We start from the raw sequence: 219413 nt of genomic DNA, 5'->3' as shown, positions 1-219413 counted from the left end.
AATGCTATGATTGATTGATTGATATGCTCATAATTGCACTGAAATTATGAAAAAGTCACACATAGGAATTTGAAACCTTGGTACCATTGGGAAATTTAGTCTTTTGGTTTTGGCTGATGTATTTTATTACTTTTTAAAGTGGCTGCTTAATAGCAATATAAAAGAAAAGAAAATGAGGCCTAATCATCGTGTTTGCGTCCTTCATAGAATTGCTGTTAGATGCGAAAACTAAGATATTCTGCATTAATTCTCATTTAGAAAGTTCCAACAATATTTTCAATCATGTTCACCCTGGTCTACAGCAAAATGCTCCAAGCAATGATTTCGACTTTTTTTGGAATAGAATAAATACATTCGCTTGGACATCAAACATCATCTTCTTTGACGGTAAATTTTGTATGACTGCGGGTTGACGCTCGGTGGATTATCTCAATGTTCGATTAGCCAGGCACTTGAGTTCTCGACGCTCGGCTGCTCAGGGCTGCTTGTCCCAGGATCCCTCTCTCGGAGCCGGCGCTGGCTGCTGTGCGGATTGTTGCCAGTCATTGCCTGTGAGACACCTGCTCAGAGACGCCCGGTGCCGGATCTCGCACTCGGCTTGTTACACGACCCAGTCAGGCACAGCCAGGACCCCGCCATGAAGCAAACGGCGGCAGCGGAGGTCCCCCCGCGTCGCACTGAGCCCCAGGATGTTGAGATGAAGGACCCGGAGGGAGCGCCGGTTGAGGGCGGAGAGAAGCCACAGAAGGAAAGGGACGCTGTGACTCTCGATGGTGAGATCCAGGACAAGTGCGGGGTGCCTAAGAGAGCCACGCTTACCCGTCAGAACGTAGGCAGAGGTCCTGAAGGGTGAAAGTGGGGAGTGATGGCAAAATGGTGGTACTTCCATGGTAGCGTGGCCCCCAGTCCTTGATGAGCTTGACTGCACCTATAGAGTAGTGGTGGGGTCTTGGACGGCAGTGGTAGTGAGGAGATGGACACAATCTTAGCAGTGTGAGCCGGGGAGTAGTATGGAGGGCAGATCTTTCATCATTGGGAGAGTGTAGGTGTAGAGTGGTGCAAGGCCTTGGAGGATGAGGAGTAAATAGGGTGACCAGACGTACATGATTTCCTGGACAGTCCCGGTTTGCACAGGACTCTCCCAGTGACTCGATGATTTCCTTAATTTTAAACTTATGTTCCGGTTTTTGGGACAAAGGTCAAGTTATCCTAAAAGGAGAATTAGAAGGTATGCTCTCCTGAAGCGAATAGTTTATTTCAGCCTAAAGGCCACCAAGGTGACTTGTACCGCATTTTCACACGCAATTCGTGGAGCGCTTGGTAAAGGGCTCCTTTTATCACTTCACTGTTTTAATTCAGTAAGCTCAGCACGCTTAATTACGGCAGTTGTAGAGCCCCTGGGAAAGGGTTCTTGAGTTAAAAGTTCTTTGCTCGCGTGTTATAAGTTGCAGAAATTGCATTCTCATTTTAAATATTAGTATTGCCTAACTTTAGTTTAGCTCACCTGTTGCACAGTAAAACTATGTCCCTTCCCGGTCCAATACGGATTGTTCCGTTTGTTTGGAGGGAGGTGCCACCTACCGGAAGTGGGGTACGAGCACTTCCGCCAGATACCAGACGTGGGGTTAGCAGTCTAGCTGCATTCCTCTCTAATTAAACCGATGCCTGGACCTACTCGCAGCGGGCACATGCCTGTCCGCGCCTGGATGTCGTCAGGAGCTGGAACCCCTGCCGGGTTTGCCCTAAATCTAACAAACGGGATTAATACTTTTCGTACCTACACTAGTCAAGATTAAAAATGACTATTCCACTAGACGGATAGCAAACAAGGGTCAAGTTCGCGCTATATAAAACTCTGCAAAACAAACAATAAAACAGTGAAATGATAAAATAGCCCATTACCATGCGCTTCACGAATAGCGTGTGAAAATGCAGTACAGGTCAACTTGGTAGCATTCAGGCGCATCCGCTGCATCGGTTTAAAGAGTGTGCTTGCGTGTGTGCCCACATTTACAAGGCTACGCAAAATCGGGACAGGCCAGATATAAAAGTAAGGTAAAGGCTGTAGTCCTACATTTATGCCTGGCCCGGTTTTCTATAATCAAAATCTGGTCACTCTAGGAGTAAAGGACAGCGGGGAAACCGAAGTCTGCGGTGGGGAGAGTCTGTATTCCATCCGTGAGAGCGATCGCAGGTGTAAAGTGATGCATGGGTCATGTAGGGTGACAGCCAGAGTGTAGTGAGGAGTACACAATGAAGGCACGATCGGGATTCAAAAACAGCCATGGCAGAAAATGCTCAAACCAGTCCTGCTTCTTTCGTCTACTCGCTGAATCTCTCTGTATTTATGCATTCTTTCTCCCCGTTCTGGTTGCTTTCTCACTACTTTTCCCCACCCTTTTCAAAGCCTTCCAATGCTTGACGCAAGTAACCCAAGGAGCCGGGAAAAGTTACAGACACCAAGAGCGGACTGGCCTTTCAAAACCAGCCTTCAAGAGCTGCAGCAGCCCAACTTTGAAATGCACAGTGGAATAAAAGACCTGTCCGTCCATGGACGCAGTCTTGCAAGTGTTGAGTCGGGGTATAGGTTGGAGTATAGAACTGGATTCTTTTGGGGTGTAACTGCTGATGAAGAGTGGTGCAGAGGTCCTGGAGCGAGAGATTTTCAGTCCAGGGAATGGTGGAGTGGACAACTTAGGCAGAGCCTCGAGGTAGGGGACGGCAGGTGTAAAGGGTTGAAGGAGGCTTGGAGTAAGAATAGCAGAGGGTAGTGAGAAGTAGCGTAGTTTGAGGGGTGTGAGCAAGTGCTTCCAGTTGGGAATACCTCTTTCTTATGTCCGTCATCGGTCTACTTGTAAAAGCTGTTTAATTCCATGTGTCCTTCTAGTGTGCTTGGGAAAAATACTGTCCCCAATCTGCCGAGGCTAGCATCTACATTCAGCTCTGTTTTTGCTTGGATGTCAACTTTGTACAATACAACATCTTTAAGGATAGGGGATTTAATGTTACCATAACCGTCTTCATGTTCCTGCTGCTAGTTCTACACTGTTGTCGATTTCGCGAGGCTTCCTAGTGGCTGAAATAAGGTTGCCATATTCAGTAGTTGATGATTCCTAAGATTGGGGTTCTTTGGTATGGATGCTTTCTTGATATTTTTGACTTTCTGTGGATCTATGCGTAGCCCCTTGTTTAAGAATATCTGAAAAACTCTGTGTTTCAGAAACTAACATTTCTGTCGGGTTGTATCTTTTAAGGTTAGTCATTGGAGCAGGCTGCTGAGTCTGGTGTTGTATTCGGCGAGTAACTGGCCGTAGAAGAGGATGTCCTCAGTTAGATTGATGACACCGTTTAGTACATTTAGAGTCTCGCAGCATTTTGGATTAATTCAGCTGCTGATGATGCTCCGAAGCTTTAGGTTTTGTAACGGCAGATTCCAAAGTGGGTTGAGAAAGTGATGATGTAGTGACTATTCTTATCAATCCTGAGATGGTGTTAACCTGCGTTCAAATATAGTCTCTTTTTTGAGAACCGCCTTGCACAATTCAGGTCTGCTAATATGTCATCCAGAGTTGGGGTCATATGTTTTCCTTGTTTTATTGCAACATATAGTAGCCTCATGTCTGTGCCTATCCGGATTACATCTACTTGTCCTTGTTTAGGTGTCACCACCATTGGTGAGACCCATGCAGTGGGCTGACACATTTTCGACCACTCCTAGATCTCCCAGCCATTTGAGGTCTGCTTCTACTTTGCTTTGAAGATGGAACAGGACTCTCTTGTGTCAGAGATTGATGGGCTTAATTGTTGTGTCTATGTGGAGGTAGATGGGTTTCACTCTTGGATATCCCAATCCTTTTAATAGGCCACACAATTCTCAGGCAATATTGTCGATATCTTTGGCGTTGAAGCAGTGCAAAAATGAGATGAAGCTGAGTTTTGGCCGTGGAGCAGCTGATATGGGCGTCTGTTCCTTCGTTGATGACATCAAAGGTTTTTGTTTTCAAGATATTGTTTTAGTCTTGTATTGTTGTGAAAACACCAGCAACCGGAAGTGATTCTCACCTACTATATGCAAAAGGCAGGTGCTCGTCGGTGGGAGAGCTGGTCTTGGTTTGAGCTTATTGCATTGGTCTCTCTCTCTCTGTGATGTTCTCAGATGCTCCAGTGTCGACGAGTTCCCATGAGGCACAGGGTCAAGACTGATTTGCATATGGCCATGTCTAAACTGGGGTGGTGTAGTGGGCAAAAGAACGATGGATTTAACCCAGATCTCTTGACTGGGGGAGAATGTATGCATTGTCAGCACTCCGTCCATCATTTGTTTGTTGTAACGCTTTTCGCCCTAAGTGGGATGGGTATTCCCAGACGTGGGACCCGTGCTCACTACGCCACTGGAGTCAAGCTATCCTGGCTGATGACGGCTGATAGCCAGAAACCGGTCCTAGGATGCTTGATTCCGGTCCAGGGAAGACATGGCTTGGCAGTTCGGGCTGGACTGTTCCCATGAGGCACAGGGTCAAGACTGATTTGCATATGGCCATGTCTAAACTGGGGTGGTGTAGTGGGCAAAAGAACAATGGATTTAACCCAGATCTCTTGACTGGGGGAGAATGTATGCATTGTCAGCATTCCGTCCATCATTTGTTTGTTGTAACGCTTTTCGCCCTAAGTGGGATGGGTATTCCCAGACGTGGGACCCGTGCTCACTACGCCACTGGAGTCAAGCTATCCTGGCTGATAGCCAGAAACCGGTCCTAGGATGCTTGATTCCGGTCCAGGGAAGACCTGGCTTGGCAGTTCGGGCTGGACTGTTCCCATGAGGCACAGGGTCAAGACTGATTTGCATATGGCCATGTCTAAACTGGGGTGGTGTAGTGGGCAAAAGAACGATGGATTTAACCCAGATCTCTTGACTGGGGGAGAATGTATGCATTGTCAGCATTCCGTCCATCATTTGTTTGTTGTAACGCTTTTTGCCCTAAGTGGGATGGGTATTCCCAGACGTGGGACCTGTGCTCACTACGCCACTGGAGTCAAGCTATCCTGGCTGATGACGGCTGATAGTTAGAAACCGGTCCTAGGATGCTTGATTCCGGTCCAGGGAAAACATGGCTTGGCAGTTCGGGCTGGACTGTTCCCATGAGGCACAGGGTCAAGACTGATTTGCATATGGTCATGTCTAAACTGGGGTAGTGTAGTGGACAAAAGAACGATGGATTTAACCCAGATCTCTTGACTGGGGGAGAATGTATGCATTGTCAGCATTCCGTCCATCATTTGTTTGTTGTAATGCTTTTCGCCCTAAGTGGGATGGGTATTCCCAGACGTGGGACCCGTGCTCACTACGCCACTGGAGTCAAGCTATCCTGGCTGATGACGGCTGATAGCCAGAAACCGGTCCTAGGATGCTTGATTCCGGTCCAGGGAAGACATGGCTTGGCAGTTCGGGCTGGACTGTTCCCATGAGGCACAGGGTCAAGACTGATTTGCATATGGCCATGTCTAAACTGGGGTGGTGTAGTGGGCAAAAGAACGATGGATTTAACCCAGATCTCTTGACTGGGGGAGAATGTATGCATTGTCAGCATTCCGTCCATCATTTGTTTGTTGTAACCCCAGTGTCGACGAGTGCCACTATGCCAGACCCAAGGATGGTGAAGTCACATTGGGGCAAGAGTCCTTTTCCCTTGACGCGGTGTTTCAGAGTTGATAGGAGAAAACATGTCTTCTTCGTCTTATTCACCATATATCAGTCCATGAGAGGCCACATTGTCTTCAGAGGGTTGTTGTGCTCCGAGTGTGGAGTCGAGGCTCAAGTGTATTGCCCTTGCGAGGGCAGCACCCCTTTTTCTAAAGGCACTTTTCTGCCCTCTGTCATACCTTTACAAAGTGATTCTGGCAACCTCATGTTGAGCATATTCTGCCTTGAGCTGAACATTCACTTATTGCATGTTGTTCTCCTCCACAGTATCACATGTTTGCGGATAGCTCTTCGCATTCCTGTTTGTGGTTTGATTTTCTTGAGGCTTCGCTCTGGTGCAGATATCATTCGCAGCTTCTGTCTTGATTGTTTTGCCGGTTCATCATGATCTTTCGAGTTTCGCCAGGGCGCCTTCTATGGTTGTGGAACGAATGTCAGCAAGTTAATTTGACCTTCCGTTGATTAAAGATTTTGTTTAGACTTATTCTGGGTTTTCCTATGCTCCATCGCCTTACACCTTGTAGAAGAGCATGAGTTGGTCTCTCACTTCTATGTTTGCATCATCTTCCACGCATGTACTTGTTAGTACTCTCTGGCGTTCATAGAAGTTGTCAATGGTTTTGCCTTCATTTTTTTTGGCTTGTCTGAAGATTAAACACTTGTAAACTGGATTGAGTTGTGGTTTGAAATGTTAGTGTGGCTACAGCCATGTTGTAGTTGTCGCAGTTACTAGTATTTGACAGGTTCCTAAACAAGTTTGTGTATCTCTTCCCCTGCTTCATGCGGTAGGATGACCTTTTGATGCGGATAGCTATTTCTCTGCTCATCCATATTGCCCAGCGAGGTATGGCTGTAGCTGGGGCTGTCAGTTTGCTGAATGATAATATCTTACTGGCTGTAGATGAATTGCTGGTCGTGGATGAGTACCTTGGCATGGATGAGTAATTTAGGCGTAGATGAGGATGTCATCACTTAGATGGCTGGCTGGGTGGTAAAACCTACGTTGTGGGGGGGGCAGAACATTTGTTGGACAGCATCTGGCTGGTTTTCATTCATGGTGTCTTTGAGTTCAAAGAGCTAAAATTTTATGCCACTTGTTGGAAATACTTTTTTCTTTTTTGAAGGGTAGGGCTTCACTGTGTACATACCGTCCTATACCATTGCATCATTCACTGTTTTGCAATTTTTGATCAGCCTCATTCTGTTTTTAGGTCTCTGTAAAGATGGCGAGCATGCAATGTCTCGAAGAGAGACATGCTGTATCTACATTGTGAGCATGTGCCCAGGCTTGCCATTTGCTGGGTCCATCATCGCTACATTTTGCGTGCTCCCTATTTGTCAAGGGCATGCATATGTCATGCCTCTTCCGTTGTTTAGCACTTTCCGAGAGCCTCTGCCAGCTACTGCTAAACATACGCAGCTGCCATTATCATGCTTGGTTTTGGGACTACCTTTTAAATATTTTTGTTGGAAATGGATGACCGGTCTCGCCACAATACACCTTTCGATCTCCCGCTTGGTCAATCCGACGGCTTGGAGGTCCTCCCCGTGACACTCTGCAGTGGCATGGTAGGTAATGCACAGCGGGTCCAATTATTTTGTGGTGCGTGTATAAAGCGCTGCAAGACTTGCCTGAGGCCAGTGTTGCTTGTGGTAGTTGATGGTCGTAGTCAACTGTTGCATAGGGGTGGGTGAAGAATTCCGCTCTGTCGGCGGAGTTAGTGGAGTTTTACGCATACCGCACGGAGCGTGAAGTTCCCCAAAACTACGCGAAGGGATGTGGAGCAGCGTTTTGTCTCTCGAGCGGCTCACAATGTTAAGTTGGCGAGAGAAAATTATTAAGCACTAGACCTCCTTCCCGTGAGATTTCTCAATGCGGGCGGTTGCGGCAGGTAACGGCCCCTTGCAGCAGGTAACGGCCCCTTGCAGCAGGTAACGGCTCCTTGCGGCAGGTCGCGACCGCTCGCTTTGAGAAATCTGCCTCTCGTGCTGAGGATGCTGTCGCGCTAGTAGATGTTCGGCAGAACGAAGCTGCGCCCTCTTGCGCTGCGTGTAGAGCTGTTTGTGCTGATTTTACAGTGCGGACAAAGTCCCGGCACCAAAAATCTGTGCGAGCAGTGCTACTTGCCAAACTCACCACTCGCGGACCTCCGCGGAGCGCGGTGGACTTTTGCGTCACTTCGCAGAGTCTTGCAGAGCAGAACTCCGCGAACTTGCAGTGCTACTGAAAGCACGCGTGGTGTAGACTGGGGCCAACTTGTAATGAAGACACGACAAGTGTCTGTTGTAACCTTAAGTTTATTGTTTAGAATAAACCCTTCACAGGATAAGGATGCAGGTATATGCCAGTATCCTGCCTCTTCCTTCCAACTCTTACCACTTGCATTTGGAATCCTTTAAGGTAAGGCTAAGTATTCCAACTGCACGCAACACCACATATTCTCGTTGGGCTTTAAATATCATCTAATTGAGTGCTTTATTTGTGAGAGCAATGCTGCTGGCGCTGACATAGACGCCAAACTGTCTAGGGTGAGTTAGAAGGTGGGAAGCGCGCAGCCTTGTTTTCCTCGTAATCTGCGCACCGTAATCTGTTTTGGCCGCTATTGGTTTCAGTTTTCAGCATTGGCCACAAGGTGTTGTGTGGAATCTACAGCATTCAAAGTGTTTTCCGTGTATATTCTGAGTCCCGATGCGTTGCACCAGGGGCCTTGTGCTTCCGATGATGCTGGTTATGGCGCTCTCGCAGATGCAGTTCACCTGTATGCAGGTAAGTTAGGGCGATAGTGACTTGAGTTATGCTTGTTCCTCATCTCTTCTTGCTTGGAGTTCACCAACCATCTTCGTTGCCATTGTCGAGACCCTGCACAGAATGACGACAGGACACATAGCTACTCTCACTTGGGAGTGACACCCGTCAGCTCCCCATTATTGTATATATGTTTATCGTATTTATATAGTGTGAACCTAGCCATAAGGCAGCAGAGTGCTGTACATTGCTATTGTGTCAGTGACCTTACGCTTGATCATCACTTTGCGTGCTCACTTTTACCATGTGCTGCATGCAAAATACAATGCAGGTGATTCTGGCAACCTCATGTTGAGCATATTCTGCCTTGAGCTGAAAATTCACTTATTGCATGTTGTTCTCCTCCACAGTATCACATGTTTGCGGATAGCTCTTCTCATTCCTGTTTGTGGTTTGATTTTCTTGAGGCTTCGCTTTGGTGCAGATATCATTCACAGCTTCTGTCTTGATTTGTTTTGCCGGTTCATCATGATCTTTCGAGTTTCGCCAGGGCCCCTTCTATGGTTGTGGAACAAATGTCAGCAAGTTCATTTGACAAACAATACAGTTCAAAAAGGGGGGTCTGAGGGAAAGTTTAATGACCACCACAAGATTTATTCCCCATAATATATGTCAAAAAACGGTATGAAATCTTGGGGTCAATGGACAAACTATTAAACAAAGTATGGAGGTACTATTCAAATTGTAACAACCTTACAGATATAAACCAATGACTACACCTCACAGCATAAAACTGTGGGCATATCCCTTTAGAGGACGAATTCCCTCACTCACCATAGGTGACATGCTTCATCATTTGGGAATCTCCTCCCAGAGGAAAAACCTAGTTTCTCCGGGGGCTACAACCTCCTCTCTAAGAGAAAGGAGCTCAGGGATGTTTTCTTCTTTACGTATAGGTGGAATAAACGAAATCCACAAATGATGAGCCAAGTGCATGTGAGGATGGACGCAGCGCAAAAAATGACAAAATGTGCGGGAAGTGCAATTAAAACTAGTTAGAGAATGTAAAACGGAAACTTTATTCTAATACATCCCTACTAGGATTAAGAAAAACAGTGCACCAGCAGTGTAATTTTAAACTGCTTTGGCGGAATGGAAAATAATGGTCGACATGTTTCAGCCTAACGCCCTATGGTGGGCAAAGCTTTCATCAAGACCTATTAATGGTGCTGCTGCGTGAGTGTGTAAGTGATATCAACTGAAAAGGATATACGAACAGGAACTTGAAGCAGTCTATCTGTTCTTCTAAAAACCAATACCTACATAGGAGACAATAAATAATGCACAGCATCATATACAAATCATCTCTAGTTCTATTATCAAATGCCAAAGGTCTAAACACTGAAAGTGCTACTTCAAATTGAAAACAAGGCTTACCCGCATTCCGCTGGGTAACCATTTCACCTCAACCTGGCAACAGCTCAGGATGGGGCACCGCTCTAAAAAGAAACAATGTGAAAAACATTATTGAAACAACCTACATGCAGGTCTTGGAAAAACATTCTTCCTATTTTAAACCTCATGTGGTGGGTAGTGTGAGAGCAAGGGAGAGAAACACGCAAATGCCACATTAAAAAGTAAAAACACACTCCATCCAACTAGTGGCATTGTGTGTCTATAAGTAGGCAGAAAACAACAATTAATGTACATAAAAAATCGCTAGAGATTAATGTTCATCTCAGTAGAATATTCTTTTCTTAACAATGTGAAGGAACCACTCGAAAGTGATTATATATAGTGGCCACATGCAAGAAAGATTAAGGCTGTTTCACCAATCGCTTTAAACAAGCCAACAACCACAGCGCATGTGTCTGGAAAACATGCAAATAACAAGGATTATTCAAACGTTATGCCCGGTAGACTTTTCACATACTATCACCCCCAAAAAAGGAGCCAAAGGCCCCGTTGTTCGCTACATAACGTACGTATTAGATAGCTTCTCAGCAGATGGACAACCAAAACCTTACTGCGGGGCCACTCACCTCTCCGTCGGTACTCCGGGCTTTACATGAGCCTGTAACCGGAGGTGAGTGCCCCGTAGTGCATATATACCGGAAGAGATCTCATTCATCAGGAACCGGTGTGCTGAATTTCAAATCGCAGTATCAGCGCGCAAGTGGCGCGATGGTGACACTTCCTCGTCGCACATGCGCTGTGCACAAACAACAGGTTCTAGCACAGCGCATGCGCAGATTGGAAACGCGCTCAGATGTCACGAAACGGCAAAAAACAGCGTAAGAGCTGTAAAAGACAAATGTTACGCTAAAAATGGATAAAGCACCAAATGTCTATTGGAGCTGATGGAACTAACTAGGAACTTCATCAGAACCACAGGGCTCACAATCAACGTGGTACTGTCAAATGATTAAGACGATCTTAGAGTCCTACAAACAAACATACCCTCTATAGGTAGGTTGTCGCCTGATCAAGCAATAGGCTATTGTCCCAAATCCAGAAACAATCCGAAACATCAAGATCAAGGACCTCACAAACAGCGTGACACTGGCTTGTGGTTAAAACAATCTCTGAGTTCCTCAAACACTCATAACCCTCAAAGGTAGGTTATCGCCTACTCGAACAATATGCTCATATCCCAAAACGTGGATCATAAAGAAACCCATGGAATATCATCATTAAGACCCAGCCGGTCTGTCTTAAGTTCATGTACCCACCATTGTTCACGCCTGAATAGAAAGGAGGATACATCGACAATATGTCTGGGGATGAAGGGGTTCTCTAGAACCAACCAACGGAGATCTTGTGGGCCATGTTGGACCGTCAGGAAATGATTGGTCAACCTTGTTGCGCTTTTTTTTACATCTAATCATGCTCTTGTGCTCCAAAATGCGGGTCTTGACATTACGTGTGGTCATCCCTACATAACGGAGGGAACAAGGGCATGTGATCAAGTAAATCAAATTCTCACTGTTGCAATTAGTGTGAGTCATAAGTACCCAGGGCCTGGAGGAACCAATTTCAACTTCAGAGGTGTGCAACGTCTGAGAGCAGACTGAACAGGACCCACAAGGAAAATGACCTTGCACCGGGGGTAAATCCCATAGGGTACCCTGTGTGTCTTCCCTTTTGTCTCGTGGACGGGTGTGTACTATCCGATCCTTTATGTTTGAACTTCGCTTGAAAGCAAAAAGTGGATGGGGTAGTGATCTCGTATCGATATTAAGGATCTTCCAATTTGACAAGATGCTTTTCTTAATCTTATGTGAAAAGCTACAAAACGTGTTGACACAAGTAATCCTCTCAGAAGATTCTCTGGAGACGATAGGCTCTAATAGTGCAGCCCTATTGTTAGCTGCACATTTCATGGAGTGCTTAATAAGTCTTTTCGGATACCGCCTGGTTTCAAGTTGGACCGACAGGTTTGCGGCATGCTCTTTATATTTAGCCATAGTGGAACAGTTCTTTTTGACTCGCAAAAATTGTCCGAAAGGTAAATTTGCTTTCAGGGCTTGTGGATGGAAACTATCGTAGGCCAAAAGGGAGTTCCTAGCCATGGGTTTCTTAAAGAGCTCAGTGCTCAAGCCTCCTGCTAAAGGAGAGATCATGATATCCAAGAATGGTAAATTGGTCTTGCTGTATTCGCAAGTAAACTTCAGGTAAGCATTCCTTCCATTCAGCCATTCTTTGAACCTCATGATGGAAAGAAGATTTCCTCTCCAAATCACCAACACGTCGTCAATATATCGTCTCCATAGACGAATATGATCTCTGTGTGGATTGTTGGTGTTGAAGATGTGTTCCTGCTTAAAAATGTGCACATACAAATTAGCTAGACTGGGAGCGAAAACGCTCCCCATTGAAGTTCCAGACACCTGCAGATAAAATTGATCTTCGAACTTAAAGTTTTCTTTCATAGCTAATCTAGCACAGTTGATAATGAATGAAACAGGAGTAATGGAATCTGGAGTCCTCTCTCGTAGTAAATTTTCAACGGTTGTCAAAGTCTCATCCTGAGGAATACACGTATAAAGAGATTCTACGTCAAAAGAGACGAAGAAATCCCTTTCAGTGTCAAACTCAATATTGTCCAGTAAAAGAAGAACATCCTTCGTGTCCTTCAAGTAGGTGGGCATCTCCACTACCAAAGGTCTTAAAAAATAGTCAACAAAGGTGGAAAGTGGTTCCAACAGAGAACCCAGTCCCGAGATGATGGAACGTCCAGGGGGAGGCCTCTGGTTTTTGTGCACCTTAGGGAGCATATAGAAGTAAGGTACAACTGGGTAAGACTTAATCAAAAAAGTGGATTCATGTGACGTTATCCACCCATTGGTAAACGCTTCTTTTACCGCAATTTTGATCTCTAACTCTAGCCTCTTTGTTGGATCCTCATTCAATAGTTTATAACAGCGAGTGTCTCCTAGTTGCCTGAGACATTCTGTGCGATAAGCTGTGGTGTCCATGATCACAATCGCTCCCCCTTTGTCAGCGGGTTTGATTGTGACGGTATCATCAGAAGCTAGGTTTTGCATCGCTAGCCTTTCGTTTTTATTGAGATTCTGAAATTGTCTGCTCTCGTTGGCACAGATCTTGTTGACTTGTGCATTGACTGCCTTTTCAAAAGTAAGTACTTGTGGAGGAACTTGATTTGAAAGAGGACAAAAAGTGGATTTTTTCCTAAGGCCTGTGTTCTTATCAGGTAATTCAATCACATCCGGACTATTGTCCCTGAAGAAAAAATTGAGACGGATTTTCCGGAAGAATTGAGCAAGTTCCTGCTTGATCTCAAAAGTGTCACCTCGATAAGAGGGTACAAAGCCAAATCCTTTATTGAGTAAAGATAGTTCGTCTACACTCAATGTTCTTCCGCTCAGGTTAATTACTAAGTCGTCAGGTTGCTTGGACCTGCTTGGGGGTCTGTTGTGCTCCGAGTCGAACGTGCGGGTGGATTGTCTGCCCAATGTACCTGTGCCTGCTGGTTCCTGCGTCTGCCTCTGCCCCGACCAAACCCTAAAAAAGGCTGGTTAGTGTACATCGGGGGCTGTGGCTGATAGGGAAAAATATGTCCCGGTGGTTGTAATGGTGGATAGCCAAAAGGTCCTGGGGGCCACCATTGGGGATGCGATTGAGGAGGAAATCCCCCTCGGTACCCAGCCCAATTGCCTCTACTTTTACGGCCATGTCCTTTAAAAGTTTGATCTCCTTGATTTGGAGTGTCAGAGTCACTAGACCATTCATCGCTCCCCGATGATGAATAGTTAGACCCATATCTCCGGCCTTGCCGATTATATTGAGGAGGCACATATTGTGCGCTTGTATAAGGATAGATCTTCTCCATGGAGAAGCGAGCCAGGTCTTTTTAAAATGTATTGATCTTAGTGGTTAACACTGATTCCTTAAACTCTTTATTGTTCTTGTTGTTTTCCTCATTTTGTTTCTTAAAAGCAGCAGCTGATAATGTGACCTTAATCTGTGACTCTAGAGCCTGTATTTCAATGAGAATAGTATCAGCGATTCGCTTAGCTGTGCTAATAATAAAAATTAGCCAATCGCGAGTACATCTCCAGGCTATCAAAGACCAGTCTTTAAGAAAAGTCTTATCATCCAGAAAACATCCCTGAGCTCCTTCCTCTTAGAGAGGAGGTTGTAGCCCCCGGAGGAACTAAGTTTTTTCTCTGGGAGGAGATTCCCAAATGATGAAGCATGTCACCTATGGTGAGTGAGGGAATTCGTCCTCTAAAGGGATATGCCCACAGTTTTATGCTGTGAGGTGTAGTCATTGGTTTATATCTGTAAGGTTGTTACAATTTGAATAGTACCTGCATACTTTGTTTAATAGTTTGTCCATTGACCCCAAGATTTCATACCGTTTTTTAGCAAATTCATTTGACCTTCCGTTGATTAAAGATTTTGTTTAGACTTATTCTGGGTTTTCCTATGCTCCATCGCCTTACACCTTGTAGAAGAGCATGAGTTGGACTCTCACTTCTGTTGCATCATCATCCACGCATGTACTTGTTAGTGCTCTTTGGTGTTCATAGAAGCTGTATGCACAATACAAGTCAAGGTTTTTTGTGCTATACATCAGTGTATCTGACATAATGATCCACCACCCTCTCAGTACCAGCCCAATTAGAGAACCACATTTTTTCATGACCGGTGTTGAGGATATAGTGGAGTTCCCGTCTGGCTGTGGTGGTGTGTTGTTTCAAGCTCTCAAAGTATCTTTCATCTGTTTTGCTGGGTTGCCAGGATCGCTTCTTTTGCTGTCTAACTCACTATTTCTACAAGACTTGTTCTCTGTGACACTGCGGTCTCCACTGTTAGCTTTTTATGCTCTTGGATAGCTTGTGCTCTTGAGGTGTGGCAGTTTTTTAAGTGGAATGACAGGTAATCATCTGGGATGTTTGCATTAGATTAATGTTCTACCATGACATTTTGGTAGTCAGTTGTAGAATGTATTTCTTAATATGTAAAGACATGCAAGATGTGCTGTCAATTAACGGATGGGGCAATTGGCTTATAGTCCGTAGTTGTATGTGTTTCACATGAAAAGTATAAAATTACACCATGAGTTGCGCAACACATACAAACAGGAATAAAATATTACTGTAAGAATCTCAATTTATTCAATTTTTGTAGCAAGATTTAGTTATACTGATACATGTGCAGGATATATGCAGCATCATGTTTCAAAACCATAAAACGAGCATTAAGGAAGAATAGATCTTTGGCCCAAAGTGATGTTCCCGAAGAAAACATGACCAGGAAAGCCCATCAGTATGATGCAAAAAATCTTTAGCAGAAAGAGTGATCCAACAACACCAGTCAGAACTTACACTAACTGCAGTTGATTACGTTTGGAGGTTTCCTTATAAGTCTACACAGTGCTATAAAGCAAACTCATCAACATGAATGCGATCTGATGTCACAGAAGGGTAAAGAAAGGGAAAAATACTAAGAAGGGATTATTGGAAGAAATAATTACTTATTTAAAGATAAATATGGTGTGAAGGCTCCCTCATTTTGAGCCTCGGAAATACAATGATACATAGGAATAATTTTGTCATATTTTGGTGTAAAAATGAATAACTAAAGCAGTGTTCATAATGGACATTAAAAGAGAACCTCAGATAACTGTACAAGAATCAGAAAATCACTATAAATCTTTGTATTTGGATAATCTTGTTTTGAGGGGGAGGAGTGGTACTTGTCTCAGTTTACAGCTGGTTTTAAGGCAAAAGTCAAAACCTGACTAATTAGAAGGGTGCAGTGTGGAAATTCTCACATAATAGACTTTTGCTCCATCTAGTTAACATAGAGGAAATACCCAATTATGACACCGAGTACAAAGACAGATGCATTCTGTCATAATTGGGTGCTATGAGGTTTCAAAAGATAAATGTACCAAAAAGATGCTACTGTGTATAACGTCTTCCTCATCTTCTTTGACAGATATTAAGGAGCATGTGAGGCAGATCGAGAAAGCAGTGTCTGGGAAAGAGCGACGCTTCGTCCTCAGGGCTCTCCGTGCACTGCCTTCCACATCTCGCAGACTCAACCTCAATGTCCTTCACAAGGCCATCCAGGGCTTTTTCACGTCCAATAATACAGTGCGTGATTTCTTGCTGAGCTTTCTGGAGGAGGTGAGTAAGAGAAAACCAGCTCAATAGGTGAAATTCATAAGTTAGGTAGACGGTGTAGGACACCCTGTTGAGGTTTCTGATGGTCAGCGTCTGGAAACACTGGTGAACAAGTTATACGTGAATTTAAGCCACTGTGTTAAACTACCTACTGGGGTTTCTGGAGGAAGTGATCATCAGAGTGCCATGGTGTGGTCAAGCAGGTCCTATGTTAGGTGAACAGCACACTTGCATGACCTCCTTTTGAGATTTTTGAAGGTGAGGAGTTTTCGAAGACTTTGGGGCAGCGGGTCACATATCTGAAGGAAAGCATGGAGCAAGACTTTCAGCTGGGCTTTCTGAAAGAGGTGAGTATGAATGTTCGGTCTGAAGTGAATTTGCCAGACCATCCTGAAGTATTTATTAGAGGCAGTGATTACTAGAAAGTTTAGGAGTAGGGTAGACACAACTTGAGGAGCACATCACTCTGAATGTCTTCTCACTGTGCTTTTTGAAGGAGGTTGACGTTAATTAAATGGGTGTAGAGCAGGGCACCTGTAAATGCTAATCATTTGTAGTGTAATTTTATTCAGATGCTTTCAATTACTGAAGCAGCTCAACCCACTTGAAGCAATAGTTTGTGTTTTGTTTTCTCTGTTGGATGTTCTGTCTTATAGAGCTCATTTTAATGGTCCCTAAACAGAGGATTGCTGTTGAGTAAGTAGCACACCCTGTGCTTATCTGATCCATCATTTCCTCTTTCTTTCCTAGCCCATGGATACTGAAGGAGAGTTGCCATTCCGTCCCCGCACTGGGAAGGCTGCTGCATCCCCTCTTCTGCCTGAAGTAGAAACCTATCTCCAGCTCCTATTGGTCGTGTACTTAATGAATGCCAAACGCTACTCTGAGGTAAATAAGGCCATCACTAACTCGTGATTATATTCTCCTCTTATCTCCACCACTTACGGTACCTTTCAATACCATCCACACCAAGCATCTCCAACAAGTAGCTCGTGAGCTCCTGGTAGCTCTCCAGCTAATTGTAAATATCTCAACTGTGTGCAGTCCAGCCTACTAAATTAGAAGCTTTTGATTGGTTGAATTAATATATGTATACCAAAATTAAAAAAGGTATATTCAAGATTAAAATGTATGTATTTTCAGAAATCATTAGCTGATGTTTAAGGAAAAAGTAGCTGATTTTTCGAAATATATTTTCAGCTGGTATTGGAGTAATAAATCATGTGGTGTCAAGACTTATTACTATTATTCCATTTGTGTTACATTTCTGTCGGCAACTGTGCCTGATACACAGAGGTGAACCTCTGGTAATCTTGCATATGGTGGCCACTAATGTAACCATGTCTAATGTAGTTGATATTGGAAGATTTATAAGTAGCTCTTATTACAGAAAAGGTTGAAGACCCCTGTTCCACACCGTGTTATTTGAATGAGTGGATGTGGTAAGCAGACATAGTTGACAAAAGAAGGACAAACTGATACAAAAATATGACTTGGAGTATTTTGTGGAGTTGAACTATGAAAATTGCATCAGTAAATGCAGACCTGACACCAATTAACAGGAAAGCACTGCCTTTGCTAAGCTTGAGTTGTTTTCCATCATTGGAGATATACATAACCTAAGTTTCTTTCTCTTTATATAGGGAACCATGATGTGACGGAGAGTCACTCAAGGTGGCATGCAAGGGCAGACACAACCAACTGTGTACATATTTCTTTTATTTTATAAATAACTAAGGAACATATTATTAATTAACCTATTTAAACAAAAAAACAAATCTGTAATATCTTGCTTATTTTTTTATATGATCTATTTGCTCAATGATTCTAATTATGTTTCACGTTATAATTTATTGTAAATGGATTACACTTTTATGGCCCCAGTGACCGAAATAAAGTGATTTTGATTGATTGAGCAAACGCAGACCGTTATTTTTAGTTTTAAGTTTAACTCTGAATAATACTTCTAAAGCTGATACCCAGAGAACGGATAACTGTGTAATAATACACTCATACTGGGTTGCAGGGAAGAGAAGGAGGGTAGGTTGCTTATAATCAATGTTGCTTTATTTCATGGTTTGCACTATACTTTTTCACACCCTTGCAGTTGATATTGTTCAGTCAGTAGCCCAGTCCAAGGGTGGCCCATTGTTCCTTTATTGCAGTGCTACAGGATTCCTTTTTACTACTAAGAGAGGCTTTCAAGTCTAATAGTCTACTCAAGTACTCATCGGAGACATTTTCACATTGTTGCACTAAATAGAGAAGCAGGACTACACCCCCTGAAGGCCACTCAACGGAAAGTGAAAGAGGACTTCATCACAGGGGCAGGTCTATGGAGTAAACAGAGCGGCCATCTTGAACTGATGCTTTCTAAATGGATTGGCTCCCATGAACTCTGAAAGCCCCTCATTTCCTTGTTCAACTAACATAAAGGTATCTCCAAACAAGAGGGTATATCAAAGAAACCATCTAAGCCAATGCTATACTTATCAGAAATGAATGAATCCTACCAGCGAACGAATAAGACACTGCTGTTCCACTCTGACAATTGAGGAGATGTACTCCTGAGGGATCCCCTGGTGCCTTGCGGCGCTGCCCTGAGAGTGGCCTCGGCACTCCCATTGGATGCGGTGCGCTCCATCTCCTATCTGGGTCCCGGCCTGTCCTGGCGTTGCCCTGTGGCTGAGGCTGGCCCGGCCTCTCAGACTCCGCTGCAGTCCTTGTATTCGACATCGTTCCGCGTGGTGGAGACTCACCCTTTTGGCTCTAATTGACCAACTCCGATACCATAGCTCCCCAACATTCTGTGAGGGGGAGAGTCACCCTTCCGGCTATTTACTGACCGATTTTCGATCCTATACTGCCTCACCCTTGCCAGCATGGCAGGACCTGGCCTGACCGCTACTGGGGAAAACTATTATACTCTTGTGTATCCTCCGAACCTCTCCAAAACCGCCGCAAAATCTCTCAAGCCTGAAAACCCATCCTGAGACCTTGATTTCTGATCTACGTCACAGCGCTGACAAGGGCACAGTCATAAATGACCTTATTTTCTACTCCAGAAGAACATCCACATGGTGCAAAACCGTTGCACACCTCCTCAATGTACACGGAACCAGGAACATACTGTACGGGACCAAGCTCACGATAGTGCCCTCCACAATCTTGCGAGCTGACCTCACCATCACCCTCTACAAAAACAGCATCGCCTTGATCCAAGCTACAACCAAAAACCTAAATAAATTTGCAGACCTCTTTACCTGCCTCAAAAACCATGGGCATGACACCTGCAGTGTAACAAACACCCGCCCAACTAGCGTGCCCAGCCACCCACAAACCACCCCCCCTAAGGGCTCACAACTCCGATCAACCTAACCCCTCTATCACGCCACGTACGCATACTAACAGAACCGTTCCCAGACCTTTGGTCTCCTCCCCGCCAGCTCCTCCCTCTGACCTGGAGACTGAAACTCTTCCATTGGTCTATGTCCCAAGTCGCCCCAGCCCCTCTACCCTACACCCACCGCATGCCAATAGAATTGCTACCAAACCACTGTCTCCCTGCCCTCAAGTGCCTCCCTCTTATATTGATATTGAATCTCTGCACTACAGAGCAGCCAAATTAACGCAGAGCATCCATAACTCCATTCTGGATCTAAAGAACCTCCTTCACCTCACTGAACTTTCCTTCTCTGAGTTCAAGCCTCTGTGGAACACCACCCCCCTCTCCATCACAGAGCCCCCCCAATCACCCACTCCTGCTATCCTTGAGACACCTTCGCCCACGCAAGCAACCATGCCACCTCTCCGAGGAGGAGATTCTAACTCTCCTCCTCTCCTACAACTCTACCCTTATCATCCCTAGTCCGCTAGGCCTTACTCAAGAGGAAATTCTAGGCATCCTCCCTTCCTACAACTCTGACCCAGTAACCCCCAGTTCAGTAGACGTGAATGTGGAACATGCCATCTGCACGGTCACAATCAACCTCAACAGATCAGCTACCTTCCGCAACAGAAGTGTGGTTGACAGCAACCTAGTGCCAGTACCCCTGTCCGCCCCTTCGCACGACACCCTCTCTGACCCCCCTCTGTCTAGCCTCCTTATTAATTGCCGCTCAGCAGTTAAGCATGCCGCTGATATCGCAGACCTCATGCTGAGCCAAAACTTTGACTTAGCAATCCTGACCGAATCGTGGCTCAACGACTCCTCATCTCCATGCCTGGACCTCCTAGTCTCTCCCAACTACAACATTGCAAGGCTGGACAGGCAATTTAGCAAAAAAGGGGGAGGCATCTCCTGCATTTACCGCTCAAACCTCCTTGTCACGGAACTCCTGGCAGTTTCCACAGACTCCTGTGAATACCTCGCACTTTCCATATGCAGCAACACCACCCAACTGTGCAATCTGCACATCTTTTACCACTCCCCAGGCACAAATGACGCCTTCACTGACCGCCTCATGGAAATCATCACAGCCAAGGTGTCCTCCAACTCTAAAGACATTTTCCTTGGTGACTTCAACCTGCTTTGGAACGACCCCAAGGATCCTCACGTCAACGCCATCAAAGATTTCCTGGCCGACCAAGCCCTAACCTAAGCCTGCTCACTCCCTACACACTCGAAAGGCGCCACTCTAGACTGGATCATCGCTAAGGAATCAATAGTCAAGCTTATCGCTATAGACCCTTGTGGCTGGTCGGACGACCACGCTATCACTTTCTTATTACCTGGCATCCACAAGACTAGCGCACCACAACAGGTGATCCCTAAACGCTGGGTTAGAGACATCAAGAACCTTGATCCCAGGGAACTGGCAGCTCCTTGCAAGTCTGACCACCCCCCCCACCTCTATATCACAACGGTCAGTGACCTCAATGATCATTACTCTGCGACTATAACTAACATTCTTGATGACCTTGCCCCGCTAAAACTAAAAAGAAACCCAAATCAAAGACAGAAACCCCTGGTTCAATGGGTCCCTGAACAGCGAGAGGAAATCCCTCCGGCAGTCAGAAAGAATCTGGAGACAGCGCCCCTCCGCCGGGCATTTAAAACTTCTCCTCCAGGCCAGAAATGCCTACAACCGGAACATTCTCAACTCTAAAAAACAATTCTTCAGGTCTGAGCTGGGGAACGCCAAGAACAGACCCCGCAAACTCTTCGAACTGGTCAAACGCCAATCCAACTAACTGGCCAAAACATCGAAAGAAAACCCCAAGTCACTAATCTCATCTGAGGAATTCTCTTTTTTCTCGGACAAAATCACAGCCATGGGTAATGAGCTTAGATCCGCTATCTACTCTCAACCCCTTCCAGATCTGCCTCTTCCTTCAGAGCCGCCTCCACAGGCTTCTCCCAAAAACCAAGCATGCTGGACCGACTTCAAAATCTATGACGAACACTCCGTCTCGAAAATCCTATCCACCTTAAACCCGAACAACCACTTTAATGACCCACTCCCCTCTAACTGCCGCCACCCAATCCATCATCCCTAGCTGGACTGCAATAATGAACGCCTCCCTGCTTCAGGGATCGATACCCGACTCTCCTAAAAGCCGGCCAAGTCCTACCCATCTTTAAAAAAAAACGGTGCTTGACCATGCCTCCCCTGACAATTTTAGACCTATTTCTAACAGCCAACACATCACCAACTTCCACCTTCTAGATGACTTCCAATCCGGCTTCAGGCCTGAGCACAGCACGGAAACCACCATTCTCCACATCGTGGATGATGCCCTCCAAGCCCTTGACCAAGGCAAAACCTGTCTCCTAATACTCCCAGATCTATCTTCGGCCTCTAAGCTCTCAAACTCAGGATGGGAATGGATGGCTCTGTTCTTGATTTGTTTAGGTCCTTCCTCCATAACCGGTCTCAGAGATTCCTAATTAACAGTATCCTGTCTTCTCCCTCTCTGGTCACGGTTGGAGTCCCCCAAGGATCAACCCTGTCCCCCCCCCCCCCCCCCCCACCCTCTTCAACCTTTACCTTGAACCGCTTGCCGAAGTACTGCACACCGCAAATATCTCCTACCATATGTACACTGACGACACCCAGATCCACATCAAAATCTCCTCCCTCAAGGAAATTCTTGCCTTGAAACTGACTGTCCAATGGCTCTCCTCCAGTCAACTCCAACTCAACGCAAAGAAGACAGAATTTCTACTAATTTCCCCACCCAAAACCAACCCCAAGACTCTGGTATGGATTAAGGCCATCACAGCCTTAAACTGCCCTCCGACCATCGTGGACCTTGGAATAACCCTGGACTGTAACTTGAGCATGCGGGACCACATCAATTCGATGGCCAAATCAGCCAGATTCCACCTGAGCTACCTAAGGAAACTGAAACCCTTCCTTGATACTCCCGACCTAAAAATGGCAGTCCAGTCATAAAAATGGCAGTCCAGTCACTAGTCATCTCTAGACTCGAATATGGCTGCTCTACCCTCTCGGGTCTACCCAAGATCTCCCTGGCACCTTTAAAAGCCTGACTCAACGCGGCCGCCAGACTACTAACAGACTCAAGGAAATTCGACCTTATTTCACCACATCTGAAAGCTCTGAACTGACTTCCTCTACAGGCCTGAATCCAACTCAAATTGGCATGTATCATGCACAAGGCATTATACTCAAACTCCCCTGCATATCTTACCCAGAAACTCGTGATATCCGGAGGAACCAGAAACTCCCGATCCACCAGAGACCTGTTGCTCCAACCTGCACTTTTTTTTGGAAACAGAAAACGTACAATCGGGCCTTCTCTGGGGCCGCACTGAAAATATGGAACTCACTCCCGCCCGCCATTAGAAGAATCCCTTTTCTGGCTTGCTTCAAAAAGGATGCCAAAACCTTCCTTGTGGGCAAATTCCTTGCCTAAATTTTTCCTTCTATTCATCCAGAGACCTTGCTCTACTTCCGTCTAATGCATTCCCCTGGAGTACCCTGACACTATCCACCCGGAACTTCCGGGCATCCCTTCATGGACCCAGGGACCATCGGTTCTCGTGAAATGTAAATGTAATTGCTTGTCCTTTTATCCCCTATGTATCCCGCCCTCCCCTCCAAGTTTGTTGTCTAATACTGCTGATTCCTGGAAAGCTCTCTGATACCCTAACGGTTCAAGTTTGCGCTCTGTAAAAACTACAGATAATAATTTCGAACAGATGACATTTGCACAGTGTGCAAGATGCAAGCGGTGCACTTTTTAAAAGGCTTTATGCTGCTGAAACATGCTTGGGAGTGGGGCTGTGGTATCATGATTGTTCACATTTGGATTTCATTCATTACTTTTCCTCATCCTCAGGCACAGAAAGTTTCAGATGACTTGATGCAGAAAATCAGTCCCCAGAACCGGCGTGCATTAGATCTGGTGGTTGCCAAATGCTACTATTACCACTCGCGGATTTATGAGTTCCTGAACAAGCTTGATGTAGTCCGAAGGTAAGAGGATGCTTTGTGTATAACGTCAGGCTTATTGCTATGGGTTTTACAATGTTATGGACTGCATATTGATCTGTTGTGCTGTTAAATCATTGTTTTGTTTTGTCTCTTGGGAAAATGATCCATTTGTTTTTCATTCTTTTTTTATTGCATCATATTACCTTTTCCTCACATATTCTCCACCTGCTTGCAGCTTCCTGCATGCCCGTTTGCGGACAGCCACCCTCCGTCATGATGCAGATGGCCAGGCAACACTCCTTAACCTGCTTCTCAGAAACTACCTTCACTACAACCTGTACGACCAGGCAGAAAAGCTAGTCTCCAAGTCTGTATTTCCAGAACTTGCCAACAACAACGAATGGGCCCGTTACTTATATTATACAGGTTAGTGGATTTAATCTGGACATTGATTGTTACTCTGGAAAGTGGCATCTGCACTTATTAGGTGTATTTCACATGTGAGAAATGACTGTTATCTCTACTTTTATATGCAAAATCATAATTCCTTAAAGTTTTGGTAGAATGTCTATTTACTACTTATTTAACCAGATTGCTTGGCTATCTACCCAAAGACTGGAGTAAAAGGAGCTCATTAACTTGCAAGCAGGAACAGTTTTTTGTATGGGGTCTTTACAGATGTAAACGTCCATTCCTTTAGATTTGCACAGATTAGATGACATGCATAGGTCTGAGTCTAGTGTCCCATCTAATAGTAAAGAGAGGTGGTAAAATTTTGAAAACCAACCAGTTGCTGGTTCATAAGACTAGTTAAACAGGTATTTTATTAAATTCACCTGATATCAAAAACTTTAACCAACACAGGAAAACTCTGTAGGAGCCTGCTTGTTGCCCGACCAGCACTATAGACCGCTTCCTCCGTTTGGAGGGATTAAGAAAAAGCTTGCCTATTACTTCCGGCTTGCCGAATCTTCTGGGATAGTGAATGTGTACAGCTTTTTATAAAGTTATCCAAATGTTGATAAAGCACCAAATTAAAATAGTGTGTTGGGTGCAACATGTGCAGAATCCTATATAATAGCACCATTGCTACTAAATAAGTATTTAATAAAGTCTAGATATTGTGTATTAGGAACAGGTGCCATGGACCAAAATGAAAACTCCCATCTCCCTGCCCGTATAAGTTAATCTTGCACATCCATAAAACATCAAATGTATTCCAGTTCCATGCTGCCATATTTATATTTTAAGCAGGTGTACGACTTTCTAAGTTTATTGCTTATTACTGTTAATCGTGCTCATTTTAATGAGTTTAGAAATCATTCTGTCCTGTGTTGAAAGTCGACTCGTGCATAGTGAATTCACTTGTTATGTAATGTCTGTAAAATTTCAAATAAAACAAAACCCTGTTTTGCTCCGCCCATAATTGGCATGAAGTTCAGAGCAGTGTTGAAGAATATATTCAGTAAAAAAGTGGATCTCGTGCAAGAAATGCTCACAAATTGAATGAAGTCTTCTGGTGAGATGTGTGTTGTTTTTCAGAATGGTTTTTAGGTCTTGCCTACGCAGCGCGCAAGCGCTGCTTAGGAGATGACCTCTTGGAATCGCTCAGGACTTTTTAGGCAACTCGTGCAAGTACTGCACTGTTCCCAATGAGTCCTCGTGCATGTGTGGTGTTTACCTTGCGGGAGCGAGCAGCGGCGCCATCTGTTTGAAATTATCGTGTCCGCCGCTGCTCGCTCCCATCAGGTAAACGCTGCAGAGTACCCTGTTTTCGAGAGCTTCAAAGTCAGCAGCTCTCACAGTTTCCTACTTGTCACTTGCCCGTCTCAGCTTGCAGTTCCCTTAATCCTCCTGGTGCCATCGCCCACATCCCACCGTTGCTGCTTGTTTCTGTTTAACCAGCACCGTTTCCTGCTCGTCAGCCCTCGGACTTGGTCAGCCCTGGCACGCAGCTTCCTTTCTTCCGCCGCTTCTGTACAAAATTGAGGACTGTATGCTATACTGGCAAGAAACCTCTGGGATATAAGATTGCTCGCAAACCACCAACACAGCCATTAGTAGCTCTGTATGGATAGACCCTTCCAGCTTCCCAAACCCCGTTCAGCACACAGCTAATTATCATAATGCAATTTTTAAAATGAATACAGTTTATACAGATGTCACCGCGCTTCATGTTGCAGCACGGCGCCACTTTAATTACACTGTAGGGGGGGGCACATGAAGCTTCCATCATCCTCTGCTTCGGGGGCTGATTATCACCACTTAATCTCCTCGATGCCACCCCCCCACCCCCCTCCCCCACACCATCACCTCCCAACATCGCTGCTTGTGTTGATCAGGCACTTGGCTCTGGGGGATCGTACACTCTCTCACACTGCTAGCTCGGGCACACAATTTCCAGAAACACAACATGTTCGGTGACCACAAGCATCATCCCGCACCTGGGCTCACCCTTCTGCGTGCCTTAGGGACAGGAAGCAAACCAGAGTGGTTCCAGCCTTACCGGATTGCCCTTCGCAGGCTTAGGCAGTATGTGTGCCTCCACAATGGCAGATATGAGGGCACTACTTCTTGTTACGGGGTAGAACCTCAACAAAGGACCCTGCTAGGTTAATGCAAAACTACACTGTGAATTACCGTAATAACTGTTATAGGTTTGCAGACATTCCCCTGCCCTATGTGCTGGCATTTATTAACGTATAACCTATGAAAGGAACGCACACTGTGACCTGCACATTTATGGTGATTCAAGTGTTTATTTCACGATCTGTTGCATTGCCTGCACTGAAGGTCTTGATATGTCTTTCATGCCTTGCTTAGTCAGGATAATAAGTCCTATACGATATTCTTGGTTAGTATGCACAGTAATAATGTGCTTTCTGCAATTGCAAAATGCCTCCTGGGCTAATGGGGGCCAAGCCTTTCACCCCAATCATTTTTCACACAGCCCATTTCTGCCCACTCTAGCTCCCACATGGGTGCTTAATTTTTTAAAAAATATATATCACTGTAAGCAAAACAAGCATTGGCATAGCCAATAGGTCTCGCTTTTGGGACCTTATAAGTATTTAGTTATGCAGCACAATATCCTTGGTGCAACAACATCAACTGCTGCATGGCTAAACACTTATAAGGTCCCAAAGGCGAGACCTATTGGCTATGCCAATGCTTGTTATTCTTGATCCTGGGATTTCTGGGCTTCTCTTAAAACATTGAGTGATTAACGATATCTGCATTTCACTCGGGGAGGTTTAGGCAACGAGCTGTATAATTAGTTGCCTTCAAGAGCAACTTGTGAGTTGCCTCTGAAAGTGCTCCTGGGCCTCTCCATTCCTCTAAAAAGACCCAAACTAGTTTACTCCTGCGTGTTGTGCTGTTGTGGTCTTGCTGAATACGAGCTATAAGGCTATACTTACCCTCCCTTACACCCTTGTACCGCTATCATTACTCCCTGAAACCCCCGTGGCAGAAGTAAGAATTTCCTTTTATTGTAGCAAGGGATTACCTCTTTTCAGTACCAGCAGCTTCCAGAATTTCTTGAATCTGTGCAGTGCCCTCAGAAACCTCAAAAGTTGACTTTCATTTTCAGCTTTTTCAAACTGTTTTTCTAAAATAGAATCAACCCTCTTCAATTCAAAAAGTATTTCAAGTTTCCTAACTCAACACAGTAACACCTAAAAACTCATAAGATTGGGTGGAATTTATAGGCATTAGAACCATGGGGGCTTCAGTAGATCAATTCTAGTGGTGGCATTCCCGGTGAACCCTAGACAGAGAGGGAGCCTTGTCAAATGGAGTATTACTTGGTGTGAATGAGCAGTGGTGGAACACTAGAAAAGCTGAGGCTATGGTAAATTGTTCGTACACCCTCTGTGCGTTTTTATTTTTAGTAAAGTACCTTGTATACATAATTCTGTTTTAGGTCGCATTAAAGCCATCCAGCTGGAATATTCTGAAGCGAGGAGGACCTTAACCAACGCCCTGAGGAAGGCCCCTCAGCACACTGCTGTCGGCTTCAAGCAGACAGTGAGTAGACACCCTCATAATTTATCTGTGTGAAAGAAAATTACCAAATAAATTAGGATCTCATATCTTTTGTTGTTAAAATGAATACTGGTACACCTCCCAATGCAGCAGTACTGTGTGTTGTCTCTAAATGTAATACAACAAAGTAGGATAGGTAACGATATAGATCTGTACAGGGCACTTTGAAACTTCCCCCAGGGAAATTGTCTGTCCTTGGGTCACCTAGACTCGTTATCTAAAACTACATCAACAGAATCTCATGCCGGTGTCAAAATCAACTGATCAATGTAAATTTGCCATTGTTCCAGTGCCACCTCATCTGTCGGAGACCACCAGCCATTTAGAACAAGACTGCCTCACTGTGCTTGGGCGGAAGCTGGATTTTATAGGGAGTGAACAGTGGTGGCTCAACTTAATAGCAGTATTTTTTAAACCTTTGGCTTGGTAGATCAGATTTGATCAAATCATGAGAAGTTATTAGCAGGGGCAAGATAATCCAGCAATGGTTTATTCTGAGGGTGGATATTGACCACGTACTCCAAATCTTACAACACTAAGTCGGTTATTTGGTTGACAGTGGAATAAAGATTCCCCTTACTTTGCATTTCTTCTCCTAATTAGTCCTATTGACAGATACCCTTGGTGCAGTCTCCAACTGCGGCTATACTGGGGTAGGGATAGGTCATCTCGCAAGTGTAACAGAACAGGAGTGCTTGAATGTTTGGCTTTAGTTCAGTTAGTGGTACAACGGAAGTGTGGAGAATCCTGTTACCACCCTTGGCATTCATATTGGTTTGTTGTATATTCTTCCTCTCAAAGTTCAGCTGGTCAGATTGAGTTTCTTTTTAGGTCTACACCCCTCATCTTTGCATACTTAGTTATACAGTAACCAAAATTGAAATTAAAATCAGGGGGCACCCAACAACATGTTAATTCTTCTGGGTGAGCTCTAGCCAATTGCAGTTGAACGGAGCCAATAGAGGTAATCATCGGGACACAGGCACATCTAATAAGATGGACTTTTGGCCTTACTGTCACAACAATCGCATTTTGAAACGATTGGATTTTTATGTAGATGGTGCTGTCTCCAGGGGTGCTCAATGTTCCGTCTCTCCCAAGTTAAAAGGATAAATGTTGGGGACCCGTTCAGTCTCCTCTCAATTTCTTTCTTCATTCCTCCAGCCTAAAAACTCTACAGATCAGCCCTGCAGACTCCATTTAGTCCTATTGTGTGCTGTGTTCATCCATACATCATGTGTTGGCTTTCATAGTTGCACAATCTTGCTGAACACACTTACATTTTATGAAGAGCCTATTTCGTTTTTGTTATCACCAGTTCGGCTGGCTGGCACTGATGTTGAAGTTGTTGCAGGGGGCATACTTTCTTTTGCAGCAGGTTTGGGCTAGGGCTCTTTGTTAGCAGCCAGTCTGGAGTCAGTAACAGCGTCTGTTGTCAGCAGCAGTCACTGTTTCCAGTAGGCGCAGGGCAGTGCTATTTCCAGTTTGGTTGCACAGAAATGTATATTGGCTACATATTTGTTTGTATGGTACTGTATTTTAGGCACCCTATTAGCAGCTTACTTGGTTACAAAGAGAATTTGATTGCATCTTATTGTGCAGGAGTCAGCATCACTAGACTGTGGCAGCCAGCATAGCGCAGTGTATATTAAAAGCAGGTGTTTATCCAGACAGTGCAATAGTAGTAGGTTAGGAGCATGGCAGTGTCAAAGATTTGTGTACTCTTGTGACCATACTACTTTTATCAAACTGAAAAAGTGTATTCTTTTAGCCCTCGTACATTCTGTGACAGTTTGACTGTTACAGAATCAATCAGTTTTCGGTCAGGTTCATGTATTTACTGAGGTCTGGGTGGATTTTGGTAGCTGTTCTCTTTAAAACTAGCGTAACAGCTTTCTTAGCACCCTATCTTTTTAAAGCCAAGTTCCATTTTTTGAAAGAGCATTAGCCTTTGTAACCGAGATTTCAGTTTTATCCCCTGTATTTCTGGGGGCTAGCTTCAATGGCAAATGGAGCCTATGAAGTTCAACAGGAAAATATTTCAAGGTTATTTTTGTGCCAAACTAGATAGGGGTTGCAGGTCAAAGGGAGGGCCTGTAAGTGGGTGCTGCACGTACATTTAGTATGACATTTATTGTGCGTGACACAGGTGTTTCATCCTGCTATGCTTTCCCTGAGATTGTGTTTGTGCACTTACTGAGACATGGGCTGCAGAAGACTGCTCATATGCTGTTGTATAGTATTGCAAATGCAGGTTACTAATTAGAATCACATTGTAATGACATATTGCTGCACATTGCTGCTCAAATGTGCTTAATGGCACAGACTCCATTATAAGGCATGCCCATAACACTACCCTGACACAACCGCACCCCCGCTGTCGCACCAGCGAATAATTGTCTTTTTCAACCGAAATCCATTGCAATACCATTTTTCCATTCTACTATCTGCACTGCAGTGCCAGAACACACACAGTGGTGTGGGGTCCAACATTTTCTGTTGTCCTCTGAACCACACTGTACACTACTGATCTAAATCTGGCATGTGTGCCTGATTTAGTGTTTGATGCTGTAGGAAGCTAGTTGAATACAGTCTGGCACTTGCTGCCTCCCCATTGGGTGCATTTCTATTAAATGTGATGTTTATTGTTGGAAGAGATCTCTTGTGTTTCTGAGTTTTCTAGTCCACAGAGAAGGAATAGTTTAATTCAAAAAACAATTTTTAAAAATGTTTTATTTCATTCTGACGTGCTTGCCAGAATCGGCTTTGCCTTAATAGTTTGAGTTCTGGGTACCTTCTGATTGAGTCTACGTTTGGTCATTGTACTTTGGACAGGTCCACAAGCTGCTCATCGTGGTGGAGTTACTGCTGGGTGAGATCCCCGATCGCCTCCAGTTCCGGCAGCCTTCCCTTAAGCGCTCCCTAATGCCGTATTTCCTGCTCACACAGGGTAAGTCTGTGTTGCCATGTGCCTACTATTTGAATGCCCAGGCTGCTGCCCTCTTCTTTTAAGTTTTCTGTAATAGGAAGAAAAAAAATCAGGCTGTAACAATGATCTGCAGTTTACCTCCAGATTTCAGGGTTTGCAACATAGATCTGCTTCAGAGCCCTATGCTTTGTGTGATGCTGCCTTCAGCTGATAAAATCTGAACTAGTACTCTTGACACTGGCAGAATGCTGATAGAGGAAGACAGAAATTAGGAAGCAGTTAGATTGCTATCAGCAAAACTATGATTAATAGCTAGTTTATAAGTTTTTGTTAAAGTCGTTTTCTGTGAGCAACTGAAGTGTAAAAAAAATTTCCGGCAAGAAAAAAGATTTAATGGCAACAGTTTATATCAAGACCATTGTTGTGAATCAATTTTCTAGTGCGCAGGAATGTTCCTATGTTCTTACAATTCTTCTTTAAAAAGGTTTGTTTAAAAAAAATGGCTTCATTTTTAAAGAAAATTAATAGAACTTGGTGAGTAACGTAGAATTAGGCTTCCAAAACCTTTGATTTTTGTATTTAAAATAGTTTTTTCCCTCAAATTGAATAGTGGATTTTTTTTTAAGTGTCCAGGGAACCCGCAAGTAGCCAGAAATAATCACTGTGTATGCCTATCGGTGTATATCCCCTGGAGGAGAACTACTATTTGGGCTGTGACACTAAACAGATTTATTTTATTTCGTAGTTTTATGTTGTGCTAACCAGACCCTGAAAAGCATTGGAGTTCTGTAGGTAAACATGTTGAGTAAAAGAATAAATGCAATATATTTAGGGCCTGTGTCCATCAGAATTGCACCTTCCTTCTAAAGTTTAGAAAAGAAGTGAAGAGGTACCTCTGTGAAGAAAGCTAGATTGTAGAATGTTACTGGTGTGCTGGTTCTCCTTTCAGGAACACAGGACACCCATATAGATATTTTGTGGCAAGAAAAGGCCAATTATACAGCAGGCCTTTCCATTAAAAACAACATCCTTGCAAATCAGTTTTTTAACATTTCTTTATTAGCATGTGACATAAAAGGAAGGTACATGGGAATAGCTCGGGCAACGCGTACACAACATAGTGCATCAACGTGTCTGGCACATCATCCAGCTTGGTCAAAGAAGGATTAAGCAATCAAAAATTCAAGAACAATCAATACATGTAAATCAAACATTGAATAAGCAGTAGCATTACAAAAAAAAGGCAGCAGTTCACAACATGGGGAGACTCTCTCCAGTCTCGCCGCCCCCCCACATCAGAGCGAATGTGAGAGAAAGGTCAATTTCAAGAAAGGCTATGTGGACAATAAGTGGGAGGTGCAGAAGAGAACCAATTCCGAAAAGAGGGGCGTACAATCAGGGACCCCCTCCACCCTGCAGCACCACCATAGTACACTAAGAATGCAACTGCTCACCCGGGCTCTAAATTCGACACGGCAGACAAATCTCACCATATAGGGTGTCCCCATCTCCCGATCCCCTGAACAGACCGAGAGGGTAGGCGTTGGCTCCTCTACCTCAGCCAGGGCAGTCAACATATCCGTCCATAATTCCAGATCATGCTCGGCATGCTCATCCGTGCACACAGCTTGCAGATGTCTCTTCTTTGCCATGCCACACTCCTGCATGTCGCCAGCCATTTACCGCTCCTCTGGGCTGCTGGCTGGGTCCAGTGTATGGCCACCCTAGAACAAGGGATCTTTAAAAGGGATGCAGTATATCAGTGATTCTAATAAATCCCAAGTCTCCTTAAAACTGCAGCTTAGTGAATATTGTCGGTTATGTAAACACGATTTTGTGTTACTAGTGAAATAAAAAAAATTACTAAGTTGTAATAGTTCTATCCTCCCTTGTTTCAATTAAATTTGAGGTATCAGGGTTTTGTTCCCTACTGCAGACAAAATCCCCCCGCCCTTCAGATGAGGATGTTTACACTATTTGGGCAACATAACGCTTAAAATGACTAGGTACAGCAATCAGCAGCTGATAAAGTCATAAAGTCTCTGCTTGGGGTCCAGTAAATACCAATACGTTTTATTCCATTTCAGCAAGAAAGCTTTTTTTGTTAAAATTTGCTCATTATTCAGCGAGTACAGCAAATCCATATTTATCCAGAAAATGTTTCAAAGTCTTGTTTTCCCAGTTACCCAGAATATATTATTAATGGTATTTCAAAACCAGTCATAGGAAAGATGAAAATGTCAGCTCAAGATTGTTTTCCAGAATGCTTGTAGTGGTGAGCCATGACTTCTAGCATGGGCATTGCTGTTGTGTGCAAGCTCCCGCCTCCTTCTAGGGCCATGAGGTGCAGAAACTGTTATCTGTAATGTAAGGGAACAGTTATTTCTCAATAAAACAAAAGAGAGCACTGAAACCTGTTTTGAACATACAGCTAACTAAGGCTGCATAAGTCGAAAGCAAGTGAGATTCATACTAAACACGGTGGATTCTTGTTCAGGCAGGAACCACAGAAGAGATTCTTAATATTCTAGATACTATTAAGCATTGTAGTCACTGTTAGCCCCATTATTTCTTGCCTTTATTAAAAAAAAAACTAAAAACACCGGTGGTCAGTAATAAGCTTGGGAGTTGCTATTACTTTAGCAATCCTCTGTCATAATCTCTGATCCCAAAAATTATAGCCAATATTGAATTATCCCCTTCATCATGAAAACTCTGGAAAAACAGGCACGATGCAATTCCAGAGAAATATTGAATTGAATGAAATTCTAGGACAATGACAATCCAGTTTTCAGCGTAACGGGACAGCTTTGATTGATATGCAGTCATCTGCTTATGGTATAATGAAAAATGAAATCCAGCTTTGTGGAGGCTGTTGGGCCTATTGGCTGACTTTGACGCCATTCTTCATGTCACAGTGACTTTGAGATTAAGGGAGGTGGCTGGGTTATCTTGAGGCTGGAAAGTGGTTCTCTTTGTTTTGAATTGATTATATGACGAGTAGAAATCAAGCAGAATCCTTGTTACAACTGTCCATATATTGAGTTCTTCAGGGCTGCTACTTCTTCCTATTGCTATTCAATTTTTAAATATTGTCCTACATAAATTGCTGTGGAATCAGTGATGCGCAGGTGGAGTTTCCCTTAACTGAAAAGTAGTAAAAGACTAATTTAAAAAAAAAAAACTGGAAGCGGATACTGCCTTAGAATGAAAGAATGAATGTATTAGCGGTTTGAGCCTTCATGAGGAAAAACAGAGTTCCTAATTATAGACTCCGAGAAAATATTAGGGAAACCCAAAAAAGCAATACAACATCCTTTCTTTAAATTCACTGTTCGATAGTACCAAAATACAAGGTGAAAACCTTTGGCGTATATCTTGCCCCACTTCTGTCCATGAGGAGCCAGACATTTACTTGTATCTGCCAATAACTGTAATCTGAAGCTGCCTTATCTGCTCATCTGAACTCATTTTAATAGTCAGTGCAAGAGCAGTGATCTAAAATCTGAATTAGACTACTGTAACTCCATGATGGCTGGCACAATAAAGTAGAAAAAGCTCCAGTTAATTCAGAATCTGTCAGCCGAAGCGATGGCAAATATACATAGCTGAGAACCAGTGTAGGCAATTCCAAGGAGTCAGCAGTGGCTTCCAGTCTAGTCCAGAGTAAAATTTTAAACTGGACCGTTTACTCAAAGTCGTCCTGGGTAATTTCTCGGGTCATTCGATAACACAATTTTATGCATATCAGCCCAGTAAAAAATTAAGATCTAGTGTAAATGCTATTTGGTTGTCCAAGAAATTAACAGACTATTTCGATGCAAATTTAAACACCCAGCTGAGTGAAAACAGATGGTCCTCTGCCTTCCCGCAATGGTGAACGCTGGTTCCTTCAGTTTGGGCTGTGCCTTCTCTCTAGTGACACCCTGTTCCACTGGGGTCCCCTCTCTCTTTCACCCAGTGTCTCTGCTTCTTATCACCCTCTCCACAACTTTCTATATTCTCCCAGCTCCCCTCTGCCCTTGAAGGGATGTCTGTTTGTCTCTTTCGAAGTGTCACACTTTGACTCTTTCGATGTCCCCATGTCTTTTCCTCTCGGAGTCCCTGTTTCTCTTTGTGTCGGCTCCCCCTGCTGTCACCTTACCCCAGCCTCCCTCGGAGTAACTCTACCTCACTGAGTCCATTTGTTCCTTGTCCTGCTCTCCGAGTGTCACTCTGTCTCTTCCTTCCATTGCCACTGTGACCTGTCTCTCCAAGTCGCAATCTGCCTCTTGACTCAGTGGCCTCAGTGTGAACCAGTCACACCAAGTCTGTCTGCTGTCCTCGTTCTCCCAGCGTCATCCGTTCCAGTTTTTCGTCTTGATGTCACTCTGTTCATTCATCTTTTCCCCAGTGCTGTCCCTTTATGCTCCCTCTGTGCCAAACGGTGTCTTTCTTTCAGTGCCAAAGTCTCTTTTATCTCAGTGTCCGAGTTTGTTTTTCTTTTCCTCCTCTCTTCATCTACTTCTCTCAATATCCTACTGATATGTTTCTTAGAGCGCCTCGCTGGCCGCCAGGTCTATTCCTTCCGTGTTTTTGAATGTTTCTCGGTGACCCTAGTGTTTCTCCTCGCATGCCTGACTGTTCGCGCCACGCTGTGCAGCCGTGGTCCCCTGTCCTCTTCATACCTCTGTGTCGTCCTGTCTCTTTCTCTGCCGCTGTTCTCACAGGTACCCTGACTCTGCATATCTCTTCAACACTATGTCTCCCCATCAGTTTCAGCCTGTTTCTCTGTGTGGCCGTGTGCTTCTCGGGGTTCTTACCCCCCTGTCTCTTTCGAACAGTGTCCCACTGAGTGCCACTGTGACCCACCTCATGTCACTGTGGCCCGCTCCTCTGTTTTGTTAAACTTTCTCTCTATCTTTCCCCGTCTCCCTGTTAATCTTAGCCTCTTTCCTGTCATTTGTCACGTTCCATGCCTCTTAGCTTCATGCAGACCTCCACACCTCTCGCCTGTCGTACTTCCTCTCGCAAAAATGCGCACGCGAGCACTCTTTCTCACGCTGTACGTTTCGCTCTCCATCACTTGTGTTTCTCTCATTCCTTCATCCCAGGCCTCCCCTGCCCCAACTCCTACACAAGCCACAGCTTCACAGGATTTCGGACCCGCTTCTCACTCTGCAAACACTTTGATCGATGTTGTTTCTTAGGGTCTCTGAGTAACAACTTTTCGCTCCCACCCTACCTGTCGCAACTGGTCCCATATATTTTTGTGCGTCCGTGTTTTTTAGGTCTTGCGTGAGCCAGCGCTTTAGCGCTGTTCTGGCGAGAGTTTTAGTAAGTGGGTTTTAGAAGTGCTAGCCTAGTGGCTTTTTCAGGCCTCCAGCTTGCGTTCGCGATGTCGTGCACGCGCACAGCTGCTATCCTGGTTTCTAGCATTCCTTTCCTCGCATGGCCGGCTTTCCTCCCACTCTCTCACCCGCTCCTCCCCCTCCCTTACTGCACGGAAGATCGGTTTCATTCTCTGCCTCTGCTAATTACTTTCACTTTCGCAGTGCCGTCGAAGTCTGTCTCGTGAAGTGTCTGGTGTAACTCGCTCACATCTGTCTCACTTGTTTTTTAATTGTGTGCCACACAACTCCCGGCTGGGTCGCTATTGTTGCTTTTCTTGTTATATCTTTTTTTTTTTTATACTTTAGGCTTTGTGCTCTAATACGTTTGTGGTCGGATATTCACATCTGACAAAACACGACAGCTCCGGAAATGTCTGTAGCGATGTTACAACACGCAGTGTGCCGGATCATTTATGCGTAATAGTGCAGTAAAAATGTAAAAATCATGTATCTGCACCTCACGAGGAAGCTGTCCCTCAATGAATAACTTGTTTTCAGTGACTGGTCACAACTCTCCCGGGGTGCTCCTATCCTATCTCCGTTTGCCAACAGGACTGCCCCCTCCGTCTGTTATTGGCGCTCACCGTCACTGCCCGACGACGCATAGGTGCTGCGTAGCTCGCGCTGCCCACCGGCGCTCTTATCTAACCAGCCCTTTCTCGCCCCACAGACGCCTGGGCTCCAGGTTACTCGCTCCATGTTGTGGTCGCGGGATTGCTACCCCTGTCTTTATGAGACTGCAAGAAAGATAATGTTATGTAAAGAGCAATTTCATTACCGACACACACATTTTGTGTGTGAGAAATATGTTGTGTGGGCCATGCCGGTGTCAGCAGTGAGTGTAAGTAAAACTACAGACTCCGTCCCAACAAAATCATCTTCGAGGGACAGAAAAACTAATTTGGCAGGGGAACACAGGCTGCTGTCCCTTCTTTTATCACCCATGGACATACAGCCAGCTGCAAAGTGCCCACTGAGAAACCTGGCAGGTCCCTCCCTGCACACAAGCCCAAACTTCCACCCAGTAAGCCACGACCCATCAAATAAAACAAGCATTGGCATAGCCAATAAGCCTCTCCTTTGGGACCTTAGTATTTAGTTATGCAGCACAATATCCTTACTGCAACAACATTAACTGTTGCATGGCTAAACACTTATAAGGTCCCAAAGGCGAGACCTATTGGCTATGCCAATGCTTGTTTTATTTTATTTAGGGGGGGCAGGTGGGGAGTGCGTGTCGAAGGCTTCCTCCACAGTAAGAAGTACCTCCACTTCTGTTTCACCCATCCTCTCCACCCCCATTTCCCACATGGCGCCCCTCCTGTGCCCCCACGGCGCTTTGCCCCCACCTCCCCATTCTCGGAGCCGGTGAAGGTCTCGCAGTCAGAGATGACCTGGTGGGGCTTCCGCTGCTTCCTCCTGGACATCTCCCTCCCGAGGGTGTCCGCTCTCGTCGCACCCAGGGTGCCCCCCCGGATGCAGTGGGTGCTGCCTGAGGCGTCGGGTCTTGTTCAGGGTGCTCCGCACTCTCTACTGCGAGAAGCGCTGAAAGAGGATCCCGTCCCCTCCCAGCAGCCTCCTCCAGGCCCTATTGTGCACCCAAAGAGGGCAGCTAATCCCCCACCCCACCCTCCGGGGCCCTCGCTGGCAGTAGGAGGGGGGCGTTAACCCTTCCCCCTCCTGACCTCCCCCAGGCCAGGCAGCCGGCTGGTGATCCCCAGGTTGGATAGGTGATATTTCGATACAGCGACCGCTGTTCTCTGGATGGCCTTTAGACGCTAGAGGGAATGTAGGTGCTTCCAGTCAGACATTCGGGATTGCCATTCTCTCAATTCTTGATGCACTCCTTGACCCAGTGTTCTTGCTTCATGGGCAGGCAGAATAAAGAACAGCAGGCCCTGACGTTTCGGACATGGTAAACAGAGGACAGCTGGGAAACTCTACCCTAGGCCTAGCGTTTTTTGGAGGATCTGCTCTTCTGTTACATGATAGATGTAAATCTGCATTTATATAGCGCCTACTACCCCAGACGAGGTGTTACATAATAAACAAGCATTTGCAATGCAATAGGTCTCGCATTTACGCAAGTTTAAGCTATTGGCTTTGTAAATGATAATGCCTTTTATTTATGTTTCAAAAACCAAAACTTAAATAGAAAGCATTGCCATTTACAATGCTAATAGCAAAAACTTGCGTAAATGCGAGACCTGTTGCATTGCAAATGCTTGTTAATTCTTGAGGTAGTCCATACTACAGCAAACATGTCTCACAACTCTTCTGTTTGATGGATAGGCCTCCGATCAGCTGTTACTTTACTTTCACAGTCCGTGCTTTGGTTCCCAGTTGCATTGGAGAGTGCTATATAAAAACAAAAAAATTATGTCATGGAAAAATGCTATTTATTATTGCTTATTGCAGCTTACGGAGGATGTGGCAGGTGGAAAATGAGTTTCTGTAACACGTATGATATTAGCTATCAGCTACTGGCTTGTGTGCACCTAGCCATACACACATGGGGCCTTCCGAATTAAGCTCTCATGAGCAGAAATATGTAAAATATAAAATCATGCACATCTGCAGCCAATATCAAACTTCCAGAATTAAAGTTTGATTAAAACCTTTCTTTACAAATTTGTTTTTAGAATTGCCTAATCTAGATCTTCAAGTGAAAAAGAGGATCCTTTAAACATTTAACACCAGCTATTTCTATACAGGAAACTGCTTGTGACTATACTGTCTAGCGCTCTTCTCAAGTGTTTTGTAACAAACAATAAAATGCATTGTGTCACTCTGATGGACAAGTAACAACATGGACAGGGGACCATGTTGTGGGGATACTGTGATCTCAGAAGTATTCAACCCTGGGATTATAATATAAAATTAATTCAAAAATACTTCATCATTTCGGACATGCTGAAACCAGGAATTGTGTTCTACGGAAGGGCGTACAATAGGGCTGTGGGGAAGTGCTGTCATTGGGGAATTACTGCAATTATTACACTGAGATTGTGGGTGACTGTCCCTATAAGGTGAAGTTTGAGCTATCATTTACGCTCGACTCTATCAGTAAAAGGAATAAAAGGTAGTAAACGGCTGCTGTGTCTCCACTGGCTGCACACCCCAGCTGGTGTTGAAGTCGATTGCTTTCTGCTTTCCATGAGAGTACCTTCACAAACAGTTGCAGATGCACAAGGTGTGCAGAACTACAAACTGTGTCGGCAAGCTCTATATACAAAAATGTAATTGTTATGTGAAACAACATGTGATTACTTCACTCTGAATAGTTATTTCTTTATGACCAGGGTGACGTTGGACTATTCTGCTTGTCAGGTGAGAGTTTACTTTTGCTTGTGCATGAACAACCAAGGCAATCCCATAGGCAATAAACTGGACTTTGCTACTTGTTCTGTCCATGCTCTCTCCGTACTTTTCATATGCTTGATGCAGTCTTTGTGTCACCCACAGCGGTCAGGACCGGAAACCTGTCCAAGTTTAATCAGGCCCTTGATCAGTTTAGCGACAAATTCCAGACAGATGGTACCTACACCCTCATCATTCGACTGAGGCATAATGTCATCAAAACAGGTGGGTGTAAATTTCTTGCCCCAAGGCTAGTTTTTTGGTCCATGTATCAAGACCTCTTAGATGTACACTATTTGCTGCCTAGTTCACTATACTGGTCAGCGACATTTAAGAGTTGGAAGCCATTTTACAGGATTTGTTGTGTGCTATTCGTAACAGAGCGTTCCCTGCTCAGGTCATTCATGTGTAAGAAGTATGCAAGTAAAGTTCTGTTAGGACCTGCTTTGCTCTGGTTATTTCATTAGTACTTATAAAGTGCAGTGCATACAAGTACCAAATAACATTTCATGTCCCGATTTTGTGAATTCTTTTTCCATTTCAGAATACTATGTCTTAAATACAGAGTTTTGGCAATTGGGAAATATATGTGAGTGGGAGGGTAGGGGTGGTGGAATAATAGTAAAAGCGATATGTAGGAGAGTTCAGTAGTGGATACGCTTGTAGGGGTGCTCTGTCAGAAGTCTAGGCTGACTTTCTGCCAACATGCTTCTGCGTTCACCTATTCAGTGGCTGAGTTGCCTGCTCACTTGCTGAGTCCAGGAGTGGCATGTGCAGGTAAGGGCGGTGGGGCGGGATAGGAGGGAACTCGACAGACGACAGAAAATCAAGTAATTAATTTTCCTTCGTCTTTTTCTGTCTAGTCCTCCACCCCACTGCTCTTACCTGCACGGGCTGCTCCTGGCTGAGTCTCTCTCTGTGTCTGCTTGCTTTTGGCGACTCTCATTACCAGCAAGTTGTACTTCGCTGATCTGCTTACGTACTGTCTTTCTGGGTGAGCTCCTTTCTGTATCATTTGCTGCTATCTGTATCTACTCCCTTGCTGCCTGGATGCACTATTTGCACCCCCCTCTTACCTCTGTCTCTGCTCACTTGCTGAGATTGTGTCTCCGTTCAGTCATTCGCTAGCGCAGAAGCCGTTTGTATCTGTAGTATGTTTTCCTATTATCCCAGTGCTATTCTTTCTTCTAATAGGTGTCAGAATGATCAGCCTTTCATATTCCCGCATCTCTTTGGCCGACATCGCCCAAACATTACAACTGGACAGTCCCGAGGATGCCGAATTTATTGTTGCAAAAGTGAGTCCGTACTGTAGCGAGTAATTTATTAGTGTGTGGGTGACTGGCGGTAACGTGTAGCAGGAGTGAGGGAAACCTGCATAGATGTATGTCCTCTGTGGGTAAGAGCGAGCACGAGGGATAATGGAGTGAGTCTTCTCTCGCTCACTGCTGGTCGGCTGTTGAGTGGCTGTTGACCAGTATATGGATCTGAAGTATCGTTCAGCAAGAAGCATTTACAATAGTCCGAAAAAGTGGACGTAGGCAGGCCAAACCATGGTCTAAACTCAGCTGATGTATCAATAGCCCATCTTACTGGACAACCCTCCATTGACTAAGCTTCTGCATGCCTCTTGGCTTGGTGTTTGACGGGACTCTGCACCAGCACTTAATTCTTCACATAGGCACTTATTTATGACCGTCCACCAAATGATGGACATGCTGTCTGTTTTTGGAGCAGAGCACGTCAGTTTTACAATTAAGTATTCATATATAAAATAATGCCCAGGGCATTTTTGCAGCTTTGGGTGTCCTGGAATCGTCCAAACTGCCACATTTGGAGGAGTGTGATGCTTACTAGGTAGTGTTTAGACTAGAATATGGCAGCAAGTTGGTAGTGCCATTTGCAGTAGCTTCATGGGCAATACATTAGGCCCTGGCGCTTATTTATTATTGTTTTTGCACTTTAATCGCTGTTTTTTTTTTTTTTTAATAACACATTTTATTTGGTTATTTTGCAATATGTAGGGGTAGCAGCCCCACCATGGCCAGAGAAATGTACTTTTAGCTTGTGTCAATGACCATATTTCTGATCTATAACAACACCCACCGAACATGTAGGTGACATAAACGAAAAACTTACAGACAGGTTCAGGTCTCCATATTCGTACAAGCGGTGTATTCGTGATAGTGTGCCACATTAAACATAAACATATTTTTGAACTTTCAGTGGGGACATAGCAGCACATAAAAACAAAGTGTTTCAGTCTCAGGGGTCCGACTCGGGCAAGGGGGGAAGGTCGATACCACGATAGTCTGCCCATCGAGTCCAGATTTTGCGATGTTTAGCGGAGCATCCTCGGGCCTCAAAAACAGCAATCTCCGCCCCCAAACATTTATCTAGTTCAGTTTTCCATTTGCCCAAGGTCGGGGCGAGGTTACCTTCCACATTTGCGCTATATCCCTCTTGGCCACCGCGAGTGCTAAAAACAAAAGGTGCTGCTTATACCTATTCCCCCCCATTATCTTCTGTGGAATGTAACGGAAAAGGCGAGTATCGAGCGGGGGTTCCCATAACAGCAGCTGATGGAGACTTGAACGAATTTGGCGCCAAAACGGCTGTAATGCTGAGCAGCTCCAAAGCGTGTGTAAAAATGACCCCTCCTCCCTATTACATCTCCGGCCCATGGGAGACTTAATAACGCTCATCCGCCATAGACGTACCCTAGTGTAATATGCGCGATGTATGTACTTAAATTGGATAAGCCGAAAACGCATGGACACCGCCGCACCCCTAGGGCTGGCGATGGCTTCGGCCCAATCGGCATCAGTGATTTCAGGTATATCTGCTTACCATGCAAGCTGTGTCTTGTCCAGTGTGGTGGGTGTATGGGTTGTCAGTGTCTGATAGACCTGTTTTGATCTTGTGGGGTCCTAGGTCGCCTGTAAGCAAACGACCCTCTATGGGTTGAAACTCAGGGAGGGATTCTAATGTGTGGATCTGGGATAGAAGAGCTTGTTGGAGTTGAAGGAACTTATAGAATTGTGATTTGTGTAAATCGAAACCATTCTGTAGTTGTTGAAAAGATTTAATTGTGGTGCCCCGCGTTACATCACCGAGGGTCGAAATCCCGACACGGTCCCACCCTCTAAATCCTTTTAATGTCGGCACGGATCGGAGGTATGCGCCCTGCCATAAGGGAGTTGTTAGACTTGGGGGTCTCTAGTTGGCACAGGTATGTACTTGTGACAAATAGAGACCCTCGCCTCTGTAGGAGAGTAGGATCTGCACTTATGTTGCCCCCACTTTTTTTCTGATGTATACACTGGTTTCTGGCTATAGTCTGGCTGGGTCCCTGCTAATCAGGGCCCCAGTCTCACTGATCTCTCTAAACAACTTGGTGTGCATATTAGATGCACTAGTGATTGGATACTGTGGTACCTTATGAGCCCCTAGTACATGGTACCTTAGGTACCTAGGGCATTGGTACTTCACAGGCCTACCAGGGGCTGCAGCATGTATTATGCCACCCCTGGGAAGCATACTCAATCTGACACCACAGGCCTGCTACTGCAGCCTTTGTGAGGTAGTGTTAGCACTCCTCACTGAGGTATAGGTTCCTATATCTCACCATACACACACATATAAACCTATCAGCCACCCCTCTTGCAGGCCCTATCAATCCTGAGGGCAGGGTGCTTGGTTTACTATGTGAGGGGGTGCTTCTGCATGAGCAGGACCCCTCTGCATCTGGCAGAGTCTATTCTCTGCTGCTGTTTGTGGATGCGGTTAAACCATATACTCTTAAGTGCATTATAACCTCACGGTAAATGCTAACTTTGGAATGACTGCATCAAAACATGTTGTGTTTGGTGTCAAACAACTTGGAATCATACCCCCACACCAGTAACTGGTGTGAGAGTATGATCCCAGCCTTCTAGAGGGCATGACATGTACCCACTGTACTAAACGGTAGAAATCTCCTAGAGCCCTGGCATCACAAAATGGATGCCACCAGCACAGACACTGGGCTGCCCTCCTGCTGCTGACCGAAACTCGCAGTGGAGGAAGCCCAACAAAAGGTATCCTGTCACAGGGAGGTGTCACCACCTCCCAGACAGGATTTAGTGTATTGGAGCTGGGTGGGTGCACTCCTAGAGTGCTTTGAAGTCCTGCACTGGGGGAGCAGTAGGCATATGCCAGCTCAAACCGGTTCAGGGGCTACCTGCCCCTGCTCTGTCGTGAAACTGGACAAAGGGAAGTGGGTGTAACCACCCACTACCCTGACCCTCCTAGAGGAGTGGTCATAGAGCTAGTCCCTCCCCTATCTTCACTATAAGATAGCAAGTATTGCCAATGCAATTCAGATTACCCTGGACGACGCTCCACAAAGAAGAATCCTGGCCCTTTGACGTTCCACTATCTTTGGAAGACTGAAGGATCTCCCTTGGAGTCAAGGAGTGACTCCCCTGCTTGGCAGGCACCAATAACCTCAATCAACGGTTGCAAACTTCACCGCTCCCGCCGGAGTCCGAAGTCCCTGCGGCCCCAGAAGCGGATTTCCTGACCTCTCGACGGCCATTTTGAGTCCCCAGCGAAGCTGTGGCATCTGGACCCCACAAGTGACGAGGAACAGCAATACCTGGGAACCGTGCACTGATTTTGAGTGCAAACCCTAAACAACGTTCTACGAACTTGTGCTTTGGACCATTTGTGGCCCAAGTCCCTAGCAGGTCTTGTTCCAAAAATCTGCGGCCTACCCCGTCCCGAGTGACCGTGGGCTCCTGTGAAACTCTTCCTGTGAAGGCGTCTTCGCGGTTACTTGCCCGTTGGCTAGTGACTCCCCCGAAGACTTACTAACCGACTTCAAGGGCTCTCCTGGTTGCTCCGGGCCTGCCCTCACTTACCCTCGCTGGGTAAGTCCATCAGACCTTGCTGGTCTGCATCACCGACTATCTTCAGTCCACACGAGACTTGCAGTTGCCAAGGCTTGTTGGCGCCAATCCGGTCGCCGACACTGTCCTCAGCTGCAGACGTCGTGGGACACTCCGAATCCAGCTGCTGGTCATCGTCGATCTGTCAAGAATTCCTGTCATGCGAGGGAAGGAAAACACGCCCTTATGTAAACAGGAGAGCTGTTACATAACTCAAGGAAAACACGCCCTTATGTAAACAGGAGAGCTGTTACATAACTCAAGGAAAACACGCCCTTATGTAAACAGGAGAGCTGTTACATAACTCAAGGAAAACACGCCCTATAAAGGGAGGAACCGGGAGGTACAACGCTGTCGGATATTGTGTTTACACCGACGTACCTGCTTAGTGAAGAGCAGTGTTCCGGAGTGGTGCTCCAGTAAGGCAAGAACGGAGGTAGGTCGAGTCGTTACTCCCTGGGCCGTGTCTTGCCCCATCGTCACCTGTGAAGGACCCGGAAGCTCTACCGGATAACCATTGAGCTTCGCTTTTTGACTCGGCTGAGTCAAAGCGCAGTGCGCTTTTGCTGGTTGGAGTCGTAACTCCCAGCCCGACCAGAGATACAGGGACTGCCAGCTGTAACGCACACCAGGAGGTGTTTGCCGCGTTACAGACTCGGAAGTCCACAGGATCGATTGAGCGGCTGCTCTCGGTTCAGTCTTCTTTGCTTGTGATTGGGGTATCGGTGACGCATCACCAGGAGGTGACTCCGCGTCCCGGTGCAGTCTGAGGAAGAGGTTGAGCGGCTGCTCCCTTCAGGTAGAGACCTCGGCTGGGTGTTTCCCTGACTCCTCGATTCTCCCCAACACTCTTCGTGCCCCTCGCAGCCTACCGATTGGCATTGTCAGCCATTTCATTTCTGCCCTCTGTTGACATACGCCGGGATCGGCGTGTATGCAGAGGACGGTTAGGACCATCCGTGCTGTGGGCTGGTAACGTACTTAGCCTGGAGGATTCCAGTGACTATAACCTTTGTTTATTCCTTGTATTATTTTTGCCTTCATTAAAATAACTAAACCTTCACAAGTGGTTGCGTTCTCATTATCGTGTCTGTTAAACGATCCTGAGACGTTCAGGGCGTTACAAAATATCCGACCTTAATAACACTAACTGTCTCCCGGTCGATAACAGACATGGCAACACTTGATGATGTGCTGGCTGCTTTAGCGACCGTGCAAATCGAATTGGCTGCCTCCAGGCAAGAAACAGCCGATGTAAAAGCCAGACTGGATGCTATCCAATTGGACCCGCTCACGCCCAGCACCTCCCTCACGACCCAGACCCCTGCGGTAGTAGTGGAAATGCCGGTAGCCGTCCCCTTGGCAACACCAGAGAGGTACAGTGGGGATCCTAACACAGTGCAGGTATTCCTCACACAAGTGGCTCTACATTTATCGTGCAAACCAAGGGCGTTCCCCACGAGTCAGGCTCGTGTGGCTTTCCTTATATCCTATTTGGCTGGAAACGCGGCACAATGGGCCGTACCTCTGGTGAGCAGGGACGACCCCATCTTATGTGATTGGGGTGCTTTTCGCGAGGAATTCCTGAAAGTCTTCGACAGAAGGGCTGACTCGTACACGGCGGACCGTGAAATGCTTGAGTTGAGACAGGGATCCAACGACCTGGTGCAGTATCTCAACGCGTTCCGAAGGCTGGTTGCGGAAACCAAGTGGCCTGTTGCTAAACAGACGGCGCTCTTCCATCACGGGCTGTGCGATGAGCTCAAGGACGCCGTGGCTCATATTGACCCACAACCCAAGACATGTGAGGGCCTTATCAACCTGGTATTACGGCTGGAACATAGGCTAAGTGAAAGAAAGGGGGATCATGGGAGAAAAGGAAACTCCCTTCCATCCTATGTGACAGTGGGAAGTCCTTAAACTTCCACCGCATCCAAGGGAGAACCCATGGACATCGGCGCAATACGAGCGAGCCTCACAGCCACGGAGAAAGAGTCACGCCGTAAACAAGGATTGTGCCTATATTGTGGCAAAAAAGGCCACTACGTACGTGAAGGCCCTGCCAAACCGAAGACGTCACGTTATCGGGCCAACCGGTCGGTAACAGCCGTGGTGGACGTACCGGCGGAAAACTAGAGGACTCCCAGACCAAAGAAGGGGCATCTCGGAGTCACTCATCCATCCCTTCACTTTCCAACTCGGTCTCTAAGGGACAACGACACCTGTTTCTCACGGTGCACGTGGGAGTGCATGACCAGTGGATACCCGTTGTGGCCATGGTGGATTCAGGGGCCACTGGCATGTTTATGGACCACAACGAGGCATGCAGGCTAGGGCTAGTGCTTCTTCCCAAAGCTGTACCCGAAGACGTCTATGCTGTAGACGGAAGGCGATTGGTGACGGGGCCCATCGGGCAGCACACGGGGGTCCTTCCGATGAGATGTGGGAGGAACCATTTGGAACAAATCGATTTTAACATCATCCGAGCGCCCCAATATGGCGTCATATTGGGATTGCCGTGGCTACAGAAACACAACCCCTCTGTGGATTGGCCAACACATCGCATCGAACTGACGTCACCGTATTGCATCCTGCATTGTGGAATAAGAACGGAATCCCTTGACGCAGATGAGAGCGGGAGTCAGACGGTGGCTACAGCGGCAGAAAAAGATGTGGCTCTCCCCCAGGCTTATCACAGTTTTGAGGATGTATTTGATGAGGTGAAGGCGGAAGTGCTACCACCACATAGACAGTTGGACTGCCAGATCGACCTGGTGCCAGGGGCCAGCGTTCCCAGCGGCAGGCTGTATGCCCTGACGGAGCCTGAAAACGTGCATCTCCGGGGGTACCTGGATAAACTCCTCAAGCTAGGATTCATCCGCCCGTCCAAGTCTCCGGCCGCCTCGCCACTCTTCTTCATCCCGAAGGCTAATGGGGAGCTGAGAGCCTGTGTGGACTTTAGGGCATTGAATGCGATAACCGTAAAGAATCGGTACCCCTTGCCTCTCATCAGTGTACTTCTGGAACAGGTCAAGAAAGCTTGTATCTACACCAAGTTGGATTTGAAAGGGGCATACCATCTGGTGCGCATGAGGGACGGAGACGAGTGGAAGACCGCCTTTAAGACCAGGTTCGGCCTTTTTGAGTACCTCGTCATGCCGTTCGGTCTGTGCAACGCCCCGGCAGCCTTTCAGTACTTTTTGAATGAGGTATTCAGAGAGGAGTTGGATATCTACGTGGTCGTATATATCGACGACATCCTCATCTATTCGTCCAGTGTGGAGGAGCACGTACACCACGTCAAAGCTGTGCTCCAAAATCTGAGGGAAAACATGCTGTTTTGTAAACTCAGCAAGTGTGACTTCCACGTCACATCCGTGGAATTCCTCGGAGTGATGCTGAGTCCAGAGGGACAGGAGATGGCAGAACGAAAGATCAAGGCGGTGAAAGAATGGCCGGTGCCCCAAAGCGTGAAGGACGTCCAAAGTTTCATTGGCTTCGCCAACTTTTACAGGCGGTTTATAGATGGATTTTCAGGATTGGTGGCCCCAATCACACAGCTACTGAGGAAGTTCAAGGAGTTCGTCTGGTCCCCTGAAGCGAACAAAGCCTTTGAGGCCCTGAAAAGCGCCTTTGGTAAGGCGCCGGTGTTGGCTCACCCCGATCCGGATCTTCCCTACGTGGTGGAAGCGGACGCATCGGATGTGGCGCTGGGGGCTATCTTGTCCCAACGCAACCACGACACAGGGGTGCTTCATCCCGTTGCGTACATGTCCCGCAAACTCAACGACGCCGAACGCAACTACCATATTGCGGAGAAGGAGCTTCTCGCAATCAAGGACGCCTTCACCGAATGGAGGCATTGGTTGATGGGGGCAAGACATGTGGTATCGGTGTACACGGACCATCGGAACCTACAGTTCATGACGGCCACAAGACACCTTTCTCCCAGACAGCTGCGGTGGATGATCTTCTTTGCGGGGTTCAACTTCTGCATCACATATCGGCCGGGGACGGAAAGGCGGAAGGCGGACGCCCTGTCCCGTCAATCTGCAGTTAAGGAACCATTGCCTGCGACCGAGCATTCCATCATTTCCCCGAGGATGGTATTGGGGGTTATCCAACCGGATACTTTCCTGAGGGGAATAAAGAGAGGGATCAGGTCATTCGCATGGCGGAGGTGGCTCCTCAGTCACAGAGAATGCCAGCTGAAGGACGGGATACCCCTGAAGGGCAGGTGCCTATTGATACCCACGCCTAGGCTAAGGAAACAAGCATTCATCTGGTGCCATGACTCTCCATGCGCAGGTCATTTGGGCTTTGAAAAAACGGTGGCTAGCATGGGACGGCATTTCTGGTGGCCAACCATGAGAGTGGATGTCAGGAGGTGGGGACAGGAGTGTCCTACGTGTGCTACCATGAAGGCCGACCATGGCCGAACCCAAGGGCTCTTACATCCACTTCCGACCCCGGATAGACCATGGGATAGCATATCACTGGACTTCGTGGTGGGCCTACCGGTAGACCAGGGGATGACGGCAATACTGGTGGTGGTGGATTACTTGACGAAAATGGGGCACTTCATCCCCTGCAAGAGAGTCCCTACGGCCGGGGAATTGGCGTCACTACTCCTAAAGAATGTGGTACGACTGCATGGATTACCTGGGGTGATCGTGTCGGACCGGGGGTCGCAGTTTACTGCGCAATTCTGGAAGACTTGGTGCACTGCGCTGCATGTTAAGACCTCTCTGTCCACCAGCTACCACCCTCAAACGGACGGCCAAACCGAGCGCCTGAACCAAACGCTCAAACAGTATCTGCGATGTTTTGTGGACCAGGGCAGGGAAGAATGGGTCGACTTGCTATGGGTTGCAGAGATAGCCTATAACAACGCCACTCACAGCTCCACACAGTCATCTCCGTTCTATAGCAACTATGGCCAACATCCCAGGTTCTTGCCATTTCTACATCCGTTCAGAGAGGACAGGATTCCCGCCACAGCGGACAGGGTGGCACACATAAAAGACACGTTGATGCGCTCAAGGGCTGTCCTCATAGAGGCCAAGAGAAGATACAAGGCTGCGGCAGACAGGAAGAGAAGGCCCGGGCCACTGTACCGCACTGGAGACTACGTCTGGATATCCACAAGAAACATGAGGTTTCGAAAGAACAGTGTGTTCCATCCCAAGTACATGGGCCCCTATCGAATTACCAAGTGTATGGGTCCCGTGAACGTGAAGGTGTGCTTGCCCCAGTCATTGCGGATACACCCTGTCTTTCATGTATCATTGCTCAAACCAGCACCCTCCAAGCCGTCTGGGACACCTAGGCCGGTATGCGTGGAGTCGGAGGTGGAGTATGAAGTGTCGGGCATACGGGCGTCCAAATGGCGCAGGGGGAAGCTGTGGTACCTGGTTGCGTGGAAAGGCTATGGCCCGGAGGAGCAGTCATGGGAACCGGCTGAAGGGGTTCATGCTCCGCGCTTGGTCTCCTTGTTCCATCGGCGTTTTCCTGCCAGCGCTGGACCCGTGGGGAGCCGCTGAGAGGGAGGATGTACTGTCAAGAATTCCTGTCATGCGAGGGAAGGAAAACACGCCCTTATGTAAACAGGAGAGCTGTTACATAACTCAAGGAAAACACGCCCTTATGTAAACAGGAGAGCTGTTACATAACTCAAGGAAAACACGCCCTTATGTAAACAGGAGAGCTGTTACATAACTCAAGGAAAACACGCCCTATAAAGGGAGGAACCGGGAGGTACAACGCTGTCGGATATTGTGTTTACACCGACGTACCTGCTTAGTGAAGAGCAGTGTTCCGGAGTGGTGCTCCAGTAAGGCAAGAACGGAGGTAGGTCGAGTCGTTACTCCCTGGGCCGTGTCTTGCCCCATCGTCACCTGTGAAGGACCTGGAAGCTCTACCGGATAACCATTGAGCTTCGCTTTTTGACTCGGCTGAGTCAAAGCGCAGTGCGCTTTTGCTGGTTGGAGTCGTAACTCCCAGCCCGACCAGAGATACAGGGACTGCCAGCTGTAACGCACACCAGGAGGTGTTTGCCGCGTTACAGACTCGGAAGTCCACAGGATCGATTGAGCGGCTGCTCTCGGTTCAGTCTTCTTTGCTTGTGATTGGGGTATCGGTGACGCATCACCAGGAGGTGACTCCGCGTCCCGGTGCAGTCTGAGGAAGAGGTTGAGCGGCTGCTCCCTTCAGGTAGAGACCTCGGCTGGGTGTTTCCCTGACTCCTCGATTCTCCCCAACACTCTTCGTGCCCCTCGCAGCCTACCGATTGGCATTGTCAGCCATTTCATTTCTGCCCTCTGTTGACATACGCCGGGATCGGCGTATATGCAGAGGACGGTTAGGACCATCCGTGCTGTGGGCTGGTAACGTACTTAGCCTGGAGGATTCCAGTGACTATAACCTTTGTTTATTCCTTGTATTATTTTTGCCTTCATTAAAATAACTAAACCTTCACAAGTGGTTGCGTTCTCATTATCGTGTCTGTTAAACGATCCTGAGACGTTCAGGGCGTTACACGATCCCTCCTGGACCTCGTGAGCGAAGAGACAATTCACCATCGACTACCTGAAGCGATGCGACATCTGTGGTCATCCATCTTGCTGGCCACCGGTCACTGGCAAGTGACTATGAACAGTGTCCCTTCAATTTTCAGGTCTTCATTGGTCTCCATTGAAAACAGCATCGCGACCCGACACCAAAAGACACCTATGCACCCGGCTTCCCTGGGTGAGGTAACTCGTGCACTCCGGTGCCCAAGTGTGTGTTGGCCCTCGAAATACTTACCCTGTAAGTGGCTTGCTTGTTGACTTCTCCGAAGTGCCCTAAAACTTTAAAATACAAACCGCGACTTGCTCCATTGTAACCTATAGGAAACCCGCGGCTGTGTTTAGACACTGCACGCGTCTCCCGTGGGCTTATTACTTACCTGCTAACACTGCAGTAGTAAAGCCCCAGCGATTCCCAAGGCCCTAGGCTTTGTCATTTTGCAAGTCGACTTTGTTAAACCATTTTTTTAGTATATGGTCTGGTACGCCGCTAGGGCTCCAGCCAAATTTGTGCTTAATTTATTGAGAACTGTTGACATTTGAATGTTTACCCGGCTTTTAATCTCATAAAGAAATTAGTAGAGTGTGTCTAGAAATAAATACATATATATTTGATATATATATACCTGTGTGGTGTCCTTTTCATTTAGTAATACAAGAGATTATAAGGTAAAACAAGCTGCTTTACATTCCTCAGAGACTTAGCCTGAAGGTTGCTCTCCACAGCTACCACTAGGATAGCTTTCTTCAAAAGGTTCTCTTAAACCTATCTACCATAAGAGTCGAATTGGACTGGTGCAAGGTGGCCACTATAACTAGTGACCAGCATATGCCAGGCCAACTTCTCACATTGGTGGGCAGCGTGTGGGATTCCAGCTTGCCATTGTTTTACCAGAAAATCTCTATTTGAATTACTAACTGAAAACCACTAAAGGTACTCAAGGTACATATAAAGTCAAGCTAGTATCAATAAGTTCTACTGAACTTAGAGCTGTTTGTGAAGGGACAAGCACACCCTTGCTACAGCTCAAGCTAGGTTTAGTAGGCCACAACTAGTGTAGGTAGTACAACACTGCACAACACTAGTATGTCTCACCAAGGTGGAGCCAGTGGGTCCACCCCATCTCAGTACAAAGACACAGCCTACACTGACCTGAAGGCCTTCTGCTTTGAAAGACAACTGAGGGTGGGCAGGAGTCCCTCCTCACAACACCTGATAGATCTGTTAGTAGCAGATGATCTGAAACTGGCTCTAGGAGCTAGTGGGTCTGCATCAGGGAGTGGGTCAACCATAGTCTCTGGGTCTGATTGATGAAAATCAAGATGACCTGGAGTCTGTGATTGAAGGGCCAGACCCAGAAAGGTCTGAACAGAACAGAGGAATTCTCCTTAAGAGAGCTGACAAAGTGGGAGAAAGGCCTAGGTCCCCCTCAAGGGACTCTGACCATTCATACCACTCTGGAAGAGAATCTGTTCCACAGAGGAACTCAAACTATCCCAGAGAGAGCTCCTCTGACAGAAGGTTCAAGATGCTCCAGTATGAGGAAGCTAGGCTTGGCCTCAGAACCAGGCAATTGGCCTTAGATAGAAGCTCTTTGGAGCTCGAAGGCTTCCCTAAGAAGGAGGGGTTAGATACCCCTGGTGGCAGCAACAGTGTCCCTAGAGGCAGAGATTACATTCCAGACCATAGGAACCTGTCCAAGGTTGTTCCTCCCTACCAGAGTGGGGATGATATCCACAAATGGATAACTGCTACGGAGAGGGCCTGTAGAGTTCAACAGGTCCCCCAGACACAGTGGTCAGCAATCTTGTGGCTCTCCTTTTCAGATAAAGGTAGAGACAAGCTCCTCACTGTTAGAGAAGAGGATGCTAATGATTATGAAGCCGTGAAGAGTGCTTTGATAGATGGGTTTGGCTTAACCACTGAACAGTACAGGTTGAAGTTCAGAGACACCCAGAAAGCACAGACTCAGGATTGGACTGTCTTTGATTGTGCGACCAAGGCTCTAGAAGGTTGGCTGGTTGGTAGTAGAGTAACTGATTTTAAGGGATTGTATAATCTTATAATGAGAGAACAGATCCTTAATAATTGCCAAAACCAGTTGTTGCATCAGTACCTGGTGGACTCTGATCTGACCTCTCCCCAAAAATTGGGCAAGAAGGCAGACCAATGGGTCAGAACCAAGGTGGTGACACTAAGAAGCAAGATCCTAAAGGGTCAGAGAAAGGTGGGGATAAATCTAAAGACCATAAGTCTTCACAACGGCCCCAAAAATCTGCAACTGGTGGGGAGTCGCAATCTGCAAAGGGAAAAGGCCAAAAGAAGCCCTGGTGCAAATTCTGTAAACAGAAAGGGCACTGGACTTCTGACTGAACAAAGTCCAAAGACCAAACCACCACCACTCCAGCCCCTAAGGCAACTGTTCCCCCTAGTGCAGCAAGTGGTGGAGGTAATACTCAGAATAAGGGTGTAGTAGGGTTGACCCTGGGTTCTGATGTGGACTCTGGCCTAGTCAGAGTACCAACACAGGCATTGCTAGTTTGTGAGGGAGACCTTGATATGTCCTTCCTAGTGAGCCCCAGTAATCTGGGCAAGTACAAACAGCAGCCTATCATAAATGGCAAACAGGCTTTGGCATTTAGGGACACAGGTGCTAGTGTCACCATGGTGGCAGAGGATCTAGTGGACCCTACACAGATCATCCTGGGTGAAATGTACCAGGTAACCAATGCAAGCAACACCAGGACCAACCATAGCCTGGCAGTTGTGAATTTCTCCTGGGTAGGGGTAACTGGCCTCAAAAAGGTCAGTTACCCCTACCCAGGAGAAATTGCAGTGCAGACCTCCCTGTCGAATGTTTGTTGGGCAATGATCTGGAGACTTCAGCCTGGCCTGAAGTAAAATTATGGACTCATGCTGAGATGTTGGGCATACCTGCAGAGGTATTTGCTGTGACCAGGTCACAAACCAAAATGCATAAAGCTGAACCAGCTCTGGATCCTGAAACTATGGGCCAGATGCTACCCAAGACGAGGAGCAGTAGGGTTAAGGCTGGGCTTTCCCCTTTGTCTCAGATCTCCGATTCCCCTCCTGAGTGAGGAGAAGTAGATCCTGAAGAAGGAACTGCCCCAGAGGAACTTGAACCTGGTCAGGTTGAGTTCTTTGGGGCAGGGGGACCTTCCAGGGAAGATCTGAGCAAAGAGCAACAGTGCTGCCCCACTCTTGAACCCCTCAGACAGCTGGCTGCTGCTGAGGCTGCTGGGAGTGCTAGTGGGTCCCATAATGTTTATTGGGATGAGGGGCTCCTATATTCTGAGGCTAGAGATCCTACCCCTGGAGCCACCAGGAGGTTGGTAATTCCTCAGAAGTTTAGGGGGTTCCTCTTGACCCTAGCACATGACATCCCATTAGCAGGACACTTGGGCCAAAACAAGACCTGGGGCAGGCTTGTACCACATTTTCATTGGCCACACATGTCTGAGGACACCAAGGAGTTTTGTCGCTCCTGTGTCACTTGCCAAGCCAGTGGCAAGTCAGGTGGCACAACAAAGGCCCCCCTGATACCACTACCTGTGGTGGGGCTTCCCTTTGAAAGGGTAGGGGTTGACATTGTTGGTCCCCTTGACCCACCAACTGCATCTGGGCACAGATGTATACTGGTGGTAGTGGATCATGCCACCAGGTATCCAGAAGCTATACCCCTAAGGACTACCACAGCTCCTGTGGTATAGCAAGAGCCCTCATTGGAGTCTTCTCCAGAGTGGGTTTCCCTAAGGAGGTCATTTCTGACAGAGGTTCTAACTTTATGTCCGGATATCTAACTGACTGCAATGTGGAAGGAGTGTGGTGTCAACTACAAATTCACTACTCCCTATCACCCACAATGCAATGGGTTAGTTGAGAGATTCAACAAAACCCTAAAGGGAATGATTAAAGGCCTCCCAGAAAAGCTTAGGCGAAAATGGGACCTTTTACTTCCCTGCCTTCTGTTTGCATACAGAGGGTTGGCTACAGCCCCTTTGAACTTCTGTTTGGGCACCCTGTTAGAGGACCATTATGTCTGGCGAAGGAGCGATGGGAGTTACCTCTCAAACCTCCCAAACAGGATGTGATGGACTATGTACTTGGTCTCCGCTCCAGGATGGCAGAGTATATGAAGAAGACCACTAAAAACCTTGAGGCAAGTCAAGAATTACAAAAAGCTTGGCATGACCAAAAGGCTGTCCTGACTGTTTACCAGCCAGGCCAGAAAGTGTGGGTGTTGGAGCCTGTGGCCCCCGCAGCTCTCCAGGACAAATGGAGTGGCCACCATACAATTGTTGAAAAGAAGGGAGAGGTCACCTACTTGGTAGATCTTGGCACTCCCAGGAGCCCCCTTAGGGTGCTCCATGTCAACAGACTTAAGCCATATGTGGACAGGGCTGACATGAGCTTGCTCATGGCAACTGATGAGGACCAGGAGGAGTAGAGTGACCCTCTCCCTGACCTGCTCTCACAGAACCCTGATGATGGATCAGTTGATGGTGTTGCTTTGGCAAGCAGCCTCACTGAACCGCAACAAACTGAATGTAGACAAGTGCTACATCAGTGTAGACATACGTTTAGCCTGACCGCAAGTCCGACTTCCTGGTGCACCCATGAGGTGGACACTGGAGACAGTCTGCCTGTAAAGAGTAAAATCTACAGGCAACCTGACCATGTCAGGGACTGTATCAGGACTGAAGTCCAGAAAATGTTGGAGCTAGGTGTTATTGAGCCCTCAGATAGCCCTTGGACTAGCCCAGTAGTCCTTGTGCCAAAACCTCACACCTAGGGTGGTAAGAAAGAGATGAGATTTTGTGTTGACTACAGGGGCCTCAATGCAGTCACCAGGACTGATCCCTACCCAATACCAAGGGCAGATGAACTAATAGACACTTTGGCCTCAGCCAAGTATCTCAGTACATTTGACCTTACAGCTGGCTATTGGCAAATCAAGTTAGCTGATGATGCCAAGGCTAAAACAGCATTTTCGACCCCTGGTGGGCACTATCACTTTGTGGTAATGCCCTTTGGTTTGAATAATGAACCTGCCACATTTCAGAGGTTGGTGAATAAAGTTCTGTAGTAGGGGATCTCTGTGTATAGTCATAATCTAGTGAATAGTCCCGCCCATGTGCGCGGACCCCGGAGCAATAAAAATAATCTCTTAAGTTGTCAAGCCATGCAGACCTGCATCTACACTTAAGAGAGAATTTCAAAGACAGATAATGCAGCCTATATCCACAGGCTACACTGTCCAGTACTTTAACTAGAAAGAATTCCACCAACAACCACCAACAGCACTGCCTGTCCAGCTTTTTCCACAGAGAAAAACCTGCCTCTTGCAGCACAAGCCTCTGGAATGATAGAGAGGAAGGAATGGACAGACAAGCCCCATAGGTTGCCATTATGTGGCTCAGAACAGGATACTGTGCCTTTAAGAAAACTTTCCAGAACTTTTCCAGTATCCCACAATGCACAGCAGGTCCCTTTTACTTTCAGTTATTTTATCCGGCTCCTGCTAGCAGGACCCTGGAGCATTGATCTCTCCCTTTTCAAGGGTTTATTGGTGATTTTTGTCAATTTTTCAAGTGTTTTAGTGTTGGGACTTCCTTCTGGTGCTGTCAACATGCCTGGCTTGTTCGACAAGTGCCCAGAGTGCGATAGGAAGAAGGCTAAGTCCGACCCACACAAGGTGTGTATAGGATGCCTTCCCCAGTCCCATGTGCCTGAAGAGTGTGAGATCTGCCACTCGTTCTCAGCCCGGACCCTGAGGGAAAGAATGAAGATCAGGCTCCAAGTCCTGGAGGACAGAACGCTGAAGGCACAAGGTGGGTCAGGAGGAGCTGATTCTGCCCATGCTGAGGCCTCTGGGGGGCTCCCCAGGGGCAGGAAGACCGGCAAACGCCCCCACTCTCCACCGGCGTCGATGACGTCGACTAAGGCGTCGAGAGGGATGACCACGGTGTGTTCACCGTCCCCCTAGGGCTCTGGGGAGAAGCGACGTCGACGTTCGATGTCGAGGGAGCTGATCAGGCCGCAGTCGACGACTTCGGCATCGTCTGCGTCGACGCCGTCAACCTCGCCGTCGAGGCTTCGACGTCGAGCTCAGGCCCGGCGTCGGCGCTCACCGTCGAGGGGAGGTCTCCGTTCGCCGTCGGCGAAGAGGAGGCGTTCGCCGTCGAGGCACTCTACGTCAAGGAGGCGATCGACGTCAAGGAGGCGATCGACGTCAAGGAGGCGATCGACGTCAAGGAGGCGATCGACGTCAAGGAGGCGATCGACGTCAAGGAGGCGATCGACGTCAAGGAGGCGATCGACGTCAAGGAGGCGATCGACGTCAAGGAGGCGATTGACGTCAAGGAGGCGATTGACGTCAAGGCAAGGAGGCGATCGACGTCAAGGAGGCGATCGACGTCAAGGAGGCGATCGACGTCAAGGAGGCGATCGACGTCAAGGAGGCGATCGACGTCAAGGAGGCGATCGACGTCAAGGAGGCGATTGACGTCAAGGAGGCGATTGACGTCAAGGAGGCGATTGACGTCAAGGAGGCGATTGACGTCAAGGAGGCGATTGACGTCAAGGAGGCGATTGACGTCAAGGAGGCGATTGACGTCAAGGAGGCGATCGGCGTCACGGAGGCGATCGACGTCGAAGAAGGATTCATCGACGTCGAGGAGGCGCAGGGGGTGCTCAGACACCAGGAGTCCCTCGACGGAGTCCCCGGGCTTGGGGTACTCCGGTATATACGCCGCCGCCTCCTCCTCCTCTGCCACCGCCACTAACGCCACCACCACCGCTAACTCCTCCTCCGCCTCCTCCTGCTATTCCGCCTCGCAGGCCTTCGGGCCCACCACCGGTTCCGACCCGATCGGTCTCGTTGCCCAGGTATCCGACGCCGCCGCAGGGAACGCCTAGGCCGCGGCGCCAGGGTAAGCCACCGTCGCCGGGCCCGGCGAGGCCGGCGGACAGACCAAAGCCAAGAAGATCGCGCTCCCGCTCCGGAGGGAGATCACGGAGCCGTGGGCGTTCGTCGTCAACATCGAGACGGCGCCACAGGAGGCGCAGATCCAGATCGCGCACTCGATCATCTGCCAGGGACTTCTCACCAACGCTGTTGGACTCGCCCGGGACAAGGGTGTCGCCGGTTGACGATCTGGTCTCCTTCCAGGTGGTACTGCTGAGAGGTGCAGCCAAGTTGGGAATCACGGTGACGGTACCGACACCTACGATGTCCGTGATATTCGAGACGCTGCACAAGAAGCACCTGTCTCTCCCCCTGCTGCCTCTCGTGCCGGGACTGGTAGAGCCCGCTATGGAGTTGTTCCTCACTCCGGCAGTGACGAAATCCGCCCCCTCCTGGCTTATGAAGAAGTATCGGGCCCCGGACTCGGACCCGACCTTTTTGTGGACGGACCCTAAGCCGGATTCAGTCATTGTGACGGCGGCGAGGAAGCAGCATGCTACCACCCCTTCATCGACAGTTCCGCCCCCATGAAGGCGGCAAGTGCCGGGGCTCTGTTGGGGCATTACCACCGTGCCCTGTGGGAGTCTCTCCAGCAGTATGCGGAGCTGCTGCCTCGCGACAAGAGGGAAGACTTCTTGGAGACTTTGCGTGAGGAGATGCTGGTCTCACACCAGGTGATCAGTGCGGCAGCGGATGTGTCCCGCATGCGTACTGTCATGGCGTCCACCAACGACGGCACTCGTGGCTTCGCCTTACCTCGCTCAAGCCGGAGGCTCAGCATAGGGTGGCCAATCTGCCTTTCTCGGGGGAAACCCTGTTCGGCCAGCATGCGGACGACGAGATGGCCCGCATGAAGACGGAGGCAGAGACCCTGACGGCTGTCGGGTTGGAGAAGCCAAAAAAAAAGAAAAACCCTTCCAGAGACGGTTCGGGTCTGCGGGCAGAGGGCATGGGCAGGCCTCAGGACAGCAGCAAAACCAGCAGCAGCAGTTCCGTAAACCCTTCCAGAAACGCCAGAATGGTAGAGGGGGCCAGCAGTCCGCTACTGCTACCAAGGGCCCGGCCGGGTCGCGGCCCTGAGCATTTACTTCCCCTGCAACCGTTACCCACTCCAGTGGGGGAAAGCATTCAATTTTTTCCGGCAGAGTGGAGAAAATGTACTCGGGACAAGTGGGTGCTGAATATTGTTTGCAATGGATACAGTCTTCGATTCATCAGGCCGCCTCCAGCGATTCCGCCGGTAAGCTCGCGGCATCAACTGCGAGAGCTCCAGGCGGAGGCAGACCTCCTGTTACGGAAAAAGGCGGTGGAAGACGTTGTGAGAAGTTGGCCTGATGTATGATGTCACTAGTTCTAGTGTACACCTTATATCAGTCAAAACAACCCTTATGGTGATTGGTTGTAAAGTCAACCTTATAGACCAGCTATCCTAGTGGTAGCATGGACAAGAGCAGTCTTAGGCTAAACTCTGAATGGCATGTGAAGCCAGCTGTGATACCATATATAATCCCTTGAATACCAAATGAAAGGACCCCACAACTGATATATATATATAAAATAAAGTGTATTTATTCTAGTTAAACCCTCAGCACTCTTTATGAGATTAGAGGTAAGTACAACACAGTCTTATTTAAGCATACATTAAGTCACACAGGTAAGTAATACAGTTAGGCCCTAGGGGCCACGCAAACCATATACTAAAGAAGTGGTATAAGGACCACTGTCACGGAGATAGGATAGGCCTAGGCCTAGGGAATCGCTGGGGCTACTCTACACTAGCAACAGTTAGGAAGTGGGAGGCCCACGGGATTCAGGTGCAGAGTGGAAACACTCACGCGTAATGCGTAAAAGTCGATAGAATTACTAGCAGTTAGAAATTAACAGTTTAAGGACACTTCTGAAGCAGCTAGAGAGTCGAGACTCGGAAACTAGACCCTAGGATAGTCACTACCCTTGTGAGCACCGAAGTACCCAAGTTACCTAGCCCACGGGCTGCGAGTGCATAGGTGTGAACTTGCGTCGGGTTTCGTCGTGGACTTCTATGGATGCCTGAAGGAAATTTGCTGACAGGCAGTCAGTAAAGAGTGTCCGGTGGATCCCAAGGCTGGGATCAAGAAGAGAGGAGACCTGCAAGCATAAGGGACAGAGTCAAGGTCACTAGCCAGTGACCACGTGGAACCAGGAAGGAACCAGGCGATGTCGTGAAGATTGCAGGTGAAGGTGAAGCTTGTCGCTGCAGCCACAGGGACCAGGAGACGTCGAGGACGACCAGGACCAGGAGGCGAGCTGTCCCACGAAGGCTCTTGCTGTCGGCGGCGTCGAAGTCGAACTAGGACACACCAAGCCTTGGCAAGCGGAACCCACGAAGAACGGAGGACTTGCTTCTGGTGCAGACCAGGAAGGTCTGGGGTGCTTCTCTTTTGCAGGGAAGCGGGAGCCAGTCTGGAGGAGCCAAACCAGCAGTGAAGATTTCAGGATGCGTCGTCACAGAGGCCACTAGCCAACGGGCAAGCAACCGGACAGGCGCGGCAAGCAGGAAAATGCAGAAGGGCCCCACGCAGGACTCGTGGAGTGTGGGGGGCTGATCTTCGGTGCAGATGGTGCTTGGGGTTGGGGCTTCTAAATCCCCGGTGCACAACTTCGAGGGTGCCTCAGAAGCTGCGCTGGAAGGTACTAGCCACTTTTTCCAGGTAGCCGGTCCCACGTCTCTCGTCGCCTCCACGGATCTCAGCTCGGCTGTGGATGTGGATCAGGGTCGGAGAAGTCTGGAAGTCAAGGCTCTGGTCGGGCTCTGCAGTCGGTCCCTCGTAGAACTTCAGCAAAGCAAAGGGTAGTCTCTTGATGGTGCCTGTTTGCACAGGGTAGCCACTCCTTGGCCACAAGGGAGATTCTTCAGTTTTCTTCTTTCGTCGAATGTCGAAGGTCCAGAGTTTCTGTTCAAGTTGCAGGTTCAGGATAATCTAATCTCCTGGGGCCCAGCTACCACTCTTGTACTAATCTGGGGGGCTGGGTTGCCTGCTAGGTCACGCCTTATGGGTGGGACCTGGGAGGGGGGTGGTTACACCCCCTTCCCTTTGTCCAGTTTCGCGCCAGGACTGGGGCTGGAGTGCCCCAGCACCGGTTTGAACTGGACTATGCACGGGACACCTTGTGTGCCCCAGGCATGTCTCATTCTTTTCATCCCTCCCTGCCCCAATACACTAAGGCCTGTCTGGGGTGGTGCTCGCACCTCCCAAGGCAGGAAACCTATTGTCCAAGCCTCCCTTGCCGGGATCACTCCCAGCAGCAGGAGGTCAGACTCGTGTCTGTGGCAGCAGCATCCATTTTGTGATGCTGGGGCTCTGGTTAACTTTAACCGGGTAAGTAGGTTACAACATGTCTTCTCCCTCTAGAAGGGAGGGATAATATCCTCATCCCCAGAAATGGGATGGGGGTATTATTCCAAAGTGTTAGACACCTTACACGACATGTTTTGATAAAGTCAAACCATAGTTACCATAACCGTTTAAGATTATAAGGCACTTTAAGAGTATATGGTAGGCTATATCATAGAACAGCTATAAGGACATGGTTCCGAAAGCTGCAGACAGGCTCAGCTCATGCTAGAGCACCATCTCACATGTTACCAAGCACTCTGCCTCCAGGATTGTTAAGGCCTGCCATAGGAGTGACTGATAGGTACACATGTGTCTATATGTAAGTTAGGTATAGGAATACTACACCTAAGCAAGGGGTGATTACACGACCTTGCCCCAGCTGAGTGATCAGCCAGTTGTGTCATAATGGAAGGCCAGGCCAGGGGTGGCATAATACATGCTGCAGCCCCTGGTAGGCCTAGGGTACACCTATGCCCTGGGTACCTAAGGTACACTGTACAGGGACCAATAAGGTGATCCTATCCAAATGGGTTATGTACCTAAAGTACATAGTATCAATTTAGAGAGAGAACAGCAGGGCTGTGGGTCTGATTAGCAGGCCCACAGCCACAGCCAAGTCGAAAACCAGTAAAGCAAAAAGTGGGGGTGAACATAGAAAGCAGACCCTACTCTCCTACACAACCCCCCCCCCCCCCCCCAAACATAGGGACATTAAACTAACCTTGACCAGTTGAGTCTTCATTTTCTAAGTGGAAATATCTGGAGAGTCCATCTGCATTGGCATGGTCAGTCCCAGGTCTATGTTCCACTGTGAAGTCCATCCCCTTTAGGGAAATGGACCACCTAAGAAGTTTGGGATTTTCACCCTTCATCTGATTTAGCCACAAGAGGGGCTTATGGTCTGTCTGAATCTTGAAGTGAGTGCCAAACAAGTATGGCCTCAGCTTCTTCAGGGCCCAAACCACAGCAAAGGCCTCCCTCTCAATAGCTGACCAACGTTTCTCTCTAGGGGTCAGCCTTCTACTTATAAAAGCAATGGGCTGGTCTTGACCATCTACATTCAGTTGTGAAAGAACAGCTCCCACACCTAACTCAGAAGCATCTGTCTGGACAATGAACTCTTTTGAGTAGTCTGGACTTTTCAGAATAGGTGCACTGCACATGGCCTGCTTCAGGTCATCAAATGCTTTTTGACAGATTACTGTCCACTGAACTTTCTTTGGCATTTTCTTGGAGGTCAAGTTATTAAGTGGTGTCACAATGGACCCATAGTTCTTAACAAACTTTCTGTAGTACCCAGTCAGACCCAAGAAAGCTCTGACCTGAGTCTGGGTAGTTGGAGGAGTCCAGTCCTTTATGGTCTGGATCTTGCTCTCCAGTGGTTGAACCTGACCCCCACCAACTAGGTGGCCCAGGTATACAACCTTGCTCTGCCCTATTTGGCACTTAGTGGCCTTGATAGTGAGGCCTGCCTTTTGCAGGGCCTCTAAAACATTCCTCAGGTGGACCATGTGATCCTCCCATGTGGAGCTAAAGACAGCAATATCATCAAGATAAGCTGCACAATAATCATCCAACCAAGTAAGGACTTGATTCACCAACCTTTGGAAAGTGGCAGGTGCATTCTTCAAACCAAAGGGCATTACCACAAATTGATAATGTCCTCCTGGGGTTGAGAAAGCAGTTTTGGCCTTTGCATTCTCAGCTAGTCTGATTTGCCAGTAGCCTGCTGTCAGATCAAATGTGCTCAAAAACTTAGCAGCTGCCAGTCTGTCAATGAGCTCATCTGCCCTAGGTATTGGGTGGGCATCTGTCCTAGTGACAGCATTAAGACCTTTGTAATCCACGCAAAACCTCATCTCTCTCTTACCATCTTGGGTGTGAGGCTTTGGCACAAGGACTACAGGACTAGCCCAAGGGCTCTCTGAAGGTTCAATGACTCCCAGCTCCAACATCTTTTGTACCTCAACTTTTATGCAGTCCCTGACATGGTCAGGTTGCCTGTAGATTTTACTCTTCACAGGCAGACTGTCACCAATGTCCACCTCATGGGTGCACCAGTTTGTCTGACTTGGGGTCAGAGAGAACATATGTCTGTAGGACTGCAGAACCTGTCTGCAGTCCTTTTGTTGATGGACAGTGAGGCTGTCAGAAAAGACCACACCATCAACTGAGCCATCATCAGGGTTCTGAGTCAACAGGTCTGGGAGAGGGTCACTCTCTTCCTCCTGCCCCTCATCTGTAGCCATGAGTAAGCCCATGTCTGCCCTGTCAACATATGCCTTCAATCGGTTGACATGAAGCACCCTGTGGGGGCTTCTGGGAGTCCCAAGGTCCACCAAGTAGGTGACTTCTCCCTTTTTCTCAACAATAGTGTGGGGTCCAGACCATTTGTCTTGGAGTGCTGCTGGGGCCACTGGCTCCAACACCCACACTTTCTGCCCTGGCTGGTAAACAGTCAGCACAGCCTTTTGGTCATGCCAAGCTTTTTGGAGTTCTTGGCTTGCCTCAAGGTTTTTAGAAGCCTTCTTCATATACTCTGCCATCCTGGAGCGGAGACCAAGTACATAATCCACTATATCAAGTTTGGGTTGTCTGAGAGGTCTCTCCCATCCTTCCCTTACCAAACATAGGGGTCCTCTTACAGGATGCCCAAACAAAAGTTCAAAAGGGCTGTAGCCAACCCCCTTTTGTGGGACCTCTCTGTAAGCAAACAGAAGGCAGGGTAAAAGGATGTCCCATCTTCGCCTAAGCTTGTCTGGTAAACCTTTTATCATTCCCTTTAGGGTCTTGTTGAATCTCTCAACAAGCCCATTGCACTGTGGGTGATAGGGTGTGGTGAACTTGTAGTTCACACCACACTCCTTCCACATTGCAGTCAAGTATCCTGACATGAAGTTGGCACCTCTGTCAGAAATGACCTCCTTTGGAAAGCCCACTCTGGAGAATACTCCAAGCAGGGCCCTTGCCACAACAGGAGCTGTTGTGGTCCTCAGGGGAATAGCTTCTGGATACCTGGTGGCATGGTCCACTATCACCAATATGAATCTGTGCCCAGATGCTGTTTGTGGGTCCATTGGTCCTACAATATCTATGCCCACTCTTTCAAAGGGAACCCCCACCACAGGTAGTGGTATGAGGGGGGCCTTTGTGGTGCCACCTGATTTGCCACTGGCTTGGCAGGTGACACAGGAGCGACAAAACTCCTTGGTATCTTCTGACATATGGGGCCAGTGAAAGTGAGGGACAAGCCTGTCCCAAGTCTTGTTCTGGCCTAAGTGTCCTGCAAGGGGAATATCATGGGCCAAGGTAAGAAGGAAGCCTCTGAACTTCAGTGGTATGACCAACCTCCTGGATGCACCAGGCTTGGGGTCTCTAGCCTCTGAGTACAGTAGTCCTTCATCCCAATACACACTATGGGTACCTTGAGCATTCCCTGCAGCCTCAGCAGCAGCCTGCTGTCTGAGGGGTTCAAGAGAGGGGCAGTCTAATTGAGCCTGCCTCAGATCTGCCCTTGAAGGTCCCCCTGTCCCACGAAACTCAACCTGATCAGGTTCAAGTTCTTCTAGGACAGTTCCTTCGGGGCTCTCAGAATCATCCTCCTGGGAGGGCTGATCCACCACCTGAGGCAGGGGGGAAGGCACAGCCTTAACCCTACGGCTCTTTCTCTTGGGTTGTGACTGGTCCATAGTTTCAGGATCCAGCACTTGTTCAGTGGTGCACTTTGTGGCCTGTGACCTGGTCACAGCAAGGACATGTGCATCTATCCCCAGCATTTCTGCATGGGTCCTATACTCCACTTCAGACCAAACTGAAGTTTCAAGATCATTGCCCAGTAAACACTCTACAGGAAGGTCTGAACTCACAACAACTTTCTTGAGGCCAGTTACCCATCCCCAGGAGAAGTTAACAATAGCCACACTATGGGAGGTAGTGGCATTGCTAGCGTTGGTCACTAGGTAATTCTCACCTAGTATGATCTGTCCAGGGTCCACAAAGGCAGGTGTCACCATTGTGACACTAGCCCCAGTGTCCCTGTAGGCCTGAGCCATTCTTTGGTTGATAAAAGGAGTCTGTCTGTACTTGCCCAGGTTACTGGGACCTACAGTAGAGGACAAAGCTAAGTCCCCATCACAGATCAGAACAGCCTGAGTAGGTATTCTGACTAGGCCAGAATCCTCCTCAGTTCCCAGGGTTAACCCTACTACACCCTTTTGCTGGGAACCACCACTTATAGCTAGACTAGGGGGTACAGTTGCCTTAGGGGCAATGGTGGCTGGGGGCTTATCCTTTTTGGTGCACTCACTAAACCAATGTGAGTTGGATTTACAATAGTTGCACCATGGTTTCTTTTGGCCATCTTTCTTTTTATCCTTTTTGCGACCACCCTCCCCCTGAGCCTCTTGGGGGCCTGGTGAAGACTTCTGGTCTTTTTGTTTCTGATCATTACTCTTCTGGTCTGCCTTTTTCTGATCACCGCCCTGGTTCTTGTTTTTCTGCTTAACTCTAGTCCTGACCCATCTATCTGCCTTCTTTCCCAATTCTTGGGGAGAAGTCAGATCAGAATCAACCAGGTGTTGATGCAGTAGCTGGTTTTGACAGTTGTTAAGGATTTGTTCTCTCATGATCAAATTATACAATCCTGTATAGTCCTTAACCTTACTTCCCACTAGCCAGCCTTCCAGAGCCTTAGTGGCACAATCTACAAAGTCAGTCCAGTCCTGAGTCTGTGTCTTCTGGGTATCCCTGAACAACAACCTGTATTGTTCAGTGGTTAGGCCAAACCCATGAATTAGAGCACTCTTCAGGACAGTGTAATTGTCTGCATCCTCATCACTAACTGTGAGGAGCTTGTCTCTACCTTTCTCAGCGAAGGAGAGCCACAAGATAGCTGCCCACTGACTTTGGGGTACCTGCTGTACTTTGCAAGCTCTCTCCAAAGCAGTTATCCATTTGTGGATGTCATCCCCACACTTGTAGGGAGGGACAATCTTGCTCCGGTTTCTATTATCATAGTGCCTGTCTCTATCCTTAGGGATATTGCTGCCACCAGTGGGTTCTGACCCACTTAACTTTTGCTCTCTAGCCAGAGCAAGCTTCTCCTTGGCAAGGGCAAGTTCTTCCCTCTGAATCCTCAGATTAGCTTCCCTCATTCTGGCTTCATGCTCCTTTCTCTCAGGGGAAGTCATTCCCCTGTGAGAGGAAGCATTAGAGATGCTAGAGACATGGGAGTGGATGGATTCCCTTGAAGGGGATCTGTCCCTCCTGCTTCTCTGTGTAAGCCCACTTGGGGGTCTGTATGGGGGGACCCCATGCAAACTCCCATGTAAGCTTAGGTTAGCCTGGCTAAGTCTTCCTACTTGGCCCTGGCTGTCTACCTCTTCATCTGAAGTCCCATCTGACTCATCTGTGGTGGGTTGACCCTCCTTTGTACCTAGGGCCTCAAAGTATCATACTCCTCTAGGAGTTGTACTAGCTGAAGGAGGGTAGGGTTTGCACCCTGTTTTAACTTTCTGGAGGTACACAATTGTCTCATCTCCTGAAAAGTTAGGGTATCATATCTAGAGGGGGTCTTCTTCAGACCTGCCCCTCCTGAGAGAGCATCTACTTGATCTCCTCCCAAAGACATGATCTAGTGAGGGTGTGGTGTGTGCACCTACCTACACTAGTTGTTTCTACTAAACCTCTCTCGTAGTTGTGGTCAGGGTGTGTTACTCCCTTCAACCTACAGCCACTAAGTCCAGTAGGACTTAAGTATTATAATCTATGTTATATGTACCTAAACAATACCTGTGTGATCTTTCAATTTAGTATCTCAAGATTACAATGGTATTACAACAGCAAGCTCAGATCCCAACCGCTGCTCACCAATGTGAGAAGTTGGCCTGATGTATGATGTCACTAGTTCTAGTGTACACCTTATATCAGTCCAAACAACCCTTATGGTGATTGGTTGTAAAGTCAACCTTATAGACCAGCTATCCTAGTGGTAGCATGGACAAGAGCAGTCTTAGGCTAAACTCTGAATGGCATGTGAAGCCAGCTGTGATACCATATATAATCCCTTGAATACCAAATGAAAGGACCCCACAACTGATATATATATATAAAATAAAGTGTATTTATTCTAGTTAAACCCTCAGCACTCTTTATGAGATTAGAGGTAAGTACAACACAGTCTTATTTAAGCATACATTAAGTCACACAGGTAAGTAATACAGTTAGGCCCTAGGGGCCACGCAAACCATATACTAAAGAAGTGGTATAAGGACCACTGTCACGGAGATAGGATAGGCCTAGGCCTAGGGAATCGCTGGGGCTACTCTACACTAGCAACAGTTAGGAAGTGGGAGGCCCACGGGATTCAGGTGCAGAGTGGAAACACTCACGCGTAATGCGTAAAAGTCGATAGAATTACTAGCAGTTAGAAATTAACAGTTTAAGGACACTTCTGAAGCAGCTAGAGAGTCGAGACTCGGAAACTAGACCCTAGGATAGTCACTACCCTTGTGAGCACCGAAGTACCCAAGTTACCTAGCCCACGGGCTGCGGGTGCATAGGTGTGAACTTGCGTCGGGTTTCGTCGTGGACTTCTATGGATGCCTGAAGGAAATTTGCTGACAGGCAGTCAGTAAAGAGTGTCCGGTGGATCCCAAGGCTGGGATCAAGAAGAGAGGAGACCTGCAAGCATAAGGGACAGAGTCAAGGTCACTAGCCAGTGACCACGTGGAACCAGGAAGGAACCAGGCGATGTCGTGAAGATTGCAGGTGAAGGTGAAGCTTGTCGCTGCAGCCACAGGGACCAGGAGACGTCGAGGACGACCAGGACCAGGAGGCGAGCTGTCCCACGAAGGCTCTTGCTGTCGGCGGCGTCGAAGTCGAACTAGGACTCACCAAGCCTTGGCAAGCGGAACCCACGAAGAACGGAGGACTTGCTTCTGGTGCAGACCAGGAAGGTCTGGGGTGCTTCTCTTTTGCAGGGAAGCGGGAGCCAGTCTGGAGGAGCCAAACCAGCAGTGAAGATTTCAGGATGCGTCGTCACAGAGGCCACTAGCCAACGGGCAAGCAACCGGACAGGCGCGGCAAGCAGGAAAATGCAGAAGGGCCCCACGCAGGACTCGTGGAGTGTGGGGGGCTGATCTTCGGTGCAGATGGTGCTTGGGGTTGGGGCTTCTAAATCCCCGGTGCACAACTTCGAGGGTGCCTCAGAAGCTGCGCTGGAAGGTACTAGCCACTTTTTCCAGGTAGCCGGTCCCACGTCTCTCGTCGCCTCCACGGATCTCAGCTCGGCTGTGGATGTGGATCAGGGTCGGAGAAGTCTGGAAGTCAAGGCTCTGGTCGGGCTCTGCAGTCGGTCCCTCGTAGAACTTCAGCAAAGCAAAGGGTAGTCTCTTGATGGTGCCTGTTTGCACAGGGTAGCCACTCCTTGGCCACAAGGGAGATTCTTCAGTTTTCTTCTTTCGTCGAATGTCGAAGGTCCAGAGTTTCTGTTCAAGTTGCAGGTTCAGGATAATCTAATCTCCTGGGGCCCAGCTACCACTCTTATACTAATCTGGGGGGCTGGGTTGCCTGCTAGGTCACGCCTTATGGGTGGGACCTGGGAGGGGGGTGGTTACACCCCCTTCCCTTTGTCCAGTTTCGCGCCAGGACTGGGGCTGGAGTGCCCCAGCACCGGTTTGAACTGGACTATGCACGGGACACCTTGTGTGCCCCAGGCATGTCTCATTCTTTTCATCCCTCCCTGCCCCAATACACTAAGGCCTGTCTGGGGTGGTGCTCGCACCTCCCAAGGCAGGAAACCTATTGTCCAAGCCTCCCTTGCCGGGATCACTCCCAGCAGCAGGAGGTCAGACTCGTGTCTGTGGCAGCAGCATCCATTTTGTGATGCTGGGGCTCTGGTTAACTTTAACCGGGTAAGTAGGTTACAACATGTCTTCTCCCTCTAGAAGGGAGGGATAATATCCTCATCCCCAGAAATGGGATGGGGGTATTATTCCAAAGTGTTAGACACCTTACACGACATGTTTTGATAAAGTCAAACCATAGTTACCATAACCGTTTAAGATTATAAGGCACTTTAAGAGTATATGGTAGGCTATATCATAGAACAGCTATAAGGACATGGTTCCGAAAGCTGCAGACAGGCTCAGCTCATGCTAGAGCACCATCTCACATGTTACCAAGCACTCTGCCTCCAGGATTGTTAAGGCCTGCCATAGGAGTGACTGATAGGTACACATGTGTCTATATGTAAGTTAGGTATAGGAATACTACACCTAAGCAAGGGGTGATTACACGACCTTGCCCCAGCTGAGTGATCAGCCAGTTGTGTCATAATGGAAGGCCAGGCCAGGGGTGGCATAATACATGCTGCAGCCCCTGGTAGGCCTAGGGTACACCTATGCCCTGGGTACCTAAGGTACACTGTACAGGGACCAATAAGGTGATCCTATCCAAATGGGTTATGTACCTAAAGTACATAGTATCAATTTAGAGAGAGAACAGCAGGGCTGTGGGTCTGATTAGCAGGCCCACAGCCACAGCCAAGTCGAAAACCAGTAAAGCAAAAAGTGGGGGTGAACATAGAAAGCAGACCCTACTCTCCTACACAACCCCCCCCCAAACATAGGGACATTAAACTAACCTTGACCAGTTGAGTCTTCATTTTCTAAGTGGAAATATCTGGAGAGTCCATCTGCATTGGCATGGTCAGTCCCAGGTCTATGTTCCACTGTGAAGTCCATCCCCTTTAGGGAAATGGACCACCTAAGAAGTTTGGGATTTTCACCCTTCATCTGATTTAGCCACAAGAGGGGCTTATGGTCTGTCTGAATCTTGAAGTGAGTGCCAAACAAGTATGGCCTCAGCTTCTTCAGGGCCCAAACCACAGCAAAGGCCTCCCTCTCAATAGCTGACCAACGTTTCTCTCTAGGGGTCAGCCTTCTACTTATAAAAGCAATGGGCTGGTCTTGACCATCTACATTCAGTTGTGAAAGAACAGCTCCCACACCTAACTCAGAAGCATCTGTCTGGACAATGAACTCTTTTGAGTAGTCTGGACTTTTCAGAATAGGTGCACTGCACATGGCCTGCTTCAGGTCATCAAATGCTTTTTGACAGATTACTGTCCACTGAACTTTCTTTGGCATTTTCTTGGAGGTCAAGTTATTAAGTGGTGTCACAATGGACCCATAGTTCTTAACAAACTTTCTGTAGTACCCAGTCAGGCCCAAGAAAGCTCTGACCTGAGTCTGGGTAGTTGGAGGAGTCCAGTCCTTTATGGTCTGGATCTTGCTCTCCAGTGGTTGAACCTGACCCCCACCAACTAGGTGGCCCAGGTATACAACCTTGCTCTGCCCTATCTGGCACTTAGTGGCCTTGATAGTGAGGCCTGCCTTTTGCAGGGCCTCTAAAACATTCCTCAGGTGGACCATGTGATCCTCCCATGTGGAGCTAAAGACAGCAATATCATCAAGATAAGCTGCACAATAATCATCCAACCAAGTAAGGACTTGATTCACCAACCTTTGGAAAGTGGCAGGTGCATTCTTCAAACCAAAGGGCATTACCACAAATTGATAATGTCCTCCTGGGGTTGAGAAAGCAGTTTTGGCCTTTGCATTCTCAGCTAGTCTGATTTGCCAGTAGCCTGCTGTCAGATCAAATGTGCTCAAAAACTTAGCAGCTGCCAGTCTGTCAATGAGCTCATCTGCCCTAGGTATTGGGTGGGCATCTGTCCTAGTGACAGCATTAAGACCTTTGTAATCCACGCAAAACCTCATCTCTCTCTTACCATCTTGGGTGTGAGGCTTTGGCACAAGGACTACAGGACTAGCCCAAGGGCTCTCTGAAGGTTCAATGACTCCCAGCTCCAACATCTTTTGTACCTCAACGTTTATGCAGTCCCTGACATGGTCAGGTTGCCTGTAGATTTTACTCTTCACAGGCAGACTGTCACCAATGTCCACCTCATGGGTGCACCAGTTTGTCTGACTTGGGGTCAGAGAGAACATATGTCTGTAGGACTGCAGAACCTGTCTGCAGTCCTTTTGTTGATGGACAGTGAGGCTGTCAGAAAAGACCACACCATCAACTGAGCCATCATCAGGGTTCTGAGTCAACAGGTCTGGGAGAGGGTCACTCTCTTCCTCCTGCCCCTCATCTGTAGCCATGAGTAAGCCCATGTCTGCCCTGTCAACATATGCCTTCAATCGGTTGACATGAAGCACCCTGTGGGGGCTTCTGGGAGTCCCAAGGTCCACCAAGTAGGTGACTTCTCCCTTTTTCTCAACAATAGTGTGGGGTCCAGACCATTTGTCTTGGAGTGCTGCTGGGGCCACTGGCTCCAACACCCACACTTTCTGCCCTGGCTGGTAAACAGTCAGCACAGCCTTTTGGTCATGCCAAGCTTTTTGGAGTTCTTGGCTTGCCTCAAGGTTTTTAGAAGCCTTCTTCATATACTCTGCCATCCTGGAGCGGAGACCAAGTACATAATCCACTATATCAAGTTTGGGTTGTCTGAGAGGTCTCTCCCATCCTTCCCTTACCAAACATAGGGGTCCTCTTACAGGATGCCCAAACAAAAGTTCAAAAGGGCTGTAGCCAACCCCCTTTTGTGGGACCTCTCTGTAAGCAAACAGAAGGCAGGGTAAAAGGATGTCCCATCTTCGCCTAAGCTTGTCTGGTAAACCTTTTATCATTCCCTTTAGGGTCTTGTTGAATCTCTCAACAAGCCCATTGCACTGTGGGTGATAGGGTGTGGTGAACTTGTAGTTCACACCACACTCCTTCCACATTGCAGTCAAGTATCCTGACATGAAGTTGGCACCTCTGTCAGAAATGACCTCCTTTGGAAAGCCCACTCTGGAGAATACTCCAAGCAGGGCCCTTGCCACAACAGGAGCTGTTGTGGTCCTCAGGGGAATAGCTTCTGGATACCTGGTGGCATGGTCCACTATCACCAATATGAATCTGTGCCCAGATGCTGTTTGTGGGTCCATTGGTCCTACAATATCTATGCCCACTCTTTCAAAGGGAACCCCCACCACAGGTAGTGGTATGAGGGGGGCCTTTGTGGTGCCACCTGATTTGCCACTGGCTTGGCAGGTGACACAGGAGCGACAAAACTCCTTGGTATCTTCTGACATATGGGGCCAGTGAAAGTGAGGGACAAGCCTGTCCCAAGTCTTGTTCTGGCCTAAGTGTCCTGCAAGGGGAATATCATGGGCCCAGGTAAGAAGGAAGCCTCTGAACTTCAGTGGTATGACCAACCTCCTGGATGCACCAGGCTTGGGGTCTCTAGCCTCTGAGTACAGTAGTCCTTCATCCCAATACACACTATGGGTACCTTGAGCATTCCCTGCAGCCTCAGCAGCAGCCTGCTGTCTGAGGGGTTCAAGAGAGGGGCAGTCTAATTGAGCCTGCCTCAGATCTGCCCTTGAAGGTCCCCCTGTCCCACGAAACTCAACCTGATCAGGTTCAAGTTCTTCTAGGACAGTTCCTTCGGGGCTCTCAGAATCATCCTCCTGGGAGGGCTGATCCACCACCTGAGGCAGGGGGGAAGGCACAGCCTTAACCCTACGGCTCTTTCTCTTGGGTTGTGACTGGTCCATAGTTTCAGGATCCAGCACTTGTTCAGTGGTGCACTTTGTGGCCTGTGACCTGGTCACAGCAAGGACATGTGCATCTATCCCCAGCATTTCTGCATGGGTCCTATACTCCACTTCAGACCAAACTGAAGTTTCAAGATCATTGCCCAGTAAACACTCTACAGGAAGGTCTGAACTCACAACAACTTTCTTGAGGCCAGTTACCCATCCCCAGGAGAAGTTAACAATAGCCACACTATGGGAGGTAGTGGCATTGCTAGCGTTGGTCACTAGGTAATTCTCACCTAGTATGATCTGTCCAGGGTCCACAAAGGCAGGTGTCACCATTGTGACACTAGCCCCAGTGTCCCTGTAGGCCTGAGCCATTCTTTGGTTGATAAAAGGAGTCTGTCTGTACTTGCCCAGGTTACTGGGACCTACAGTAGAGGACAAAGCTAAGTCCCCATCACAGATCAGAACAGCCTGAGTAGGTATTCTGACTAGGCCAGAATCCTCCTCAGTTCCCAGGGTTAACCCTACTACACCCTTTTGCTGGGAACCACCACTTATAGCTAGACTAGGGGGTACAGTTGCCTTAGGGGCAATGGTGGCTGGGGGCTTATCCTTTTTGGTGCACTCACTAAACCAATGTGAGTTGGATTTACAATAGTTGCACCATGGTTTCTTTTGGCCATCTTTCTTTTTATCCTTTTTGCGACCACCCTCCCCCTGAGCCTCTTGGGGGCCTGGTGAAGACTTCTGGTCTTTTTGTTTCTGATCATTACTCTTCTGGTCTGCCTTTTTCTGATCACCGCCCTGGTTCTTGTTTTTCTGCTTAACTCTAGTCCTGACCCATCTATCTGCCTTCTTTCCCAATTCTTGGGGAGAAGTCAGATCAGAATCAACCAGGTGTTGATGCAGTAGCTGGTTTTGACAGTTGTTAAGGATTTGTTCTCTCATGATCAAATTATACAATCCTGTATAGTCCTTAACCTTACTTCCCACTAGCCAGCCTTCCAGAGCCTTAGTGGCACAATCTACAAAGTCAGTCCAGTCCTGAGTCTGTGTCTTCTGGGTATCCCTGAACAACAACCTGTATTGTTCAGTGGTTAGGCCAAACCCATGAATTAGAGCACTCTTCAGGACAGTGTAATTGTCTGCATCCTCATCACTAACTGTGAGGAGCTTGTCTCTACCTTTCTCAGCGAAGGAGAGCCACAAGATAGCTGCCCACTGACTTTGGGGTACCTGCTGTACTTTGCAAGCTCTCTCCAAAGCAGTTATCCATTTGTGGATGTCATCCCCACACTTGTAGGGAGGGACAATCTTGCTCCGGTTTCTATTATCATAGTGCCTGTCTCTATCCTTAGGGATATTGCTGCCACCAGTGGGTTCTGACCCACTTAACTTTTGCTCTCTAGCCAGAGCAAGCTTCTCCTTGGCAAGGGCAAGTTCTTCCCTCTGAATCCTCAGATTAGCTTCCCTCATTCTGGCTTCATGCTCCTTTCTCTCAGGGGAAGTCATTCCCCTGTGAGAGGAAGCATTAGAGATGCTAGAGACATGGGAGTGGATGGATTCCCTTGAAGGGGATCTGTCCCTCCTGCTTCTCTGTGTAAGCCCACTTGGGGGTCTGTATGGGGGGACCCCATGCAAACTCCCATGTAAGCTTAGGTTAGCCTGGCTAAGTCTTCCTACTTGGCCCTGGCTGTCTACCTCTTCATCTGAAGTCCCATCTGACTCATCTGTGGTGGGTTGACCCTCCTTTGTACCTAGGGCCTCAAAGTATCATACTCCTCTAGGAGTTGTACTAGCTGAAGGAGGGTAGGGTTTGCACCCTGTTTTAACTTTCTGGAGGTACACAATTGTCTCATCTCCTGAAAAGTTAGGGTATCATATCTAGAGGGGGTCTTCTTCAGACCTGCCCCTCCTGAGAGAGCATCTACTTGATCTCCTCCCAAAGACATGATCTAGTGAGGGTGTGGTGTGTGCACCTACCTACACTAGTTGTTTCTACTAAACCTCTCTCGTAGTTGTGGTCAGGGTGTGTTACTCCCTTCAACCTACAGCCACTAAGTCCAGTAGGACTTAAGTATTATAATCTATGTTATATGTACCTAAACAATACCTGTGTGATCTTTCAATTTAGTATCTCAAGATTACAATGGTATTACAACAGCAAGCTCAGATCCCAACCGCTGCTCACCAATGTGAGAAGTTGGCCTGATGTATGATGTCACTAGTTCTAGTGTACACCTTATATCAGTCCAAACAACCCTTATGGTGATTGGTTGTAAAGTCAACCTTATAGACCAGCTATCCTAGTGGTAGCATGGACAAGAGCAGTCTTAGGCTAAACTCTGAATGGCATGTGAAGCCAGCTGTGATACCATATATAATCCCTTGAATACCAAATGAAAGGACACCACAACAGATATATATATAAAATAAAGTGTATTTATTCTAGTTAAACCCTCAGCACTCTTTATGAGATTAGAGGTAAGTACAACACAGTCTTATTTAAGCATACATTAAGTCACACAGGTAAGTAATACAGTTAGGCCCTAGGGGCCACGCAAACCATATACTAAAGACCACTGTCACGGAGATAGGATAGGCCTAGGCCTAGGGAATCGCTGGGGCTACACTACACTAGCAACAGTTAGGAAGTGGGAGGCTCACGCGTAATGCGTAAAAGTCGGTAGAATCACTAGCAGTTAGAAATTAACAGTTTAAGGACACTTCTGAAGCAGCTAGAGAGTCGAGACTCGGAAACTAGACCCTAGGATAGTCACTACCCTTGTGAGCACCGAAGTACCCAAGTTACCTAGCCCACGGGCTGCGGGTGCATAGGTGTGAACTTGCGTCGGGTTTCGTCGTGGACTTCTATGGATGCCTGAAGGAAAGTTGCTGACAGGCAGTCAGTGAAGAGTGTCCGGTGGATCCCAAGGCTGGGATCAAGAAGAGAGGAGACCTGCAAGCATAAGGGACAGAGTCAAGGTCACTAGCCAGTGACCACGTGGAACCAGGAAGGAACCAGGCGATGTCGTGAAGATTGCAGGTGAAGGTGAAGCTTGTCGCTGCAGCCACAGGGACCAGGAGACGTCGAGGACGACCAGGACCAGGAGGCGAGCTGTCCCACGAAGGCTCTTGCAGTTGGCGGCGTCGAAGTCGAACTAGGACTCACCAAGCCTTGGCAAGCGGAACCCACGAAGAACGGAGGACTTGCTTCTGGTGCAGACCAGGAAGGTCTGGGGTGCTTCTCTTTTGCAGGGAAGCGGGAGCCAGTCTGGAGGAGCCAAACCAGCAGTGAAGATTTCAGGATGCGTCGTCAGAGGCCACTAGCCAACGGGCAAGCAACCGGACAGGCGCGGCAAGCAGGAAAATGCAGAAGGGCCCCACGCAGGACTCGTGGAGTGTGGGGGGCTGATCTTCGGTGCAGATGGTGCTTGGAGTTGGGGCTTCTCAATCCCCGGTGCACAACTTCGAGGGTGCCTCAGAAGCTGCGCTGGAAGGTACTAGCCACTTTTCCCAGGTAGCCGGTCCCACATCTCTCGTCGCCTCCACGGATCTCAGCTCGGCTGTGGATGTGGATCAGGGTCGGAGAAGTCTGGAAGTCAAGGCTCTGGTCGGGCTCTGCAGTCGGTCCCTCGTAGAACTTCAGCAAAGCAAAGGGTAGTCTCTTGATGGTGCCTGTTTGCACAGGGTAGCCACTCCTTGGCCACAAGGGAGATTCTTCAGTCTTCTTCTTTCGTCGAATGTCGAAGGTTCAGAGTTTCTGTTCAAGTTGCAGGTTCAGGATAATCTAATCTCCTGGGGCCCAGCTACCACTCTTGTACTAATCTGGGGGGCTGGGTTACCTGCTAGGTCACGCCTTATGGGTGGGACCTGGGAGGGGGGTGGTTACACCCCCTTCCCTTTGTCCAGTTTCGCGCCAGGACTGGGGCTGGAGTGCCCCAGCACCGGTTTGAACTGGACTATGCACGGGACACCTTGTGTGCCCCAGGCATGTCTCATTCTTTTCATCCCTCCCTGCCCCAATACACTAAGGCCTGTCTGGGGTGGTGCTCGCACCTCCCAAGGCAGGAAACCTATTGTCCAAGCCTCCCTTGCCGGGATCACTCCCAGCAGCAGGAGGTCAGACTCGTCTGTGGCAGCAGCATCCATTTTGTGATGCTGGGGCTCTGGTTAACTTTAACCGGGTAAGTAGGTTACAACATGTCTTCTCCCTCTAGAAGGGAGGGATAATATCCTCATCCCCAGAAATGGGATGGGGGTATTATTCCAAAGTGTTAGACACCTTACACGACATGTTTTGATAAAGCCAAACCATAGTTACCATAACCGTTTAAGATTATAAGGCACTTTAAGAGTATATGGTAGGCTATATCATAGAACAGCTATAAGGACATGGTTCCGAAAGCTGCAGACAGGCTCAGCTCATGCTAGAGCACCATCTCACATGTTACCAAGCACTCTGCCTCCAGGATTGTTAAGGCCTGCCATAGGAGTGGCTGACAGGTACACATGTGTCTATATGTAAGTTAGGTATAGGAATACTACACCTAAGCAAGGGGTGATTACACGACCTTGCCCCAGCTGAGTGATCAGCCAGTTGTGTCATAATGGAAGGCCAGGCCAGGGGTGGCATAATACATGCTGCAGCCCCTGGTAGGCCTAGGGTACACCTATGCCCTGGGTACCTAAGGTACACTGTACAGGGACCAATAAGGTGATCCTATCCAAATGGGTTATGTACCTAAAGTACATAGTATCAATTTAGAGAGAGAACAGCAGGGCTGTGGGTCTGATTAGCAGGCCCACAGCCACATCGAAGTCGAAAACCAGTAAAGCAAAAGCAAAAAGTGGGGGTGAACATAGAAAGCAGACCCTACTCTCCTACAGACGTACCTCTGTCTCAAAGGGGAAGAGGTCTGTACTCTCGTTTCTTCCTGGTTCGCAAGAAGGACAAGAACGAGTTCAGGCCCATTCTGGATTTGCGGCAAGCAAACAAATGGATTCGCAGAGAGAAGTTTCGCATGCTGTCGTTGCATCAGATTTACCCTCAGCTGCAACAGGGAGACTGGCTCTGTGCCATAGACCTACAAGATGCGTACTTCCATGTGCCCATTGCACGGAAACACAGGAAGTTCCTGCGATTCCAAGTCGGCGCCAATCATTATCAATACACAGTACTGCCATTCGGGCTAAAGTCTGCTCCAAGGACCTTCTCGAAGTGCATGGCAGTGGTAGCGGCGCACCTGCGAAGGAACAAGGTGTTTGTCTACCCGTACCTGGACGACTGGTTGATCAAGGCCTCATCTTTTTCGGAAGCGCAGGCGTACTTCCGGAGGACGTGCGTTCTCTGGAACAGGCTGGGGTTACACGTCAACATGTCCAAATCTGTCCCGACTCCTGTCCAGTGCATACAGTACTTGGGGGGGCCTTCATCGATACACGGTCAGCAAGCGTGTCTCCTTCGGAGGAGAGACGGTTATCGCTCCTTCGGAAGGCTCAGGACCTCATGGCCGCTCCATCGGCGACAGTGAGGAAGGTGTCTTCGCTGCTGGGGTCGATGGCCTCCTGTATCTTCCTCACGCCGCACGCACGGCTGCACATGAGACCACTGCAGGAGTGCATGGAGGATCAATGGGATCAGAGAACGGGTTCTTGGGACGACAACATCCGGCTGTCTCTACATGCTCTTCAGTCTCTGAAATGGTGGTGTTCGGCGGAGAATCTCCTCAGGGGGGTTCCCTTCCACAAGGACATTCCCGAGACGAGTATCGTGACGGATGCGTCTCTCCAAGGTTGGGGAGCGCACTCCGGAGACTTACAGATACAAGGAAAGTGGTCCCCGTTGGAGTCGACGTACCACATCAACTTCCTGGAACTCAGAGCCGTGTACCTGGCATTGAAGGCCTTCCATCCGTCCTTCCAGACCAGCTTGTTGCTGATACAGACGGACAATACAACCACGATGTATTACCTCAACAAGCAAGGGGGGTCGAGATCGCGCACTCTGTCGCAGGAGGCGCAGGCCATCTGGCGCTGGCTTCTGGCCCGCCGACTGATGATCACGGCCACGCATCTGCCGGGGGTGCAGAATGTTCAGGCGGACGCGCTGAGCAGGCTGCTTCAGGAGAACCACGAATGGGTCATAAACGACGAGGTACTAGGAGAAGTCTTCGCAAGGTGGGGAACTCCAGACGTAGATCTGTTCGCCACCGCCGAAAACAGCAAATGCCGAGACTTCGCATCCAGGTACTACCAGAAGGGGACGCTGGGGAATGCGCTATGGATCGACTGGTAGAACAGCTTTCTGTACGCTTTTCCACCCATTCCCCTGATTCCGGCAGTGCTCATCAAACTGTCCAAGTCCGGGGCGCGGATGATCCTGATTGCCCCGTAATGGCCCAGGCAGTGGTGGTTCACGGACCTGCTTCACCGGTCTCTCCTTCCTCACATGCGGCTGCCGTGCAGGCCGGACCTTCTCACGAAGTTCGGGGGGCGGATGGTGCATCCCAACCTCTCGTCTTTGAGTTTGGCGGCATGGCTCCTGAGATAGTGCAATATGGCCATTTGAATCTACCAGAAGATTGTATGGGCATACTGAAGGAGGCTAAACGTCCTTCCACTAGGACTTTCTATGCTTACAAGTGGAAGAGATTCTGCATCTGGTGCAAATCCAAGAATTTTGACCCGACGACCTATAAGGAAGATGTCATCCTTCCATATCTTTTACATTTGGCACAGTCTGGCCTTAATTTCCACTCCATTAAGGTTCATCTCGCTGCTTTGACTGCTTACAGGAAATGCCCTTCACAGACTTCCTTCTTTCAGATCCCTGTGGTCAAGGATTTTTTGGAAGGCTTGAAGGAGGTGTTCCCTCCGGTCAGACTTCCCTCGCCTTCATGAGAATTGAATGTGGTGCTGTCCAGATTGATGAAGGAGCCTTTTGAACCTATTCACAAGGCTTCGTTGCAGCACCTGTCCTGGAAGGCGGCGTTCCTAGTGGCCATTACATCGGCCCGCAGGGTGAGTGAACTTCAGGCGTTGTGTTGCCGAGAACCTTATACTGTATTTCATGCTGCTACGGTTGTTATGCGTACTCACCCTAAATTTCTTCCTAAGGTTATATCTGATTTTCATGTCAACCAGACCATAACTTTACCTATGTTTTTTTCAGAATCCTTCTTCTCCAGCGGAGAGGTCTCTACATTCCCTGGACGTTAGGAGGGTGTTGAAGTTTTATCTTGATAAGACCAAAGATATTCGTAGGTCAGACCAATTGTTTATAGTTATGGATCAGTCAGGAACGGTCTTGCTACCTCCAAACAGTCCATCTCTCGGTGGATTGTGTCCTGTATACAGTTGTGTTACCAAAAGGCTAATAAGACCTTAGGGGGTAAACCTAAGGCTCATTCCACCAGGGGCAAAGCTGCCACGACTGCTTTGCTGCGTAATGTTCCGATTGCAGAAATCTGCAAGGCGGCCACTTGGAAGTCGGTCCATACATGTGCTGCGCATTACTGTCTGGACGAGGATGCCAGGGCAGATGCTCAGGTTGGGCAGGCTTCGCTGCGAAATCTGTTCGCACAGTAGTGGTATTATTTTGTAATCTTCTCCACCACCGTTTTTGTGTGGGGATGGGCGTGCCATTCTATTCACTAGATTATGACTATACACAGAGATCCCCTACTACAGAAGGAGTAGTTTCTTTTCTGTAACTCCAGTTCTGTAGTAGGGGTATCTCTGTTATAGTCATAAGTGCCCGCCCTCCTCCCCGGTGGAGAGATGAATGTTAATATAAGGAATGCTACAGGTCTGGCGTGCTACGCCTTCAAAAAGAACTGAAAGTTAAAGGGACCTGCTGTGTATTCTGGGATGCTGGAAAAGTTCTGGAAAGTCTTCTTAAAGGCACAGTATCCTGTTCTGAGCCACATAATGGCAGCCTATGGGGCTTGTCTGTCCATTCCTTCCTCTCTATTATTCCAGAGGCTTTTGCTGTAAGAGGCAGGTTTTTCTCTGTGGAAAAAGCTGGACAGGCAGTGCTGTTGGTGGTTGTTGGTGGAATTATTTCTAGTTGAAGTACTGGACAGTGTAGCCTGTGGATACAGGCTGCATTATCTGTCTTTGAAATTCTCTCTTAAGTGTAGATGCAGGTCTGCATGGCTTGACAACTTAAGAGATTATTTTTATTGCTCCGGGGTCCGCGCACATGGGCGGGACTATTCACTAGATTATGACTATAACAGAGATACCCCCTACTACAGAACTGGAGTTACAGAAAATAAACTACTCCTTCTGACTGGTATGGAAACCTACTGCTCAGCTTATCTTGATGATATTGCTGTCTTTAGTTCCACCTGGCAGGATCACCTGGTCCACCTCATGAATGTACTGGAGGCCCTGCAGAAAGCAGGCCTCACTATCAAGGCCACTAAGTGCCAGATAGGGCAGAGTCAGGTTGTGTACCTGGGCCACCTTGTAGGTGGAGGCCAGGTTCAACCATTGCAGAGCAAGATCCAGACCATAATGGACTGGGTAGCTCCAACCACCCAGACACAGGTGAGAGCCTTCTTGGGCCTGACTGGGTATTACAGGAGGTTTGTTAAGGGATAAGGATCTATAGTGACCCCCTTAAATGATCTTACCTCCAAGAAAATGCCAAAAAAGGTTCAGTGGACAGCTAGCTGTCAAAAGGCATTTGATGACCTCAAGCAGGCAATGTGCACTGCCCCCATCTTACAGAGTCCAGATTACAAAAAGAAGTTCATTGTTCAAGCAGATGCTTCAGAGCTGGGTGTGGGAGCTGTACTGTCTCAACTTAATGATGAAGGTCAAGACCAGCCAGTAGCTTTCATAAGCAGAAGGCTGACCCCTAGAGAGAAACGTTGGTCAGCTATTGAGAGGGAGGCCTTTGCTGTGGTGTGGTCCCTGAAGAAACTGAGGCCATACTTGTTTGGCACTCACTTCATAGTTCAGACTGACCATAAGCCCCTCCTATGGCTCACACAGATGAAAGGTGAAAATCCTAAACTGCTCAGGTGGTCCATTTCCCTACAGGGGATGGACTATACAGTGGAACACAGACCTGGGACCCAACATGCCAATGCAGATGGACTCTCAAGGTATTTCCACTTAGAACATGAAGACTCAACTGGTCAAGGTTAGTTTAATGTCCCTGTGTTTGGGGGGGGGTTGTGTAGGAGAATAGGATCTGCACTTATGTTGCCCCCACTTTTTTTCTGATGTATACACTGGTTTCTGGCTATAGTCTGGCTGGGTCCCTGCAAATCAGGGCCCCAGTCTCACTGATCTCTCTAAACAACTTGGTGTGCATATTAGATGCACTAGTGATTGGATACTGTGGTACCTTATGAGCCCCTAGTATATGGTACCTTAGGTATCTAGGGCATTGGTACTTCACAGGCCTACCAGGGGCTGCAGCATGTATTATGCCACCCCTGGGAAGCATTCTCAATCTGACACCACAGGCCTGCCACTGCAGCCTGTGTGAGGTAGTGTTAGCACTCCTCACTGAGGTATAGGTTCCTATATCTCACCATACACACACATATAAACCTATCAGCCACCCCTCTAGCAGGCCCTATCAATCCTGAGGGCAGGGTGCTTGGTTTACTATGTGAGGGGGTGCTTCTGCATGAGCAGGACCCCTCTGCAGCTGGCAGAGTCTATTCTCTGCTGCTGTTTGTGGATGCGGTTAAACCATATACTCTTAAGTGCATTATAACCTCGCGGTAAATGCTAACTTTGGAATGACTGCATCAAAACATGTCGTGTTTGGTGTCAAACAACTTGGAATCATACCCCCACACCAGTAACTGGTGTGGGAGTATGATCCCACCCTTCTAGAGGGGATGACATGTACCCACTGTACTAAACGGTAGAAATCTCCTAGAGCCCTGGCACCACAAAATGGATGCCACCAGCACAGACACTGGGCTGCCCTCCTGCTGCTGACCGAAACTCGCAGTGGAGGAAGCCCAACAAAAGGTATCCTGTCACAGGGAGGTGTCACCACCTCCCAGACAGGATTTAGTGTATTGGAGCTGGGTGGGTGCACTCTTAGAGTGCTTTGAAGTCCTGCACTGGGGGAGCAGTAGGCTCCTCTGTGTATATGCCAGCTCAAACCGGTTCAGGGGCTACCTGCCCCTGCTCTGGCGCGAAACTGGACAAAGGGAAGTGGGTGTAACCACCCACTACCCTGACCCTCCTAGAGGAGTGGTCATAGAGCTAGTCCCTCCCCTATCTTCACTATAAGATAGCAAGCATTGCCAATGCAATTCCGATTACCCTGGACGACGCTCTACAAAGAAGAATCCTGGCCCTTCGACGTTCCACTATCTTTGGAAGACTGAAGGATCTCCCTTGGAGTCAAGGAGTGACTCCCCTGCTTGGCAGGCACCAATATCCTCAATCAACGGTTGCAAACTTCACCGCTCCCGCCGGAGTCCGAAGTCCCTGCGGCCCCAGAAGCGGATTTCCTGACCTCTCGACAGCCATTTTGAGTCCCCAGCGAAGCTGTGGCATCTGGACCCCACGAGTGACGAGAAACAGCAATACCTGAGAACCGTGCACTGATTTTGAGTGCAAACCCTAAACAACGTTCTACGAACTTGTGCTTTGGACCATTTGTGGCCCAAGTCCCTGGCAGGTCTTGTTCCAAAAATCAGCGGCCTACCCCGTCCCGAGTGATCGTGGGCTCCTGTGAAACTTTTCCTGTGAAGGCGTCTTCGCGGTTACTTGCCCGTTGGCTAGTAACTCCCCCGAAGTCTTTCTAACCGACTTCAAGGGCTCCCCTGGTTGCTCCGGGCCTGCCCTCACTTACCCTCGCTGGGTAAGTCCATCAGACTTTGCTGGTCTGCATCACCGACTATCTTCAGTCCACACGAGACTTGCAGTTGCCAAGGCTTGTTGGCTCCAATCCGGTTGCCGACACCGTCATCAGCAGCAGACGTAGTGGGACACTCCGAATCCAGCTGTTGGTCATCGTCGATCCCTTCTGGGCCTCGTGAGCTACGTTCCCTTTAAGGCGCGCGCGCACCTTCGCCGAAGTCACCGCGCACTCCCGGATGTGGAGCGCGCACAAACGATCTCAGGACGTTCGGCGGAGAGGAGCCGGCCGCGCCGCCGCTTTAAGAAGCGAGCGGCGCGAAAACCAGGCACTTGTTCCAGTGCTGCCGGCGAGGTGAGGTGTCGTAGGAGAGTGCAGGTAAGGGGGCTTGCGGGGGCTTGTGGCGGCTTGCGGGGGCTTGCGGGGGCTTGTGGCGGCTTGGGGGGGGGTGCTCGGGTGTGTGTGACGACTGTGCTCAGATGATCGAGGCTCGTGCTCAAAGGAGTTATACTGTGTCGTCTGAGGGGCACGACCAGTGAGTGAGGCTGTGCTCAGATGATTGAGACGCGCTCAAAGGGTGATTTTGGTTCACATATCTCATCCCGTTCTAGCTACCAGTGCCCCTTTTGCGCATTCCAGCCATCCTCTGCACCTCATTGGTATGATGGCGTGTGTATGTAATGTAATCTCAAACATGTTTTCCTTATGACATACATGGCCTGTGTGTAAATGCCCGGCGTGTCCTCACGTCTTCTGAATGTTCTTACTTTGGGGTCATCAGTCGCTCCTTTGGGACCTTTTTTCCTGCCTTGACACCAAGTGATTGTGGGATTTTTGATCCACTTCATCTGAATTTCTGAACTGTGAAATAGGAGTGCTTAGAAGCTACCTCTGGGTGCTGTAGGAGGAAGCAGCGCGGCACTGATAAGGCTTGAATGTCCCTTCTGCGCTGTCATCTTCCCAACTGCAACTGATAAACTCCAAACAAAGCTGCTTACGGCTGTGCGGGTAAACAAAAGCATTTATCAACTCATAATTCGCAATAAAGTGATGCAACTCCCTGCTGAGACCGAACTGTAATTGTCTTTACCATCTGCCCATTAAAGGGCTCTTCAGTATCACAAAGCAGGACAGAAGGCAGAGAGCCTCGTGGACAACACGTCCCCAGAATGTGAAACTGAAAGGGGCAGAGACAGAGGTGAGTCCTTACCGGAATACACTCTGAACAGCACTCGGGGGTCACAAGGAAGCGCCCTTCAAGGAAGATTACTTTTCATACCCAAGAAAAGGGATGCCTTTTTAGAAGATTTTAAAACCGTACTGAAGTCAAGCCTTTGCCTCCTCATCAAACTTTGGGTTCACAGGCGAACGACTCATTTTACATTTGTACACATAACCACAAAGTTTACTGCTGACCCTCCTTCTGCCGCCTCTGTTCATTAGGCAAAGGCAGAAGCGTTTGCAAAGGCTTCGCTTTATGAATAAAGTGAAGACATCAAACCTTCAAGGTGGAAATTAGACAGGATGATTTTGCGTACAAAATGTGATGAAAAGAAAAGATAGCATGCAGTGTAGGAAGTAAAACCAGAGTATTGCACAAACAAACAGAATGTGACACAAGCAGTGGGTACCCACAGTGGCATGTGCTTGACCAATATCTGTTCAGCATAGACTGTGCTGATGCCTAGTGCGGCAGATAGGCGCGTACTGGTGTTCACACAATACATATATATATATATATATATATATATATACAAAGTATTTTTCGGGGAGACGCCAACACGCCCCTCAACTTACCTTAAATGCGTGGCAAAGGCATGTGCTGTAAAAACATACACATGGTAAAAACATGTGTGTTAAAAAATGTGTCAGTAAGGCACAACATGGTTAAAACCTTGTTGTAAAGGCTGTTTTTTTTTTTCTTTGAATATAATTGTAATCTGAATGACATGCTTCCTTAAGTTGCAGGATGTTGAGCTTGTGCAGACAGACAAAGCAAATACGAGCATGCTGTGCATTTACATTTCATAGACCTTTTTGTTTGGGGAGAAATGTAGACCTTTATATTGGAAGCAAGACTGCTATTTTTTTTCTTATGGAGTATATGCCTTGGATAATGTTTGACTAGATTATAGGAACTGTTAGCTAAAATAAAATGTTTACCTTTGTACACTAACAGAGATCTAGCAGGGGTATTGCTGGTCCTGGAATATATCTGGCCATTTAAAGCATTTCGTGGGGTGTATAATGAATGCATTTACTCTGTCTTTGCGGTAAGGCGGTGGCGGTGCCTTCACATGACATGATCAGCTTACTCTGTCAATTTCTGCAATAGTGAAGGACTCATTACAATTCAGGGCACGGATTGTTTCCCATCACTTTCAAAGATCATGTCAGGTCCATAATATATGTGGTATCTAAAATAGACATTTCTCTTGTGGCGGTTTTGGGGGGGGGTGCTCGGGGGTGTGTGGCTGCAGAGCGCGGGACTGATTGTGGCCAAACGGCTGACCACACATTTCCGACCTTTGCCAACGCTTGTGTTATTTTTTGTCCCAAAAATCATATTGCAACTGGTTACACTGATTTTCCATTAGGAATTTTTTGGGAGATACAAGCGTACATCAACATTTTACTAAATGATGCTGCAAAGATATGGCACCTAATGTCTTTTTTCCTACTAGCATTTTTTTTAAACATTTTATTTTGAAAGCAAAGAACCATCACTCTTGGTTTCAAGCTTCTGCAAATATTTGCATATAAACAGAGAGCGTTCTGGGAGCATTATACATAGCCTCATATTACTAAACTTTGAAATCGTGTGTACACATTTATACTGGAGCCGCCTTCAGTAGTGAAGGCCGAGCTTACGGCATTTACTTTTAATGCTCACCCTAATAATGGATGCTTTTCATTAATGAACCATAAATACAAGTTTGAACAGCATTAACACATGGACCCACATATTACCTTAACTGTAGACAATGGCCTTTCCTAATCCATAATGTGGTACTGTAAACTGGCAGCCAACGGGTTTGTGCTGTAGGGGGTTGCTGACTATCTTGTCTTCAGTTGCAGGTTTCCAGTCTGTAAGGTATTTGGATAGGAGTGGTCAGGTGCGAGTACCCACAAAGACAAGGTAATTCTGTGTACGTTCCTCGTTGGGTTGGGGGTTGCTGGGTAAATAGAATCACAATCTGCACCCCTTTTCTTTTGCAGGTTTGGGAGACCGTACTACGAATACAATTGCACAGGCAGACGGGAGTACAGGCAGAACAAAGAGGTAATTGTTTACTAGAGTTAAAGGAGTGCATTTTCTGTTGCAGGTTTTGCTGCCAGACTGTGGTGCATCTTGATCATTGTAGTATAATATACTTACCCATGTTTTCTTCTGTTGCAGGCTTCGCAGGCAGACCCCCATACTTTGACACAGGCATACGTGAGTTCAAGCAGGAGAGGTAATTGTTTGGTAGAGTTAAACTGTGGTGCATCTTGATCATTGTAGTATAATATACTTACCCATGTTTTCTTCTGTTGCAGGCTTCGCAGGCAGACCCCCATACTTTGACACAGGCATACGTGAGTTCAAGCAGGAGAGGTAATTGTTTGATAGAGTTAAACTGTGGTGCATCTTGATCATTGTAGTATAATATACTTACCCATGTTTTCTTCTGTTGCAGGCTTCGCAGGCAGACCCCCATACTTTGACACAGGCATACGTGAGTTCAAGCAGGAGAGGTAATTGTTTGGTAGAGTTAAACTGTGGTGCATCTTGATCATTGTAGTATAATATACTTACCCATGTTTTCTTCTGTTGCAGGCTTCGCAGGCAGACCCCCATACTTTGACACAGGCATACGTGAGTTCAAGCAGGAGAGGTAATTGTTTGGTAGAGTTAAACTGTGGTGCATCTTGATCATTGTAGTATAATCTACTTACCCATGTTTTCTTCTGTTGCAGGCTTCGCAGGCAGACCCCCATACTTTGACACAGGCATACGTGAGTTCAAGCAGGAGAGGTAATTGTTTGGTAGAGTTAAACTGTGGTGCATCTTGATTATTGTAGTATAAAGGATTGCATGCATGAGCTAGGCGTCAACGTAAGCCATGTTCCCTTATCTTGCAGGCTTTGTGGCACAGCAGGTTAAAACCGGCTGGCACGGAAATGTTCAAGCGCAAAGCTGTCACTATGGGAGAGTGCAGTGCGTCACCACAAAGGAAGAAATGTTGCCTTGTATTCAAGGAAGAGTGGATGAAGGAAATTGTGGAGGCTGAGACGCAGAAATCGCGAAGCAAGGTCCGCGTGCAACTCGGGGAACTTTTCCAATACAGTCCAGACGTGGGCTTGATTTGCAAAGCATGTGCCGAAGCCAAGATTGTTGGGGACTTTTCCACAGGGAAGAAATGGAGTGATGGCTGGAAACTGGATTACATGAAACGCCATCTACTTAGCAAAGTACACGAGTCTGCCATGGTGATCTTGAGAAACAGAAGTGCTGCTGCCAGGTTTGGTTTTGGAGTGCGGGCAATGCTGACAGAAACTGCCACTGACAAAGCAAATAGAATGGAAGTAGGTGAACGCCAAAGATCTGTGCCTGAAGAGATAAAGATTCTCATCAACAACGTGCTGCTGGCAGTCAAAATGAATACTTCAATGTTATCTGTACAAGACATCCATGACCACCTAGCTTTGTATGTCAAGATACCAGACAGCTGGAGGAGCAAGAACTATGCCTTTGAGTTCCTTGAGGCCATCAATAGCGTGATACACTGTGAAGCTATGGCAGAACTTCGTAACGCTTTGTATCACACATTGATAATTGATGAGAGCACTGATATTTCTGTTTCAAAAATGCTCATCCTGTACTTAAAGTTCCGACCAGTATCATCAACAGAGCACAAAACACAGTTTGGGGGCATAGTGAAGCTGACTAGTTGCAATGCTGAGGCTATCACTAGTGCTGTGAAAGATTTCTACACTGCCAATGAACTGGACCTTATGAAAATGGTCATGTTCACATCTGATGGTGCGTCCGTGATGTTGGGTAAGAATAATGGTGTTGCTACTCGCCTTAAACAATCCATACCTCATCTAGTTGAGCAGCATTGTGTCGCCCATCGAGAAGATTTGGGAGTTGATGATGCCTGGAAAAGGGTTCCAATGGTTAAAGAGATGGAGACATTATTGAGGACTGTCTACACTGTGTTCTCCAGATCTCCAGCAAGGAAGTCCAAGCTGGATGAAATTGCATCGGTCACTGAATGTGAAGTGGTCTCTTTTCGACCACTGAATGAAGTCCGGTGGCTTTCAAGGCATTTTGCTGTTGGGGCACTAATTCGTAATTACGAGGCTGTTCTTAAGTACTTTGAGCATGAGAAAGTTGAGGAGAATGATCCAGTTGCTAAGTATTGTTATAAAAAGCTATCAAACTCCAACTACCATATTTCACTTGCAGTACTTAATGACGTTCTGGGTGAATTTGCATCTTTGTGCAAACTGTTCCAAAAAAGTTCTCTGACTACTGTTGAAGCTGTACAGTATGCAAGAGCAAAGATTGGCCAAGTTAGGCAACAGTATTTGGGGGAACACTGTCTTTTGGAGCAGTAATGTAAGAGATCTGATGGTGTTGTACAAGGAAAGGCAAGAGTTTGACAGTGGGCCTATTTTGTCTTTTGTTTCCCTTCTTTGTGAGCACATGCAAAAAAGGTTCCCTGAAGATGAGCTAAAAGAATGGGCAAGTTTTGAAATCCAGGCTATGGCCGCACAATCACATTTTGATTTTGGGACTGAGAATATACAAAGACTTGTAGAAAAGTTTAAAAATGTCTTGGTCCTGGGTGATTGCGAAACACCAGAAGATGTTGTTCGACAGTACAGAGACTATAAATATGTGGTGGCAGAACATGTAAAGGGTGGGTTATTTACCACCTTTCAAGACATGGTGAATTTCACTGTACGCAATGCTGCTCAGTATAGTGTGGTCTCAGCTTGTAGATGTCTGCGCAACGTTTCAAGCATCTAGTGCAGATTGTGAACGAGGATTCAGCCTCATGAATACTATAAAGAGTAAATTGAGGAATAGACTAGAGCAGAAGCATTTGGATATGCTGATGAGGACAAAGGCCTACCTCCTGAACGGGCAAGTTGACCTAGATCGAGTTTATCACCACTGGAAAAATGCCAAAGATCGCCGTGAGAAGCAACCCTGTCACCCCTCTAGTGATGCCACTTGACATGTCTCCCTTATTGTTTATATGTGATATTGACAATTAACAGTGCTCAAGTTAAGAATATTTATTAAAATCTTATGATGGTACCACTGTTTAAGTCTTGTGCTTTTCTAAACTTGAAGTGTACTTGCCTGTGTAACCAATTCATGTCATGGCTTGTTTATCCAATTTGGAAACTGCCCTTAAGACACTTATTGTGGCACTGTATGTGTGAAAATACACCATCTTTTCACTTATTGAAGTAAACGTTCTGAGTGACATTTGGTTCCTGGCGCACATAGCCATGGTTGCAGCGCACAGAGACCCTCCACTGCCGCACACAGAGCAAAGAAATTAGAGGGAACATTGCTCGTGAGCGAAGAGACAATTCACCTTCGACGACCTGAAGCGAAGCGACATCTGTGGTCATCCATCTTGCTGGCCACCGGTCACTGGCAAGTGACTTTGAACACTGTCCCTTCAATTTTCAGGTCTTCTCCATCTTCAATCCACCTTCGGATTCCAGCGGACACCTCTTCAGTCGTCTCAAGCAGCAAGTCTTCATTGGTCTCCATTGAAAACAGCATTGCGACCCGACACCAAAAGACACCTATGCACCCGGCTTCCCTGGGTGAGGTAACTCGTGCACTACGGTGCCCAAGTGTGTGTTAGCCCTCAAAATACTTACCCTGTAAGTGGCTTGCTTGTTGACTTCTCCGAAGTGCCCTAAAACTTTAAAATACAAACTGCGACTTGCTCCATTGTAACCTATAGGAAACCCGCGGCTGTGTTTAGACACTGCACGCTTCTCCCGTGGACTTGTTACTTACCTGCTAACACTGTAGTAGTAAAGCCCCAGCGATTCCCAAGGCCCTATGCTTTGTCATTTTGCAAGTCGACTTTGTTAAACCATTTTTTTAGTATATGGTCTGGTACGCCTCTAGGGCTCCAGCTATATTTGTGCTTAATTTATTGAGAACTGTTGACATTTAAATGTGTATCTGGGTTCTAATCTCATAAAGAGATTAGTAGAGTGTGTCTAGAAATAAATACATATATATTTGATATATATATCTGTGTGGTGTCCTTTTCATTTAGTAATTCAAGAGATTATAAGGTAAAACAAGCTGCTTTACATTCCTCAGAGACTTAGCCTGAAGGCTGCTCTCCACAGCTACCACTAGGATAGCTTTCTTTAAAAGGTTCTCTTAAACCTATCTACCATAAGAGTCGAATTGGACTGGTGCAAGGTGGCCACTATAACTAGTGACCAGCATATGCCAGGCCAACTTCTCACAGCCTCTAGTCAGGGTAAGGGGGTACACTCCTAAAATAACCCCTGCTCACCCCCTTGGTAGCTTGGCACGAGCGGACAGGCTTATCGCAGAGGCAGTGTGTAAAGCATTATTGAACACATACAGTAATTAAGTGACAACACTACAGATGGACACCACACAGGTTTTATATAAAAAATAAGTATTCTTTATATTGATTTATCACAAGACTATTAAGCGACAAAAATCAACAATACGGTTACTTTAAGATGGTAGAATTTAGTTCTTAAATGCGACACTTTAAGTCAATGTCCCTTTAGATGCGACACGCAGGGCAACGAAAGTGTTGCAACAATGTTGATACGATGAAAGTTTGGTCCAAAGAAATAAAGACGTGAAGATCTTCCAGATGCGGCACGCTTCCCCGATGTTACGAGAAGACTCGATTCGATGCGTCAGCTGCAGCGGCGGCACCACTTTACGCGATGCGACGACAGCAGCTTTGGCGGCGACACTCTTCTCCGACGTTGCGAGACCCTTCCGCTCGATGCGACAGCTTGCAGCGGCGACACACTTTACGCGATGCGACGACAACAGCTCCGACGGCGGCACGCTTCTCCGTGGATGCAAAGCGCTTTTCTTGATGCGGTGCAATGCGTCCGCTGCGATGGCAACACGCTTCTTTCTCAATGCGAGACTCTTCTCTTGATGCGGTGCAATGCTTCAGCTGCGATGGCTGCAATGGCGACACGCTTCTTCGGCGTTGCGAGAAACTTCTTCGATGATGCGAGATGTTTCCGCTCGATGCGACAGCTGTAGCGGCGACACACTTTACGCGATGCGACGACAACCACTCTGACGGCGGCACGCTTCTCCTTCTTGAGTCGCGCTTCCAGCTCCTTGCGACACGCAGTCCCTCAGAAGGCCCAAAACAACAGCAGGCACTTCCAAAGAACTCTGGGGAGCTGGGGGTTGAAGTCTGTTGTTCCTGAGACTTCAGCAGGAGGCAAGCTCTTTTCCAAGCCCTTGGAGATCCTTCACAAGGTGAGCAAAAGTACACACAAAGTTCCTTTCTCCTCTCTTTTGGCAGTAGGCAACCCCTGCAGGCCAATCCCCCAGTTTCAGGGATAGTCTCTCCTCAGTTTCTTCTTGGGTCCTCTCCTCAGCAGAGGTTTCTTCTTGTTTTCCCAAAGTGATCTAAATTCTTGGGATCATGGTCCCAAAACTTATACCCCAAAATCCTTTGTCCTCTGAGGGCAGAGGGGCCTTTGCCTTGTTCAAACCGGTTCTGGTTAGTCCTGGAGCACTTTGTTTACCCGACTCCTTCTTTCCTTTCAGAGTGCAGGGCAGAGACATCAGACGCACCACAGGAGGTGGAGCCAGCATTGTGGATGGAAGGCACAGCCCTATTCAGGTCCCAGGTGCAGCTCCTCCCTCCCATCTATATGCAGATCTCTCTATTCACCACTGGGTCACCTCACCCTGTCTCCTGGAATTCCCCAGTCACTCAAACTCCAGACAATACACAGCCTAGCAGAGGCAGGTTTGAATGGTTAGACAAGAAAATACCTACTTTCTAAAAGTGGTATTTCAAACACAGAATGTTAAAACCAACTTCACTAAAAGATGTATTTTATCATTCTGAGTTCAGGCATACTAAATTCGAATTTCTACCATGTTCCCTGAGTCAGTTAGGATTATAAAATGTAATAATCAAACTGCCCATTCTGGCCTATGGAGAACAGGTAGCCTTGCAATAGTGAAAAACGTAAATGTCTGTAATTCACTATTGGAACATGCCACACACATCAGGGCAAGTCATACCTTATCATTACAATGCACCCTGCTCTTGGGCCTACCATAGGGGTGTCTGATATGAAGAAAACGGAAGGTTTAGGGACTGGCAAGTGGGTGCACTTGCCCAGTCTGCATAACCGTACCAGACTGCACGTAGGCTCTGTAATGGCAGACCTTAGACACACTTTTACAGGCTGCTTCTGTGGGTGGCACAACCAGTGCTGCAAGCCCACTAGCAGCATTTAGATTTACAAGCCCTGGGCACTCCTGATGCACTGTACTAGGGTCTGGCAGGTAAACCAAACCAACCAATCATGGAATCACAAATTCATACATCAATTTACAATAGGGAGAGCATATGCACTTTAGCACTGATCAGCAGCATGCATGCGCTGCCCACGTCATACGAGGCTTCTTGGAATCGATACGATTCCAGAAGCCTCGTCCCAGCTCCGCCTTCAGCTGTGAATCTTGCGCGTTGTTTGGCGTCACGAATTATGCCAAAGCCAGTTCAATGATTGCACTGAAGGCATGTAAGTCCCTCATTGTTACCACCCTGTCTCCTTTGATCCACGCCCTGCGGGATTGGATCGTTTACTTGCGGAGGGACACAGCCTCCTTCAATTACTCAGTAAGCACTATATAATTTTTAGGGTAAGTGAGGGCGGCCCTACTGCCCCTATGGGGCTTGCTCCTAATCCTGGTGCGCTTCTGTTGTTTTGCATAATCCTGGTGCGCTTCTGTCATTTTGTATTATGTTGTGAGGTATGTTTGTTTCATGTGAGCGTTTTGTTTGTAGTAGTGCCCTGTCCCTGAATTTTCCCACCCCTACACCCCGCACGCACTCCGCTGTCCGTGCCTTTCCAGCCCCCTCTTGCCCCTCTCCACCGCCATTTCATTTTTTTTTTTTTTTTTTTTTTTTTTGTTGAAACCGTTTATTGCAGTTTATAGAAGTTACAGGTATGGGCCTACAACCACACGGCCGGCCGCTAGAGCATCAAAAGCATATTACATACATACAGCAAAAACTTTCTCAGCGGTGCACAGTAGGAAGACAGGAGTGATCAATGGTGCAGGCCTCACAGCTCCATGCCCACAGTACGGTTCCATTTTCTTAAAGCAAAACAACGTGAACAAACCACAACCGCAAGGCAACCCTCGATCCAAAGTGACAACACGTGCTCCATAAGTGGGGGATCCAAACCAGCAGCAAAATTCTGAAGAGGGGGACGGGAGTAGATCAGGGACTGGGGGACCGCGCGCCCGCGGCCAAGGGAGGGGCGCCATCTAGGGAGACGGAGCCGGCGAGGCCGCCGGTAGCAGCGGCGGCTCACAAATACCCCCGCGGTAGGCGTTCCAGGGGCCCCAGAGTTTCATCCACGCCCCAGGCTTACCCCTCGCCACATACACCACCTTTTCACGAAACATACACCAATCCATATGCTCTTTCCAGGCCGACACCGCAGGGGGCCTCTGGGATCCCCACAATTGGGCAATATCACGCTTGGCTATCATGTATCCCAGAGTCACCCACCGCGCCTGCGGGACCGAGTAGTCATTTGGTTCCCAGACATTCAGCAAGCATCTCCTCGCTTCAGGCAGCAGCGCGACACGCGTAACCATGCGTAGAACCTCATGCACACCACGCCAGAATCGCTCCACCTTCGGGCACTCCCACAGTATATGCATGAAAGTCGCCAACGCACCACAGCCACGCTTACACATTCCATCACCGGCAAAACCCATACGTAAAAGCCTTGGCCCCGTCATGTAGACCCGGTGAAGGATCTTGAGCTGGACGAAACGAAGGCGAGCCGGGATGGCCACCTCTTTCGGAGAGGCCACCGCGGAGATCCAATCCTCGTCGTCCAGCTCCAGCCCGTCGGCAACCCAAGCCTCGCGGAGACTAGTCAGCAGACACGATCTATCGTTAATCAATTTTTTGTATATGAGGGAGATCGTGCTGTCCGGGACATGGCCATCTAGCACTCTGTCCTCCAGGGGGGAAGACTCCGGAATGGATGCAACATCCGGGAAGACGGAGCCCAGCGCATGGCGGACCTGTAGGTACCGAAAGTACTCACTGCCCTGCAGCTGAAACTCCGCCTGCAGCGTCTCAAAAGTTTTGAATCCCCCCCTCGTCCAGAGATCTCCCACCGTGCTGATTCCGATCGTGTCCCACTTCTCGAAGCCCTTCGACGTCCACAGGGAGCCCAGCCTCTCAGATGCATACAGCGGAGACGCTCGGGTCAAACGGTCCTTCCACCCCATAGCTGCATTAGCCGCGTGCCAGACACGCACCATGACACGCGTCGGTCCCGTCAAACGGGAGTCGGGCGCGCCAGAGTAGAGCGCTCGATTATAATCGGCACCGGGCAGAAGCGTCCTGTCCATCTCAAATGCCGGGTTCAAGGCGGGCCCGTAAAGGCCATGATTAATTGCAGCTAGTTGGGAGGCCCAGTAATACCGTTTGATGTCCGGGAGGGCGACCCCTCCATCGTACCACGGGAGCGTCAATTTAGCCAGAGCAATACGCGGCCTCCCGTCCCAGAACAGGCGCCGCTGGAGGCCCTCCACCTCGCGAAAGTAGCGTGCCGGGACCAGGTCCATGGTATTCTGAAGGGCGTAGAGGAAGCGCGGCAGGGACATCATTTTAAATAAGGCCGCTCGGCCGAGCGGCGAGAGCGGCAGACGCCGCCAGCGCACCACGTCCTCCCTCAGACGCTGGAGGGGGGGCAGCAAGTTCCGCTCATAGCGGGCCTCCGGGTCAAGAGTGATATATATACCCAGGTACCGGAAACCCTGGGAGGCAATCTGGATCGGACAGTCCCGTGGCAAGACCGGGGCCTCCCCGGAGAGCACATAGACACAGGATTTCGCCCAGTTGATGACCAGGCCTGAGTTGCGACCGAAGGAGCGCAAAACATCAACCAGGACGATCAGTGACTTGCGCGGGGAGGCGAGATACAAAAGGATATCGTCAGCATAGAGGGACACGCGGTCCTCATGCTCTGGGGTCCAGCGGAGACCACGGATAGAAGGGTGCCACCGCAACCACTCCGCCAGGGGCTCCATGGCCAGGGCGAACAGGAGAGGCGACAGGGGACAACCCTGTCGCGTGCCCCGTCCCAGCGCGAATGGGGCAGATACTCGCCCATTCACCACCACCTGCGCCAACGGGCCCGAATATAGCAATTTGACCCAGCTGACGAAACCCGGGCCGAACCCAAACTTCGCCAGCATCGCCCAAACATATGGCCATTCGAGCGTATCAAACGCCATGGTGGCGTCCAAGGACGCCAAGATGGCCGGCTCCCGCACAAATGGGACACGCGCGAGCACCCCGTGTAAGCGCCGCAGATTAAGCGCCGTGTTGCGGTGTGGTATAAAGCCCGATTGGTCTTGGTGGACCAAATCGCCCACCACGCCAACCAACCGGTTGGCCAACACCTTGGCGAGGATTTTGGGCTCCGCGTTCAGAAGCGAAATCGGCCTATAGGATGTGACCCGCTCACGGGGCTTCCCCTCCTTATGGATCACCACAATTGTAGCCAGACGCTGGTCCGGCGGGAGGGAGCCCTGCGAGTGGGCCGCAAGGAACATCGCGCGCAGGTGGGGCGCCAACACATCCGGGCGTAGCTTGTATAGCTCAATGGGAATACCATTGGGGCCCATGGCCTTGCCGGATGCAACCGAGCGAATAGCCGAGGCAATTTCGTCCGAGGTGGGCGGGGCATCCAGCGAATCCCTGTCCTCCACCGTAAGGGAGGGCAGTGCGATGTCCCGAAGCAAGGCATGGGAATCTTCCTCCGAGCAGGGAGAAACCGGGGAGTAGACTTCGCGGAAATAATCCGCGAAGCAGGAGACAATGGCTTCCGGCTCAGTGACGCACACACCATCCACGCTCTCAATCAAAGGCACCACGCGGCTCGCTCTTTCCCTCTTGTCCAACCACGCAATCAATTTGCCAGCCTTGTCACCCACATCATACAATCGCCCCTGCTGCTCTCTACTGAGGCCCCTGGCCGCCTCCGTGACGAGGGCCCGATAGGCCGCCTGCTTTAAGTGCAAAACATGCAACTTGGCGTCTGTTACCCCGCTCCCCAGGTCACCCTCCAGTTCTGCAATCTCGGCCTCAACCCGGGTCACCTCCTCCCGCTCGCGCCGCCGGGCATTGGAAATAAAGGAGAGAGCCTCCCCTCTAAGAACCACCTTGAAAGCCTCCCACAGGGAGATGGCAGACGGGACCGACCCCACATTCTCATCGAAATAGCGCTGTAAGGCTTTGATCAAGTCGGCACGAATGGTGGGGTCGCGCAAATACCATGCATTGATCGGGGCCACTCTGCCATCCCCCCTCGGGAAGACATCGAAATGCAACAACAATGGGGAGTGGTCTGAGATACCCCGTGCCAAATGGCGCACCTCCCCCACCCTCCCTGCCTGGGCCGCCGGGACAAGGATGTAATCAAGCCGCGAGAGGCTACCATGGGCCCCCGAGTGGAAGGTGTACTGTTGCAATACGGGATGCTTTAAGCGCCAGCAATCCACCAGGCCCAGCGTGTCTAAAAGGCCGGGCAGCCACGCCTGTGCCCGGGGGAGGTCCCTAGGGGGATGGCGATCCATAGACCCAGAGGCAACCGCGTTAAAGTCCCCTCCAACCACCAACAGGCCACCCGGAAGGTCCAGAAGGAGGCGCCCCAGGTCCGCAAATGTAGTGGCTTGTAACCCAGGCGGGACGTACACTGATATAAAGATAAACACTCTACCCTCCATTCGTCCCACCAGAACAGTGTAACGTCCCCTCTCATCATGGCGCACCTCGTCAATCTCCAACGGGAGCGAGTTCTTGACCATAATACCCACCCCCCGCGAGCCCGAAGTGAAGCCGGAGTGGGCCGCCAAACGATATCCCCGCCGATTCATTGCATGAAAGGTGTTACCTATAAGGTGTGTCTCCTGCAGGAAGACAACATCTGGAGAAATACGTTTTAAATACTGCAGGACCACACCACGCTTAATCCTATCCCCCAGGCCGTTAACATTCCATGACAACACAATCAAATCCCTACCCCCCATCATACGTCAAAACAATCGGTCGCCCCCCACCGAGCATCTTAAAAACAACAAAACGGTTGCGGGTTTGCCTTGCGGTGCTAACAAACAACACACCCCCCCCACCCCCCGGTCCCAACAGAACTCCCCCCTCCCTGCACCCCTGCATGAGCCCAGACAGCCCCCCCAAAGTGCAGTGTGCCTGTCGCCCCATAGCTAAGTACTAACTAGTCCCCCCGAGGAGGAGGGAAGCCCCCAGCAGACCCCACCCGACCTCCATGGGAGGGGAACATACGAAAGCAATATATGGTAAAGGAACAATATCCAGAGCAAGGCCTATACAGTCACCCCTCAATTCTGATCCGGCGGGCCCTCCCCGCCAGCCGCGCCCCCCCCACCCCGATCTTCAGGCAAAGTATCTAACCAGTCCCCAGCCACCTCGGGCCGGTCGAAGAAGTGCGTACGGCCATCCACCTCCACCCTCAGCTTAGCCGGAAAGAGCATTGAGTACTTGAGGTTTAGGTCCCTTAGGCGACGTTTAATACCAAGAAAGCTCTGTCGCTGCTTCTGGACCGCCGGAGTAAAGTCTGGGTAGAAGTGTACATCCATGTTGTCCAGCCTGACCGGTCCCTGTTGCCTGGAGGTCTGGAGGATGGCGTCTCTGTCCCGGAAATTAAAAATCCGGGCAATAATAGGCCGCGGCGGGGCACAGGTCTTAGGGCGGCCCCCAGGGACCCGGTGAGCACGCTCCACCGCAAAAAGCTTACTCAGCCCCCGGGGCTGGAGATGGGTCAGGATCAGTTCTTCCACGAAGAGATCTGCCGCCTCCGCCTCTCGGCCCTCCGGCACACCAATAATGCGAACATTGTTCCTCCGGGCCCGACCCTCGGAATCCTCCAGTCGCCGGTCCATCAGGGCGCTCGCCTGGCCAAGCCGGCGCACCTCCTTCTGGAGGGCCACCACGTCCGTAGTGAGGCTCGTTGTGGTGTGGGCCAGGGAGTAAACTCGGTCGTTCGTTTTTGACAAGTCTGCCCTCACAAGGCCCACATCCACCAGGACCGAGTCAATTTTTTGCGCCAAGGTATCGAAACGCTGGTCCACTGAGGCCTTCATCTCTGCGATGGCGCCCATGACGTCCCGGAGGGTCAGATCCACCGGTTGGGCAGGCGCCTCCGTCGGGCCCACCAGGGATGACCGCGATGTCTCCGGAGAACCCTTCTGGAGCGTATAGCGATCCATACTATTGGCCTGGTGCGCCGTGCCACGGCGGGTTGTCTTCATCTTCGCCCGGTCGCCATCTTGTTTGGTGGACATGCTGGCCCTTCCACCGTCGTACCAAGATCTCCAAACGGGCCGCCACACCAAATCACGGGTGTCAGGGGGGGGGGCGGGGGCGACCACCGGGCCGCGGGTCAACCCACCGCCGGCGGGTCAGCCGGGCACCTGGACAAGGCAACACCACCGCACCCCGCTCCGCAGCCCGACCCCGCCTGAGGCAAGGAGGGCGCAAAAGCGAAAGTGAAAGTGCGGGGTACGCGAGTCGCCCAGCCCCGCTCGCCGCTGTTATTCACTTCGTCCCCGGATCGCCCCACTACTCCAATCCGGGGGGCCCGCGAGGAGAAGGCCGCAACCTTCAATCGATGCTCCCACCGGTGTTCGGGGTCCGATTCGAGCCAAAAAAACGGGTGGCGCCTCAGCTCGGGTTCACCGACACAGTCCCCTCAACAAGGACAGGATATCGGCAGGATTAATTCAGGAGGTCGCGGAGGTCCTCGGGAGCCTCGCACCTACGCGGCCATCTTGGTTGCGCGCTAGGCTCCTCCTGCTCCACCGCCATTTCAAATGCTTGTTCACGCCCCCCCGCACACACTCCGCTGTCCGTGACTTTCCAGCCCCCTCTTGCCCCCCTCCACCGCCACTTCAAATGCTTGTTAGAAATTGCGTTGGTCGCTTCTGTATGGGAGCCCTTAAGTTGGTCCTGGGAACCATTATGTTCGAGGCATATGAGCTGCAGATTGTACACTTTGCATAGATCGCCATCTGGTGTTGGGCCCGGATGTTTGCAGTTTGTTTCTGTTCTTTGTACAGTCTTTGGAAGTCACGAGTTCGGTGACTCCTCCTTCGGTCCGTACTGCGCATGGGCTTCGGCTCCATCCTCAGATTGTTTTTTTCCATCATCGGGCTCGAATGTGATACTTCGTGCTCCGGCTTCGAACTTCTACGGTTCCAGCCTCGACGGAAAATCCTCGTTCATCGAGTTTCTTCATCTATCTTCATCTCTCGAAGAGGCACTTTTCTCGATTCCACACATCGGCACCAGCCTTCGGGCCCTCCTCGACTCCGGTCCCGGCCGATAGAAAGGACTCCGTTCAAAAAGTGCCCAAAATGTGGGTCTAAATTTCCCAACACCGACCTCCATCAGGTGTGTAACCTTTGCCTCTCTCCAGAACACGAGGCTAGAGACTGCCCCGCCTGGATCGAAGAGCTCGACGCACCATGGCGCACTCATCGACCGCGGCTCCACCGGACATCTTCGGAGACGACACCGAAGCTTCGGGGCAACACCACACCGAGCAGGAGGAAGACATCGTCAGCGCTTCCGAGGCCGACGACTCCGACCTGGAGGACATCACACCGGCGCAGAGGGTCGTGAGTACTCTACCCCCTCCCACCCCCACGCCCAAATCCAAAGAGACTCAGGTTACACCTTCGCCTTCGGGCCTGGGGAAAACCAAACACGCAGCTTCTATCACCCCACCTTCGGGCCCGGTGTCGAAGCCTCACAAGTCTCACGGCAGCTCGGGCTCGAGCCAGCCGACGCCCGGTGCCGATAAACACCGTTCGGCACCGAAGAAAGTGACGCCCAGCTCGACTCCGAAGCCACCGGTGCCGAAGCCTGGACTTTTGGTGCCGACGAAACACAAGCATAAATCCCGACGCTCCGGCGTCGAAGCCTACCTCGACGCCGAAAAAACCGGAGGTTCCAAAAAGACATGGCGCAGACAAACCACCCAAGTCCTCGGCTCTGAAAACATCGGCGCCAGCGGACGATTCGGCGCCACCGGACCTTTTTACACCAGATCCTTATCAAAAAACCTTATCAAAGGATCCAAAGACTGGGCTATTGACTTTGACTGTCAAGAAAAGACGTCTTGACACACCAGCTCCTCCTCCACCACCCAAGCGGAAGGACTCTGCCACATCTCCTCTCAGAGTGCCCTCCCCACCACCTCCTACACCTCCTCCTCCTCCTCCTCCTCCACCTCTTCCACCTCCTCTCCCTCCCAGGTCTCCGCCACCCTTGCCTCATCATTCCCCGACCCCGTCCCCAGATCCGGATTACGGGGATCCAGATTTTGACCCGGCGGACGCCCCAATGGACCCCACACCACCGGGGACCCCAGACCCATGGGAAGATTACCAAAACCCTGACATACCAGATGTGCCTCAAGATGACCTCTACCCATCCAGGCCATCTCCCCCAGCGGACTCACTAGGGTTTCACCACTTAGTGCAGAGAGCAGCACACTACCACGGGGTGGAACTACATAGTGAACCAGTGGAAGACGACTTCTTACTGGATACATTTGATATTCAGGATAAGTCCACAGCCATCTTGCCCATGCTTAAGGGTGTCACCAAGCATGCTGCAGAGGTGTTCAAAGACCCTGTCAGGGCCAGGGTCTTAAACCCCAGAATAGAAAAAAAGTACAAAGCAGCACCCACAGACCCTACATACATTAAGGGCCCTGCTCCCTTAGATTCCCTAGTTGTGTCCACAGCTAGAAAGCGGTCTAACTCCCAGTCCTCAGGGGAGGCCCCACCGCCAGATAAGGAATCGAAACTCCTAGATGCGTCTGGTAAACGCACTGCCTCGCAAGCCGCGAACATCTGGCGCATTGCGAATACACAAGCGCTGCTTGCGCGTTATGACAGAGCACACTACGATGAGCTTGAGGCTCTTATGCAGCACCTCCCGGAAAAACACAAACGTAAAGCTCATGACCTAATACAGGAGGGAAAGCTCATTACTAACACCTCCATTAAATGTGCCCTCGATGCAGCAGACACTGCTTCTAGAGCCATAAATACTAGTGTCCTGCTTCGTCGTCCTGCCTGGCTCAGGATCTCAGGGTTCAAGCCAGAAGTCCAGGCATCCATACTAAATCACCCCTTTGACCAACAAAATCTCTTTGGGCCAAAGGTAGACGAAACATTAGAAAAAATGAAAAAGGACACGGACACAGCAAAGTCTATGGGGGCATTACAATCACAGACCCCTAAACGCTCCTTTCGGCGTTCGTCCTTTCGTAGCACAGGCAGAGGCTACTCCACCGATAGCGCCTCTACCTCCTACAAGTCCCCTCCTCAAAATACCTTCTCAAAGGGCTACCAAAGGGGTGGATACAGGGGCAACAACAATAAGGGCAGGGGCAAAACTAACACCACCCGTTCTGCCACCCCGCCCGCACACTGACTTCCCTCCGCTCCCCCCAGACCATCCCACTCCGGTCGGGGGCAGACTACGACACTTTATCCACGCCTGGGAGTCCATAACATCGGACAAATGGGTGACCCAAATTATTCGGTCCGGGTACTGTCTCGAGCTAACATCTACCCCACCCAATATCCCACCAAGGCACCGTCCAATGTCTCAAGAACATTCCACACTGCTCAAACAGGAGGTGCTCTCCCTCCTCCAAAAACACGCTATAGAGCAGTTCCCCGTCAATCAGCAAAATCTAGGGGTCTACTCTCTGCATTTCCTAATACCGAAAAAAGACGGAACCCTGAGGCCCATTCTGGACCTCCGGCCTCTAAATGCATACATACATTCAGACCATTTCCACATGGTCACCCTACAACAAGTCCTCCCGCTCCTCCGTCAGGGAGACTTTCTCACTACCTTGGATCTGAAAGACGCATACTTTCACATTCCAATACACCCTTCTCACAGGAAGTACCTCAGGTTTGTGGTGGACGGTCAGCATTACCAATTCACGGTTCTCCCCTTCGGGGTCACCACCGCACCACGGGTGTTTACCAAATGCCTAGCGGTAGTAGCAGCACACCTCAGACGTCAACATATTCACGTCTTCCATTACTTAGACGACTGGCTGATAAAAGCCGCGTCCTACGACCAATGTGTGCAACATACAAACAGCACCATCTAACTGCTCCACCAGCTAGGCTTCACGGTGAACTACCAAAAGTCCCACCTCGTACCATCTCACACAAAGCAATATCTCGGGGCCACTATAGACACCTCCAAAGGTATAGCCTATCCCAACTCAGCCAGGATCGCAAGCATACAAGCCTTGCGCCAAACGTTCCTTGCTCAGCACTCTCTCCCAGCGAGAGTGTTTATGAAGCTAATAGGGATGATGGCATCTTGCATTTTCATAGTGCCCCATGCAAGACTCCACATGCGTCCACTCCAAGAGTGCCTAGCACAACAGTGGAACCAGGCCCAAGGACAGCTAACGGATCTGGTGTTGGTGGACGGCCGCACCCATCACTCTCTGCAGTGGTGGAACACCACAAACCTTTCCAAAAGGCGGCCGTTCCTGGACCCGGTTCCTCAGGTGATTCTAACAGTGGACGCATCGCTCTCCGGCTGGGGAGCGCACCTCCTACACCTCACAATGCAAGGTCTATGGACGCCACAGCAAAAGTCGCTCCACATCAACCATCTGGAGCTCTTGGCGATCTTTCTAGCCCTAAAATCCTTTCAAAAACAGATTTCGGCCAAAGCAGTCCTCATTCGCACAGACAATATGACTGCAATGTATTATATTAAAAAACAGGGGGGGACACACTCTCCCCAGCTCTCCCGCTTAGCCCAGAGCATATGGAGATGGGCAATTCCACAAAACATCTTTCTCCTGGCACAGCACGTCCCAGGCATACAAAACACCATGGCAGATCTGCTCAGCAGACAAACGCAACAACTACACAAATGGGAACTGCATCCACAAGTTCTTCGCCCATTCTTCCACGAGTGGGGGCATCCTCAGATAGACCTCTTCGCCACCCACGAAAACAAAAAATGCCCAAGCTTCGCCGCCAGATACCCACACCCATTGTCCAAAGGCAATGCGATATGGATGAACTGGTCAGGCAGATTTGCATACGCCTTTCCACCTCTCCCACTAATTCCATTGGTGGTCAGGAAACTGCAACAGCACTCCCTCACGCTCATTCTGGTAGCCCCAACATGGGCCAGGCAGCCGTGGTACACCACACTATTACAACTATCAGTGGTACCACATCAAAAACTGCACCTGTCCCCATGCCTCCTGACTCAGAACCATGGAGACATCAGACACCCGGACCCAGCGCAGCTCAACCTTGCGATCTGGCTCCTGAAATCTTAGAATTTGGGTACCTTAACCTTCCCCCTGACTGCATGAATATTATCAAGGAAGCCAGACGTCCTACCACTCGAGCATGCTATGCCGCAAAGTGGAAGAGATTTGTTGTTTACTGCCGTAACAATACAATCAACCCTTTAGATGCATCCATACAGCACATTATATGCTATCTGCTCCATCTTCAAAGGTGTAACCTGGCATACTCTTCCATACGCCTACACCTAGCAGTGATTGCTGCTTACCTGCAAAACAGACAGCATTTATCGCTGTTCAGGGTGCCTGCTATTAAAGCCTTTATGGAAGGCCTTAAACGTATAATTCCACCCAGGGCACCGCCTTCTCCTGTATGGAATCTAAATGTTGTTCTTACAAGGCTAATGGGTCCGCCCTTCGAACCACTGCATAAATGCGAGCTACAGTTCCTCACCTGGAAAAAAGCTTTTCTAGTGGCTATCACTTCCCTTAGAAGGGTTAGTGAAATACAAGCGTTCACTATACAGGAACCCTTCTTACAAATACATCACAGCAAGGTGATACTTCGTACGAATCCAAAGTTTCTGCCCAAGGTCATTTCCCCTTTCCATCTCAATCAATCGGTGGAATTACCTGTTTTTTTCTCGCAACCTCAATCTGTTGCGGAAAGGGCTCTACATACACTTGATGTTAAGAGGGCTTTACTGTACTACATACAGAGAACACAACCTTTCAGGAAAACCAAACAATTGTTTGTTTCCTTCTCTCCACCGCATAAAGGCAACCCCATCTCTAAATCAGGGATAGCTAGATGGATTGTAAAGTGCATACAAATTTGCTATCAAAAGGCAAAAAGAACATTATCTGTTCCACCTAAAGCCCACTCTACTAGAAAGTTAGGGGCTTTCTATGGCTTTTCTAGGGAACATACCCTTAGATGACATCTGCAAAGCAGCCACATGGTCAACACCGCACACCTTCACTAAACATTACTGTGTAGACGTGCACTCCAAGCAACAAGCTAGTGTGGGCCAGGCTGTACTAAAGACACTATTTCAAACCGCTGCAACGGATACCGGTGGTCGCCGCTAAGGTTGGGTACTGCTATATAATCTATGCACAGTGTACAATCTGCAGCTCATATGCCTCGAACGGAATATGCTACTTACCAGTATGCATCTGTTCTTGGCATGTAGAGCTGCAGTGTTGTACACGCCCACCCGCCTCCCCGGCTACCTGTATCCGTTCCAGTCTATCTTATTTAGATACAACACACATGGGTTTCTCACTGTTATTACTACGCTCCATCATTTCCCTGCTGGCGAAAAACAATCTGAGGATGGAGCCGAAGCCCATGCGCTGTACGGACCGAAGGAGGAGTCACCGAACTCGTGACTTCCAAAGACTGTACAAAGAACAAAAACAAACTGCAAACATCCGGGCCCAACACCAGATGGCGATCTATGCAAAGTGTACAAGTCTGCAGCTCTACATGCCAAGAACAGATGCATACTGGTAAGTAGCATATTCCTTCTCCCAGCCTCGCACACGGAAACATGAATGTGTGTGTGTTTGTGACCATGTGTGTGCCATCTGTGTGTGTGTGTGCCTGTGTGTGTGTGCGCGCATGCGTGTGTGTGCATCTGTTTGCGTGTGCATCTGTGTGAGCGCGTATGTGTCTGCATCTGTGTGTATGTGTGCATGCCTGTGTATACGAATGCATCTGTGTGTGTGTGTGTGCGTGCCTGCGTGTGTAGTGGAAACATGCCTCCTATTTCCCTTCTTGTGGGACCGTGTTTTCTAGTGTCCGCGGTCACATACTGTTAATATTTCATAAAAATGCACATGATTTACAAAACAAATCTGTAAACCTGCACCAGTAGGTTTGCACCTACGCGTGGAAGTATACGTATACATTTTTGGTAATTCTCATACAATTCTTTAAGTACTGGTAGGACGCTGCAAAAGGTGAGGCTTTCCCATGGTGCTTGCAAGCGCAAACCGTTTTGCACACATACTTGTGTATAGTTTACAATTATGTGTGCATATGTTTACTAATGGCATTCACAATTGCGAATTTGTTTAAGCTCATCCCTGCCCTAGACTAGTCAATTTCTGAAAGTTTTCAGTGTGGAAACAAGCACAGAAAATATTTGTGTACATCCACAACCTCACAACTTTGTGGATGTGCAAAGTAGTTCAACAACTTCATCACCTTAGAGCACCCACTCCCCTCACACGAGAGCAGACTTACTGCTGCGTAACATTGTAAAATATTGGGGTAACATCAATTGTGAGCTAATGGAGGTCCCAATGTAAATTCACATATTGTGAATACTAAACAACGATGTGCACTCTGCATGTGTACGATGAGTTTATACGTCCAATGCGTTGTAAGGCTGTACCTAAAATTATAACTAATACATTAAGGTCCACGGTAAAACACTCAAAACAAATAGCCCGCAACTGTAAAAAAATACAGAAGTGTCTTCACATACGCTTAACACATAGATTTAAAGTAATTTCAAAAGTCCGTAACTTTTTATTTCTTGTTCTAGTTAAAGATAGACCACAATAATATTTCTTACAAAAAAAAAAACATTCCCCCATTTTCAGAGCATTTCAAGAATACTCCTGGGAAACTACAACTGTCTCAGATTACCAAGAGGGTTTGCCGTGGATATCTGATTAGGTACACAGACTGCAAATGTGCATTCCCTCTCTCAGAAACGGGAAAGAGCTTGTATACATCTTCCTGTGGTTGAACTGGGTCTGTGCACCCATCACATTTGTGGTTGTTCACAGACATCAGTTAGGGGCACACATGTGCCACCCAGGCCTTGGGCCGTGGTGGCCCTGACACTGGCTTTTCGAACACTGCTCTTGAGGGTCATAAAGCTGCCACGGGAACAAATATTAAGCAGAGCTCTGGTAGTCCAGGCTACTTTTTGTAGTGTACACTCCTTCCATTTCTGTGGCACTACAGCTGCAAATATGAGGCAGCTTTGGGGCTAAAGGTTGCAAAAGGGGGTCATCCATGTAGTGGTATCAAGACTAGAGGTTGTTTTGTCACTTCCACTACGCCTGGCATTTTGCTGCAGTGACGTCTGAGGGGTTGTCTTCTTCCGTTACATCCTAAAACAAGCATTGAAAATGCAATAGAACTTGTCTTTGATTAAGTTACAGCCATTTGCTTTGCTAATGGTATTGTATAGCAAAGCAAATGGCTTTTTTACTTTTAGCGCGAGGTGCGCGCGATAATTGCAACGTAGACAAAATTGCCTGTCTTCTCCTCTTACAAATATTGAAGCTCCTTAAACAGGTCTGAGATTAGTCTTGCGACGAAATGTTGCCATTGGTAAAGCTATTTAGCAGTTTTGAGGATATTTTGTACGCAGGTTGTCTACGTTTTCCATATTTCGCTTTTTTGATTCCTATGGACTGGGGGATCGCGTTTTTTCAAGGCTGAAAAGCATGGGGTGATTTTTGGCTTGTCGATTCCAGCACACAATAAATTGGTGTTGAGATCGCCTCTGCATGGGATGAGGTGCTATGTCTATTCCCAAAATATTACTGGAGGCTGCCTCTACTTCAACTCATAATTCACTAAAAAAATCAACTAACTAAAAAGACGGATGCACCATAAAATTAGGCTGCCACAAATCCCAGCATGCCCCTTTACCTTGCACTTATCCCTAACCCAATCAACAGAATTTCAAGTCAAACACTCAGACAGGAACCTCTACTACTCACTCTCTACTACTCACTCTCTACTACTCACTCTCTACTGCTCTCTTCTATTCACTCTACTACTCTCTCTACTACTCTACTACGCTCTACTACTTGACTACTATACAACTCACTACTACTCTCTACTACTCTCTCTCTACTACTCTCCACTACTCTCTACTACTCACTCTCTACTACTCTCTCTACTACTCTCTCTACTACTCACTCTACTACTCACTCTCTACTACTCACTCTACTACTCACTCTCTACTACTCTACTACTCACTCTCTACTACTCTCTACTACTACTCTTTACTACTCTACTACTCTCTCTCTACTACTCTCTACTACTACTCTCTCTCTACTACTCTCTCTCTCTACTACTCTCTCTCTCTACTACTCTCTCTACTACTCTCTCTCTACTACTAATCTCTACTACTAATCTCTACTGCTCTCTCTACTACTCTCTACTACTCTCTACTACACTCTACTACACTACTATTCGACTACTATACAACTCACTACTAATCTCTACTACTCACTCTCTACTACTCACTCTGATACTATACTACTCAATCTCTACTACTCACTCTCTGATACTCTACTACTCAATCTTTACTACTCACTCTCTACTACTCACTCTCTACTACTCACTCTCTGATACTCACTCTCTGATACTCTACTACTCACTCTCTACTACTCACTCTCTACTACTCACTCTCTACTACTCACTCTCTACTACTCACTCTCTACTACTCTCTACTACTCACTCTACTGCTCTCTACTACTCTCTCTACTACTCTACTACTCGACTACTATACAACTCACTACTACTCTCTATTACTCTCCACTACTCTCTCTACTACTCACTCTCTACTACTCACTCTACTACTCTCTACTACTCACTCTCTACTACTCAATGTCTACTACTACTCTCTACTACTCGACTACTACTCGACTACTATACAACTCACTACTAATCTCTACTACCCTCTCTACTACTCTCTCTACTACTCACTCTCTGATACTCTACTCAATCTCTACTACTTAATCTCTACTACTCACTCTCTGCTACTCACTCTCTGCTACTCACTCTCTACTACTCTCTCCACTACTCTACTACTCAATCTCTACTATACTATCTACTACTCTCTACTACTCTCTACTACTCACACTCTACTACTCACACTCTACTACCCTCTGTCTCCCTGCTGCTCTCTCTACTACTCACTCTCTACTACTCTCTCTACTACTCTCATTACTACTCACTCTCTACTATTCACTCTACTACTCTTTCTACTACTCTCTCTACTACTCTATACTACTCACTCTACTACTCTATACTACTCATTCTATACTACTATACTACTCTACTACTCACACTCTACTACTACTCTCTACTACTCACTCTACTACTCTCTACTACTCTACTACTCACTCTCTACTACTCTACTACTCACTCTCTACTACTCACACTTTACTACTCTCTGTCTCTCTACTACTTACTCTCTACTACTTACTCTCTACTACTCTGTCTCTCTACTACTCACTCTACTACTATACTACTCTACTTCTCTCTACTACTCACTCTACTACTATACTACTCTACTACTCTCTACTACTCTCTACTACTCTCTACTACTCACTCTACTACTCTACTACTCACTCGCTACTACTCACTCGCTACTACTCACTTGCTACTACTCTACTACTTACTCTCTACTACTCTACTACTCTACCAGCTCCTCTACTACTCACTCTCTACTACTCTCTACTACTCGCTCTTTACTACTCTCTACTACTCACTCTCTACTACTCTCTACTTCTCACTCTACTTCTCACTCTACTTCTCACTCTACTTCTCTCTCTACTTCTCTCTCTACTTCTCTCTACTACTCACTCTATACTACTCTCTACTATTCTCTACTACTCACTCTATACTACTCACTCTCTACTGCTCTCTAATACTCACTCTACTATACTCTCTCTACTACTCTCTACTACTCACTTGCTACTATTCACTCTACTACTCTTTCTACTACTCTCTCTACTACTCTATACTACTCACTCTACTACTCTATACTACTCATTCTATACTACTATACTACTCACACTCTACTACTCTCTACTACTCTCTACTACTCAGTCTCTGATACTCTACTACTCACTCTCTACTACTCACTCTCTACTACTCACTCTCTACTACTAATCTCTACTACTCACTCTCTACTGCTCTCTACTGCTCTCTACTACTCTCTACTACTACTCTACTACTACTCGACTACTATACAACTCACTACTAATCTCTACTACTCGCTCTACTACTCGCTCTACTACTCACTCTCTGATACTCTACTACTCACTCTCTGCTACTCACTCTCTGCTACTCACTCTCTGCTACTCACTCTCTGCTACTCACTCTCTGCTACTCACTCTCTGCTACTCACTCTCTGCTACTCACTCTCTGCTACTCACTCTCTGCTACTCACTCTCTGCTACTCACTCTCTGCTACTCTCTCCACTACTCTCTCCACTACTCTACTACTCAATCTCTACTATACTATCTACTACTCTCTACTACTCTCTACTACTGACACTCTACTACTCACACACTACTACCCTCTGTCTCCCTGCTGCTCTCTCTACTACTCACTCTATACTACTCTACTACTCTCTCTACTACTCACTCTACTATTCACTCTACTACTCTTTCTACTACTCTTCTCTACTACTCTATACTACTCACTCTACTACTCTATACTACTCATTCTGTACTACTATACTACTCTACTACTCACACTCTACTACTCTACTACTACTCTACACTACTCTACTACTCACTCTCTACTACTCTACTACTCACTCTCTACTACTCACACTTTACTACTCTCTGTCTCTCTACTACTTACTCTCTACTACTTACTCTCTACTACTTACTCTCTATTACTTACTCTCTACTACTTACTCTCTACTACTTACTCTCTACTACTTACTCTCTACTACTCACATTCTACTACTCCCTCTACTACTCACACTCTACTACTCTCTGTCTCTCTACTACTCACTCTACTACTATACTACTCTACTTCTCTCTACTACTCTCTACTACTCTCTACTACACTACTCACTCTACTGCTCTCTAATACTCACTCTACTATACTCTCTACTACTCACTCGCTACTATTCACTCTACTACTCTTTCTACTACTCTCTCTACTACTCTATACTACTCACTCTACTACTCTATACTACTCATTCTATACTACTATACTACTCTACTACTCACACTCTACTACTCTACTACTACTCACTCTCTGATACTCTACTACTCACTCTCTACTACTCACTCTCTACTACTGCTCTCTACTGCTCTCTACTGCTCTCTACTACTCTCTACTACTCTCTACTACTCGACTACTATACAACTCACTACTAATCTCTACTACTCTCTCTACTACTCACTCTCTGATACTCTGCTACTCACTCTCTGCTACTCACTCTCTGCTACTCACTCTCTGCTACTCACTCTCTGCTACTCACTCTCTGCTACTCACTCTACTACTCTCTCCACTACTCTACTACTCAATCTCTACTATACTATCTACTACTCTCTACTACTCCCACTCTACTACTCACACTCTACTACCCTCTGTCTCCCTGCTGCTCTCTCTACTACTCACTCTATACTACTCTACTACTCTCTACTACTCACTCTACTATTTCTACTACTCTCTCTACTACTCTATACTACTCACTCTACTACTCTATACTACTCATTCTATACTACTATACTACTCTACTACTCACACTCTACTACTCTACTACTACTCTACACTACTCACTCTCTACTACTCTACTACTCTCTACTACTCACTCTCTACTACTCACACTTTACTACTCTCTGTCTCTCTACTACTTACTCTCTACTACTTAATCTCTACTACTCACTACTACTCACATTCTACTACTCACTCTACTACTCACACTCTACTACTCTGTCTCTCTACTACTCACTCTACTACTCACTCTATTATACTACTCTACTTCTCTCTACTACTCACTCTACTACTATACTTCTCTACTACTCTCTTCTACTCACTCGCTACTACTCACTCGCTGCTACTACTCACTCGCTACTACTCTCTACTACTCACTCTCTACTACTTACTCTCTACTACTCTACTAGCTCTACTACTCACTCTACTAGCTCTACTAGCTCTACTACTCGCTCTTTACTACTCTCCTCTACTCACTCTCTACTATTCACTCTACTTCTCACTCTCTACTATTCACTCTACTTCTGACTCTACTACTACCCTACTACTTCCTCTCTACTACTCACTCTCTACTACTCACATTCTTCTACTCACTGTCTACTACTCACTACTACTCACTCTCTACTATTCACTCTCCACTACTCTCTACTACTCAATCTCTACTATACTATCTACTACTCTCTCTGCTGCTCTCTCTTCTACTCTCTACTACTCACTCTCTACTACTCTCTACTATTCTTTACTACTCACTCTATACTACTCACTCTCTACTGCTCTCTAATACTCACTCTACTATACTCTCTACTACTCACTCGCTACTATTCACTCTACTACTCTACTACTCGCTCTCTACTACTCTCTACTACTCACTCTCTACTACTCGCTCTCTACTACTCACTCTCTACTATTCTCTACTACTCACTCTCTACTACTCTCTACTACTCACTCTCTACTACTCACTCTCTACTACTCACTCTACTACTCACACTCTACTACTCACTCTCTCTACTACTCACTCTACTACTCTATACTTCTCACTCTACTACTATACTACTCTCTATCTCTCTACTACTCACTCTACTACTCTATACTACTCACTCTACTACTCTATACTACTCACTCTACTACTCTATACTACTCATTCTATACTACTATACTACTATACTACTCTACTACTACTCTACTCTCTACTACTCACTACTACTCTACTACTCACTCTCTACTACTCACTCTCTGCTACTCACACTTTACTACTCTCTGTCTCTCTACTACTTGCTCTCTACTACTTGCGCTACTGCTCACTCTACTACTCACACTCTACTACTCTGTCTCTCTACTACTCACACTCTACTACTCTCTACTAACTCTACTACTATACTTCTCTCTACTACTCACTCTCTACTACTCACACTCTACTACTCACACTCTACTACTCACACTCTACTACTCACACTCTACTACTCACACTCTACTACTCACTACTAATCTCTACTACTCACACTCTACTGCTCTATTTACTCTACTACTCACTCTACTACTCACTCTACTACTCTCTACTACTCACTCTCTACTACTCACTCTCTACTAACTCTCTACTACTAACTCTACTACTCACTCTACTACTCACTCTACTACTCACTCTACTACTCACTCTCTACTACTCACTCTCTACTAACTCTCTACTAACTCACTACTAACTCTACTACTCTCTACTACTCACTCTCTACTACTTACTACTCACACTCTACTACTCACTCGCTACTAATCTCTACTACTCACTCTACTACTCACTCTCTACTGCTCTACTCTTCACTCTCTACTACTCACTCTCTACTACTCACTCTCCACTACTCTACTACTCTCTCTCTACTACTCTCTCTCCACTACTCTACTACTCTCTCTCTCCACTACTCTACTACTCTCTCTCTCCACTACTCTACTACTCTCTCTCTCCACTACTCTACTACTCACTCTCTACTACTCTCTACTCTACTACTCAGTCTCTACTACTCTCTACTACTCACTCTGATACTCTACTACTCAATCTCTACTTTTCACTCTCTACTACTCACTCTACTACTCTCTCTACTCTCTACTACTCTACTCTCTACTACTCACTCTACTACTCACTGTCTACTACTCACTGTCTACTACTCACGCTCTACTACTCACTCTACTACTCACGCTCTACTACTCACTCTACTACTCACTCTACTACTCACTCTACTACTCACTCTACTACTCACTCTACTACTCACTCTACTACTCACTCTACTACTCACTCTACTACTCACGCTCTACTACTCACGCTCTACTACTCACGCTCTACTACTCACACTCTACTACTCACGCTCTACTACTCACGCTCTACTACTCACGCTCTACTACTCACGCTCTACTACTCACGCTCTACTACTCACGCTCTACTACTCACTCTACTACTCACTCTACTACTCACTCTACTACTCACTCTACTACTCACTCTCTTACTCACTCTCCACTACTTACTCTCCACTACTTACTCTCTCTACTACTCTCTCTCTACTACTCTCTACTACTCACGCTCTACTACTCAACTACTCTCTCTACTATACTACTCTCTACTACTTTACTACTCTCTCTACTGCTCTCTCTCTACTACTACTTACTCTACTACTCACTCTACTACTCACTCTCTACTACTCACTCTACTACTCACTCTCTTCTCTCTACCTCTCTCTCTACTACTCTCTACCTCTCTTTCTACGCGCACACATATGCACATATATATATATATATGTGTATATATATGCATATGCATTTATATATATATATTCACTGAAAAAACCAAAGGTTTCAGGGGCGTTATAGTTAGGAATTGGCATTTAAAAAACCTTAGAAATTCTCTAAAAAAACGTAGGTTTCAGGGGCGTTATAGTTAGCTGGACATTTCCCTCGTACAGAACCCTAGAAATTCCCCTGTTATAGTTAGTTCAGCTAACTATTACTCGCGCCCCCGCAATGCACTGCTGATGACGTCGCATATTACATCACTCATGACATGGTCAGTGACATCACTGATGACATCATCCAGTGAATGTGTGTTTTTCTGAAAATTTTAAATATGATTTATAGATTTATAGTGAAAGGCCTATGGAAGAATGAGTGGGTGTATAAGTGTGTGAATGGGTGATTTTCTAGGTGCGTAACTGACTCTATGTGAGTCATTAAATGTATCTTACTGCAGACTAGTGATTAAACTGTGTGAATGTCTGTATGTGTCTGTGTGTTGGTGTATAAGTGGCTGCATGGTTTTGTGAATAGCTATGAGTGTCTATATGGGTTATTGATTGGTTGTCTGAATATCTGTATGGGTGCCTGAGTGTTTGTGTGGGTAGGGTGTGTGTGACTCTGTGCATAGATGTGTGAGAGGGTGATTCAGTGGGTGCATGGTTTTAAGAGTGCAATTGTGATGGACTGTATGGTTGGGTGAGTGTATGTATGGGTGTGTTAGTGATTGAATGTATATCTCAGTTGTACATGTGTCAGTAACTACATATGTGAAACGCAGTGTATATGTGTGTAAGAGTATATAACTATATGTGAGAGTGTGTGATTGCGGGAGTGGCTGTATGGATGAGTGTGTGCTTGTATTAGTAATTGTATAAGAGCGTCAGAATTTGTTAGTATTTTTATGAGTAAGTGAACTTGAGTGTGTTTAACTGTATAGGTGAGTAAATTGGACTGTGTTTAATTATTTGCATGACTGACTAGGTGTGTCAGTACTTCAATGGATGATTGGCGGTGTGTGAGTGTCTATATAGGTGTATAAATGCATATGATAGTCTTGTACGGAGTGACTGTAAGTATGAGTGACTGTAAGTATGAGTGACTGTAAGTATGAGTGACTGTAAGTATGAGTGACTGTAAGTATGAGTGACTGTAAGTATGAGTGACTGTAAGTATGAGTGACTGTAAGTATGAGTGACTGTACAGGTGAGTGAGTGGAGATGTACGTAGAATTAAGAGTCAATGAGTGGGTATGCAGTTATTGGTATTGGAGTATCTATGGTTTTGAGAATGGCCGTCTGAAATTTTGAGTCGGTGTATCAAAGGTTATATTAGGGTGTGAGAAGATTCACTAATTTATCACGTGGATGATGTCATCAGTGATGTCACTGACCATGTCATGAGTGATGTAATATGTGACGTCATCAGCAGTGCATTGCGGGGGCGCGAGTTATAGTTAGCTGAACTAACTATAACAGGGGAATTTCTAGGGTTTTGTACGAGGAAAATGTCCAGCTAACTACAACGCCCCTGAAACCTTTGGTTTTTTTCAGTGACTTTCAAAGGTTTTTTAAATGCCAATTCCTAAATATAACGTGCATGAAACCTATGGTTTTTTCAGTGACTTTCAAAGGTTTTTTAAATGCTAATTCCTATCTATAACTTACCTCTAAAGATATCATGTTTAATGATTTTCATTGGATTTCTATATTTTTCAAATTGTGTGTCAATTTCATTGTTTTTTTGAAATTCTTTTTTATCACCATTTTTTTAATTTATTTTTTTAATTCCTTTCAAAATTAAAAAATATATTTGTTTTTATTGGGTTTTTCAAACATATTTTTTTATATTTTTAAAAATATTTCTTTAACTATATGTTCAAAACTTTATTTTATATATATTTTTTCCATGTTTTTGGATCCGCGCACCCTATGTGCACCGTTCTCGAACCCTACGCGTTAGCATCCGCGCATGGTATGCGTTGGGTACGTGTTTAGTGCGCGATCACAATGCGACAGGTACGGGACTTCCAGGCTATACGCGACACGTTCGATGTACGTAACGCAACGTTTACGCGCTTCCGCGATGCGTCATCTGCGTCTATGACGCGGTAGGTGCGCGGATCCCGCAAAATATTTAACATTTAAAAAAACATATATATGTATTTCATGTGAATATTAATTGAAGACAAACTCTAAACTAGTCTTAAAACTAATCTATTTTTACATCTAATCCTATAATTTTTTTTAATTCAATTTCGCGGATGCGCGCTGGGTGCGCGGATCCCATGTGCCCTGCAAAAAAAGAGATTTGATTGGTTCATTACACTTCCTCTTCTAACTATTGAAAGACCCCACCCAATTCAATCATTCTTCTTTGATCTTCTTTGGAGGAGCATCTCTGCAGAGAAGAAGATTTTTTTAGACTAAGTTTACACTTAGCTCTAACTTTTTTCAACTAAAAATGGCTTCAGGGCAGCAGGCATCACCTGCATCTCCTCATATATCTGAGGATGAATTTTTGGAGGAGGCACCACGCAAAGAACGTTTTTCTTCAGTGGTGTGGACATTTTTTACTTTTCCCGAGGGGCAGAATAAGACCAATGCCACCTTGGTTACATGCAAGATTTGCAAAAGAGTGCTGTCGCGAGGGGATCCTGACAAGAAATACTTGTGCGGCACAGCTAGTATGATGAAGCACCTAAGGACCCTTAATCCAAACAATCTTGCACGAGAAGAGTGCAAACAGATGAGAAACACTTCTGCTCCTGCGCCTTCCACCTCATCGCAGCCGAGCACTTCGAGTGCATCCATCAGCCCAAAATTTGGACATCCTCAATTTCAATTTTTAAAAGTGCTCTGCACTAAGTGCAGTGCGACTTTGTGCTACGGTGAGCAGTCGATCGATCTGATCTGACGCCGGCAAGAAAGTCACATTTGCTAGTTTTTTAATTTTTTATTGTTCCCTGAAGTTCATTGTTTGGTTCCTCCTGTTTTGTTTTTGTCTTGTTTTTTCTTCCAAAAAAATCACAAAATTGTTGGAAAAACCCCCCAAAAAAGAAAAAAAGTTCTTGTAAGAACTAACTTTCCTGGTTTAAAAAAGAGCTAAATTTCTTTGTAGTGTGTAAAGTTTAGATGAATGTATGTGTAGTACGTAATTGAGTGAATGAATGCATTAGTAGCGTATGGTGAATGTATAAGTGCAGAACTATGAGGAAGTGCTGCAGCATCACACAGTAACCTCTTTAACTACAGTGTGCTGTAGTCCTTCCGAAGCACAGGGATGCAACATATGTACATAAATATGTTGCAAATCTATGCTTCTCTCTGCACGGCTGCTTAAACTGCAGCCATGTGGTGACACAGGCACCCTTGCACCATAGTGCAAGGATATCTGTGTCATGTGCTGTTTGTTTTTGTGCAGGAAGACACACCTTCCTGCACTAAAACAATCAGTAAAGGCATTTTTCTCTTTCAATGTATGCTGAGCATTGTAGCATGCATTGAAGATATAAAAATGTGGAGAAATGAAAACAATTCTCCTTGTTGTGCTTTCCAACACCAATTTTAGAATGGTGCAGCATTCACACACATATCGAGATTTCTGATAAATCTAGACGTGTCTTGTTCTATGAGTATTCAGTGCAGTCATGCACAAGCACACTTATAGAACACCCTTTCAACGCAAACTGGTGTGCATAATGAGGTTGTATTTACATGGAGTATAAAAAGTGCACAGAGTGCCTTTTCCTCTCTTTGTAAATATGAAAGAGTGTCTTGCGCAATAACTATGTTACAAAAAGTGACATATTTCCGGTTTTAAAATTCCTTGCGAATGATAGAAGGTAAGCACAGAGTTTTGTCTGCAAAGATGTTCAAAGAAGAATGATTGAAATGATTGTGGTCCTTCAATAGGTACAATGGGAAATATTATGAACCCCTCAAATCTTTTTTTGCAGGTCACATGATATCTGATTATGGTCGGATTTCAAAACTACATAGGTATAAACTGAGTGTTTTTAGAAACTTGTTTCAACTTTGTAGCTTCTTGCAGACCTCCTCATTCTGCATATTGGCTTAGTTAAACTTACCTTCACAGTAATAGGAATAAAAAATGGTATACATTTTTTTCCAATTTTCATTGCAATCTAAATTCATATAAATTGCTTATTTTAAAATTTGGATCTGTGAAAGAAAAGGAAAAAAAAATTATAACATGTAATAATACATTTTTTGCAACACTGCATAATTTCCACAAAGTAATTTGTATGCCTTTTTTGCTGTTCTCAGAATATATTGAATTTCACTCAAAATAGTGATTTCAATCGTACTCTTCACTTAACAGCGGGCAAAAAAAAAACAATCAGAAAGATTGTTAAAAAAAAAAACAACATGCTATTCTCATCAAAATACCACAAGATACAAATCACAGATATATAAAATGCTTACGGCTAACAACATTTTATTAGTTTAACTTACAAAAACTGTAAATGTTGTCGCTTTAAAATATTCACCGAATCTGAGGATACATTTTTGGAGAAGGCACCACGCCCACAACGGTTTTCTTCAGTGGTGTGGAAATGTTTTACTTTTCCCGAGGGGCAAACAATGACCAATGCCACCTTGGTCACGTGCAAGATTTACAAAAGAGTTCTGTCGCAAGGGGATCCAAACAAGAAATACTCGTACGGCACGGCAAGTATGATGAAACACCTAAGGACCCTTCATCCGAACAATCTTGCACGAGAAGAGTGCAAACGGATGAGAAACACTCCTGCTCCTGCGCCTTTCTGAGTTTCTTTTCTTTTTCTTTTTTTTTTCTGGCATGATTTCTCTATTTTTACGTTCGAAAAACAGTATCTGTAAAAAAGAATCACAAATAAATGTATATTAATCACTTTCAAATTTATACTATTCCATTACTGTACAAACACATTTTATATTAAAACTGACTAAGAAACTATATCCCTGAACCACAAGTGTGACGATGGTTAAAACACTACATGCATAGTCTATACTACTTTGAAGCAGTTCATGCCCTAAAGCCTACCTCACTAAAAGACTACATGCTAACTGACTGAATGATTACAGTACTATAAGGAGAGACACTGGGTGAGTGACAGGGTGTTTGCTAGAAGTGTATGAATACTGATTGGAGAATTGAAGGTGTGAAAGACAACTGTGTAGGTGATTAGAGGACTGCATCCATAGTGAATAGGCATTTGAAGCAGTCTATGTGCTAAGGCCTGGCTCACTGCATGAGTACTTGGGTACTGACGGAATGATTAGAGTACAGCAAGGAGAGTGCCTCAGTGAATTTATAAGTGGTTGGCTTTTGACACAGTGAATGGATTAGTACTTGGTACTGAATGGGTCACTAGAGGAGTGCAAAGGGAGTGACAGGATGTTTGCTGGACAGTATGGATACTGACTAGGGAATTGAAGGAGTGAAAGACAAGTGTATAGTATGTTAGAAGATTGCATGCATACTGCATAGACATTTGAAGCAATCTATGTGGTAATGTATGGTTCACAACATGAGTACTTGCAAACTGACTAAATCATCAGACTACTGCTAGGAGAGTGCCTGAGTAAAACATTTACATTTTCATTTCTGGCACAGTGAAGAGAATAGTACATGGTACTGCACTTTAGTGTCAAACCCTGACTCATTTTATCAATGCATAAGCAAAGAATAGCTTCTAAAGCTACTAAAACTTGACAACATGACCGGTTTTAAAACCGTTATCTGTCAGCAAATACACGATGTTACCAAATGCTTCTATCACAATCCTTACCCAAATGCACACAGACTCACAGTGTGATTTTAGACAAGCAACACTATCCTAGAAGTTTACCAAAACTCATTCACTAGTCTAGAAGAGGTAAGGGTACTGCACACAATCTACATATTTAAGTACAGCACATTAGTGTCAAAGCATGACTCATTTAATCAACGCATAAGCAAAGACTGGCTTCTAATGCTACTAAAACTTGACAACATGACAGGTTTTAAAAGAGGTATCTGCCAGAAAATACACAATGTTACCAAATGCTTCTCTCACAGTGATTCCCAAATGCACACAGACTCAGTGTGATTCTAGACAACAACCACTATACCTAGGAGTTTACCAAAAATCATTCACTACTGTGGAAGTGGTAAGGGAACTGCACACAATCTACATATTTCAGGCCTGCACGTTTGTGTCAAAGCCTGACTCATTTAATCAAAGCATAAGCAAAAACTGCCTTCTAATGCTACTAAAACTTGACAACAAGACAGGTTTTAAAACAGTTATCTGTCAGCGAATACACCATGTTACCAAATACTTCTCTCACAGTGGTTCCCAAATGCACACAGACTCAGTGTGATTCTAGACAAGCAACACTATCCCTAGCAGCTTTCCAAAAACTCATTCACTACTGTGCAAGGGGTAAGGAGACTACACACAATCTACATATTAAAGTACAGCACATTAGTGTCAAAGCATGACTTATTTTATCAATGCATGTGAGATAGTGCCATCTTTCTTGCATGGTATGCCCCCACTTTTTGCTGAATTGCTGAATGTAGTTTGACTGAGTGTGCCCTGGACTCCTGCCAATCAGGTGCCCAGGGCCTATGTTCCTTCCCTAAAACAAACCAAACCCAAATTGGCAAACCTTGGCCACATGTCAGCCCCTGGTAAATGGTACCCTAAGTACCCAGGGCTTTGTGACCTAGGAAGGCCTCTAAGAGCTGCAGCACTCCTTGTGCCACTCTTAAAGGCCCTGTACCCTTACACACACACACTGCCTTTGCAGGCTGAGTGTTTGGGTACAAGACAAAAACAAAGTCGACATGGCACCCATCCCTGTGTGCCATGCCAATCACATACACTGCCATGGCATACATCAGTCACCCCTCTAGCTGGGTGCCTTATGCCAATGGTGTGGGCACAGGAGCAAGAGCCCTGTACCCCTACAGTGCCCAGGTCCATTCCTGAGCCCTGTAAGTGCAGTGCTGCCATTTAAAGAGTACATGGTGCTGGGAGCTTGTCAAACACGAGCTCCACAGCACCATAATGGCAACACTAAAGACTGGGAAGTTTGGTATCAAACTTCTCAGCACATTAAACCCACACTGATGCCAGTGTGGGATTTAATGTACCCAGCACCCCAGAGGGCATCTTAGAGGTGCCCCCTCGAACCTAACCTACAAATCCACGTCTGCTCTGAGGCTGCCTAGGCTGCCACCCAGCAGACATGTTGCTGGACCCCTGGGTAGGAGAGCCCCTGCTCTCCTGGTCCTGCAACAATGCACATCCTGGGCGAGGTGCTAAATCTCCTCCCCCCAGGATGGGCAGGGGAAAGCTTCAAAGGCATGCCGCCTCTGTGAGCTTCCCCAGGCCCCTGCAACCCCCCACTCTGGCGGGAAGCTTTGGCCGGAAACCCCAAATAAGGACAGGGGATGTGCCAGTCTGCCAACCCCACCCCTCAGGTGGGGGAGGCGAGGTGAAGCACATCTCCGGGCTCTCGCCATCTTGAAGATGGGGAGCCCTACCCTATCAGGACTAGGCTACTGCCCCCCTCCCACAGGAGAGAGGCAGGATAGGGGGTGTACCCACCCCAGGACGGGGACCCATTGGTCCCTGCCCTTCACCTACCTGTAACGCCCCTAAATCTAGTATTTAGGGGCACCCTGAACCTTCCTTCCCCAGATTCCAGATTCCAAACTACGAAGAGCAAGAAGAAAGAAGACCTGCCCTGCAGCTGCTGAAAAGAGGGAGACACCAACTGCTTTGGCCCCAGCCCTACCGGCCTGTCGACCCTCGAACCTGCTCCTGCTCCAGCCCGGCATCTCTTGTGGCTAGCAACCTCACCAACCCCGGAGGACCTGGCTACCTTTTGGCTCTAAGCCCCTGGTACTCCCATGAGTAGAGGCTCTACTCGAAACCTATCTCTAACCCCTGGCAGCAGCCCGGAACCGCGAACCCAGCACACTCTGCACCAGCCGAGCCTGGCCAGTGCCGGAGTGAACAAAGACCCTGAGGATGACCGCAAGGCGACTGTGACCCCGAGTCTGGCACCCAAGGACCTCCCTCGACATTCCTGAAGAAGCCTGCAGCCTCAGAACCAGGTGCCCCCCCAACCGCGATCAACAGAGGGTAAGATTTCCCGACACCTAAAGGCACCCCTGCACGCGGCACCCCACGGCCCCCTGTGCCCAATCCCGGGGTACCTACCTATCCTCCAACTTACCTCTCGAAGTGGGGGTGGCACCTGAAGAGTCCTCGTCCCCGAGCTTGCAGTCTTTTTCCTAACCGGAGATTTCCCATTGAAATCCATTGAGCGCCCGAAGGCTCAAAAGCACTCTGCACCCAGCTGCCCGAGTGGCCCTGGCAGTGAAAACTCTACTCCTTCCTACTTCCCCACTTGCCTTGAGTAAGTGACCAGGAGCCCAGCTCCCACAGCCGCGTGGCTTGCCAGTCAGCAGCCACCAAACAAGGCCCCCCTATCCCTCATAGGATAACATTGGGCCTAACTCTCTCTGCACCCGGCCGCCCTAGAGCCGCTGAGGGTGAACCAACTGTACCTACCTGACCCTGGGAGACCCCTGAGTCTGTGCCCAGAACATCAACTCTGCCAGTCAAGTACTTACCCTTAAACCGCAAACTCTATTTTCCTCATAGGGTAACATTGACTGGCTTTTTCCTGAAATTTCTTCTAAGTGTGGACTTCTAAAATCTTCAAATATTCACCAAAAATCAGCCGAGTGACAAAAACGAATTTACTCACCTGTTCTTAGGTGAGCTCCCAGTGCTGGATCTTGGTGCCCAGCACTGACTCTGAAAAATCTCTACAACTGTACTTACCCTTAACTCAATTTTCTTCCATAGGAAACCATTGACTGTTTTTCTGTGAAATTTCTTCTAAGTGTCGATTTCTGCAATCTTCAAATATTCTTCAAAAATCGTATAATACCTGAAAACGTAATTACTTACCTGTTTTGGATAAAGGTCCCAGTACTGAGTAGGCACCCAGTACTGGATTACAAAAGTAACGAGAACATACTGTACCTGTAACCTGCATTTTCTTCCATAGGGAATCATTGACTGTTTTCTCAGAAATATTTTCTAAGTGTCAACTTTTAAAATAGCTAAATATTAGTTAAAAATCATTACAGTACTTATGTCGACTTTCATCACTTGATTCTGAGAACTGACCCAGGACTGAATCTAGGATCCAGTCCTGGAATTCCAAAAGTAATCTAAAAAGTAATCTGTTGTAAATAACTTGAATTTACCTTTGAGCTCAATGTATTGTTGTGTTTAAAAATAGAGTTGCCTACTGCAACCACTTGTAACTGTTTACTGAAGTCTATTGCATATTGCAAAAGTATTTATATGAAACATCTACTGTTGAGAAAGTATATTTTAACTCCAAGTGTTGGTTCTAAAATAAAACAAGCATATATTTTTTATATATAAACCATTGGCCTAGAGTTCAGTTATTGAGTGTGTGAAACCATTTGCTGACTGAGTGTGTACAACAAATGCTTTACACTGTCCTCTGGTACTGCCTTACTGCTCGACCAAGCTACCACTTTAGAGAGTAAGGTTATACCTAACTTTAACCTCTGTCAAACCCTGGGGGACTGTGGACTCTGTACACCCTGTACCTATTAAGGAACAGTATGTTCGAGGCATGTGGGCTGCTGAATTCATATCTGTGCATAGATCGCCGCCTAGTGTTGGGTCCGGATGATTGCACATTGTTGTCCTGGAAGAGTCTTCGAAGTATCACGAGATAGGTGACTCCTTCCCTGGACCATAGTGCGCATGGGCATCCTCTCCATCCTTAGATTGTTTTTTTCCGCCATTGGGTTCGGATGTGCTTATCTTAGCTCAAGTTAGGAAAATTCAGTTTAAGGCCAAAAGGCCTTTAGTTATCGTCGGTACTGTTCCCGTTCGGTATCGACTAGTTTCTTTAGTGCTTTAGCACCTTCTTCCAGCTTTTCGGATCTGCTTGGTCCGAACATCGAACTTCGATCGACGATGGAATCGAGGACTCCATTCAAACGGTGTCCTTTATGCCACGCGAAATACCCACACATCGAAGTCCACCCGGTATGCAACAAATGTCTCTCACCGGATCACGATGAGTCGAAATGTATGGCCTGTGCCCGATTCCGCTCGAAGAAGACTCTCCGGAATCGACGGGCGGCGAGATTGGAGGCGCAGCAATCGGCGCCTGCCCCGGCCAACATCTTTAGCACCGAAGACGAGGACGCCGAGAGTGTGGAAGACGTAGACTCCAGCCCCGCTTCCGAACACGACTTCCGATCGGAAGACGACGATGAGGTGATCTTTCAGAGAGAAGAAGTCGTCGAAGAGGTAGGAGACTACGATGAGGCCTTTGGGGCCGAGGAAGATAGCTCCAGCGAGGAGCTAGGCCAACCCGTCGATACGGAGGCCGAAAACATACGTCGTCATGAGGCTCAGGTCGAGGGATCGCCTTCGGGCCTTACCCAAGATCAATCTCACGGTTCTTCGGCCCCGCCTCGAACATTTCGCAAGAGCCATTATTATCGAAGACGATTGGATTCCCTTCAGCGAAACCGAAACCATCCATCGCACCAGTTCCATCGAAACCAAAAGTGAAACTGGTTGGGATCGGCTCGACGGCCTCGAAGCCCTCCACTCCTTAGACGCCGGCAAAGGTCATCGGCTCCGACCGCGCAAAAAGGGATTTCGGTGCCGAGCTCACCGCAGCGGATATGGGTGCCGAGCCAAAGAAGGCGGCCCTCGGTCCCCACAAGGCGCCTCGGCCTCTGGCACCGAAGACATCGGCCCCAACCGCCAAAGTCAAGGTGGCCACCCCGTCTACGTCGAAGACGGCGGCGCCTGCCAAGTCATCGACTCCAACGAGCGTCGATACCTCCCTTCGGATCGATGACCCCATGGCTGCAAAGATGTCGGGTGCCGCTTCGACGCCTACCTCCAAGGTGCCGACCGGCTCCAAAGAGCCATCTGCGTTCACCGTGCAACAGGTCTCGGCATCGTTGCAACGCATCAGAGAACGGGCAGCCCTCCACTCTACGTCGGGTCCTGACACGCACAAGGCTTCGAAAGCACCCTCGGCGCCGACCAACATCACGTTTGGGTTGCCGCCGCCCACGGCGCCGAAACTGTTCGAGATTCGGACACGTGTCCGCCAGACACAGTCCCCATCCACTGGACAAACAGATTTCGAGCCTTCGCAGCCACGATTTATCGACGCCAACACTGGTAGGTTGATGCTCCGCAAGCGGAAAATCACGCCAGAGAGGGGATTGGACTCCTACAAACTTCCTCTCAAACACAAATTGCCGGCAGGGTCAGAGCCAGTGCTTCATGAACACTTTCAACCCTTCCATCAGTATCCACCATCCTTTTCTCCTATGCCTTCAGAGGCAGACGCAGTAGAGGACTATGTAGGGGATGATACCACCTACCCTGGGGATGTCGATCCTGATGATCACCTGCAAGACCCAGATCAGGCATGGGATGACCCCACAGACCAGGGTACCGCACCAAATACCCATGACACGCAGCTTTATAACACAAAGACATCTCCCACAGAGGACACTGCTGCCTTTAATGCCCTCATAGAACGGGCCGCTGCCAATCATGGAGTAGAACTCCATTCTGACACTGTCGAAGAAGACCTCTTGGTGGACACTTTCGCCTCTTCCGAAAGAACTGTCAAAACTCTGCCCATGTTAAAAGGAGTTCTCAAACCTGCCAAAGACATTTTTAAAGAAACAACCAGGGCACGGGTGCTAAACCCCAGGATTGAAAAAAAATACAATCCTGCACCCGGAGACCCTATGTACATGAGGGGTCAGTTACCTTTGGACTCCATGGTGGTTGCTAATGCTCGCAAAAGAGCCCACTCACAAACAACAGGTGATGCTCCTCCCCCAGACAAGGAGTCCAAAGTGCTGGAGACATCAGGCAAACGGATTGCAGTGCAAGCAGCAAACATCTGGCGCATTGCCAACACACAGGCACTCCTGGCCCGTTATGATAGGTCCCACTACGACACACTAGAATCACTACTCCAACATTTGCCAGATGAATATAAAGAGGCTGCGGAGCTCCTCATCAGAGAGGGACAACTCCTTACCAATGCATCCATCAAGTGCGCACTGGATGCAGCCGACACAGCGGCGAGGGCAATCAACACAAGCGTCATGTTGAGAAGGCATGCATGGTTGAGAATCTCAGGCTTCAAGCCGGAGATTCAGAACAATATCTTAAATCAACCGGTCAACCCAGACTATTTATTTGGCCCTGAAGTTGACACTACCCTTGAGAAAATAAAAAAAGACACTGACACTGGGAAATCAATGGGGGCTCTGCAGACGCAGCAGTTTCGTAGTGGCTCCTTTCGTCGCCCCGGGAATAGAGGAGCAGCTAGAGGTCAGGGGTCACAGCAGCAGTACACTAAAGGGGGCACACAAAGTACCTATGATAAAACCAACAGAGGTGGATATCGTGGCTCCAGCACCAAGGGCAGAGGACGTGGTTACGGCAACACCAGGTCCTCCCCCAAAAACAAACAGTGACTCCCTCTCCCTTCCCCCCGACCACATAACACCTGTCGGGGGGAGACTCCAACGGTTCCTGTCAGCGTGGAAAACCATCACCACAGACAGGTGGGTCAGGGACATTATCCAGCACGGTTACTGTCTCGAATTAACGTCCACTCCACCCAACATACCGCCAAAGCACCGTCCTATGTCCGTAGAGCACTTGGCATTATTGCAGCAGGAAGTGCTAAGTATGCTGCAAAAAGGTGCAATAGAGGTCGTGCCCGTCAACCAGCAGGGGACAGGGGTGTACTCTCTGTACTTCTTAATCCCAAAAAAGGACGTGTCGCTCAGACCTATACTAGACCTGAGACCCCTCAACCAATACATTCTCTCAGAGCATTTCCATATGCTCACCCTACAGCAGGTTCTCCCGCTACTCAGTCAGGGAGACTTCTTAGCCACACTGGACCTAAAAGATGCGTATTTCCACATACCCATACACCCATCACACAGGAAATATCTCAGGTTCACTATTCAGGGACATCACTATCAATTCAAAGTTCTCCCCTTCGGAGTAACAACAGCACCCAGGGTCTTTACCAAGTGCCTAGCAACAGTGGCTGCACATCTACGGAGACAACACATTCACGTCTTCCCTTACCTGGACGACTGGCTTGTTCAGGCAAAGTCAGCCCAGCAATGTGCCAGCCACATGTCCCTCACCATTCACCTTCTTCACAGTCTGGGATTCTCACTAAATTACCCAAAATCACATCTCCAACCCGCACACGTACGACAGTACCTGGGCGCGACCATAAACACTCTGGCAGCCACAGCTCAGCCAAATTTAGTGAGGATCAACAGCATGCAACTGCTGATCTCAAAGTTCAAACCCCAACACTCCCTTCCTGCGCGAGTGTTCATGCAGTTGATAGGCATGATGGCCTCCTTTATGTTCATAGTCCCACACGCGAGACTACATATGCGCCCGCTTCAGGAGTGCTTGGCACGTCAATGGAATCAGGCTCACGGGCAATTAAAAGACCTAGTGTTGGTGAGCGGTCGGGCATACAACTCTCTTCATTGGTGGAATCCACAAAACATTTGCAAGGGCCGACCGTTCCAAGAGCCTGTTCCACAAATAATACTGACAGCGGACGCCTCTCTCCAGGGTTGGGGAGCTCATGTACTCACTTACACAGTGCAGGGGCTATGGACAACGCAACAAAAGAAGATGCACATCAACGTTCTGGAACTGATGGCAATCTTCCTAGCCATGAAGGCATTCAAAGTACACTTGTGCAACAAAGTCGTGTTGATCCGGACGGACAACATGACTGCCATGTACTACATACAGAAGCAGGGAGGAACACACTCTCCACAGTTGTCTCATCTGGCTCAAAGCATGTGTAAGTGGGCCATTCAGAGGAACATATTCCTCATGGCGGAACACCTCCCCGGCAAGGACAACCAGATGGCGGATCTGCTCAGCAGACACAGCCACCAGATGCACGAGTGGGAGCTACATCCGTCAGTTCTCCAACCGTACTTCCAACAGTGGGGTCATCCAGAGATAGACCTATTCGCCACAAACGCAAAATGCCAAAGCTTTGCCGCCAGGTTCCCACATCCACAATCACAGGGCAATGCGATATGGATGAACTGGTCCGGCAGATTTGCGTACGCTTTTCCCCCAGCGCCATTAATACCGCTGGTGGCACGCAAACATGCGACAACACTCACTGACACTCATCCTAGTTGCTCCCACATGGGCGCGCCAACCATGGTACACCACCTTTCTAGAACTTTCCCTGGTGCCGCATTAAAGGCTGCGGATCAAACCCGCACTTTTAACGCAGAACCGTGGCGAAATTCAGCACCCAGATCCGCAACAGCTGAACCTGGCAATCTGGCTCCTGAAGTCTTAGAGTTTGGCTACCTACACCTGCCACCTGACTGTATGGAGATCATCAAGGAGGCCAGGAGACCCACTACCAGAGCTTGCTATGCGGCTAAATGGAAAAGGTTTGTCATTTACTGCAACAACAATGACATTAACCCGCTGGACGCATCCATTCAAAACATCATCTGTTATCTCCTACACCTATACCGATGCAATCTGGCATACAACTCAATACGTATCCATTTAACCGCGATAGCAGCCTATCTCCAAAACAGGCAGCACCTCTCTTTATTCAGAGTGCCTGCCATCAAAGCCTTCTTGGAGGGACTCAAACGAGTAATCCCCCCAAGACACCCACCGGCACCGGTGTGGAACCTCAATTTGGTCCTCACCAGATTAATGGGTCCACCCTTTGAACCTCTCCATTCATGTGAGATTCAATTCCTCACCTGGAAAGTAGCCTTCCTAGTGGCAATCACTTTGTTAAGAAGAGTTAGTGAACTCCAGGCACTAACCATTCAAGAGCCATTCATACAGGTTCACGCAAACAGGGTTGTACTACGTACCAACCCCAAATTTATGCCCAAAGTGATATCGCAGTTCCACATGAATCAAACTATTGAACTGCCTGTTTTCTTTCAAAATCCACAGAATGTCGCAGAGAGAATGCTCCATACACTAGATGTAAAGAGGGCCCTCATGTACTATATAGACAGAACTAAGGACTTTAGGAAAACAAAACAACTTTTCGTTGCCTTTTCTCCACAACACAAGGGCAACGCCATTTCCAAAGCAGGTATAGCCAGATGGATCATTAAATGTATTCAAATTTGCTATCAAAAAGCTAAACGCACATTAACGATTCCCCCACGAGCCCACTCAACACGAAAGTTAGGGGAGTCCATGGCTTTCCTAGGAAACATTCCTTTACAGGAAATATGTAGAGCAGCCACATGGTCCACTATACATACATTTACCAAACACTACTGTGTAGATGTACACTCAAAACAGCAGGCAGCTGTAGGACAGGCTGTTCTCAAAACTCTTTTTCAGACTGCTGCAGCTGGCACGGGTAGCCGCCGCTAATGGAGGTACTGCTATGTATTCTATGCACAGATATGAATTCAGCAGCCCACATGCCTCGAACTGAATATGCTACTTACCAGTATGCATCTGTTCTTGGCATGTAGGGCTGCTGACATTCATATCGCCCACCCTCCTCCCCGGCGCCTGTAGCGGCTGCAGCACTCAGAATTACTGTATAGCATGGTCATCACTTTCTGTATCTACTCCATCACTGCCACAATGGCGAAAAACAAGGATGGAGAGGATGCCCATGCGCACTATGGTCCAGGGGAGGAGTCACCTATCTCGTGATACTTCGAAGACTCTTCCAGGACAACAATGTGCAATCATCCGGACCCAACACTAGGCGGCGATCTATGCACAGATATGAATGTCAGCAGCCCTACATGCCAAGAACAGATGCATACTGGTAAGTAGTATATTCAATACAGTGCCACTTTCTCACAATGCATAAGCAAAGACTGGCTTCTAATGCTACTAAAACTTGACAACATGACGGGTTTTAAAACAGTTATCTGTCAGCAAATACACTATGTTACCAAATGCTTCTCTCACAGTGGTTCCCAAATGCACACATACTCACTGTGTGATTCTAGACCAACAACACTATCCCTTGCACTATACCAAAACACATTTCTTCATCTAGAAGGAGTACTACATTTTAGTATAGAAACATAACTCATTTCACAAATTCATAAACAATGACTGGTTTCTAATTCTACCAAAATATAAAAACAGCACAGTTATCTGTCTGCAAACACATGAAAAACACAAATGCTTATCACAGAATGGTTTCTACATGCACACATACACTGTCAATAAGATTGTAAAGAAAAAAACTACTCCCTACACTTTAGCAGGAGAAATACATTAGTCTGATTAAAATCAAAATAGTCTACTTGCATCCCTCACAATTAAATAACTCACCTTTCAAGCTGTTTTGTAAATTAAGAAGTATATCAGTCACACACCAGATATCAGTCACACACCAAATGTTCTTATACAGAATCTCTGCACTGTGCACCTCTCAGCAAAAACAAAGAATGGCAAAGTTTCCCTTTCATTTTCCACACATATACATGTAAACATCAAATCCCAATCCTTCACACATAAATTCAAAAGCAAACACACTTTTCTATTGGTTAAACATTTCAACCCTTTCCAAATGAAATGCATTTCAACCCTTCGCCCAATCTGCCTTCTGCCTGTTACCATAGAGACAGGTCATGGAACACTGTACTGAGCACACAGGTCACAAGTTCAGCACACAATGTTGCTAAACAAGACAGCAGGTGTGCTTGACTTTTCAACATATCAGCTTATCATATATAATGTTCCTTACAATCAGTTTTTGTTAACCAATAAGAATCATGCGTTTAAAAAACAGAAATATACACCCTACCTTTCAGTGTAGGAAGTTGTCATACAACCAATGATTTCTTGTCTTTTTTTCAATGTTTTTTTCCTTGGATCCGCGCACCCAACGCGAGAGGATCCGTGCAGCAAACGCGATAGGATGCGCGCACCCTGCGCGCATTTCGCCAATTTTTTTTTTTTTTTTAAAGGGGGCCCCAGGGGGTCCTTCTGGGACCCCCTAAGCACCTCTAGAGGGTCAGAGTATTTCCACTCTGCCCCCTGTATATGTTTTACACACTTATTCCCCTTGCTTCTTCAGCCTCGCTTCTACCGAGGCAGAAAATGGCCGCCAACATTTCCTGGTTTTGAATGTAGACAGACACTCGACAGCCAATTAGCATTCAACGCTTGATCGGGAGGGTGTGCGCTCGATTCGGGGAGGGTGCGCTTATGGTGCGGGTAGGGTCCGCGGATCCTCCCCGTCCATAGATATCACTAACATTTTTACCCTAATTTTCTCAGGAACTAATGAACAGATTCACACCATTTATGCAAAAGGCACGAGTCTGAACTGAGGACTACCTCTTTGCCAAATTTGGTGTCATTCCGTTCAGCGGTTCGGGCTGTAGCTGCGACAACAGATCCTATGGGAAATTGCATGGGGAAAACGCGTTTTGGGACCCCCCTTTTTTCTCGGCCCTCGCTTTACGAATCACCACGAAACTTTCAGGGTAGGAGCGGAGCGAAGCTGAACAAAAGTTTGGAAAATTTCACGAGGATTCATCAACCGGCGCCAGACTTATTGGGAATAGAATGTTGCGGGTTTCCTATGGAAAATAGGTCCTAACTATAACTATCTACTGGCGACCGCCAGTAGATAATGTATGTGTATATATACATATATAAAAATATATACATCGGCATATCTATATAAATACAAATATAAATGCATGCATACATATACATATATGCATACATATGCATGTTATGTACATGGAAGTTTGAAAAACACTAATAAAAGCAAAGCTAAAAAGTCACCTAATTACAAACAGAATTGCTTTAACTTAAACGAGGGCGAGACCTATTGCATTTTCAATGCTTGTTTTACATTGGTGGTTGAGCTAGGTGGTCTGGCTTCTAGTAGGTGCTATGTCACACATAAGGGGTTCTTTTGCTCTTTGATATTTATGTAAGGAGAAATTGCGTCTTTATAGTTGCGTATAGGAGCAACGATTGATTCCCTTACCGATATTTGATGGGTGAAAGTGGTGTTGGTGTTTGCCTGGCAAGTGAGAATTGCGCGGGCAGTATTCAGTCTCTAGTTCTTGAGGGAGGAGAGATGAGGAGTGGCATCTAGATTTCCCTTCGATTGTGTTGAAAACCTGGTCAGTTGTGCAAGTGAGATGTGATGGGTAGGATTGGATGATGTATAGGTGGTGATTTAAAGAAGAGACAGTACTTAGTAATGTTTGGGGGCTGAATTTAGCAAAATCTGAACATGCTGACTTTAAATCATTCTGGGAGACTGGTGTGTGAAGCTTTCTTACAGTATCCAATGTGGTGTTTCAGGCAATTCGTGATGGAGTCATTGAAGCCAGCATTAACCATGAAAAGGGTTATGTGCAGTCCAAGGAAATGATAGACATCTATTCTACACGTGAACCCCAGCTGGCCTTCCACCAGAGAATCGCCTTCTGTCTGGATATTCACAACATGTCTGTCAAGGTAATGGTAGCACCTCGGAACCCATGCCCCTCAGCCTTTATCCCTGTTCCCATTCTTCTGCACCTGCCCATTCACTCCACTCATCCTTTTTCTTCTGCTCTTTGCAAAGAGAATAAGAAACTGAGAAATGCTCTTGTTAAGGCTGCATTTCTACTGAGCAGTAAGCAGCCTCCCCTTAACACAAGCATTTGCAATGCAATAGGTCTCGCATTTACGCGAGTTTGAGCTATTGACATTGCAAATAACAATGCCTTTTATATATTTTTTCGTTTAAAAAACATAAATAAAAGGCATTGTCATTTACAATGCCAATAACTTTAACTTGTGTAACTGCGAGACCTATTGCATTGCAAAAGATTGTTTGAACTATGGGTAAGATGAAACGTTACAAAGGGGATCATCACATATTAATTCACCCACGTATAATTGGAGAGCAACACTTGGCTGTGAGACTATTCAATTAAAATAATTATTAAAAGAAATAAAATTGCATTTTACTGGAAGAAGGCACAAGTGCAACTAGTCAAAGCCTTTTCGTTTACGATAGACGGGTGTTGTTTCTAGCACTCCAACACCCGTTTATCGTAAATGAAAAGGCTTTGGCACACATTTTATCAAATCACGGTAAAGGCGTTTAATGCTTTACACTTAACTATTCCTTAAATGTGTAAAAGGAGAAAAGTCTGACGGTATACATGTGCCCAATACCAATACCCACTGGTCCTGCGGTACCGTATAACCCGCACCCTATCAAGGCCCCTGAAATGTCTGCCTCGGTGCAACCCGGGGCTCTATGGGCAGAGAAGGGCCCTGTGGTCTGCAGGGCAGCATTGACGCAAGACTCCCGCCCGCCTATTACAGCGCCCCAACCTGTCCCGGAGTCAGGAATCCGGACTCCCAGCCCCCCACTGAGTACCTGGACACAAAACCAGCCTAGTCTGATGCTCGGACACCCCTGTGACAGCTCACGGGTAAACGCAGCGCCTCGAAGCACGTGGAAAGCACTGGACGGAATGCACACTGATCCTGTGAGTTTACAGGATCTGAAACGGTACATGTGTGTGAAAAGATCAATAGTTGGGGCCTGGCCTTCCAGCAGCAGGGGAGCCTAGTGAGGTCCGAAGGCGCAGCGCCTCGATGTGTCAGCGCTTAAAGAAACAGATGCGATAGTACTGTGGGGCAAGGGCGCGGATTCGTTTTTCTTGAACCCGCTCCTTGGAGCCCAAGAACTGTCCGCGAGCACAGACAGGGTTCCTGGCACCAAGCACTGGCAGCTCCAAGCATCAATAACCTCCATACTGTGCAGTCCGCCCAAACACACCCTCTATTTCCACTCAGTTGTTTCCCCACAAACCTGGGCACAGGATAACCCCGTCTCACCAGAAGGCAACAGACCAGCCAAAGCCGGAAGTAAATACTGTGTTTCCAAACCTCGGATCTCCTCCAGGGACCCGCTCTGACGGCCAGCAAGGGACATCACCTGCACCCCAAAGCATCATTGGATGAGCCCGAGCACCACCACCGCGCTGTGCCTGGGTGAAGCGCCTGCATGGCGCGCGTCGCCTCTGGGCACACAGTCCATGAACTGACCCCAGCCCCCAAGCACGGCCGGCCCCTCGCAGCCTTGGTAGAGGGCTCCGGCCTATCCCCTCTCCAGCTTACTTCTGCCAGATTTCTTTCTGCCTAAACGAGCTCACTTCCTCCTATTCAATTCCATGAGAGCTCCTCTGCGCCGCTGCCTGTTTCACTTTTTGTGGGGTTCAGGAGGGGAGACAAAGAGGAACATGTGGTGGGAGAGAAGGAAAGAAGGCGGAAGGCGTGAAAAAGGATAGAGAAGTGCCCTGGGCAAATATGTGAGCAAAAGTGGAATTCAGTGTTTCCAAGCCGGTATGGCCGTCTGCTCATTGGCGACTAACTTTAAATGCACCAGAGTAGCAATAAAAACAAGCATCGATCTCTTAGCTTTATGGGGCCATGTGTTTCTAATTAGCGTGGAGGCGGGCACTGCCACCGACATCTCAACTGAAAAGATCTTGAAGAAACCAAGATTTTTTCATTTGAGAGGTCGGGGGCAGTGCGCTCCTCCACGCTAACTAGAAGCACATGGCCCCATACACTCCTTTCCAATGGCAGGCCACCGTTTAGTATAAACGGTGACACCAGCCAATAACAATGAGGGGTGGGGCTTCAAGTCCCCTTCTCAAATCTACTCTCCTACAAAATCTCTCGCCCAGCGCGCAGCACTTTGCGCTGCAACGCCAGGCGAGACCTAAAAAACTGTTTCATATGGATTGTGGATATTTGGTACTCATGTGTTGTCCTTATGCTTTCCCTGTACTACGTAATCCACGAACCTGGTGTTGAAACAAACTGTATTTAATATGGTTTGGCAGAAGCACTAGGGCAAGAAGTAGCTTTCTGCTCCAAGTATGTAGCACTTTAGTACACCCACAACAGAAACTTGCCACAAACTCTCTAATCTAATTCAGGAAGTGGACCCCTGCCTCTGCAACACTAGCACTAACCTGAGATGACATTCTTGACCTCACCTTCCTTCAGATGACGCTCTGAAAATCAGTAGACCGATAATGAAAAGACCTCAACCAAACAACAATCAAGCTCTAGGGTTTTGGCCTCAAAACCTATTTGCTTTCTTGTCTTGCCTAGAGCTAAGCAGTGTCTGTGATAACTTAATGAAGTTTCACAAGGAGGGACAGGGGGCTTAACAGGTCCAGCATACAGGCCCCAAGGACACGCTAAAGACAAAGAGTATGCTGTTCCTAGGGAAGTGGAGGTAAGAAGGAGATGACAGGCCACGTCAGTGATGGTACTAATCAGAAGGTGCAAGAGAGGACAAGGTAGTGAGTGTTTGTCCAGGAATAGCTCCAATAAGGAGCAAGGGCCCTAACACACCCCGAGGGGTGTCATGCTTCATTATAGGGCAGCTCCTCGTTGGGCTGGTGCTGCAATGCCCAACGGGCCCCACAGGGGGGCTCTTTGCCAGAGGTCTTTTAGGTTTTGCCGTTGTGAAGCTCAATGATGTTATGTGAGGGTGCCTATGTACAGTGAGTAGAGATGGGGATATGTGAATGTGATTTAAAAAAGGCTCCTGGATTCTCAAAAAACAGTTTATTTGAGGAGTACTTGGCCCATGAGTAAAAGCAGACTAGAAAGTTGTGAACTGAAATGGGAGAATTAAACCTGTGTCAGTTCTAGTGGGTTGTGCAGGTGGGTCATAATAAGTCAGTTGGGATCTCCCCAATTCTTCAGGACCTATAATTCTCATCTACTCATAGGGGGCGGCAAGTGGTGTTAGGATAAGAGGGAGCTAAGAGTCACGTCCCCTATTTCAGGATTCCGTAGTAGTCCTAATGTGTGAAAAAACTGTTGATCAATGAGGTACAATTATACCTTCCGGAATTTGGTGTACCTGGAAATAGAAGGGTTGGTCAAACAAAAGGTTAATATACAATGTGACATGGCCTGGATCATACTAAAAAGAAATCATTAAGTCATGAGGAGTAAAAGGGGGTGGGCACGTACGTTGCCCAGACAGAAAAGGAATTCGGAAAGTAAGTAGGTACCTGCAGAAAAATATTAAAATCATGGTGAAGGTGGTTAAAAACTCTAAGGAGAATACACATTGGCTACGTGATTGCAACGTCCAAACATGCATCTCTATGGTGGGTATCTCTGGCGTTGCCGCTTAGTGGTGCTGCTGAAACGGCGTGGTGATACCTGGTGGAGATTACTTAACAACAGCATTATCATCATTTAGAGAAAAGCACATCATCTTGTGGTTACACACTCCATATGACAAATCTCCACGTGAGGGTGTGGCCAAGCCACGTTGTGACACTATTGTAGTGGGCTAGTCTTGTCCAAGGGGATGTGGAGCCCATGACTATACATTCTGACGCATAGCCCATGCAGTCTCTCGCACCTATCAACTCACCAGAGAATAGTGATCGTGGTGCCCAAATAGAGACAAGCCGGGATGTTCGCAGAAGGACCAATCTGTGAATATGAGCGTTAGATGTTACCATTGTTAAGACAATACATTATCCAGAAGGCCCGTGGTAGGTGGAAGTAAAGGAGCCCTATGTACGGAGGCCATATGAACCGAATTGATGTGAGGGCTGGATTCAGCGTATATATGAGGTGTCCCATAAGCTGCATCGGGAACACCCTGGCGGTCAGAGTAAACCTCTTCACAGAATAGGAGTTATGGCTGGTATCAGGACAATTGTACAGGAAGCGGTATCGGTAGGGACATCATCGTCCTCTCTGGAAAAATGCTCGACCTCATAGGAGTATCTATGTAGGAATGGCCTCAGAAGGTGGATGGAAACTCAACATGTATAAGGGATAGCCCAACATGCAACAGCTGTGGCTGGCCAGGGCCGAGGCAACGCTGTACGTTTCCGGCTCTGGAGCGTCCACGGATGAATACTTGCTGGTAATACTCATATCCAAATATGAGGTATGTACAGGCGATAGCCATACCAGGGGTATCTGCGATACTGTGAGACGTAAGCGGAGAATTCGCCAATGAATCTACAGGAGCTGTGGGCTGCCACCGCTCAAGTAACGCTGCACGAAAAAGGCTTAACCCGGCTACAGACAAATGTTCTCAATGTTTACTTAGTGTCAAAGCGAGGGGTTTGTACGGATGGGACTCCGTATCGGAGGCCCGTCAATATTGTACTACAATACGCGAGCCGGATAAGTGCCAAATGCCCGCTGGAGCCGTAGGCGGTCAGGGTCGTGCTGTGCTTGATGGGCTCGTACACCGGCATCAGACCCCTGTACGGGGGTAATTAAAAAAAATAATACATAAGCCTGATGGGTGCCAAATGTCCCCGGGAACCTTCTGATTAGTACCATCACTGACGTGGCCTTTCATCTCCTTCCCTCCACTTCCCTAGGAACAGCTTACTCTTTGTATTTAGCATGTGATAACCTAATCTCATGATGAAAACCTCCCACATGAATAGTTTTTAAGGGGCCCTTGTCTTAGTTAACCAGGTTCACAAATGGTGGTTTGACACTATAGTGAGTAACTGTGGTTGTAGAGGCCCTGGATTTTCATTCGCATGACCCCAAACTCTCACCTGTGACGGTCTCCCATAGATTCCATTCAGAGCAGTAAAGCCAGAAATATAATGGAGAGTTAATACTGACATAGGCGTAGATCTAAGACTTGAGCGTTAAGGTAATAAAAAAGAAAAGTTTTTAAGCATATGAACCACAAAATAAAACTCTTTATATACTCGTCTGTATCCTGCTCACGCCACCACCATGTTCATGTTCACTGACATTCACACTACTTCCACACTGATTACTCCTTTGTCCCTGTTTCTGCATTCACACAGCAAGTCCCTTCTCTGTTAGGGACCACTGCACCATGTGCCTGGCCCCTTCCACATCCTTAGTGTGCTTCTATTGCAGCATATCTTAGGGTCCATGAAGATAAACTTAAACTAATCCATTCTTTTGCATGTTGTACAGATAGCTCAGTATTACACCCCGATATTTTTCTCTCCTACAGGCAATGAGATTCCCTCCAAAATCCTACAACAAAGACCTAGAATCTGCTGAGGTAAGTTGGTGCTGCTGAGCATTGCTTCTCTGGGGAAAAGGATGCAGGTTGATTGTGGGTGGGTGTGTGATAATGGCAACCAGTCAGGCATGAGAGTACTTCCATCCTCTTTCACTCTGGTTGCGTATGCTTTAAACATGCATATGCCTTTTATTTAATATATCTTAGCAAATAAAATGTTGATCCTATTAGGTCTCAATAATGAGGTGTCTTGGTATCCGGGTAGTGGCTAGACCCAGATGTGAGAAGCCCTAGGCAAAGTAGAGATGGAATATGAGCTATGGGGATAATGCAGTTTGGCTGAGCTCTCATAGTTCACTAAAGCCAGAGTGACAGAGAGAAACAAAAGAAAGCCTTATGACAATCAAGCTTAGCTTCCATCATATCCTAATTCACTTTAACATAGTATTCACAACAGTCTGAACACATGTTGGGGCGCTTCTATGGTTCCTTAAAGTGAGCTTTTGATGGAAAGAAGTGGACTAAAGGCTTCAGTGTATGCCTGAGCCAATCTCACCAGAGCAGAAGAGGAATACAGGAATCAACCAGTACAGTGTTTTAGAGCAGAGACAACTGTCATCCAGTGAAAGGTCGATATACAAATATCAAATTGTAGTTCCAAAATATGCTGCATATTTGTGCTCAGTGGATTAATGCATCCCCTGCAATAGAGATCTTTTCGATCCCATGGTCACAAGTTTGAATCTGAGTATATCCGTTCAGACTTTCGTCCTCCACAGGGCAATAAAATAATTAAATTGAGCAGCAATAAAACCTCTTTTATATAGCACAAATAACATTTTCAGGGTGAACGTGTGCTTTATAGAAGATGCTTTATTTCATGATATGTCAATACCAAAAAACAGTTAAGTTAGGAAAAGCCTAAAAAAAAAATAATACACTCTGAATTAAGACTATCATTTTACTAACCAGTTCAGTCTACAACTCTGAACCTGAAATAACATGAGTGCGTGTTCAATAGAGCAAAGGCCAGACATATCTTTCAATACTTCCTTCTGGATGCAGCATTAACGTAGGATCCCAGAAATATCTCTGTTTAGAGCTGCTATCTCCCCTTTCTTGAGGTTGAAGTGGAATCCAAGACTGTAGTCATTAGCCACTGGCAAGCTTCTGGGGTAGAGAAAGAGTGGTATTATTCCAGTATGGCAGTACTGAAGATAAGTAAGTAAATCAAGCGGGGAAATTGCTTGAAAGACTGTGTACACTACGAAAAATAATTTTTAACTGAATTTTGTGAACTTTTGGTCAAATTGTTTAATCATGTACACTCAAAGGAACCATCTGGACAAGAACTGTTTGCCACAATATTTTCATTGGTTTGTGGTACACATTAACTTTTTAGATAAAAAAAACAGCAACAGTTCCAGTTGCATTACATAACACATTCAACTTGATTTTGTACAAAATCCATATTCGTTTGCTGAAGTACAATAATCTTGAATCAAAGATCACTCAGATGTGTGCTGCCCACTAAAGATAAGCCTACCCTATCCATGTTTCGCTTGTGCCTTTGGCAGGATTCTCAAAAGCTGTCATTGAAAAATAATCTAATGGGGTTATTGCACAGCTAGGCTTTTTATGTGGGGGTCATAAACCTTGATTAGAGGGAATTTTAAGTGTTTTAAAAATGCAGGATTATGAATACATAGTAGTATTTATCTGTTTTGGAACACTTAAAAAAACAAAAAAACTTTTAAAGCCAGATAAATATGCCATCTAAAACACAATTTCCAGGTTTTTTGGTATTTTTTATGAATGGGAATGTACGCCTTATGGCAAAAGGGTTGATTTTCATTTTCTTAAGAGAATGTTTCTTCATGGCTCATGTTTTCTGATGAACGCTAGTAATGATCTGTTCTCCCAGTACAAAGGAATTAGGAAAGGTCTCTAGCGAAAAATGTATGTAGCACACACAGCTCATCAACAGAGATAGGCTTAACCTATCTTTTGTGTATTGTTTCTCTCTTTTTCTGACACAACTTCATTAACCAAGTACAGAAGCACTGAATACATTAAGTTAATGTCACAATGTTAGCTCATCCATATGAGACTGTTTTTCTTAAAATGTGCTGGATATGTTAGTGTAGCAATTACCGCTAATCACGTTCCCAGCTCTTCTCAGGTCTACAAATGGCCTAAAGATCTGCTGAGGTGTACTGTATTAGGGTGTTGGTGCAGTTTAAATTCATTAGGTATACGTGTAATGTATTATAAAAGTAGATTTTTTATTTTGTAGCCGAGTAAATATCTATTTTATCATACTCTATTTCTAAACCTCAGAAGATAGCAGGCCGATCTACACCTTCTGATCTACGCAAACTTGAGACCATTGGATTATATGTAGTTCTATGCATTGAACCAGAGTTCTTATCAGCATATAATCAGTATGATTGTATAGAACTGTATATTATGTTAATTAAGTAGGCTTTATTTTGTTAAATATTTAACATTATGAAAGGATGCACCATTCACATTAGTTTCAGGTTAACTTAGTTTTTATATAGCACTCTTTGTCATAAATCGCTTGATCACAATAGAAAACAAAGCGAACTGAAACTAAGATTCCTTACAGTCCTTATAGCTAACATATTTTTTATTCCGTTTTTCGTGGGTAATCATTTGAAAATAGGAGTACTTTGCTGTTGCTCGCTCTCTATTATTTGTATCTTCCTGCTGTACCTTCTAACTGCACAAGCTGGTGTACTGTAGCCTCAAAATGATTCAGTCTTTACAAAATATTGTTAACACATGTTTTAATATCCTCTGTGCTTTTCTTAGTGCACAACATGCATAGATTCTTGACAAGTATTGTATGTAAACTATTTAACATTGAGTACATTAACAGACACACATTTGTCACAGATATCTCAAGCTAAGCCCAAGTTCGGGTTGTCCCTAATTGAAGTGCAGATACAAACTATCCACTGTTCCGGTGGCATCAAACCCAACTTTTACAGCAGATTTGGCATTAGGAGGATTTTAATGTTTTGGATCCCAAAATCTCACGCCACTCATCATGACGTGTGGTTTCTGACTGAAGTGTTATTTACCTGTTTATCCCTGTTGTCTACTTCAAAGTGCCCTGCATCTAAATGCCAGAGTATGTACGTCTACCTTTCGGCTGTGCAGGCCATGGTAGCTATTGTCCCAGCAAGATGTAGCAGAGTTAGCCATGCCATTATGTTGGCTATAATTATCTTATCTTCCATCAGTGTTAACCAAAGGGTGTCTTCTGTGAGGAATTCTTACAAGTAGGATTGCAATAAGAGTGCATTTTGCAGACAGCTCACATAACTAGCTTCTTTTTCAGACTAGAAAAACTTACCTCAGTGCATCATAACTTGCTTTTGGAAAACATTCAGTATCATCCCATTTACAGTTTATACATTTTAACACTAGTTGTTCAAAACAGAATTGTGTGTCTGTCTGTCTGTCTGTCTGTGTGTTAGTTATGCTCGGAACATTGTGTGAAGTCTTATGAGGCACAAAATAGAGACACTTGGTAGCACAAGAGAAGTGTGACACAAACTGAATCTATTTAATAGCTATGTTGCACCCAGCAGAAAGTACCAAAGAGACTACATAGTAGGAGAAACTCTCTTAATAATTGAAACTCATGAAGAATAGTCTATAAAAGCACAGGTTCCGCCCCTCAACTGTGATTCAAAAACGTGTACAGACAAGCATAACTCTAGGGAACGTATAGAAGGCAGAATGATCTAATACAGGTTGGTATCTATTGTTGCAAAGTTGAAGTTGGTGTAAAAAAGCTCTGTCGGTTTTGATAGCGAAAACAATAGACTGTTTCCTGCAAAGAAAATAAAAAGACAAAAAAACAGTTAGCTCCAAGTTTCTCCTGAAAAGAAAACTTTGCTCCAGGTAAAGTCGGGTGATGGTTGCTGTAGGAAACTGTAAATTTGTTGCAACCTCCCGTTTTTTTATGGCCATTTTTGACTACTAGATGCGGGTTACACTATAGTGAGTGACTGGTTGGTGTCCCCAGACATGTATGTGCCAGGAGAGACAATGAAGGTAGGGTTGTCACATGTAAGGTCACAACCAAACCTGTAGCCACAATGCCCATAGAAAGGGAGGGAGCTTTCATCTGGCATAAGGTGATAGTCCTGCCCTTCCCTTAGACTGTATCCAGGCAATAATCTCCCAGAGGTTGGTCTGGTCCCTGATGGAGTGTTTGCCCAGGGCACCCCATTCCAGAGATCCTGAGGAGCCAGTCCCTGTAGTTAGAAAACTGAGGTCCCAGAGGAAAGGGAAAAAGAAAGAGGAAAGGGTAGTCACTGTTGACCAGAGTTCCAATGAGCCAAGAGCCCTAGAACCCAAAGTTGGCACTGGTGAGGCTTCACCTGACCACAAGGAATTCCTTAGCAGTCACTGTCCAACTACAGGGTCGTCGTGTCCCCCTCCCCCCCCCCCCCTTGCACTGATAGAAGAGAGAGTGGGAAAAAGGTGTCTGCCACAGGATGTGCTAGCTGCCAACTCAAAATACCAAGAGAGGTTCCAAGAACCCACAGTTCTGTAGTAGGGGATCTCTGTGTATAGTCATAATCTAGTGAATAGTCCCGCCCATGTGCGCGGACCCCGGAGCAATAAAAAATAATCTCTAAAAGGTGACAAATCATGCAGACCTGCATACACCTTTAAGAGAGAATTTAATTTAAAGACAGATAATGCAGCCTATACCCACAGGCTACACTGTCCAGTACTTCAACTAGAATTCCACCAAAATCCACAAACAGCACTGCCTGTCCAGTTTTTCTCCACATAGGAAAAAACCCTGCCTCTACCAGCAAAAGCCTCTGGAATGATAGAGAGGAAGGAGTGGACAGACAAGCCCCATAGGCTGCCATTATGTGGCTTGGAACAGGATACTGTGCCTTTAAGAAAACTTTCCAGTTTTCCAGAACTTTCGCCAGTATCCCAGAATGCCCAGCAGGTCCCATTTACTTTCAGTTCTTTTTTCCGGCTCCTGCTAGCAGGACCCTGGAGCATTGAGCTCTACCTTTTTCAAGGTTTTTCATTGAGATTTGGCAATTTTTGTCACTTTTTCTTGTGTTTAGTAGCTGGTACTGTCAACATGCCTGGCTTGTTCGACAAGTGCCCGGAATGTGGTCGAAAGAAGGCTAAAACTGACCCACACGAGGTGTGCATAGCTTGCCTTCCCCAGTCCCACGTGCCTGAAAGCTGTACCATCTGCCACTCGTTTTCAGCAAGAACCCTGAGGGACAGGATGAAGAGCAGGCTTCAAGCTCTGGAGGAGCGAAGACTGAAGGCACCAGGTGGGTCTGGAGGGGCTGATTTAGCCCATGCTGAGGCCTCTGGGGGGCTCCCCAGGGGCAGGAAGACCAGTAAGCGCTCCCGCTCCCCGTCGACGTCGAGGGCGTCGACGGCGACGTCGAGGAGGATGACCACCGTCTGCTCGCCGTCTCCCCAGGGCTCTGGGGAGAAACGGCGTCGACGATCGCCGTCGAGGGACCTGAATAGGCCGCCGTCGACTACATCGGCGTCGTCGGCGACGACGCCGTCTTCGACTGCGTCCAGCGGTCGACGTCGAGAGAAGACCCGGCGTCGGCGTTCGGCGTCGAGGGATCGCAGATCGCCGTCGATGAAGAGAAGGAGATCGACGTCGAGAAAGCGAAGATCGCCGTCGAGGCGAAGGTCGCCGTCGAGGCGGAGGTCGCCGTCGAGGCGGAGGTCGCCGTCGAGGCGGAGGTCGCCGTCGAGGCGGAGGTCGCCGTCGAGGCGAAGGTCGCCGTCGAGGCGAAGGTCGCCGTCGAGGCGGAGGTCGCCGTCGAGACATAAGTCGACGCCGAGGAAGAGATCGACGCCGAGAAGATCGCCGTCGAGGCACAGGTCGACGTCGAGGCACACGTCGACGTCGAGGAAGAGAGAGTCGCCGGGATCGGTGTACTCAGTGGTGTATACCCCGCCTCGGAGGTCTCCGTCGCCTCCTCCTCTCCCACCTCTGCCACCGCCTCCTCCACCACCACCACCACCGCCACCTCCTCCACCACCGTCTCCACTTCCTCCACCGCCGCCTCCGCGGCCGCGGACTCTGTCTCCGCCACCCCGGCCTCTGTTGCTGCCAAGCACTCCTGCGGTGCCGCCGCCGGTCCCCCCGAGGTCGGTTTCCCTTCCACGGTACCCGACTCCGCCGCAAGGGACCCCGAAGCCACGACGCCCACGGTCGCCTGGACCAGCGAGACCGGCGGACAGGCCTAAGCCGAAGAGGTCGCGCTCCCGTTCTCACAGGAGGCGACGATCGCGGAGCCGAGGGCGATCCTCGTCAGACTCTAGACGACGCTGCAGAAGGTATAGGTCCAGGTCGCGCTCCTCGGACAGGGACCTTTCCCCGACGCTGTCGGACTCCCCGGGGACTAGGGTGTCGCCGGTGGACGACTTGGTCTCGTTCCAGGAGGTGCTGTTGCGAGGGGCTGCGAAGCTGAATATCACGGTGACGGTTCCAACACCCACGACGTCCGTGATATTTGAGACGCTTCATAAAAGACACTTGTCTCGCCCCCTCCTGCCTCTCGTGCCTGGACTGGTGGAACCAGCTTTGGAACTGTTCCTCACTCCCGCAACAGCGAAGGCCGCTCCGTCCAGGCTCATGAAGAAATATAGGGCCCCGGAGTCGGATCCATCATTCTTGAGAGGGGACCCGAAACCGGATTCGGTTATCGTGACGGCGGCGAGAAAACAACATGCGACCGCCCCGGCCTCCACGGTGCCACCGGACAAGGAAAGCCGCTGGCTGGACTCTGCGGGCAGGAAGGTGTGTGGTACCGCCGCCACCACGATGAAGGCGGCGAGTGCAGGGGCGTTGTTGGGCCGTTACGACTGGGCCCTGTGGGAATCCCTGCAGCAATATGCGGACCTCCTGCCACGAGACAAGAAGGAGGACTTCTTGGAGACGGTGCGCGAAGGCATGCTGGTTTCTAACCAAACGATCAGCGCAGCAGCGCATATATCGCTATTGGCCGCCCACGCCTACTGTCATGGCGTCCACCAGCGGCGCCATTCCTGGTTGCGCCTGACGTCCCTCAAGCCGGAGGCGCAGCAGAGAGTGGCCAACCTGCCCTTCTCGGGGGAAACCCTGTTCGGGAAGCATGCGGACGATGAAATGGCCCGCATGAAGGCTGAAGCGGAAACCCCGTCGGGTTAGAGAAGGCCGAGAAAAAGAAACGACCGTTCCAGAGGAGGTTCGGGTCGTCGGGCCGAGGGCGTGGGCAGGGCTCGGGACAGCAGCAGCCACAACAGCAGCAGTTCCGCAAGCCCTTCCAGAAGCGCCAGAGGGGTAGAGGTGGCCAGCAGGCTACTACCACAAACAAGGGCCCGGCCGGGTCTCGGCCCTGAGCTGTTACTTCCCCCTCAACCGTTACCCACTCCAGTGGGGGGAAGCATTCGATTTTTTCCGGCAGAGTGGAGAAAAATTACTCAGGACAAGTGGGTGCTGAATATTGTTTGCAATGGATACAGTCTTCGGTTCATCAGCCCGCCTCCAGCGATTCCGCCGGTCAGCTCTCGCTTCCAGCTGAGGGAGCTCCAGGCGGAGGCAGACATCTTGTTGAGAAAAAAGGCGGTAGAAGAAGTACCTTTGTCTCAAAGGGGAAGAGGTCTGTACTCTCGGTTCTTCCTCGTTCGCAAGAAGGACAAGAACGAGTTCAGGCCCATTCTGGATTTGCGACAAGCAAACAAGTGGATTCGCAGAGAAAAGTTTCGCATGCTATCGTTGCACCAGATTTACCCTCAGCTGCAACGGGGAGACTGGCTCTGTGCCATAGATCTACAGGATGCGTACTTCCATGTGCCCATAGCACAGAAGCACAGGAAGTTCCTGCGATTCCAAGTCGGCGCCAATCACTATCAATACACAGTACTGCCATTCGGGCTAAAGTCTGCTCCCAGGACTTTTTCGAAGTGCATGGCGGTGGTGGCGGCACACCTGCGGAGGAACAAGGTGTTTGTCTACCCGTATCTGGACGATTGGCTGATCAAGGCGTCATCCTTCGAGGAAGCGCAAGAACACTTCCATTGGACGTGCGAGCTCTTGAACAAGCTGGGGTTACACGTCAACATGTCCAAATCAGTCCCATCTCCGGTACAGTGCATACAGTACCTGGGGGCCTCCATAGATACGCGGTCAGCAAGCGTGTCTCCTTCGGAGGAGAGACGGTTATCACTCCTTCGGAAGGCTCAGGACCTCAGGACTGCTCCATCGACGACTGTGAGGAAGGTGTCGTCTCTACTGGGATCGATGGCCTCCTGTATCTTCCTCACTCCGCACGCACGTCTACAGATGCGACCACTGCAGGAGTGCTTGGAGGATCAGTGGGATCAGAAGACAGGCTCTTGGGACGACAAGATCCGACTGTCTCTACATGCTCGTCAGTCTCTGAAGTGGTGGTGTTCGGCGGAAAACCTCCTCAAGGGGGTTCCCTTCCACAAGGACATTCCCACGATGAATGTGGTGACGGATGCTTCTCTCCAGGGCTGGGGTGCGCATTCCGGGGACCTGCAGATTCAGGGGAAGTGGTCTCCTGTGGAATCGACGTACCACATCAATTTCCTGGAACTCAGAGCTGTCTTCCTGGCACTGAAGGCTTTCCTTCCGTCCTTCCAGACCAACTCGCTGCTGATACAGACGGACAATACAACCACGATGTATTACCTCAACAAGCAGGGGGGGTCGAGATCGCGCACTCTGTCGCAGGAGGCGCAGGCGATCTGGCGCTGGCTGCTGGCCCGAGGATTGATGATCACGGCCACGCATCTGCCAGGGGTGCAGAATGCTCAGGCGGACGCCTTGAGCAGGCTGATTCAGGAAAACCACGAATGGGTCATAAACGACGAAGTACTAGGAGAAGTCTTCGCAAGGTGGGGGACTCCAGACGTAGATCTGTTCGCCACCGCCGAAAACAGCAAATGCCGAGACTTCGCATCCAGGTACTACCAGCGGGGGACGCTGGGGAATGCGCTATGGATCGATTGGTCGAACAGCTTTCTGTACGCTTTTCCACCCATTCCCCTGATTCCGGCGGTGCTCATCAAGCTGTCCCAGTCCAGGGCGCGGATGATCCTGATCGCCCCGGAGTGGCCCAGGCAGTGGTGGTTCACGGACCTTCTTCACCGGTCTCTCCTTCCTCACATGCGGTTGCCGTGCAGGCCGGACCTTCTCACGAAGTTCGGGGGGCGGATGGTGCACCCCAACCTCTCGTCTTTGAGTTTGGCGGCATGGCTCCTGAAATAGTGCAATACGGTCATCTGAATCTACCAGACGATTGTATGGACATTCTGAAGGAGTCTAAGCGACCTTCCACTAGGACATCCTATGCTTACAAATGGAAGAGGTTCTGTATCTGGTGTAAGTCCAAGAACTTTGATCCGACAACATGTAAGGAAGATGTCATCCTTCCATACCTTTTGCATCTGGCGCAGTCTGGCCTTAATTTCCATTCCATTAAGGTTCATCTGGCTGCTTTGACTGCTTACAGGAAGTGCCCTTCACAGACGTCCTTCTTTCAGATTCCTGTGGTCAAGGATTTTTTGGAAGGCTTGAAGAAGGTGTTCCCTCCTGTCAGACTTCCCTCGCCTTCTTGGGACTTGAATGTGGTGCTGTCCAGACTGATGAGAGAGCCTTTTGAACCAATTCACAAGGCTTCCTTGCAGCACCTATCCTGGAAGGCGGCGTTCCTGGTGGCCATTACATCGGCCCGCAGGGTGAGTGAACTTCAGGCATTATGTTGTCAAGAACCTTATACTGTGTTTCATGCTGCTAAGGTTGTGATGCGTACTCACCCTAAGTTCCTTCCTAAGGTTATCTCTGACTTTCATGTCAATCAGACCATAACTTTACCTACGTTCTTTCAGAATCCCTCTTCACCAGCGGAAAGGGCTCTCCATTCCCTGGATGTCCGAAGGGTGTTGAAATTTTATCTGGATAAGACCAAGGATATTCGTAGGTCTGACCAATTGTTTGTTAATTATGGCTCAGTCAGGACTGGTCTTGCGACCTCTAAGCAGTCCATCTCTCGGTGGATTGTGTCCTGCATACAGTTGTGTTATCAAAAGGCTAATAAGACCTTAGGGGGTAAACCTAAGGCTCATTCCACCAGGGGCAAAGCTGCCACGACGGCTTTGCTGCGTAATGTTCCGATTGCGGAAATCTGTAAGGCGGCCACTTGGAAGTCGGTCCATACCTTTGCTGCGCATTACTGTCTGGACTCGGATGCCAGGGCAGATGCTCAGGTTGGGCAGGCTTCGTTGCGAAATTTGTTCGCACAGTAGTGGTTGTGTCTTATGTGTTCTCCACCGCTTTTGTTGTGTGGGGATGGGCTTGCCATTCTATTCACTAGATTATGACTATACACAGAGATCCCCTACTACAGAAGGAGTAGTTTCTTTTCTGTAACTCCAGTTCTGTAGTAGGGGTATCTCTGTTATAGTCATAAGCGCCCGCCCTCCTCCCCGGTGGAGAGATACTTATTCATATGGAGAATGCTACAGGTCTGGCGTGCTACGCCTTCAAAAAGAACTGAAAGTAAATGGGACCTGCTGGGCATTCTGGGATACTGGGGAAAGTTCTGGAAAACTGGAAAGTTTTCTTAAAGGCACAGTATCCTGTTCCAAGCCACATAATGGCAGCCTATGGGGCTTGTCTGTCCACTCCTTCCTCTCTATCATTCCAGAGGCTTTTGCTGGTAGAGGCAGGGTTTTTTCCTATGTGGAGAAAAACTGGACAGGCAGTGCTGTTTGTGGATTTTGGTGGAATTCTAGTTGAAGTACTGGACAGTGTAGCCTGTGGGTATAGGCTGCATTATCTGTCTTTAAATTAAATTCTCTCTTAAAGGTGTATGCAGGTCTGCATGATTTGTCACCTTTTAGAGATTATTTTTTATTGCTCCGGGGTCCGCGCACATGGGCGGGACTATTCACTAGATTATGACTATAACAGAGATACCCCTACTACAGAACTGGAGTTACAGAAAAGAAACTACTCCTTGCCCCGAAAGCAGCTCAACTACCTGTCAGTGGAGAGCTTAGGGTGTAGGTCTGGATTCTGACAGCTGTCAGTAGCCTCTGCTGGGTGCTGTCTTTCATGGCAGCACTGTTCTTGGCATGGGAGGCAGACCCTATGGGCAAAAGAAGGCCCCCAGACCCTACTGGTCATTGTGGGGTTACTCAAGTGTTTGGTAACCTCAGTGGGTAAGCTAGGGGATTGCTTTAGCAAAGTTATGGATAGCAGAGGTAGGCACTTACTACCCAAACAAGATGGGGGGAAAGAGAATGACAACCCTGCAGTGACAGTATAGTTCAAAATGGGGCATATTGCTGTTCAGATGGGTCAAAGCTTTCCTAGTTGGGAAAGAGTCTCCTAGACTATTGACTTTTTTTTGGGGGGGGGGGGGGGGTTGTATAGGTATTTCGTTGCAGTTGCTCTCCCACCTTTTGCCTCTTCTTTGACTACTAGATGCTGATTTTCAACACTGACAGTGCACTGAGGCCTGGTAATCAGACCTCAGTGCCACTGCTCTTTCCCCTAAAACAAGTGAACCCTGATTGTAACCCAATTGGCATGGACGTAAGCACCCCTATAAGTCCTAGTAAATGGTGTACCTGGGGCATTGGTACTAAAGAGGGTCCCTCCATGGCTGCAGCATGTGTTATGCCACCCTAAGGGACCCACACACAAATGGCTTGCAGGCTGCCATTGCACACTGTGTCTCATAGTGCAAACCATGGATGAAAACATGACATGGCACACTCACTATGTGCCATGCCAAAGTCACTGCATGTAATATATCTAAGTCACCCCTGCTGCAGTCCTTGTAGCCCTAAGGCAGGGTGCATTATATTGCATGTGAGGACTTATCTGCATGAGTACTAGATGGTACAAGTGAATAGGGAAGCCATTTTAAGTATATGTACTGGACACTGGTCATTACGAGTTACCCAGCTTCTTGATGGCTTCACTGAAAACACTGGTGTTTGGTATCAAACACCTTGTTTTAATAAATCTGTACTGGTGCCAGTACTAGATCTATTATGGCATGCACCTAGAGGGCACCTTAGACTAGTAAAGTTTCAGAGGGTAATTCTAGTGTGCTGGATGATTGTAGCTTTCCAGCCTTCCACCACAGATGCATTTCTAACCCCTTCAGGTGAGAGCTCACGCTCTCAGGAGGCCAGGAACAATGCCTGCTCTGGCAGGAGGTGTTATCACCTCCTCTAGCCGGATGGCTAGTGAATCTGCATACCAAGGCCAGAGGCTTCAAAGCCTCTGCCGCCTTTGATATACAACCCGGGCTTCCCCCAGACTTTAAGCGATGCCACCCTCTGCCCTGAGACCCATTTAGCACCAGGACAGGCGGGAAAATTAGCTAATCGGGAGGCGTGTTCACTCTCAGGCTAGGTACACCCCCTAAGGTGGGCTGCCTGAAGTGAACACTGAAATAATGGTTCCACTATGTTGTTTTTGGTGGAATTAGGAACTTTCGAACACGGTTATTCACACTCCCCATAGGAAGTGGTCATATAAGGGGGAGTGTATTGACCCCAGGGGGTAAGTATCCCATTGACTACTACCCTGCACTTTCCTTAAAGCCCCTAAATTGAGTATTTAGATGGTCCCCTGACATCAGAAAATCATATCAAATCAAGACTTTTAACTACTGGGAACCGAGGAAGGACTTACAGAGTGAAAACAGAGGACCTGCACCAAAGATTGGCTCCAAACCATGCAATGCTGTCTGTACTTCTCTAATTGCCAAGACCGACTTCACAAAGGGCTGGACACCCTCCCCAAATCCTTGGAGGACCGTCCAGCACCTCAACAACCAGGAAAGATCTCCCTTGGAGTAAAGGATCCACTTCCCTGTGCCAGCAGGCACAGACTACAGCTGGCTGGTCCAGCATTCTGTCGACCCCCGTGCCCACTGAGGGAGCAGCACCCCAGCAAAAGATCTTCATGCTCCAAGAGGTCAGATCCATCTCCTCACCGAGTTTGGAGATGCTAGGAACCCCAGGAGCCACCCTGCACCAATACCCTGCATACAGGAGCAGTTGCAGCAACCAAGGCTTGTTGCTTGGCCAGTCCGGACACCACCGACCTACCGAATAGGGATGTCAGGATCCATTAGGATCCACCGAGAGTGGTCCTGCTGCCCTGTTTTGCTCCCCTTCACCAGGTCCCTGAGACATAGTGAGAGACTCTGACGGCGTGACCCCGCTGGACAAAACACCTATGCACCCGAGCCTCACATCCTGAGTACACAGAAACCAGCGGTGCCCCTCTGCCTCAAGAACTGAGCCCCCCTGTTAGATTATGCCATACTGGTCTCCCAGTCCCCGCGTGCTGACTTTTTTTTACTGGTACAGTTTCCATTGACTTTAACGCGTAGCATTTGAGGCTACCATCGAAATCAGCACCACTGCAGCCATATACCCCAGGGCAAACCGGATTGAACTGTTAGTGGTTTCTTGGACCATGGCCCCTACTTACCGTAAGCCCAGAAGAACAGTTCTGCAAGTCGTTTAGAATTGACCCTATGCAGTGTATGTTTCTTCCATAGGATAACATTACCGCATTCGAGGCTCATGCCTCAAATATGACAGCTGTCATTTTCTACTGTTTCTACTGTGAAATTTGATCGTCTAAAGAACTTATCCAATTGTAAAGATCTTGGTATCTAAAATTATATAAAAATATTATTTTTCTTAATCGGTGTCTTATTTCTTCTTGAGTGTGTGTCTCATTTATTGACTCTGTGTGTACAACAAATGCTTAACAAAACTCTCCCTGATAAGCCTAAACTGCTCGCCCACAGTACCACAAAAGAGAGCATTTGGGATTACCTGTTAGCCAATAAGGGTCGTCTGGAGTTTCTATTTAATGTACCTCATTTTGGTACACTACTTAAAAAGCTAGCTTCCTACAGTCACACCTGGCTACTTCAAGATTGCAGAAGTGTGCTGCAGCCATCCCAAGTTATTAAGCAATCTGTGGATGACAGAGTTCAGTACTGTCCAGTTTGTTGCGGTATTATATGCTGCAAACAGGGTTTTTCCAAGAGCAAAAGCTGCCTGTTATTGTATGCTCGCTTGCTGCAACCTATCTATAAGTTTACCAAGCATATAGAGCACCATGTTTAACCCCTTCAGCGCGGCGGGAATTCCCCCGCGGTGCTGAAGGGTTCGAGCGCGGGCGGGGCCATGACGGAACGGTTCCGTCATGAGCACAGCGCAACCGATGCTCATGACGGAACCGTTCCGTCATGGGCATGGAAGGGGTTAAAGAAGGAAGCAAGGGCTGCAGTGCAACTATCCAAAAGAAGTAGCTTTACACAGCATGAGACTGGGTGTGCAATCCAGGCAGGCATTTTTGTGGCTTTCCATCACCTGCTATATTGTGTATTCAGATCTGCAGTCAATGGCAGCTATAGCGCCTTGAATGCATTCTGACATTGCAGTAGTTCTCATTCTGAAGCTCAGAAGGAGTATTCCCTTAATTGGCTACTGCAATCCCTCTGTTTAAGGCCATTCAGGGGGACAGTTGGCTGGGGGCTTTTGGCAGGTATGTCTTCACCTTTCTAACTTTAAAGATACATATATCTTCATTTTCAGGAACGCAGAGAGCGTGAACAGCAAGATTTAGAATTTGCAAAAGAAATGGCTGAAGATGACGATGATGAATTTCCATGATCCCCTGACGAGATGCCTTTTTTGGAGGATTTTAATAATTTGCTTTAAATTTTTTGGGGGGGGGGGGGGGGTTTGAGAGCGTCTGACACTTATGTTCCCATATATTCGGTAAAGTCCTTTCTTGGTCTTTTTATAGACTGCTTATCCAGGTTGGGTGGGATGGTTAGTAGGAATGGAAGCCTGGCACTGTATCGGACACACTTTGTGATGGATTGAAACAGGTTACTTCCAACTTTCAAGGTTGTTTTCACCAATTGTTGCCAGAAGATACAGAATAAATAAATACAAATTATTTACAGTGGTATAATGAAATTTTTTGCCCTTTTATCCATTGTGCTGACTTTGACAGATCCTTCCCTAGTATGTATTTTATTCCTAGGGCTTCTTATTTTGTATAGCCTCCGAAAAGTCCTGGTATTACTCCACTATCTCACCTGATTTGACCTCCACCTCTTACAAAACAGCGCATGTACTGTACATATCTGACTAATTTTGATTATTTGATTTCTTATAATAGCTCAGATTTTGAATCGTGTCCATTGGAGTTGAATTGAATAAGAAGCTTATAAAGCGCAGACTGTCACTCTGAAAGGAGCATCCTGGCGCTGGACAGTTGCGGGCATGTAGAGCAGAGAGGAACAGGGACATATATAAGGGAATGGCAGAATTCATCTGATGCGCCAAAAATCCAGGTCTTCCAATGCCTTCCTAAACTGTTTGTTTCTAGGAATCTCAATTTGTCTGGCATGAGGTTCCATGCTTTGGTTCCTAGCACAGTTACTGATTTCCCTCCCTCAGTTTTATATCTGAAGCAGGGGGTTTTAAGGAGGTTCGCCGAGGAGGATCTGAGGGTCCTAGTTGTGGTGTATGGTGTGAATCTTGCTGAAAGGTATGTTGGACCCAGTTTATGTACTGCTCTGAAGGTGATCAAGAGAATTTTAAATAAAATTCTCTTGTGTAAAGGGAGCCAGTGGAGGGATTTCAAAGCCGCCGATGCGGAAGCCGTGCGAGGGAGTTTCAGGACCAGACGGGCTGCCGCGTGCTGTACCACCTGTTATCTCTTCAGTGTTGATTTATTGATCCCCCGCCAGCAGGCTATTACTGTAGTCTAAGCGTGAAAGAATCAGCGCCACGGCGACCGTCTTCCTGGCAGATAGGGGGTTAAAATTGAATCATTTTTTAAATGTTTTAATTAGTCCAGAACAGGTCCCTGCCACCTTCAGTGCATGAGGTTTAAGAGAGAGGGAAGCTTCAAATAGTACTTTTAAAATAGAAACCGCCTTAAAGGGTTTGCTACTTCGACAGTCGAAGGGGGAGGGTTATAGCATCTTCCGGCCACCAGGCCCTAGGTTGAGACGGGTTTTTTTTTTCCAATCAAAAGGATCTCAGTTTTGTCTGTGTTACACCTGAGATGGTTATCTTTCATCCACTGGATGACCTCCGAGGGGCAGAGTTTAAAAATGTGCTTCTGCAGTGGTAGAGTCTTTGTCTAGGGATAAGATCAGCTGAGTATGGTCAGCATAAAATGTTACTTCAATCCCAAATGACGTGATCAGGGAGATAAGAGGAGACCTATATATAATGAATAGAAGTGGGCTAAGAGAAGAGCCCTATGGGACTCCTGCCGTAATAGGTCGTTCGGGGGAGAGAAACGTGCCAAGAGATACCGCTTGCCTACGGTTAGTCAGGAAGGACTTGATCCAAGTCAAGACTATGTTCGAGATGCCACTGGATTTTAATCTCGCAAGAAGTATGTCATGCGAAATGGTATCAATAGCAGCAGACAAATCAAGCAGGATTAATACTGCCATCCTGCCTTTGTCTGCATTGAATTTCAAAGTATCTGATAATTTCTAGTAGAGCAGATTCTGTAGAGTGTTTAGGGCGAAAGCCTGACTGGCGTGAGTGGAGTAACATAGAGGTTTCAAGAAATATTGAAAGCGCTTTAATGACCATTCTTTCCATACTTTTTCCCAGAATTGGTAACAGTGATATTGGGGGAAGATTTGAAAGATTGGATATGTCTACATTCTGCTTTTTCTTTAGAGGTTTCACTATGGCAAGTTTCCATTCATCAGAGACCGTGCCAGTGAGTAATGAGGAATGAAAAATTTCCTAGCTAACTTAACGGAAAGTTTCAATTCTATTAAGGACTCGGAGGCGAGGATTATGCCTTCTTTCTCCACTTTATTCTCACAGCAGCGTAGAAACAGACTACATTTCCCATGGAACTAAGCGAAAAGGTAGTAAAGAAAACAACATGGCAACAACCAATCAGGAAGGAGCACCAATGTCCAATCGGGCTAGAGAGCCCAACATAGTCCTCTGTCAGTGTCCCCTTTTCCTCTTTCTGAGCGCGAAGACAGCCATCCTGTGCACTTCAGGCATCTTGTTTCTGGGAATCAGAACCTGAAATAACAGGGAACACATTACCTAAAGAAACTACTACTGAAACCTTCAAAGAAACATGTGTCAGTCACTTAAATACAGTAGAAACCATCACACTTATCTGGAAGACAAGTACTTACTGCAATACGAGGGGTCTCCTCCTGGAGTGTTGGGCGGGATAATCCTCGCCTCCGAGTCCTTAATAGAATTGAAACTTTCTGTTACGTTAGCTAGGAAATGTTTTATTCTATGTTAGTACTGGAGGCGAGGATTATGCTTGTTCAAAGCTTGCCCACAACCAGTTGAGCCATATTAAGCACTGGTTTAAAGTAAAACCTCTTAAAGGTAGAGTCTGAAGACCAATCAGCTGCTTTGAGGATATCCTCCAACCAGGCACCCAGGCAAAACGCCTTAGAGGCCATAGCTCCCCGCATGGAATGCGCTCCAAAGTGACGAAGGCTAATGCCCTCCTCTTGCATCACCCAACAAACCCGTCTAGCGATAGTTGGGGGAGAAACCGCCTTAAAGGGCTTCCGGGGCGCAATAAGGAGCTGACGCTCTCCTGGTGGGCGGAACTCTTCCGTAGGCTTTGAGACATCTAACCACACATAGTTTCGGGGAATCAGGGAACTTCGGATAAGAGATAACCCTGGTATGGCATTTGGTACGACGAAGCTCCCAAGAAAGTTCTAGGAGAACCGGAAACCAGACTTGTGACCTCCAGAGGGGGGTAATCAGTACCAGATCCGCCGTCTGCCTGCGGACTTGAGCTGAGGTTTGTGTGATCATCGCGAAGGGTGGGAATGCGTACCCTTGCTCCAGACTCCAGTCTTGAAGGAAGGCATCCATGGCCACCGCCAAAGGATCCGGCCTCCAGCTGAAGAATCGTGGGATCTGATTTTCCAGCCTGGGGTCGAACCGGTCCACTGAAAAGGGACCCCAGTGATCGTCCAGCGTCGCAAAAACGGACTGGTCCATTTTCCATAGGCTGGAGTCCCGGAAGTGGCGAGACTGGAAGTCCGCCTCCAGCTTGTCTCGGCCCGGCAGGTACTCCGCGGTGACGGAAATCTGACTGTCCGGGCAATACTGCCAAAACTCGCCGCTAGGTCTGAGAGAGCCTTCGATCTGGTACCTGCCAGGTTATTGACATAGCGGACTGCGGAGAAATTGTCCATTTTCAGAAGAACGCAGGACTGTACTGAGTCTCTCGTCCAGCAACGCACTGCAAAGGAGGCCGCCAGAAGATCCAGACAGTTAATATGTAACTTTTGTTCTGCGGGTGACCACAAGCGCCGCCTGTAGACCAATCACCGCACCTGGCACCCCAGCCCTGTCTGCTGGCGTCTGATTCGATTACCAGATCGGGGGATGAGCCAAAAATCGCCCGGCAAATTCCAGGCCTCCATGTGGTCCAACCACCATTGGCTTTCGGCTTTCGCTTCCGGCGACAAGGAGACCTTGTGGGAGTATGTGAACCGTTTCCGAAGGAAGAACGCTTTGAGGTGTTGAAGGGCCCTGTAATGTAGCGGGCCCGGAAAAATGGCCTTAATTGAAGCCGATAGAAACCCCACTACCCGGGCCAGCTGACGAAGGGAAACCTGTTGTTTGGACAGGACTCGACGTAGCTCGTGTCAAATTTTGGCTATCTTCCTGGAGGGGAGACTGAGAGTAGAGGTTCTGGAGTTGATTACGAACCCCAAGAAGGTAAGAGACTGGGGAGGATGTAACAGAGATTTGCTCTCGTCGATCACGAAACCCAGATCCTGGAGGAGGGAGACGGTCACCTGAAGCTGAGAAGTCACCTGAAGCTGAGAAGTCAGCTGATGAGGACAAGAAGCCATCAAAAGCAGGTCATCTAGATACACGATAATTCTGATCCCTTGAGCTCTCAAATACTCCACCCCCGGTTTGAGGACCTTGGTGAAACACCAGGGGGTCAAGAAAATGCCGAAGGGGAGAGCTGTGAATTCGTAGATGAGGTGGCGCCAAGCAAATTGAAGAAACCGCCTGTGAGGTGGAAAAATCGGAATCACCAAGTAGGCGTCCTTCAGGTCCAAACGGACCATCCAGTCCTGAGAACGAAGAATGTCCCGAAGGAGATGTATTCCTTCCATTTTGAAATGGCGATAGTCTAGCCATTCGTTGAACTCGCTCAGATTTATAACAGGTCTTTGTCCTCCGTCTGTTTTGTCCACCAAGAAAAGATTGCTTTAATAGCCCCTGGGATGCAGAGAGGTAAGGGAGATGGCGCCTTTGCGGAGGAGGGAAGCTACTTCCTCGTCCACTAAGGCTGTGTCTTGCACGGAGAACTGGATGTGCCGGGGTCTGGTTCTTTGAACTGGGTGTCCCATGAACTCTATGTGAAACCCCTGTACCATTTGAAGGACCCATGCATCGTGCGTTAGAGACAACCAAGCCTGGTAACAACTTGCAAGTCTCCCCCTTATGTTTAACAGGGAAGAAGGGTGAACACTCACCGGAATTGGAGGCGGAGGATCCTCCCTGGAATCCTTTTCCTTTCCCACGTCGTCCTCTGGTGGGATAACAATTCCCGAAACGGGACTGGTCCTGGTACTGATCGGAGCCTCTTTGGTTGCCCTGGGGGTGCTGACGACCAGTCGAGCGGCCCCTGCCTCAGCCGGGCCCGCGAAAAACTCAGGGAAAAACCTTCTTTATTGTGGCCTGAGCTCTGTCCAGCGATGTGAACGTATTAACATTTTTTCCGAGCTCTTTTACAAAAGGCTCGCCGAACAAACCACCTTGCGCGATGGCGCCGGCCTCGGAATCCGCCAGTTCTCTTAACTTTGGGTCTATCTTTATGAGGAGAGACCGGCGGCACTCGGTGGAGAGGGCACAGTTCGCATTGCCCCAAAAAATCACCACCCTCTGCACCCAGTTTGAAAGGGCCTCCGGAGGGATAATTGAGCCAGATTCTTTGGCCTCCTCAGCCATATCTAGTATTTTTGTAGCTGGGCCGAGGGCATCCAGGAGCTTGTCCTGGCAAGCCCTCCAGGATCTATCAATCCCTTTCTTCGGGTCATGAATAAACTTTAGAAGGAAGGTGGACATGCCAGGGTCAATCTCTGGGGTCAAGGCTACTTTTCCTTCCAAAGATGGGCATGGGCACTCCGCCCGGAGGCAATTGCGGGCCTCTTTTTCCAACGGGCAACGAATGTATTCAGCCACATATGCAGTGACCTTCTCTGCTGGGACCCACTCCGAGGAGCGGGGGTGGACGATGCCATTGGGGTCCAGCATATCGGAAGTGATTTGTGAGGGAGCCGGAGGGCGTGAAGGGAGCCATGGCCTTGAAGGGCTGGGAGAATCCGGGTCACCAGCCGGGCCCGTGTCAGTAGACTGGAGGGCCGGGGTGGAAGGAGGGGGGGGGTCCCTGCCGGTGGCGCCTTTTGGTTATTTACAAACGCCTGTCGCAGACGCTCGAAAGCGTCCGAATCTACCCCAGGCTTCCAGGGACGTTTGGCCGGTGGGGAACCGAAGGGAGCGGGAGCTGGAGGACCAGAGGTGGCAGGGCCAGCAGCGATCCGCCGTTCCAGGCGTGCAAACGCACGATTAATTTAGCGAGAGAGCCTATCCTCCAACGGGGTAATAGCTTGATCCACCGCTTGGTAGATAGGAGTCCACCGCCTCATAAAAGGCATCACCCCAAGGCCTGTCTGCAAGAGAGTCTTCCTCCTCTGGAAATTAGTCATAGTACTCCATGGTAAAAACACTGGGGGGTGGAAACTTACAGGGCCAACCACTCACGCCAGTCAGGCTTTCGTCCTAACCACTCTACAGAATCTGCTCTACTAGAAATTATCAGATACTTTGAAATTCAATACAGACAAAGGCAGGAAAGCAGTATTAATCCTGCTTGATGTGTCTGCTGCTTTTGATACCATTTCGCATGACGTACTTCTTGCGAGATTAAAATCCAGTGGCATCTCGAACATAGTCTTGACTTGGATCAAGTCCTTCCTGACTAACCGTAGGCAAGTGGTATCTCTTGGCACGTTTCTCTCCCCCGAACGACCTATTACGGTAGGAGTCCCATAGGGCTCTTCTCTTAGCCCGCTTCTATTCATTATATATATGTCTCTTATCTCCCTTATCACGTCATTTGGGATTGAAGTAACATCTTATGCTGACCATACTCAGCTGATCTTATCCCTAGACAAAGACTCTACCACTGCAGAAACAACATTTTAAACTCTGCCCCTCGGAGGTCATCCAGTGGATGAAAGATAACCATCCCAGGTGTAACACAGACAAAACTGAAATCCTTTTGGTCGGGAAAGACAATCCCTTTCAACCCAGGGCCTGGTGGCCGGAAGATGCTATAGCCCCCCCCCCCCCCCACTCCCCCCCCTCGACTGTCGAAGTAGCAAAAAATGTGGAAGTACTATTTGAAGCTTCTCTCTCTTTTAAACCTCATGCACTGAAGGTGGCATGGACCTGTTCTGGACTAATTAAAACATTTAAAAAATGATTGGATTTTATCCCCCTACCTGCCAGGAAGACAGTCGCCGTGGCGCTGATTCTTTCACGCTTAGACTACAGTAATAGCCTGCTGGCGGGGATCAATAAATCAACACTGAAGAGATAACAGGTGGTCCAGCACGCGGCAGCCCATCTGGTCCTGAAACTCCCTCGCAGGGCTTCCGCATCGGCGGCTTGAAATCCCTCCACTGGCTCCTTTTACACAAGAGAATTTTATTTAAAATTCTCTTGATCACCTTCAGAGCAGTACATAAACTGGGTCCAACATATCTTTCAGCAAGATTCACACCATACACCACAACTAGGACCCTCAGATCCTCCTCGGCGAACCTCCTTAAAACCCCCTGCTTCAGATATAAAACCGAGGGAGGGAAATCAGTAACTGTGCTAGGAACCAAAGCATGGAACCTCATGCCAGACAAATTGAGATTCCTAGAAACAGAAACAGTTTAGGAAGGCATTAAAGACCTGGATTTTTGGCGCATCAGATGAATTCTGCCATTCCCTTATATAGGTCCCTGTTCTTTTCTGTTGTTTTCTTTACTACCTTTTCCCGATGTTCCATGGGAAATGTAGTCTGTTTCTACGCTGCTGTGAGAATAAAGTGGAGAAAGAAGGCATAATCCTCGCCTCCAGTCCTGACATAGAATTTACAATGTGATTAATCACTGGATTGACGATATTTAAAATTTGATGTAGAATCGAAGGAGGACAAGCATCTAATGGCGAGCCCGATTTGCAGGCTGCAATTGCTGTCTGTGTGTCCTTCAACGTGACAGGTTGGAAGACTTGCAGGGAGGGTCTACTGCCCGTAGGATCCAATTCCTGATCATTGTCAGATTCTCGTAGGGTAGGTGATCCAAAGTCCTTTTGAATATTCTTAATCTTGTCATCAAAATAGATTGGAATTTCATTGCAGAGGGTCTGAGAAGGGGGAATTTCTTTACACAATGCTTTTGGGTCGATGAAGGACTTTACAATCGAATACATCGATTTTTGTTCATGATTGGCCTTCACTATTTTGTTGAGGAAATCATCTTTTTTTGCTAATTTAATATAGGTCTGGTATTGTCTCCTACCTATTTTGAAGGCTTGCCGGTCTACTGGATCATAGGCCCTTCTCCACCTGCTTTCTAATTGCTTGCAGTGGAGATGTTGTTTAGCGAAGTCCGGCATAAACCAGGGATCTTTGTGCGATTTAGCTTTGCCTGTCTTCCTGGGAGGTTTAAGTGGGATTAACTCATCACTTATTGATGTCATCCAAGTGTGGAAACAGTCAGAATCCTCTGTGGTATCCCCAGTTAGGACTGGGGTACGGTCCTGGGTGTTTATGGACAACTTGGGGTTGGAGGCTAACTTGGACCACTTACGCCTACGCTGTGCAGTGGCAGCCTTCTTGGCTATGTGGGTGATGTTTGGCATTGTGATATTGAGAGGAATAAAATCATGGTCTGACCATGTCTGGGGGATGGGAGAGTCTGCTGAGAGGAGGGAGAAATTAGTGCAGACCCCATCCAATGTATGCCCAGCCCGATGTGTCGGAGCCCCGACTAATTGGCGTAGTCCGATGGAGTTGGTTATTTCAAAGAAGTAGCCACCCCTAGATCGTTACAGCATTCCAGGTGGAGATTAAAATCTCCAGGATGGTGAAATTAGCGTATCTGAGCAGGGAGTGGCTGAGCGTTTCACCTAGAGAGTCTAGGAACGTGACACTAGAGCCGGGTGGACGATAAACAAGTGTTCCAGTAAAGGAGAGGGAGGCGTTTATTGTGAAGCAGAAGCCGAGGCTTCTGCTCCCTTAAGAGAGTGGAGCTCGAAATGTTTGCATTGTAGCGGATCACCATAGATAATAGCCAGCCCCCCCTCCTCTATCCTTCCTACAAATTGTGTATTTGGGAGGAAGTGCAGCTACATGTCTGTAGTGGACCACTCATTTAGCCAAGTTTCAGTTATGCAAAGGTAGTCAAGTTCCTATTCTAAGATTAGCGCTCTAATGTCAAGTGCATGTTTAACTATGGAACGTGCATTAAATAGTCCTCCTTTTATCTTGATGTTACTTGGAGTAGAGGCTTTCTTTCCTGCAAATTTATATTCTGAGTCAATAAAGGGTAGCTCAGTTCGACACCCAAGGCAACTGACAGGGCCCATGATTTTATCTACTTCTATATGGCCACCACAATTACCGTTGATGTTCAATTTCCTCAACGTGGTAGGCAAGAGCAGAGTGCCTGGCTGGAAACTGGTAGCATGCCTGGCGCTGGCCGGTGTCCGGTCGCGGACGGGCGCAGACAGGCATGCCTTTGGCGTACTGTTGGTGCGCCTGCTGTGCGCGTCCGCTGCTCATCCGGTGTAGCATTGTGTTTAAATACTTTTGAAGAGCCCATCACCAGCCCGACAGCCAGCCGGAAGTGGGGGTGGCCTAGGTTGGGGGGAACTAGGTTGCAGAACGTTTTTGTTCATTCAGCAACAGAGATGCCGCAAAGGACTGGAAACGCTGAGTTGACAGAGTGCAAACAAGCAATGTGCAGTCTACAGAAGCTTAAACAGTAAGGTGTCCAAACTGTACACTATAAACATTAAAAGCAGAATTTTCCAATTGGTAATTAAAAGCGAGTGTTTTAAATAAAAAATACAGATTTCAAAAGCAGTTTAAAAAACGTTTTCCGATTGCCCCTTCCCTGCTATGCAGACCTTAATCTGCTGAGCAACTGGGTTGCTGCCTTAGTGGCTGTAGGAAAGTGCCTCTTTTTTGTATGATCACCCTCCGCACCCCAGAGGTTTGGACTGATGCAGCTGTGTTTTTTTAATCAGCAGTGCACTGGATCCTTCTGTCCAGACCCCAGTGCTTGTGCTCTGACACTACAGTATTATCTCTTAACTCTCTAGTATATGGTACAAGAGGAACCCAGGGCTAGTAAGCTAAATGTCACTAATGGACTGTAGCACTAAATTGTACCCCCACTCCAGTAGCCAAGGTGAAAACATGACTTTAGGTCTGCCACTACAGCCTAATGGGACAGCTCCCAAACTGCCAACTTGACCTAGCAAAATGAACCCTCTTGCCAAGTCAAAATTTTCCTTTTTGGTATTAATAAGTCACCCCCTGAGGAAGGCCTTTGTAACCCACAAGGCTTGGTGGTATATATTAAAAAGTAAGGGTGGGCGTAGTTCGCGAAGTAGCACTTCGCGAAGCTACGCAAAGTGAAGTTCGCACTACGCGAGCTACGCGTAGCACTTCGCGAACTGCGAAGTAACATGTTCGCACTGTGCAAGATGTTGTTTTCAATGATTGCACAGTGCGGACAAGCAACCGGCACTGTGCAATCATTGAAAATGGCATCTTGCACAGTGCGAGCTGTAGTTTTCTGCTGCTCGAGTAGATTTTTACTCGAGCTGCAGCTTTCTCAACGCGAACTGGTAGTTTCTCATCGCGAGCGGTCGCGAGCATACGCGACCCCTCGCAATGAGAAACCTGACCTTCTCGCGTTGGGAATCTCGCCGGGAGGTTTATTTTCCATGCTCGCGATCGCGAACAAGGAAAAAGTCTCGCCAGGATGTCATTTTACTTGCTCGCGGTCGCCAACTTGACGTTGAGGACCGCGAGCAAGCAAAAAATGACCGCAGCACTACGCAACACTACGCTACGCGTGTTCGCACTGTGCTACGTGCAGTTCGCGTAGCGCGAAGTAGCGCGAACTTCGCAAACTACGCGAGCGTAGCGTAGTGCTTCGCCCAGGCCTATTAAAAAGAAGGTCATGTTCCTCTTGTTTGTAACTAGCCCTTACAGTGAAAACTTGAAATTGTAATTTTTACTGTAGTAAGGCCTGTGACATGATTCGCTAACATGAAGTTACACTAGCAACCGTACTAGTGCTAACATCCATTGGGGACCACCAAAGATACTCCAAAGTTTCAAATTAATTGTTACGTAGAAACCGACTTATTGCTGAGGTTGTATTCAAGGTAACTTTTATTAGGGAGCTGACATTAGAAAGTCACCATATTGTTGCATAAAACCTTTGGTAGCCCTTCCTGACCATCTGCAGCTGTTGTACCCCGAGACAACATGCTAACCCCTGAGACAACAGGCTACTCCCCTGCAAGGAAGTGTGAAGTGCTCCCTGGAGCAAGGAACAAAGGGGACATTTGGTGGGAGGTGGTATGACTCCTCCAGCAGGGTGACAACAAGGAGGTGGCCCAGCTTCAAAGAGGCTGCTGCTTCAGTGAAGCAAATGGTGCTCACACCTTAGCCTGCCTACTCCTTTTTGTAGGCGACAGGCTGGCATCTCCTCCAGAGAGCGAAAACCTATTGTAGAAGGGATTTTTTGGTGTGTACACACTGGTGGTGTGCCCAAGCCTCTCCAAAGGGGAGGAAGACCTGCGCCATCTTGGATTTAGGCAGAGTAGGGTACTCTGGGATTGTTTTTACACAAACCCCAAAGCAGTGATGTAAAGGTGAAAGAGTTGTCCCCTGGAAACTGTTGGCCCATTAGTTAGTAAGTCTTACCCTTCTCAAACACGCAGATGGCATAAAAGTGGCACCCCTGGACCTCAGTCCTCAGATCACTGCTGGACTGGAAAGATGGCTGAAGAAAGACTGCCCTGCTGTTGCCTGTACCCAGCAAGAGACTGCACTAAAGGCTAGACTACACTGACTGCACCCAAGGGACTCCCAAATAGGACTGTGCCCACTCCAGAAAAAAGTACTCCACTTGTGCCAGGACAAACTTCATGACTCCAGAGGCTAGGTGTCTAGCCCCCTGTTAAGCATCAGGACTACAAAGCTAAAGACGTCTGCACCCATGGGAGACTAGCTGCCCCGGAACATCTGCCTGCTGCTGGACGCCAAAGTCTTGACTGTCACGAGGTGCCCCAAAGTCATCGGACCTGTGACCGAAGACAGAGTGGACTCTGGGCACCCGACAAGAAAGATTTATTTACCTGCATGGAACTGGGAAACCAGTTGACCAGTGAAAACTGGACCTGCACTGGAACCTTATTCTCAGGGATCAAAGGGTGGCCCCAGAAAGACTCGCCGCATCTTCAGCATCCTACATTTCCAACATCAGGACCACTTCTTTGCTGGATTGCCATAAGGAATAAAAATACACTAATGACCCTGAGACTGCTGGACCAGACAGGTAATGGTCTCCCTGCACCTAAGTGGTCCCAGTGACTGGCTCTCAATTCTTTGTGGCCCATCCAAGAGAGTTGAAGTGACCGTTCTGGCCAGTTGGCTCAGAACGGTTTAGCCAGTTACTATGATTTATTGCATTTTAAGGATTAACTACAATGATTAACTTTGAGAAATCATATAACCAGTTTCCCACAATAGATCTTTATCTTTTTGATGTCTATTTAAAGATGAAAACCACCCTATATTTATAAATTCTTGTCATATTTTTATTGTGCAGTGTTTCTTTACATTTGTCTGCAGCTACTCTGGACTGAGAAGTGTTTTATTAAACAACCGAACTGGATCTAAAAGAGACTGTGCCATTATAATATAGTGAGGGCTCACAATCACACCACATAATCATCCACTTTCCTATAGTAGCGTACGCATTCTTTTAGCGGTAGAGCACAGATACAGTCGTGCAGCAGTGACATATGCAGCTAAAGAACATGATTTGCTGCAGTTGTAGCATGTTTCTGGAACCCATAGATTCCACATGCATCTGTCTTATGTTTGGCTCTACAGGGTAATCTTAGAGGCAATATCAGCTCTTCCATGATATAGCTGTTTGTACCCAAATCTGTACGGTCCAGTCTGGTGCTACCTTAGTCTTTTTTTGCCCCCCTGCTGGGAAAGGCTTGTAATTAGCTTTTTCTTGTTTGTGTGCTTGGTTAATGTGTTTCCATTCCATTTGTCATGCGTCCCTTTTACTTATGCCTACTGTAGATATGTGCTATGCTGTTGAATTCCTCCCCCCACAAGATAATAGATGTTGGAAAGTTTCCAGTTACTTTTAACACGCACAGTCATGCCTTGAAGAGCGATTTGTATTTTACAAAAGTCATTGTATAGTGGTTTTACATCTCAGGCCCTCAAAACATGGTTCCCAACACATATTACCCTATATTAAACATCCTATTGAGTAAGCATTCCACTCTTAAAATACATTTAGTGTTGATTCCCCATTCCTTCTCATATTCCCTTTCATTGTATCTGATTTCTGCTCTCTGAAAACAGCCATTGTTCTCTTTCCCACTTGCAATACCGCATTTCTTTTACTTGTAATTTTGAAACCTGCGTTAGGGTCTCATGTTTATTTTCACTAATACTTTCCATGATCTGATTCTTAGTTTAGTCAATCTAGAATACTGTTGTGTAACCATACAGCTATTAGTTTTGAGTAATGGCTTTTTCCACTGGGAAATAATTGCTGTCATAGGTCTGAGGAGCTGGCACGTGTTCTCTCATCACGGTCAGGAATGCTGATCCATCTGTGGCCTGCAGTCCTATGCTGGTTTAAGACACATTTCTCATTTTTGGTTGACATTTCTCATGTCTTTGTCTCGTTTTTATGATATACTATTTACTAATTTACTACCTCTTACCATTGACTCCTACATCGTCTTCTCCTCTTTCTATGCTGCTTTAAATATTTTTGTAAGTACTGTAGGGGACTATGCACCTAGACACTTAAAAAGGAGTTTTATAAAAAATGGTAGTCCCACCCAAGCTCTTATCTTACACCCTCAAAACGAGCAAACTTGTATCCTTGTTTTTTTCTACAATTATTTTTCAGATCTCAAAGCTGCTTCTTCCAACCTCTGCTTCTTGGCTGACTGTAACTCCTGCTAACCTCTTACCACTTATGTCCTAGATAAAGAGATTTCAATTATGTGGAGCTAGTTTAACGTCTCAGAAGCTAACCCTTGAAGCATCAGTTTCCGTGTTTTATACCTAGCATCACATGACCTCTTGCATTCCTGGGTCTCGCTTACTAGATAATGAGAGCTGTCTGGTTGCAAGACCCTGAGAGGTTTACAAAAAACTCCCTTAGGGCTTAAAAGCTCGACTATTGGTGTACATTGGTTGGCCACTTTCCTTTGCTTGGTTGCTTGCTTATTCAATAACTTATTCCTTTTCTTGTGTCCCTTCTTTGGAGCTCAGCCTCTTTACCATCCTCTGAACTGTCTGACTTGTATCCATCCATTTCTGACTTTTAGGGAACTGCCCTCAATGAGAGTGCATCTGTTTTCTAGCTCTCTCTCAGGTACTTCTTCCTCTCCGGTGCTCAGTGCTGCTCTCTCCTTTAGTGCTTTCTGTCTCTCTTATGTGATTCTTCTACCCACAAATCTCTCCACCCTGTTCCGCGTGTTGCTCTTGCCCTCATGTGCTGCTATCCCCCCCCCTTCCTCCACCCACATGGTTCATTATGTCAAGCCTACGTGACAGTGCATGCGCTCTCTGTTGCGAGGCATATTGTGGCTTACCAAGAGCAGAGAGGCCCTTGAAGCCCACCTATTGCTTACTGTTAGACCTGGCACCTTGGCGTGAGTTTCCCTTCCACTTTTTGCTGATGTGCCTTGTGAGAAGTTGGCCTGATATGTAGTGCTCGCTATTCTAGTGATCACTGTGTATCATTCCAAACGACCCTTATTGATGATTGGTTGTAAGTCAACCTTATAGACCAGCTATCCTAGTAGCGTGGATACGAGCAGTCTTTAGGCTAAACTCTAGAGGGCGTGTTAAGCCAGCTGTTTACCATCACATATACCCCTTGGATACCAAGTGAAAGGACACCACACAAGTTGTTATGAAAATAAAGGATATTTATTTATAACAAGACTACCCTGGCTCTTTATGAGTCAGGGAGCTAAGCACACTACAAAACTCTTATGAAAATACTTCTGGTTGCACAATTTACACAAGGGCCCAAAGGGCACGAAACCATTTACACTGCAAGTGGAATGGGAAAGGTTGGATAGTTTAAAGTTACTGATTCCGGAGGAATCCGATCAGTGGGACTAAACGAAAAAGGAACTGGACACTTGTTGAGCGAACCTGCGAGGAAGCACCGAAATGCTCGAGTTACCTAGCCCAGAGGCTGCGGCTGCGTGAAGTTCGGCAAGATGTCGGGAGTCCTCGTTGTAGTCTCAGGAGCCTGAAAGAAGAAGTTGCTGGCAGGCGACCAGTGTCGATGTTCAGCGAGATCCAAGCCTGGATCGGGGATGAAGGGAAACCTGAAAGCAGAGGGGACTCAGTTCTCAACCGCTAGCCAGCGATCGTGTGGGTACCAGGAAGGTACCGGCTGAAGTCACCTCGACCAGGTGGGTGGATGACGTCGGACTCGGCTGTTCCTTGGACCAGGAGGCGCGGCGGCGACCCGGAGGGAGGGCGAGCTGTCCCACGAAGGTGTCTGCTGTCGATGATGCTGGGCCCAGGAATGGGGCAGCAGGTCTTGGCAGTGGCAAGCCCACGTGGGGGAGTCAAGATGACGTCTGGAGTGGACCAGGAGGGTCCGGGGTACTCCTCTGTTGAAGGGGAGCAAGAGCCAGTCTGGAGCAACCAGACCAGTGATGAAAGTCTGTCGTGGTGCGTCGTGAAGAGGGCCACAAGCCGGTCGGCGGGTGGTCGGACAACGCGGTGAGCAGTAAGGAGCAGAAGGGCCCCCACGCAGATCCTGTGGATGCTGGAGAGACAGACTTCGGTGCTGGAGCTGCTCAGGGTTAGGGCTTCTCAAACCCTAGGTGCACTCACTCGAGGGTCCCTCGGTGGGCGTGCTAGATAAGCGTCGTGCAGGTTCTGAGGATGGCCGGTCCCACAGGTCTCGTCACACCTACGAATCTCAGCTGGGCTGATGATGTAGGTAGAGGTCAGAGATGGCAGGGACTCGGGTCTCGTCGAGCTGGGCAGTCTTGATCCGTAGGAGAGACGTACAGCAAACCGCAAGCGCTTAGGTGGTGCCTGCTGGTGCAGGGTGGCTACTCCTTAGCCACAAGGGAGAGTCTTCAGAAATAGTTAAGAGTTCCTTTCGTGGAAAGTAGTTCAAGATTCAGAATTATCCAATTTGGGAAGGGGACTCGCTCCGACCTTTATTCTAAGAAAAGGGGCTGGCCCGTGACTAGGTCCTACCTATGGGTGGGGCCAGGAGGGGGGTGGTTACACCCCTATCCTTTGTCCGGCTTCGCCCCAGCTCAGGGGCAGGGTTGCCCCCGAAACTGGTTTGAGCCGGGCTATGCACAGTGAGCACCGGGGTGCCACTTACAATCACCTTCCTTTCAGCCCTGCCTACCTGGGATACACATACCCTGTCTGGGATGGTGCTAACACCGCCCTCAACAGGAAACCCTTTGTCCAAGCTCCCTCCGCTCGAAGGTCTCCCAGCAGCAGGAGGTCAGACTTGTGTCTGGTGGCAGCATCCATTTTGTGATGCTGAGGCTTGAGTCAACTTCTAACCGGGGTTCAAGGTTACTTCCATGTCGTGCCCCTCTAAAAGGGGGGAATGCTAACCTCGTCGCCAGAATTGGCGAGGGGTTCGTATCCCAATTCGTATGACACCTTACTCGACATGTGTGGGTGATGCGATGCCAAAGTTAGCAAATAACCGCAAGGATTATAATGCATGTTAAAGTAGTTGGCCCGCGTCACCATGGAACGGCTATTAGGACTTGGTTCCGCAAGCCGTCGACGGGCTCAGCTCGCGCCAGAGCACCGTCCCACATGATTCCCAGCACTCTGCCTTCGGGATTGATAAGGCCTGCCATAGGAGTGACTGATAGGAATCCATGTGCCCATTTTAGGGTTAGGTGTAGGAATACTACACCTACAGCAGCGGGTGATTACACCACTTTGCCCCAGCTGTCGTGCAGCCAGTTGTGTCAGATTTGGACGGCCATCCAAGGGTGGCATAATACATGCTGCAGCCCCTGGTAGGCCCTGGGTACACCGATGCCCTGGATACCTGTGGTATGCTGAGACAGGGACTGACAAGGCGGCCCAGTTCCAATTAGTGGATGCACCTAACGTACATGTGTGTTAATTTCGAGAGAGAACAGCTAGGCTGTAGGTCTGATTGGCAGGCCCACAGCCAGGGAAAGTCGTAAACCAATGAAGCAAAAGCAAAAATCTGGGTGATCATAGGATTGCAGACCCTACTCTCCTACATGCCTCATGTGTTTTGTTGGTGTTGGCTGCTCAGAGCACTGTGCCACTGCCAATCAGTGCCACAGTGCAAGTGCTCCCTTTTGTAAAATGTATACATTGATTGGTGTCCATGTTTGGCTTATTTGGTTTACTGTCCACCCCTAGTAAAGTGCACCAGGAGTGCCAGGGCTTGTAAATACAAATGCTGCTGGTGGGCTTGCAGCACTGGTTGTGCCACCCACAGAAGCGGCCTAGTAAAATGTGTCTGAGGTCTGCCACTGCAGAACCTGCGTGCAGTCTGGTACTGTCGCGCTGACTGCGCAAGTGCACCCACTTGCCAGTCCCTAAACCTTCCCTTAACTACATATTAGTCACCCCTCTGGTAGGCCCAAGGGCAGGGTGCATTGTAGGCATAAGGTAGGACATGCCCTGATGTGTGTGGCATGTCTTAATAGTGAATTACAGCCATTTTCGTTTTTCACTATTGAAGGCTACCTGCTCTCCATAGGCCAGAATGGGCTGCTGGAATTAGTACACGCTGTAATCCCAGTCGACTCATAGAGCATGGTAGAAAGTCAAGTTTAGTATGCCTGAACTCAGAATAATAAAATACTTCTTTTAGTAAACGTTTATTTTAATATCCTGTGTTTGTAAATACTACTTTTAGAAAGTTAGTATTTACTGACCTGGCCATTTCAGTCCGCCTCTGGTGTGTGTGTGTGTGTGCTGCCTAGTTTCAGTGGGGAGCAGGGCTGGGGAATTCCAGGAGACAGGCTGGCTGCCAGGTGGTGGGTAGAGAGATTACACCAGGATGGGTGGGAGGAGTACACCTTGACTCTGAATAGACCTGTGCTCTACCACCACAATGCCGGCTCCGCCCTCTGTGGAGCGGCTGATGTCTCTGCCCTGCTGCTGAAAGGAAAGAGCAGAGTCACCACAACAAAGTGCTCCAAAACCGGACTGAGCCAAGCCCAGGCCCCCTGGCGACAAAGAACAAAAGAATTGCTGTATAAAAGAAGGAGCCCTGCTCCTAAGAAATCAGCTCCTGTTTGCGCCAAGAAGAAACTCTGCCTGAAGAGAAGGACCTGGAAAAGCTGCATGGAGGAGTACTGTCTCTAAGCCTGAGAGACTGGCCTGTGGTGGGTGCCTTGCTGCTGAAGGAGAGGAAAAGACTGAAGAAGAAACTTTTATTCAACTTGTGCTTTAAGAACAATCTCCAAGGGCTTGCTTGTGAACTTGCCCCCTGAACTGCGCCCCAGGAACAGTGGGCGCTACCTTTCCCCTGGAAGAAGAGGAAGCTGCTGTGGGTGACCCTGCAACGCTGACCCCCAGAGAACCTGTGTGCCTCCATCTCACTGAGCACCGCGACTTCTGGCTGCCCGGGCTGCTGTGAGCCCCGTGAAAACCAGCCTGCCTGGTCTGATCAAAGCAAGCAACTGCCCCCCCGAGCCGTAGCTCGCAACGTGAGGAGAGACGACCGGTGTCCAAGCGCCGAGCCTCTGCGACCCTGCGCCGCCGAGACCACTGTAAGGACCCAAAAGCACCCTGTTCGCCATCTGGCCGAAGCCGACAGCGCTGCGCCGCTGAGGATTGCCCCCGAGCTGCCCCTCCTGCTTCGGACCTCCGTGGTGTGCCTGGAAGCCCTGAAGCGCCCCACGAAGCATCGCAGTCCACTGACCAAGAGGGACTGCAACGCGACGTGGGACACCCCTCAACGGACTCCCGAGTCCGCCACGGACATTGCCCCCAAAGAACCAGGTACTGTGTGGTGAAGCCCCCCTGTACGAAGCTTCCTTCGCTTTGTACGGGCTTGTCCGGTGCCAGCGTCGCGCTACGCTACTAACGCGTGAAGCGTGAGCGTTGGTACGGTTCGTACCAGCTGTACCAAGCGTCCCTACCAAGGTACGGTCCGTACCGGTGAAAAGATATAGGCGTTGCTCACGTGGGAAGCGTGAGGTTCGGCAAGAGGCCTACCGGACTTGTACGACGCGTACCTATGAGGGTACGGTCCGTACGGCTTCAGCCCAGCGTACGCGTGCTCGCGCATGAAGCGTGAGAAACGGCACGACGCGCCTAAAACCTCGTACAAAACGTACCGAAGGCGCTACGAAGCGCACAGACCCCAAAAGAAGCCTATTTGAACATGAAAAGTGCCTTTTAAGAACTGTGGACTCTTTGAAAAGTATTGCAAGTAACTGGAACTCCATTTGGAGTAAAGAACTGTATTTTTGAAAGCCTGCTTAAAGAAACCTTTTATATAAAGAGTATATTTTTACAAAAATACAGCCTTGTGTCTCTGTGAGGTGGGTTGGTGGTTATTGTGTGGTACATCTGGAATGCTTAACCTAATGCCCTCTGGAATCTAGCCTGACTGCTCGCGCCACGTTACCTAGAGCGTGAGCAGGGGTTATTTTCTAAGAGTAATCCTTCGCCCTGACTTAGAGGAAAGGGTCCCTGCTTGTCGCAAGTGCACACCTGCGCCAACCAGAGACCCCGGATTCTAACACTTACCATTGGTTGGCTTTCCTGTCCTTCTCATTTGCTTGCTTCTTATACAAATCCCAGCTTGTCAATCTTGTGGTTGTCCTTCCCTTGGAGCAGTGCCTCATTACCATTGCTTTGGATGGTTGGAATCTGTTTCAACTGCTTACTTTTCAAGCCGATATTTCTTTGGTGTTAAGCACCCATTTAGAGTGCATTCTCTTTCATTTGGGAAGGGGGATTGTGTAGGAAAGTGTCCCTTTTTTTTAAATGGTCACCGCCACGTTTTGCCTCTTATTTGATGCACTTGTGACAGACCTGCACTGTGTTCCTGCTATCAAAGTGCCAGTGCCACATCTGTTTCCCTAAAACTGTGCAATTATTCCCCCAATTGGCAACAATGTTAGCACCCCTGTAAGTCCCTAGTAAATGGTACCCCTGGTACCTAGGGCATGGGCACTACAGAGGGTCCATAAGGGCTGCCGATTGTGTTGTGCCACCCCAAGGGACCACTCGCCACATGCAAACTGCCATTGCATGACACATGACATGGTGCAGACACTGCATGGCACACCTCCTGTGTGCCGTGCCTGCAGACACTGCATGCAGTATGTGTAAGCCACCCTTACAGCAGGCCTTACACCCTAATGCAGGGTGCATGCACAAGCAGATATGCCCTTTTGATGTTGAGTCTTGGGCACTGCCAGTGAACAGAGAAGCCAGCTTGAGTATATGTGCTGGCTACAAGTGATTGAGTTCCCCAACTACACAATGACTTCACTGAAACCAAAGATGTTTGGTATCAAACATCTCATATTAATAAATCCACACTGATTCCACTGATGGATTTATTAATATATTCACCCAACCTCCGTGAATCCCATTAGTCCACTAGTGTGTTGGCTGACTGGTCCAGTCCAGCCTGCCACCACAGAGATGCTTCTGACCCCCTAGGAGGTGAGAGCCCCTGCCTGCTCTGGCAGGAGGTGTTTACACCTCCTCCAAACAGCATGGCTTGCAATCAGCCATGCTGTTGGTCGGAGGCTTCAAAGCCATGCTGCCTTTAATATGCAACCCCGGCATCCCCCAGACCTGGGTGATGCCAACTTCTGCCCTGAGGCTTATTTGACACCAGGGCAGGCGGGAAAGTAGTATGCAAAGTAGGCATGAAGCACAACCAGGACAGTCACACCCCTAAGGTGTGGTGCCTGATGTGCCCCACTCTAGGAAAATTCTGCCTTCTTGGTGATGGCAGAATTTATGAACCTGGGAGAGGGTTATGCCCACTTCCCACAGGAAGTTATCATATAGGGGAGCTTAGTGATCCCAAGGGTAGGCAGCCCAGTGGCTACTACTATCCACTCCCCTAACAGTCCTACATTTAGTATTTAGGGGGCTCTATGAATAAAACATTTCATATAACTCCGACTGAAAAGAAGGGGACACTGAAGAGCTGGCCCCTGCAAGAACTGAAGACTGCTGTGGACTATTGGTGCCAAACCCTTCCTTTCGCACAGACACTCCATCATTGCGAAGACCTGACTCGTCCGGTAGCTGTGCATCCTCCACAAGCCACGGAAGGTTGCCAGCACTTCGCCCAGCAGCCAGCATCTCCCTTAGAGTATGGGAGCTTATAGCCTGCAGGCACCGACCGTGACATTCGGTTTAAAGAAGCTGCTTTCCACCGGTTCCACAGAACAGTAGCCACCTGTGAGAAGTTGGCCTGGTATATGCTGGTCACTAGTTAAAGTGGCCACCTTGCACCAGTCCAATTCGACTCTTATGGTAGATAGGTTTAAGACAACCTTTTAAAGAAAGCTATCCTAGTGGTAGCTGTGGAGAGCAGCCTTCAGGCTAAGTCTCAGAGGAATGTAAAGCAGCTTGTTTTACCTTCTAATCTCTTGAATCACTAAATGAAAGGACACCACACAGGTGTGTGTGTATATGTGTATATATATATATATATATATATATTCACTGAAAAAACCATGGGTTTCACACACGTTATAGTTAGGAATTAGCATTTAAAAAACCTTAGAAATTCAATGAAAAAACCAAAGGTTTCACACATGTTATAGTTAGCTGGACATTTCACTCGTAAAAAACCATTGAAATTCCCCCGTTATAGTTAGTTCAGCTAACTATAACTCGCGCGCCCGCAATGCACTACTGATGACGTCACATATTACATCACTCATGACATGGTCACTGACATCACTCATGACATCACTGATGACATCATCCAGTGATTGTGTGTTTTTCTGAAAATTAAATATGTTTTATATTTATGTATATCTCAAGGTCAATGGAAGAATAAATGGGTATATAAGTGTCTAAATGGATGCTTTTTAAAAAAAAAAAAAATTGTGTAACTGACTGATTAAGTGTATCATAGTGAATACATGGCTTACTGAGTAATCTTTAAATAAGAAAATATCTGTATCAGTTTCTTACTTTGTGTATAAGTGGCTGCATGGGTTGGTGAGTAGCTACATGAGTGTCTATATAGGTTATTAGTTGTTTTTTTATCAGTATGAGTGTCTGAGTTTCTGTATGGTTCGGTGGGGGGTATTACTTAGTGCATAGGTGCATGAATGAGTGACTCACTGTTTGTATGTGTTGAATACAGCATGTGTGCAGGACTGTATGGGTGGATGAGTGTGTGCATGGGTGTGTTAGTGAGTGAATGACTGTCTCTATAGTGTCTTTATGAGTAACTACATATGTTTTAAACTAGTATATGTGACTATTGGTGTATATAAGTGAGTATATGTGAGAGTGAGAGATTGGAAGAGTTCCTGTATGAATAAGTATGTGTTTCTATAAGTTATTGTTTAAAAGAGTAAGTATATGTAAGTTTATGTAGAAGTAAGTGTGGTGGTGTGTGTATAACTGTATATGCAAGTAAATGGATGTTTGATTCTTTATTAGCATGAGTGACTATGTGTGTGAGTAACTCTATGGATGAGTGGCGTTGTGTAACAGGATGTATAGGTGTATGAATACATATGATGAGTGAGTACATGTATGAGTGACTGTAGAGGACTGTTGGTGAATGATTGTATGTGTATGTGGATTTTAGAATTACTGATTAGGTTGTTGTAACTGATATTGATATGTTCATTATTTTGAACATTTTAGTTTCTATTTTTGAATGTGTGTTTCAATGGTTATATTAGGGGAAGAGGAGGTCTGCCACTCTATCACAAGGATGATGTCATCAGTGATGTCATCAGTGATGTCATCAGTGATGTCATGAGTGATGTCAGTGACCATGTCATGAGTGATGTAATATGTGACGTCATCAGTAGTGCATTGCGGGCGCGCGAGTTATAGTTAGCTGAACTAACTATAACGGGGGAATTTCAATGGTTTTTTACGAGTGAAATGTCCAGCTAACTATAACATGTGTGAAACCTTTGGTTTTTTCATTGAATTTCTAAGGTTTTTTAAATGCTAATTCCTAACTATAACGTGTGTGAAACCCATGGTTTTTTCAGTGAATTTGCAAGGTTTTTTAAATGCTAATTCCTAACTATGACGTGAGTGAAACCCATGGTTTTTTCAGTGAATTTGCAAGGTTTTTTAAATGCTATTTTTTTTTTTTTTTTTTTTTTTTACATATTTTTATTTTAATTTTCTATCCTTTTTTAAAGACTATGGTTAAATTTTAAAAATTCTACAATATGTTTTTATTTTACCATTTTTTTAAAATAAACAGGTAAAATTTATTAGTATTACATATTTTTTTTTTTTTCCTTTTTTTTTTTTTTTTTATTTATTTTTTTTACCGTGCGCGTACGGTAAGCGCACGTCTTGCTTTAATTACGTTAGATTTCTATGCTGTTTGCGTTCATTTACGCAATTTGCGTAGACGCACGTCACGCGCGCACAGCGCGTAACGCGTACGCTGCACGCGCACGTTACGCGGAAGTGAAGGGGCGTGCCTGTTTTGCGCATGCGCGCGTCCGCGTGTCTTTTTTACGCGCATGCGTACTTTTGCCGTACGCGTACCGTAAGCGCACCGTAAGCGTACGGTGGGTCATGTGATCATGAAACACAACTTTTGATTGGTTGAAACTACTTTCAGTTCTAGAACTCTCCTACACCACACCCATTCCCCTCATTTCTGCTTGTGATCCCTTAGGAGAAGGAGCTGGGTTGTCTTTGTGATACGATGGCAGAACAGCAGAGCCCTTCTGAGAGTGAGGCTAGCAGCACTACCTTGAGGCAGAGAACGAGGAAACAAAAGACCTCTTTCATATGGGAGTATTTTTCTTTTCCAGAGGGCCAGCAAAAGGTAAATGCACCCTTAGTGACTTGTAAGCTGTGTAAGCGTGTACTTTCAAGAGGGAATCCCAACAAGAAGTATTCCTTCGGGAATCACACCATGTTGAGACACCTTAAGGATGTACACAGAAGGACACATGCTCGACATACTGAAGGTAACCCTTCAGTAAGTCAACCAAGCACATCCACAGCAGCTCAGCCTGGACCATCATCTGCAGGGCCGAGTCCTTCTTCTGCAGGTCAGGTGAGCCCTTCATCTGTGGTGGGAGCATCTCCTTTTTCTTCTCCTCAGGAAATTAACCCTCGGTTTCTGAGGGTTGAAATACGGTGCGCCACTTGTCATGATCTAATTTGTTATAGGGAGACCAGTATTTCCCTAGTGAACAATAAAATAGATCAGCACATTTGTCGTACCGTCTAATATTCCCATTCTTTCTTTCCTCTGTCCCTGCATGAACACAACGGCTCTTTTAAGAGCCAACCTTACCTTTCATCTATTTTTTATATATGTTTTTAAAACTTTTTTTTGATTTTTTTTTTTACCGTACGCGTACGGTGCGCGTAATTATTATTTTTTTTAAAAAAACACTAAAAATCAATTATCACATTACAAGGTCCTTGAGAGACTACAATGAAAAACTGAAAATGTGATTGTGGAGAAGTGGAAAAAAGGGACCATGATATTTTTGACTTACCATACCCACTCAAAAAAATATTTATTCATTTAAATTTTTTTTTTATTGCTTTAAAAATGGTTCTAGTTTTCGAAAATTTTCTATCTCAATCTGAAAAAAAAGAAAAAAGTATTAATATTTAATAAAACATTTTATAATAAAGTACACATATTTACATATTTTTCAAAAAAAAATTTGCCTTTTTTTTGCTGTTTTCAGAATATATTGCATTTCACTATAAATTGTGAAAGCAATTGCATTCATCATTTAACAGCGGGCAAAAAAAAAATTAACAATCTCAAAGATTGTTTTTAAAAAAGCCCACAATCTCTTTTTGCATAAACATAACTTTATAGAAATGCATAATATTCTTAAAAAATATCATCTAATATCAATACTTATTTCTTTAAAATACCGTCTGATATTTTTGTTTCAGAAGTATAATCACAGAAATATATCTCAAATAACTCCACAATACATCTGGTTCCATTTCCTTTAGGCCAAATAGTAATTTTAAAATTCTTTTTTGATTAAATTTCCAATGGTAATCCAATAAAAATCTAAAGTTTAAATTGTACAGATCTCACCGATTCTCTGTAACATTTTGGTTTCCGAAAGATTTATTAATAATTAAATAAGTCCACAATAGAATTGTTTACCTTTCCGCATGGCCAAATAGTAATTTTAAAAATCTTTTTTGAATAAATTTCCAATGGCAATCCAATAACATTCCAAAATTTAAATTATGCAGATGTTACCGATTTTTTTCTAAATTTTTGGTTTTCCAAAGTTTCATTAAAAATTGAAAAACTCCACATTACAATTGGTTACCTTTCCATTAGGCCAAATGGTAATTTGTAAAATCATTTTTTTTTTAAATTCCAATGGTAATCCAATAAAATGGTAAAATTGTTTTGTCCAGATGTTGCCAAATCTCTCTAAAATTTAGGTTTCAGGAAGATTAGATAGGAATTTGCTAAATCAAAAGACAAACGTTGCTTAAAAATCAATTGGGAATCATTACACAGTGTCCAGCCTTTTTCACATTTAAGATAAACTGTGTAATGACCAGAAGTTACAGTAGGTCCATCATGGAAAATTATTGCAACTGTTACAAAAGTTTTTCCTGAAATTGATAATTGCTGTCCTGTAAACTTCTTTATTAAAGTATCTAATTTTGAACCATCAGCTTTACAGCGTTGCATCATTAAAATTACATACTGTCCGTATTCCTTTAAAATTAACGTTGAAAACATGTCAGATTGACACTCACTGCATTCCATGCTATGATTAGCATCTTTAACTAATTTAGCAAAAGTGACTGTTTTACTTTCTGGCAATGTTAAATAAATAAACCTTTCAGAATCAACATTAGAGCCACATATATTATAACAGTTTTCACAACTATGTTCCCATTTATAAGAGAGACCAAATAAATTTTCAATGGGAACCCCTTCTTCTTCCAGTACCTGAAGAAAAAACATCAAGAATTCCTGTGCGTCTTGCTATACATTTTGCGAAAACTGTGTTCGTCCTGAACATACATCTAAAAGTTTTCTAATTTCAGTAGCACTTTCTATTTGAGTTTTATCATTACTCAGCTTTTGAAAAAGGAGACTCAACTCAGAACAGAATCTTTTTCCCTGATTTACTATTATCTGCTCTTGCACACTTTCCAGATAAAATGCAACATTCAGCACTACATTAGCGTAGCAGTTGACACCAGAGCTATTTTCAAAATGACATCCTACAACCTGTTCTTCATTTTCCTTTTTCTTTTTGCTTGCAATTACATCACTCCTCTTTTTTTTCCTCCTCTCTACATCTTCATTACAGATATTCTCATTTCTCCTTTTACGAGAAACTACACGTTTCTCCAACACAGGATACTGACCTAAATGAGGAGCATAGCTTCTTCTTAATCTATTATACTCCTTTACACAATTTGCATCAGCACTAACTTTTGAGTTATCAAAGTCTATCATGAATAAACCTGATAATGTTTTCACTCGTGACAAAGCAACATATGCCATACCTTCTTTGAACACAGTTGAACCAATGTTCACAAATGCACAATCTACAGTCAATCCTTGAGACTTGTGAATAGTTACAGCATATGCTAGAGAAAACGGAAACTGCTTCCTACGTACATATAAGTCTTTCACAAGCATGAAACGAACTGAACAACGACAAATGTCTTTAACTTCTTCTATCTGATCAAATTTTTTTTTAAACATTCAATTCCATCTTTTTTCTGATAATTTTTTTTTTTTTTTTTTTTTTTGAAAACCTTTATTTCGAAATTCAGGACACAGCTATTCAGCCGACAGCCCGAAGGTTCGGCAGCATTGCAAGTTAGATACAGTGATGTGTCCCCAATACAGTTCAAAGAGTAATGCAAAGGTCCAATTTTAAATAAACACAGAAAAAACACACAACAAACCCCAGCAAGGCAGAACATTGAAAGCCCATGGCGAAAGCCCCCAGGGGAGGCCGGACCCCACTCATCTACTAAGTATATGACTGTGTGCGGAGGAAGAAGGGGAACAGCAGAGGCCCAGAACGGTTACTAAAACCAAACTGTGCTGGAAAGTAGGTCAGGGGGAAAGCTGTTCCTCGGGAGGTTCCAGTTCCGGGGCAAGACATATTCCCCCCCTGTATTGGTTCCACCGCCCCCAGATGGCATGCCACTTCCGGGGGCGACCTCTAGAGCAGTAGACCGTCTTCTCCCTAAACATGCTCCAATCCATGTTCTCCTTCCACGCGGTCAGTGTAGGGGGTCCCGAGGAGCCCCATAATCGCGCGATATCCCTTTTAGCTACCATGTTACCCAGAGTCACCCATTGGGTCTGCGCCTCATCGAGGTCAGTGGGCCCCCAGACGTTCAGGAGGCAGCACCGCGCCTCCGGCTGTACCACAATGCCCGTCACCTCCCCCATAACTGCATGGACTCTCCTCCAGAACTCCACAATGACACCACATTCCCAAATGATGTGCAGGAAAGTACCCACCATACCACATCCCCTTCTGCACAGGCCGTCCTCCGAGAATCCCATGTGGACCAGCCTTGGCCCCGTCACATACACCCGGTGCAGTATTTTAAGCTGCACCAGCCTCAGACGCGACGGGATCGCAACCTCCTTAGGCGAAGAAACCGCTGACTGCCAGTCCTCATTATCCAACTCAAGGCCATCCCTGGTCCACTGTTCTCTCAGCCCCAATAGCAAGTCTGCCCGGACGTTTATCAACTTCTTATATATGAGCGAAATCGTGCTCTCGGGCATATGACCATCAAGGACTCGGTCCTCAAGGGGAGAGGACTCCGGCACCTTCTCACCCTCCACGAGGACTGATCTGAGGGCGTGACGCAGCTGGATATACCTAAAATACTCTGAGGGCCCTAGCTCAAACTCAGTCTGCAACTCCTCGAAGGACTTCACCCTCCCCTTATGCAGCACATCTCCCACCTTGGATATACCTATCAGATCCCACTTATCAAAGCCCTTCGTATGCCAGAGTCTTCCCAATCTTTCCGATTCAAACAATGGGGTAGCGAGGGTTAGCCTATCCTTCCAGCCCAGCGAGTCGGTCGCCATCTTCCATACGCGCACCGCCACACCTGCGGGCCCCGTGAGGGACGAGTCTAAGGACCGCGAATACAACGCCCTGTAGTAGTTGCCGCCGCGCAGCAGCCACCTATCCATGGCATACCCAGGGCTGAGGGCAGGGCCATAAAACCCATGGTTGATCGCGCTCAGCTGCGTGGCCCAATAGTACCGTCGGATGTCCGGGAGCGCAATGCCCCCATCGTACCATGGGAGCGCCAACTTTGAAATAGCTATTCGCGGCCGCCCATCCCACAGCAACGTCCGTTGGAGGCCTTCGACCTCCCGAAAGTATTTGGCCGGTACCCAGTCCAAGGTGTTCTGGAGGGCGTAGAGGAAGCGGGGAAGAGACATCATTTTGAACAGGGCCGCACGCCCAACAAGGGAGAGCGGCAGCCTCCGCCAACCTTCAACATCTCGCCTCAAGCGTGCCAAGGGGGGGAGCAGATTCCTCTCATAGCGCACAGCAGGATCCATGGATATAAAAATCCCCAAATACACGAAGCCCTGCTGGGCAACCTGTATCGAACATGTTCTAGGGATCGGTGGGACCTCGCCACTAAGAACGTACAAGTACGATTTGCCCCAATTAATCACAAGCCCCGAGTTCCTGCCGAACGATGCGAGTACGTCACAGACCACTATAAGTGACTTCTTAGGTGAGGCAAGATACAGCAGGATATCATCGGCATAAAGCGAAATACGGTCCTCGTGATCAGGCGACCACCGAAGGCCCCGTATATCCGGGTGCCAACGTATCCACGCAGCCAACGGTTCGAGGGCGAGGGCGAACAACAGAGGCGACAGGGGGCAGCCCTGCCGAGTACCCCTACCAAGCTGAAATGGAGTAGATGCCCGACCATTCACCACAACATTCGCTAGTGGCCCCTCGTACAGCAACCGAACCCAACTCACAAACCCGCGACCGAAACCAAACTTGGCCAGCACGGCCCACAAATATGCCCACTCCACCGTGTCAAAGGCCATCGTGGCATCAAGAGATGCCACAACAGCCGGTTCACGCAGCGTGTCCGCCCTGGCGATGACGCCATGTAGCCGCCTAAGGTTCAATGCTGTGTTTCGGTGCGGGATAAAGCCAGATTGATCCGGATGGACCAAATCGCCAAGTACCCTAATCAAACGGGTAGCCAGGAGTTTGGCCAGAATTTTCGGCTCAGCGTTGAGGAGTGAAATGGGCCGATAGGAGGCGCATCTATCTCGGGGTTTACCCTCTTTATGTATGACCACGATCGACGCCAGCCGCTGATCCAACGGAAGGATCCCATCCCCCCGCGCCTCCAAAAACATGGCGCGCAGGTGAGGGGCGACCCTATCCGGGAACAATTTGTACAGGTCGATCGGCAGTCCGTTCGGTCCAGAGGCCTTACCCGAGTTCAACGCGCGAATCGCCCCCGCCACCTCGTCAATCGTGATGTCACCATCCAAATCGTCCCTATCTATGTCAGAGAGGCAGGGCAACTCGATATCACGGAGGAGATCAGACGAGTCCTCGGGCGGCCTGTCCGACACAGAGGAATAAACCCTATTAAAATACTCCGCGAAACACTCCACAATCCCCTCAGGTTCCACAATCGCCTCTCCCCCCTCTCCAATCAACTCTGGCACCACTCTATTGACCCGTTCTTTCCTGTCCAACCACGCCAGGAGTTTCCCTGCCTTATCCCCAACGTCATAAAGGCGGCCCTGTTGTTCCCTGCTGAGGGTCTTGGCGGCGTTCGTCACCAGGTCCCTATACTCCGCCTGCTTCAGGCAAAGCTCATGCAATGAGGACTCTGTAACATCCTCCTCCATATCCCCCTCAAGGGCCGCAATCTCCTCCTCCACTTGCCGCACCTCGCAATCCCTCCGGTTCTTGGCAGCCACCACCAGGGAGAGGGCCTCCCCCCGAAGCACGGTCTTAAAAGCTTCCCACAGCGACACCGCCGAGTCCACGGTTCCCAGATTGTCCTTAAAGTAATTATCTACCTTCTTTACCAGGGCGCTGCGCATCTTGGGGTCTCGGAAATACCATGGGTTGATGGGGGCCACCCTCCCTCCTCCCTCCCGACCTAGATCCAGCCGGATCCACACTGGCGAGTGATCAGAGATACCACGTGCCATGTGCCTCGCCTCGGATATCAACGAGGCATGTGCGGCCAGAGTGAGCAGGTAGTCAATCCTGGAGAGGCTACCATGCGCCCCGGAGTGAAACGTGTATTGACTCTGTGTGGGGGTGCCGGAGCCTCCAGCAGTCTATCAGAGCAAACGTATCCAGGAAGTCTGGAAGCCATTTCTGAGCCCCCCCTGTGTCCCTGGGCGGGTATCTATCCAACAGTCCGGAACCCACAGCGTTGAAATCCCCTCCCACTACCAGCATTCCCCCCGGGAGAGTCAGCAAAGCCCTGCCCAGTTCAGCAAATGTGGAGGCCTGCAGGGCCGGCGGGACATAAACCGAAACCAAAACCAAAGTCCTTCCTTCCCACCTCCCCGCCACCGCCACAAACCTCCCCCTATCGTCAACAATGGTGGAGTCCACCTCAAAAGGCAACGATGCTCTAACGAGGATGCCCACACCCCTGGACCCAGAAGAGAATCCCGAGTGTGCAATGAATTTATACCCCTTCCTATTCAGGGCATAGCACGTATTGCCTATGAGTTGCGTCTCCTGCAGCAGGACAACGTCTGGCATTGAACGTTTCAGAAATTGCAAAACAATCCCCCTCTTGATGCGATCCCCCAAACCATTAACATTCCAGCTTATAACACTTAAGCCTCTACCCCCCATCCTCAAACGGAAAGAGGCCCACCCCACACCCGAGGCGCCACCATGGAACAGTCCTGAGGATAATCATCATGCCTTGCAGAAATAAACCCCCCAACAACAAACTCAAAATCCCCATACCTCCCCCCACCCTGCACCCCTGCTGCAGCTTAAAAAGCCCCCCCAACTTGCAGTGTGCCTGTCGCCCTACAAAAACAAAAATCTACAAAAAGTACCCTAAGGGAGGAAAAGAGCACCCCTCGTCCTCCCGCAACCCTCCACAGTTACTGCACTCTGTTCAAATCTTCAAGTATGGTCAAATCAAGTCAGGCCGGCTTTGAGATTTCAGCCCTGTCCATCCCGGCCACTGTCTCCATGCTCGGCTGTGTCGTCCCCGGTCCGTCGCCGGGGCAAGGCGTCCAGCCATTCGTCGGCCATAACAGGAGAGTCAAAAAAGAATGTCCGATCTTCATGCACCACCCGTAGTCTGGCGGGGAAAAGCATGGCATACTTCAGGTCCAGTTCCCGAAGTCTCCGCTTCACCCCCAGGAAGCTCTGTCTCTGTCTGCACCTGCTGGGTGAAGTCCGGATAAAAATTCACCGACGCATTCTGGAAGGGGACTGGGCCCGTCACCCTCGAAGCTTGCAGGATAGCGTCCCGATCTCGAAAATGAAAGAGCCGGGCGACAATCGGCCGCGGCGGGGCTCCCGCCTTGGGCCGTCCGCCCGGCACCCTATGGGCCCTTTCCACCGCAAAAAACTTTCCAAGGCCCTTAGGCTTCAGATGATTGAGGACCAAATCTTCCACAAGCAGGTCCGTCGAAGCCTCATCCGAGGACTCCGGGACCCCGATGACGCGCACGTTGTTGCGCCTGGACCGGCTCTCGAAGTCCTCCAGCCGGCGGGCGGCGAGGTCACTCTCGGCCCTCAACTTCCGGACCTCGTTCTGCAAATCCGCAACATCATCAGTGAGGCCCGTGGTCTTGTGGTCCAGGTCCTTAACGCGTTCGTTTGTCTTGCCCAGGTCCGAGCGGATCAAGTTGACATCCACCAGGATGGCATCCACCTTATGCGCCAGGGCCTCGAATTGCCTCCCCATCGAGGTCTGCATCCCATCAAGCGCGCCCATGACATCCTGCAGGGAGAGCTCCGGTGTCCCAGGCGAGTCCTCCTTCTGGGCATCCGGCGCCTGGCTCGATCCACTCGGCGATGTCTTCAGGAGGGTGTAGCGGTCCATACTGTTGACTTGGGAATACGTTCCCCGCCTGGTGGACTTAGTCTTCAGCCGATCCCCTTCTGCTTTGCCCGACATAATGGACTCCAGGCAGTCCAATGCAGGGAAGAGCGTTCCCTCTCAGAGAGAGGAATAAGGAGTGAGCAGGTCCGCCTTGTGCTGCCAGAGTAGCCCGCCGAGCGTCCTTGGGGTTATAAAGCCACCCAGAGCTCTACAGTGTCCAGGCAGACAAAGGGAACGAAATCGAAAGTGAAAGAGCGAGGGCCTCCGTCCGACAGTTCACACCTCACCAGGCCGTTGTTGATCAACTAGGAGTCGGGCATCCTGCCAACTCTAGCCCCTGGCATCTCCGGGAGTTAGGCCGCAATCTTTCGCCAGTCATAAGTCCGGTTCCCGATGGGCGATCCGACCGCGGGTAGCATCAATCGCCTCCCTGACAACTCAGCAACACGGTGCCATGCATACCAGCAGGATTAGAGACAGGATAGTCGACGGAGGGCGCGAGGGTCTCGGGAGCTCTAAGCTCACGCGGCCATCTTGGTCAAGCGCTAGGCTCCTCCTTTTTTCTGATAATTAATAAAACCCACAACTCTTCCCATAGCTCCATTAACTAAACCTTTTTCAACATCCAAATTTCTCCTTAAAAATACTCTACAGTTCATACAAACATATAGATTTTTTTCTAATCCAGCTGTTTTGGAAATGTTCTTCTCTAGTGAATCCAATTTATTTTTCAGTGTGCCTGTTAATGTGACAGTAATTCTTCCATCCTCAATTTTGTCCACTGCTTCCAATTTCCTGATATCTTCCTTTTCCAATTTCCTGATATCTTCCTTTTCCAATTTCAAAAGCTCCTCATTGAATATTGAGCATTCACGTAGAGTTGGCATTAAGCAGATGACACTTTTCTTTTCTGCAATGTTCTTGTATATGTTCTCTGCAACTATTTCTTCCTTTGGAAATAAATTATGTAGTAGCCGACTCTGTAATGCTTTCGTGCCAGCTTCAGTGAGTAGTCCAATTCTGATATCTTTCAGAATACTTCCATATTCTTCATCGTTTGCTTGCCTCATATTAGTAGTAAGTTCCTTGTACTCAAAGAAGGACCAAATATTTGCATTACCGATGCTTCCCAATGACTTCTTTGTGTCTTCATGTGTCACAGTATTAAACACTGGTTGTCCTTTAACTGGAGTAAGTTGCAAAAGATCCCCAAAAACTATGACGTGTTTTCCTCCAAATAACACGTCATAGTCTGTCTTCAGAATTTGCTGCATTCTTAAATGCACAAAGGCAAGCATTAAGTTTGATACCATGCTCACCTCATCAATAATGAGAACTTGTATCTTCTTCAATACTCTTGAAACTTCCAAGCATGCTTCTCCAGTTAGCTTGTTGTATTGTATTTTGTTCTCATGCTCCACTGGTAACATTAGCAAACAATGTAAAGTGATTCCTTTTATGTTATATGCTGCTAACCCAGTTGGAGCAGTAACCACACAAGACAAAGTAGAATCCGTTTTTTGCTGTAGGTAGCTTCTGATGACTTTTATAAGGAAACTTTTTCCAGTTCCAGCTTGTCCGCTTACATACATCCTGATTGGATGAAATGATGTGCATGAGCACTCTTTTTTTTCATGTAGAAATCCGTGATCAATTTTGTTTCTGATCTCTTCATAAATTTGTTGCTGCTCTTCGTTCAGTTGTCTTTCCAAATTTTGTAAGTCTATAAATTCTTCTTGAGCTTGATTCATAGCCGTTTCCACTTCATTCATGGCTATTGATGCTTCATTTTCAACAATTGGTTGTCCTAGGGGATCTTGACTGAGTGTTCCTGAACTTTGGCTGTCCTGAGAACTGTCTCTAGCTATTTCTGCTGCAATTGTAGTTTCCTGTTCAATTTCTTCATTTAACATTTGCAGATAAGTTGAGAATGTACTGCATTGTATGCTGTCTTTGCAAGCATTAAAAGAATCTTCATAGCTTTGAAATTCTCCCAGTAGTTCATCCTCTGTACGCCATGGTTTAAACAGCTGTAAAAGAGCCAAGTAGTAAAATTCCTTTTTGTCAGTAGTGTCGCAACTCAGCTTCCTGTGATTTATCAAACTTCCTTTTGTTTGCTTCACCAAACATCCTTCCTCACCAATGACTTTATATTTTCCATTGTTGATGTCTTCTGTGGCTTTCCGTGAATAAATGTAGTTCTGCAGCACTTCATAGAGACACATGTTCTCCAGATGATGACTTCTCTTGGGATAATATGTGTCCAACATGTTTGATTTCAAAATATCTGTACTTTCTGGGTCATTCTCGGCCAAATATTCAATTTCTCCAACAGATTTCAGTACCCGATTTCTCATTGCTGCAAGACCTAAACTTGCCCAAATTATTCTTCTTGATTTCGAGTAGAGACTTGCAGAAGATAACCTATCTGAACATTCGTAGGATCCAATTTCTCGATGCGATAACATCTTCAAACTGAAACTGTACAGCTTCTTACTGACAGTCTTCTCGTGAGAAACCTCTTCCCACATTTCCTTCAATTCTGTTTTTTCTGATTTCGTAATGTAAGACGTTACGTATCGAGCAACAGCAATGGAATTGTCAGCTACATACTGTATATCCATGTTAGCATTCCACATGGATAAAATGACTGGGTTGTAGTCATTTATATTTTTTGATTCTTCTTTTCTTTTAAGGTTGTAGGTATTCTTAGGTGATTTTCTTGTGATAGTATGTCTCACAGATGACATAAAACTGTTTACTCTTCCATTTGAAAGAACAGGTCTAGGAAATCCAAATCGACATTTAGTGTAGTATTTATCTTTGCTCTTGTATTTCCGTCGACAGTATTTTCCACACCGATGACTTTGGAAACGTAAAACTTGCTCCTTTAACTTTTTCTCTTCTGTGTTTTTTGGTATAGCACATGTTGCATATTCTTCAATGTAAGATAACACTGCTTCATCAGCATCTGTTCCAAACTTTGGGGCATCCTTGATCCACAACAGCATATGAATATGAGGAGCACCTCTTGCCTGGTACTCTTTTCTCCAAAAGAAATCCACTACTTCTCCTAGAGGTGGATTTTTTTTATTGCAGATGAACGACATCATAGCCTCAAATCTATGATTGAAATATCTGCAAACATTAACCGGATCCAATGAGCACAGTTCTCCTGCTGTCTTGTATTCGATGTTTTTAATGTTTGAATTTGCCTCTCGTAGAAAATCCAGTAAATCATCCCAAGCGTACTCAGCACAGCTTAGGGTAACGAACCATGTTCGTGTTCCTAAATTCCGTAACATGCATTTTAATTCACCATGGCGTCTGTACCAATATTCATTTGTCCCACGCTGACAAGCCATCAGATTGATCAGTTGTGTTTCCGAATGATCATCTCGGTGCTGCACTTTCTCCATAAAATCCTTAGCAGACACATTTTGTAAATGTACTCCACTTTTTAAAATGTGATTTACTGCATAAGACAGTGCAGACAAGTCGCTTTCAAATAAAAGATGGAACAAATAAGGAATACTTTGTCGAAATCTGGGATCTTCAGCATATAGTCTTGTAGTCCGATACTCAGAAGCTGGAATCTGTTCCGGACGTTCATCGTATCGTCCTCCTTTTCCTTTAGGAAACAGCTGGGGAAAACATCGAGCTTCCAAGCTCTCCTCCCATACACTCACGGGAGGTCCTTTTGCTTTCTTCATCTGAAACAGATCAATATTGTCTCCCATAACTTCTTTTGAATGAAGAGGATGTATGCTAAAATGTTCATAAATTTCTTCTTCCTTTGACTTGTCCACTTTTTCAATTTGTCCAGTTGGTGTTTCTGTGTCTTCTTGTAAATCTTCTTTTTCTTCTATATAAATTGATTCATACCATTTGTTATTCCTTTTCAAATACAAATTTGCTCTTTGTACTTTCCGTACATCTACCAGCTCCTGCCAAATCTTCTTATTCTTTGTAGGTACACCATTAACCAGAATAATTAATGGTTCAGTTTCCAAAGTATCCGCATCAATAGTTTCCATATTTTTTTTCAAATCCAAGGGCAAATACACCACTCTACCTTTTAAACCTCTCAGTAAATCTGAAGGAGGTAATTTACCAGTTTTGGGCTCCATACGTACTATGGTCTGGAACGGATGAACACATTGAATGAGTATAGACTCATATGTATTTAATTCAGAAAGTTCAGCAGGAATAGCATCCAATTCTAAATTATTATGTACAGCTCTGGTCGGCATTCTATTTTCTTCTAACTTATTATAACAGTATTTACAAATACGCTGAACTTCACCTAATTCAAAACAATTTTCAAGAAATATATATGTGGCAAAATCCTTCCACTTATAATTATCTTCATTTTCACTTTTTCTATAGAGATCAACATACCTGGTTTGTTTTCTATAATGAGTTCTGCGGCAACAAATACAAGTAATATTTGGTCTTTCATTAGAGATTTTTTCAAATTTTGTTATGAGATCATTAAATGTCTTACTTACAAATGGTTGTACATGCTCTTCCACTTCTTCCTCATTTACTGTGTCCTTTTCTGCACTGTTTTGTTCAGGACCAAAGTAACAAAACTGAATTTCATCAACAACCTTCTCTACATCTGATACTGACCCACGGAACAGAGCCCTATTCAATTCATCTAACTTTATTGCTGGACTTTTAGCAAAATACAACCGTCTCACAAACTTTCTCATTTCAGTATGATGAACAACCAGCATTCTAAAATGATGGAAAACACTAATACACACTTTTCTAGATAGACAAGCCAGAGAATGACCCTGCAAACCAGTATTCTCTCTCACTCTGCATGGATCTAGACTTTGAAGCACCTTAATCTTCTGTTTTACACTTTTTTTACTATATTCTCTTAGAAACTCACGAAATTTATCAATAGATTCCTGACGCACAATGCAAATACTACTACAATTCCAAGTGTACACTGGGGCTTTAGGACGTCTCCCCATAGCCTCATCCGCCATCACTTGTACCTCATCTCTTGGAACCATTATCTCCTTCTCCATTATGCAACCATTTTTCACTTCGTAAGCACGACCTCTGGTGTCAACTGCATGCAGCAAACTATTACTTTGAAAATAGCTCTCTTCATTAAAAAAAGGTTCACTACTTGAACTATGCATCCATTTTCCTAAAAACACTTTACAAAAGTTTGTTCTGTTCACTACTCTTTTCCTTTTGCTTTGTGATTTCAGTACATTAACCATTTTATCTAATGTACGCATCCTATTCAAAATTAAAATGAATAGTTTCCTTTTTAATTCTAATGTCTTTGCTGCAATGGCTTCAATTTCTTTTTTTCTCTTATAAAACTTAGCCTTTTGCTTATATTTCTTCACATCCTTTATCAAATTGGACATAACTCTTCTCTGAAACATTTTTCTACGTATCTCTTTAAACGCTGTTTTTCTGTTTAAGTTAATCTTTTTAGTTGCAGAAGGTATATTTGCATTAACTAAATGCTCAATTTTTTCCTCTCCTTTTCTATTGAGACCATTCTTTCCAGTACAGACATTTTGTACATTTTTCCTTTTTTTGAATATGTTCTTTAAAAAATCTTTTGTTTGCTTACCAGAAGATTTTTTCTTTTTCCCAACATGAGCATCTCCAACTAACTTAGGTCCTCCAGTTGTCTTCAAATATAGTTTTTTTTTGTGGTCTTTCTTTACTCTGGATTTTGTAGGCATCTTAAATTTTGTTCACTGCTCTTCAGCAATACCTGAAAAAAACTAAAAAAAAATTCCTTTATTTTATTTAAATATATTACTACATTTTTTATGTTCTTTAGAAATCTTAAAATACTATAAACCCCTTTCATATAAATGAAAGTCACAATAACACCTTCACAAATTAAATTTCTAAAAATAATTCCTGTGTGCACACAAAGTCATGCTTTGAAATTAGGCAGAAAACGAAATTTCTTTGCCAATTGCAAAGCATACTTTCTACTACTTTTTAGGCAAGTGAAAAGTACTTTTACAGACTGACACATTATGAATCCACTTTTCAGATTCTGATAAAAGCACATGTCCAAACAGCTTTTTCAGACCAGCACCATGTGTAACCTGGGTGACTGACTACACTCCAGCAAGGGCAACCAGCCTTAGTGATGCTGAATGTATTTGCATTACTGACTGAAACCTCAAACCCCACTCGCTTGTGAATACTGTGCCTGATTCCACAGGGTAAGCAGCTGGGTGTGTGCTAAGAGTCTGCTTCTGCACCAAAAAGGGCTCCCCCTTTCCATCTAATGCAACTGTGAAATCACCAGAGCAATACGCAATAAATCTCTGCCTGTAATTCCTATATGCACACAGAGTCATGTTTTCACATTAGTCACAAAACGAAATTTCTTTGCCATTTTGAAAGCACACTTACTACTCTTTTTTATGGCAAGTGATAAACACTTTTACAGTCTGTCACATTTTTAATCCACTTTTCAGATTCTTAAAAAAGCACATGTCCAAACTGCTTTTTCAGACCAGCACCATGTGTAACCTGGGTAACTGACTACACTCCAGCAAGGGCAACCAGCCTTAGTGATGCTGAATGTATTTGCATTACTGACTGAAACCTCAAACCCCACTCGCTTGTGAATACTGTGCATGATTCCACAGGGTAAGCAGCTGGGTGTGTGCTAAGAGTCTGCTTCTGCACCAAAAAATGGCTCCCCCTTTCCATCTAATGCAACTGTGAAATCACCAGAGCAATACGCAATAAATCTCTGCCTGTAATTCCTATATGCACACAGAGTCATGTTTTCACATTAGTCACAAAACGAAATTTCTTTGCCATTTTGAAAGCACACTTACTACTCTTTTTTTTGGCAAGTGATAAACACTTTTACAGTCTGTCACATTTTGAATCCACTTTTCAGATTCTCAAAAAAGCACATGTCCAAACTGCTTTTTCAGACCAGCACCATGTGTAACCTGGGTGACTGACTACACTCCAGCAAGGGCAACCAGCCTTAGTGATGCTGAATGTATTTGCATTACTGACTGAAACCTCAAACCCCACTCGCTTGTGAATACTGTGCATGATTCCACAGGGTAAGCAGCTGGGTGTGTGCTAAGAGTCTGCTTCTGCACCAAAAAATGGCTCCCCCTTTCCATCTAATGCAACTGTGAAATCACCAGAGCAATACGCAATAAATCTCTGCCTGTAATTCCTATATGCACACAGAGTCATGTTTTCACATTAGTCACAAAACGAAATTTCTTTGCCATTTTGAAAGCACACTTACTACTCTTTTTTTTGGCAAGTGATAAACACTTTTACAGTCTGTCACATTTTGAATCCACTTTTCAGATTCTCAAAAAAGCACATGTCCAAACTGCTTTTTCAGACCAGCACCATCTGTAACCTGGGTGACTGACTACACTCCAGCAAGGGCAACCAGCCTTAGTGATGCTGAATGTATTTGCATTACTGACTGAAACCTCAAACCCCACTCGCTTGTGAATACTGTGCCTGATTCCACAGGGTAAGCAGCTGGGTGTGTGCTAAGAGTCTGCTTCTGCACCAAAAAAGGGTTCCCCCTTTCCATCTAATGCAACTGTGAAATCACCAGAGCAATACGCAATAAATCTCTGCCTGTAATTCCTATATGCACACAGAGTCATGTTTTCACATTAGTCACAAAACGAAATTTCTTTGCCATTTTGAAAGCACACTTACTACTCTTTTTTTTGGCAAGTGATAAACACTTTTACAGTCTGTCACATTTTGAATCCACTTTTCAGATTCTTAAAAAAGCACATGTCCAAACTGCTTTTTCAGACCAGCACCATGTGTAACCTGGGTAACTGACTACACTCCAGCAAGGGCAACCAGCCTTAGTGATGCTGAATGTATTTGCATTACTGACTGAAACCTCAAACCCCACTCGCTTGTGAATACTGTGCATGATTCCACAGGGTAAGCAGCTGGGTGTGTGCTAAGAGTCTGCTTCTGCACCAAAAAATGGCTCCCCCTTTCCATCTAATGCAACTGTGAAATCACCAGAGCAATACGCAATAAATCTCTGCCTGTAATTCCTATATGCACACAGAGTCATGTTTTCACATTAGTCACAAAACGAAATTTCTTTGCCATTTTGAAAGCACACTTACTACTCTTTTTTTTGGCAAGTGATAAACACTTTTACAGTCTGTCACATTTTGAATCCACTTTTCAGATTCTCAAAAAAGCACATGTCCAAACTGCTTTTTCAGACCAGCACCATGTGTAACCTGGGTGACTGACTACACTCCAGCAAAGGCAACCAGCCTTAGTGATGCTGAATGTATTTGCATTACTGACTGAAACCTCAAACCCCACTCGCTTGTGAATACTGTGCATGATTCCACAGGGTAAGCAGCTGGGTGTGTGCTAAGAGTCTGCTTCTGCACCAAAAAATGGCTCCCCCTTTCCATCTAATGCAACTGTGAAATCACCAGAGCAATACGCAATAAATCTCTGCCTGTAATTCCTATATGCACACAGAGTCATGTTTTCACATTAGTCACAAAACGAAATTTCTTTGCCATTTTGAAAGCACACTTACTACTCTTTTTTTTGGCAAGTGATAAACACTTTTACAGTCTGTCACATTTTGAATCCACTTTTCAGATTCTTAAAAAAGCACATGTCCAAACTGCTTTTTCAGACCAGCACCATGTGTAACCTGGGTGACTGACTACACTCCAGCAAGGGCAACCAGCCTTAGTGATGCTGAATGTATTTGCATTACTGACTGAAACCTCAAACCCCACTCGCTTGTGAATACTGTGCATGATTCCACAGGGTAAGCAGCTGGGTGTGTGCTAAGAGTCTGCTTCTGCACCAAAAAATGGCTCCCCCTTTCCATCTAATGCAACTGTGAAATCACCAGAGCAATACGCAATAAATCTCTGCCTGTAATTCCTATTTGCACACAGAGTCATGTTTTCACATTAGTCACAAAACGAAATTTCTTTGCCATTTTGAAAGCACACTTACTACTCTTTTTTTTGGCAAGTGATAAACACTTTTACAGTCTGTCACATTTTGAATCCACTTTTCAGATTCTCAAAAAAGCACATGTCCAAACTGCTTTTTCAGACCAGCACCATGTGTAACCTGGGTGACTGACTACACTCCAGCAAGGGCAACCAGCCTTAGTGATGCTGAATGTATTTGCATTACTGACTGAAACCTCAAACCCCACTCGCTTGTGAATACTGTGCATGATTCCACAGGGTAAGCAGCTGGGTGTGTGCTAAGAGTCTGCTTCTGCACCAAAAAATGGCTCCCCCTTTCCATCTAATGCAACTGTGAAATCACCAGAGCAATACGCAATAAATCTCTGCCTGTAATTCCTATATGCACACAGAGTCATGTTTTCACATTAGTCACAAAACGAAATTTCTTTGCCATTTTGAAAGCACACTTACTACTCTTTTTTTTGGCAAGTGATAAACACTTTTACAGTCTGTCACATTTTGAATCCACTTTTCAGATTCTCAAAAAAGCACATGTCCAAACTGCTTTTTCAGACCAGCACCATGTGTAACCTGGGTGACTGACTACACTCCAGCAAGGGCAACCAGCCTTAGTGATGCTGAATGTATTTGCATTACTGACTGAAACCTCAAACCCCACTCGCTTGTGAATACTGTGCCTGATTCCACAGGGTAAGCAGCTGGGTGTGTGCTAAGAGTCTGCTTCTGCACCAAAAAAGGGTTCACCCTTTCCATCTAATGCAACTGTGAAATCACCAGAGCAATACGCAATAAATCTCTGCCTGTAATTCCTATATGCACACAGAGTCATGTTTTCACATTAGTCACAAAACGAAATTTCTTTGCCATTTTGAAAGCACACTTACTACTCTTTTTTTTGGCAAGTGATAAACACTTTTACAGTCTGTCACATTTTGAATCCACTTTTCAGATTCTTAAAAAAGCACATGTCCAAACTGCTTTTTCAGACCAGCACCATGTGTAACCTGGGTAACTGACTACACTCCAGCAAGGGCAACCAGCCTTAGTGATGCTGAATGTATTTGCATTACTGACTGAAACCTCAAACCCCACTCGCTTGTGAATACTGTGCATGATTCCACAGGGTAAGCAGCTGGGTGTGTGCTAAGAGTCTGCTTCTGCACCAAAAAATGGCTCCCCCTTTCCATCTAATGCAACTGTGAAATCACCAGAGCAATACGCAATAAATCTCTGCCTGTAATTCCTATATGCACACAGAGTCATGTTTTCACATTAGTCACAAAACGAAATTTCTTTGCCATTTTGAAAGCACACTTACTACTCTTTTTTTTGGCAAGTGATAAACACTTTTACAGTCTGTCACATTTTGAATCCACTTTTCAGATTCTCAAAAAAGCACATGTCCAAACTGCTTTTTCAGACCAGCACCATGTGTAACCTGGGTGACTGACTACACTCCAGCAAAGGCAACCAGCCTTAGTGATGCTGAATGTATTTGCATTACTGACTGAAACCTCAAACCCCACTCGCTTGTGAATACTGTGCATGATTCCACAGGGTAAGCAGCTGGGTGTGTGCTAAGAGTCTGCTTCTGCACCAAAAAATGGCTCCCCCTTTCCATCTAATGCAACTGTGAAATCACCAGAGCAATACGCAATAAATCTCTGCCTGTAATTCCTATATGCACACAGAGTCATGTTTTCACATTAGTCACAAAACGAAATTTCTTTGCCATTTTGAAAGCACACTTACTACTCTTTTTTTTGGCAAGTGATAAACACTTTTACAGTCTGTCACATTTTGAATCCACTTTTCAGATTCTTAAAAAAGCACATGTCCAAACTGCTTTTTCAGACCAGCACCATGTGTAACCTGGGTGACTGACTACACTCCAGCAAGGGCAACCAGCCTTAGTGATGCTGAATGTATTTGCATTACTGACTGAAACCTCAAACCCCACTCGCTTGTGAATACTGTGCATGATTCCACAGGGTAAGCAGCTGGGTGTGTGCTAAGAGTCTGCTTCTGCACCAAAAAATGGCTCCCCCTTTCCATCTAATGCAACTGTGAAATCACCAGAGCAATACGCAATAAATCTCTGCCTGTAATTCCTATTTGCACACAGAGTCATGTTTTCACATTAGTCACAAAACGAAATTTCTTTGCCAATTTGAAAGCACACTTACTACTCTTTTTTTTGGCAAGTGATAAACACTTTTACAGACTGACACATTATGAATCCACTTTTCAGATTCTTAAAAAAGCACATGTCCAAACTGCTTTTTCAGACCAGCACCATGTGTAACCTGGGTGACTGACTACACTCCAGCAAGGGCAACCAGCCTTAGTGATGCTGAATGTATTTGCATTACTGACTGAAACCTCAAACCCCACTCACTTGTGAATACTGTGCATGATTCCACAGGGTAAGCAGCTGGGTGTGTGCTAAGAGTCTGCTTCTGCACCAAAAAGTGGCTCCCCCTTTCCATCTAATGCACTGTGAAATCACCAGAGCAATACGCAATAAATCTCTGCCTGTAATTCCTATTTGCACACAGAGTCATGTTTTCACAGTCACAAAACGAAATTTCTTTGCCATTTTGAAAGCACACTTACTACTCTTTTTTTTGGCAAGTGATAAACACTTTTACAGTCTGTCACATTTTGAATCCACTTTTCAGATTCTTAAAAAAGCACATGTCCAAACTGCTTTTTCAGACCAGCACCATGTGTAACCTGGGTGACTGACTACACTCCAGCAAGGGCAACCAGCCTTAGTGATGCTGAATGTTTTTGCATTACTGACTGAAACCTCAAACCCCACTCGCTTGTGAATACTGTGCATGATTCCACAGGGTAAGCAGCTGGGTGTGTGCTAAGAGTCTGCTTCTGCACCAAAAAATGGCTCCCCCTTTCCATCTAATGCAACTGTGAAATCACCAGAGAAATACGCAATAAATCTCTGCCTGTAATTCCTATTTGCACACAGAGTCATGTTTTCACATTAGTCACAAAACGAAATTTCTTTGCCAATTTGAAAGCACACTTACTACTCTTTTTTTTGGCAAGTGATAAACACTTTTACAGACTGACACATTATGAATCCACTTTTCAGATTCTTAAAAAAGCACATGTCCAAACTGCTTTTTCAGACCAGCACCATGTGTAACCTGGGTGACTGCCTACACTCCAGCAAGGGCAACCAGCCTTACTGATGCTGTATGTATTTGCATTACTGAGTCCAACCTCAAACCCTTAAAGTATTCTTTATTTTTACCAGTACACCTTAATTTATCGTGAAAACATAGTCCATATTATTTTACATGTTCCTCACATTTAAATTTCTCCCAAAACAGAAAATAATAAACACAACTTCAACAAAAGGAATTCCATTTCTATTATTCATTTCTTAATTTACCATATACATCCCCTCTCAAACTCTAAACTCACCTTTAAAATTAGTTAGCTGTGAAAGAAATGTGGCACTCAAACAGCAGATTATCAGAGCCAGGACCTCTGTTCTTTACACCTCTCTCCTCTCAGCAGAACCAGATAATGGCAAACTTTCCCTCTCTTTTTCCACACATATACATGTTAATTTCCAATCTCAGTGCTTCCCCCTTTTTTTCAAATATAATCACACATTTCTATTTGTTGAAAACCAACCCTTTTCCAAAAGTACCCTTCCCCCAACTTGACTTCTGCCTAGTACCCTTCCCCCAACTTGACTTCTGCCTGCTACCATAGCAACAGCTCATGGAACACTGCTGTGTGGAGTTAGGTCAGAAGTTCACCAAACAATGTTTCAATTCCACAGAGCAAGAGTGCTTGACTTTTCAAACCTAACAGCAAATTCATAGTACTGTTCTTTGGTAACACATTTTTCTGTACCAATACAAAACATGCTTCTATTAATTTACACATACAGCCTAGTTTTTATTCTAGAATGGTATGAAACAGCCAATCAGTTCTTTTTTTATGAAAAAAATATGTATGCCTCCATTTCCAAACTGTCTTTCATTTCTTTTTACCATTCTACTGAATTACACCTCCTGAGTGCATCCAGTTCTCCGTTGAAGATGTTCACAGTGTGGATTGTAGGGCACAGCTATGTCTTCTGGAGTGAAAAGTATGCAGAGAAAACAGATATGGTGAGAGACCTTGCTTTGCCAAATGTAGACATTAAATGGATTGGTCAGAGAGGGTTAAAGTGGCACCAATTGATGCCATTGGTGAAATCCTTCATGCAAATCCAACACCCTGACCTCATAATAGTGCACTGTGGTGGCAATGACCTAGGCACTTTGACTGGGGTAGGTCTGGAAATGCTTATGAAGGACACCTTTGCACAACTGTTTTCACTTTTCCCTAAAACTGCCTTTGTGTTTTCTAACATATGCCAAAGGCAAAAATGGAACTGGTCCAATCATTTCTGTCCGCAGATTGACAAAGCAAGAAAGCACGTCAACAAATCTGTTTCTGCTTTCCTCCGTGACTATGGTATGGGTTCCATTTACCACAACAACTTGCGTTACGACATGCAAGACATTTATTGAGGAGATGGTGTGCACTTCAATGATGAAGGGAACAGAGTCTTCCTCTTGAACCTTAGACTCTGCATCGGTACTTACTTGTAGGTACCACTAAAAAATCACTTCATAAACACAACGGCTCTTTTTAGAGCCCCCTAATATCTAAACTTTTAAATCTGCATTTCATTTCTTTTATTTTAATTTTTTTTCTACCGTACGCGTACGTTGAGCTTACCGTACGCGTACCCCGTGATTTTTTTTAAAATCAATAAATGTTTTCTTTGTACTTTTCTGTCCTTCTTTGACCCCCTTACAAATGTTAGGGGGTCTGTAACTCTCCTCCTTGCCACCTTTTCAAGATATCACTCTTTTTTTTCTGAGTGAAACACACGAAATGGCGGCCGCCGCTTCCTGGTTTCGACCGATTCGAATGTTTACTAAGATCTAAGAGCCAATCAGAATCGCGCTCGCGCACGCCACCGTACGCGTACGGTAAGCGCACCGTAAGCGCACCGTAAGCTGGCTCAGATATATATATTGATTTAAAGGCTATTTTCTCAGAATCTACTGAACAGATTTACACCAAACCTACAAAAGGCACTTCCTTGACCTGAGGACTACCTCTCTGCCAAATTTCTAGTAAGGGTCGCCAGTAGGTAATATATATATATATATATATATATATATATATATATATATATATTACCTACTGGCGACCCTTACTAGAAACCGCCAGTAGGTAATATATATATATATATATATATATATATATATATATTACCTACTGGCGGTCGCCAGTAGGTAGTTATAGTTAGGACCACGTTTCCATAGGAAAACCTCAACATTCTATTTTGAATAACTTTGGCGCCGGTCGATGAATCCTCGCGAATTTCTCAAAATAGGTGGGGCGCTACGCTCCGCTCCTACCCTGAAAGTCTCGGGGGGATTCGTCAAGCGGGGGCTGAGATAAAAGGGGGGTCCCAAAACGCGTTTTTCCCATGCATTTTTCCATAGGACCTTTAGAACGAGCTACAGCCCGAACGGCTGAACAGAATTACTAGAAATTTGGCAGAGAGGTAGTCCTCAGGTCAAGGAAGTGCCTTTTGTAGGTTTGGTGTAAATCTGTTCAGTAGATTCTGAGAAAATAGCCTTTAAATCAATATATATATCTGAGCCCGCTTACGGTACGCTTACCGTACGCTTACGGTAAGCGTACGGTGGCGTGCGCGAGCGCGATTCTGATTGGCTCTTAGATCTTAGTAAACATTCGAATCGGCCGAAACCAGGAAGCGGCGGCCGCCATTTCGTGTGTTTCACTCAGAAAAAAAAGAGTGATATCTTGAAAAGGGGGCAAGGAGGAGAGTTACAGACCCCCTAACATTTGTAAGGGGGTCAAAGAAGGACAGAAAAGTACAAAAAAAACATTTATTGATTTTAAAAAAAATCACGGGGTACGCGTACGGTAAGCGTACGGTAAAAAAAATAAAAAAAAATAAATGAAAAGCAGATTTAAGAGTTTAGAAATCAGGGAGCTCTAAAAAGAGCTGTTGTGTTTATGAAGTCATTTTTTTAGTGGTACTTACAAGTAAGTACCGATGCAGAGTCTAAGGTTCAAGAGGAAGACTCTGTTCCCTTCATCATTGAAGTGCACACCATCTCCTCTATAAATGTCTTGCATGTCATAACGCAAGTTGTTGTGGTAAATGGCACCCATACCATAGTCACGGAGGAAAGCAGAAACAGATTTGTTGACGTGCTTTCTTGCTATGTCAATCTGTGGACAGAAATGATTGGACCAGTTCCATTTTTGCCTTTGGCATATGTTGGAAAACACAAAGGCAGTTTTAGGGAAAAGTGTAAACAGTTGTGCAAAGGTGTCCTTCATAAGCATTTCCAGACCTACCCCAGTCAAAGTGCCTAGGTCATTGCCACCACAGTGCACTATTATGAGGTCAGGGTGTTGGATTTGAATGAAGGATTTCACCAATGGCATCAATTGGTGCCACTTTAACCCTCTCTGACCAATCCATTTAATGTCTACATTTGGCAAAGCAAGGTCTCTCACCATACCTGTTTTCTCTGCAAACTTTTCACTCCAGAAGACATAGCTGTGCCCTACAATCCACACTGTGAACATCTTCAAAGGAGAACTGGATGCACTCAGGAGGTGTCTTTCAGTAGAATGGCAATATGAAAAGAAAGACAGTTTGGAAATGGAGGCATACATATTTTTTTCAAAACAAAAAGAACTGATTGGCTGTTTCATACCATTCTAGAATAAAAACTAGGCTGTATGTGTAAATTAATAGAAGCATGTTTTGTATTGGTAAAAAAAAATGTGTAACCAAAGAACAGTACTATGGATTTGCTGTTAGGTTTGAAAAGTCAAGCACTCTTGCTCTGTGGAATTGAAACATTGTTTGGCGAACTTCTGACCTAACTCAACACAGCAGTGTTCCATGAGCTGTTGCTATGGTAGCAGGCAGAAGTCAAGTTGGGGGAAGGGTACTAGGCAGAAGTCAAGTTGGGGGAAGGGTACTTTTGGAAAAGGGTTGGTTTTCAACCAATAGAAATGTGTGATTACATTTGAAAAAAAGGGGGAAGCACTGAGATTTGAAACTTACAAGTATATGTGTGGAAAAAAAGAGGGAAAGTTTGCCATTATCTGGTTCTGCTGAGAGGAGAGAGGTGAACACAACAGAGATCCTGGCTCTGATAATCTGCTGTTTGAGTGTCACATTTCTTTCACAACTAACTAATTTTAAAGGTGAGTTTACAGTTTGAGAGGGGATGTATGTGGTAACTTAAGAAATGAATAATAGAAATGGAAATTGTTTTTGTTGTAGTTACACATGGTGGTTTCATAATGTGTCAGTCTGTAAAAGTGATTTTCACTTGCCCCGAAAAAAAAAAGAGCAGTAAGTGTGCTTTCAAATTGGCAAAGAAATTTCGTTTTGGGACTAATGTGAAAACATGACTCTGTGTGCAGAGAGGAATTATAGGCAGAGATTTATTGCGTATTGCTCTGGTGATTTCACAGTTGCATTAGATGGAAAGGGGGAGCGAATTTTTGGGGGAAGAAGCAGAGTCTTAGCACACACCCATGTGCTTGCCATGTATAGTCATGCACAGTATTTACAAGCGAGTGGGGTTTTCAGGTTTCAGTCTGTAATGCAAATACATTCAGCATCACTAAGGCTGGTTGCCCTTGCTGGAGTGTAGGCAGTCACCGAGAATACACATGGTGGTGGTCTGAAAAAACAGTTTTGACATGTGCATTTAAATAAATCAAAAAAAGTGGTTTCATAATGTGTCAGTCTGTAAAAGTGATTTTCACTTGTAAAAAGTGATTTTCACTTGCCCCGAAAAAAAAAAGAGCAGTAAGTGTGCTTTCAAATTGGCAAAGAAATTTCGTTTTGGGACTAATGTGAAAACATGACTCTGTGTGCAGAGAGGAATTATAGGCAGAGATTTATTGCGTATTGCTCTGGTGATTTCACAGTTACATTAGATGGAAAGGGGGAGCGAATTTTTGGGGGAAGAAGCAGAGTCTTAGCACACACCCATGTGCTTGCCATGTATAGTCATGCACAGTATTTACAAGCGAGTGGGGTTTTCAGGTTTCAGTCTGTAATGCAAATACATTCAGCATCACTAAGGCTGGTTGCCCTTGCTGGAGTGTAGGCAGTCACCGAGAATACACATGGTGGTGGTCTGAAAAAACAGTTTGGACATGTGCATTTAAAAAAAACAAAAAAAGTGGTTTCATAATGTGTCAGTCTGTAAAAGTGATTTTCACTTGTAAAAAGTGATTTTCACTTGCCCCGAAAAAAAAAAGAGCAGTAAGTGTGCTTTCAAATTGGCAAAGAAATTTAGTTTTGGGACTAATGTGAAAACATGACTCTGTGTGCAGAGAGGAATTATAGGCAGAGATTTATTGCGTATTGCTCTGGTGATTTCACAGTTGCATTAGATGGAAAGGGGGAGCGAATTTTTGGGGGAAGAAGTAGAGTCTTAGCACACACCCATGTGCTTGCCATGTATAGTCATGCACAGTATTTACAAGCGAGTGGGGTTTTCAGGTTTCAGTCTGTAATGCAAATACATTCAGCATCACTAAGGCTGGTTGCCCTTGCTGGAGTGTAGGCAGTCACCGAGAATACACATGGTGGTGGTCTGAAAAAACAGTTTGGACATGTGCATTTAAATAAATCAAAAAAAGTGGTTTCATAATGTGTCAGTCTGTAAAAGTGATTTTCACTTGCGCCGAAAAAAAAAAGAGCAGTAAGTGTGCTTTCAAATTGGCAAAGAAATTTCGTTTTGGGACTAATGTGAAAACATGACTCTGTGTGCAGAGAGGAATTATAGGCAGAGATTTATTGCGTCTTGCTCTGGTGATTTCACAGTTGCATTAGATGGAAAGGGGGAGCGAATTTTTGGGGGAAGAAGCAGAGTCTTAGCACACACCCATGTGCTTGCCATGTATAGTCATGCACAGTATTTACAAGCGAGTGGGGTTTTCAGGTTTCAGTCTGTAATGCAAATACATTCAGCATCACTAAGGCTGGTTGCCCTTGCTGGAGTGTAGGCAGTCACCGAGAATACACATGGTGGTGGTCTGAAAATATATTCTGAAAACAGCAAAAATAAGGCAAAAATATTTTTTGGAAAAAAATGTAAATATGTGTACTGTATTATAAAATGTTTTAAAAATATTAATACTTTTTTCTTTTTTTCCAGATAGATATAGAAAATTTTCGAAAACTACAAACATTTTTTAAACTATTTTTAAAAAAAACAAATTAATAAATCTTTTTTCAGTGAGTATGGTAAGTCAATAATAATAATTGTAGTCTCTCAAGGACAATGTAATGTGATAAATGATTTTTAGTGTTTTTTTTAAAAAATAAAAAAAAAGTACGCGCACCGTACGCGTACGGTAAAAAAAAAAATAAAAAAAAGTTTTTAAAAACATATGTAAAAAAAAGATGAAAGATAAGGTTGGCTCTTAAAAGAACCGTTGTGTTCATGCAGGGACAGAGGAAAGGAAGCATGGGAAAATTATTCAAAGCGACAAATGTGCTGATCTATTTTGTTGTTCACTAGGGAAACACTGGTCTCCCTATGGCAAATTAGATCTTTACAAAATGTGCAATGAATATCAACCTTCCGAAATCGAGGGTTCATTTCCAGAGGGCCAGCAAAAGGAGATTCTCCCCCCACAGATGAAGGGCTCACCTGACCTGCAGAAGAAGGAGTCAGCCCTGCAGATGATGGTCCAGGCTGAGCTGCTGTGGATGTACTGGCTCGTCTTTCTGAAGAGTTACCTCCAAAAAGATGACCATGTGTCCTTCTGTGTACATCCTGGAGGTGTCTCTTCATGGTGTGATTCCCAAAGGAATACTTCCTGTCAGGATTACCTCTAGAAAGTACACGCTTACACAGCCTGCAAGTAACTAAGGGTGCATTCACCTTTTGCTGGCCTTCAGGAAAAGTAAAATAATCCCATACATAAGAGGGCTTTTGTTTCCTCGCTCTCTGCCTCAAGACAGTGCTGCTAGTGCTAGCCTCACTCTCAGAAGAGCTCTGCTGTTCTGCCATCGTATCCCAAAGACAAACCAGCTCCTTCTCCCAAGGGATCACAAGCAGAAATGAGGGGAATGGGTGTGGTGTAGGAGAGTTCTAGAACTGAAAGTAGTTTCAACCAATCAAAAGTTGTGTTTCATGATCACATGACCTACCGTACGCTTACGGTACGCTTACGGCAAAAGTGCGCATGCGCGTAAAAAAGACACGCGCTTGCGCGCATGCGCATAACAGTCACTACCCGACACTTCCGCGTAACGTGCGCGTGTGGCGTAAGCGCGCACGCGTCCCACGCGCAGTACGCGCGGCTACGCAAAGTGCATAACTATACGCAAGCAGCGTAGATAGATTACGGACGTTGCGTAAACCGTACGCTTACCGTGAGCTTACGGTACGCGTACTAAAAAAATATTTTTTTTTAAAAAAAAGTACTGCAAATAAATTTTACATGTTTATTTTAAAAAATATATTTAAAAAAACATATTAAAGAATTTTAAAAATTTAATCATAGTCTTTATAAAAGGTAAGATAATTAAATTAAAAATATGTTAGAAAAAATAGAAGAAAAAAAAAAAATTAGCATTTAAAAAACCTTGCAAATTCACTGAAAAAACCATGGTTTCACACACGTTATAGTTAGGAATTAGCATTTAAAAAACCTTAGAAATTCAGTGAAAAAACCATAGGTTTCACACACGTTATAGTTAGGAATTAGCATTTAAAAAACCTTAGAAATTCAGTGAAAAAACCATAGGTTTCACACATGTTATAGTTAGCTGGACATTTTACTCGTAAAAAACCAATGAAATTGCCCCGTTATAGTTAGTTCAGCTAACTATAACTCGCGCGCCCGCAATGCACTGCTGATGACGTCACATATTACATCACTCATGACATGGTCAGTGACATCACTCATGACATCACTGATGACATCTCAAATTACATCACTGATGACATCACTGATGACATCATCCTTGTGATAGAGTGGCAGACCTCCTCTCACCCTAATATAACCTTTGACACACACATTCAAAAATAGAGACTAAAATTTTCAAAAACAATGGACATACCAATAACAGTTACAACAACCTCTTCAGTAATTCTAAGATCCACATACACATCCACTCATTCACCAACAGTCCAATACAGTCACTCATACATGTACTCACTCATCATATGTACTCATACACCTATACATCCTGTTACACAATGCCACTCATCCATAGAGTTACTCACACACATAGTCACTCGTGCTAATAAAGAATCAAACATACATTTACTTGCATATACAGTTATACACACACCACCATACTTACTTCTACGGAAACTTACACATACTTAGTCTTTTAAACAATCACTTATAGAAACACATACTTATTCATACAGGAACTCTTCCAATCTCTCACCCTTCCATATACTCACATATATACACCAATAGTCACATATACTAGTTTTAAACATATGTAGTTACTCATAAAGACACTATTGAGACAGTCATTCACTCACTAACACACCCATACACACACTCATCCACCCATGCAGTCCTGCACACATGGTCTGTTCAACACATACAAACAGTGAGTCACTCATTCATGCACCTATGCACTACGTAATACCCCCCACCGAACCATGCAGACACTCAGACTGATACTCAAAAAACCAACTAATAACCTATATAGACACCCATGTAGCTACTCACCAACCCATGCAGCCACTTATACACAAAGTGAGAGACTGATACAGATATATACATATTTAAACATTACTCACTAAAACATGTATTCACTATGATACACTTAATCAGTCAGTTAAACAATCAATTTTTCAAAAACAAATCATCCATTTAGACACTTATATACCCATTTATTCTTCCATCGACCTTGAGATATACATATATAAAACATATTTAATTTTCAGAAAAACCCACATTCACTGGATGATGTCATCAGTGAGGTCATCAGTGATGTCATTTGAGATGTCATCAGTGATGTCATGAGTGATGTCACTGACCATGTCATGAGTGATGTAATATGTGACGTCATCAGCAGTGCATTGCGGGCGCGCGAGTTATAGTTAGCTGAACTAACTATAACGGGGCAATTTCATTGGTTTTTTACGAGTAAAATGTCCAGCTAACTATAACATGTGTGAAACCTATGGTTTTTTCACTGAATATATATATATATATATATATAAATGTATTTATTACTAGACACGCTCTACTAATCTCTTTATGAGATTAGAAGTTAAGGAAATATGCACAAATCATCATTTCACAACAAATTAAGCACTTATATGGCTGGGGCCCTAGGGGCATACCAGACCACATACTAAAAAAGAGGTATAAGAAGAACGACTTGAGAAGGCCTAAGGTCTTCAGAAGCGCTGGGGCCTCACTAATCCACCCAAGGCAGGTAAGTAAAGGATCCATGGGAGACGCATGCAGTGTGAGAACACAGCCGCGGATCCCAATAGACTTCAATGGAGCAAGTCGCGGTTGGAATTTTAAAGTTTTAGGATACTTCGGGAGAGTCTACAAGCAAGTCACTTACAGGGTAAGTAGTTCTAGGGCCAACACCCACAGGAGCACCAGAGTACTCGAGTTACCTCACCCAGGGAAGCCGGGTGCATAGGTGTCTTTTGGTGTTGGGTCACGGCGTCGTTTTCAATGGGAGCCAAAGAAGACTTGCTGCTTGTGAAGACAGGAGAAGTGTCCGGTGGAATCCAAGGCTGGATTCTGAAGAAAGAAGACCTGAAAGCAGTGGAGACAGTGTTCAAAGTCACTTGCCAGATACCTGGGGCCAGGAAGCTGGATGCCCACAGAAGTCGGGTGATTGCAGGTGATCACGGGTGTCTTGACTCTTTAGCCACGAGGTCCAGGAGGCGTTGACGACCAGGAGCTGGATTCGGAGTGTCCCACGAAGTCTGCAGCTTACTGAGGTGTCGGCAACTGGATTGGAGCCAACAAGCCTTGCAACAGCAAGTCTCGTGGAAAGTGAAGAAAGTCAGCGGTGCAGACCAGCAAGGTCTGAGGGACTCACCCAGCGAAGGTAAGTCAGGGCAGGCCTGGAGCAACCAGGGGAGCCCTTTGGTTCTGTGGAAAAGTCTTCAGGGGACCCACAAGCCAACCGGCAAGGGATCGCGAAGACGCCTCGTGAGGATTTGCTTCACAGGAGCCCACGGTCACTCGGGACGAGGTAGGCCTCTGATTTTCAAAGGGAAATCCTGCTGGAGGCTTGGGCCACACGTGGTCCAAAGCAAAAGTTCGTAGAACGTCGTGAAGGGTTTGCACTCGACAATAGTGCACAGTACCCGGGTATTGCTGTTCCTCGTCACTCATTGGGTCCATTCGCCTCAGCTTTGCTGGGGACTCACATTGGCCGTCGAGAAGTCAGGAAATCCACTTCCGGGGCTGCAGGGACTTCGGACTCCAGCGGGAGCGGGAAAGTTTGGGACCGTTGATGCAAAGTTTTGGTGCCTGCCAAGCAGGGGAGTCACTCCTTGACTCCAAGGGAGATTCTTCAGTCTTCCAAAGGTAGTGGAACGTCGAACGTCCAGGATTATTCTTCAGAGCGTTGTCCAGGGATATCTAGTTTGCAATGGCAAGGGTTCCCTAACTTATACTACAAGGAAGGGAGGGACTAGCTCTATGACCACTCCTATGGGAGGGTCAGGGGAGTGGGTGACTACACCCACTTACCTTTGTCCAGTTTCGCACCAGAGCAGGGGCTGGTAGCCCCTGAACCGGTTTGAGCTGGCATATGCACAGAGGAGCCTACTGCTCCCCCAGTGCAGGACTTCACAGCACTCTAGGAGTGCACCCACCCAGCTCCAATACACTAAATCCTGTCTGGGAGGTGGTGACACCTCCCTGTGACAGGATGCCTTTTGTTGGGCTTCCTCCACTGCGAGTTTCGGTCAGCAGCAGGAGGGCAGCCCAGTGTCTGTGCTGGTGGCATCCATTTTGTGACGCCAGGGCTCTAGGAGATTTCTACCGTTTAGTACAGTGGGTACATGTCATCCCCTCTAGAAGGGTGGGATCATACTCCCACACCAGTTACTGGTGTGGGGGTTTGATTCCAAGTTGTTTGACACCAAACATGACATGTTTTGATGCAGTCATTCCAAAGTTCACATTTACCGCGAGGTTATAATGCAATTAAGAGTATATGGTTTAACCGCATCCACAAATAGCAGCAGAGAATAGACTCTGCCAGCTGCAGAGGGGTCCTGCTCATGCAGAAGCACCCCCTCACATAGTAAACCAAGCACCCTGCCCTCAGGATTGTTAGGGCCTGCAAGAGGGGTGGCTGATAGGTTTATATGTGTGTGTATGGTGAGATATAGGAACCTATACCTCAGTGAGGAGTGCTAACACTACCTCACACAGGCTGCAGTAGCAGGCCTGTGGTGTCAGATTGAGAATGCTTCCCAGGGGTGGCATAATACATGCTGCAGCCCCTGGTAGGCCTGTGAAGTACCAATGCCCTAGGTACCTAAGGTACCATATACTAGGGGCTCATAAGGTACCACAGTATCCAATCATTAGTGCATCTAATATGCACACCAAGTTGTTTAGAGAGATCAGTGAGACTGGGGCCCTGATTAGCAGGGACCCAGCCAGACTATAACCAGAAACCAGTGTGTACATCAGAAAAAAAGTGGGGGCAACATAAGTGCAGATCCTACTCTCCTACATTTGCCTACAAGGAGATGTAGTTTAAGACACTATTTGATAGACCTAAGACCCTTCCTGAAGCCATATTGTACTGTGCTCTTCCTTAACTGAGAAAGAAGACGATCCAAAATGGCTCTCTTGGTTATTTTAGTAGCAGAATCAAGTAAAGATATCGGATGGTAACACCTTGAATCATGGGCATTACACATTTTATAGATGGGTACAACTACAGACTTGCACCAAAAAAGAAGAACCCCGAACCGACATGTGGAATTAAAAACACTAGTAAGAACAGGAGACCAGAACCAGGGGTCCTCTTTAAAGATATCTAATGGGATTCCGCTCGGGCCTGGTGTCTTATTTGAGGGACTAGTATGAATGAATATAATTAAGCACCTTTTCTTCAGAAAAGGAGGGCCCTCACCAACACACTGGTGTAGACTGAGGCACTCAATGACAGTGGGGTGCTCCTGGATGGGTCTAGTGGCTTGAGGGTGGATGCAACTGACTCTTTGAGGAGCACAACAGTGGACTCTTTCACATATTCGGGCCATATTCCTGGCTTTCTAGATCGTTGATGGGCCAGTAAAAAGATTTACTTTTGAACTTTTGTTTGAGTGCACATTTAACAGAGTCACTGTAATTACTGAAGGTTCTGATGAATGCCCTGGAACCCTGTGAGGGGTCCGCAATTTGGAAGAAACATTTCGACCATGACCACCAAGAGGGTATTATTTGTTAAAAAACCCTAGTCCTCTTTTTTAATCTACTCCTCTGGACCTACATAATAAAAGTATTTTGGCCCCTTGGAAGTAGTTTTATCCCACACAACACATCACAATTTCTGAATGCACTCTGTCCCTCACTGACTCTATATCCATCGCTCATCTTAAAACACCTCTGCTCCTCCCATTTTGGGAGTTGTAGCCCACACCACGGACCTCGCAGTCCGGGTGTGAGGATGGGACCCAATGATTAAGCATGTCACCCTTGGGTGAGTGAGGGTTTTTGTCCTAAAAAAGGACTCCTTCCAAAGACACTACTTTATCACCTCACACATCAACCTAAGAGCTCTGAAGGGATATACCTGGAAGTAAGATACTAGTTTTCAGCCCTTAGCATTTCACCGTACCGGACGTACTGAAGTGTGAATTCAGTCAAAGTTGGGATCAGTACGTAACCGGCTAACCTGATCCCATGATCCCCAGTGTGTATATTATAAACTACAATAGCTTCCCATTTCTCATCCTTGAGGGCCAACTTCCTTTTTTCAGTGCTAAAGTGTTGGCTTTCCTGCATGCCAACATTTCACCCTGAACTCTAGGGGTTTGCTTCAAAAATTACGCAATGTTTTATTAGCCCTTCTACAGTCTTTGTCGAACCAAGACTTACTAGGGACTGGTCCCTCTCTGCAAGTCTAGGCAGCATGTCTTTTATACGAGACATAAGTTCAATAAAGCTGCTTCAGACAGCATTGGGACCTCCAGCGTCCAGAGTACAATACTTCACCAGGTCCGCACAGCTATTGTTGACCTTAATCATAACTAACTTCATATCAGCAGAGTGCCATACCAGCCTACACCCAGCATCCTTAGTAGTTAATACCTGGCAACACCCTACAGTGGCATGCAGGAGCTTTATGGGGATTGTGATTTGAAGTCGTTGGGGGTTGTGATAGCTATAGATTGAAGCTAACACCTCCCGTGATCAGTGAATGCAGATTTCGAAAGATAAAGGCAAAATCAATTGTTGGCCACCTGCCCTGTATGTCATTAACCTTTCTGAGTTGTGTCATGTTCATTAGGCTAGTCCTGTCATGTATGCCTTTGTTTACATTCATTGTCCCATCCAAACGACAATAACTGTTCTGAATGGTGACATTTTACCTAGGTCTGTCTCTTTGTGAACAGGCTCTTGGTATATTTTCATAATCCCGGTCCCTGACATACATAAACATGTCCTCAGGCACTACATAATTAGTCTTTGTAAGGGTCACCACTTTTATTCATCCTTGGCCAACAGGCCTGCTGTGCATGATCTCATTGTTTTGAGAAACATTTATGATTGTTTGTGAAACATTTATGGTTGTTTTCAAAACATATTGATTCTAGAAGAAACCCTAGCGTGACCACTCTAGTATATAAGACCCTTGTTACCTACGGCAAATTAGAGGAAAATTCCTTCCACCGTGACACAGGGATCTGCATGCAGAATCTTCGACACGCAGTGATCTGACATCCCTGGGGGGGTGTCATCCTCAGGAGCAGAGACGGGTTCCTTTATTCTCTAAGATATGGTGAGGGGGTTGGTTCTTCCCTAGGGGATTCTTGACTATATACACATATATATATAAATATATTTCTATACAAATATACATTCTACACCTACTTATCTAGGCTAGGTACATTTAGGCAAACTACGTAGGGCGCGCATTATAGGAGAATGCAAGTGCTAGTGTATTTTTTTAACTATATATGTTCATATCTTTAGCACTATGGTATAAGTGTATTTACTGTTTACTATATTACTACTTGCAATTTATTTTGCATGCTTCTGTCTCCTGATTGTCGCAGCACATATGTTTCACACAAGACTGATGCTGGACCAATAAATACGTATTGAAATGTCCTAATCTCCCTCCTGTGTATTTCTTGAGAATAAGTAACTGTACTGTTTTCCACGATCCCTGAGGAATCAGGGTTGTCCTGTTCAGTGGTTGCCAGAAACGACCTACACCACTGTGGGATACAGGGGGGTGGTAGTGGCACTGTAGAGCTAGCTGGTCTAACTGCTGACATGTTCTGTGGGGGTGTCCGGAAGCGGTTTGGACACCAATCCCTCAGTTTAGGTCATCCAAAACACGCAGGTCCTGGGGATTCCTAGGAACTACGCAACATGGCGCCCAATGTTGGGCTTGGTTCTTATATTAAGAGTTAAAATTTGAGTAGTTTTGACGTGCTTTTTCAGAAAGCCCTGCTCACAATTTTCAGAGACGTCTGAAGTGATAAGGGAGATCCGCCTCAGTTGAGCAGATATACCCTGTGTATTGGCCGAAGGTTTAAACAAGCTTGTAAGGATAAAAGGTTCCAAAATTGTGCAAAACTCCTAATTACAAAAACTTGTATTCTTTTCCTTTTGGGAATGCCTGACAATGCGAGTGGTGGTTCGGGTTTGGGGGAAGAAGAATTTGCAAACGCTCTCAACATTACAGAAAATTGCAGACATGCAGTTACTATAAAATTGTTAGAACACTGCGTATCCGCAATAGGTGGCTGTGTTACCTTTGTCATTAAGGCACACAAGGTGTTTGGATCAGAAGGATTCTATTCTTTGGTTCAGTTCCTGCCTGCAGATCCACAGACTAAATTGTTTCACATATACATTGTAGTTGAACCACCGAAAGGATACATTCCATACGAAGACATTGAAGTCCTGTTAACTTACCAGCAACACATAAACTGGTTTAAAAGTGACCTCCTACACACAACATCTATCGTAAGACTCAGTCCACTCAGCATAGAAGGAGCGACTTGGCTGGTCCTAGCGACATACACTCCACATCCTGAGAAAGATACACTACCAGTGGATGAAGTCTGAACAATATACAAAGACATAGTCTGTCTATACAGACACATTATTCAGTTTGTCATGCGAACATTAACAGTTCAACCTGCGAGAAATGCTCCAGTTGGTCCACTTCAGCCCACACCTGCAATTATCCCACAGACACTAAAATCAGTGATGGGGACAATCCCCTCCAAATGGTAGCAAATTCCGTTCTGGATGGCACACAAAAATTGCACAGCTGGAAGCAGTATTCCCCATATGGGTCCGCCGGAAAAACATAGAATGCTAACCATTTGCTTGCCAGTGGGGATGCTTCCCTCGATTGAGGATTGTACCATATGGGGAACAATCTTTGCTGCCGTTTTCATCAGAATACACGGTACCCCTTCCATAACAGTCATTCCAGAGGTATTGAAGCAAATACAGAATGAGTACTGGGCAGGACCTGCCCTGGACTTGGGGATGAAACTGATGGGTAATTTTGCCGAAGTCTCTGCAATAATTCTGAGCAACATAAAAGGGGAGGCAGCAGCAGTGGCTATACACCACCGCCTAAGGAAAATAGCTCCTATAAATAAGGAGCAAGAGTTACCAAATTTTTTCGGAGAAACCTATGCTGCATTAGGTAGAGATAGTTTGGGAGCCAAACCAGGTAAACCACAAATGGTGGGCAGTCCTGACAAGGAGACCTCCAAGCAAGCACCCTCTTGTTCTAAAAAGAAATGGGACAACAAGGAATCTAAAAATAACATTACAGAAAAGAATGCATGATCAAGGGGTGGGCCTTCCCAACTGGAGTCCTCTGAAAAGAGGTATAACCTTAGGAATTGTGATAACATTAGTAAAACTGACAGGTATCAGGGCACTGATACACATTCCTTTCGTCTCTTTCAGGGTTCATCAAAAAACTCGGGACGGGCGATGAAAGCAAAAGACAGAAAATCGACCAAAGACAAAAAGGGAAACGCATCGTAATTTAGATTACATTATCAAGCAGGAGGCACAACCTAAAGCAAGGCCTCAATTCAAAAAGAAGAAAGTAGCTGGCTTGAAAATTATACATGCCCAGGTTACTGAGGACTCAGCTTCTGAATAGGGAATGGGCTCTGACTATGCTAGACAGCGTGGCAGAAGTAACAAAAGCTCGCAAGAACCTGAAGAATTTTCTGGTGACAGCATTATTGAATGAACATATCCCGGTGGAACCACCTGATACAAGAGTTAGTGTCCCACATAGACTGTACAAAATCACACTCCAACTAGAGGGGGACATCTCAAGAAAAGTTAATGGTCTCTTTTGGGAGAACTTAAGAATTGGATATGACATCCTGTTAGCAGAAAAAGATCGGCCGCCAGATTTTGTGATGGATTGCCCAAAAGGGGAAGGCGCCATTTTGCCTGGTTTCTCCGACCTCGTTCCAGAATCTTTCAAACATTCATACGTGCATTATACCGCAACCATGTAGGGTGAGACGTGGAGTCTACCCACCACGAAATCCCATTAAAATCTTCCACAGTACCCTATTAAAAACTATGCATAAGACAGGTCAAAGAAATCTTAGATCAACTTGAATACCAATGTGTGATTGAGACTTGCACCTCCCCAATGAACAATACTTTGTTTCCCGTAATAAAACCCGACAACTCCTATCGTCTAGTTTTGAATTAACGACATTTAAACACATGCACACGAACATTTGCTGTTCAAAATACACATAGTGCCACATTAATGAATAACATAGTGCGGAAGAAATACAAAACGACTTTAGATATCTCAAATGGATTCTTCTGCTAAAATATAGCTCCAGAAAGCAGATATTTGACAACATTTTCTGCCCTCTGCACTCAGCGTTACTTCTGTTGTTTGCCCCAAGGGTATAAGAACAGCCCGGGGCTATTCTCGGCAAGAGTGTCATAATTATTACTAACATGCGACGAGAAGGCAGTGTCCTATGTAGATTACATCTATCTGATGGACGATGAATTACTTGAACACTTGTGCAGGGTGAACAACATAATTGTGAGATTCACCAGTTTGGTTTACAAGTTTAATTTCAAGAAATCAAAAATTACCCATCTCAATGTCCTATTTTTAGGATATGAGCTATCAAGTGAAGGAAAGAGCCTGGCAGCCAACTTTTTAGAAAAGTGTGCACTGCTCCAACCTTCGAAGACTCTGAAGAGTTTGCAATACATTTTTGGATTTCTACATTTTGGCAGATCATGTATTCTGGATTATGCAGAATGAGTAAAACCTTTCTATGACTTAATCAGACCTGATTTCACAGCACATACAGTGGACACAGGAACATACAGATATTCTCCATTCCGTTCAGGCTGACATGATAGCATCAAAACATTTGCACACGTGTGTGAATTCTACCGACTTGGTGATCCGGGTGGTCCCGGGTTTATCAGGATATACATACATCACTTTCAATGAAGGTGAGACAGTCCCAATTGCATACCAATCACATTTATACACAAATGCTGAAATGCAATTTGCTGCCACAGAAAAAAATACTGACAGTGGTACAGACTGCTGTAGTGAGAGAAAGTTTGTCTTTAACAACAGGAGTGTAACCCATAAACCATGTTGAGATTAGGGTAGGTAGGTTAAACAAACTGTATCTCAACTGGTATAGTTAGGGATGACGGTTAGTTATGCAAGTACAATACTTTACACGAAAGAAGAAACCGGGAGACTCGAAGCTGATTTTTTGAAATGTGCATTCAGCATCATATATTTAAGAACAGATTTAGACAAAAATCAACATACAGTTATAACAGCACTGTAAGCAAAAATGCGTGAACAACCCGAATTGGACTTTGTGCTTAATTGTATAAGTGACACAAATAGTGGTGACGCAAGTGACAATGTGTAGTCAGCTGACAAAAACGGCGCAAGGTGAAAATGTGAGCAAGTATGTACAGTGAATACGGTGGTTCCAGACCAAGATTTACAAATGGGTGGAAAAATAATGTTGTTGAACTGCCGATGCTGCGCCTTTAGTTGCGCTGAGGAGTCGATGACGTTTCGATCCAATTACTCAGGATCATCATCAGGACAGGGTTGTATCATTTGGTCAGTGCTGGATAAGGAGGGAATGGAGAAGAGTCAGGGATTAGAAGAAAAGGGGATGGGGAGGTGAGGAGGGGCAGGTGGAGCTGGCGGTGAGGGTGAGTGGGCACTGAGGCCGGGTGACGGCCCGGACCGGTGAATTGGTGCATGAAGACTTAGTAAAAAATGGCTAGGTGTAGGGATGTGGCGTCAAGGACCTGAGCTGTGATTCTAAGGTGTAGGGGGATGGCCAGGTGGCCATGCCGCGGTGGCTAAGGTTGCACGGCGCCATAGATTATGGAATTTGAGGCGACTAGAGGCGTGGTATTAGGCGGTGAAATAAGCTAGCGTGTGAAAGGTGATGACTAGATCCCAGGTTGCAAGCGGTACTTGGGAAGGATGACTATGCGGTCAAGGGCGTGTTGATGTGTTGGATTAAGCAGGGAGGCGTGAGTCAAAACAAAAACCAAGACGCTACCTTGGAGGACACGGTCCCGTGTCCAGGAGTAGCATGATGCGCCAGCGGAGTCTGGTATCCGGCGCGTCTAGGCAATCCTGAGGGAGGGGGGGAGAGACAGCGTAAGGTCGGGACGAGGCTAAAGAAGGAGGAAGTGGGTGGGTGTGCGGGGCCGTGCGCTTAGCGAGTCAAACGTTACCTTAGTGAGGCAGGTATCCAAGGTATGAAGATATCAGAGGGCCGTGTCACGGAGGAGCATCACGGGGTAGCAGCTTCTATGCGTATGCGCTCTATGGAGGGAAATAGGGGGGATTAGAGGCGGCAAGTAAACGTGTCGGTCAAAACAGCCACGAACCCGATGGGGCTTACCTTGGTGGCGGAGAGAAGAATCAATCGATGTGGGACCGCCACTCTCGTGTGCGGTGTGCCGCGCTTCAATCAATGAGAGACCGACACGTTCGTGTGCGGCTTGCCAGCGCTGGTGGGTTGGAGAATCATAGAAAAGACTTCCGGGTCTGACTGTGTCACGGTGAGGCGTGTACGTGATGGGAGGGGTTGGAGTGACGTGGAGGGTGACGGGGATGAGGGGAGGGGAAAGGAAGGAAACAGAAGCTTTCAGGTCCGTGACAGCAGACGGATGGTGCTATACAGTTAGATATGTATCACGTAAGCAGTTTACAGGGATAACATTCAGTTTAGAAAACATGAATCACAGGAACAATGCCCGGAGGGATAATTACAAAAAGTGGCCGAGGAGAATATATATGACATATTAGTCAGGTGCCATGAAACACAATGATGGCGCCCTGAGCGGTGAATACAAGGATTGTAACACGAGGGCCATACTGGGTGATTAGGTCTCGCCCGGCTATCGCGTAAGCGAGACTCTTGTAAGGGGCTCCCAAAAGTGCTCCCAAAAGCGGATTGCATGGCGAGCACGCGCACAATCACGTGCATCGTGCCGCCATGCAATCCGTTTGGCATCCTACTTCAAAGGGTCCGCCCACCCGCCTGGAATGCGCTCCCCCGCCAAGCACGCGCGCCACGCTCCGCCGGGCTTGTCTTGTTTTTAACTTGAGAGCTTTCTATGTATATTCTGTTCCAAGCGGTTTGCTCTAGAATCTGTGCTCCAATCAGCCACGCGTAAGGTTCCAGGTGCGTTCAAAGACATTGCACAAAATTGAAATAAATATTTCCCCAAAAATGTAGCGCCTTAAATTTTTTTTTCAGACGCGTGTCTTCATTGCCAGTCTGTAAACTGCCATCCCTTAACTTGTTTTGTGCACGTTTCTCCATCTATCTCCCACCAATATGTGTTTTTGAAAATAAACACACACGAGTTTTAGCACATATTTTATGGCAACAGCGTTTACGCAAGTTCATCTACATAAGGGAGGACTACCGATTGTATGTCAAATTATTTTTTATTGATCATTTTTCACAACGACGTTTCCCTCACCAAATCCTAACACTTTGAAAGATAAAACCGTAAAACGTGTTTCATTATGTTTTTATTACATTACTATTTTTTTGTACTATGTCCTAACAGTCACTTTTTGCTACGTCAGCTACCTCAATGGCAGTTATTTCATTAAAAATACAAAACCCAAGGTGTGCCAACGTTTGTATTGGAGCGGGTGTTTTCTACAAATGCGCAGATACAGATTGTACTGGGGGTGTAGTTACTGGGGCTCAGGACGACAGTGTGATATTGTACAAATGAGTCCAGGATCTCCTGTTGAACGTCTGTAATCTGGGCTAATAAGATCTTTTAAAGTGAGCAGGGCGCCATGTTCGCAGTCTCCGATTTTCCTGTAGCCGCTATCAGCAGGTGTAATAATTCTCTTCTTCAGTTCAAGCGCCCATAAAGCAACAAAACTACAACTTCCAGAATGCAATGTGGTTTGTAAATGACACCCGGGGACTGGCACTTTAGCAACCTGAGTGCTGGCCAACCGATAGTTCCGTTTTTTTTTATTATTTAAGAATTATAATTTTTAAATTTGGAGGGCGTCCTGGTGCTGTTTGGAATTACATAGTGCGCGAAAAAGTTTTTATAGTTGCCTACTATTTCCAATCAGGAGGATGACTTTTAGCCAGTCCTAGTTTTCTCCTTCGCTACACTTGGCATCATGGGCTCTCTCTTAGATTGGAAACAAACTACAACTACCAGGACGCTTTGGGCTGTTGACTGAAAACCCAAGACTGTTTGACAGTCACCCCCCGTGGCCAGCTGAGGCATATGACGTTAGTTTGTAGTTTTCTTTCCTTCATGACACCCCCCTTTCATAACTGCCTAGTGTCAGATGGGACACCTTCAGCCAGTCTTGGCTTTTTGAGCCAGCAGCACTTTGTATGTGTGGGTTATTGGCGGCCACACTACAAGCCCCAGAATGCAGCGGTTTGTAACCAAGTGTGTTTTTACCTTCAGCACAAAACGGGCCATTCCAGGCTGCAGCTTTCTCGGATTTCGGAAATATCTGCCAAAGTAAGAATTTGTCTCAAGGAAGGCATAGACCTGCCACTTGGCTCTTTCCTGACACCTTCCTTTTGGGAAAGCGGCGAAATGACACGCGTTCACTTTAGCACACACGTAAGATCACAGGTGAAGTGGCGAAGCTGGGACCTTTACCTGTAGAAATAGACACGTGTCTCTGTTCCTTGATTTACAGGTCTGACATTTGAAAGAGCAGCTGTTAGAATCCCTTATCACCTCTGATTTCAGTCCAAGATACATAACCCCTTCCCATGAACTGGCAATCACTGTGAATCGTCATTGGGGGCTCTCACTCCACCTCCCCCTCTCTCCCTTTCATTTATTTTCCTCATTCTCGCTATTCACTCGCACATCATCTTCCCTCGCGTTGATATCTCCCCTTCACCCCTTCTCTTGCGTCCTCCACCCCTCACTCTTCCCTGTCACTCCACCCTCGCTATTGCATCCTTCCCTTTCTATCTTCTTTCACTGCAGTTCTCCCTACTCCTCTACCAAACTCAGTTTGCCTCAGTTCTTCTCCTCTTCTCACTTGCTGCCTCATTCATTCC

General features: G+C 46.6%; 1 protein-coding gene across 3 annotated transcripts; it reads left to right on the top strand.

The window, feature by feature from the left end:
* The first annotated feature begins 443 nt into the window (after nucleotides 1-443).
* Nucleotides 444-153762, top strand: PSMD3 (proteasome 26S subunit, non-ATPase 3). 3 transcript variants are annotated; one of them, XR_014975684.1, is made up of 16 exons: nucleotides 508-773; nucleotides 15918-16108; nucleotides 16856-16993; nucleotides 23414-23550; nucleotides 23744-23934; nucleotides 27434-27537; nucleotides 30391-30505; nucleotides 39322-39441; nucleotides 40411-40514; nucleotides 86601-86811; nucleotides 86929-86986; nucleotides 87069-87126; nucleotides 87209-87266; nucleotides 87349-87406; nucleotides 87489-87546; nucleotides 87654-89843. XR_014975684.1 is itself a non-coding variant. In XM_085640448.1 (12 exons), exons 1-12 carry the CDS (start codon nucleotides 638-640, stop codon nucleotides 153448-153450), a joined length of 1521 nt encoding a protein of 506 aa, XP_085496574.1. In that variant the 5' UTR covers nucleotides 444-637; the 3' UTR covers nucleotides 153451-153762. The 3 variants fall into 3 exon arrangements, 2 of the variants coding, with proteins under 2 accessions (XP_085496574.1, XP_085496573.1); XM_085640448.1 differs by lacking the exons at nucleotides 86601-86811; nucleotides 86929-86986; nucleotides 87069-87126; ... (2 more) ...; nucleotides 87489-87546; nucleotides 87654-89843 and adding exons at nucleotides 132957-133112; nucleotides 138664-138714; nucleotides 153373-153762 and having other exon boundaries at nucleotides 444-773; XM_085640447.1 differs by lacking the exons at nucleotides 508-773; nucleotides 15918-16108; nucleotides 16856-16993; ... (4 more) ...; nucleotides 39322-39441; nucleotides 40411-40514 and having other exon boundaries at nucleotides 86629-86811.
* The last annotated feature ends 65651 nt before the right edge of the window (nucleotides 153763-219413 follow it).

Source organism: Triturus cristatus, unplaced genomic scaffold (assembly GCF_964204655.1).
Source record: "Triturus cristatus unplaced genomic scaffold, aTriCri1.1 SCAFFOLD_200, whole genome shotgun sequence".
NCBI classification, from domain to species: domain Eukaryota; kingdom Metazoa; phylum Chordata; class Amphibia; order Caudata; family Salamandridae; genus Triturus; species Triturus cristatus.
The sequence above is the reverse complement of the archived record's forward strand: the minus strand, read 5'-3'. Positions and strand labels throughout refer to the sequence as shown.

Bases quoted from the DNA above. Each gene is read 5' to 3' on its own strand.
- PSMD3 (XM_085640448.1), top strand. From the start codon at position 638: ATGAAGCAAACGGCGGCAGCGGAGGTCCCCCCGCGTCGCACTGAGCCC. The intron at 23,551-23,743 runs GTAAGAGGATGC...ACCTGCTTGCAG, and splicing joins AAGCTTGATGTAGTCCGAAG to CTTCCTGCATGCCCGTTTGC. The intron at 138,715-153,372 runs GTAAGTTGGTGC...CTTCATTTTCAG, and splicing joins AAGACCTAGAATCTGCTGAG to GAACGCAGAGAGCGTGAACA.